Source organism: Dermochelys coriacea, chromosome 7, assembly GCF_009764565.3.
Source record: "Dermochelys coriacea isolate rDerCor1 chromosome 7, rDerCor1.pri.v4, whole genome shotgun sequence".
NCBI lineage: Eukaryota > Metazoa > Chordata > Testudines > Dermochelyidae > Dermochelys > Dermochelys coriacea.
This window is the reverse complement of record NC_050074.1, coordinates 95,617,222-95,822,522: the sequence shown is the minus strand read 5'-3', so window position 1 is coordinate 95,822,522 and position 205,301 is coordinate 95,617,222. Positions and strand designations below refer to the sequence as shown.

At 41.0% G+C, this 205,301-nt stretch overlaps 3 protein-coding genes and 2 long non-coding RNA genes across 9 annotated transcripts; 3 read left to right on the top strand and 2 right to left on the bottom strand.

Annotated features, from left to right (window-relative positions):
• Positions 1-28,164: 28,164 nt before the first annotated feature.
• Positions 28,165-40,341, bottom strand: LOC122460933. The gene is made up of 3 exons (XR_006282569.1): positions 40,246-40,341; positions 39,938-39,942; positions 28,165-28,226 (listed from the first exon to the last, which is right to left on the bottom strand). It is a non-coding gene; the product is annotated as an uncharacterized LOC122460933 (long non-coding RNA).
• A 5,676-nt stretch (positions 40,342-46,017) lies between these two features.
• Positions 46,018-56,232, top strand: CCNJ (cyclin J). 2 transcript variants are annotated; one of them, XM_043518283.1, is made up of 6 exons: positions 46,018-46,147; positions 46,767-46,895; positions 49,252-49,462; positions 51,052-51,351; positions 51,472-51,598; positions 53,164-56,232. In XM_043518283.1, the coding sequence occupies exons 2-6, from the start codon at positions 46,827-46,829 to the stop codon at positions 53,573-53,575; spliced, it is 1,119 nt and encodes a 372-aa protein (XP_043374218.1). In that variant the 5' UTR covers positions 46,018-46,147; positions 46,767-46,826; the 3' UTR covers positions 53,576-56,232. The 2 variants fall into 2 exon arrangements, with proteins under 2 accessions (XP_043374218.1, XP_038266040.1); XM_038410112.2 differs by having other exon boundaries at positions 51,439-51,598.
• Positions 56,233-64,151: 7,919 nt separating this feature from the next.
• CC2D2B (coiled-coil and C2 domain containing 2B) lies at positions 64,152-170,276 on the bottom strand. Its single transcript, XM_043518285.1, is given in 38 exon segments — positions 64,152-64,924; positions 75,281-75,458; positions 77,497-77,555; positions 78,345-78,467; positions 83,579-83,713; positions 84,630-84,743; positions 85,241-85,330; positions 85,604-85,807; positions 85,963-86,145; positions 88,089-88,187; positions 92,128-92,224; positions 94,236-94,345; positions 99,684-99,786; positions 104,897-105,067; positions 110,215-110,309; positions 111,688-111,780; positions 113,570-113,773; positions 116,209-116,347; positions 116,684-116,831; positions 129,035-129,185; positions 131,704-131,881; positions 132,420-132,541; positions 132,879-133,014; positions 134,515-134,655; positions 136,734-136,831; positions 140,171-140,380; positions 143,761-143,886; positions 144,017-144,153; positions 146,221-146,407; positions 150,089-150,181; positions 153,316-153,384; positions 153,490-153,515; positions 153,518-153,575; positions 153,651-153,732; positions 156,767-156,834; positions 163,310-163,375; positions 165,905-166,003; positions 168,124-170,276. Coding segments are annotated over 37 exon segments (4,542 nt in total). The 5' UTR covers positions 165,965-166,003; positions 168,124-170,276; the 3' UTR covers positions 64,152-64,735.
• Positions 78,832-123,123, top strand: LOC119858272. 4 transcript variants are annotated; one of them, XR_005293846.2, is made up of 5 exons: positions 78,832-79,084; positions 79,978-80,252; positions 94,899-95,060; positions 118,112-118,418; positions 123,067-123,123. It is a non-coding gene; the product is annotated as an uncharacterized LOC119858272 (long non-coding RNA). The 4 variants fall into 4 exon arrangements; XR_006282567.1 differs by having other exon boundaries at positions 78,834-79,084; positions 118,112-118,207; positions 123,067-123,115; XR_006282565.1 differs by lacking the exons at positions 118,112-118,418; positions 123,067-123,123 and adding an exon at positions 102,372-104,915 and having other exon boundaries at positions 78,837-79,084.
• Positions 170,277-170,486: 210 nt separating the features above from the next.
• Positions 170,487-202,418, top strand: LOC119858785. The gene is made up of 12 exons (XM_038410196.2): positions 170,487-170,697; positions 171,550-171,626; positions 187,667-187,742; positions 189,356-189,487; positions 190,408-190,531; positions 192,550-192,610; positions 192,715-192,761; positions 193,205-193,280; positions 196,544-196,645; positions 197,518-198,438; positions 199,267-199,380; positions 201,643-202,418. Exons 2-12 carry the CDS (start codon positions 171,598-171,600, stop codon positions 201,956-201,958), a joined length of 1,998 nt encoding a protein of 665 aa, XP_038266124.1. The 5' UTR covers positions 170,487-170,697; positions 171,550-171,597; the 3' UTR covers positions 201,959-202,418.
• The last annotated feature ends 2,883 nt before the right edge of the window (positions 202,419-205,301 follow it).

The following is a 205,301-nucleotide window of genomic DNA, read 5'->3' as shown; positions in this document are numbered from 1 at the left end:
ACTAGTCAATGTTTTCATTAATGACTTGGGCAATGGCATGGAGAGTATGCTTATAAAATTTGCAGATGACTCCAACATTGGAGGGGTTGCTAGCACTTTGGATGTCAGGATTAGATTTCGAAATGACCTCAAATTGGAGATTTGGTCTGAATCTAACAAGATGAATGAAGACAAGTGCAAAGTACTACACTTAGGAAGAACAAAAATCAAATACACAACTACAGAATGGAGAATAACTGGCTAAGTGGTAGTACTGTTGAAAAAGATCTGGGGATTACAGTATATCACAAATTGAATAAAAAATCAAATGTGATGCAGTTGTGTAAAAGGCTAATATAATTATTAACAGGATTGTCATATGTCAAACATGAGAGATAGTTGTCCCACTCTGCTCAGCCCAAATGAAGCTTCAGCAGGAGTATCATGCCCAGACATGGACAAATTGGAGACAGTCCAGAGGAGAGCAACAAAAATGATGAAAGGTTTAGAAAACTATTTATGAGGGAAGGTTAAAAAAGCTGGGCATGTTTATTCTTGAAATAAAAGACTGAGGAGGGATCTGATAGTCTTCAAATATGTTAAGTGCTGTTATAAAGAGGATGGTGATCAGTTGTTCTCCATGTCCGCTGAAGGCAGGACAAGAAATAATGGGCTTAACATGCAGCAAGGGAGATTTAAGTTAGATATTAGGAACTTTCTAACCATAAGGACAGTTAAGCTCTTGAATCGGTTTCCAAGGGATGTTGTGGCATCCCCATCACTGAAGGCTTTTAAGATCAGGTTAGACATACACCTGTCAGGGATGGCCTGGGTATACATGGTCCTGCCTCAGAGCAGTGGGGTGGACTAGATGACCTCTTGAGGTGCCCTCCAGCCCTACACTTCTATATTCTATGGGGAACTTGCAGGCAGCACTTGGAAAATAAACAGGCTCAAGAACACTGTGAACAATAGCAGTTGCAGGGCCAGCAGGAAGCATCAAAAAATGTGGTTTCCTCTGTGGAAAATATATTTGCTTTGACTATTTCAGCTTTGGCTAGGAGGAGGGATAAACAAGTCTGGAGGCTGGAGAGTTGCTCTCCCTTTCCCTTGCAGACAGGGGTGAAAGTAACTCTGAAGACTTACTGGTAGAGAGGCTGGGGCCAGCTCTGGCCCCCGGAAGGGGCGGGGCTTTGGGCAGAAGGGGCGGGGCTAGGGGTCAGCATCCCCCAGGCAGCCCTTCCACACAGCCTGGCCCACGCCAGTCGGGGCTCCAGTGGCGATTAAAAGGGCTCAGGGCTCCGGCTGCTGCTGCAGTAGTAGCGGCCAGAACCCCAGACCCTTTTAAATCATCAGCCCCAGGGTAGCTGCTCCCTTTGCCACCCACCCCCAGGCCTCCTGTCGGTGGCTGAGTGGGGCAAAAGGGGCAACGGTCCTTTGCCATGACAGTGCTTTAATGTCGCTGCCCCTTTTGCACCCCTTGTTGGTGGCCCTGCTGGTAGGGCCACCGATGGGGGGGGCGTAGCAACGTTAAAGCGCTGAGCGGCAAAGGACCCGGCTTAAAGCACTGCTATGGCTGCACTTTAACATCATTGCCCCTTTTGCCCCCACTGTCGGCAGCCCTGCCAGTACGGACCCTACCAATGGGGCCACCAACGGAAGAGGCAAAAGGGGCAGGGATGGGGGGGATCAAAAGTGGCTTCTTACCGGTATGCCATACCAGCCTGTACCGGCTCACTTTCACCCGCCTGCAGATATTGCTTCTGCATATTTAATCAACTAAAAATATAATTGGATTCAGAGATTGTGCTTTCAGCAATGGCAACAAGGTAGGGAAGGTTATATAGACTACAAGCTCTTTGGGGTAGAGACTGCCTTTTTGTTCTGCTTTTGCACAGCACCTATCACAATGAAGTCCTGGTGGAACTTGGAATCCTAGGTGCTACCACAATACAAATAAAACAAGATAGGGCCTCTCTGAAACCTAAACTGAAATGGAGGGTAACATTTTCAAAAGCCCCTATTCTCAGCTCCTTTTGGACTTGGATTTCTTCAGGAGTACAGCAGAATGTTGGTCATGTATGAAGTCCAGGTTGTTAATCCTCTTTCTTTCAACGCCCTTGGACACTGATTTCTTATTACACCTGGCTTGTGCACTCCTATCTCTCAGAGGGCTTTCAATGAACTATTAACAGAGCAACAGCATTTCTTCAAAAAGTGCTTATATGTTTCAGAAAAGAGTCAAAGTTTATGGCTCGAATTGTCAAGAGAGTCTAAGGAAGTTAGGCTTTCAACTCCAATAGAGCTTCAGTGGAAGTTGGATGCCTAACTTCCTTAAGCTCCTTTGAAAAACCAGGATGAAACCACAATCCAGGGGAAGTCCATGAGAGTTTTGCCATAGACTTCAGGAGGGACAGGATTTCTCTACAGTTTACACTGACAAGTTGAAGGGGAAGTGAATGTGAAAAGTACACAGACTGAAAATCTGAATCTAATGGAAATGTTTCAGTAAAACAAATACAAACAACAGGAGCTGGTCTTAAACAAGGCATTTATGACCTAGAGAAAAATGTTTTACAATTGTTCTCTCAAGGAGCAATGACTTTGAACATATGCTAAAAAATAAAATACATGTATAGAAATTATTATTTCTAAGGACAGGAGGAGTTCTTTTCTGGGTTAAAAATCTCATTTCCTGACTGGGATTTACCATACAATGGGAATTAAGAGAAAGAAAGAATAAAAAATGTAGGCAACAGTGGATTAGTTAAAACAGATTTAAGTGAAATTTGACATATTTTACTAAACTATTACTAATCCCAAGTGCTCATCTTAGTAAAAAAACATAAATATGATATAAAAATCAGGCCCTGGTGTGCACAGCAGGACAGTAGACATGCTGGACCAACTATATCTCTGATGCAAGTACTGAATACAAAATGGAGTAAAATGCTATTACTGGTGTAAATGAGTGGAGAATTTTGATTTGGTAACATTTTGCACCCAGCTTTTGATGACTGCACAAAGCAATATAAAGTCAGGCCCAGGAAAACAAATTCACTTCATTTAAGTCAATGGGGTTACAGCGATGAATTTGGTTCAGAGAATCTTAAAGATTACCCTCAAATTTAGTAAAGCCAGACATCTAAATATACTAGAAAGTATCCAGTACAGTATCCAGACAATTCTACCTATATTATAGGAAGAAGGCTATGGCCTTGTGGTTAAGGCTTTGGTTGAATCTAGCACTGCCACAGTTTTCCTTTGTGATCTTGGGCAAGGCACTTAGTCTCAATGTGCCTCAGGTCAGTAGTGTTGGGAGAATGTTTGGGGGGCACTCAGCTATGAAGATGATGGGGGCCATATAAGTACCTAGACAGAAATCATTAGGGAGTCTTGAGTTACATGTGAAGACAGTAGTCACAGATCATAGGCAGCCTATGGGATGATCTATAGATGATCTCTAAGGTGCCACAAGTACTCCTTTTCTTTTTGCGAATACAAACTAACACGGCTGCTACTCTGAAACTTGGTAGAAGATAGGTGTTCCTAACCACTGAACTAAGCTACAAAGTGCATAAAGGGCCAAACTGCCACTGTAATGCCCTGCCTGTATTGCTGGGCAGGGCACTAAGCAGATCCACAGTGGGAAAGTGAAGAGACAGAAATGCTCCACACAATCCACAGAGCAGATGTGGAGTTACTCCATCAAGGGTAGCTCAGCCCTACATATCCCACAGGAACCCCTGCTGTGGATGAGCAGAGTAACTATACACTGATTGATCCTTGAATTCACAATTCCCCTCTCCCCCAAACACACACCAACTCATCCTGCACTGCTCCACCCCATTTGCATGCCACCATGCAGGTAGCCCCAGAAAGTTAGGCTCCAGACCATGCAGGGAACAGGATAAGCCCAGCATGACATCTCCAGAGACTGCCCACCAGTTGCACAGTGAAACAAATAGCAAAATCATAAATATCCACTGCATTTTCCATCCCTAGATCTCACAGGATTTCACAAAGGAGAGTGAAGTACTATTACCATTCTCAAGTCTATTTAGATGCTTAAATATAGCTTCAGGTCCCAAACTTTAAATTGCCAAGTGTGAAAATTTTGTCCTACATGATGTACCCAAGGTATCCCAGTGACAAAGCCAGGAACAGAACTGAGCTTTCATTACTTCCAGCCCACTGGATTATGCTGTCTCTCTTTTAAAGAGGCCACAGCATCTTTTTACATCCCCATTTTTGGTTCTTTGCTCTCTAAGGGATGCCTCCGAATGGTGCCATCTTCTAGGGGAAAGAAAGTTTTATTGGAACAGGAGGCTATACCAGCATCTACCTTTGATAGCTTGGGGCCATAGTTTTGCTTTATCAGCAGGAAGCTTCTGCAGGAAGGAATGGCAAACTTAATATCTGGGGTCAACCACATTGTTAAGGAGAGCATTATCTGACTGGTGAATGTATATAGGGTTGTCAGCTCTTCCTGCTACTGCTGTCAGTCAGCTGAGGGGAGTGAGTTTTACAATTTAGTGATATGCCTGCACAGAAAAGTCAAGCTCAGTAAATGATGAGAGGAATCAGATGATTCATCTCAGACAGACATATCAATGTGGCAGCCAATAGTGAGGTGTGGGGAGCAGGGACCACTTACGAGGAGGGGGAAAGAAAGCAAGGGTCTGACAAATAAACCCTCTTGGATGACAACTGGCTCATCATTTTATCCAAAAGGTTATGACTGGCCTTATCAGAAGCAGCATGAGCTATAGACGCAGGTCTGACCTTGAGCAGCTATGTAACAATGGAGGCCTTCTTCGCTGCAGTAACAGGTCTTATCTTAGAAGAGGGAGGGATGTTTGCAGGACCAGCCTGTACACTAACTGCAGCAAATACTTTATCAAGCAGGGAAGTCAAGTCAAGCATGGAGGAAGGAGAAAAAGGCAGCAACCACTACTGAGAAGTCAGTCATAGATTAGGAATTCCCTACCTCCACTAGAGACTTTTGTGCACCCAAGCAGGTTTGTCAAAATTGCTGGAGGTGGAATGCCCAAGTAAACGACTTAGATCACAGGTTTGGAGTCCTGAGAATTAGAAAGGAAAAAAGTCAACCTCCTTGTGGTGGTTTGAACAGCTTTACCTTAAGAGGCACATTTAAATGGTCTTTTTCTGATTTTATGTCTTCTCACTATTCTTACATGAGTGTCCTTGATGTTTTTCATTCACATAAGGAGTCGGTGGGTGTTAGTCTGTCTCAGTATAGAGAATAACCCAGAGTAAGAGTTTGGGAGTTGCAGGCTGGAATAGAAATTCCTCAACACCAACATTTTATCTGCATTTCAGTTGTTGATACTGCCTCTTACCCTCCTGACATTGTGGAACCTCCCAGCATTCCTGAATCAGTTACAGGAATTGTGGAAAGTGAATAATATAAAGAGATGTCTGTTCCATGTTGTCTGAAGGATTACCAGAGTAGTGATCTTATAAAACTAGACATTCTAACTAATAAAATTCAAAACATCTGTAAAAGACTGGAATATTATTCTCTGGCAGTGGCAATAAAGCACATTTCTTTGTCTGTACATAATGTAGCCTTCTCAAGAGCTGTGAACCCTGAAAGTGACTAATACTATTCCTCACTCACAGAAGCAAAGGTTTGCATGCACTGCTGTTCTGCAGTGCAGGTAGCAAAACCCATGTATTGTAATTGAGATTTCAGTCCTTTTAGGGAACACAGCAGATCCTTTAAACACCAGTGATAGTTTATACATTTGAGACATACATGCTGTATTGTTATGCAGGGAGGTGGACAAGCACAGCACCATCACTGAAGCCCTTGGGTGTGATAGGCATCTTCCATTGAGGCTAAATAAGGGAAGAAGTAAATGCCTGTAGGTTGCTGGCCTGTTCCCCCAATTGAAGAAGCAATGTAACTCAGAGGACAGAGCACTGGACTGGGACTCAGAGACCTGGGATCTATTCCTGGCTCTACCATTGACCTGCTGGGTGACCTTGGGCAAGTCCTTCACCTTTCTGTGCCTTGATTACCTCATCTGTAAAATGGGAATAATAATACCTCCTTTGTGAAGCATTTTGAGAGTAGATAAAAGTGCTATATAAGAGTTAGGTGTTATTAATTAAATACCACACCCAAAGTCTGTTGAAGCCTTTTCTTCAGAGAAATAGTAGACACTGGTTCTAACAAAACTGGTGTTGGACCAGACAAGCTAAAAAAGTGGGAGAATATAGGGAATCCAAAATTGGTCTCAAATGGAAACCATGATTGGGAAATGTGCACCTGTTCAAAAATGGGAAAACTGGACCTCTGGAATTCAAGTAAGACGTTTGGGTAGCTGAGATAGTCAGCCAGCTAATAGTCAGTTTGGATTTCATTATGGCTAATAACTGTGTAATAAAATGGCAGAAAAGTTGTCCTACAAATTCAGTCTGTGGAAATTCCTGTTACACGATCTCAGGCAACAGGGCCAGGTTCTTTGACTGGCAATACCAGTATCTAATCACCCGGGGAGTAAGTTAACTAAAACCTTTCCACCGCCCACCAGGTAGGTAACAGAAGACTAGAGAGGGAAATTTTTCAAAAACAAACAGGAAATTTATTAAAAGGGTTACTAAAGATGTCATAGAGAAGGGTGTGGGGGGGGGGGAGAATAAAACAGATTAAAACAGCAATGTGGTTGCCCAAAGATGGGCCTGAAGCCCAGACCCCAATAGAACCCTTGCCAATTTACACTTCTAACAAAACAAACTAAACTAAGGTACCCCCAGAACTGTACTGTATCACGAGTGGGATTAGTTGTGGGTGTAAAGTGACAGTCTCTCCATTGCTTGAGTTCGTAGGGACCTGGACCTGCAACTGTGAACCCAGTGATTACTGGGGACAGGAGGAGCTCCGGATCTTCACTGCATTGGAACCAAAAACCAGGAGACCGCTGGTGTTGGCAATCACTGGAAGCAAGAACAAGGTAAGTGGATTCAGGTGGAAGATACACAGATCAGTGGAATAGATCAGGTAAGATGGTGAAGGAAGTTTGATGCCGGTACAAACATGACAGTTGCTGGCTGCCTCTCAGCTGGAGAGCCCTGCTGACAGGGTGTGCAGCCCTTTTATGCCTTCTCTGTTGCGAAAGTGTTAGTCCAGACCAGTTTGATCTAGTCTCCTCAAAGGTAGTTTCTGCGGCAAACCCTGTTTCCCACCAAACGTAAAGGTGTAAAAGTCCATTGTGAACAACCAAAACTGGACTCCATTTTAAAAGATGGATTTCATTGTCCAAAATGCCTTCTAACTAATTATTTTAATACAAATACAATGCATTCAAATGTGAACAGTGAAACAAGCATAAGTAAGCATGAACAAACATATATAGCAAACTCCGCCCTACATATCCCCTCTTTGACTATCCTTTGGAATGCTTTCGAGGTGATATATCATGTTTTTGGATGTATTAGCGTTTTTAAATGCATTCAGGTCTGCACCCAGATGAATAGGCCCCATATGTTGATAAAGTACATACTGTGTTTGAATGGTTTCTAACTTAATTTCATAAATAGTTAGATTGATATCACACCCTACAAGAGAAAACATTGCACACCTACACAAATTAACGGAGGGGTCATGCTTAACAGTGTGAAACTTATTAACCCGGAATTCGGTACTTGGGCTTCTTAAGCAAATAGAGCGCTTATCTAACATAACCACAGCAGAATGGTTGACATGAGGTAAACATTTGGTTTCAGGTGGCCGATTTGAGCCAAATTGCACTACCATGGTAGTGATTGGGGCAAATGGAGGGCCTCCCCTCCCCTCCTGGCTTTCCTCATGGTTAAGAGGGACCGATGGATAGGTGATGAATAGCCAGGTGGTGATCTTTCACTCTTGGAGTCCTCTCTCTCTGACTCCAACCCATCTGTGGTGAACCCTGCTAGAGGACTAGCCTTTATAGCACGGATCACTCCCTGTGATCTCTGAAGCTGCTCTTTCAGCTTCTGTAGCCTTTTCAGGAAGGCCTCATGGTTGGTGATGCCTTCCCCAGACGGCTTAGCTTCCTTAAGCAACTGTTTTACAGCGGCCTGTGATGCCTCCATCTTCTTGCTGAGGATGAAACCTTCCAGCTCAGATGACACCCATCTCTCATTCAATTCACGCAGCTGCTCTTCTAGCTGTGTCAGCTACAGAATCTGATTGGTAACCTGTGCAGCTGCTGGGCTGCATTTTACTGACAGCTTCTCTAGTTCTAGATCTTTACCCTGTAATTGGGCTTGGGCTTGGGTAGCTGACTCTTTAGGCAGCTTCACCTGCTTGTCTAGCCCTTTCCTAGCCATAGCGAGCCCATATAACAGAGCTCTTTTCTGAACCCTCTTTTTGGGCAGCAGTTTACAGATCATGTACCACTCCCATGCCCGTCCCAGTTTCTGAAGGGCATCCTCCCCGGAAAATTACCTGTTCTCCCAGGGGTTGTACCCTTTACCAAACAAAGAGACAATACTGTAAAGTTGTTTTATTGAGCTGCTGCATCCAGGCCGACAGTCTGAAGACCTTCTCCATTGCTGGTGGTTGACCCACCATCAACCAGTATAGTCCCAAATAGAAACCAAGGATACTTGTGGCACCTTAGAGACTAACAAATTTATTTGGGCATAAGCTTCCGTGGGCTAAAACTCACTTCATCAGATGCATGCAGTGGAAAATACAGTAGGAAGATATATATATATATATATACACACACACAGAGAACATGAAAAAAATGGGTGTTGTCATACCAACTGTAACAAGACCAATTAATTAAGGTGGGCTATTATCAGCAGGTGAAAAAAAACCTTTTGTGGTGATAATCAGGAGGGCCCGTTTCAACCAGTTGACAAGAAGGTATGAGTAACAGTGTGTGTGTGGGGTGGGGGGGGAAATAGCATGGGGAAATAGTTTTTACTTTGTGTAATGACCCATCCACTCCCAGTCTTTATTCAAGCCTAATTTAATGGTGTCCAGTTTGCAAATTAATTCCAATTCTGCAATTTCTCATTGGAGACTGTTTTTGAAGTTTTTTTTATTGGAGAATTGCAACTTTTAGGTCTGAAATTGAGTGACCAGGGAGGTTGAAGTGTTCTCCAACTGGTTTTTGAATGTTATAATTCTTGATGTCTGATTTGTGTCCATTTATTCTTTTGCATAGAGATTGTCCGGTTTGACCAATGTCCATGACAGAGGGGCATTGTTGGCACATGATGGCATATATCACATAGGTAGATGTGCAGGTAAACGAGCCTCTTATTGTGGCTGATGTGATTAGCTTCTGGTGGAGCCACTGAAGAAGAAAATGATAAGCCTGCAAAGAAGAGGCATCATTACACATACTGAAAAGAGCTAAGAATGGATCCGCAGCTTAGTAGCGGCGAGAAAACCTTCAAGTAAATTCAAGATATGCATTGACCCAAGACCATGTAACAGAGCATTGAAAAGAAGTCATTGCATATTACCAAGTATTGAGGATATACTACTCGATTTATCCAGGGCAAAAGCATTCATCATTTGTAATGTCAAGAATGGGTTCTGGCATATTGAGCTAGATGAGCCATCTAACCATCTGGCAACATTTGCCAAACCTTTTGGCAGGTACCATTGGGTCTGAATATCTGCGGACATCAACTCGGTCCCAGAATATTCCAATGTAGACTGAACCAGGCACTAGAGGGTCTTTCCAGGCATCAAGATTGTAGCTGATGACATTCTTATTGCAGATGAAGATGTCAAGGAGTGGCAATCCAAGACCATGACACCAAGCTGTGAGAACTTCTATACAGGAATATTAGGCTGACAGCAGACAAGCTGAGGCTGAGGAAAATGGAGGTCCCCTACATTGGGCATCTGTTGACTTTTGAGGGACTCTGCTTGGATTCTGAGAAACTCGGAGCCATAAAGGAAATGTCCAGACCAAAAAGAAAAGGAGTACTTGTGGCACCTTAGAGACTAATAAATTTATTTGAGCATAAGCTTTCGTGAGCTACAGCTCACTTCATTGGATGCTCACGAAAGCTTATGCTCAAATAAATTTGTTAGTCTCTAAGATGCCACAAGTACTCCTTTTCTTTTTGCGAATACAGACTAACACAGCTGCTACTCTGAGTCCAGACCAAAGGATGTGATGGGAATTCAGTGATTTATAGGGATGGCCAGCTGCACACAGATTATGCAGACACCAATCAGAAGTCTGCGAACTCTTGCGATAGTTAACATACCACATTGCAGAACGGGAATGTTCAGACAGACGCAAGAACAAGCATTTGATAGAAGAGAAAAGTGTAAGTGAGGCTCCAGTCCTATAGCACTACGCCTCTCTGGCACAGCTAGAGCTACAATGTGATGCCTCAGAAAGAGTCCTAGGAGCAGCACTGATGCAAAGCCAGCAGTCCATGGCATTTGCTTTTAGAGCCCTGACAAACTCAGAAAGGAGATATGCTCTGATAGAAAAGGGGCTACTGGTAGTGCTCCTCAGAATGGAACAATTCCATTGGTTCACCTTTGCACACAGGTGGAGGCAGTCAGTAAAATAGTTCATATTCCAGGGTTGGCCAGATTGGGAGGAGCATGTGCCTCAGGAGGTAACACCTACTGCTAGCTGAGGGATGACCTGTATGTATAAAGTGGGATTTGTTTAAAGGGGACCAAACAGTAAAAGCAGCAAATTTGAGCTGACAAAAAAAGATGGATATACACTTCGGAGATAGAGGCAGGCCTCAAACGAACCAGGAAGTATGCGTAGCATTTGGCATGAATGTCCACTTCAGAGTATATGTGTAACAGTGTGAGGTGTGCAAAGAGTATAGTGATTGACAACAGAAGGAGACCCCCCCCAGTGTCATGAAATCCCATCCTGACTCTGGAAAAAGGGCAGAACAGATTAGTTAATTTTTAAATGACAGGAACTACCTGGTCACAGTAGATTACTTCTCCAACTTCTGAGGTATGGACTCTTTGGAGGATACCCAGGAAAGCATTGATCAGGAACTGAAGATTCATTTCCCTTATATTCTATGTTCAGATAATGCCACAGCACACTGCAGCAGAATTCAAGTGTTTCGGTGCCAATGGAAATCTGAGCACAAGACATCTTCTCCTGTGTACCCACAAAGCAACAGACAGGAAGAAGTGTCAGCAGTAAAGACAGCCAAGAGACCTAATGGCAGAGACAAAAGAGACAGGCAGGGATCCCTACTGGCAATGTTGGACCATCACAATACCATCCCAGGGATGAGATAGTTGCCCAGCACAGAGCATGATGGGTCACAGACTCTGCTTCCCATGAGGTGTAGTCTGCTGCAGCCCAGCAGAGGAACAAGGGACAGTACATAGAAACATTTAAAAGAATGCCAGGCTAAGCGGGCAGCCTGCTAATACAAAGGAGTCTGAGACCTAGGGCCACTACGCACAGGTGGCAGGTCTGTTGTCAACCCCATCAAAAACCACATAAAGCAATGACAAAAGGCAACAGTCCAAGCTGCAGTGGGACATGGGTTATGTGAGGTAGTTACAGCTATGAGGTAGCTCAGGACAGCGGTAGAGACAATACCAAAGGCAGTTGCAGAGTAGCAACAGACAGACAACACATCCAGACAGAGAGGTCCAAGGCCAGGACTAGGCAGACTTAGAAAGGTACCTCAGCCATCAGCTGGCCTGATGTAGGAGAATCAGAAGAAACGAGGAATACGGAATGCCAACAGGACACCACCCAATAGAATGAAGGCAGAAATGCCCCCACCAACAGCAATAAAGCAATGAAGTGGGAAACTGGTTTGAAGACCAGTATGCTTGAAGGACTATGAGGCCTAACAAGACACAATGGGATGGTAGTAAAGACCATGTCCCTAGAGTGGGCTATATACTAGTAATCTCTGGCCCCAGGAAGTCAGCAAATGCACAAAATAAAAAAAGGTTAAAATGACAGATGTAGCAACCTGCATGGAACTTGGAGGAAGAAGCACAAGTTGCAGAAGGGAAGAGTCTTGAGGATCTCAGGCTGTACTGCATACACAAGCCTAGAATGCAAGCTGCAGTTGCAATGTATCTGTTCTCTTAATAAAGAGCCAGTTTAGTTTTACAAGCATGGAGTTCTTTCACATTAATACCAAGCATTCATACATTAACAGTGCATAGGTTTTGTGAGAAAGGAAAATATTTTCACTGCTCAGAGTGTAAGTTAGCATTTTAGAGTTGGAAAAGGCTCTTGTGACAGTTCCTTTCTTAGCCTATCCATGTTTCAAAACTCTTTCATATTGGATACAGATGATAGTGCTTACAGTTTGGGTGCAACATTGACACAGGAACACAAAAGGACGTGAGAGTAAAAGTCTAAGCTCTCTAGAGAGAAACTATTGTACTACCTGAAAAAAACTCCTGGCAATGGTTAAATTTATAGAATATTTTCACCACTATTTGTCTGGGAGGAAGTTCATGGTCAAGACAGACCATACTTCCCTTCAGTGTCTCTTTCAGCAGTTTTATGAGATTCTAGGGTCACCTAGAACTTGCCACTCAGTGGAATATGATAGGATGGTTTAATCAGACTCAGCTAGCTACCTTATCAAACAGTACCAAAGGGATTAGGACCAGCAGATCTCATTCTTTTTGATGGTTCACAGACCAGCAATCAATAAGAATGCAAAATGTGTCCAAACATGAGGAGTTCTGGGTATCAGGAAAGCATTCCAGTCAACCTCTTGTATGATGTTTCTGAAGAGGAACAAAGGGATTTGAACTAAGTAGAAACCCTACAATCCAAACTTATAAAAGCTCACACTTTTGCCAGGGAATATTTGATACCCTCTGGTAGAATGAAAAGACTTTACAATGTAAGGTCATATGCAAAAAAATTTAAAAGAAGGGATTTGGTACAGTGCCACAATCCTAGGAGCCATAAGTTGGATAAACCTTGGAAGGGACCTTATACAGTACAGACACAAATAAATGAAATGGCATATAGGATACACTTGGGTCCCAGAACTAAACCCAAAATTATGCATAAGGACCACCTGAGATGGTATCAGGGAGACAGAAGTGTGGCATGGCTGCCCCCAGAACCTGAGAATGTAGCAGTTGAAACTGAGACTAGAAAAGTTATAACAGTTATAGGCTATGTCTACACTACGAAAGTACTCAGATTTTACAGAAGTCGATTTTTGGGAACACATTGTATAAAGTCGAGTGCATGCGTCCACACTAAGCACATTAATTCGGCGGTGTGTGTCCACAATACCGTAGCAAGCGTCGACATTCCGAGCGGTGCACTGTGGGTAGCTATCCCACAGTTCCCGCAGTCCCTGCTACACATTGAAATTCTGGGCTGAGCTAGGGACAAAAATTTGTCGTGGGTGGTTATGGGTAAATGTCATCATTCAACCCTCCCTCCCTCTGTGAAAGCAACAGAAGACAATCATTTTGTGCCCTTTTCCCTGGATTGCCCGAGCAGACGCCATAGCACGGCAAGCCTGGAGCCCATTCAGCTCACCACAGCAGTTATGACCATTGTAAACACCTCGCGCATTATGGTGCAGTTTATGCGGAACCAGTACCTGAAAAACCAGGTGAGGAGGTGATGGCAGCGCAGTGATGAGGACATGAACACAGATTTCTCTAAAACCGCGGTCCCCAGCAATTTGGAGATCATGGTGTTACTAGGGCAGGCTCATGCTATGGAATGCCAATTCTGGGCCCGGGAAACAAGCACAGAGTGGTGGGACTGCATAGCGTTGCAGGTTTGGGATGATTTCCAGTGGCTCTGAAACTTTCGCATGCGTAAAGGCACTTTCATGGAACTTTGTGACTTGCTTTCCCTTGCCCTGAAGCGCAAGAATACCAAGATGAGAGCAGCCCTCACAGTTGAGAAGCGAGTGGCAATAGCCCTGTGGAAGCTTGCAACGCCAGACAGCTACCGGTCAGTCAGGAATCAATTTGGAGTGGGCAAATCTACTGTGGGGGTTGTTGTGATGCAAGTAGCCAACGCAATCATTGAGCTGCTGCTATCAAAGGTAGTGACTCTGGGAAATGTGCAGGTCATACTAGATGGCTTTGCTGCAATGGGATTCCCTAACTGTGATGGGGCTATAGATGGAACACATATCCCTATCTTGGGACCGGACCACCAGGGCAGCCAGTACATAAACTGCAAGGGGTACTTTTCAATGGTGCTGCAAGCACTGGTGGATCACAAGGGACATTTCACCAACACCAATGTGGGATGGCCAGGAAAGGTTCATGACGCTTGCATCTTCAGGAACTCTGGTCTGTTTAAACGGCTGCAGGAAGGGATTTACTTCCCAGACCAGAAAATAACTATAGTTATCCTTGGGGACCCAGCCTACCCCTTAATGCCCTGGCTCATAAAGCTGTACACAGGTACCCTGGACAGTAGTCAGGAGCTGTTCAACTATAGGCTGAGCAAGTGCAGAATGGCGGTAGAGTGTGCATTTGGACGTTTAAAGGGTCACTGGAGCAGTTTACTGACTCGCTCAGACCTCAGCAAAACCAATATTCCCATTGTTATTGCTGCTTGCTGTGTGCTCCACAATCTCTGTGAGAGTAAGGGGGAGACGTTTATGGTGGGGTGGGAGGTTGAGGCAAATTGCCTGGCTGCTCAATATGTGCAGCTAGATACCAGGGCCGTGAGAAGAGCACAGCAGGAAGCAGTGCGCATCAGAGAAGCTTTAAAAAAACAGTTTCATGACTGGCCAGGCTACGGTGTGACACTTCTGTTTGTTTCTCCTTGATGAAAACCCACCACCCTGGTTGCCTCTAAATTTGCTGTAAGCCACCCGCCCTCCCCACTTCAATCACAGCTTGCTTGCAAAGGAAATAAAGTCACTATCGTTTAAAAAACATGTATTCTTTATTAATTGATTATAAAAATAGGGAGATAACTCACAAGGTAGCCCCGATGGGGTGTGGGATGAAGGTAGGAGGGAAGGAAAAGGCCACTTTTATTGCTTGGGTTGTCTTTTATTGCAGTCTTTTATTGCTTGGGTTGTCCACTGGGTGGAGTGGTTGGGTGTCCACAGCCTCCCCCGCCGGCCCCTGTGTTCTTGGGCATGTGGGTGAGGAGACTATGGAACTTGAGGAGGAGGGAGGGAGGTTAAACAGGGGTTGCAGCGGCAGCCTGTGATCCTGCTACCATTCATGAACCTCCACCAGACGCCGGAGCAGGTCCATTTGATCCTGCAGTAGCCTCAGAGTTGCCTCATGCCTCCTCTGATCTTCCTCCCACCACCTCTCCTCACGTTCGTCGGCCATCGTCCTGTACTCTGCTATTGTGTCCCTCCACACATTCTGCTGAGCTCGGTCAGTGCCGGACGACTGCATGAGCTCAGAGAACATTTCATCGCGCGTGCGTTTTTTTCGCCGCCTTATCTGAGATAGCATTTGGGATGGAGGAGGGAGGCTTGAAACGTTTGCAGCTGCTGGAGGAAAAAAAAGGGAGTGAAGTATTTAAAAAGATGCATTTTACAGAACAATTGCTATACTCTTTCACGGTGAACACCACTATTCACATTACATAGCACATGTGATTTTGGTACAAGGTCACATTTTGCATCTTATATTGAGTGCCTGCGGCTTTGGTGTTAGAGATCACACACACACAGTGCCAGGCAACAGAACTCGGCTTGCAAGTGGCCATGGTAAGCCAGTCTTTCGGCTTCTGCAACCTTCATAACAGCAGCGCCCTCCTCTCCCATACCAAGCAAAGCATGTTGAGTTGGCCATTTAGTGCTTTGGTTTTCCTATTAACGTGCAGCAGCAGAAACCAAACTAAACTCCACCCTCCCATTCAATTCTCTGGGATGATCGCTTTACCCCTCCCCCCACCGTGTGGCTGGTATCAGGGAAGATCCCTGCTAGCCAAACACGAACAGTTCAGTGCCAATGCCTCCCACCCACCGTGTGGCTAACTGCAGGGAGGATTTCTTTTCAGCCACAGGCAAACAGCCCAGTAGGAATGGCCACCTCTCAACGTCCCTTTAATTAAATTCCCCTATTTCAACCAGGTTACCATGAACGATATCACTCTCCTGAGGATAACACAGAGAGATAAAGAATGGATGTTGCTTGAATGCCAGCAAATACCCGGTCCATACGCTGCCAGGCTTTGTCATGCAATGATACCAGATTACTTGCTACTAGCATGGTGTGGTAAAGTGTCTTACCATGGAGGATGGAATAAAAGACTGCTCTCCCCAGAAACCTTCTGCAAAGGATTTTAGAGTACCTCCAGGAGAGCTTCATGGAGATTGGCCACCCCCCCCCCCTCAGAATTGCATACAGCTCAGCGTAGAAGTGGCATGTCTGGGGCTCTGTCCCGGAGCATCCATTTGATTCTTTGGTTTTCCGGTACGCTTGTCTGACCTCCTTAAGTTTCCTGCAGCACTGTGTGGCATTCCTGCTATAGCTCTTTTCCTCATGGCCTCAGAGATTTTTTGAAATGTTTTGGCATTTCATCTTTTGGAACGTAGTTCTGATAGCACGGATTCCTCTCCCCATACAGCGATCAGATACAGTACCTCCCATTCAGTCCATGCTGGAGCTCTTTTTTGATTCTGGGACTGCATGGTCACCTGTGCTGATGAGCTCTGCATGGCCACCTGTGCTGATGAGCTCGCCTGGCCAAACAGGAAATGAGATTCAAAAATTCCCAGGGCTTTTCCTGTACACCTGGCCAGTGCATCCAAGTTCAGAGTTCTGTTCAGAGCGGTCACAATGGTGCACTGTGGGATAGCTCCCGGAGGCCAATACCTTCGAATTGCATCCACACTAACCCTAATTCAAAACGGTGATGTCAATTTCAGCGCTAATCCCCTCATTGGGGAGGAGTACAGAAATCGATTTTAAGAGCCCTTTATGTCAAAAAAAAAATGGCTTTGTTGTGTGGACGGGTGCAGGGTTAATTCGATTTAACGCTGCTAAATCTAACATAAACCCATAGTTTAGACCAGTCCATAGAAAAGTTATAACAGTAAAAGGTTCCCCATTAGAATAAATGAGGAGGGTCTGTCTCAAACAGCCATTTTCACAGAAAGTGGATATTCCTTAGGGGCTCTGTCATGGGGTCCACTCACCACTAGGGCATGTTCTCCTAGTTGCTCTGGGGATTATATCTTTCCAGCTCTGTCATTCCCTTCTGTTCTCTCACTCTGTGACGCAGCGCACGCCCTTTTGTGACTTGGCCCTCCAGCTAGATCACTATTCATGTTTCCCACTTATGGGATATCAAAGTCCCAAAGGACAGACTGTCCCAGGGAGTCTCCAATTCCACTTCCCTGCCTGTGCCACTTCCCCTGTGGCTGGTAGGTCAAGCCAGGCCTACCCTCTTCTCCAGGTTCCAGCCCAGGGGCCATATAACCAGAGGCTAAGGTCTGTACTATCGCACACCTTGCTGTTGTTTCACTGAACTGCTTCCTATGTTGCCTCTATCAGGCTCCTTCTCCATCCTCCTCCTGTCCTCCGGGTATACCCTTCCCTCTAAGCCAAGTTTCCTGCTCTCCCTCACCTCAGAGAAAATGATTGCAATCCTCCTCCCTGGAGCCCCTTTCTGCCCTCAGCTACCTGCCTATATACAAGCCACACCTATTCCTGTCCAGATGAGCTTCATTCTTTAATTAGTCCTCATTGCTCCCTGGGTCATGCTCCAGGTGCAGCCTAGACAGCTAATTAGACTACCAAGCCACCTTACCCCTTCATAGACTGTTGTGTGATGAACACCACATCATAGGGTCATAGGCCCTTCCCAGGTGGTTGAAAAGAAGTCAGGCAGGGGCAGAAGAACTCCAAAGAGATTCGGATTGTAGTAAAACTAATTTGAGCTGGTAATGTGGAAGCTGATTTGATTCAAGTATTACTATGAAGTGTAAAATGAAATTTCTGCAACAACTTGTCGTCTTAAATCCTGTCTGCAGCTAAGGAAACAAGACAGTGAGGCTTTCTGCCTTCGAATTAAAACGCTAGAGGCGATTGCTACATGTTAGCTATACTTCCAACACAAGTGACAATGAGGTAATAGCCTGAATTTACAGCATAACCAGAGTGATAGCTGATATCAAGACAATCAGATGCAGACAAAGAAAACTGGGTTTGCAGGACATCTAGATCACATGGGTGAAGGAAGATTGTCAAAGGAAGTTTTGCAGGGATTTGGTACCAAGTGCCAGGGGCAGGTGGTGCCCACTGTGAATGTCATTTGATAATGTGGCTGATTAGATGGAATGCAATATGGCACACTTCACAAGGCTGTGCGAAGACCACAAAATGTGGGGAAAAATTGCTGGCCACTGACTCCCATGTGTTGTTTCCTCTTCATTGTGATATGACTTTATGATGCTTTGAAATGATGAGAACAACAACTACATGGAAGTGTCTTGAGAGACACACACTACGTAATGAAGAAAATAGTTATGCTTGTATCATTTGTAATTTGTAAATTATTTATTTTATTTCTCTCTGGGATGGGTCAAACGAATGGGATTTGCCATTTTGGACTCCAACAAGACAATGGGTGAAGCTGACAAGGGAGTGTACTGCTGCTGGCCTGTCACCCCAGCCCAGGAAAGATTAACACTAAACGAAAATCATACATACAGAGATGCAAAATGGCTGTTCAGCCAGAGCATTTACCAAGTACAAGAATTAAATAGCAGGCTTGATTATCAGAGGTGCTGAGTAACTACAGTGCCCATGAATTTCAGGGGCAATTGTGGTCACTCAATAAATCTGAAAATCAGATTTAGCCATGTTAGAAAAAGAGCATTAGTTATCATTGTCTATACAGGACCAAACATGTTGGAGAACCTGGAATTAGAGCTGATTTATGGAGTTCAAAAAACCCCAACTTTATGATGGGCCTTGGACGATTTGAGGTTGCTGGGCTTCTGTTCTGACCCCCCAACTGCCAATCAGCAGGTGATGCCAGACCTCTAAAAGCCAGCAGCCTAGTCTGCTGCACTGAGTTGTTCCTGCACATATTTAGTTTGAGCATCATCTACCTTTACCCATCCACAGAATAGGAAAAGATTAAAAATATGCCAGACAGTCATCAGTTTGCACTAGACACTGCAGTGAAGGCACTCTAAGTGGGACGGATCCCACCAATGAGCCCCCAAAAAATCCTGGTCTAAATTGTGCTTGGCTCTGTACATATGCATAGTAAGAGACAGTGCCTCCCCCCAAATGATAAAGTCTAAACAGACAGAATAGAAAAGTAGTATTATTGTCTCCATTGTATAGATGGGGAACAGAGGCACAGAGAGAATAAATGATTTGTCCTGTGGCAGAGCCAGGATTTGCACCCAGATCACCTGAGTACCAGTCCAATACCTTAACCAGAAGGCCATCCCTCCTCTGCACTCTTTCATGAAAGCATGGAGCTGCAGTGGTAGGGAGTCTGTGCATCTAGTCCTGAAGAGGTCTCTCTCCACCACAAGGCATATTAATCCATAACAGAAACACTGTGGGAGAGGAAGACTAGGATGAGAACTTGCTGGTATACATTTTAGCACAAATTAAAGGAGAAAAGATATATCTAAACAGAGCATTTCACATGTAAATCTAATAGAAAGTAAAAGGAGCAGTTCAGCCATCTAAAGCTTTTGTGAAAACTACAAAAACAACAGTCATGATAGAAAGCCGTTAGCTGTTTAAAGAGTCAGATTAAAGAATACACAATTGGGGGAATTTGATGCCATACAAGGGGTTCATGTACAGGTTCTCAGCTAAGGAGCAGGGACTAAGTTAACCCCACGTGTGTTTTATTTAACTTGACCATCTAAATCAGGGGCGGGCAAACTACAGCCCAGGGGCCGCATCCGGCCCTCCAGACATATTAATCTGGCCCTCAAACTCCCGCCGTGGAGTGGGATCTGGGGTTTGCTCTGCTCTAGCTGTGGAGCAGGATTGGGGGCTTGCTCCACTCCGCACAGCTCCTGGAAGCAGTGGCATGTCCCTCTTTTGGTTCCTACATGTAAGGGTAGCCAGAGGGCTCCATACACTGCCCCTGCCCCAAGCGCTGCCCCCATAGCTCCCATTGGCCAGGAACCGTGGCCAATGGGAGCTGCAGGGGCGGCGCCTGAGGACAGGGCAGACTGCAGAGCTGCCTGGCCACGCCTCTGCATAGGAGCTGGAGGGGGGACATGCTGCTGCTGCTGCTTCTGGGAGCTGCTTGAGATAGGCACCACCTGGAGCCTGAACCCCTGACCCCCTCCCGAACCCCAACCCTGATCCCCCTCCTGCCCTCTGAACCCCTCCATCCCAGCCTGGAGCAACCTCCTGCACCCCCAACCCCTCATCCCCAGCCCCACCCCAGAGCTCACACCCCCAGCTGGAGCCCTCTCCCTGCACCCAACCCCTGACCCAGCCTGGAGCCCCCTCCCGCACCCTGAACTCCTCATTTCTGGCCCCACCCCAGAGTCCACACCCCCAGCCAGAGAGCTCACCCCTTCCCGCACCCCAACCCCCAATTTTGTGAGCATTCATAGCCTGCCATACAATTTCCATACCGAGATATAGCCCTCGGACCAAAAAGTTTGCCCACCCCGATCTAAATGAATACACAATATTGTATATGGCTGTTGTTATTCACATATCACCACTTTACACAGCTGAACCATTCTTCTAGCTTTGCATTTTTTCCATTGGAATATTTGAGATCAGAGAGGAAGCTGAAAATGTAGTCACATTTCACTCTGTTTGAGTTTGTTTTTTCTTGTTAATACTTACTTGAAAATTGTAACAAAGCACTAAATAACCCTCGCATAGATTTACAGAGTATTAAAAAAAAATAATAATCAGGAAGTTAAAGAAGATACATTTGGCTATAAATATGCAGACTTTACTTTGAGCGGAAGGAGTGTGGTGTCACCGAAGAACAAGTTCAGACTAGTTTGGAGATAAGAAATAAAGGAGACTTGCAGACTTTGATTTATGCTGAATATGAAGCAAGTCACTTATTTCTCCAGTGAAAGAGCTTGTCCAACTATGGCACTGGAAGATCCTAAAGGCAACAGAGCAACTGCAGTTCCACTGCTCAGTGCAGGAGCATAGATGTAGGGACCACAAAGCACGTGTAGATGTCCTGCACATTCCACAAGGGCTCCTTCTGCCTTGACTCAGGTTATGGGGGTGGAAGAATTTCAGGTGAAGGGAAGGCAGGCCAAGGAATGATGAGGGTATGACTGTATGAACTGCAACTATAGTATGAACTCCACCAGCCAACCCCCTTTCATAACAGGTTACAGGAGCGACAGCCCCCAAAGAGCATCCTGGGGAAGGATTTCTGACTCACACCTCTGCACAGCCCATTTACTCAAGCTGAGCAGAGGGAGCAGGGTTTGCCTGCAGTGTACTGTATACACAACTCTATTCAAAATGCTGCTGAGAGTTTTCTCCCTCACTTTAGTATTTTATCTCAATACCTAATTGATTTTAAGTGAAGTTAGTGATCTTGTTAGCCCGCAGACTGATGTCCCCTACCTACCTGCTCACAGAGCAGATAAAGAGGAAGCTGTAACAGTGCAAGTTTCCCCACCCCAGCCTCATCTCTGATCCTGGTGGTCCCTCTAGAGGTAAGAAAATATTTCAGTCTCCAAACCTATTCAGTCTTTGGCTTCTTTGCTAATTAAAAAGAGGCTGGATTATGTGATGTGGACACATGTCCTGCAGGAACTGCATAGAGACCACAAACTTATTTACCCATAGGCCACTGATCAAGCATCAAATAGTTATAGTCACTGGTCATTACTAATCCAGACCAGTCTAGCAGCTAGACTGCTAGCTCTGTCACTTAATCCTGACCCCCTGAGCATTTTAGTACAAGGATTTTTATATATATTCAAGAATATATAAATAAATAAATATAATATCAAAATAAATAAAAAGGTATCTTTCCTCCACAATATTTGTGTTTTCATTTTCAAGCACAGGGTCAAAAAAGTCAAGGCAGTTATGGTAGCTTTGTCATCTGGATAAACAACTTGATAATATCAACATTTATTGATTAGACTTTTTTTCAAAATCATGCTACTTAAACTTGCTATAACTTTCACTCACTGCCAAGTGCATTGCTTGATTCTGCTAGTAACCCCAGTAGTGATTTCCAATCAGTGCTGTGTCTTCCAGTCAAGTTTTTTACCTAAGTTTTTTTCCATACTGATCACTGTAGAATGAAGATAAATTGGATCGTATCCAACACTTTTTGCTTGATCTCTCTCTCATTTATTGGCAGCATTTACTGCCCACTGTAACAACAACAAAAAATACATTTGTTTTCTGTTCACCAGAAGGGCTATGGAACCTCGCAGTAACCTGCTCCTCTGTCTTTGCAGTTTGGAAGCAGGATAGACTACACACTTAGGACCCAATCCTGCTTTCACTGAAGTAAAAGGTGAGGTTGCACTCAGTTCAGTGGGAGCAGGATTGGGCCCTTAGATCTGGGATAGTGAGAAAGAGGTGTGCACAGGAATGGGAACCATGCGCTCCTAAATTCCAATCCTGGCTCTGATACCAACTCCGTCTGAGGCCTTAGGCAAGTCTCCTAACCTTTCTGCCTCAGTTTCCTTATCTGCAAATTGGGGTATTAATTAATTTGATCAACATTTTGAAGAAGACAGATTATTTAATGTTTTTAAAGTGCGATGAAGATGAAGAGTATTCTAAGTGTGCTGACAGTTCTTAGATATTATAACATCACTAAGGGATGTGCGGTCTTGTCTAGCTTTAATTTGCTCTGAAGAAAATCAATGATAAACTTGCCTTCAAAAACAAGCTTGATGAATTGTACAATGCAGTATGATGCTGCTAGCTACCAAGTACTAAGAGATACGTACAGCCTAAAATATAGTTTCACCACTGGCTGACAAGAGTGTCAAGAAGACAGATGATTAATGCATATGCTAAAGAAATTAATAGAAAACAAAATGACCTACAATACCCTGTAGCTCAGTCTGTTATTCAAAATGACACTGAAAACTCCCACAAACTTCAGTGGGAATTCTGCAGGCAGAACAATCAGGCATTTATTTAGTACCAAACAATGTCTTGCTTTTTAAAAAAAACTAGCTGATTTTGCTTCTGTCATTCTGTGTAGCTACTCAGTAGAGATTTATCTCTTGGTTTGCATGGTTCTGATAACTGAGAATCTCTCTGGAGACTTTTCTGTCGAGACCTTTTTTTAAATTTATTTATTGAAAATGTCATACACACAATGGAGAAATTAGTTTAAAGCTCTCTGATTTCTACTAAGAATATCTCAATATTATCTTTTAAATGTGTGGAAAATAGCAAAATGCTCAGACAGAAAATAGTCACACAGATTGGGTCAAATCCTGAAGTCTTTATTAAGAGACAGATCATGACCCTAGAATAGATTATGCACCAGGATGGCGGGAGAGGGGCTTTCTTGGTGAGGGTATGCCCCTGGCCACATGGTGGTGGCTTTATCCCCTACCTGTGGTGAAGCCATCTCTGTGCTGGGGAAACTGTTTTTAAAAAATGGATCCTGGGAGCACAACTGCCAGGGAGTTGGAGGAGGCTCTGGAGACGGTAATTCAGGGTCCATGCAGATGGCCCTTCTCTCCTAGTCAATTCCCCAATGGTGTGGGAAGAGATAGAGAACCCCTATTCATTCTGTGGGAGGGCAAATCCTGTTCCTGAACCCACCCTCTTCCCAGCAGAATAATTTGGGGAAAAAGCCCAAGAGAACTGCTGAGTCCCCCCCATTCTCCTCAAGCCATTCTCCTGGTTTTCCTTTAGTGAGGGTCTTACTAGTAAAAATTGATAACAGATTTCAATATGTGACCCATTAATTAGTTTCACTTAACAAAATGTTAGTTAGTGTCCCCCTTTTAGTTACAAAGTAGTACAATACCTTGCCTCCTGCATCTATACTTTATCTTCCTGCATCTATGCTGCAATACCTTAGGGGAAAATAAAAAAAAAAGAGAGAGAGCAGTTAATGTGTCCTTTCTTTGTTTTTTTATGATGGATAAAGATGGCCTAGAAGATTTTTTCAAAATAAACATTTTTCTTCTGCTTAGCCTGGAAAATTGTATGTTGATCAAAGAAGAGTGAAACAGTGACAGAGCCAAGATAGTGAAAGTAGAGGCAGGGCTGTTAAGAAGGTAAGGGATTTTTGTTTAAAATTCTTTGGATTTTTGTTTGATTTTTGGATGAAGGAAGCCTTAAGCATTCTCGTCCCTTCTATTAAGATGTTAGAGTTCACAATAGATATCCTTAAAAATTCCCTGAGGTCCTCCAGCAAAATTCATTTGGTTTATATGTATGTGTTGGATTATTTCAGTTTAGTTTAATCCATTTTTTTCTACAGGATTAAACTAAATTAAAATAAGAGTCTATACACAAATTTGCATCCCTTTAAGTAAATCGGTTCAAATACACAACGCTAGTTAAACTGGCATAAGGCTGTGTGTAGACAAGGCAGAGGGAAGAAAATAATTGACATTCCTAATATTTTAAAATAAAAAACAAGCAGAAAAACCACTGCAGGGAAAAAAATTAAAGTTTCTTTTTTGGTTCTTTATGATGGATAAAAGACAAGCCCAGTTTTTACAACTTCCTTTTCAGGCCATGTTTAAGTAATGCAAACATGGATAATAGTGCTTTTTGAGATATATATACATATATATACACAAGAATGTATAGGTGCCAGGTGAAAGGAGCCAGACTGAAGTCCTCGAAACTGAAGTCCTCTATTTACCTGAGAAATGGTTGCAGCATGTATAGCAGCAGTGCACATTTCCCATCAGCGCCCCACCAACTTCCCTCAGTCCTGATCAAAGGGATCACCTTTTGCAATTCAGTTTCATTACCACTCAGTTTTTGGCTTCTGATGAGATTGCCATCAAAAATACCAATTAGGGTCAAATAGTGATGAATTTTGTGATGTAGACTGTAGACATCTCTTCACTGGGACTTAGAAGCTCTATCTGCTGGGAACTGGACTGATAATAAACTGATGCTGTTTCTGATGTATTTGGCAGTAAGATTAATAAATTCTTCACTGAATGTTGTACAGATGCTGTTCTAGCAAAGGAACCGTAAACTTTCTCTTCCAATTGACACCACAACTCCCGTTGACTTCAATGGGAGCTGAACTTGGCCATTACAGTAATTAGGGTTTGGTTTTTAAAAGATGGGTTATTGATAGTAGTAAATTAAATCTCGATGATGGTATGCTTAGGACACTTTTAAAGCATAGCACCGATATGCTAATATAGCCTTTGAATTCTGTGTTAACTTCACCCAACAATATGGCAGTTTTCCAGCATGTTGGAAGCAGGCTGAAGTTAGGCAACTCTTTCAGGGTGGGTCTGTGACAGACAAGACTAATTCTCAAACACGCCTGCTTCTGACTAATCTTTCTAATCTACTTGACGGATAACCCATATTGTAAAGTGTTGCCCAAACTAATATTTTTTTTGTCTATCCAACTAATAGTGTGTTCACCAGCATAATTTAGATGCAATTCAGAATTATGATACTGTATTCCCTGATATCCCCCGCTTCAGAAAGGGGCTAAAGCCTTGTCTGCACTGGCAAGTTTCTATGCTGTAAAGCAGCTTTCTGCGCTGTAACTCCTGAGGTGTACGCATTGCCAAGCCACTTAGTGTACAGCTTTCTGCACTGGGGCTACAGTGCCATGGTGCCAGTGTAGATACTCGGGTCGATTACAGCACTGCGATTGACCTCCAGAAGATGTCCCACAATGCCTGTTCTCACCTCTCTGGTAATCGGTTTCAACTCTACTGCCCTGCCATCAGGTGACCACCCGTGAGCCCCATCCCTTAAATTCCGTGGGAATTTTGAAAGTCCCCTTCCTTGGTGACGTGTGCAGTGGTCTCGGGGCATCATTCCAGGTGACCCTGCCTCCTCCACGCACCAGGGGATCCCCCGCTTGGAGCAATGCTGGACCTCATCAGCATTTGGGGAGAGGAAGCTGTCCAGTCCCAGCTGCGCTCCAGCCATAGAAATTATGATATCTACAGACAGATTTCATAACGCATGACAGAAGGGGGCCATGACCAGGACACACTGCAGTGCAGGGTCAAAGTGAAGGAGCTGCGGAACGCCTACCACAAGGCGCGGGAGGCAAACCATAGCTCTGGTGCTGCGCCCATGAGCTGCTGGTTCTACAAAGAGCTGGACAAGCTATTCGGTGGCGACCCGACCTCCACTGCGAAGGCCGCCAGTTCGGTGGCTCATGTGCCAGTCGAGAGCGGACCAAGCCAGGAGGAAGAAATCTTGGATGAGGATGTGGAGGGGGACCCAGAGGCAGAGGATGACTTGGAAGTCAGAGGTGCATGCGGCCAGGAGCTCCTCTCTACCCCAGAGGAGGCTAGCCAGTCACAGCTGTTGGAGCTTAGTGAAGTACAAACAGGAGAAAAGGCCCCTGATAAAGTGGCTTTGATTTTGGGAATCGCTGAAGCAAGTTGTTGGGGGCAGGAGGGCTGCAGAAAGCAGGCTTGTGTCTGTATGATGTACGTATCACCACATGTCTAGTCTGAGCAGTGGAACAGGTTGACTTCCTCACTTCATGGGAATCTGCCTCAGAGATCTCCCAAAAACTCTCATAGAGATACTGAGCAATCTGCTGCCTCTTTGATAGAGCTGCTTTGTTTCTTGCCCCATTAAGGGTAACTTTCCCGTGCCACTCTGCCATTCCCTGGAGTGGGGGGACCATTTTTGCACACAGGCGAGCCGCATAAGGACTAGGGCAGAAGCCGCAGTCTTAGAAAAGACCCTCCCTCGATTCCCTGCTCACCCTCAGCAGCAAGATGTCTTCCATAATGAACCCAGCCTGTGCAAAATGTGCAGACAGTAATGATTACAAGCCCCCCCTACACACACACACAGTGCTGCCTCTCCCCAAGAGCCAGGTACCCAGTGTACAGTACGGTGCTGGAACACTGATTTCCCTGGCCCTGTGATTACTCACCATTTTGGGGATCTTGTGGCTCATGTGTGCTTGCCCAGGGTCAGCCAGTTAGTGACAGGTATATGAATAGTGGCTGTGTTTTAAATCACTGAATCAGTGGTCTCTGGGTTGCAAACAATACTGCTTCTGTAAAATGTTGCATTTTGGCTTCACAGATATGACCTTGGGAGCCCAGCCTCCCTCTTTGTTATTGTGGGCTTAACGGCTGTACAGAATTAGAAAGCGGCCAGGAAGAACTAAAGAGGACTTTCTGCGTGATGTCATGATGCGCTCCATGGCCAAAAAACAAGAACTGAAGGAGTGGCGGGACACCAAGAAGAGGGACTGAAAGGAGAATGTGGCGCTGCAGAACGAAGCCATGGAGTGGCTCTTAAACGTTATGGAGCGCCAAGCGGACATGCTCCAGTTGTGCTACTAGCACTGCAAACCAAGCAGCTCCGCGCCCGCCCACCTCTGCAGCCGCTGTAGCAAAACTCTTTCCCATGTGCCCCCCAGACACCACTAACACAGTCTTATCAACCTCCTGGCTCCAGTCTGTACCCGTTACATTCCACTCCTGCCTCGTCACAGTCCAGTACCCAATGCACTCAACACCCATCCCTCTGAAGTTTAGCCCTGCTGAAGTACAGTACCTGCTGCACTGTACTCCAAAGGACAAGGTTGCATATGATACCTGGACAGACACAAATTTTTAATTGTCCCCCAGGACCCCACCTCCTCCTGGGACCCTCCCTTTCCCTATCCCCCACAGTGCTGATGTATTTTTTTGTTTGTCTCTCTCCTCCGGTTGTTGTTTTTTAATAAAAGAATTGTTTTGGTTTGAAAGCACTCTTTATCCTATTAATTGTAAGCAAACAGAGCCCTGCAAAGCAACAGGCAATTTTCTTAAACCTTCACAGTGCATCGTCTGCACCATTCACAATCACCTCCTAGCATTACAATCACTGCACTCCTGAGCACAGCAACCAATATTAGTGGCTTTCAGCTTCAAATTGCTGCCTCAAGGCATCCCGATACTTATGGCCCCACACTGCACCCCTCTAATAGCCCTGGTCTCTGGCTGTTCAAATTCAGCCTCCAGGCACAGACACTCAGTGGTCCAGTCCTGAGTGAAGCTTTCACCCTTCCCTTCACAAATATTATGGAGCGTACAGCACGCAGCTATAAGTATAGGAATATTGTCAGCCTCCCATATAGGCAGCACCAGTGGGCCTTTAAACGGCCAGAAGCACACTCAACAGTCATTCTGCACTTGCTCGGCCTGTTGTTGAACCGCTCCTTGCTGCTGTCAAGTTGTCCTGTGTATGGCTTCATAAACCATGGCATTTTTCACTAGGAGGGTGGTGAAACACTGGAATTCATTACCTAGGGACGTGGTTAGAAACTTAGAAGTTTTTAAGGTCAGGTTTGACAAAGCCCTGGCTGGGATGATTTAGTTGGGGATTGGTCCTGCTTTGAGCAGGGGGTTGGACTAGATGACCTCCTGAGGTCCCTTCCAACCCTGATATTCTATGATTAAGGGGTAGGTGGGGTCTTCCAGGATCACAATGGGCATTTTGACTTCCCCTATGGTGATCTTCTGGTCCAGGAAGACAATCCCTGCTTGCAGCTTCCTGAACAGGCCAGTGTTCCAAAAGATGCATACGTCATGCACCTTTCCTGACCAGCCTGTGTTAATGTCCGTGAAACACCCACGGTGATCCACAAGCACCTGGAAAACCATTGAGAAATACCCCTTCCGATTAATGTACTCGGTGGCTAGGTGGTCTGGTGCCAAAATGAGAGAGTGTGCGCGCCATCTATCGCCCCTCTGCAGTTAGGGAAGCCCATTTGTGCAAAGCCATCAACAATGTCAAGCACGTTGCCCAGGGTCACGGTCTTTTGGAGCATGATGCGACTAATGGCCCTGCACGCTTCCATCAACACGAGTCCAATGGTGGACTTTCCCACTCTGAACTGGTTAGCAACCGATTGGTAGCAATCTGGAGTAGCCAGCTTCAACAGTGCAATCGCCACATGCTTCAACAACAGGGCAGCTCTCAATCTTGTGTCCTTGCACCGCAGGACTGGGGCGAGTTCATCACATAGTCCCATGAATGTGGCTTTCCTCATCCGAAAGTTCTGCAGCCACTGCTCATCATCCCAGACGGGCATGACAATGTGATCCCACCACGCAGTGCTTGTTTCCTGAGCCCAAAAGCAGAATTTCACTATGATCAGCACCTCCGTGCATGCAACAAGCAATCTCGTGTCGTAGCTACAACGCATGGCAAGATCAATGTTGCACTCCTCTTGCCTTTGTAGTTTAAGAAATAACTCCACTGCCACTCGTGATGTGTTAAAGAGAGTGAGCAGCATATTGATCAACAGTGCGGGATCCATTCCTGCAGATCGAAGAGGCAGAGCGCACAATACATAAACTGTTGAAAGTTGGTGCCAAATGCAGACAGAAGCACAGGGATTGCTGAGATGCGAAGTGATGCATCACGGGGCATTGGGACAGGACCCACAATGCCCCATGAGCCCTCCGCCTTTCCACAACTCTTAGTGGTAGAAAAGGAAGAGATGCTTTGTGGGATAGCTGCCCAGAGTGCACTGCTCCAAATACCACTGCAAGTGCCACAAGCGTGAACACGCTATTATGCAGGCAGCTGACCGCGTGAACACAAAACAGCGGTTTCCCTTCAGCGCTCTCTGAGCGGCGATGTAGCTCTGCCAGTGTAGACATGCCCTAAGGATAGTAGGGAGGGACAAACCCTGTAACCACTGGCAGTATTGTTCAGCTCATTTAACTGCTGATGCTATTTAGTATACCAGTGTTTTTTCTCTACTAATATAGAATTCAATTAATTGCTCTTCTATTTATCTAATTTTTAGATAAGTGAAGGCTGAAAATACTGGCTGGAGCCATGCACAGTGAACGTGTTTTGCTACACCAGATTGGGATCCATGGGCCACACGTGATCCATGGAGACTTGGCTAGTCTTCTGTTGCTGCCTCTCCTTCTTCCTCCTGCTAAAATTCATTAAAAGAAGCTAAACATACATTAAATTTTACATAGGCTGTAGTTGCCTCGGGGCTGATGTATGATCCCAAATGAAGGGTAAGAGGTCACTGAGACAAATATTTCTATTCAGACATGGCCCACTCTCGGAAAAAGTTTGAGAATCCCTTCCTGAACAGCTCTACAAAGCATCTCCAGCCTGCTCCGCAGCTGTCTGCAGTTCCACTATTCATCTTCTTCTAAGGGCAGAGCTGTAATTGCCCACAGTTGCCTATTTTGGCTTTGTAATGTCTATAAATGCCCATGAAAGTCTAGATAAAGGCCATCAAAATCATTTTCATTGTGACCTAATTTGAGCTCAGATCTCCAGAGGGTGAAATAGCGGTGGATTCATTCACTGATTTGCCCCTGCCTTTCCTCGCAATTCAATCAGTCCACTTTACGGTTCCAGAAGATTTAATTAAGAACAAGCTTGTTCATTTGTTTTAATGTAATAACTGCTTTCTGTATTTTCCCTTGACTGTGAACATTAAAGTTGTTATTGTCTGTTGTATGTAACAATGATAGTAAAAGTAGAGCCATCTTACTTACAGTGTGTGTGACCCAAATCCCGTAATGCCTACCTACAAAGTAGTCATTACTCACATGTTTTCCCAACTATTTCAGTGCACGTGCTTCGGATGAGCAAGGTGTGCAGAGTTGTTTGAATACAGTGGTCAAATTGAGCCTTTACTGTCGTTCAGAAATTTGGATCTAAGCTGGTTTCTTTACAGAACTAAAAGGTGGGGCTGGAAAATACTGGTGGTTAAAATGTAATAGGCTTCAAATTATTAGTTATGTTGATCTGGTTTATAGTAATAAATGTCTAACAATTTTATCTAAGTTGGTTCCTGCAATATTCATAATAGCAGAGCTGGTTCCCTTCCCTAATACATCTATAAACTCATCATTCTGATCCGTCTGGTAAAATAAATTGTTTAAATTATGTAATGTATACTTTTTCATTTCATCTTTCCCATGAATATATTTATCCGCTATATTCCTTAGTAAATATATCAGATTTTGCAGAAAAGTCTAATTATGTACCTTTTAAAAGGTTCTGGACTCTAATCTAATGGGTCTTTTCCATCTCTAATAACTATAATCCTATGATCCTAAATACAAGACTTCTGGGTCCAAAATCATTTGAATATCCAATGTCCATTTTCTCTGAATTTGCTTCTATTGCTACCTCCCTTCAGATCCCTCAATTTTTAAAGACATATGCATGAATGTTTATTTCCCCATGTTTATTCCCCCCATGTTCTTGTCAACTGCTGGAAATGGCCCACCTTGATTATCACTACAAAAGGTTCTCCCCTCCTCCCCGCTCTCCTGCTGGTCATAGCTCACCTTTCCTGATCACTCTTGCTACAGTGCGTCTGGAAACAACCATTGTTTCATGTTCTCTGTGTATATAAACTCTCCCCACTATATTTTCCACTACGTGCATCCAATAAAGTGAGCTGTAGCTCATGAAAGCTTATGCTCAAATAAATTTGTTAGTCTCTAAGGTGCCACACGTACTTCTTTTCTATATGCATGAATGACTACCTTAATTATCTATCACACCAGCAGATTTGAAATATCTGAAATCTCTAGTGCCACAGGTTAAAATCTTGTCAAACATAGTTAACCATGTTGCTTACTATATGTAGGTCTTCCACATGGGATCAGAAAAACCAAGACCGTATGTGGACAATAAATTATCCTGATACTTTTCATCAGAGCAGGACTTTGCTACTGTGTCCTTCCCCTGCCTCCTCCTCATTCACACAGTGTTGAGCACTGGTTGGCAGCATCCTCCACCCCAGAGGTAGCTACATTTTAATGGTGTTGTATGGTTGTAGTTTGGAATCCTTTAGGATGAAAGGCTTTAACACAACCATAAAATATTAGAGGCTGAATTATGTCCTCTGTCTGCATAGGTATAAGGAACAAAAACAATTGTGGCAGAAAGGGAGGCTTCTCCAGGGCCAGCGCTCTATCTGGAAGACAAAGGGGTTCTGTGGGGTGAGAGTTTCATAATGTGAGAGATGGTGGGGCTCTCTCTATGTCTATGGCACTGTTCCTCCACCAAATCTATGGGGATTCCTCATCTAAGTTAATGCTGTGTCCTCTCCCAGGACAATGGAGCTGAAGCAGAACTAATCCACAGAGCTACTCCAGCAGATTTGCTGGAATAGTCTCCCTAGTCATACAACATTCCCCAAGTAGGATGGTGGGACTAGAAGATTCACACAATCCTCTGGCCTCTACCCTCAGTCCATTCCTACCCTGCCACCAAATATCCTTTGAACACTTCACCCATTGAGCTGCTGTGGCTCTGGGTCACATCACTGCCTAGCCGACAAATCCTGGCCCCCTGCCCCTTTGGGTAGCAGAACTGCATTGTTTCTGCTATCAGGGGGCCCTGCAAACTCATAGAAGTGAGGGCAGGATTTTCTCCTCAGTGAACTAACGCAATAAAATAGGCAAAGAAAATGCATCCTGCTTTGTACTTTGTTAATATATTTTGACAATGACAGTTTCATATTAATTACTTCTAAGATTTCACAACATAGTAAATGTGTGGTAACAGATTGCATAAAAAGCACAGAGTTTCAGTAAACACAAATCTCACAATAGCATTCACACAGTGTTTGCTGAGAGCTGGGGAGAGACTATCAATATTATGTGTGGATTGAGCAGCATGTAGATTTGTGAAATGCAGATTAAGGAGGGTTAACCCTGTGGTCAGTAGTCCAATAGTGTCCCTTTAGTCAGCCTAAATTTTTGACTTACATTAAACTATTATAGTCTGCTTGGAAGTGAAAATATACTTCATATCCTAGTTCTAAGAAGCTTTGCTAAGGGCCCAATGCATACCCAATATTCTCCTTTAAGACCAGGATCAGGATTGGGCCCTGAAAGTTGTTCTCTTCATACCTACAGCCTCATTTTGAAATAACAAGCTTTGCCTATTTTGAAAAATAAGTCAATGTTGTAATAATTAATACTCATTAAAACAAAGCACTCTCTCTACTGTCTTTCACGCTAGGTCTTACCTGTAAAGATAGTAGGTTTCAACACACAGAATAATTTTGAAATAGAAGTGTGATTGTGAAGTTGATATTGTCCCTTTAAAGTGTATGAATAAAAAATATGGAACTTTCTAAAATACATTTTTGTGAATGTTCCTGTAATTGAAAAAAAAATAGCTAATGCACAATTAGAGCGGAGCGAATAGTGCGGTGCAGAGAGGAGGGAAAAGTGTATATTTTTCAAATACAATTTAATCACATATTTGAATTTGTGACTTTTGTATATGAGAATTTAATTTTCACTATAGTAGCACAACTATTTCAAAAAGAGCTTAATTTAACTCTCACTCAAGTCATGGGGATAATTTGAAGTCAGTGGGACTAGGTATATGCTTAAAGTTAATTCCATACATAAGTGCTTTACTGGATTGGGGCCCAAAAGTAAATTTTGAGTTACATATGTCATTATAAAATTCTCTATTTGAAATTTGTGCTGGTTATTTACAAAAGTCATTGAGTCAGGAAATCAAAACAATACCACATGACTTTTGTAAATCACTAAACACAGACTGAGATCTGTGACCAAGGATTATTAATTTTAACGAATAAAATCGAAAATGTAATCTTTTGGGGAACAAAAAATAGGTAATATTCATAGAATAATTTGCAAGAAATAAATTATTTGTTCTGTTCTAACCACAGCCACAGATTAAAAGTTATGACTCAACTACAAAAATTATATTTGCCATGTTTTGAAATTTTGGACCACTTAAAAAAAAAAAATGTAAACAAGCATTTTCCAGGTCTCTGAGGACTCAGATCAGGTGTGAGAGCGAGACAAAGTCTTGTTTCACTTTTCTTACCAAAGATAATCTTGAACAAGAATAAAATATTACTGTAATGCTTGAGTGTTTCATTCACATTGTTGGGTTTACTTTCTATATTGCCATCTCTTATTTCAGATTGATATTAAATAAGTAAGTTGCTTTCTATGTAGTATCATGCATAATGTTAAGTGAATTGGACCTAATTTTGTAAACACAAAAGATGCTTCTTATAGTTCATCCCCTGAGCACTTGTTAAAGGGTCAGAAAAACTAAAACTGGAGTTAACCCTTTATCTCCTAGGAACTAGGGTAGCGATCCTAAAACCTGTCATGATAAATAGGTAGCAACATAACAGCAGCATCTTCATTAGACCTCCTCTTTCTTTTCATTCAATTCCCTCCTAAAGACTTAAGTTCTTTGGCCAGACCAACATTAACCTTAATCAAATTCCTCTACCCCAACATGATGCAAGAGATGAAGTGACTGAATTTTTCTAAAAAGTAGGTCTATTTTCCTACCTTCTTCTGGATCTAATGAAGGGACACAGGTACCTGAAGCTGTCTGGATATTTGTATCTTTCACAGGGCTAAGCACATAACTGGCTCTTAACTAATAAAGAATAATCGTAGCCTGTCTACATGTCTATTTTGAATATTTAGCTCTTAAAAGGGTTTTATGCCGGCCTGGAGTTCTGTGATTAGTCCCAAGCTCTGGGCCAAACAGTGATCAGCCATCATGCCATGCAGAATTTTTATAACGCTGAAATAGGCTTTCTGGGGGTCACAGTGGAGCCATTGTACTATTCATACTTCAGGATTGCCACAGCCCCAGGTTGCCCCTTTGCTAAGACCATTGAGATCAACACCTTAAGATGTTTTTCACTCCCAGGCTGCAAAATTCCTAAGGCCTACGTCTGTGCCACACACAACTTTGGATGTCCAGCTTACAATCTGGCTTTGTACAACTCTGTCCAGTCACCAGTCTATCTCAAGTTGACCCAGTCACTGGGTCCCATATGCTTCCAAATCAACAGAGAGCATAGTCACTGTTTCTAGCTCTGGGTCTATAGGGTATACCCCCAAGCTTAGATCTCTCAACTGACACCCTTCCTTGGGACATGGTATACCACAGTCCAGCCATCCTACACTCTGAAACCAGTGCTTCAGACTCTACCCCCTGACTCTCCCAGTCACTTATATATGCTCCCCCAGAGTTCTCCTTAGGCTGTGGGCAACCTGGGCTTCTAATTTAACCCCTTCAGGGACAACATGGCAAGAAAGCAAGGCACACAGGCTTAGCCAGGGAATTGCTTAACCACAACCACTTCTACTCTTCAAAGTACTCAAGAGTTACAGCTCTTTGAAAACAATAAACAGTCCTGAGAATCACCCTGCCTTAGTCTGAGCTCACCCCTTCTGGGAGTGCATGGCTTGTCTGTGTTTCAGGCTGGGGGCAGAGACCCTCACCCTACTGCCCTCTCTCTCTTGCATGTCAGGTTTACATGTGGCAATGTTATGTGCACTCCTAAGGGCAGCACCCCTTCTTAAATACGTCTATCTCCCTTTTCCATGTGCCCAGGCTGACCAGCAGCAGATCCATCAGCCTAGTTGGCATCAAATGTAGAAAATCCATTTTTTCCACTGGGGCAGGCCAGCTGTTGAAAGAAAACCAAAGTTGATGGCTCCAGATTGCTCTGTGATGGCTTCTCAGTGATGATCCTTCAATGGGGTGTCAAACATCTTTCCTGGGACGGGCAACTATCTGAACTGCAATTCAGTAGCCCTGCCTTGGCAAAGTTAAAAAAATTGTCTTCAGTACACATTACCAAATGGAAAGCCCAATAAAATAAGAGGTTACAATATAAAATTGGCTAACAGTTTCATACACATATATTCCACACCGTCTCAGGGAATACATGGGACTATGTGCTCTCAAGCCAAGTGCCCCGTTTGGCTCATATTTCCCCCCTTGATTCTTGGTTTTGTTTCATATGGATCACTCACCCGTCATCATAGTGCTTTTAATGTCATCCAAAGGAACATTCATTTATACACTGTAATAATACAGCATACATAATGAGTCACTGAACTGAGACTGAGATTAAGTGAGAATACTGAGTACTGACTCATGTCTGTTAAAAACATGTCTCTATGGATGTGGTGCAACTAGGTAATTATCTACTTAGTAATACACCAGGATAATCCCCATGAGAAAGCTGGGATGGAAGATATATTTGCCCATATAGTTTGAGAAAAGTACATCCATGCACTAAGATGAGAGGGTCAGATTCCTTGCGAAGAATTTGTCCAAAATGTTGTTAGAATCTTGAATTCTTGAAATTCTGGTGTGGTTACTTTGTGCTCTGCTATGTAATGCTAAATCCATAGCCGCCAACTTTTCTGCAACTCCGTGGGCGATCTTTCTCACCAGAGCAAGACACTATTTATCATGCAGGGTGTCCATTCATGCCCTTGCAGAAGGGGCAAATGTGGAATGAAGCCTATCCACTGCATTACACAGAAACAGGTGGCATATGGGCCTGGGGAACTAGGGTGAGAGAGGGGCAAGGAGTTGGGAGAGCAAGCTGAACAGGGCTTGGCAGGGGTGAGAGATGTGAAGTGACACTAAGAGGAGGCAGTCGCCCCCCTCTGCCACAGCTTCCTCCTGTTAACTTCCTCAATCTCCAGCTCACTGAAATGTGGTGGATGTAACTGAAGTCAGAATGAAAAGGAGTACTTGTGGCACCTTAGAGACTAACAAATTTATTTGAGCATAAGCTTTCGTGAGCTACAGCTCACTTCATCAGATACATTCAGTGGAATTTCTGAATAGATCTGATGAAGTGAGCTGTAGCTCACGAAAGCTTATGCTCAAATAAATTTGTTAGTCTCTAAGGTGCCACAAGTACTCCTTTTCTTTTTGAGAATACAGACTAACCCGGCTGCTACTCTGAAACCTGAAGTTAGAATGTGTTCCACAGTATCAGTATACACTTAACTATTCTAACTCCCCATAATTACATTAACTGCATGGCAAATAACACACACTGTGACTGATTCACTCAACAAGACTTTTTAACTTTGCCAGTCTAGAGTGCTCCAGACTTTAAAGGTACATCAGCTGCCACACAGAATACAACTCCTATATAAATATATTGAGCTTTAAGAACTATCGCACTCTATTGTTAATGTACCTCTGTTATTTAAAACAAAAAACAAAAATCATCACTGCCTTTACATTAAAAATAGGAGAAAGTCACTGAAGTGGAAAAATGGTGGATCTCAAGAGACTATGAAATATTTCTGCTACATTCTGCAATATCCTGCAAAATTTTCACTTATATTTTTAAAAGTTACATTGCTTTCTTTTTCTACAGGACATAAAAAGCAAACACTGGGGAAAGCAGTAACTCAACCAAACAAACAGAAGTAGGAAGTAACCAAGATTCAAATCTAGAAACATAAAAATCAAATGTCCAAATAACTACAGGATTCAAGTCCTAAAGGGCTGGTCAGAACACTCAGCATGTTTGAAACTGTGTTAAGACTATAATCCTGTGAATTACAGGGCCATAAATCCTAGTGACTTCAGCATTATCCATTTGGATGATTCCACAAACAGATAGGAAGAATTTAAGGCCAGGTTTCACAAATTACAAACTCCAGTAGAGACAGCATTGAGTTGCACCATCCCAAGGGGAACTCCAAGAGGGACTGTGCTTCCCAGAGCTCCCCAGTGCACAATGAACAGTTTTCATAGCCCTGGAGAGGCACAATTATGCGTAAGTGATTCAAGCTGTGCACAAGATCAGACCATGGCTACACTTGAGAGTTAGAGCGCATTAAAGCAGCCCCGTGCGCCCTAACTCATGATGCGTCCACACTGGCAAGGAATGGAGAACGCCCTGACTCCGCAGCTGGAGCGCTCCTGCTACTCCACCTTCATGAGAAGCATAATACTTGGTGCACACTGGCCGGAGTGCCGCAGCGCCACTGTGGACGCCCTGGTCTGTTAGTGTGCTCTGATCAGCCTCCAGAAGTGTCCCACAATGCTTGTTCTAGCCACTCTTGTCATCACTTTGAACTCTACTGCCCTGCCCTCAGGTGACCAACCGTCAGACCTGCCCTTTAAATTCTCTGGGAATTTTGAAAATCCCCTTCCTGTTTGCTCAGCCAGGCATGGAGTGCTCTCAGCACATCTTTCCAGGTGACCATGCCTCCTCCACACACCAGGCGAGCCCCAGGATGGAGCAATAGCGAGGTGCTGGACCTCGTCGGTGTTTGGGGGGAGGAAGCTGCCTAGTCCCAGCTGCGCTCCAGCCGTAGGAATTACGATACCTTTGGGCAGATATTAAGGGACATGATGGAAAAGGGCCATGATCAGGACACACTGCAGTGCAGGATTAAAGTGAAGAAGCTGCAGAATGCCTACTGCAAAGCCCACGAGGCAAACAGCCGCTCCGGTGCTGCTTCCGCGACCTGTTGTTTCTACAAAGAGCTAGACGCAATACTGGGGGGGCGACCCCACCTGCACTCCAAGGACCACCATGGACACTTCAGAGCTCAGTTCAACAAGGCAGCAGGAGGAGCAAGCGGGAGCGAGAGTGCTGAGGAGGAAGACACCCCCAGCACCCCCTAGATGCATGCAGCCAGGAGCTGTTCTCAAGCCAGGAGGAAGGTAGCCAGTCGCAGCGGCCAGTGCTTGGGGAGGGACAAACACCAGAGGAGGTGCCTGGTAAACAGCTTTTATTTTGGGAAGGAAGTGATTCGGTGCGGGCTCGGGCCCTCCTGCCTCTTATCCAACCCCTCAGCCCTGGACCAGCACCCTTAACACACGATTCAGAGTAGCATGTCAGAGCGAGACACGTGGACATGCTGATCTGCCGTAGTGCGCAGCCCCGCCCCCCAGAGCGCTGCTTTATCACGTTATATCCGAATTCATGTTATATCGGGTCACGTTATATGGGAGTAGAGGTGCATCTTCCAGGACGAACTCCTGTGGAAAATGTGGGGACAGCGTTCAGTATAGGGGCCCCCTACAGCTGTTGGCTCTCCCCAAGGCACAGCACCCCAGAGGACAGTACAGCAGTGAAACAATCAGTCTCCCTCGACCCTGTGCTTACTCACCATTTTGGGGCTCCTGTGGGTTGTGTGTGCTCGCTTTGGGATGGGCAAATTATGCTATTGGGTAGACGGTGCTTGTCTTTAAGTATGGCAAAATCATTGCTCTGTTTGGTGTGAACAATGCTGTCTCTGTTAAGTGTTGCATTTTGCCTTTACAGATGCAACCTTGAGATCTCAGCCGTCCATGTTATCACCAGCTGAAAGACTCCAAAGAATTAGGAAGAGGCCACGTAGAAGCAAAGAAGACATGCTGCATGAAGTCATGCAGCAGTCCCTGCATGAAAATCAAAAAGCGCAGGAATGGAGGGAGAGTGAAAGGAGGATCCTCCAGCAGAATGAGAAGCGCCGGCACCAAAGCACAGAGTGGCTGATAAGCATTATGGAGTGCCAAGTGAACTCAATACAGGCACTCGCAGCCATGCAGATGGAGCACTACCGCGCCTGCCCCCTGCAACCTTTGTCCCAAAACTCCTTCCTTTGTGCCCCCATGCCACCTCCAACCCACTTTCCCCAACATCCAGGTTCTTATCGCCACAAGCTGCCTCCAACACCTGTAGCTTCACCACCCAGCCCTGCAACCTACGACCCTTACCCACTGCACTCAACTCCCATCACCATGCATTATAGCCATTCTGAAGTGCAGCACTCATTGCACAGAACTCTTGACAGGAAGGCTGAATATGAGAACAGAACATACTCAAATCTGTGATTGAACCGTTCCCCACCCCTACCCCTTTGCCCTTTCTATTTCCCAAGCAGTTGTGTTTCTTTTCAATAAATGAATTTTCTTTTAAATAAATGGGTTTTTTTGGCTTTTAAAACATTATTATTGCATTAAGTAAAAGATACCTTAGCCCAGGAAAGCAACAGGCACTGCAAGTCAGCGTAGTAAGCACAGATTCCTAACAACATTGGAACCACTGCACTTCACTCCCGTTCAGGGCACCAAACCTTACTGGTGGCTTTCAGCCTCAAATTGCTCCCTCAAGGCAGCCCTAATCCTTGCAGGCCCGCACTGGGCCCTTCTAATAGCCCTGCTCTCTGGCTGTTCAAATTCAGCCTCCAGGTGTTGAACCTCTGAGTTCCACGCCTGAGTGAATATTTCTCCCTTCCCTTCACAAATGTTATAGAGGGTACAGCACGCGGATATAACTGCAGGGATGTTGTCATTGGTCAGGTTCAGCTTCCCATACAGAGAGCACCAGCGGCTCTTTAAACAGCCAAAAGCAGATCCCACAGTCATTCTGCACTGACTCAGCCTGTTGTTGAACCGTTCCTTGCTGCTGTCAAGGCTCCCTGTGTAGGGTTTCATGAGCCATGGCATTAAAGGGTAAGCGAGATCTCCAAGGATCACAGTGGGCATTTCGACTTCCCCTACGGTGATCTTCTGGTCTGGGAAAAAAGTCCGGGCTTGCAGCTTCCTGAACAGCCCAGTGTTCCAAAAGATGCGTGCGTCATGCACTTTTCCGGGCCAGCCTGCATTAATGTCAATGAAATGCCCACTGTGATCCACAAGCGCCTGGAGAACCATAGAGAAATATCCTTCCGATTAACATACTCGGAGGCTACATGGGCTGGTGCCAGAATTGGAATGTGCACCCCATCTATCGCCCGTCTGCAGTTAAGGAAACCCATTTGTGCAAAGCCAGCCACAATGTCATGCACATTACCCAGAGTCACGACTCTTCTGAGCAGGATGCGATTAATGGCCTGGCAAACTTGTATCAACACGATTCCAAGGGTCGACTTTCCCACTCCGAACTGGTTAGCAACCGTTCGGTAGCTGTCTGGAGTTACCAGCTTCCAGATTGCAATAGCCACTCTCTTCTCCACTGGCAGGGCAGCTCTCAATCTCGTGTCCTTGCACCGCAGGGTGGGGGCAAGCTCATCACACAGTCCCATGAAAGTGGCTTTTCTCATCCAAAAGTTCTGCAGTCACTGCTCATCATCCCAGACATGCATGACGATGTCATCCCACCACTCAGTGCTTGTTTCCCAAGCCCAAAAGCGGCATTCCACGGTAGTGAGCATGTCCATGAATGCTACAAGAAATCTCGTGTCATATGCGTTATGCGAATTGATATCGTCCAACTCCTCACTGTCACTTTGTAGCTTAAGGAGTAACTTGACTGCCAAACGTGACGTGCTGGTGAGACCCACCAGCACATTCCTCCGCACTTCAGGATCCATCCCCACAAAACGAAAGGGAAGACAGAGCGCACAGTACAAGAAACGTTGAAAGATGGTGCCAAATGTGGACGGAAGCACAGTAATTGTTGGGATGCGAAGTGATGCATCATAGGGCTTTGGGACAGGACCCAGAATGCCCCACACTCCCAGCCCCCTTCCCACAAGCCACACTGTCAGAACAGGAAGTGGTACTCCGTGGGATTGCTGCCCAAAATGTACCACTCCCAAAGCCGCTGCAAGTGCCACAAATGTGACCATGCCAGTGCACTTGCAACTGACAGTGTGGACACACTGCAGCACTTTCCCTATTGCACTCTCTGAGGGCTGATTTAACTCACAGCGCTCTACAACTGCAAGTGTAGCCATGCCCTTAGAAAACTTTGCACCTGTTTAAACAATGGACATGGGTTTTATATAATGTGGTATTAAAAGGCATACAAGTAGTTATATTAAACTAACTACTACAGGCAAACCCCAAGGTAAGTCAAGTGGATCATTCAGAAGGTTCAGAAGTAGACATTACTCAAATGTGTAATTACAGGGGCATATCCTTCAGATAAGAAAGCTCCCTGTTTTCTCTCTGGTCTAAATTATTGATGATCTTATAGTTTTGATTAACCTGATAGAATATACATCTTAAAAAGTAATATTCTGCTATATTATATTACTACATAGGTAGGAGAGTAGTCGCCATTTCAGATTTGGATCTGCTTTTCTTGTTGTCTCTCTCTTCTCCATTCCTTTCCCACTTATTCATATTTTTTTCCTTTCATATCCATTATCTTCAGGACCCTGTAAATATCCATGATTAGTCCTGTACTTGATGACCAGTATTCCCTTGACTTTAGGTTTCAGAGTAGCAACCGTGTTAATCTGTATTCGCAAAAAGAAAAGGAGTACTTGTGGCACCTTAGAGACTAACAAATTTATTTGAGCATAAGCTTTCGTGAGCTACAGCTCACTTCCACCGAATGCATCCGATGAAGTGAGCTGTAGCTCACGAAAGCTTACGCTCAAATAAATTTGTTAGTCTCTAAGGTGCCACAAGTATTCCTTTTCTTTTTGCGAATACAGACTAACACGGCTGCTACTCTGAAACCTGTCATTAATTTCTTCTGCTTCAAGTATGCACATTTCTCGCAGGTTGTAAAAACATTGTCAAAGAAAACGTTCTTGTTAGGATCCCATTTACTGGACTTTTTAACAGTATGATTAGCCTTTGGAACTCCACGGCTATTCCTTGTGATTTAAATTATTTTTTTCTTTAGAGATAAATTATTTCACTACCTTAAAGTGAGGCTGGTGTAAATAGCTCAACCTTTAAAAAAAAAGTTTAAAAATATTTTTAGGAGATATTTGCCCATCCAGCAATGTGTAGAAGCTGGATAAAAAATTATTAGAAAATTGAAACACTGCTTTTTCAAAGTCCTATAATTCTAAAATGTTTAATTCAACTATTCTAAAAGTTCCCTGAAATATATTTATCTGTGCAGAGATTATGCACAGGCAGAACATTTCAGGCAGTAAAATGGTTTTGAGTTTTCCCCAGAAACTTAGAGGTAACATTTTAAAAAATCATGTTTATAGTAGAAAGTCTCTTAGGACCCCACTCTGCAAACACTTATGCAGATGGATTCATTTACTGAAGTCAATGGAACTTCTTACCTGCGTAAAGTCACTCACGTATAAGGGCTTGTCTACACTACCAAGTTTTGTTGACAAAACTTATATTCATACCCAGAAGATGACAAAACAAAAATCACCAAAGGGTGTCACACTTGCTCCCTCTGTCGACAGATCATGTCCACATTGGGGACCTCATTATCGACAGGGTGAGCAATGCATTGTAGGTATGTATCCCACAGTGCAGTGTTGTGGGAAGGAAGAGCTGATCGCTGAGCACCTTGGGATTCTCTCCAAGTTCTCCTACAGCCCCCTCAGCTGCCGAGAGCAACATCACGAGTAGCTCTGTGAGCTCTCCATGCTGAGGAATGGCAAAGCAGCATGGCCGTCTGTCCCCCTCCCCTTGCAGCAGCAGTCTGCCTGCTGCTGTGCTCCTAGTGTTGGGCAGAAGTGGAGCATTCCAGTTATTTGCTCTTCGTTTGTTCCCCAAATGGAGCAGCCCACAGATACTTCCTGGAGCTCTGAAAGGGGAGGGGCACATGCCTGCAGGGCAGCAGAGATCACAACACCGAGCAGAGCAATCAACGCAGGCATTGTGAGATACTGGCGGAAGCCAGTTCTGTGGACAAAACAATCAGCAGTGTCTACACTAGCTCTTTGTCGACAATAAAGGGAGGGGAAAAGACAAAAGTCTCTCATAGTGCAAGAAACCCCACAACAGACAATTATGCAACAACATACCCATGAGGGAAAGTTCCTTCCTAATCCCAAGTGGTTGTTTTATGCCCTGAATCCTGAGGGTCCTTTAGAATGGTTTACCCAATGTCTAAACTTTTGTAATCCTCGAAATATAATAACTTGTGGCAATGATTTCTACATGTGAACTATATATTCTGTGAAAGTGTCTTTCTATCCTTTTCAATATTGCCAAACTGAACCATTCAAGTACCTAACTACTATCAAATCACAAGATTGTCTTCAAAATTGAGATTTTAAAAAATAATATATTTTTGACTTTTTTGTTTGCTTTCTTCTTGTTGAGCCATTAGGTTTTCCAGATTTTCTCAATAGCCCTGAAGGCTAGAAACTTTTTTAAGTTAAAGGAGATTCTCACCTAAGCATAGGTCTGAAGGAGCTGGAGCCTTAAGTCAAACACCAAATATTGAGCTACTTGCAATAAAATCATGTGAGAAATGTATTGCCTTTTAATTTCATTGAGTTCTCCCTTGTTCTAGTGCTATCAGTGCTATCAACAGTAAGGGAAGTAAATAGACAGACGAAAAGAAAGTGCATTATAGCAGTCCAAGTTAGATACCAAAAAATCATGGAAGACCATGGTAATACAATGAAAAAACCCTCCAGTTATAGAAGAAAGCATTCTTGGAACTCCTCTGCTTAATGAGAATTCAGAATCAAATCAAAGTCTAAATAAGGTGACCATATTTCCCAAAGGGAAAAGGGACACCACACAGAAGTGGTTCAAGCCCCCCGCCACCCCAACGGGGCTGGCCCAAGCTGCTCGCCTACTCCTCCTTTTCCCCCCCCCATGTGAGGCTGGGGTCACTGGAAGCCCTGCAAGAGGCTGTTGCTGGAACCCCCTTGATCCTCCCGCATGAGCCCTTCCTCCCTCCGGCAAGGAGCTAGCATCTCCCCTCATGCCCCACCAACTTTTCTCTGCACCACACCCCATTTTTTAGACAAAAGTGGGCATTTGTTCCATTTGCTCTTGCCAACTGATCAAGTTGGCAAGAGCACATGGGACAACTGCCCACCTTTGCCAAAAAAATTGGGATGGCCGGGACAGGGCTTTAAAAAAAAAAAAAAGAAAAGAAAAAAAGAAAAAGAAAAGAAAAGAAAAAGAGGTCCTGTTTTGGCCAAGACAGTCTATGATCACCTAGGTCTATCAAGGAATCCCTTGATCATGAAATACTTTAGCAAAAGGGAGGTATACCACATCCAGCCTTGTCTGGATGAGTCTCAACCACCCACTCTCATGCAAGCCTCTTCTTTGATCAGACACCAGGAAGCCAAGGGGCTGCATCTCTGGGTCTGATGAAAAAGACAAGGAAAAGCGATTTCAGCATAGCCCCCTCCCCCAAAGCGTTTCCCAATGTGCCCCAGTGGCTCTTATGTGAGAGCCCTCCTCGAAAATGAGCAATTGCATACTTTCACCTTCTGTATCTTCTTTGGTTTTTCTGATACAAAGACTTATATTGCATAATGGGTAGCATCTATCCTCACTTGCATTGTCTGCATTACCATCTACCTTTTAAAAAAACAAACAAACAAACAAACAAAAAACACAACTCTTCCCTAAGTAAAGCAATTGTTATTTCTATACACACACCTATGCCCTCATCACAAGCTTAGGTCTCTCTTTATTCATGTTTTTGGCATACCTGTCATTTTGTAGGACATTTCAGTTGTAAGGCTTAATGAATGTGTCTATAATGCTTGGATCAAGCGGGGGAACCGTTAGGTTTTCAGGTGAAAATGGTAAAACAGACATAGGCGACCATTGCACAAAAACGTGTTTTATGGGCGTTGGAACGGCAGCGTTTCTGGAGCTGAACCCCGGCCCTTTCCAGCCAACTCAGAATTCCTCGCGTTTAAAGCGCAAGGTCCCCAGGGAGCTTCTCCCTGAAACCTGATGCGACCGTCCCCTTTGCGCCACACTGCAGGCAGGCCCGCACCGCGCCCTCTGCCAAGGAACTCTTACTCTCATGCCAAGAAAACACAACACCACATGCTCTTATAGTCCCCTCCCCCTCCCCCTCCCCCGCGTTGCCTTCCCCAGGCTTTGCAGCTTTTCCCGGTGCTTTGTACACTCTCGTGTGGGGACACACATTACTTATCTGTAGCACAAAGGCGGCGTGCGCGCGCACGCACGCGCAAACACACACACACACACACAGGCACGACCAGCCCCGCAGCGGCTGGCAACGCGAAGGCAAATCCGGCTGTTCGCCGCCGAGTGCCATGGCGCTCCTCTTCCCTCGCTTCCTCCCCCAAAAATCTTTCAGGCTGGGCAGCTACGGCAGCTCAAGGGGTCCAAAAGCTCCTCGCATGTGGCGGTGGAGCGGGGAGCTTGGGCGCCCGTGAATGCTGGGCCGTGATTGGAGCTCCGGGGCCAGACCGCGATGTAAAACGAAAGTAGATTGGCAGAGGCCCAGCGGCATGTGCCTGCTCCCTGGCTTTGTATACACACTTGCCTGCTCGGCCCTTTAACAATGGGCGAGGGGAGCTGCTCGGCCCCATGGCAGAGCTGAGCTCCGGGGACGCGCTGCGGTGAGATGCCCGGGATGATGCCTGCGGCTCTCCTGCCGCCGGGGCTGTGAGCGGGGTAAGGGGCGGCTGCGCTGGGAGTTGGAGGGAAGTTGCCGGCGGAGGTTGCATGCCAAGCCCTTTGTTGTGGCGGGAGCCAGGGAGGAGGCGGCGGCGGCGGCTGCTGGTGCCGCCGCCGGGAGCCCCGCTCCTCTGCGCGCCCCGCTGCGCCAGCGCCTCCTCTGCTGCCTTCCCCTCCGCCGGGTTTCCTCCGGGCGCTGTCGGGAGATGAGGCTGCCCCGGAGCGATGCACCCGCCTGGGGGAGTCTGTGCCCCTCCAGCCGGCGCTGATAGGAAAAAGGGCGAGCTCCAGTGCGAGGCTGGAGCGCAGCCCCGCCGGGATCCGGGGGGGGGGGGGCACCTGACGCTGCTCCTTAGCATGAAGTGCCCCTGGGATCTCTGCACTCCGCCCCCCCTCGCCCCGCAACGTGCACGACTATCAGCTGCGGCGGAGGAGCGGGGCTGCCGGTGCCTCCCCGGGGGGAAGGGCCAGAGAGCCGAGCGTGCGCCGGGGGGAGAGGAGTAACTGGCTGCTTTTAATTGGGTGCAAATGAAGAGGGGGCTAGGGGGGAGGGCGAGAATTAAACTGGGCTCTGCGGCGGGACTGAGCGGGCTCCGCTTCCTCCCCTTTCGCGCAGGCTTCGGCTGCTGCCTTTCGCCGTGTGCCGCTGTGACTCTCTGCCGTCCCGCCCTGTCCCATGGAGCTGGAGGGGCAGTGGTGGAAAGGACAGCTGGCGGCCGACATCCACCAAGCGCTTCGCTACAAGGTACCGTGACCAGGGCTCTTCGGTGACTTTGCCGTAGGGGGAGCCGGACCCCTTCGGGCTGCGCGGGCGGGAGGCTCAGCTCTTCCCTTCCAGAGTGGCCGGAGAAGGGACGGTCTCAGACAGTCCCTAGAAGCGAGTGGGGCGGGCAGGTCAAAGGGCAAGGCGACTTACTGTTCCTTTTGTCTCAGGCCTTTATCGCTAGGCACTGAGAGGATTTAGCCACGGGGATCCTGTGTCTGGGCATTTTAAGTCCACGTGCGCTGAAATCTTAAAACTAGCTTCTCCCTCTGCAAAATGGGCTAAGATCCTCCTAGGAGGGTTGGGAGGACGGGTTCGTTCACTGGGGTTTTGCAAGATGCGTTGGGCTCCTCAGCTGCAAGGGTTTGCATATGTTCCCACTGTCATTAAAGTTAGATAAAGTAAATTGACACTTGAACTGCAGCACTTGCTTGAACTGCGTTTCGCCCTCTCAGTACATAAAGACATTGATTAACATGCGACAGTGGAGCTGGTTGGCTCCTTGCAGGCAAGGGGGGAGGAGGAGCTAAAACGCTATTAGAGGGGAGGCCAGTGCTAGAGGTCTTGATAGAAAGTTCCCCACCTTGTTAAGAATGCGGACCCTAATTTTCTGGTACCGTCCCTGGAGGCAGACTGCAAAATAAAAAACATAGTAACCTCCAGCACAATTACTATACATCAGTGCTAAATTTTGTTGGAAATCTATTTATAACAGGTTTCAGAGTAGCAGCCCTGTTAGTCTGTATTCGCAAAAAGAAAAGGAGGACTTTTGACACCTTAGAGACTAACAAATTTATTTGATCATAAGCTTTCCTGATCCGATGAAGTGAACTGTAGCTCACGAAAGCTTATGCTCAAATAAATTTGTTAGTCTCTAAGGTGCCACAAGTACTCCTTTTCTTTTTGCTATTTTATAACAGTCATTCTTTCCAAATCTGCTCTGTAAAAGGAGAATAAACATGCTAGTTTAAAGTCAGGTTAATTGAAAACTGCATGGAAAAAGACTTGGCTCCAGCAGAACATATGGTAACAGTGGAACTGCTGAGATATGTAATGCCTCTAAATATATACTATCCTGATTATCTGTACTGAATCCTGAGTATTTACACAACTGACCAGGTATTCCCCTATCTCTGCCCTTTTGGTCATGGTGCATTTGGCCCTTTTTTGGGAAGTATTCATAGATCCAAGTTTAACTATGTTTAAAAAAAAAAAAAGTTGAGATACTATGTAGAAGAGTGCCCTATAAGTGGGTGCAATAACAATAAGAAATGTTAGGGCAATCCTGTTTTGAAACCCCTCTTAGCTGTGAGCTGACTCATGTCAGTGTTTGCGGATATTGCTCCTTGATAATAAGGCTCACCTTATCACCAAACAGTTGTAAATAGGTTAACAATGATTTAACCTAGTAAAAATGTGGCTAAGCAGTTTTGGTGATTGCATTAACTTTCTTGATGGCCTGATCACTTAAGCAATGCACATTACTGGGCCCATGTAGAAGAAACAACTGGTATAATAGATTCTAATTACAAATGAAAGTAAATAACTTCTGATAACTTTAGTACTCTTTCAGTTTGAAACTATTTAAAGGAGTGGTTATTTTAAAGATAATCATATGATTTTAAAACTCTAGAATTTACCTTTCACTTGTGATGTGCAGGAGGTTAGACTAAACGATCATGATGGTCCCTTCTTGCCTGAAAGTCTATGGATCTGTAAACTTTCCAGTTATCTCAGCTCTACCTGGTGTCACAGAATAGGCCCCCTGCTGGGAAATATTACAATAAGCATTATAATCCCAAACCATATCCAATCTGTGTTCCAGAGTGTAGCTCTTTCTGTCTCTTTATTTATGATAGTGGAGATCAGCTGTGTTGTTTTGGTTGCAGTTTTCTGGAATTCTGCTTCCCACAGTGAAGAACACCATGCTAGCAGTTAAGGCTCTTGTCCTTGAAACATTCTGCCCTTCAGAGTCTGAATTTTTTATAGTCTGACTATGCCACAAGGGTTTTTCTTTGTCAGTCCGTCATTATGTTCAGTCAAAACTTATTTGGCTTGTTTGTTTTTAAGTTTTTGGCCAAGTTCTATTTTAAATAATTGTTCTGTAGAATCTAGATACTCCTTATATAGGTGTCATAAGATAATAAATGGGCATCCCCAGCAAGAGAACAGTTCCACTGTGTGAAGATAAATAGCAGAATTGTGACCGTGCCTCCTAAAACTGCTTTGAAAATTCCCTTATGTATTAACCCAGTCAGTTTTCATATGTATTTTTGGCAAGTGTATTTGCATAAAATAATAGTGGTTGTACTACAGTTATATGCTGCTCTCTCTCTAGGAGCTGAAGCTTCCCTCCTACAAAGGCCAGTCTCCCCAGTTAAATCTGAGAAGATATTTTGCAGACCTGATTGCCATTGTGAGCAATCGTTTCAGACTCTGTCCTGCTGCACGACATCTTGCTGTCTATCTACTGGACCTCTTCATGGACCGCTATGATATATCCATTCAGCAGCTACATGTGGTTGCTCTTTCCTGTTTACTTTTAGCAAGTAAGTATTATGCACTAATTTAACTTAGGTTCTTGTACCAACTAAAGGATCATTCTGAGGTGATCAAGCAGATTTAGAAGGAAAATTATGTAAAAAAGATCAGCACAGCTGAATTTGGTCCAATATGCGGGCCTCTCTCAAGGGTTTCAACTTCTGTTGGTATTTGGTGAAGTGGGGGAAGGACACTAAAAGCTACAATCACAGATCAGTGTTTACATCACAAATAAATTGACTGAAGTTTTTAAAATAAAATTTAAGAAGGAATTACAAGAAAACAAGCCCTCTTTTTAAAGGCAGTCACCTGCCACCTCCAAATTGCCCAATTATACACAGAAAAAGGAGAAAAGTCTCATCTGTTGTAGATACTGAAAAGACATCTTGAATGTCCCTTTTGGATTTATATCATCTTGTGAGAACTAAAATATGAACAAAATGGTTACAGTAAACTGGTACCTTCCACAACTGGGAGAACCAAGGGAATTAATTCAGTGGACTGAGTCCCACTGCTACTGAAGAGTCCTTATTTGCTAAAAGAACATAACTTCACCTTCTGTAGAAAGAGTGTAGGAAAGGAGGGAAGTGTGGTGAAACTGAGGTAGCAAAACAGTGGCAAGTTCTATAGAAATGGGGCACTTGCATCCATTATTGCTGGGCTTTTACACATATAACTTCACTTTAGGCTAAAACATACAGGTATGACAAGACAAAGTCCAGGACAGGGTGGAGCTGCTGCTATTAATTATTATTAGTATTTATTAGTATTACTGCAGCGCCTAGATGCTCTAGTTTGGAGTAGGATCCCATTGTGCAAGGTGCTGTACAAACACAGAACAAAAAGATGGTCCCTGTCACCTGGGACTTACAATCTAAGTACTGATAAGCATACAGTTGTGGAAGTCTACATAAATGACAATATGCATTTCCAGATACACATTACTGAAACTCACTTGATTTAGACTGAAGGGCTCAATTTCTGCTTGTCAGTTATTGAATTTAAACATACCTGTAAACACTGAAATGTACATTAGAGCCTCTATACCAAGTTGATTCTTCCTAGTGCACTTTGAACAGGGAAAGACTTTTCTTTTTTTAAAAGCTCAAAACTAAAGGCGGACTCTTGCACTATTATTATTATTATTATTATTTAGTATTATTTTTAATGGTACTTCAGCAGTTACCGGGGTAGGTTTTAGGATAACTTAACGAACAACAAGAAGTCATTTATGAATTACAGTCAGGCTACACCATACCATCATCAGTATTCATTCTCTCTCTCTGCAAATGGCTCTTGTTTGTGTGAGAGAAACTATAAAGAGACAACAGGAAGTGTGACACTGCTGTAATATCCTATAGGTTGCATAGCAACTATCTGCTGAAGCTTAACCCTTAACAGTATGCCCCTCCTCTCCTCAGGAGAACCTTCCCATCAAACTTTGCATGCAGGAGCCTATTTGACATGGGAAAACAATTGTATAACAAGTGTTTACAATGAAAAATACCCGAATGTTAACGATAACAGCAAATGCGGTTTGGTGTATGTTGTACTGATGTTTCTAATTATATTTTTTCTTCCTCTCCCCTGCCCCAAGGTAAATTTGAAGAAAAGGAAGACAGTGTCCCTAAGCTCGAACAATTGAACAGCTTGGGTTGTATGACTAACATGAATCTGATATTAACAAAACAGAACTTGCTACACATGGAGCTGTTGTTGCTAGAAACATTTCAGTGGAACTTGTGCCTCCCAACTGCTGCTCACTTCATTGAATATTACCTTTCAATTGCTGTCCATGAGACAGATCTCCACGATGGCTGGCCAATGGTTTCCTTAGAGAAGACCAAGTTGTACATGGCAAAATATGCTGATTATTTTCTGGAAGTATCTCTGCAAGGTGTGTTGCATGGTTTAGTTAATGCAACCTTATTTCTTAAATAATATTTGTGTCTGATTCATCTAAACAATTTTTGTGTCTATCCAGATCATGCATTTTTAAATTATGCTCCTTCGTTAGTGGCTACTGCATGTGTGGCGGCTTCAAGGATTATCCTACGTCTCTCTCCAACGTGGCCAACTCGACTGCATCGTCTTACTGCATACTCCTGGGACTTCCTGGTTCCGTGTATTGAACGACTATTAATGTAAGCTTATGATGGCTTCTCATTTGTAAAGGCTTTGTCTCTGTAACAGCATGGTATATTTAAAGGACACTTACACTAAAAAACAATATTTACAAAAACAGAACAGCTTATTTACTAGTGAGTTTGTGCAGCATCTTTGTCAAAAGTACCCAGGTACTATACAATATTTATTAAACCAACCTAAAGTCAGTCCCTCTCTGCTTTTCAAAAAACCTCACCTTCATCCCTCCTCCTCTCAGCAAATAAAATATTCAGACAAAAGCACAACAGAAGAAAAATACATGCAGCATGATCTGAACATTACCAAACTTGGTCTGTGGCAGGCAGTCAGTTAACAAGTTCAAAAGATTGGAGTACGGGGAAGCTAGGGGAGGACTTTCACCTGAGTGCCTTTGGGGTGCTGTAGCAGATCTCAGCTGTTTCAAATGAACATGTGGAAGCAGATTCCTTAAATAACTGGCTCCAAATCTGCATAGAGCTTTAGAGAATTTAATTTAATAGGTATCCCGTGAATTGTACTGAGCACATGGGAGGTCTACTTAAGCCTCTGGAATTTAGAGCTTTCTGAGTAGAGGATGCTCCCAGTGGAGCATGTTTAAAGTGTGGATAGTTATGGAGGGTCCCACAACTAAGAGGGGAAACCTTGCCTTCTCATTATTTTATAAATGGAAAAACTGCAGGCCAGTGTCATCTACATAGCAGATGTGTCAAGGGATCCAATGGGACTACAAGACTGAACCATACTAGAAAAGGGTGACGGTACATCCCCAATTAATCAATTTCATTCTCCAAGATGAATCCCTAGGCCACCAGCCTCACTTCCCTCTTGTTGACATTTGCTCCCATCCACATCCAAACTTTGGTTAGCACATTAAAGAACAGAAAAATCTGAATCCAGACTTGAAGAGAAACTGTCCTCTCCATGCAGGTGGCACTCTAGCCCATAACTATCTCCCTTGATGGCCTTCATACTGTACCCAGTAATCACGAGGTGTTACAGTATCAAACCTTGTGGCAGAACAAGGATACCAAGAATACCATTGGCGTGGGAAAGAACATACTCAATGCCCCTCTGGAAGGCCTAAGAGGAAGGGGAAGAGCGACTGCAGGGTCGATCCAGCAGGGCACCACGAGCAAGTCAGTAATCCCTCATGATCAGTAGTATCAATGACTCGGAGAAGTTGAGATGGTCACAATGTAATCATTCATTGCTAGGAGCAGATTAGCCACCAAAAATGTCACTTTCTGATTCTCCTACACTGTAATGTTGTACTAGCAAATGTTACTGCTCTGACCTCTTTATATCCAATCATACTACTTTCATTAACTCTTAAATGCAAATGCTTCTATTAACATTGTAGCCTTTTAAAAAATTCTTGGCCTTAACTTTTAAAAATCATTTAAACTTCCTAGTGTACATCTTTTAAAGAATATGAATTGCTTCTTAAATGCTTCTTTTAAAAATAGTTTGATATTTAAAGGCTGTTACAGCTTTACAGTTAGGATACTCTTAAAACTATACATAAAATTGACTAAAATGGTCTTATTTTCTCTTTGTATTCTAGTGCACATGATAATGACGTAAAAGAAGCAAACAAGCAAAAAGGACAACATGTCCAGCCTGCACAACACAGTGCGTTTCCCACCCAGACTCCCACTCCACAGCAGGCTCATGTTCAACAACATGTATCACAGTATCTCCAGGCCCATCAAGCTCCATTACAGTATCACCATCAAACCTCACAACAGCAAAACTGTCAGCAGATGGTGTCAACTAGTCACACATCCTCTTACCCACTGCAGTCCTGCCCTGCTGGCTTACAATCCAGCGTTCAAGCTCGAGGTCAGATACAGACTGGTGCTAGTATGTCACTAGCAGTTCCAATAGAAGTGAAGCCATGTATAAGTGTCTCATACAACCGGAGTTACCAGATCAATGGACGGTATCCTTGTATTACTCCCTGCTTTGAGAGGTGATGAAAACAAATTTAGATACCCTAGTATTTTTTTTTTTTTTTCAAACCTCAAATAAGTTTGAGGGCAACAATCTAAGTAAAAGTAGCACTCTATCCGGAAGGAAAACAGCTGGATTGGCAACCAATTAGCTCAAGTACAGAATCTGCAAAGAATGAGCATGTAGTATGTTTTCTAAAAGGAATGTGTGCATGGCAGTCATGTGCTAATACTTTTGACACTCCAGTGCAGTGTGTGCTCTTAACAGCCACCTTTGAAATACAGGTCAAGAAAAAATGGCTGTGGACTGGCTAGAGACATATCTTTTAATGAAGGAGATATACAGTATTACTTTGAAGAGGCCATATTTATGCAATACTTCCATACAGTACTGAATAAGATTTACTTTTGGTAAATTGAAACTTAAGAATCCACTGTGCAATGGGCTTCCCCAGAAACACTGGGGCCACATAGAGAGAAACTAACTTTCATTGACTAAATCAGTAATGCAATTACTTGTCGTTTTTTTGGTTTTTTTTGGTCATACACTTTACATTATAAGAGCATGTCCAATTTAAGGCACTTGAGCTAACTGACTCGTTTTTAAATCTTGTGCCTCACAGGACATATGTTACATTTTTTTCCTTTTGATTCAGATGTTTAGAATAACACTTTCTCACTAACTCAGGGAATTATCTATTCAAAATGACTCTGTGCTGCTTGTGTGTACATTTAACTGGGTGTAATCCAGGGTGGTATTTCTTTCAGGGCATCTACAGTGCAGAGTACCAAAGGGATTTTTAAGTGTACAAGTGTAGTCCTAACTACTCTCTCCCACCCAATACTCTTGTGATCAAATGATTACAGAGTAGTAGTAGTTTCTTTTAAGGTTAAGCTGAACTAATACTGTACCAGAACTCACGTAATAGTGGTTGTGATTATTTTATTAACACAACCAATACAAAATATCCTCTAGTTTTTCAGTCTATAAATTCTCTAGGCAGAAAAGGCACAGTTTTAAATGCTTACAAAAATTCAGTATTTTGTGTATCAGGCTTGGTGCAGGGTGGGGGGGAAATAAGTTCTCAGGTAATGCTGTAGCAGCTCATTCTTCTGCTTTACAGAAGTCCCACGTTGAAGAGCAATATCGGCATTCTCACTGCTGGAACAAAAGTGTATTGCTAGATCACAGGCAGGATGCTTATTACATAGCTGTCTGAACTTCAATATCACCCGCAAGTCAGATGGCCCGAGAGTAGGAAGTTTCACTCCTCTAGCCCCAGAGAATGAAGGTGGTGTTGAGGATAGTATATTAATGGAAAAGTTCCTTGTTTACAAAATCAGGCAATTGACTCTCCCCCCCGATCTGGTATGGGAGGGGGAATGGATGGAGAGAGCCCTACGGGCTTAAATGTATGTTTGTATGTTTGTTTGTTTAATTTCTAATGGCAGCACTTAAAAGCATGACAGGAGGCAAGACCTTCTATTAACTATATGATCAGTGGAAGTTCATGCACTCTGTATGTTGCAAAGAATATTGGGAGTGGGGAAGAAGCGGTGTTTGACATCACTATTAATATGGAAGATTAACTTGGGAGAGTGGGCCATCCTAAAATATTCAGTAGTTGAGGAATGCTTGTTCTGATGGGTTTTCCTGGAGCTGAACCATAATATGTTTCAAGAATCCATCCTTTATTATGGAGGAGAAGAAATCCTCTGTGTCTATAATTATTTTAACACATCATGTTTCAAATAGTCCTTTTTTTTCATGGGGAGAGAGGTGGAGTGGAGGGTTGGGAGAATGTGTAAGGAGGAATTGAGCCTCTCTACTTCATGCTAGAGAATAAACTTCCAGGTGAGCAGAATATCACCTACTTTTACCTTCTCAAAGCCACCTTTCCTTTCCCCTCCTTCCCTCCCCCAAAATGATTTATTTTTTGGTGGGATGGGGCAAGCAAGTTTCCTACCTCTTAAAATGCCTGAATTGTTTTTCATTTAAATTTGGAGAGATGGGGAATAGATCCAAAAGGGAAACTTGTCTTTCATCTTCAGATTTCAGTTTATTGCAATGGTATGTCCAAGTTTTCAGTGCTCTAACTACCTCGTTTATGTGAATGTACAGTTTTCTGATGGATCATGACTTGAAATAACAGCAGATGCCTGTAGCAATTTGTCTGTAAAATGCATATCTTGGCTAAATGTCATCTTTAATTGTGATGGAGCAGTATAGATTCTTTTGAAATATTAGTAAATCTATCTCAAGTATTTTACATATAAAATTAGGTAATTAACACTGGAATTATAGGGGTGATTATTCAGTTAGTTAATACTGCAAAGTCTACATATAGTAGGGTATTTTGATTTTATTTTAAGGTATTAGGCTTAACTGTAAAAGTATCCGCTACATTTTTTTAATTTATTATTTAGTTTGTGTCTGACATTACAGTATCAATGAAAATAGAGAAAGGAGCGTGCACTGTGAACAATTTCAATGTGTTATTGAAAAAGGGCTTTACCAGTATTCATTAAATACACTACTTCAAGTTCTTACTGAGCAAACCAGAACGTGCATTTTATGGCATAATTAAAATGATCATAAATGCAAAACATTCACAACAATGGAATCTGGATGAGTGCTATGCACTTGGATTTTTTTAAAAATAAAACTAGTTTTGAGTAAATCTGTCTGGTTTGTTTTGTTTTATTTAAATACCTGAATGACAGATGTGTAACTTCATTCCTACCACAGTTCTTGAACTTGAAGGTTCTCTCCACTGCTCTCCTGTGGCAGGAGTCAGTGTATTCCTAAGTCTATTTATAACAACAAAACAGGAATGAAATTGTGCAGGGAGGGTTTAAAAAAAAAAATCCACAGCATAAGCCAGAATATTGTACACTTCAACAATATTGTATCCAGGGTACAGCTGCATCTCAGAAAAAATACAAAAAGTGGTTCTGAAATAGCTTACCAGCTCTAGTAAGATTTTTTTTTTTTTTTAAATGAGTGTTAGTGATAACTCATTCTGCCTATAGTAGAACTGTATGGGAAAAGTCAGAATTGAATAGGAAGAGGAACAGCATAGCTTTTGGTGAACAGAATCCTAAGAAATCCAGAATTTGGGATCCTTAGCTGTAGTTAGTCTTGTTGGCAGAACTTACCTGTGGGGCAGGCAGAACAAGAACAAGTGATGTATAGAGACTGAAACATTTTCCCATGTTTTGAAATTTTTTTAATTGCTGTTATAGAACGAATCCTTCTCACATCAAGAATGGGTATGTATATGGACCTATTTAAAATGAGACCCCATTAGTCACTGGGCTTCAAATATTAAGCCAGTCTAGCAGAATGTGAGTTTCTCGGTCATACAGTGCAGGCCATGCTTCACTCTATTTCAGTGTTCTTTCCTGTTGATACCTATATACAGCTGTAACTAACTTTACTCACATGAATATTCCGAGTCCAGCAGGACTACTCATCTGATTAAAGTTACGCTCAGGCATAAGTGCTTGCAAGAGAAGGCCTTTAAGTGTAGAAATACAATTGGCCTTTAGTATAATACAGGTGGAAACCAATTACTGACAAACTATCAAACTAGAATGATTCAGTGATCAAAAGCCATGTGAATATGCAATAATATAGGTTTGCTTTTAAAAGGGCAATGTCAGCTTAATGAAGTCAGTTACAAGGGAGTTGAAGGTAGATTCATGTAATATCCTTACTGGAGTTTCCCTGCCAGTTTTTTCATTTTTACAATCACATATTCCAGTTTTGTACATGTGAAAGTAAAGCTGAGTAAATGACTAAGCACAATGCTGTCAAATACATAAAAGTAATCTATATAGAGCATTCTTTTCTCTACATTTCCAGTAATAGTCACCTTGCTTGTAGTAAAGGTATATATATGTTAGCATACAACTAAGCTGACGTATCTTTTCAATGTCGTCTTAACAATAAAGATGATCTGAGGCAGGGACTTCAAAATTAAGGTCCCATGGTGTGGCAGGTTTCGTTATGGGAGGGATGGTTTTGCCTACACCCTTTAGAAAATGCACACTGGATAGGTGAAAATTGAGTGGTTGTCAATTGGAGGCTGACAGGTGCATCACTGCCATATGTACCCACAGAGAGCTGAGGGAAAGGCGGAGGTCTTCAAGAAGAGCAGATAATCTTCAGACTGTCTGATTCTTCTTGGGACATTTAGTGATGTTGAATCCAAATAGAAAATCTCCTGAATTTAGCTAGGTAACATTTTCTGGTAGATTTCTTTCTGCTGCTGTTAAGGATGGTTTGAATAGCTACTGAACATGTCTGCTCTAGGTTCAACTCCAAATACCAAGTTGTGAGGCAGAGGAAGTCCAGGTTGAAATGTCTGATCTTGCCTGTGTTCTGTGTCATGAGGCCTGGGAAGGTTGGATGCTGATGGGTGGAGTGGTTGACACCTGGAGAAGGCTGGGGAACCAAAACTATCTGGGCCAGCTGGGAGCAAGGAAGATGATCACTGCCCTGTCCTGCTGGATCCTCCTGAGAGCTCAGGGTAAGTCTTGCTGATGGGTGGAGCAGTGGGGAGGAAGGGAAAGCATATTGTAAGTGTTACATCCATAAGGATAAGAGAGCATCTCCCCTGGAGTAGTATATCTTGCATTTCCTGTTTTCTTGTGATGTAAACAGATCCCAGGAGGAAGACCCCTATTATCTGCATATGGTCTTCACCACAGAATCATGTAGTTCTCATTAGTGGTCAAGGAAGAAGTGCCTGCTGAGGCTGGTGCTAGTGTGTTGTGTATTGCTAGGAGGTGCACTGCTGATAAGATGATCTGGTGTCGCATACACTAGTACCACAGATTGACTGCCTTTATGGAAAAAAGAGGTAAAGCTCATTACCCCTTGCTTGTTGATATAGAACAACGTGGTCATGGCATCTGACATTACCTGGATGTGCTAGGAGTGTATGACCTGTAAGAATTGTTTGCAGGCTTCTCAGTTCCAGGAATTTTATGTGCATCCTGGACTCCCGGATAGTCCATGTTCCTTGTGCTGTATGCCCATTCAGATGGGTGCCCTGCCCTATTGGGGAGGCATCTGTGATCAATGTCTTCTGGGTGGAGACAGTGAGAAGGGGACACATGCACTGGAGAGCATCCTGCACCCTGGGGCGTGGGGAAGCATGACTAACTTGTCTGTAGTGTGTCCACTTGGCAGGTGTATTAGCCAAAGCCAAGCTTGTAGACAGTAGAGATGAAGTCTTACAGAAGCTGTCACAAGAACAGGACACCGTGTGGCCCAGGAGGATGAGACATGAATGAATCAACTTTTGTGAGCTCTTTCTGAACTGACTGACTGAATTGTTCATCAACTGGAATCTGCCATGAGGGAGGTACGCTCTGGCCTGAACAGAGTCCAGAGTAGCTCCAATGAATTCTATGATCTGTGCTGGGACAAAAGTGAACTTCTTTGTGTTCATGTAGATTCCTACTTGTGAGAGATATGTCAATTTCCTGCAATACTACTGAAAAACCTTACTGAATGAAGATTACGTATCTTTGGAGTCAATTGTGTTAAATGCGAAGGTTATGTATAATTGTAGGCCTGGATGATCAAAGGACTATAGAGTACTGCAGGGACAATACGTGTGAAATAGAATTCCTGGGAAACATATAGGGGGAAGTGAATGCAAATGCCATCCGTAGATTATTCAGAAAACCCAACCAATTGACCCTCACCCTAAGGAGAGAACCATTGTCTGCTGATCACCTGTTTCCAAAGGTTGAAGTTCAAAGGGTCAAGATGTATAAAGAAACAGGCTGATCTGTGCAGTAAGTGCGCTTGTTCTGTGCTGAGGCTATTATGAGCTTGTAACCACAGCAAAAACCCTTGCTGGAGTTTGAAGGATTGACTCCCAGCAGAGCCCCTGCTGGTGTTGGAGGGGTGATCTCTAGTAAGCTTATGAGCATCTGCATAGGTTTTTAATGTTTTCTTTCTAATGTTTGCACCTTGAGAATAAACGTGCTTGCTTAGAAAGAGCTGTCTGGTGACTTATAACTGTAGGCAATTTCATTATTCAGAGCCTTCAAAGAGTGAGTAAAGTGCAGATGCTGGCCTGATTAGACAGTCTAACTTGCTTTGAATAACAAAGTGTAGGGTGTTAATTGAGCATCCTGAAAAAAGTCAGGTCAGGAGGGAGAGAGATGAGAGAGGTAACTGCTGAGGAGGTCGAAGCCTATAAGCCGGTGTGCCCTTGCTGGATCATGGAGAGGGAATACAGGTACAGTTGCCCTGAATTATGACTCTAGAAGACTGAGCAGAATTGCTCTTCCATATTAGATCCCTTGAAGGGTCAGAGCTATAGCCAGTGATACAGGGTCTCTAGTGCTAGACAGTAGTGCCGTTACAGTTGGAGTTGTGCTGTAGAGTCTGGATTTGGGATGGACATTTTTTAAATATTAAAATAATTACGTATCAACTTTAGGGGTAGCTTTATCCCTTTGGTTTTCTGTTTTATTTATTTTATAAACAATCAGGGATATATCCTGACACTAGTGATTGTGGGAGAGGGAAGAGAGTAATCAATTTCTATAACATACGAGGACTAAAAGTGTTGAATGGTACAGAGAAATCCAGCCAGATGTCCCTATTTACATTTTTCTATTTGTTTGATGAAAATAAAAGCAAACAAATTTTAAAGAAAATACTTTTTCACATAATGTATTAACCTCTGGAACTCAGTGCCACTGGATACTTGTTAGTAGTAGTCAAATAAAAAAATGATTAGATGCCTACACGAATAAAAACACTATTTGCTGTTGTTTTAACTATAATTGAATTTCAAGGACTTGCAGGGATTTTACTTGATCCTGTAACGTATCCAGCTTTGACCCAGGATATCAAACTAGATGGATGATTGGTTTGCTCAGCAATTGCAGTTCTCCATAATTCCTACAAGGTGGAGGCATGGGGCAGCTTGAAGAGGTGGCTTTACTCTTCTGTTATGTGGCTAAACAGCACTAGTCTACAGTGCTGTCAAGCAGGCAACTTTCACAAGCATTACATCCCTTGTAATTTTTTTAAATTAAATTTTGTTTTCCCTCATATTTCACTGCTGTAAATTTACTAAAGTCAAATTTGAAGAATGTTTGATTAGTATATGATAAAGCAGGACAGTCTAAATCTTTGTACTAAAAGTCTGCTTAAAAAAACTGAATGGCTCTGCACATCATTTTAAATGAGTCACTTAACAACTGTGGTCTAGCTTGTAGTACAATAAATAGAATGATCTGACATTCTTCAGCTACTCCTACAGTACCACCTTCAAACTGAACAAAATGCCTTTAAAACGGTTGGTCTATTCTACTCAAGTCTCAAAGCAAGGGCTTGGCAAAATTTTTCAACAGACTTTTTTCAGTGGAAAAAATGTAGGTTCATCAACACCAAAACGTTTTGCAAATTTGTGTTGATTTTGCTGAACTGTTTGTTTAGAAAAAACCTAAAAGCTTCTGAAAAACATTTTGTTTTGACACTTTTTGAAATGAAATGTTTTTATTTTTTGTTTCAAAATGATTATTTCAAAATTTCCTTTAATTCTATTTTTTCTTTAAGTTCTTGAAATGGAAATGAAACATTTTATTTTGGCTTGAATGAAACAGTTCATTCAACCCAAAATGATTACCTCCCCCCCTCACCCACCCGCAACTTTGCTGAAAATTTTTCTTTTCAATGTGATCTGAGACTTTTTTTTCCCCCAAACTTTTCAAAATTGCCAGTGAACCAAAAATATTATTTGCCCACCTCTACTCAGAGTACTGCAACAAAACTGGTATTCTGAAATGCTAAGGTGTTTGCTATCTTTCTCCTCCTGGACGCTGGGAAACTGAAATAAAATAGTATTATTAAGGTTTCTTTGTACAGTTCTGACTTGGAAGAAGTAATTGCATGTAGACTGTAAATAATCTGTAATCAAAACTGTGCCGCCTTCTTACATTTGACTTTCCTGAATGCTCAGTCTCAACTTTTGCTTGGAATACTGTTGCCTTCTCTAATTTGCAGAGGAAAATTTTACATGATGTCCTTAACAGAATACAATTATATACCATAAGAGGGGTAGATACCATCTCTCAATAAACCAAAGAAAATTACCTCCCCAGCAGCGTTTATTTTGAATTTCGCAGCATCTATCATTTCAGCAAGGCTTCTCTATGCTTGCCATCCAGTCCTTTATATATTATTTTGGTATTCAATTGGTCTTTTAAAAACACACACACATATATTTTTGCCTTTATCCTAGACTCTGCTAAATGTGAGCAAAACTTTTTCTTTAAGAATGTGATTATACACAGAAAATTCAACTAGTTCATTAGGCACTAAAATTCCTTTGATATGGAATCCAATACGACTGACCCACAAAGCCCATTGATATACCTTCTATTCCAGGGGTTCTCAGGACAAATTTTTTGGTAGCCTCATACTTTTTCCTAAAATATTTAATTACCTTTAGGAAAAACAAATAAATATGCACATATACACATCCAAATCATTGTAATTTATTTATTGCTGGGTAGTAAATTGGCTGTTAAAAGTGGTATAACAAACATACAAGTATCACTTTTCATGGCATACTTACCTAGCCCCAGCAAACCTGGGGACAAATTAAGCAGGGGCTAGCGGCAATTGAAGTGGCGGTGCTGGGGGAGACATCGGGGGCCAGAGTGTGAAGCCCCATAGCTAGAGCCCACTTTCCCACCACCCCAGGGCTGAAGCCCAAAACCTGAGCCCCATCACTCCTGGGAAGGTAGGGAACTCACCAGGTGCCTGCTCTGGTGTTGTGCACCAGCTGTCTCCAGAGGGGGCAGGGCCCAACCCCTTTTTTGCAGCCCTAGCAGCTAACACCAAGGCGGTGCATCCAGGAGCAACAGGGAGGGTGAGAGGGTGCTGCTTCTTCCCCCTCCCCACCACAATCACAGCCCAGGAGGCTGTGGCCACAAGAAAAGCCTCTGGTGGCTGCATACGGCCATGGTGGCCACATTAATTCCATCTTCTTCATTAAACTAGCTCTCAGCTCTTTTCTAATTTCTTCAACTGTCTTAAAGAAATTCTTGCATATGCTGGTGTACCTGAGCTGACCATGAAAAGCATAGGCGAGTTCTGAAAACTGAAATATTGTATTACATGTGCATAGAAAAATAAAGAAGTGAATGAAATGTCGTTCTTGCATAATAATCAGAAAAGTGCCTTAAAATCAAAATAATTATTATTTGATTACTTACATTTATAAGGTACCTAGCATCACGGTATGATGTTAGTTTTGTGATAGGTCTAGCATATACAATACAATGTGGAATTAGATGTACATAAAAGACCACAAAGGATGGGGTCATTAAAATGTTGGACAAATAATGTACCTGAATCCCTTGACCTTCAAATACCATTACTAAATATGAATTACACCTATTGCTTAGAATTCCAAATTTTTCAGACATGCTTCTCAATTGATATTGGAATAATTAGGGACTGGGAACTGCATCTTGGTCTCAAGGGCAAAAGGTTTCATCAAGCCTTGTGATTATTTAGGATCACAGAGAGTCTGAGACAATTGGTGGCAAGGTAACACTGCAGTTTGAATTATTTCATCCAAAGTTTCAGCCTCTTCCTTTAAATTGCAGTTCAACTCTGGTATTTTAGTGCATGTACAAATGGCAAAGTGGAGTTTCCTGTTTATTATCTCCAATGATCTCCAAAAGTCCAAATCAATTCTGCTGTTTGCAAGCAAAATGATTAGATTTTCCTGGCTGTCGGTGCTGCAAATTCAGCCTGGAAGTTAAAGGTTAAACTGGTTTCTTGCTGGCTGACACGTCACTAACAATCTGCAGATGGAACCTAGCCAACAATTCTGTTGATTATGTACAAGCTAGAAAAGACTAGCTCTTCCAGTGATGTATTAGCTCTGCCAGCCATAGATATGACCCTGAATACACAGAGGATGCAAAGTAAGCATCCTATTCTGACAATAATCAAGCTTCAAAACCCAGTTATCAGTGTGCTGTTTTATTTCCACATTGTCCCAAGTGGCATCAGCAATGGCATTTTCTAATGTGTTGATAAATATGTTAATATACACAATGAATATTAATTTAATATTCCTTAGTTTATTTTATACTTTATATTTTAAAATTCTATATTTCAAATATTAATAAACCACTAGTTTTTTACTTATCAATATTAAGATTTTTAAAGTTTATAATAAAAACATTTATATATTTGACAGCTTTGCTTTATGCTTTTGAATGTTTCCCTATAATGAAGTATATTGTATACAATCCTATTGTTTACAGTTAAATGTTGTATGCTAAAGTTAAACTCGTACAGTTTTAAAAAATTAAACAACAAACATTCTGCTAAAGGCAAGTAAGGATTTTCATAACACCGCTTGAACAAAATATTTGTTGTTAATCATTCCACAAAACCTTGCAACTGAAAATTAAAAGAATATAAAACATAACACGTAAAGCAAACTTCACAAGTTAGTAATGACACTAAGGATCTGTTCCTGTCCCCAACAATTTCAAAGGAGCAGGACAATGCCCTAAGATTTAGGGAAGCCTCTGGATATTAAAGTTGCAAACTTGAATTTTATTCCACAACTTTCACATTCATCATTGTAAACCACTGTGTCTCTACCAGTTAAACATTAATATGCATTTCACAATATTCTACAGCACCTTATTTAAGTAATGGTATCAACTATGTGTTACTCTTGGAATGTTTGAAATTCACTGTGTTGAGGCAGCAAGACCCTAAATTCTAATACTTCTATAAAACAACCCATTAAGATCTTTCCTCAAAGGGTTTACTTTCTACTCCCCAAGAAATCATTTAAACAACTTCTCTGGACACTAAATATGATCATTCTAATGATTTACAGGAGTTTAATACTGGTCTCAGATTATTGGGAAATTAGCAAAAATGATAAGGTCAATTTATAATAGATCTAATGGATCTAATTAGAATTTTTAGAAGCTACAATCTCTCTACAGTAACAAGACTCTATTAATGTACAATAAATAGTACTGGCTTATCTCTTGTGGTATAAAATTAGCTTCTTGTGTCCCAGTTCTCATGCCTAAATAACCATCTTAAACCATGAGAGGTAACATGTAGTAACTTAGTTTAATCATAATTGAATTCAACACTGTTTATTGATGACGGACCAAAGAAACTAAGTAGATCCATACAGATAAGATGTTGTTTGGATATGGATGAATATATACAGCAAGAGCAAATTCTGTATTGGGGATTTCTGAAGAATGAATGCCAGTTTGATACACAGCCTCGCTTATTGATGGTAAATCTGTATATGGCATATGGATAGGGTATCCTGTCACCTAGAAAAATATAGGATTGAAACTATAAGTACAGTTTGAAAGGATTATTTTATGAAAAACTAAATGCTGCATTATTCATAATAGCTTTATGGTTAAAAAATGTCCACATATCAAAAACACTATATGGTATATGCATTTGTCTGAATTTGAAATGAAGCATTTGATAATTCTCTTAGCAGTTCTATCAAATTGTCAAATTATTAAGTAACCAACCTCCCATTTATTAGAAATGTATTTTAGCTCTGAGCTACTGATTCAATGTCAAGATTATATTGTATATTCTTGTATCATATTATAGAACACACCATAAAAGTTATTGCACTGCATTAAGAAACTTTCAGAAAAATAAAAATTGTTCTTTCTTTGTACTTATTAACTACGATAAGCTGAGAGAATGAAATTCTGGCTCCATTGAAGCCAATGGGAGTTTTGCCATTGACTTCAATGTGACCAGGATTTCATGCAGAATATCCAAATTTAAAAGTTTTGTCAGTATACATGAAAAGTAAGCAATTAATTAGGGCTGTTGACTAATTGCAGTCAACTCATGCAATTAACTCAAAAAATTAATTGTGATTAAAAAAATTAATCGTGATTAATCGCAGTTTTAATCACACTGTTAAACAGAATACCAAGTGAAATTTATTAAATATTTTTAAGATGTTTTCCTACATTTTCAAATATATTGATTTCAATTACAACACAGAATACGTGTACATTTTATATTATTTTTGATTACGAATATTTGAACTCTAAAAATGATAAACAAAAGAAATTGTATTTTTCAATTCACTTCATGCAAGTACTGTAGTGCAATCTCTTTATTGTGAAAGTGCAATTTACAAATGTAGATTTTTTTTTTGTTACATAACTGCACTCAAAAAGAAGATAATACAAAACTTTAGAGGCTACAAGTCCATTCAGTCCTACTTCTCATTCAGGCAATCGCTAAGACAAACAAGTTTGTTTACATATTTAGGACATAGTGCTGCCTGCTTATTATTCACAATGTCGCCTGAAAGTGAGAAGAGGCGCTCACCTGGCACTTTTGTAGCTGGCATTGCAAGGTATTTACATGTCAGATATGCTAAACATTCATACGTCCCTTCATGCTTCCAGTGGACATACTTCCATGCTGATGATGCTCATTAAAAAATAATGCATTAATTAAATTTGTGATTGAACTCCTTGGGGGAGAACTGTATGTCCCCTGCTCTGTTTTACCTGCATTCTGCCATATATTTCATGTTATAGAAGTCTCAGATGATGATCAGCACATGTTGTTTATTTTAAGGTTTTCCTTCCAACCGGTCAGCACTTGAAACAAACAAGTACGGAGGTGACCAAAACTCTTTACTTCTGTCCACATATAAACCTGATGCTCTTTGAACAGCCAAGATATGTAGTCTCTCTTCATCATTGTGAGAGTGGGGCATTGGAAAAAAAATTGGTAAATAAATAGTCCGATTCAAATGAAAATCGGAAACCACTTTGGTAAGAAATTTGGGGGCAAGGAGGAAAAGCCACTTTGTCCTTACAAAATATAGTGTACGGAGAGTCGGCCATCAGATCCCAGAGCTCTGAAACCCTCCTAGCTGAGGTAACAGCTATTAAAATCACAACTTTCACTGAGAAATGTGATAACAAGCAGATATCTCTAAGTTGGAAAGCAGGTCCCATTAATTCTGAGAGAACTAAGTTTTAAATCCCAGAAAGGAATTAGATTTTTAACAGGAGAGAATACTCTGTCCAAACCTTTTAGTAATCTGATAGTCATAGGATTGGAGAATATGGATCTGGCATCTATAGATGTGTGAAACCCTGAGATAGTAGACATATGAGCTAACTGACAAGCCTTTCTCTTTTAGGTGTAGCAAGTAGTCTAGGATAAACTGGATAGGAGCAGGGAAGGAGAAGTGCTTCCCTGCCAGGACCAAACAGAGAACTCTTCCATTTCATAAGGTATGTATACCTGGTAGACAATTTCCTACTATTCAAAAGAACATTTTTAACTGCAGCAGAATCCTGATAAGCCATCCAGGCGGTTAGATGCAGACAGAGCGTTGAGGTACAAAATCTGCTAACTATTAACTAGAAAACTTTTAAACTAATTATTTGCAAAATCAGCCTTTAGAAAGTTCTCTAAAGCACAAAAAAGGAAGGTCTGAAGAGTTAACGCTTGCTCTAACCACTGATCACTGATGGTGAGAAGGAACTGAGGGGGATGGGGAAGCTCTGCTCCTTTATGCTCTTGGCAAGCAGCACAAGCGTGAGGAGGATGCATACGCTGCCTTTATGGGTACCACTATGGGAAAAAGCTCTCAGGCACTGATGCACATACACCTAAAGTGGAATGGACATGTGCAGGCACTCAAAGAAGAACCGATTGTGCTAAAAGGAGAACTATCAGATTGGAGGGAGTTATTAGTGGAGTACTTAAGGACTGGTCTTGGAACTGATTTTATTTAATATTTTAATTGGCACAAAAAATAGGAGTGTGCTAATGAAATTTGCTGATGACACAAAGTTCAGAGGCATCATCATTACAGAGGAGGACTTGAATTTTATACAGGAGGAAATGGATGACATTGAGGACTATGGTAATAGAAATGGGATGAAATTTAATAGTACAAAATGCATGGTAGTGCAATTGAGAAGAAGGATTTCTGCTGTACGCTAGGGGGAAGAGGTCTTCAGCTGGAAACAACACAGGAGAAGAAAGACCTGAGCATATTATTCTATCACCTGATGACTATGAGCCTGTTGCCCCTTTTTGACCTGGCTAGTCAAAGTTTGGAGTGCAAGTCTAAGTCCAGTTCAGCATCTATAAATTGAGTCCATTGCCAGTCTATCCTGGAATGTGTTTGGTGGTATCCGATATGCCAGGAACACAAAATCTCTGCAGGTCCCCGGACAGTTCATGTCGGGTTTCCTTTTTCCCTCTGCTTCTAATTCATAGGTGTGCCCTGGCCAGCTCATATTGATGGCTAGCTCCAAACTGCATATCAAGGGCTTTTACCAGGTATAGATAACTCAGTCTCTTTTCTGGGGATAAGTTCTACAGCACCATCAGAACTGGCCCACTCATGTTGGCTGCTAGTAACTCCCCTTTCTATCCATCTTCCCACCCACTGATTTGAGCTATAATTTTGAATCGAGCCAAATAAGCCTCCCAGGGAGTTTTTCCCTCAAAGAAAGGGGGTTTTGGTATCACTGGAGCTGGGACAGTCTGACCTTCCCCCTTTGGGCCTCTGTGGGTTACAGACAGGATAGAAAAGAGGAAGTTACTGATGTGTAATTGGAGGTTTTTTGAGATGTATGGTCCCTATCTGTATTCCACTGTGGGCTTACACACACACACACAGTGTGCCCGGAGACAGAGAATTTGAAAGTAGTGTCCGCTGGTCTGCACATGCATCCTGGCTCACCTAGTGCCTCCAACCAAGGGGATAACTTTTGGTAGGGTGGACTGACCATCTCTCCAGTTCTTTCTGTACCATGAATCAGAGAAGAGCTGAAGCAGAAGGAAAGGAGAGCGGGTAGTGGAATACAGATAGAGTCCACACATCTTGAAGAACCTCCAGGTACAGGTCAGAGTAGCAGACGTGTTAGTCTGTATTTGCAAAAAGAAAAGGAGTACTTGTGGCACCTTAGAGACTAACAAATTTATTTGAGCATAAGCTTTTGTGAGCTACAGCTCACTTCATAAGATGCATTCGATGAAGTGAGCTGTAGCTCACAAAAGCTTATGCTCAAATAAATTTGTTAGTCTCTAAGGTGCCACAAGTGCTCCTTTTCTAGTTACAGGTCAGTAACTTTCTCTTCTCCAAATTATGGTCCCTATTGTATTCCACTGTGGGTGACTGACAAGCAGTACGTAAGTAGATGGGTGGTGCAAGGATGTAGATAGTAGAGCTGAGCGGAGGATTGCTATCCCAAAAGAGGCATCAGCAGAGAAGTCTTGCACCAGGGCATAATGTCTCGCAAATGTGTGCGCACATCCCTACGTGGCCACTTTACAGAAGTGATGCCATAGTTTTTACTTGTGCTCTTGTGGAATGAGTTCTTATCCTAGGGGAAGGGAAGGCTCAATAGCTGATAGAGTAGAATGCAGCCAGAGATCCATTTGGAGATTCTTTGAATGGAGATAGTGTGTCCCCTGAGCCTGCTATAGCAACAAATAGTCTTGGAGACTTCCTGCTCGGTTTAATCTTTGCAGGTAAAAGAACAAGGCCTGCCGAACATCAAGGGAGTGGAGTCTTCATTCCTCTGCAGGAGTATGCAGTTTTGGAAAGAACACAGGTAAGTGTTCTTAAATCGATTGGTTAAGATGAAATTCTGAAATGACTTTAGAGTGAATTTAGGGTGCAGATGCAAAGAAACCTTATCCTTATTGACTATAGTGTAAGGAGGATCTGCCATCATTGCTCCAAACTCAACAACCTTTCTAGTTGAGGTAATAGCTATGAAGAAAGCAACCTTCATGGAAAGGAGAGACATGGAGTAAGAAGCTAAGGGGGCAGAGGAGTGCTCATGAGTGCGGAGAGAACAAGGTTCAGGTCCCACTCGGAAGTACACTTCTGAATAGGCAGGCAGGTTCTGATTAGGTGTTTCTAAAATCTGGTGGTCAGTGCGAACGCGAAGACTGAGTAGCCCTGAGAAGATGGATGCTATGCACTGATTACTGCCAAGTGGACTTGCAAGAAGCTGATGCCTTCAGAGAGAGGATATAGTCCAAGATGAGCAGAATAACTGCAGTTTGTTGGAGAATGCTCCTTTTATGTGTACAAGAAGAAAAGTGCCTCCATTTAGCTAGGTACAGTAACATCTTCTAGTAGTGGCCTTCCTGCTATTAGAAAGGATGTCTCACATGGCTGCAGACCATGAATGTTTTAAGGATGATGCCCATACAAATACCAAGCCCTGAGGTGGAGAGAATGGAGATAGGGTTGCTTGATCTTGCCATTCCACTGCGTCAGGAGCTTCAGAAACAATGGGAGGATGATTGGTAGTGGGGATGACATGCATAGGAGGCTGGGAAACCAAAATTCTCTGGGCCAGTAGGGAGCGATCAGGATGACCTGTGCCCTGTCCTGCAGGATTTTGCTTAAAACTCATAGCAGGAGCAGTAGCGAAGGGAAGGCATAACTGAATGGTCCAACCAAGGGAGAAGTAGAGCATTGCCCTGGAAGTGGTGACCAAGGGCTCCTCTGGAGCAATATATGATGCATTTCTTGTTTATATCTTCTCATGAAGCCTCCAAGACTTGTTTTAAATTCTTTTCTGAAGCTTTCTGCTCCTGTTTTAGGTCTTGTTTTAAATCCCACTGACCATTTTTGATTTCTACAAGCTCCTCCATAATTTCTTCCATCTCAGTTCAACAGGAATACCAGCTCATAATTTTTCTCTTGGAAGTAGATGCTGCTCTTGATACCAGTATTGCTCCTTTTAAACCTGAGTGGCACAAAGTTTGGGCCCTGGGGGTGTTCCAGTTGAAAGTAGAAACTGATAGAGTCTAGTATTTTCTGTGATGCAATCTTGTTTATTTACAAGGAAAGTACAAAGTTCTCCTTGTCAAAATGCAGGAGGAACCAACAACAAAAGGAGCAGTTTTATTCATAGCTTATATCCCCCAAGCCTGTTTAGCTAATACAGACCCAGAAGCTCCCTCTCTAGCTTTTTCCAGAGTCTCATTGTACTGGACTTTCTTGCCCCCCCTCTCTCTGTGTTCTTGTGTCTGTTCTCAGTTTCTGTATGTTCTGTCATTCCCCACCCCCTACCCGAAACAACACACAGCCAAAAACTCCTGGGCAGGTTCTCACGCACTTTTTGCCTTAGGTGGGAGCATATGCTTACAGTTATGTTAAATGAAGGATGAGTTCGCACCTATCAATCTCAATGGTGTTTTAATGCAATCCATAACAAGGTTTCATCCAGGTCACAACAAGCCACCAATGTGACGTGGCCATGGAAAAGGCAAATGTGATCCTAGGATGTACCAGGTGAGGTATTTTCAGTAGAGATAAGGAAGAATTAATGTGATTGTATGAGGCACTGGTAGGACCTCATCTGGAACACTAAAATTCTGGTCACTTAGGTTCAAGAAAGATGAATTAAAACTGGAAGAGGTGCAGAGAAGGGCAACTAGGACGATCAGGAGAATAGAAAGCCTGTCTTGAAAGAGGAGACAAAATTAGTTTGATTTGTTTAGCCTAATAAAACAAAGACTGAGATGGGATATGACCACTCTCTGTAAATACATCAGGGAGTAAACACCAGGCAGGGAGAAGAGTTATTTAAACTAAAGGACAATGTTGGTACAAGAACAAATGGGTATAAACTGTCCATGACTAAATTTAGGCTAGAAATTTTCTAACCATCAGAAGAGTGAGGTTCTGGAACACCCTAACTTAGGAACATAAGAATGGCCATACTGGGTCAGAACAATGGTCCATCTAGCTCAGTATCCTTTCTCTGACAATGGCCAGTGCTGGATGCTTCAGAGGAAGTGAACAGAAATCTGATCCATCCCGTCATCCAGATTCTGGCAGTTGGAGGTTTAGGGGCATGAGAAGTATAGGGTTGCATCCCTGACCATCTTGGCTAACAGCCATTAATGGAACTATCCATGAACTCATCTAATTCTTTTTTGAACCCAGTTATACTTTTGGCCTTCACAACATTGCATGGCAATGAGTTCCACAGGTTGACTGTGTTGTGTGAAGAAGTACTTTCTTTTGTTTGTTTTAAACCTGCTGCTTATTAATTTCATTGGGTGACCCTTAGTTCTTGTGTTATCTGAAAGGGTAAATAACACTTCCCTTTCTCTTTCATTCATGATTTTATAGACTTATATATATTATATACACACACACATACACACACACACCCGTTAGTTGTCTCTTTTTAAGATTAACATCCCAGTTTTTTAAATCTGTCCTTATATGGAAGCTGTTCAATACCCCTAATTGTTTTTGTTTGTTTGTTTGTTTTTGCCCTTCTCTGCACCTTTTCCAATTCTAATATATATATTTTTTGAGATGGGATGACAAAAACTGCATGCAGTACTCAAGGTGTAGGTGTACCATGGATTTATATAGTGGCATTATGATATTTCTGTTTTATTATCTATCCCTTTCTTACTGGTTCCTAACATTGTTAGGTTTTTTTTGACTGCCACTGCACACTGAATGGATGTTTTCAGGGAACTAGCCACAATGACTCCAAGATCTCTTTCCTGAATGGTAACAGGTAATTTAGACCCCTTCATTTTGTATGTATAGTTGGGATTATTTTTTCCAATGTGCACTACTTTGCACTAATCAATACTGAATTTCAACCTTTTCAATAGGAACAGTGGTAGAAAACAACCTAACTAATTTTAAGCTGTAGCTTGATAAATTTATGAATGAGATTATATGACATGGTTGCCTGTGATAATAGAGGACTGGATTCGATGCCCAGTCCTATGTATAAATCTATCATTTATGCATTTTCAATAATATATAAGCTTTTACTCAGTAAAGATAAAGGGTGAGATCCTCAATCTACTCCTGGTTCCTTTATGTTGTGTAAAAAAAAACCCTAAAAGCTCAGATTCTGGCTGAGGAGGATTCCCCCAATGCAGATTTTGTGGAGACAGCCATAAGGTTCTCTTCCGAGGTCCATCTTACAAACCCTGGCACAGGGGTAGGAAGGGCATGTTAGGCCAGGTGAACAGCATGCAGCACTACATTCCACAATCCCAGGGAAGCTGTCTCTAAGTTATGTCAAAAGCTTCTACAGCCCCTGGAACAGCCCAGCATTGGAGAGGCACAGAGACATCTTAAAGCCACTTTAGCCCCCATTTCTACTTCTGCTGTGAATTTTATGCTTGTGCCTCTGCGAGTATGTCTACCTTGGAGCTGGGAGGTGTAATTTCCAGCTTGAGGAGACATACCCGCACTAGCTATGATCAAGCTAGAGTGCTAAAGAGTGTAGCCACAGCAGCGCAAGCTATGGGAGGGACTAACTGTCCCAATTACACTAAGACACTAAGCTCATACTCCAGGTACATCCAAGACACGAATAGGTACTCAGGGCAACTAGTCCCTGCTGCTGCTACAGCTACAATTTTATTTTTAGTGCACTATCTCAATCAGAGCTAGTGCAGGTATGTCTCCTCAAACTGGAATTTACACCTCCAGCTCAAAGTGTAGCTATACCTCTAGAGGCATAGCACAGAATCTCACCCCAAAAGGGTATCTTATAAATAGTCCTCATGGAGAATTTTTAAATAAATTTTAATGTACAGTAGCATTTATACTTGTGTTATGAGCAGATGCACAGTATAAAGGGAAAACAATAACACACAAGGGATTATTTATAACTGGAACACAGTTCTGCTTTTGTTTCATAATGTTGTTATAACTAGAGTTAGTGCTCTGTTGCTTCCCCAGCCAGCTCCATTTTTCTATTTAATGAATGGATCTTTCAGGAGAATCTATGGAATATGACCATGATAAATAAAATCATTGTAGAAATATTTTCCTTCAAGAAAATGGAATATCCCAAGTACTATGATTTAAAGTGAAGTTACAGAACAGAAACTTTGAGAAAATACATCACAGAAAAAAGGCTTTTAAGCTTTCAATCTAAATTCTGTTTTACTGTTTGTGGCAGAATGATATATGTATGATATGAATGATGTATGAATCTAGTGTACTAAAAATTTTCAGTGAATCTGTGCTTTTGTTTGTGTCTCACTTGGTTAAAATAGCAAAGAGGGATTCCACTGAGTCAGTGGAGCTACTCCACATATACACAGGAGTAACTGAAATAAAAATCTATCCTACTGTATCGCTATGAAATTACATCATCTTCATTCCCACACACTGTACAAAAGCTGATTTACAATTGTGGTATTTTATTGACTGCATTAAACATGTCCTAAAATAATGATAGTTGTTTAAAACAACAACAACAAAGGCTGCCTTCAAACAAATACATCTGGCCATTTCCTAGAATGGGAATCTTGTGGCCACATCGAGCTGTTTTGATCCTCTCATATTCAAGGAGGATGAAGTTCACCCAGAATCACATAAGTCCTATTTCAGCCATATTTTGAGGTCTTAAGTGGCATCTAAACCTCATTTTGCATGTGAGAATATGGGTGAATTTCTCATAGATTGAGTATGGGAAGAAGCCCGCTGATCTGTTTTGTTTGTTTTTATGTATGCCCTGGATAATCGGCAAACCGAACATTTTTAGGAAGTGGTGGTTTTTTTGGTTCTGACCCCCTGCAGCTCCCCAGCCACCACAGGTGGACAGGGGGACCCCCACAGCCCCTGGCACCCAGTGGTGGCAGGGGGACCCCTGCAGCTCCCCACTGCTACAGTGGCAGTGGGATTCCCGCAGCTCCCTGCCTGGGAGGGGGCAGGGGACCCTGCACCTTCCCTCTGCTGCTGGTGGCAAGGGGGACCCCAGACCTCGCAGGCATGCTCAGGTGACCAGTCCCTTACCATTTTGTCCCGACAGCCTTACCCTGGTCCAGCTTCCGTTTACACTAAAACTTATCTAACTATCACTAAGACAAAGTATGTACAAAGTAAGTCACTCTTTTAGCAAACTAAAAGTGCAAGGGAACAGGGGTTCCAACTCACGCCATGCAGCAGTAAGAGAGAACTAAAGAGGTGTCAACCTGCACTACCTCTTATACCCTTAACTGGGAGCTCAAGGAGACGCACTATGCTTGTGCAAGTCAATGGACACTGCTAAGAAACACTTCCGGACTCAAGTGCACCCATGTGTCGAATACACATAGGGACCATCACTTGAAGATAATAACTAGTACAATCCATCTAAATGATAACTAAGGAGTAGGACACTAAATAACCATCTTAACATATCTGAAAGATATAAACAGCAAAGATGAAAATAAACTGTCTTTCTTGTTCTAAAACATAAAACCAGAAGGGTGAAATTATGAAAAGATATATCAGGAAACAAAAATTTTCAAATGTGAGATCTATTATAAGATGCATTCTGGCAAAAACTTTTTTTTACATATTCTATGTCAACTTGTAGAAATGTAAGTCTACATTGGTTCTTATCTTAAGCATTTTAAAGTTATTATTGTTTCTCTTTTTATATAGCTAGTTATTGTTATTTCCTCCCTTATAATCTACTGTTAAAATAAAGCAGTATTAAAAGATGTTTGATCATGACTGAATTTCTGTATTCAGTGCTGCAGCTGTTTATACACATGACCTTCTTTATACTACACATAGTTTTTACCTTTATAGATGTAAATTAATCTCTTAATATTGTTTATAATTTAAATTATACAATTAAATTGTTTATAATATAAATACTAACCCAATAATGTTCCAGTAAACTTTCCAATTCATTTTCTTCTTTTTCTGTAACAAAGCTCCTATTTCTTAATTCTAGCTTGGGAAGAATTTGTCGTAGAAGAGCAGTACACTGTCGATGCCACCGAGTTGGTTGATGAAATCGCCATTCCATTATTTTACTTTTTAAGGTCTTTTCGATCCTGCGATAAAGGTTATGAAATGTTTATAAATAGGGCTGTCAAGCAATTAAAAACTAATTTTGGTTAATTGCGTGATTAAAAAATTAATCGCGATTAATCTTGGGATTAATCACACTGTTAAACAATAATAGAATACCATTTATTTATATATTTTTGGATGATTTCTACATTTTCAAATATTTTCATTACAACACAGAATACAAAATGTACAGTGATCACTTTATATTTTTTATTACAAATATTTGCAAGGTAAAGAACAAAAGAAATAGTATTTTTCAATTCCCCCATTACAAGTACTGTAGTGAAAATTCTTTATCATGGAAGTTGAATTTACAAATGTAGAATTCTGTACAAAAAAAATGCATTCAAAAATAAAACAATGTAAAACTTTAGAGCCTACAAGTCTACTCAGTCCTACTTTTTGTTTGTTTACATTTGCAGGAGATAATGCTGCCCACTTCTTGTTTACAATGTCATCTGAACGTGAGAACAGGCCTTCGCGTGGCACTGGCATCGCAAGATATTTACGTGCCAGATGCGCTAAAGATTCATATGTCCCTTCATGCTTCGGCCACCAGGAGTCCATGCCAATCATGGGTTCTGCTCTATAATGATCCAAAGCAGTGAGGACCGACGCATGTTCATTTTCATATCATGAGTGAGATGCTACCAGGAGAAGGTTGATTTTCTTTTTTGGTGGTTCGGGTTCTGTAGTTTCTGCATCAGAGTGTTGCTCTTTTAAGACATCTGATAGCATGCTCCACAACTCATCCCTCTCAGATTTTGAAAGGCACTTCAGATTCTTAAACCTTGGGTTGAGTGCTGTAGCTATCCTTAGAAATCTCTCATTGGTACCATCTTTGCATTTTGTCAAATCTGAGGTGAAAGTGTTCTTACAACAAACATGTGTTGGGTCATCATCCAAGACTGCTATAACATGAAGTATATGGCAGAATGCAAGTAAAACAGAGCAGGAGGCATATAATTCTTCCCCAAGGAATTCACAAATTTAATTAAGGTTTCAGAGTAGCAGCCATGTTAGTCTGTATTCGCAAAAAGAAAAGGAGTACTTGTGACACCTTAGAGACTAACAAATTTATTTGAGCATAAACTTTCGTGAGAAATTTCGTGAAATTTAATTAAGACTTTCTTTTTTTAATGAGTGTCATCAGCATGGAAGCATGGCCCCTGGAATGGTTGCCAAAGCATGAAGGGGCATACAAATGTTTAGCATATCTGGCACGTAAATACCTTGCAATGCTAACTTCAAAAGTGCCATGCAAACCTCTCTCCTCACTTTCAGGTGACACTGTAAATAAGTGGGCAGCATTATCTCCCGTAAATGTAAACAAACTTGTTTGTCTTAGTGATTGGCTGAATGAGAAGTAGGACTGAGTGGACTTGTGGGCTCTAAAGTTTTACACAGTTTTGGTTTGGGTGCAGTTATGTAACAAAAAAATCTACATTTGTAAGTTGCACTTTCATGATAAAGAGAGTGCACTACAGCACTTGTTTGAGGTGAATTGAAAAATACATTTTCTTTTTATCATTTTTATAGTGCGAATATTTGTAATAAAAATAATATAACACTGTACACTTTGTATTCTGTGTTGTAATTGAAGTCAATAATTTTGAAAATATAGAAAAACATCCATAAATATTTAATACATTTCAATTGGGATTCTATTGTTTAACAGTGTGATTAATTGCGATTTTTTTGAGTTAATTGTGAGAGTTAACTGCAATTAATCTACAGCCCTATATATAATCATGTTTCATTACTTAAATTTAACAAAATTCCCCGTGACCCTTTAAAGCATTTATTTTTTCTGATCTGTCCCTAAAACTGTTTCTTTTAGATAAACATGGCTAGTATACACAGAATTAATATTTACTTCAGGCAATTCTATTAGCAGGCCATTCTGAAAAGATAAATTTGTAGTAGAAAAGTAATGGACTGTTGACCTGATTTCCCAAGAAGCTGAGCACCCCAACTTCCATTACGGTCACATGTTTTTGTATTCAAAAAGATTCCTACCTGTTCTGTAGTTCTTCCACCATGCTTCCATTAGTAGAGGTGTAAAGTATTACTTTTGGCTGAAAGAGATAACATCCTATCAAGTATACATCTAAGATATAACAAAACATTTGGCCAGATCCTCAAATGAAGTGCAGCTACTTTGCATACACTGTCAGTGGAATATGTACATAGAGTAAGCACAGTTGGCCCTCTGAAGATCATCCCAGCTGCACACACAGAGTGTGTGGGTGGAGGGGAAGGCGCCATGGTAGGGAAACGTACACACTGCTCCAATCCCGAGCTGTGATTTTGGCCCCATTGGGGCTGTTAACAGCCACGTCATTTAGACCAATTCCCTGGTTGCTCTAGTTTATATGTGAAGATCGGTCTTGCACGTAACAGCCCCATAATCAGGGTAGTGCGAAGATGAGCTTTGTGTCACCTTGGCGCACATATATAGACCTTCCACAACCCCTGATTTGCACTGTGTGATCCTCAGCAGTAGTCAATGATCTGCCCACTAACTTTTACTATCTTAGTGAAAATAGAGTTGGCACCTTAAGCAGGCCCCTTTACCAACCCACTTTGTTTAGCTCTTATAACAATAAGGTGACATTGTTCAGTTCAAACCTTCTCTGCAGGCTTGGCTGCTCCTTCAAGACTGCTCAACACACACCTTTCCTCAGAGTCGCTCACAAATCCATTAACTAGTCACCTGCATCTAAATCAACATAGCCAACCCACTTAACCTTTTCCCAGCAGGATTTACAGCTGCTTATAATGGTGGGGTATTCAAGCAATTACTGTCAATGATAATTACTATAATTTATATCAGACAGATAAACTTTGAAAATTGGAGGAGTTACCTGTACAGTTTGTGTTTTTATGCATTGAAAATTGTGTGGTAGAAATTGTCTCCAAAAACCTTCCTTTGAAATTTCAAAACTTACGCACATTGGTGAACTGTTTTGCTGTGTATTGAACCAGACCTATCAAAACATTAGTGTAAAATGTGGCAATCAATCTACAAAAATTGTTTTAAATTAAAAGATGTGAAATGTACTTTTAAATGTTTTCCTTTAATACCAAAGCAAGTATATGATAAGTCAGAGAAATACCATTATATAGTGTGATGGAAGGAAGCAACTGCACACTTGTACTGACAACTGAAGAGGATCAGGCTTAAATACCTGTAGTTTTGGCTAACATTTCACTAATACAAACATAGGGCCTGAATCTGCAAGTCATCGATATGGGGAACTCCCAAAGAAGTCAAATGGAAAAGGAAGATTCCATATCTTACAGTAACTGGAGTTCTTTGAGACATGTGGTCCTTATTGATATTCTACTGTGTGGGGGGTGCGCATACACTCCATGAGCCTGAGACCAGAAGATTTTTTCACTAGCAGTGTCGGTTGGTCTGCAACTGCACCCTGTGCAACGAACTGAGGACACAAGGGGTTGGGCAGACCAACAGCATCTCCAGCTCCAGCTCCTTCTCTACTACAAATTATCTTAGGGAAGGATTCAAAGCAGAGGGAAAGGAAGGAAGGTCATGGAATACCCATAGAGATCTCACATCTCAAAAAACTCCAGTTACTGTAAGGTAAGTAACCTTCCTTTCTTCTTTGAGTAGTGGTCCCTATAGGTATTTCATTGGGGGTGACTCCCAAGCAGTATTCATCATGGTGGACGGTGAAAGGAATCATTCTGCACCACATATTGCAGGACCACCGTACCAAAGGATGTGTCTGAAGAAGAAGTTTGTATTAGGGTGTAATGTTTAGTAAAAATATGCACAGAGCCCCATGTTGCCATTCTACAGATCTCATAGGGAAACATCTCCGGGAGGCGGGGGGGGGGGGGGAGTTCTCACTTGCTCATAGCAATGCAAGATGCAACTTGAGATCCATTTAGAGAGTTTCTGTGAGGAAATAGTTTTGGTTAAAAAAAAAAAAAGGTAAGTGTATGATTTGACTAAAGAGGAATTTGGAGGGAACCTATGGGATGAATTTGGGGTATCTCAGAGAGACACTTTATCCTCATAGAAACTGTGTAAGAAGGATCCACCATAAGGCACCCAAACTCATCTACTTTTCTGGTGGAGGTAACTGCCTTCAGGAAAGCCACTTTTATAGATAAATGGAGAAGGAACAAGGAGGCCAAAGGTTCACATGAGTGATTTATGAGTGTTGGCAGTACCAGATTAAGGTCCCAAATAAGTGTTGGTTTCAATAATAGAGGAAAAGTTCTGGTGAGACCGTTCAGAAACCTCACGGTCACAGGGTGGGTAAAGACTGAGCAGTTCTCCACTGGAGGAAGGAAGGCGTTAATCACTGGCAAACGAACATGCACCAAGCTAAGGAATAGCCCTGATGACTTTCACGAACCAAAAGACAGTCAAAGGTGGTTGGATCCCCAAGTTCTCTGGAGATTTGTGATGATGCTGGCACCAGATGGAAAACTTCTTCCATTTATCTGTATAACATTTTCTCGTAGATATCTTCCTGCTGTTATGGAGAACAGTTTGAGCCTCTTCAGAGGATGACCCCTTTGTGTCCACTGTCCACCCAAATACCAGGCTGTGAGGTGGAGGGCTATTGGCTTGGGATGGTTGAGCTTGCCCTCATTCTGCAGGTTCAGAAATGGCTGGATGCGTATGTGTAGATGTGAAAGCATCTGGGAAATGCCGGTAAAACAAAATTGTCTTGGCCATCAGGGAGCCACTAAGATTATTGATACTCTATCCTGCTTGATTTTCCTCAGGACTCAAGGTATGAGGGGAATGTGTGGAAAAGGAGAGGCTCCTTATGCTATGCAATAACTGGAATTCTTCAAGATGTGTATCCTTGTGGGTGCTCCTCTTCAGCTGTGCCTATACCCCATGAGCCTTTGACTGGAGATTTTTGTTAGCAGTGCGCATTCAACCCACACACGTGCCCTACACGTCCTCGTGCCTCACACAGAGGATATGTAGGACTGTGTGGGAGAACCGCCTTCAGTTCCTTCTCCACTACCAAGTCCCACAGAGGAAACTCCAAAGCAGAAGGGAAAGAGAGTGGGTAGTGGAGCACCCATAGGGCACACATCTCAGAGAACTCCAGTTACTGCACAAACTGAGTAACCTTCCTTCTTCGAGTGATGTCCCTATACAACTTTGACTTCAGGTGACTTCCGAGCAGTATCCTCAACAGAAGAAGGGAGCTTCAGAGCTGAGTCTAACACTAAAGACAAAACTGTGTTCTTAAGAGGAGCATATGATCTAGAAGAATGAACCAACATATAGAGCTTGGAAAATATATGTACTGAAAACCAATTTGCAGCTTTGCAGATCTCAAAAATGGGAATATTTTTGAGTAATGCCACAGAAGTAGAAAGTAATCTCAGGGAGTGGGCCAATACCATAGAGGGAGGTTGTAAATCAGCAGATTCATAGCAAGAAATAATACATTCAAAAATCCACCTAGAGAGCCTCTGGGTGAAAATTGTGGACCCTTTGACCTGTCAGCAATTGACACAGTCTTGGAGATTTTCTGAATGATCTGGTTCTGTCCAGGCTAGCTCCCTCCTGACATCTAGGATATGGAAGGCAGCATCTTCTCTGGTCTGGTGTGGTTTTGTGAAGAAAACTGGGAAATGTATGACCTAACTGATATGAAATTCAGATAACAGGTAAAATTTTTGGGAGTGGACATTAGACTTTGTCCTTGGAAAACATTGTAAAGGGAAGGTCTGCCATTAAAACTCCCAGTTTCCTAGTTCTTGTAGCAGAAGTGATGGCCCCCAACAAGATTGTTTTCATGGATAGGTGAAGGAGGGAAATAAGAGGCCATCACTTTGAAAGAGGGTTTCATAAGACATTTGAGTAAAAAGTTTAAAGTTTAAATCCCATACAAGGATGGGTTCTCTAATTTGAATTAAAGACTTAATCCCTTAATGAATCTTGCAGGGGTGGGCTGAGCAAACACTGAGAATCCCTCAATCAGGGAATGAAAGGTTGTTATAGATAGCAGGTGGACTCTCAGGGAACTCATATATAATCCTGGACTTTTGGGATTCCAGTAGACAGTCAAGGACAGCAGAGAATGAAGAAAAAAAAGGTTAAAGACGTCGCTGAATACATCAGTATGGAAACCTTTTCCACTTTTGCAATTAAGTATTTCATGTAGACCTTTTCCTACTATTTATAAACACCTTCTGTACCTCTGCAGAACAGGAGGTCTGTACTCCTGTGAACCATTGAGTAACCAAGCCTTGAGGTGAAGAATTCCCAGGTTAGGACGGAGAGCCTGCCCAGCATCTAGAGAGAGAAGGCTGGGATCGATGGAAGGCTCATTGCCAGATAAACAACAAAGCAAAGGGTACCAGCCCTGTGTGGGAATATTGGATTTAACAATATTATCTTGACTTTGTCTTGCTTGATCTTATTTACCACCTTCAAAATCAGAGGCATTGGAGGAAGTACACAGAAAAGACCTCTTGTCCACAGAACAAAGAAAGCACCTCTCCCAGCCAGGGAGGACCTATAACTCAGCCCCCAAGTAAAATTGTTTGCAATTTCTGTTGGTAACGATGACAAAGAGATTCACTTCTGGAACTCCGAAAGTCAGAAAAATGTGCTTGAGAGTCTGAGGATCTCCCATTTGTAATTCTGGGAGAACTGCCTGCTGAGGTCATCACCCATAGTGTTTTGTATACCCAGGAAGTAAACTGCCAAGATTAGGATGCAGTTGGCTACGCATCAGCTCCATAACTTTATCCCTTTGGCACAAAAAGAAGGGGATCTCTCCCCACACACACACAACTTGCCAGTTGATATAAAACATGGAGGCTACATTGTCGGTCATGATTTTTATGGATTTATTCCTGATTAAAGGCAGGAAATGGATACTGGCATTCCTGATAGCCCTCAGCTCCAGAAGTTTGAGGAGTAACTGTGTCTCCTGGGTAGATCATTTGCGCTGAATGGTGTCAATCCCTAAATGTGGCTACCAGAGATGCATCTGTCATTACACTGATGGAAGGGGAAGGTTGGATGAATGGCACATTTGTGTAGACATCAATGGAGAGAGTCTTCTACTTGATGAGGGACTGACACCAGCTTTTTCAGGCAGTTTGTTTCAAATATGAACTGTTCTGAGGCAGGGAAGCGACAAAGACATAACATAGCATGTTGAGTCACAAAGGTACAAGCTGTCATGTGTCTGAGTAACTGAAGGCAATTTTTTGTTGATGTCTATGTACTGATTTAAATTTTTGATACAAGGTTTGTTAATGTCATGAACCTGCATCTGCATCTAGGGAGGCGTCTATGAACTCTATACTTTGCACCAATCTCAGAATGGATTTCTTGATGTTCAATTGTAGTCCTAACTTGTGGAACAAAGACATTGCTTTATTGTGCAGAGGAACTACTGAGGAACCCATTCCTGCAATGGGTATTTCTTGAGATGCTAAGTGCTCTTGCCTCTCGCTGAAGTCAAGACTTGAGGGCCTTAAGAACACTGCAGGATCAGACCCATACTTTAAGAATCTGCAGTACAAATCTGAAGTGTTTAGCACACTCCAAAATAAAATAAAAATAATGCTCTTAAAGAAACAATACACTTTCATGTAGTAGTCTGCAATCTGCTTTATAAACTCTTATGTACAGTATCTGAAGGTGTTCTTATCCCATGGTTTATCATAGTAGTAATATATCTTCCTCTCTATTTAATTATTGAAAATTTAAAGAGATAATACATAATTAAAATATCCAATTCTCCACCATTGTGGAAGGTGGTGCAGATGAAACATATGATGCAGAATCATAACAAAATTTTTGGGATCTCACAGATTCAGTCATACCAAAATACTAGACAGCATCTAAAGACTGGAGTAGAACATTATTAGTTTCTATACAGTAGTAACATACTGAATACTAGTTAGCTAGCAAAGCAGCAAAGTTTTGCTGTCTCTGAAATGACATAAATATCCTGAATCCTATTCTTTGTAAATTCTACATTACTTTATTTGATCCCTTAAAATATCACCTAATACTTTGTCTATAACTAACATAACACTATTTCTTGTATCTTTTGGTTTAATTTTACATACATACGTTTTCCCAATTGATTAAGCAGTCAACACTCTGTAAGGGACAAAATGTATCAAACTGTTTATAACACTGTCCATTCAAGGGATTCCAAAGGAAATATTCTTCATTTTCATGAGTTAATACATATGCCACTTTTCCCTACCAACAAAAAGTAGATATCATCAGTTTTATATATATACACAATTCCAATGAAGAAAGTAAAATTAGCTTCCAATATTTACTTTTCCTCAGTCTTTTACAAATAGTTTATATTTCTTTAGTGAAAGGTGCCAGACTGACATTCCAACCGATTGTAGTCTTCTGTTTATTGAAAGAACAGGTGCAGCAAGGGCAAGTTTACCCGATGCTGCCTCATGAATATTTTTCTATCTTGTGAAAATAGGGCCTAATCTTACAAGCCTCACATAGATATTCACTTTGATTTCAAATATGAATGCTGCCTGTGACCAGATTAGGAGAGATTGAAAAAAATGGGGCTGTTTAAAGAGAAGATGAGTAAGAGGACACACTAGAGATATGTAAAACAACAAATGTAATAGAGAAAGCAAACTGGGTGGTGTCATATTTAACTTTTCTCATCATAAGAATAAAGGGACATTCAGTGAAAATGAAAAGCAACAAATTTAAAACTGATTAAATAAATAATTTTACATAAATTAAGCTGTGGAACTCATTTTCACCGATGTCATTGAGGCCAAGAGCCTAGTAGGATTAAACATTTACTTAGATGATGAAATCATACAGGCTGCAAACCAATCTCTAACTAATGGGGAGCTAGGAAGAAATGTTTATTAAGGAAAACTATTCCATAGTTGTCCACAATTGGGTTTAATGGATCTTTCTCTTAGCAAGTAGTACTGGCCACTGTGGAAGACGGGATGTTGGACTAGCAGCATTGGTCTGATATGGCATGGCAATTCTGATGTTTCCAATATTTTTGTCTTGGTATATTATTGACTATATGTTTTATTCTCTTTAGCACATTACATTGTTTATGCTGTTGTGGGGGTGAAACCAATGAAGATTTAAACATTTTTTAAATTATGGCACTTACTTCTAACATTGATGTTCCCAACAGTACCCATGCTTTTTTCCCAAAATACAGAAGGTAGTTACACAGAAGCACTGCATGCTCTTCTTTATTTCCAACAGCCAAATTGATGCAATGCTAAATGCAAAATAGTAAAGAATAAGCTATTTACTAGAAATTCTATGCTGTCATCTCCCCATCTAGTCATGGAATGCGGAGTGGAAGTCAAGGAGATTGCCAATGACAGCACGCTCCTCAGAAAGCTGTCTAATGGTAGAAGAGGGACACCGAGACATAACATGAGTATATCTGGATTCTGAAGGTTTTGGAGACAGTCTTACCTTGCCTCCTATGTAAACCTCCCTACTCCCACCCTATTCACTGAGGGAGGATTTCTCACAAAATCCACATGATTTAGCTTGTGAAGTTTCCTGAGAGCTCATTCCCCCTTTTATGGATTTGACTGGGCTAAGAGATGACATGAGGCTTAATCTGTGGTTGGCAAGCAGTCAAGATTTAGCTTTTTGCTCTGTAAACCAAAATATTTTTCATGCAGAATTTTAATGCACGTAAAACAGATTATTTCAGCAATCTATTAACTCATCTACATCTATTATTTAATATGTGATTATTACCTCTGATGTCATCCAAACATCAACATCAGCATTTTCATTCAATGTATCTGATACACAAGGAATTAAAGACACAAACTGAGAAATAAGATCCTATAAATGAAATAGGAATATATGTAAATACCAGGGCGCACATGTCATGAATATCTACTGAATAGATCTTAATTTTGGATTATTAAAAATATAAAACTACAGTTAATCTAAATTCTTGTCATGCTATCAAGAATTACTAAGATAATAAATATGAGCCTCTATAGCAGCTACAGAGAAAAAAATATAAATTATTATAGTAAATCAGGAATGTCAGTCTAATTTCAGCAGTTCTGAATGTTCTTACTGTATGATAGAAAATAAATTCATACTTACAAAAGTTGCATTAGGATCGTCAGGATACATATCTAGTAGCAGCTGTGGCGGATTTAGTGCCCTAATATATTTTGTTACTAAGGTATTTCTTCCTTCATTGTCAAAAACAGAGGTTGTTATTCTTCTTTTTGGAAATTTTGCCTTGCAATTTTTTTTAAAAATGCATGCTCTTTGCAAAAGTGTTTCATCTTCACGATCTGCAAACTAGAATCATAATTATAGTTACAATGTTAATATTTCTGATTTCAAAGACTGATTTTAAAATACAAATACCCCAAAAGAAGTACCATTTGCTTTAAGTAAGTACCCTACTCTGCAAGTCTTCATTTAGATTATACATATTAAGTATAAATGCCAACCTTATCTGATTCTGAATCATTTTCAACAGAAAATAGCTGAGGTTCAATTGTAGCAAAGATGGTTAAAAAGATATATTCTTTTAAATTCTGTCCACAATGCTCTTCTTTAGGAGATACACAGGTCTTGCTCCAAGTGTATCCAAGCAAAACTGGTGGCGTATTTACTTGAAATGTACCACAGATCTGTGAACATATTTAGATGATTATATTAGGTAAAACAAACAAACTACAGTGCAAGAGATGTTATAACAAAATATAAAGGTAATAATGATCCAAATTATATCATGTGCAATAAAAGGAAATAAACCTAATTTTTATGCTTTTTTCACATGGATTCCACTCACTAGATTCTGGATAAGGGCAACAATCCTCAAATTTTAAACGTGAGAACCTTTTGGCGGGTTCCTCATGAAGTCATACCCTGTGCCAAGTTAAAGAACACATGGTGCCTCTACCTGTGGAAACAGTCTTACACCATGAATAAAGACTTCAGCCCCATGAAAATATACAGGGAAATTTAGAACAACACACTTAACCTAATACCAGCAAGGCTTAAAATCTAAGGAGCTAGGAGAACATAAAGCGTGGGTGAAAAAAATCATACAGAAGATGTGTAGTTCACTTTAAATAGTTTAAATAACAGAATATTGTAAAAATTGCTGGTTAAACAACTTTATTGCAAATACAATTATAATATAGCACCCTTTAGCCCAATATTCCCCCCCAAACCCTATGCAAAACTAACTCTCAATACATGATATATATTAGTTAGGAGTACTGACTATTTAATTACCAAAAAACTCAGTCTTAAGCCTACAGAACGTTGCGCTGCTCATAGGCAGTAGGACCTGTTTCAACAGGTAAGGCACACGAATGATGGGGTAGGAGGAAGGGTAAACAAAACAGCAAAAGGGTGAAGATCTCGTAGGAGACACTTGTAGGACTGACTTAGCTGACCTGAGTAGGCCCAAGTTAAGACATGACATACCTGAACAAGTAACTGCTGAACAAGCCCCAACAAGTAATTCTGAAACAACTAACTATTGTGAATAAAAAAGGGAGCCAAACTAACTAGACTAACTATTGTGGGTATGTTTGTAGTAAACAATGTAAATAGAAACAAACTGAACTGATAAGCTTGCCTTATGCTATCTGCAAAGCAATTGGTCTTTACATGCAAGAAGTACAGATGTTAGTAGCTAGGAAAGATGTCTATAAACTATGTGATGCATGACATGAATTGGAATTGTGGTATCACCCTGTATCTAAACCCCCTTCATCTGGGCTTGGCCAGCATCATTAGAGAGCTGTTACATGCCTATTAAAGTAACCTGTGTGACCAGCTGGTGTTTGAGTTTTTGGATCCCAGAGAACTGGATGAAATGTTCTCCCAGAATTGGATGAGATGTTCTGGATAAGCTGAGTAGAAAGGTCTCTGAGGGAATCCCAATATTACCGAGTCTCTGGATGAGAGCAAGGTTGTGTAGTGTACTCTAAACCATAGCAAGAGGTTTCCCAGATCTGTTCACAGTTTATATCTTTCCTGGTTGGTGGGTAGGAACTCAGGTGCTTCTAAAATAGGTAGGATTGGGCAGTCACTCTCTCTCTCTTCTCTAGGTCACTACTATGGCATTTTCCCATAGTCCTCCCAAGAAATAACAAGGTCTTATTTTCCTTGGGTCAGCAAAAGAGTCTACAGCTTGACTAAGATTAGCCAAGTGCTCTGGCTGAATCTTCCATTCTCCTTGGAACTTCCTATGGGGCTCTTGCAAACTTCAGTGCAGCTTCCCCTCAGCCTTTTACTTCCCCTCACCCAATGAACAATCTAAGATAGGCTTTCACTGCTGTGGCAAATGGAGTCAAAACCAGTGCTCGCATTAAAAGATTTTGGGAGAAGTTTGTGTCTTGGAATTGCTATTGCAAATTAGATTGTATTTTTGATCTCCCTTGACTATGCAGGGAAAGATTAGCTGTGTTCACAAACAAATGGTGAAGCCCACAGGAGTTACATAATGATAAAAAAATTATTCTTTCTAATGTATGAGGATCATGGCTATTGACAATGTAAACATTTTAAAATCTTGCTGACACAACATAAGTTTTTAAAATGTTTTTATTATAATTACCTTTGATTGTTCCAGAAGAGCAGAAAAAGGAAAAGTAACTGATCCAAACCAGTTCTTTCTTATATACGAGTGGCCACTGCAACCCTTAAGACAAGTATCCTATTGAAATACATAATCAGGGTTAGTGTAGTTAAGTGGGTGTGTAAATCTTAGCTGACACTGATTCCACAACCTTTGGAAGCTTACCAGTATATGTACACACATATCTAGCTCTAGCTCTATATATGTTTTCAGTTGTGGCTGTGGCAACAAAAGGCAATCAATACCAAGCTGAATACACTCAACAAGGTGTTCATAGAACCAGCGAGCTGCTCATAAACAAGTGAATCTGATCAACAAATACATCCATATTTTCTCAAAGTGAAATGCTTTCACAATAAAATCCAGAGGTTTTTTTTTTTTTAAAACTTTCCCATTATCAGTGAAGCTCAAAGACTCATGGGCTCAATCCACAACTATGCCCAGTTAACACTCAGCATATCTAAGGAAAGCTCCACTTCCCCAATGCTGCACCAAAATGGCCACTAACATAACTTAGAGCACCCTAAGGACTGCTCTAAATTATGCCGGCAGTAACAGTCCCATAGAGACTACTGTACCAGATGAGGATCATAAAGAGTGCTTTGTGGTCTGCCCAACTCCACCTCTTTCCACGCTGGAGTATTTCTTCCCCGACCCCTATCTAGAAAGTAGTGGAACAGGCAGTGTGCATCTGCCTATACTGGCACTACACCATGTAAGGATTCCCCTGTGTCAGTTGCCGTTTGAACAGATTAGGGAATAGTGATGCAGGTGTGGAGGAGGTGGTTGCTGTCATCTAGACTGAAAATGAGGGCTTTGGCAAGAGTTTCAGCTGAGCAGACAGAAAGAAAAGATCAGATCTTAGAAATGTTATGAAGAAAGAAGTGACAGGATTTTGACACAGCCTAGAAACAAGGTGAAGGGAACGGAGAGAGATGAAAATGATGCCCAGTTTGCGGGATGCTAATTCTCTGTTTCATTTCCAATGTCTTTATGCCTCTTCCTCCCAGCATTCAACACTCTCCCTCCAGCAGTTCATTCAGAAGATAAATATATTAAATAGATAAGTAGATGACTTAGCTATTTTCTTGTATGTGTCACAGAAGTGGGTATAATTTTCTTAAATTATTACAATTTTACAAATCTATTGCTCACTGAGACCCTAGCATGCAAGCAAATATTGCACTGCCTCTGTGCCACCAAAGTCAGTGATATACATGCTGATACAGGGGGCCACACTAGCACAACTACTTACAGGAATGGGGCCTGTAGATGAGCTAATAAGGAAGTAATCAGAAAGCTAGCAGTGTGACTACTTGTTCTTATATACAGTACATCTGACAGTTAAACTTTTCTTATTAGCAATTTCATTCCAGATGACAAAACTGTCTATGATGATAACATCTGGAGCATTGCACTGGGTCATGTTACAGGAAGTGGCTTAAAGAATTTCATTGTGATAAAAAATTATTGCTAACTGCTCAAAAACCAGATACATCTTATTATCAAGAATATATAAACCAATTGTTTATACCACAGGTCCTACTTTCTAAACTATGCTGCATTTCTCAAGAATCCACCCAAATGTTATTGCCTTCAAAGGCAACAATAAAAATAAAATTGTAGGAGCAGGAAGTTCTATAGAAAATCTCCATATGAAATGAGCCATAATGTGTAAGGTATATTCACTGTCCATTAGAGTAAAAGTTTAAGTAGTAGTCATTGCATCATAAATTTCAGCATGTGTCTTGTTTTAATAAAACAATACGTGATAACCATTAAGCTGTTGATGAAAAATGTGTGTGTTGCATAAAAATAATTTTGTAATATAAGAGAATTGGAGAAGGTTCAGAAAAGAGCCACAAGAATAATTCAAAGTCAGAAAAACATGCTTTCTAGCGAGAGACTTAAGAAGCTCAATTTATTTAGCTTATTACGGAGAAAGTTAAGACATGATTCAGTGGTGTAATGTAATAAAAGAAGTGGATAAACTAAGAAGCTAAACTCCGTATTACCCAAATGAGAAGTGGTAAACTCCATTTACCTGTCTTTACCCTTATCATGAGTTGATCACACCCTATAAGTACCTAAACAGAGAGAAGATACTAGTGGGCTCTTTAAGCTAGCAGACAGAAGTATAACAAGAGCCAATGGTTAGAAGATGAAGCCAGAGAAATTCCACCTGGAAATAAGGTGCAAAAATGTAACAGTGGAAGTAATTAACTATTGGAACAATTTACCAATGGATGAGGTAGATTCCCCTTCACTTGATGCCTAAAATGAAATTTTATGTCTTTCTAAAATATACGCTCTAGCTCAAACAGAAGTTATAGCTTTTGTTATGCAGGAAGTCAGCATAGAGTAAGGCTAGTCAAAAAAATTTCATCAAAAACTATAGTCAATTAAACTAAATTTTTCCACACAAGCATCCGCTTTCCATGAAAATTTTGACTTTTTGTTAAACAACACCCAGAAACAGAAAAATTTCTGCTGAAAGAGAAAAGGAGTACTTGTGGCACCTTAGAGACTAACAAATTTATTTGAGCATAAGCTTTCGTGAGCTACAGCTCACTTCATTGGATGCATTCAGTGGAAAATACAGTGGGGAGATTTATATATATAGAGAACATGAAATAATGGGTGTTACCATACACACTGTAACCAGAGTGATCACTTAGGTGAGCTATTACCAGTGGAAGAGCGGGGCGGGGGGAACCTTTTGTAGTGATAAATAAAGGTGGGCCATTTCCAGCAGTTGGCAAGAACGTCTGAGGAACGGTGGGAGGTGTGGGGTGGGGAATAAACATGGGGAAATAATTTTACTTTGTGTAATGATCCATCCACTCCCAGTCTCTATTCAAGCCTAAGTTAATTGTATCCAGTTTGCAAATTAATTCTGACTGCTGAATTGGAATTAATTTGCAAACTGGATAGGCTTGAATAGAGACTGGAAGTGGATGGATCATTACACAAAGTAAAACTATTTCCCCATGTTTATTCCCCACCCCACACCATTCCTCAGACGTTCTTGTCAACTGCTGGAAATGGCCCACCTTGATTATCGCTACAAAAGGTTCCCCCCTCCCACCCCCGCTCTCCCGCTGGTAATAGCTCACCTTAAGTGATCACTCTGGTTATAGTGTGTAGGGTAACACCCATTGTTTCATGTTCTCTATGTATATACATCTCCCCACTGTATTTTCCACTGAATGCATCCGATGATGTGAGCTGTAGCTCACGAAAGCTTATGCTCAAATAAATTTGTTCAGTCTCTAAGGTGCCACAAGTACTCCTTTTCTTTTTGCAAATACAGACTAACATGGCTGCTACTCTGAAACCTGCTGAAAGAGAAAATTTTTAATTTAGAAACATTGATAGAGTACTTCACAGAAATTGTAGTTCAACTGCCTCATGCCTCCGTTCTCCTCTATGGGTTGGGTTCTTCAGCTAGACTACATCTCCCATGAGGCATTACAGATGGAGATTCCCATGATGCACTTTGATAGTTCAACAAGGAGTCCCACAATGAGTTGTGGGAGATGTAGTCTGGCCAAGGAGGCTTTCCCATAAAGGAGATGGTGGACTGAGACACCCGAACTACAAACCCAATGAGACATCAGAGTGGCATTTCTGAATCAAAATGTTCAGTTTTCAACTCTTCATCAAAATGTTTCTTTCTTGCTTACTATCTTTCTTTCCAGAAAATAAAAACATTTTCCACACCTGCTATAGTTTAGATGATCGTTATGGACTCTTGTCCTTAAAATCTATTAACAAGAGATTCCACAGGCCTTTACAAATGCCCCACAGAATTTGGCCCAAATGACAACAGTGGTTGGTTGTGACATTTCTAGTATGCTTTTAATTAAATTAAAAACTGAATTTATACAAAATTGGAAAACAATAGTACATAGAGTTTCTTTCGTTAAGAAAACAAGAAGCTGAGATATGTACATGGTTATAGTTTTCAAACATAAAAAAAATGTAATAAAAATCAGTTGTTTTTTATACAATTTACCTCATGTTTTTCCACCCTAACTTCATCAAAAATGTTGACATATATATTGTCTTTTATTTTAGACAGTCCTGAAAAGCTATAGTCATGTCCTGGTGATCTGTAATTAAGAACAGAATCTTTTAGTTTTAATTAGATATTGTATATCAGAGAGCTTTATCATTTTTTTTAAAAAACAACACAATCACTTTTGGCAGTAATTTACTTCAAATATTACAGAACCATAAACATTTTTAAAGGAAAACTAAATTGGTATGTTCGCCACTAAAAATCAAAAGACAAATTTCACTCCAGTTTAACTCCACTGACTTTGAAGGAGTTACCCACCGGGACGAATTTGACCAAGCATATTTTGTTTCTCTAATTACTGGGTCAATAGGTATTTAGTCAGATAAACTGTGCCAGATCCTCATTTTGGTGTAAACGGCTGTATTTTCACTGACTTCTATCTCATATTTTCTAAACCATGTTTAGTAAATTTTCTACTCTTTCACATATTTCAGAGCACCAACTGAATGAAAGCTCACATAAACGAACAGAAGATACAGAGGCAGATTCTTCGTTCTTCCAAGTGGGAAACAGGTGGTTTTAAACTGCCTTTGCACACCTCCCTAATTCTAGTTCTCAGCTCCCAGGGTAGTTCTAAAATTGTGCCAGTTTATAACAGTCTTTATGGTTGTTACATTGGCACAAAACAGAGCAACTACAGCATTCCAGCCACATTCCTCATATTGGGTCCACTCCATTCCATACCCTCCCTATTCCCGATATATGCCCTAAATTGGGAGAAGGGGAGGTTTGAGAGCCATTATTCCGACTCAATTCAAACAGACAAGTGGCAACTTAGACCTTAGTCCATCCCGTGCTTTGCTGCACATTGGGCTACCCACATTTGCCATCCTTGCCTATCAACTGCCCTTCTCTCCAAATCTTCCCATTTCATGTTAAGGTGCTTGATGTTGTTCAGAACTGTTTGTTTCCATGTTATCTGCGGTCTTCCTCTCTTTCTTCTTGCTTTTTCTGGCCTCCATTCAAGCGTGGTATTTGGTAAGCGTTCTTTTTCCATTCTCAGCATGTCACAGCCAGTGATGTCTTCTTTTGTAGATTATTTGTGAGATGGTACCTTGTCCAGTAAGTTTTCTGACTTCTTCATTTGTCTTCCTATCTCTATATGTTATTCCCAATATTCATCTCAGACATTTGTGATGAAATGCATCCATCTTTCTTGGTAAGTTGCCATGTCTCACTGCTATATGTTACGATGGCGATAACAATTACAATTAGTATATATAACAATTACAATAACAATTTGTATATATTCAGTTTTGTCTTGAGGGAGATGTTTTTGAGTTGCCAGATGTTTTTGACTCTTCCAAATGCAGTGTTTGCCTTCCTGATTCTTCTTCTTATTTCCTTGGAACTAGTATCATCTTGGCTGATGGTACTTCCAAGATACGTAAAATTGTCCACCTTCTCCAGTTTTGATTTGTGTCCCTATAGTCCCCGTTAACATGATTTTACATTTCTTTTCATTGTATCTCAAACCTATCTTCTCCATTACTTCTTTTACTTGGTTTGTGCATTTTTGTAGTCTGTTGTACTCAGTGAAGATGCCAACGAACGAACGGACAAGTGGCCACTGGATGGTTATAACTTTTAGTCACTACTGACTTAGCTGGTTTAAAAACATGGCCTAGAGATGAAAAAACAATGTATCCCATTCCTAATGTCCTAAACCATCAGTTCGTAGCCTCAGGGTCATGAATACGTAGTTTTCAATCTGTGGACTGGGGACCCCTGGAGGTCTGCAGACAATTTCTAAGATTTCCAAAAGGGTCCGCACCTCCATTCTAAATTTTTTAAGGGTCTGCAAATGAAATAAAGTTGAAAAGCACTGTCCTAAATCATTCAATCCTCCTACTGCATCTCCAACTCTTATACACAGATACGGAAAGGCAGATGAGTTCAGCAGCCTAAATGAAAAACTTTAAAATACTTTTGAAACAAAATATAACCACCTAACCATGGGAAACTTTGACTCCTTCACTGGAGCATTCAAATACTTTTATTTTCTTGTACATTTTTCATGGAGAAGTATGTGACCAACTTACATAAAATCCACTTGAAGTTCTTCATTCCAGCATGGATGAGATCCATCTGCAGTGCTAGTTTGATAAACTGTGTGCTGGAAAGAAACTTCTACAAATGGACGCACACTCACCTAAAACACAAAAATCATACACTTTATTAGATTTGTACTGCTTTGTTTTATTTCTACGTCATCTTATAGAATAATAAAAATGTAGGGACCTCAAGAGGTCATCAAGTCCAGCCCCCTGTGCTGAAGCAGGACCAAGTAAACCCCTAGACTATCCCTGACAGATGTCTGTCTAACCTGTTCTTAAAAACCTCCAGTGACAAGATTCCACAACCTCCCTTGGCAACCTATTCCAGAACTTAACTACCCTTATAAAGTTTTCCCTAATATCTAACCTAAATCCTCCTTGCTGCAGATTAAGACAATTACTTCTTGCGCTACCTTCAGTGGACATGGAGAACAATTGTTCACCATCCTCTTTGTAACAGCTCTGAACATACTTGCAGACTGTTATCAGATCCCACATCAGTCTTTTCTCAAGAGTAAGCATGCCCAGTTTTTTTAAAGGTCAGGTTTTCTACATGGTTTATACTCCTCGGGGAATTCTGCACCATTGCGTAATTCAGAATTTTGCAGAAATTAATGTTGTGCACACAGAATTTTCTTTTTTCCCTAGAGAAATGGGCTGTAGAAATATTGGCTCCCACTAGGGACTGCTGGACCCAGCAGAGCCCAGCTCACGAGGCTGCAGGAAGGGGGAGCAAACTGGAGGGTTCCCAGAAGCTGCAATTCCTTGCACACACTGAAGGAAGGAGGCAGCAGCACACAGAAAACTCCGGTAAGCTCGTGACCCAGCATCAGACTGTTTCTCCATCTGGATCCCTGGGCTTTAGGAGGGTAGGGTTTGTGAGTGTCTGAGCCTGGGGCGGGTAGGAGCAGTCCACAGCTGGCCTCTGGAGGGAAGGGGTGTGAGTGTCTGGGCCTGGGGAGGGGCCTGCAGCTGGGCTGGGGGGGAGTGAGTGTCTAAGTGGGTGGGGGAGCCCATGGCTGGGTTTGCGAGGGGGATAGAGAAGCCGGAACTGGGTTGTCGTAGGGGTTTCTTTAACTCTCTGCTCCTGGGGGAATTTGTTGTGTTTGTATTGTTACAGACATACTTGCTGACAAGTATTTTGAAATACTTTACCAAAATAATTGAAACTGATGTGATTATATAGTGTTATTTTGACAAATAGAATTTTGTAGAATTTTTAATATTTTGATGCAGAATTCCCCTGGGAGTATTTTTATCATTTTTGTTGCTCTCTGGACTCTCTCCAATTCATGCAATCTTTCATAAAGTGTGGCATCCAGTTCTGGACACAGCACTTCAGCTGAGAGCTCACCAGGGCCAAGCAGAGCAGACAATTACCTTCCCTGTCTTATATACAACACTCCTGTTAATACACCCCAGAGCGATATTAGCCTTTTTCACAATTGCATCACATTGTTGGCTCATATTCAATTTGTGATCCACTATAACCCCCAGATTCTTCTCAGCAGTACTACCAGTTAGTCAGTTATTCCCCATTATATAGTTTACATTTGATTTTTTCCTTACTTAGCACTTGTCTTTGTTGAATTTAATCTTGTAGATTTAATATTTTATATTATATGTCTTGACATCAATGATACATATGACTTTAGAAAGATCAGATTTTTACTGATAAATGTGGGTAAAGGTCAATTTCACCATACACACAGAAACCAATGAAAAAATATTTCTATTGATAATTAAAATTTGCAGGTAGGCAAAGCAAGAAAAATGCTGTTTGAGAACTTATTAGCGTTTGATTTAAGGATACTTTTATATTTTGACATGTGATGTTAGTGTGTGCTTAACGATTTGAAAACTTTATTATTTTGAATCTCACTGTCTACTGTCATTAAATAATTATTGGCTGACCCACTATACTTTCTAACAATTGTTAAAATTTAAATAGCAAAAATTTTTAAAAATCACTTAAAACTCAATTTTGCAGGGGTCTGAAAATCTAAATTGATAAAAATAAAAAAATACTTAAAATAAATATCGACATTATCCATCAAAATTACCAATGAATACAAAATTGAATTCTGTCAAGCCTAGCGATATAGCAGAGTGTCTAGGATGACAGCAACAGGGAGACTGTGGTTACCTGCAAGCAAGTAGCAACTAAGAAAATTTTATTCATTAAAGTCCAGCTCCCTGGTGAATAACACATGGAAAATAATCAGCTTATTTACTCAGTACATTAGTGACTGATAAATGATACATCTGGTCAAGTGCTATTTATTTTTAGGTAACAGTTGCTCATTACATATAATGATACCCGCATGAAAGATGACCCTTATCTCTAGAATTTATATTAAGATATGATTCCAAATCTTATGATATATTAAGACTTACAGGTTATTGGGTTCTACAAGACTGAAAGTCTCCCAAACACAGTCTAATTTTCATCTTCTTCTAAGATTTCTGAAAATTAGTTTTTAATATTAATTTAAATTTAGAGTCATCATTATACATCAGTGGGGCCCAACCTGTGGCCTTGGAGGCTCTAAACTGTGGCCCTGAATGGTGGGTGTTAAGAAGAAAATATGTATTTCATTCTTAATAGGAAATGTGTTCTCTGAGTTGCATCCTAAAACTTTTAAACTGCAGTGTTTGAATTGACCTCATAAGACGGGGGGGCAGTAGGGGGCACTTGGAGCTCTATCCCTTCCCTGCTGCAGTTGCTTAGCAGTTCCCCTGGTGGCCACCTGCTGCATCATAGGAGGAAGCAAGAGTAGTCTGGCTATGCCATTTGCCTGCTTTCCTACTGGACTATGGGAGCCCCAGGGAGGGCAGGATAGGAATTCAGCTGGCATTGCCTGAGACTAGGGGAGCACTTAGTAAAGAATGGCTCTCCTTCTTCTCTCCTTCCCATAAACAGCCATCAAGTGCAGCCCAGAAGAAAAGAAAAGAAAGAGAATTTGAGAACTAACAGCTAGTTATCACACGCTAATTATTTGCTTTGTCTCAGCATTGATTAGAGCAGACAGCATCTGGTAGTTATGGTATCCACAGGCCCTCCCATGCAATAGCCAGACCACAATGCACTCTGATCATTCTTCCTCTCAACCCCAGCATACCCCTTCCTAACACTGAAATGCCCGTGACAAGGGCTGTGGGAAAGGAGACACAGAAGCCATTTATGATTTCTCTGATTATGCCCACTGGGACTAACCCCATGTTGGGGAAATCCCCAGCATGGGATCTACAGGTGGTTCTGCTCCCTTTAGACTGAGCAGAACAGAGAGCCCAAAAATGTTGATTGTGGCCCTTGACCTATTTGAAATAATATTCATTTCTCAGACTGAAAAGGTTGGAAGCTACTGCTGTCCAAAATCAGAAAATTTGCATTTTGAGAAATTACCATAAACATATATATTTAACTATAATAATGAAACTGAAAGCCCTCAAAATACCAGAGTTACTGAAGCAAAAACAAGCTGTAACAGAACAAAGGGTTGGAGAACTTTTTAAAGAATAAGAACAAATTCTTAAATATCAAGGGGAATTTTGTCCCAAATCAATATATTGTTGAGGGACAATTTAAATAAATATTGACACAGCAGATACGGTTACAATAAAGAAAGTAAAATTTGCCCTCTTATCCATTGTCAAAATACCGTTTGAGGCCTTTGTCATGCCTTTTAAATAGGGCTGTCAAGCGATTAAAAAATGAATTGCGATTAATCGCACGATTAAAAAAATTAATTGCAATTAATCGTGATGTTAAGCAATAATAGAATACCATTTCTTTAAATATTTTTGGATGTTTTCTACATTTTCAAATATATTGATTTCAATTACAACACAGAATACAAAGTGTACAGTGCTCACTTTATATTTATTTTTATTACAAATATTTGCACGGTAAAAACCAAAAAATAGTATTTTTCAATTCACCTAATAAAAGTACTGTAATACAATCTCTTTATCATGAAAGTTGAATTTACAAATTTAGAATTATGTACAAAAAAATAAAACAATGTAAAACTTTAGAGCCTACAAGTCCACTCAGTCCTACTTCAGCCAATCACTCAGACAAACAAGTTTGGTTACAATTTGCAGGAGATAACGCTGCCTGCTTCTTGTTTACAATGTCACCTGAAAGTGAGAACAAGTGTTCTCATGGCACTGTTGTAGCTGGCGGTGCAAGATATTTACATGCCATATACGCTAAAGACTCATATGTCCCTTCATGCTTTAACCATCATTGCAGAGGACATGCGTCCATGCTGATGACTGGGTCTGCTCGATAATGATCCAAAGCAGAGCGGACCAACTGACACATGTTCATTTTCATCCTCTGAGTCAGATGCCACCAGGAGAAGGTTTATTTTCTTTTTTTGGTGGTTTGGGTTCTGTAGTTTCCGCATCTGAGTGTTGCTCTTTTAAGACTTCTGAAAGCATGCTCCACACCTCATCCCTCTAAGATTTTGGATGGCACTTCAGATTCTTAAACCTTGGGTTGAATGCTGTAGCTATCCTTCGAAATCTCACATTGGTACCTTCTTTGCATTTTGTCAAATCTGCAGTGAAAGTGTTCTTCAAAAGAACATGTGCTGGGTCATCATCTGAGACTGCCATAACATGAAATATATGGCAGAACTCGGGTAAAACAGAACACGAGACATACAATTCTCCCCCAAAGAGTTCAGTCACAAATTTAATTAATGCATTATTTTTTTAATGAGCATCCCCAGCATGGAAGCATGTTATCTGGAATGGTGGCCAAAGCATGAAGGGGCATTCAAATGTTTAGCATATCTGGCTCGTAGATATCTTGCAATGCTGGCTACAAAAGTCCCATGCAAATGACTGTTCTGACTTTCAGGTGACACTGTATGTAAGAAGCAGACAGCAGTATCTCCTATAAATGTAAACAAATGTGTTTGTCTTAGTGATTGGCTGAACAAGAAGTAGGACTGAGTGGACTTGTAGGTTCTAAAGTTTTACATTGTTTTGCTTTTGAGTCCAGTGATGTAACAAAAAATCTACATTTGTTAGTTACGCTTTCACAATAAAGAGATTGCACTATAGTACTTGTATGAGGTTAACTGAAAAATACTATTTCTTTTATCATTTTTACAGTGCAAATATTTGTAATAAAAATAATAATATAAAGTGAGCACTGTACACTTTGTATTCTGTGTTGCAACACAAATTAATATATTTGAAAATGTAGAAAAACATCCAAAATATTTAATAAATTTCAATTGATATTCTATTGTTTAACAGTGCGATTAATCGCGATTAATTTTTTAAATTGCGATTCATTTTTGAGTTAATCGCACGAGTTTACTGTGATTAATCGACAGCCCTACTTTTAAATAATACAAAATGATTCACTCTTTGGGTTTTTTTGTTGTTGTTTAAGTAATTTAAGTTATTTACCTCACTTAGAGGATCAGATGTGTATGATGACTTGCCTGATAGTAGATGTCTACTCCGGGACAGCTGATTAATTGCATATGCTGGCGAATGAACACCTGCTGGTCTTTAGATATAAAACAGGAATGACATAGACATTTCAACCAGCTTTTCCTTTTAATCTACACGGCAATTGCTTGTATTAGTTCATCATTTACCGATGCTACAGATAATTAGTTTACTATTTACAGATGCTATACATACTTATAAAGAACAGCTAACAAATCCGTAACACAAATCAAAACATAAATCCCTAAAATGAAGAAATGTCTAAAACTATGGGCCTGATCATGCAGTCACTCCATTGTTCCAGTCCAAATCCCACTGAAATCATTTCAGTCTGAACACATTATGCCTCCAGGTGCTGCCACGGAACTGGGGTGCCTGGTCTGCAGGGGTTCCATTTCAGCTTTTGGGGGCAGGGGGCAACCTTAACAATGATTCCAGGGGCTGCTTAGGCACCTGAAAATTCTAGGTTTTATTTGCAGATAACAATTTAGAAATTAGCTGACAGGAGCACTGTATCTACTTTCTGTTTAAAGAAAGAAAAAAATATATACAACACCAATTAAAGCCATATTTTAAATTTATATGTAAATTTACAACGATCAGGAGATAATACAGCAAGATATTCACAATCCCAAGCCTTGCGGTATCAGTTTTGGAGCCTTAACACAGATACCAGAAACACAAGTTTGATACTTTGGTACACTGTCTTTCGTAGAGATAAGTAAAAATAAATAAAATCTGCTTAAAATCTGCTTACTTTCTCTAACAGACACACTCTGTTACTGCCATTATCTATTCCATTTTAGTCTATAGTTTTTCATTCTACTAAAACCACATTTACTTAATTTTAATAAATGCAATATTTTTCTCTTTTATTAAGAATGAGATTTTATTTTTCTAATTGTTTTGGCATTTATGTTTACCAATCACAATCATGGACATGACTCACTAACGTCTGACTCTATCATTACTATTAGAATCAGACTTGGAACCACGTTTGTTTTTGTACAAATTTTAAGCTATTTTACAGATATAATTAAAAATACAATTTGAAAATAAGTGACCATCTCCACAGTATCTATAGTTATGTGTTTAGCTAATTGATTTTAAATTGGCCCTGCTAAGATGAGTATAAACTAAATTTACATCCTAGAAGGATACTATTATTTGATTGTACCACTTTAAATAATGACTGACAAAGCACAATATGGTAATAAAGTAATAACGATACTCCAGCCAGGACAGATTAGGCATTTTAGAACTCACTACTCAAAGAATTAAATTTAAGCATAAGAGAGAAATAAAATTATGAAATGCACAGACCAGACAAAAACTAAAATAACAGTACTATAATCCTGAAAGAATAAAATTAGAGAATATATGTGCACTGCACATTTTGACAGGAAGTAACAAGAAGTAACAATAAGAATAATAATATTGTGTGTTAGAGAATGTGTGCGTGTGTGTGAGAGAGAGAGAAAGAGAGAGAGAGAGGGACAGACTGTGTGTGTGCCTGAGTGTGTCAGCGCCTGTCTCTAAGTGGAACTTGTTCAGTACAGCAGCAGCCGCAGCTCCCCCTCCTGAGCCAGAGGCACCAGCACAGACAGGCTACCTGTTCCCCAACCCCATCGGAGACCCACTAGGGCATAGCCACCTCTTGCATCAGGTGAGCTTCCCCCGTGCTGCACCAGCCATGGATCAGCATCCCAAAGAAAGGGAGACTTCTTTGGGAGTGTGTAAGAGAGCCTGTGTGTGTGAGAGAGAGTGTCTGTTGGGGGAGTGTGGGAAGGGTGATGGGAGCTGGGCAACCGGAGAGCAACTGCTGCGGGCTGGGCACCCAGCTCTGGGAGGAGTGGATACAGGGGAGCAAAGGCAATTTTGGGGTGGCTATAGTTTCCACAAACACCCCCAGCACCATGCCTGTTTGTAAAATTATAACGTAGTTAGAAACTCAGGGGGAAAAGAGGGCCCCTTCACCCTCCTTAAATGGCACCCCTGCTGGTCTGCTTCTCCAGCCAGCCCAGCTTCCACAGAAGCATAGTTATCCCTCAGACTATGATAATTCATTTCTATTAATTATAAAGTCCTTTGATAACATGTTAAACTTCATGCAGTTTTTAGGCAAAATAACTTCAGCCCAAAGACCCAATCTGAATGTCCCCCCCTCCCAACACTTGGCAGCTTTTGATCCTGCATTTAGGAGCAGCTGGTGAAGCTGTCTCTCTCAGGGACACAATTTCCACATTTTAGCTCCTACATGGACTCTCACGTCTCCTTGACTGAAATTTTCATAAATTATTTTTGGGCGCGTTAAGCTATTGCTCAGTCTCTTTCATGTTGTAGTTTTGTTTTATTTTCACACTAATCTCAGAACCACAGTGAATTTTTTCTTTACATTTGGAGTATTGTAATATACCATGGATGAAATAATGAATAAACCATCTCTAATTTAATTATTGTTGCTAAATATGATTTGCATTCTGTAAAGGAATCAGCCTATCCACTATTGCAAACAATGTCCGATTGCATGAAACTTATAGACTGTTGTTTTGTAATGCTAATTATTTGCATAGCAAGTTTGGAATGAGGCACCCATTCTTAGATGCATACTCTTTCAAGGAATTTACTTTTTCTTTGTTTCAGATAAACAAGAGCTCTAAACTGCACAAGAATTTGATTGGATTTGGCAACCATTATGCTAGACATCTGTACTCTCACAAACCGTTCCTACACGTTTATACACTGAATTAGTCTTTCATTATGCAGCTGAACTCCAAATAAACAAAAGGATTGCACAATTTGTTACTTTTGTAGGCCGAACACATTACACATACCAGGGCCTCCTTTCATTCCTCCATTTCCCCCGCACCTTCAACAAGCTCCCTGTGAGCCACCTTCCCATCCCTATTTCAGGGACTCCAAGCAACCTGCCTCCAACACTTTTCTCCCTCATGCCATGGTCTCTATGTATCCCCCCCCACTGCTACATGCTAGGGGCTCATTGTGCCCCTCCGATTCCCTCCTCCACCACATGCAGAGGGTCAATGTGCCCATTCCCCCACATGCCAAGGTCTCTGTGTTGCCCATGTTCCCATACAAGGGTCCCCTGTTCTTCCTTCTCTGCCAGAGGCCTTCTCCAAAATGGCAGGGTCTCTCTCTACTGCTTCATTTCTCCTTCCCCATATTTTCCCCTTCTTTACCATGGCAGGGGCGCTGTGTCAACCTCACTCTTCCCCACCTCATGCCAGCAACCTGTGTGGCTCCCATGGCCCCCATACCATTGTCCCCCATTTTCCTCCTCAGGCCCGGGGCTTTGTGTCCCCCCACATTCCATCCACCTTCTTAATGCCTTAGAGATACAAACAGAAATGCCATCACATGGAATGTTAGACCTTGCTTTGCTCAGCCATAAAGTATAATAAAGAGCAAATGTCTTCATGAAAAGAAAAGGAGTACTTGTGGCACCTTAGAGACTAACAAATTTATTTGAGCATAAGCTTTCGTAGCTCTGTAAATGCTTTCATTTCCTACTTTATGCCCTAGCAGTATGTTAGCTTTAATGAAAATAGGTTTCAGAGTAGCACCCGTGTTAGTCTGTATTCGCAAAAAAGAAAAGGAGTACTTGTGGCACCTTAGAGACTAACAAATTTATTTGAGCATAAGCTTTCACGAAAGCTTATGCTCAAATAAATCTGTTAGTCTCTAAGGTGCCACAAGTACTCCTTTTCTTTTTTTAAATGAAAATGTTTCTCGTGATGCAGTAGCTCTTAAACTAGGCTTGGTGTGTTAAAATATTTAGATTAATATTTGTGGTAGCTAGAAAGAAAATTGTGCTCATCCAATATAAATACACAAATAGCAACTGTTTTTGTTTGCTGTATTATAAAACTTAAGTGATGTTTTTAAATTTAGTTCCAACTTGCAAATAATACCCTTTTCAGAGCAAGCTTCACTTAATTTTCCAGTCTTACTAGAAGAATACTTCTAAAACTTAAATGAGTAATTTTACATAAAGCATTAAAGGAAATATTAAGTGGGTGAAGACAACAGTCTCTACTTGTAAAAAAATAGCTGATGCAGTCATTCAGTTGCAGTCATGAAAAAATACTAAATTCTATGAGACTTACAAACTGATCTTCATTTTAGAAGCAAAGTATTAAACAAAATATTACTACCAGAGAGTGCATATGGGTCAAAAGTTACATTATGAGCAACACAATGTGTTTCTTTTACTTGATAAGTAAAACTAGCTAACAAATTATAGTTTCTAATTAAGAACATTTTCTGTCAGATACCATACAATGTCCCAGCCTAGTTGACTTCCTTTTTTTTCCTTTCTGTACAATATCTGACAGCTCATACTTAGATGCAGACAGTTAGTTCAATCCCAGTTAAGCAGTATCCAGAAAAGAGCTGAACATATCAACCACCAATCAATCCATTACAAGAAGTCTCATCATACTTTCCATCCTGTGAGTAGAAGGTAGAGCACTCCACCAGATCACCATCTAGGAGTGCAAAATGAAAGAGTGCTGCTTTGTGGAATTCTTCCTTGCATAAACTCCTGCTGGATTGGACATTTATACATGGGCTGGGAGCAGGACTTGGGAGACTGCCATGCAAATGGCACAGTATTCTGACCCAATCCTGTAGAATGTTTCTGGGCAAGTTATTGCTGATACTAAGGTGGTTTTACATCATCTATCAAAGCATATGGTCTGACGTGCTATGTCAATTCCTATGTTCCTGATCACAGTGCAGAAAAGTGCATTTCTGGGGAGAAAAATCTGTACACTTATGCATCAATAACTATACAGTAGCCCTGCATTCTGGATAGCTGAAACAATTCCATGTCAATATAAACAGCATTAAACACATAATAGAACTATCAACAGCATACTGTTTCTTACAGATAATTTACAGATTTCATTGGAGTTGAATAACTAACAAATCCTATAATCTGCACTTTTGGTCAGTTACATTGTTTCTTCTTTTAAGTGAGATCTATAAAACTATGGGAATACTCTTGCAAGGGAAATGGTAGAAACTAAACTAGACAAAACTCTAGAAAAGATTCACTAGGGAACAATCCTGGACTACGTGGAGGATGTACCAAATTACCTAATAGGCTTTTACCATCCCTAACTTCTGTTCCTACAGTTTCCTACCTAGTAACTGATGGATTTCTTGAAGGAATGTTATAAGCTCTCAATACTCTGATAAGAAGCTTAAGATCTCCATCAGAAACAGTCTGCGCTGGAACTTTTTTTCTCTCTTTTCTTTGTGGCTTTAAATGTCTTCTACGTTCACCTAACTTAAAAACTGCATTCCTCAATTGGCTAGATAAAGTTGAAAATGTTTTAATCAGCTTTATATATAAACATCTTCCTTTATTATACATGATTTAAGAAAATGGAAAATTTGTTACCTTTCTATGATTGTCCTCTACATGAAGGCTCCACAAAGTCCACTTCAGACCTTACCATGCAAATCTAATTCACCTGGGAAGCATTTAGAAACTACAGTGAAATGTGCATTACAAGCCCCATATAGTCAGATATTAGGACAAAAGAAGAGTTTTCACTCTTTCCTAAAATCAGTAACATTTGGGGACCACTATTTGGAACAGCCTCCTGCCAAAGGAGATTTCTGCAACAGAATGAAGGTAAAGCTTGTAGTGCTTAAAAAAAGTGTTGATTGATGAGCAGGTGACAGCTTTACAGATTTCATTTAAAGTACCTGATGCCCTTTCTACACAGAATGTTACTGTGGAAAGTGTGGAGTAGGTTCTGATCTCTTTTGTAATCAAGGCTAAGTATGTGACTCCCAGACTTTGACTCCCTCAGGGAACAGATGGCCAGGATCCCCTGGGGGACTAACATGAAAGGGAAGGGAGTCCAGGAGAGCTGGCTGTATTTCAAGGAATCCCTGTTGAGGTTACAGGGACAAACCATCCCGATGAGTCGAAAGAATAGTAAATATGGCAGGCGACCAGCTTGGCTTAATGGTGAAATCCTAGCGGATCTTAAACATAAAAAAGAAGCTTACAAGAAGTGGAAGCTTGGACATATGACCAGGGAAGAGTATAAAATATTGCTCGGGCATGTAGGAAAGATATCAGGAGGGCCAAATCGCACCTGGAGCTGCAGCTAGCAAGAGATGTCAAGAGTAACAAGAAGGGTTTCTTCAGGTATGTTGGCAACAAGAAGAAAGCCAAGGAAAGTGTGGGCCCCTTACTGAATGAGGGAGGCAAGCTAGTGACAGAGGATGTGGAAAAAGCTAATGTACTCAATGCTTTTTTTGCCTCTGTTTTCACTAACAAGGTCAGCTCCCAGACTGCTGTGCTGGGCAACACAAAATGGGGAAGAGATGGCCAGCCCTCTGTAGAGATAGAGGTGGTTAGGGACTATTTAGAAAAGCTGGACGTGCACAAGTCCATGGGGCCGGACGAATTGCATCCGAGAGTGCTGAAGGAATTGGCGGCTGTGATTGCAGAGCCCTTGGCCATTATCTTTGAAAACTCGTGGCGAACGGGGGAAGTCCCGGATGACTGGAAAAAGGCTAATGTAGTGCCCATCTTTAAAAAAGGGAAGAAGGAGGATCCTGGGAACTACAGGCCGGTCAGCCTCACCTCAGTCCCTGGAAAAATCATGGAGCAGGTCCTCAAAGAATCAATCCTGAAGCACTTAGAGGAGAGGAAAGTGATCAGGAACAGTCAGCATGGATTCACCAAGGGAAGGTCATGCCTGACTAATCTAATCGCCTTTTATGATGAGATTACTGGTTCTGTGGATGAAGGGAAAGCAGTGGATGTATTGTTTCTTGACTTTAGCAAAGCTTTTGACACGGTCTCCCACAGCATTCTTGTCAGCAAGTTAAGGAAGTATGGGCTGGATGAATGCACTATAAGGTGGGTAGAAAGCTGGCTAGATTGTCGGGCTCAACGGGTAGTGATCAATGGCTCCATGTCTAGTTGGCAGCCGGTGTCAAGTGGAGTGCCCCAGGGGTCGGTCCTGGGGCCCGTTTTGTTCAATATCTTCATAAATGATCTGGAGGATGGTGTGGATTGCACTCTCAGCAAATTTGCGGATGATACTAAACTGGGAGGAGTGGTAGATACGCTGGAGGGGAGGGATAGGATACAGAAGGACCTAGACAAATTGGAGGATTGGGCCAAAAGAAATCTAATGAGGTTCAATAAGGATAAATGCAGGGTCCTGCACTTAGGATGGAAGAATCCAATGCACCGCTACAGACTAGGGACCGAATGGCTCGGCAGCAGTTCTGCGGAAAAGGACCTAGGGGTGACAGTGGACGAGAAGCTGGATATGAGTCAGCAGTGTGCCCTTGTTGCCAAGAAGGCCAATGGCATTTTGGGTTGTATAAGTAGGGGCATAGCGAGCAGATCGAGGGACGTGATCGTTCCCCTCTATTCGACACTGGTGAGGCCTCATCTGGAGTACTGTGTCCAGTTTTGGGCCCCACACTACAGGAAGGATGTGGATAAATTGGAAAGAGTACAACGAAGGGCAACGAAAATGATTAGGGGTCTAGAGCACATGACTTATGAGGAGAGGCTGAGGGAGCTGGGATTGTTTAGTCTGCAGAAGAGAAGAATGAGGGGGGATTTGATAGCTGCTTTCAACTACCTGAAAGGGGGTTTCAAAGAGGATGGCTCTAGACTGTTCTCAATGGTAGCAGATGACAGAACGAGGAGTAATGGTCTCAAGTTGCAATGGGGGAGGTTTAGATTGGATATTAGGAAAAACTTTTTCACTAAGAGGGTGGTGAAACACTGGAATGCGTTACCTAGGGAGGTGGTAGAATCTCCTTCCTTAGAGGTTTTTAAGGTCAGGCTTGACAAAGCCCTAGCTGGGATGATTTAACTGGGACTTGGTCCTGCTTTGAGCAGGGGGTTGGACTAGATGACCTTCTGGGGTCCCTTCCAACCCTGATATTCTATGATTCTATGATTCTATGTTTCAGTGATAAAATACTCAATCCACCTAAGTACAGAGATTTGCAAGCTTTCAAGTTCTGATGCATAGGGTGGAAGAAAATGAATTAAGATGATGTTTTCCAGAGTTAGAACCTATCAGTATGAATGAATGGTTTATGAAAGTTTCTAGTGCTATAAGCATATCCCAGATAAGGAAGATAATAGGTGTCAGTGTTGGTTTATGTAGAAATGCTATGTTAAAGAATCTTGATACCATTGGATGATCTACCAGAGATTCGGATACACTTATGTTTACGACACTGCTTAATACTGACAGACCTGTGATGTCACAGTGGATGTCAGGCCTAGCTGTATGTCATTCTGTAAGAAATCTAGAAGAGCTGTACCATTTGGTTTCCTAAGGCTCACATTTCTATATTGAAAGTAATATAAGAATTCTGTCCAAAACCTTGCATAAATCAAGGGGATAGAATAACTATGGGCGATTAACTTTGGAAAAATATCCCCATCTTATTTAAGACTTGTTACTCAACAGCCGAACTGTCATGCTCAGGTAGTCTGGATTGGGATGCAAGAGTAGGCTCTGTCACAGAGATTATGCCACCTGGGAAAATTGAATGGAGACTTCAGGAATATCTCCATTCAGTCAAAATACTCTGGTCTTTGGTTATAAGAATAACCAGTTTTCCCTCCTTATCTTCTGAATTATTCTCCTTCATGCCAGCAGAGAAAGGAAAGCATAGAGAAGAAGGTTCTGATATCTGTGAGCCAGTGATCTTTGATCCGCTTCCCATGTCTAGAAGAGCCTTGCCTTTGGTTTAATCTTAATGCAGATAGGTACACCTCTCTTGATATCCCTCAAACACTTCCTAGTTCAGGGAAGTATTGCAAATTCTATCCACTGACAGCTTAGCCAGTCCACTTATCTGTTCGTTGTCACTGTTGCACGGGTAACCCTGATACAGTTTCGGTGATCTTCCTCGCATAGAAAAGAATCTGCATTACTTCTGCATTTTAGACTTGAGTTTTGTGTTCCAGGATCCACTACAGAACTGAGAATAGGACCCTGGAACTTTCCCCCTCAGAGATGGACTGGACTTTGGAGCGTTCTAGTCTTTCACACCAAGGGCCCTTGATTGATGAGAATGATCCACTGATACAGTTTGCTGACCCTTTGGAGCTGAAAAGTACTGACCTTCCCTTTCCATTGCCCCTAGGTGTGGTGAGAAGCAAAGGCCCCAACTAATGATTTAAACTCTGAGCTTCTTCCCTTGGCAGAATGAGACCTGCTGGTTGTGAGCAATCATAGTAGAGTCCTGCTTCTATTGCTCCTGAAGGGTCTTATAAGAGATAGAGCATCTCTTGGCCTCTGGTTTTCCTTATCTGGCTCACACTGTCGTTATGCAAGGAGTGAGAAACTGAGAGGAGCTCAGCAGGTGGTCTCATTTGGAGAATAAAGCCTCAAAAATTTCAGCCTAAAGGAAATGGGGAAGGTCTCACTCACTGTTGCCCCAAACTCTACTTTAAATGCTAAGGATAATGTGGGAGCACTGAACAGCTGCTGTTTGTCCCGCCACAGGCAGAGAATCTAACATAGAAGTAGAAGGGGTAGGCCAAGTCAGAGGGCTTGAGGACAAGTTTGAACTGCCTCTGGTATTTTCAGGAAGAGAGCTGCAGCTAAAATGTCTTAGGCTGAGGGAAGAGATCAGAATCAAGATAATTTTCCATGCTGATAATTCTGACTCACTTCTAAAATGTTGCTTGATGGATTCATGAAGAAGGAACCGCAAAGAGAATTCATTTAATCTCATCAAGTTTTGTTTTGTTTCTTAAATTTGATTTCCACTTTTAATATTTTCAATTTATAGATTATTCTTTTTGACACTTTTCATGTAAATGTAATTTAGAACGTAAAGATTATAGGAACTATTCCTGAAAAATGTGAATCTTCTCATATGTTATGGATTCCTGGTTTTTCCAAAAGAAGCAAACTTTCTGAAGTTTAGGCTCCATTTGAGATACAATTCTGCATTCCTAACACAGTAACTCCGAGGATATATACCAAAAAGGATATAGAGACCAAAAATGAAACTTGATATTCCCCAAGCAAGTTAATATGATGAACTGGCTAGTCCTGCACAGAAGTGAGATTAGCAAGTTTAGGCAATACTAAAACTAGAACATTTTCAGAATAGAATCATACATTAAAAAAATTACCAATTAAAACATTCTTTGTATTTTTCTACCTATTCCCTTTCTGACCGATTAAAAAAATCCAAAAATTCATACTGCAAACTGTTAATCACTTTTAAAAGGACCAACTGAAATGTTCTTTTTAACTTTGAGCCAAGTCACATCCATGAAACTCAGTGAGAGTCATGTGGCTATATTCTCATACACCAATTTGAAAACATATAGTATTACAAATGTGCCAAGTAAAATATTACATTAATAAAGTAATGCACTTGCATAAATTCATAATCTTTTGATACATTCATTAATTCAAAGTTTAGTTTTTAATTATACCTCATAGATATAATTTCTTCATAATCGCTCACAATATCCATTAAATTAAATTTGTGCTTAACTTTGAGAAGTCGCTTTAAAATTAGTTTTCTCATCTGCAAAAAATAATTGAGTTTTTCATGAAAGATAACATCTCTAAAATGAAAATTAATATTTGTAAATATATAGGCAGGAATTCTCCACTATGGCACTTTCATGCTACAGTGCCCGGTTCAGGCCAGGGGAGGATTCCCCCAGTTCAGAATTCTTCTAAAGCAGTTTACACTGCCTGGCAAATCCACTACTGCAAGCCCCAGCAAATAGGTCGCAGATTCGATGGAAGGGAAGTGAGGTAGTGTAGACATCACAGATACCTCTGTTGCTGTTCTTCCTTATGTTGCAAACCATGTGGCAGCCTAAAGAAGCCACGATAACTTAGACAGCTTCCCCAGATTTCCTTAGTTATTCTGGGATCATTTTGGCCCCCGCAGCAGACTGGAATCTACAAAGGTGGCATTAAGCCACCTTCCTCCCACAACCTGTGTTGAGAGATTTGTGCTGTACCTCTTAGATCTGCAGCACAAAATTACACCCACAGAATTAACGTACATGATAATTCTAATGGACAGAAAACGTCTCCCCACACTCAGGGCGAGTAATTTGTCTGGACACTGAAAAAGTGCCCTTGGGACAACAGAGGAGAAATCCTTGCCCCTTATCTTCAAAAGAGTCAAAAGTGTCGTGAAACATACTCCCATTATAACCAGCTGAGAAGAAAAGATTCAAAGCCCCCTCCACCTTCTCTAGGGTATCCCTGCCTCCATTACTTACATTTGCTCACCACTCCTGGACTTTGTGTATGGCAGCAACAGAATAATTTACTAAAATATCAGTTTCTTAAATTCTACTTCTGAAAATGCTGAGGTGCTATTACTTCAATAAGAGTTAAAAGGACTCAACATGCCAGGAAGTACTGAGCATCTTACAGGCATGAGCCTTTGGTCTGGGCCCTAGTCATTGTCACTCTGCGGCTGGTGCATACAGTGCAGTGACAGACATTGGTAATGGAACATGGTGCCCCTCACCTCTAGGTCACCAGCTGAATTCCAGTGCTGGCTGGTAGGAACCAGAAGTCATCACCATCTGATAGCTATTCAGTATTCTATACAAAATTAATTGGTGGTATCAGTCCAATTGAGGACAAGTGTCCAGCTCACCAAAAACACCATCACAAATGACTCCCTTATTTAAAGTCTGGAAGCCAAGGATTGTATGGATATAGAGCCTCAGCTCCAGAAGTCATCTCTTCAGAAAAGGTTTTAGGCTCATTAGTGATGAAGTTTGGACTGCTGCTGCACATTCTACTGTTATTCATTTTCTAGTATATTTCAATCCAACACTGTAATAAGTATTATATTCACATTACAGATTCTGAAAAGAAAATGTTGGTCATTTTTCTCATAGCCAATACAGTCATGTCAATATTTGTCATACCTTCCTTATAAAGTTGGCAGATCTAATCCTTTGTGCAGTAATAGGATCCACATCTGTCATTGATATATCCTTCTCTAATTGGCTTTCATATTCCTGAATATAGAATTAGGTAATTTTCCTGGATCATATACTGATCTTTTCAAAAAATTGTAAAGAAAATGAAGAGAGGCATTTAAACTTTTTAAAAACTATGATGAAATTAAAAGAAGTTCCAGAATATGACATCTCTGCTGGATTCTCTCAAAGTTGTATCCCTAAACACTTCACAAAGTTGTAACTAACAACAACAACAGAGGGAAAGAGAAATTAAAATGTATAGGCAAGAGGAGAAATATGTGTTTCCCCATACATGACCTGAAAACAAAAGGAGAGTCAAAGAGGTGCAGAGATACAGCAAGCAGTTTTATGAAAACAGGAACTACAGGGGAAAATGTGTTGGAACTAAAAGTAGTGAGACCGTGTGATAACACTGAGAAAAAAAACTGATGCAAATTGAGCATAGGGCAAAGGAAGAGAAGTAGGGAAAGAAAAAAACATCATTGAACCACCCATTGTGAGATGGTGGGAAAAGACAAAGAAAAAGCTGGTGGTAGTTGGAAACAATCTATGGAGGGTTTTAAAAATAAGCAGAACGCTTCTGAAATGAATACTGCAATGAACTAGGGAGCCAGTGGAGAAATTTGAGAGGAAAACATGATTCTCTGTACGTTTAAGAAAATAAGCCAAGGTATTTTGCAGTTTGGAGAGCTGGAACTTGGGGAGGATCAAGATGAGAGAAGATGAAAGCATGGAGAAGGATTTCAGCCAAGGTGAAGCTGAAATAGTGAAAAGGAGGTAAATGGAATGTCTGAGTAAAGAAGGAAGACAGAGGAGATGGAGTGACGCTGCAGGATTTTCCTCTGGCTGTATTTCCCGAGATATTTAGCTGAAGAAAATGAAGATGAAGCCACAAGTTTACTTTGTGAGAGCATGCAGAGAGGCTCAACGTGGAGAAGTCATTAAAGATGTCAAAAGATATAAACAGCTGAATATCATCAGTAAATAATGCCAGCACTTCCTGATATTAACCATACTTGTGGGAGCACAGGAAATACTGTTCCAAAGTTCTCATTCTGTGGCCACTGTCTTTACTGCATGTTGCATTCTATCTATGTTATGCATACTTATACATGCATCCTAGAGAGAATACTGATGATCAAAGAAGGACCACAGGACAAAACAGGCAGTTCATAGAATCAGAAGATTAGGGTTGGAAGAGACCTCAGGAGGTCATCTAGTCCAAACCCCTGGTCAAAGTAGGACCAACCCCAACTAAATCATCCCAGCCAAGGCAGTTGTATTAAAGGAGAATTACCAATGCTGCCTAGAACTCATTTGGTATCAGAAAGAGCTAGAGGGGACAAAAGACATCCCTGGATATTTTTATTTAAAAAAATGTAATCAAGGAGCATTCAGAGATAGCTAATATAACAGGACCCCAAGAAGTGTCTGTGTTTGCCCTCATTTTTTCTTAGCAGCAGAATCTATACTTGGGTTAAGTTCACAAGAAGCAATTATTTCCTAGAGACTGAAGCAACTTTGTCCAATTTATTGTGTTAAAATTTCAGGATCACATTACTCTGACTAGCACTTTACAACATTGAACTCAACAAGGACTACTTGAGTAATGAAATGCTATTCAACATGAATAAGGACATTGGAATCTGGCTCTTAGGCATTAAATCATGATAATGTAAAAGATTGCACATGTCCTTGCTGCATATAGAAATCAAATAGGAAGAGAAAAGTTGAATTCAACTACCGTGAAAAATCAGAGATTAATATTAAACTCAGATTGTCATATATAACATGAAACAAGGATCATAGTGGAAACATTAAATACCTGAATGACTGCATCTGGTATCTCTCTATCATATAGTGGTATTTGCTGAAAATGGCAGAAATCGAACGGCTCTGAGTTCCTAAGCTGCAACAGCTGGAAACGTTTACACTTTTTAATCTCTTCTTCAGTAACAAAGTTAAATTCTTCTTGCAGATGTTCAAGACGAAAATATTTTGACATAGTTTGTTCCTTCGATCTTGCATACTGTTAGAGAAAGTAAAAGCAAGGTTCAAATATTTTTAAACTTTTTGGATGATGACTAACAAATTTTGCTCTTTGTTCTTATAAAGTGAAACTGTACTGGCTTGAGCCAAGCAATGAACCAACAGGTTCTAAGCAAACTTCCCATACTTCTAACAATACATCTCAGTATGACCTGCAATACCATCGCTATTATTAGGGGCTTCTCTTCAGCATAGATTTTATGATGTAAACAAATGCCCACATTTTTTCTGTTGGTATTAACTTTAAGGAGAAACTGACATTTGAGTTTGTATGGTATTTTTATTTGTTCTATTTAAAAATCCACCTATCATTTTTCTATATCACAGAAATTAAATGACTGACTAACCTGTACTATCTCTGTATACATCCATTGGCCTAGGAAATTCTAAAGCTGTTTCTTAAAATACTTCACCAAATTCTGCTCTCTCTCTTTCACCTGTGAAATCCTACTTATTCCAGTGAAGTTACATGGGTATAACAGAGTGAAGTTTAGCTTACTGCCTTTGTAAATGAATAAAATCAATTTAATAAGCTTTATCATTCTCTTTTGGTATAATGTGAGCAGGTTTAATGGGCAGATGCCATGGAATGTTGCACTGGTCACATGCCACTAGCCAAGGAAATTAGTAGGAAACAGATTCCATAAATCTTCTTGGAAGTATAAAATGTAAACTAAGTTTACCTGAGTAAAGGTTTGATTTGGAGTGGAATCGCAGCCCCAGACTGGTCTGGTGAGTGGATTGAAGGGATTGAGTAGTTAGTTGTAAGATTCAGCTGTTCCTCACAGCGAGATCAGGCTGTGGTTTTGATTACTGTAGCCACTAAGAGGTTATACATCTCCAATTTCTCATGACCAAATTTGAGGTAAAAGAAATCTTGTCTGAGATTATAGTTAAGGAAAAAGACCTAATACAAAACTCAGTGAAGTTGCTGGAAAGACTATCATTGACTTCAATGGTCTTTGGATTGGGCTCATTCATAGTTATTTATATCTCAAGATCATTTCAGACTTATTCTTGAATATGCTTAAGCATTGGTATGTTTAGCAGTTTTTTTTGTTATTCTTTCAACCCTAATTCAATTCTCATTTTCTCTTGGTATGTAGCCCATTATTAGTGTAAGATGATAAATATTTTTTTCTGTTTACCCTAGTTGCTTTGCTAGAAGTATGTTGTAAAATATTACATAGAGAAATAGAGTCTAAAATGATCACCTTTGAAGCAGTCCACTCAGTATCTACAAAGGGATCAAGGGAGACAACCCTTAGCCTTTCAAAAACTTTAAAATGAAAATTAAACTAGATTTTGTAGCAGTGAAGCCTCTTCTCGCCTTTGAAAAATTCCCCCAATTGCATAGTGAAGTCAGCTGTTCAGACAGTGATCAGAAGTCATTACATGGACTCTAGAAAAAGTCCACAGAGCCCCAGTAATTTTCAGCTATTATCATTGCACCACATTTGACCACCACCTGGTTAATCTCTGCAACTACTACTGAGCAGCTGCAGGATCACCGAACCCAGTGCTTCTCAAGCTATCTGATGTGGGGGACCGGCAATTTTTTTTTCCCCAATGTGTGCGCAGACCAGCAGCTGATGGCTCACAGACCGGCACCGGTCCATGGACCACCACTTTGAGTAGCACTGTCCTAACCAACAGCAGTGTCTCTCTAGTAGGATAGCTCCTGTTTCCATGCATAAAGTTAACTTCCTTCTGAATCCTTGAGATCCACAGAGTGAATGAAGTAGGGAAAACCCTATGAGGCTCCCCCCATCAGTGTGTTTTCCTCAGCCCTAATCTATCTCTAAATGATGTACTGAAATGACAAGACTTGAAAAAGAAACAAAGAATACAATTCATGACACAAAATGACTGCAAATTGTTTGATTAATTTGCTCTCCCGGGCTTCACCATCATTTGTTTTAATAGAATCAATAGATTTATGATCTAAGTCTGCTGCAGTTCATGTAAACAATGGGGTAAGATTCATAGTGTGGTATAACACCAGAAGGAAGAATGACCAGAAAGAGTTCAGAGCAAGTGACCAAAGTTAGGGAAAGGATATGAGAGGAAGAAAAGGAGAGGGGGTAACTATCTGATTCAAGTAGAATCTACAATAAAAATAGGCACACTTATAATTAGCGAGCAACATCTTGTTGCTCCAAGTAAATACATAAATTATTCAACTTTGCTCTCACTTCTTTTGGCATCTTCAGAAATCTGGAACAGAAGTAGTCTTACAGTTCAGTCCCATATTATTTATAACCTTGGAGCCAAAGATCTCCTGTGAAAAATGCTTTAGTAGTCAATATCTAGAAATTCCCTAACTCCTGTCATGTTAGACTCAATACATATTTTCTTCCAGAAGCAATTATAAATTATTACAAATTCCTAATACTGAACTCTGCTAAACATTACCATAATGAATTCCATCAAATCTGAATACTCAGGGTCATTAGGATCAATCTTGACTTCTTTAGCCCATTCAATAAGTTTCTGTCTGTCAGTGAACCACAGAAGTCCAGTAGCTATTTCTGCATTTATGTTTCTTGGCACACTAAAAAGAAATGCAAGACTTTCACTTATTTTGTCATACATTAGCTCCTATATACTATAATACACACAATGGTTTCGCAAACATTTCCAATTCTCACAGACATCATCAGGTTCAGTCTTATTCTAAGTCATGACTACAAGAAATATAGAGATGGAAACACCCAAGGAATCTGCAGAAAATAGGTTAGCTGTGGTCTACAGTAAATTAGCATTATACAGAACACCTTGCCATAAAGCAAATGATAATTTAGCATAACTTTTCCCATAGTATTAAACATGAGATGCTATTTAGTGAAAACTGTGGCAATCTTATAGAAATATAAGATTTATTATTTACCTGTAACAAGCAGAGATTATTTTCTGAGATACAGGGGCTAACAGAATTCCTCCCTCATCGACTGCCCAGGATAAGGAATACATTAGTTTTCCTGATGTCAAAAGACACACCTCTTCAGTTTCATTTTCATCCAGAAGAAAAGGTACATCTGTAAATTAGAAGTTGTTGGAAAAAAATTAATCAGTATAATTATATTTAAATTTCCATCTAGTTCAGCTTTTCCCAAGCTTTTGAAAGCTGAGATCTTCAGAAAAATGAACCCAAGTACACAGATCCTTCAACCCTGCCATTTGTTGTTAAAGGTCTACCCATCTTAATTTATACATCTTCCACACCCCAATGACTAGTCTTTCACACCCACATCCCAAGACTTCTTTAGGATATAAGCACGTACTTAAATGCTTTCCTGAATCAGGATGCTTTCTTGATCTGGGGCCTAAAGGAGGAGAGCCATTCATCCCCCAGATCTTCCGGAGTATGTACAGTTCCTTAGCAGATCTAGCAAAAATTTCTGACAGGCAGTTTGTGATCTGCTGGAGTGAGGAATTGACTGGGAGGGAATTCTGAAAAAACATGCCTAGTCCCAATCCTTTTGAGACCTTCTTTATTCGTTCTTGGACTTGGTGTCCAGATTCTGAGTCAGAGCGTAGCTCCTTCCTCAGAACGATGGCTCACTAGGCCAGTTACTAAAACTTGAAATGAAAATGGCAAAACCATTATGTTGTACTTTCTCAGTGTGCCCAAGACTGTGGGTTACCCTTGTTACCACCCCCTGCCTCAGCAAGAGAGAGATTTGCTGGTGCTAAACTGAGTCACAGATTACTGTCACCCCAGTCTGTTAGCCATCACAGTCAAACTTCTCAGGACCCCTTAGATCTAGCTGGGACGAAATGAACAGTGTAGGTATCTTTTGAAAATGTTTGGTTCTATCAAGGTAGAAAGCCAGTGTCTTTCTAACATCTAAGGTATGAAAACGGGTCTCCTGTAGGGCGTTATGCGGTTTCGGAAAAAACACTGGTAGATGAATGGACTGGTTAAGAGTAAACTCTGATAGAACCTTAGGTAAGAATTTAGGGTGTGGGCATAAAGAGACTTTGTCCATGAAGAACACCTCAAAGAAGGGGATCTGCCATCCAGGCCCCAATCGTCCCAACCCTATAGGCCAAAATGATAGCTACTAAAAAGGGCGTCTTCACAGATAAATGGAGCAGAGAGCAGGTATTGGTTCAAATGGAGGTGTCATGAGGTATTTAAGTACCAGGTTAGGGTCCCAATCAGAGTGGGGTCCCTAACCTGGGAGCAGATTCCCCATTCCATTAATGACACAGGGTGGGCAAATATGAAGAACCCATCTACTAGAGGATGAAAGGCTGACATCGCAGCCAAGTGGATACTAATCAAGTTAACTGATAACTCCAATTTCTTTAGATCCAACAGATTTTCCAGGATAACTGACAGTAATACAGATTCAGGCACAAGATGGCAATGGAAACACCAGTGGAGGAATCTCTTCCATTTCTGCAGGTAAGTAATTTGGATTGACTCCTTTCTACTGTTCAGTAGTATCTCTTGCACTTCTGCAGAACAGGAGGATTATAACTTCACAAACCATTGAGGAACCACACCCTGAGACAGAGAACTCTTAGGCCAGGGTGAAGCACATAACCACATCCTGGGAGAGGAAATGAGTAATGGTCGGAAGCTTGAATGGCAGTTGGATGCATAGCTGAAGAAGGTAAGGGTACCAAGCCTGTCTCAACCAGGTCAGTACTAGAAGGATAACCCTGGATTTATCCTGTCTGATCTTGTTTATCGCAAGTATTGGTGTTAGCGGTGCTGGAGGAAACTCATAGAACAGACCTTTTGTCCAAGACAGGAGAAAGATGTCTCCCAAAGAGTGGTGGCCCTGGCCTCCTCATGAGCAGAATAGAGGACACTTCTTGTTCCTGGAGATGATAAAGAGATCCACCTCTGGAAGTCCCTACCCTTGGAATATTCTGTGGAGAATCTGAGAGTCTAACTCCCATTTGCAGTTCTGGTTGTGGTGTTCTGTATACCTGGGAGGTAGATGGCTGAAATTTGGATCTGATGGGCTATACACCAGTTCTACAGTTTCATAACTTTGGGGCACAGGGAGGGAGATCTTCCTTCTCCCTGCTTGTTGATATGCAGGCCACATTTCTGTCATGACCCTAATTTAATTTATTTGCCCCAATGAGGCGTAGGAAATGAAAGCAGGCATTCCTGACTGCCCTAAATTCCAACACGTTGAGGTGGAGACTGGTTTCCAGAGGTGTCCATCTGCCCTGAGTCATGAGGGCATTGAGGTGAACTCCTCTTCACAAAAGTGATGCATCTGTAGTCAGTTAAAGTTAGAGTTGGGTGAATGAAAGGATTGACTGCACTGCCGTTGAGTTGATTTTTCCACCAGGCTAGGGAGTTCCTCACCTGGAGAGGAAACTTGATCTGCCTGTCCAGAGTATCTCTGGCTGGTGACTAGGTCATTCTAAGCCAGCCCTGGAAGCAGCAGAGGCATAGCCTTGCATGATCGGTACAAAAGGTACAAGCTGCCATGTGACCCAAGAGTTTCTTATTGTAGTTTGAGGACTTCCCTGCATAACCCTGACCAGACCTGACAAAGTTATGAATCTGTCCATGGGAAGGTAGGCCCTGGCTGCCAACAAATCAAAGAAAACCCCTATTAGCAGTATTTTTTGTATGAGGGTTAATATGGATTTTTTATATATTTATCTGGAGACCCCATTCCTTGAAAAAAGAGCTGTTTGAGTGGAAGACATCACTGCCTTGTAGGATTGATTTTGAATAGCTAGTGATTGAGGTACATGAAGACTAGATTTGCTTTTCATCAGATGTAAGCAGTCACTATTTCCAGGACCTTTGAGAATACCCTTGTGGCCAAAGAAAGGCTGGATGGAAGAATTCTCTATTGATTGAATTGATTCTGGCCTATAGTAAAACATAGGTATTTAATGTGTGATGGGTGTAACTATATGAAAATAGGCATCTTGTAGGTCAAGGGTCAAAAAGAAAATTTACTTCCTCTAGTGAAGGAAGTATAGCTGCCAGAGTCACCATCTTGAACTTTGGAGGCTTTACACATTTGCTTAGTAGTTTTAGATCCAATATTGGTCTCCATCCTCTTTTGGCACAAAGAAATACTTTGAGTAACACCCTTTCCATTTTTGAGGAGGTGGGACTAGCTCTATTGCTCCTAATTGAAGGAGAGAGTCCAGTTCTTGTTTCAATAAAAGCTTGTGAGAAAGGTCCCTGAAGAGGGACAGGGAAAGAGAGGGAGGGACATAAAGTGGTTATAGCTTGATGTTATAACCTATATGATGCTGTAATGGCATTGGCACCTGCCTCTTGCGAGCACCCCTTTCTGGCCGATATATGCCTGCAATCACTCTGTTTTGAATGGGGCGGCACCCACCTCTCACGGGAACCCCCTTCTGATCAGGTCTGAGCCTGCTTCTTCTGTTCTTACAACGGGGTGGCACCTGCCTCTCACGAGTGCCCTCACCTCCCCTCAGCTGATGGTTCTTTCGGCTGGTCTTCAGTGACTCAGCAGACATACTATTCCCCCTTCCATTGTATATAGTCTATAGTTCTTGCTCACAGCCCTGGTATGGGGTGATAGCACCAAGGCTTCCTTCCTGGAGGCACTGCATTCTTTAACAGCCCAACAGGAGCCCATCTTGATACCCTCAGTTGGTGTCCTCTTGACAGCCCTCGCCTGGCCTCAGTCTTCAACCAGACCAGCAGGGCCCATCACGGTATCCTCACCTGGTCTGGCTAGGTTCTGGACTCAATCCCCTGGGCTCAGCCTGCCTGCATTGACCTGTCCGCAGTCCAGTTGCTCTTCCAGCCAGCCAGGCACCCAGTCCTCCCTCTTCAAGCTCCAGGCAACAACTGACTGCCCTGCCTCTGCTGCTTCCTTTTACATGGCCCTTCTGGCCCCTTACTGGTTGCTCCAGAAACCCCTCTGGTTGGCTGCTTCCTATGCAGCCACTCTAGGCTGCCAAGAGAACTTCTCCTCTGTTCTTTTCTGGGGCGGGGTAAGGCAGGGCTATGAGGCCTCCAGCAGGGGGCCTTTGGACGTAGTCCACCCAATTATACACCTCCCCTTTCAGACAGGATTGGGGCAGTGGTTTTTCCCTCGGTCCTTTTCTGCCCCCCTTCAGTCAGGGCATACTCTTTTTCTTGCCCCTGTCAGTCAGGGCCTTTTCTTCCAGGTTTCTCTTACCTATAGAGCATTCAAGAGTCCTTTCAGTACACCTTCTGGCCTCTGCCTCTGGCTTTACACAATAAAACAGTTAAAATCTTGCCTGTTGTTTCCATGGCTGTCTCTGCCTCAGTTGCCTCAGTTACTGCCTCTCCATGGCCCTTGTGGATCAGAGTCGGTCTGAAGATCCTCACTCCTGGTACCATAGTATAATAGAGTTGGTACCCGACAGTCGCAAGCACCCCCCTCTCTGGCCAATATGTGCCTGGTATCACTCAGTTTTGTCCAATTCCAGCCTCCCTATGTAATAGTGCTGGTGGGCTAGTGAATCGCTACTGATAAGCAGCCCTGGGATGTGTAGAAGCACCATGTACAAAAATAGAAAAGACTTAACCAGAAGTCTTCTTCATCCTCCTCAGTATCCTCCAATTGTGGGACAACAGTGAAAAAGGGTGGAGAGTCCTATAGAACCAGAAGACAATGGCAATCTGGAGATCAGTGTCTCAAGTACCCAGAGGCACTCGGTACACATGAGCAATGGGAACTCTGGTTCATCCAACATAAACAAGCCCTTAATTCTTGTGGTACTAAGTAAGGATTTGGTACCAACTTGGTAGGCGAAGAAGGCTGTACCACTGACTGGGAATATACCGACACTGTGACTTGCCTGGTACCACGGATGCTGAGTGGGTAGGTACTGATGGTGGGGCTATGCGAGAAGATAACTGTTTGGAGTGCTTCTCCATACCCACCTTGTCCCTCGCAGACAGTACCAGAACCCTATCAGAGATGTGTTTTTCTTTAGAACTCCAGGACTTTCCAGCCCCGCTAGTACAGGAGGAGTCTTTTGCCTCTATGGTACTGAGCCAAGAGGTCAAGGCTTCCGAGTCTGTGGATCTAGCAGAGGCCTGGGGCCATTTAAGAACGAGCTCCTTATGATGAGAGTATCCAAGTGCCCACCCTTCAAAGCTTTCTCTGAAGTTTCCATAACCTTCCTTTTCTTGAGGGAAACCTGCACTGAGGCTGAGGGGCCATTTGATCTGTAGCTCACGAAAGCTTATGCTCAAATAAATTTGTTAGTCTCTAAGATGCCACAAGTACTCCTTTTCTTTTTACTAAATACAGTAACTCCTTGCTTAACGTTGTAGTTATGTTCCTGAAAAATACGACTCTAAGCTAAATGATGTTAAGCAAATCCAATTTCCCCATAAGAATTAATGGAAACAGGGGGAGGAGGGTTAGGTTCCAGGGACATTTTTTTCACCAGAAAAAAAATCTATCTATCTATCTACACACACACACACAGAGACACAGAGTATAAGTTTTAAACAAACAATTTAATACTGTTCACAGCAATGACGATTGTGAAGCTTGGTTGAGGTGGTAAAGTCAGAGGGTGGAAGAGGATGGGATATTTCCCAGGAAATGCCTTATTGCTAAATGATGAACTAGCATTCGGCTGAGCCCTCAAGGTTAACACTTTGTTGTTAATGTAGCCTCACACTCTACAAGGCAGCACGAATGGAGGGAGGGGAGACAGAATGGCAGACAGAGACACACATCCTGTGTGTGGGAGAGAGAGAGATGCGCATTGCCCCTTTAAGTACACTGAACCCTGGTCTACACTAGAAGTTGAGGTCAAATTTAGCAGCATTAAATCGATTTAACTCTGCACCCATCCACATGATGCCCTTTTTTTCGACTTAAAGGGCTCTTAAAATCGATTTCCTTACTCCACCCCTGACAAGGGGATTAGCGCTGAAATCGGCCTTGCCGGGTCGAATTTGGGGTACTGTGGACGCAATTAGATGGTACTGGCCTCCGGGAGCAATGCCAGAGTGCTCCATTGTGACTGCTCTGGACAGCACTCTCAACTCAGATGCACTGGGCCAGGTAGACAGGAAAAGGCTGGTGAACTTTTGAATTTCATTTCCTGTTTGGCCAGCGTGGCAAGCTGCAGGTGACCATACAGAGCTCATCAGCAGAGGTGACTATGATGGAGTCCCAGAATCGCAAAAGAGCTCCAGCATGGACTGAACGGGAGGTACGGGATCCGATCGCTGTATGGGGAGAGGAATCTGTGCTATCAGAACTCTGTTCCAGTTTTCAAAATGCCAAAACATTTGTCAAAATCTCCCAGGGCATGAAGGACAGAGGCCATAACAGGAACCCGAAGCAGTGCCGCGTGAAACTTAAGGAGCTGAGGCAAACCTACCAGAAAACCAGAGAGGCAAACGGTCACTCCGGGTCAGAGCCCAAAACATGCAGCTTCTATGATGAGCTGCATGCCATTTTAGAGGGTTCAGCCACCACTACCTCAACCGTGTTGTTTGACTTCTTCAATGGAGATGGAGGCAACACGGAAGCAGGTTTTGAGGACAAGGAAGATGATGATGATGAGGTTGTAGATAGCTCACAGCAAGCAAGCGGAGAAACCGGTTTTCCTGACAGCCAGGAACTGTTTCTCACCCTGGACTGGAGCCAGAACCCATCCAAGGCTGCTCCCAGATCTGCCAGGCGGAGAAGGGACCTCTGGTGAGTGTACCTTTTTAAATAGTATACATGGTTTAAAAGCAAGAATGTTTAATGATTAATTTGCCCTGGTATTTGCTGCTCTCCTGGATGTACTCCCAAAGCCTTTGCAAAAGGTTTCTGGGGAGGCAACCTTATTCCGTTCACCATGGTAGGGCACTTTACCATGCTAGGCCAGTAGCACGTAGTCGGGAATCATTGTAGAACAAAGCATTGCAGTGTATGTTTGCTGGCATTCAAACAACATCCGTTCTTTATCTCTCTGTGTTATCCTCAGGAGAGTGATATCATTCATGGTCACCTGGTTGAAATACAGTGCTTTTCTTAAGGGGACATTCAGAGGTGGCCGTTCTTGCTGGGCTGTTTGCCTGTGGCTGAACAGAAATGTTCCCTGCTGTTAGTCACGGGGAGGGATGAGGGGTTAGCCATGAGGTGCAGGGGAAGCAAAATGCGACCTTGTAACGAAAGCACATGTGCTATGTATGTAATGTTAACAGCAAGGTTTACCGTGAAAGAATGTACCCATTGTTCTATAAAATGTGTCTTTTTAAATACCACTGTCCCTTTTTTTCTCTCCACCAGCTGCATGTGTTTCAAGGATCACAGGATCTTCTCCTTCCCAGAGGCTAGTGAAGATTAGAAGGTGAAAAAATGCACTTGCGATGAAATGTTCTCTGAGTTCATGCTGTCCTCCCACACTGACAGAGCACAGACGAATGCATGGAGGCAATGTCAGGGTGCAGGAAAGCACAAAATGACCGGGAGGAGAGGTGGCGGGGCTGAAGCTGAAAGGCGGCAGCAGCAGCGTGATGAAAGGAGGCAGGATTCAATGCTGAGGCTGCTGGAGGATCAAACTAATATGCTCCAGCGTATGGCTGAGCTGCAGGAAAGGCAGCAGGAGCACAGACCGCCGCTACAGCACCTGTGTAACCAACTGCCCTCCTCCCCAAGTTCCATAGCCTCCTCACCCAGATGCCCAAGAACACAGTGGGCGGGGGGCCCTCCGGCCACCCACCACTCCACCCCAGAGGATTGCCCAAGCAACAGAAGGCTGGCATTCAATAAGTTTTAAAGTGCTGTGTGGCCTTGTCCTTCCCTCCTCCACCATCCCTCCTGCGCTACCTTGGCAGTTATCCCCCTATTTGTGTGATGAATTAATAAAGAATGCATGAATGTGAAGCAACAATGACTTTATTGCCTCTGCAGGTGGTGATCGAAGGGAGGAGGGGAGAGTGGTTAGCTTACAGGGAAGTAGAGTGAACCAAGTGGGGGAGGGTTTCATCAAGGAGAAACAAACAGAACTTTCACACCATAGCCTGGCCAGTCATGAAACTGGTTTTTAAAGCTTCTCTGATGCGCACCATGCCCTCCTGTGCTCTTCTAACCGCCCTGGTGTCAGGCTGCGTGTAACCAGCAGCCAGGTGATTTGCCTCAACCTCCCACCCCACCATAAATGTCTCCCCCTTACTCTCACAGATATGGTGGAGCGCACAGCAAGCAGTAACAACAGTGGGAATATTGGTTTCGCTGAGGTCTAACCAAGTCAATAAACTGTGCCAGCGCACTTTTAAATGTCCAAATGCCCATTCTACCAGCATTCTGCACTTGCTCAGCCTGTAGTTGAACAGCACCTGACTACTGTCCAGGCTGCCTGTGTATGGCTTCATGACCATGGCATTAAGGAGAAGGCTGGGTCCCCAAGGATAACTATAGGCATGTCAACATCCCCAACGGTTATTTTCTGGTCTGGGAAGAAAGTCCCTTCCTGCAGCTTTTGAAACAGACCAGAGTTCCTGAAGATGCGAGCATCATGAACCTTTCCCGGCCATCCCACGTTGAAGTTGGTGAAACGTCCCTTGCGATCCACCAGTGCTTGCAGCACTATTGAAAAGTACCCCTTGCGGTTTATGTACTCGCCGGCTTCGTGCGCCGGTGCCAAAATAGGGATATGGGTTCCGTCTATGGCCCCACCACAGTTAGGGAATCCCATTGCAGCAAAGCCATCCGCTATGACCTGCAAATTTCCCAGGGCCACTACCACTTGATATCAACAGATTGCGTTGGCTACTTGCATCACAGCAACCCCACAGTAGATTTGCCCACTCCAAATTGATTCCCGACTGACCGGTATCTGTCTGGCATAGAAATCTTCCACAGGGCTATTGCCACTCGCTTCTCAACTGTGAGGGCTGCTCTCATCTTGGTATTCTTGTGCCTCAGGGCAAGGGAAAGCAAGTCACAAAGTTCCATGAAAGTGCCCTTACACATGAGAAAGTTTCGCAGCCACTGGGAATCGTCCCAGACTTGCAATACTGTGCGGTCCCACCAGTCTGTGCTTGTTTGCCGGGCCGAGAATCTGCGTTCCTGCGCATGAACCTGCCCCATTAGCACCATGATGCCCACATTGCCAGGGCCCATGCTTTGAGAGAAGTCTGTGTCCATGTCCTCATCACTCTCGTCAGCGTGCTGATGTCACCTACTCGCCCGGTTTCGCTTTGCCAGGTTCTGGTGCTGCATATACTGCTGGATAATGCGTGTGGTGTTTAATGTGCTCCAATTGCCAAAGTGATCTGAGCAGGCTCCATCCTTGCCGTGGTATGGCGTCTGCACAGAAAAAAGGCGCGGAATGATTGTCTGCTGTTGCTCTGACGGAGGGAGGGGCAACTGATGACATGGCTTACAGGGTTGGCTTACAGGGAATTAAAATCAACAAAGGGGGTAGCTTTACATCAAGGAGAAAGAAAAACAACTGTCACACAGAATGGCCCCTCAAAGATTGAACTCAAAACCCTGGCTTTCACAGGCCAATGCTCAACCCACTGAGCTATCTCTCCCCCTGGTATTTCAGGCAGGACTGAATCTCCATTAAACTTTTCAAGGTGCCCCTGACAGACCTCATCGAAACGATTGTCGGCTGTTGATTTCACGGAGGGAGGGCGGGGGGAGCAAATGAATACAAAACAAATCTGGTGTATTTCTTGTTTTGATCCACTCCATCTATCTTTTACGTCCTTGGCTGGCAGCAGACGGTGCAGTAGGACTGCTAGCCATCCTCATCTCCTGGCTGCTCGGCAGAAGACTGTGCAATAGGACTGCTAGCCATCCTCATCTCCTGCCTGCTGGGTAGAAGATGGTACAATAGGACTGCCGGCACGACTAAAGAGAATGACCTGGTCGAGTCACTCCTAATTTAGTTCCTGTGCCCATGTCTGCCCAGGCGCTCCTGACCAACCTTACCGAGGCGGCCAGGAGCACCTCGGATACGATGACGATGGTTATCAGGCCTATTGCACCGTCTGCTGCCAAAAGGCAATAGGTTGCTGCTGTTGTGTAGCAATGCAGTACTGTGTCTGTCAGCACCCAGGAGACATAGGGTGACAGTGAGCTGAGCGGGCTCCATGCTTGCCATGGTATGGTGTCTGAACAGGTAACTCAGGAAAAAAGGCACGAAACAATTGTCTGCCGTTGCTTTCACGGAGGGAGGGAGGGCCTGACGACATATACCCAGAACCACCTGCGACAATGTTTTTTTGCCCCATCAGGCATTGGGATCTCAACCCAGAATTCCAATGGGCGGCGGAGACTGTGGGAACTGTGGGATAGCTACCCACAGTAAAACACTCCAGAAGTTGACGCTAGCTTCGGTACTGTGGAAGCACTCTGCAGAGTTAATGCACTTAGAGCATTTTGTGTGGTGACACACACAATCGACTATATAAAAATGATTTCTAAAAAAACGACTTCTATAAATATGACCTAATTTCGTAGTGTAGACATACCCTGACACCATTCTAAGTACATTGCCTTTAAAAAGATCAGGAAGTTGAGATAGCTTGCTGGCTGCAGCTGCTCTCTCCATCCTGTCCCCACCCTGCTCTGTATGGAGAAGGGGTAAGTGGGGGTGTGACATTATGAGTAGAATATAATATCTCATTGAAAGGTGACAGGGCCAGGAAGAGTTAATTAACTCACAGACTGACCTGACCCATGGCCAAACTTTAAAGATGGGTTAGGAAGATATGTAAACGATTAGAGCTTTGAAATGCAAGTCTGCATTGTTAGAGATAGAAGGGTAGATGTTTGTTCAGATCTTGTGATGTAAGCAAACAAATCTTATCTATTGCTATTGCTTTGATTCAAAGATCAAAAAAGGAGTATTAACATTTAGGAAGACACTTAAGTGAAATTGTATTATTGTCAATATGTCTCTTTGAAGGTTGTGGTAACCTGTAGCTGATCTGTTTAATGGATAAATTACCCTGTAATAATTGCTATGATGTTTACCAGAAGGAAAGTTTAAGCCTATTGTTTTCTCAGGCCAAAAGGCTGCTGGAAATGTAAAAAAACCTTGGGACGTGATCCTTCTTCATCTCAGATCTGCTTTGGGTTTCAAGAGGGGGAAACCTTAAGCCATAAGGATTGAGAACCCCCGTCACTGACTGGAGTCACCAGGAATATGGACATTGGACTATAACCTATGGACTATTTCTAAAAGGACTTTTGGCAACTCTGCTCATCTCTGCTATGTATCTGAACCTAGAGAGTTGAATTCAAGTCTCTATGTATATTGATCTTTTAACCAACACACTCTCTCTTTTCTTTTTTAATAAATTTTAGTTTAGTTAATAAGAATGGACTATAAGCGTGTATTTTGGGTAAGATCTAGGTTATCATTGGACCTGGGTCTGGGGCTTGATCCTTTGGGATCAGGAGAACCTTTTCTTTTATATGATTAAATAAGATTTTCAGAATTTATCATCATATGTTTGACATGTGTGTCTGGATGGATGCCTGAGGCTGGGTGCTTTAAGGGAACTGCATTATTTGGACTTCTGAGTAACCAGTGAGGTACTACAGAAGCTGTTTTGTGCTGGCTTGGTAAATCTAAGTATTGGAATATCCACCAGCATTTGGGGTTTGTTTACCCCATTCTGTTTGCAGTTCACCCTGATTGAGTGACTTCAGCTGGATCCCACGGGCAACAGCGTCACAGGGGGGCAGGAGTAGGGAGGAGGGGGACACCCTGACATTAGTCCCTCTCTTCTCCCTCCCTTGCACAGCAAGCAGGAGGCTCCCGGAGCAGCTCCAAGGCAGAGGGCAGGAGCAGCACATGGCAGTGGGGGGAGGGACAGCTGAACTGCTGGCAATTGATAGCCTGCTGGGCGGCTGCTGCACAGGGAATTTAAGGGAGCAAGGAGCTGATAAGGGAGCTGATAGGGGGGCTGTTGGTCCACCCTGGTTCCAAGCCCCCACCAGCTAGCTGCAACGGGCTGCTCTTCCTGCCAGCAGTGGACAAAGCAGGCGGCTGCCAGCTTTAGATGAGCATGTTCCCTAATTGATCAGCAACTTAACAACATAAATGTAAACCGGGATGACTTTAAGTGAGGAGTTACTGTATTACCACAGGTTTGGTGTAAGAGGTCAGGAGGAAAAACAGTACTCTGTGAGGAGACCATCAACTCTTCTTCAAGCATCATTCAAAGAATTTAGACTTAAGAACTCGGTCTAGCAGTGCACTACACTGCTAACAGACCACTAAGCCAGGCTCAAATCTTTTTCACATATAAGTAACTTACTGCTTCCCACTTCTCCATTTATGGGTTTAACTTGCTGGTCACAGCTAAATTCCGCCTGTTCCAATACACCTTTGCTTTTCAGTACAGTATTGTCAGGAATAGGTAAATATATTTTGGCCAACACGTTTGTCCGTTTAGCTGATTCACAAATCTAAAAATAAAACAATTTGTGCCAGTAGTGGATTTAGAGTTGGTGTGACCCTGTGCTCAGCTTCATTTCTGGGGCCCCTTCTTGGGACCCAGACAAAAAAAGAACATTCTCTCTGATCTCCCGCACACCCCCAATTTTCATTCTTTTTTTCCTTCATCCTCCTCCTATAAGTAATAGGAAGCAAATGAAAATAAAGTGAGATACCTCGATTGTTTTTGTAGTTTAACTTACTTTTCCACAGACCACTTGAAAATCGTTGAGGGTCTCGGCAGACCACATAATTATGTTTCCAAATATTGTTTGTACCATTAGCTAACTATTGTAAAGTGCTTTGGATAAAAGCACTTAATAAAAAAAAATGTAAAAAAGTGTTCGGGTGTGGGGTCTGGCCAGGAGTTAAGATACGGGAGGGGGCTCAGGGCTAGGGCCAGGGGGTTGGGGTGTGGAGTGCTTACCTGTGGCAGCTCCTGTTTAGTGCGAGGAGTGCAGGGGGGGATGGGGCGGGTGCAGGAGTCAGGGAGGGCAAGGTGTGTGTGAGAGGGGTGCAGGAATCTGGGCTGGGGGTACGTGAGGGGGGTGCAGGAGCTCCCATTTGGTGCTCAGGGTGGGGGTGCGGATTTGGGTGGGTGCAGGAGTCAGGGAGGGCAGGGGCTGGGTGTGTGTGAGGGGGTGCAGGAGTCAGGACAGGAGACTGGGGGAATGTGCTGAGTGTGTGGGGGTGCTCTCAGGCCCCTGCCCTGAGTGGCTCATGGCAGGGTGGGGAGGGTATGTGCAGAGGGAGTGCGGGGGCCTCGCCTTTGCTCTGCCTTGCCCCTATTCCACCCCCTTCCCCAAGGTCCTACCTCCGCCTCTTTTCCCTCCCTCCTGGAGCGACCTGGGCATCAGCAAACATCAGTTTGGCAGTGGGGGAAGCACTGGGAGTGACGGGGAGAAACGTGGCATGCTCAGGAGAGGAGACAGGAGATTGGTTGCTGGTGGGGGCAGAGCCTGCAGCAGGAGCCCCAGGAGCTGGCAGGACCAAGCTTCTGTCCCCGCAGCTGCCCGGCTCTGGGGCCCCCTGTCATTGGGGGGGCCCTGTGCCAGGGCACCCTGTCTTTCACTGTAAATCTGCCTCTGATTTGTGCTGTAGTTAAGATGATGTGTCAAAAAAGAATAAGTTCCAGCAAAAAGATTCTGAAAGAAGCACCTCACAATCTTTAAAAAAATTCTCTTTACACCCATATGGTACTATTATACCCATTTGTAAGAACTAAGGCACAGAGAGACTAAGTGTTTCGGGCCTAAGGTCACACAGTAAGTCTATGGCAATGGAGCGAACTGAACTTGAATCTCATAAGTCCCTAGCGTCCTAAGCACTGGGCCATGTTCCTGTCAAACAATAGCCTGTTCGTATAGGCATACATATATTCTGCAACTGCAACAAAATATATTCAGCTGTTTTTGAAAATTTGGTCCAGTATTTTGTATGCTAATTTTAAAGATAAACTATAACATGACAGAAAACACAAACATTAAGGGGCCAATCCAACTTCCATTAGTCAGATTTTTAATGCCAGAAAGGACCATTAGATCACATATAGTCTATATAACACGTCATATTTTTTCATATAGCTACCCCTGCATTGAGTCCAATAACTTGTGTTTGACTAAAGCATATCTTCCAGAAAGGCTTCCAGTCTTGATATGAAGACATCAAGACATGGAATATCTCCCAATTCCCTTGATAATTTGTTTCAATGGTTAGTCAATATCTGTTAAAAATGTGTGGCTTATATCTATTTTGAATTTCCATCGGGCTTCAGCTTCCAGTTATTGGTTCTTGTTATGCCTTTCTCTGCTTAGATTAGAGCTCTTCAATATGCAGTATTTTCTCCCCATGAAGGTACTTAGACATTGAGCTCTTCAAGAACCTCTCTGTCAGGCCTTTTTTCCAGCCCTGAAATCATTTTTGTGGCTCTTTTCTGAACAGTTTCCAATTTTTAAACATTCTTTCAAAAATGTAGACACCAGAACTGGATGCAATATTCCAGGATAAGGCTCACCAATGCAGTATACCACGGTAAAATCACCTAATTCTGCTCACAACTCCTCTGTTTATATCACCAAGAATCATATTAGCCCTTTCTGAAATCTGTCAGTTAGCCAGTTCCGAATCCATTTAACATGAGCCTTATTGATATTGCGGAATGTTCTCAGACTTTTGCAAGGCATTATGCATCTACACAGCTACTTTTAATCAACCAAAGTTGCAATCTCATCAAAAAATATTAGGTTTGTTTCACAGGACCTATTTCCCATAAAACTATTACTGACATTAATTATATTCCCATCCTTTAATTCTTTAGTGACTGAATCCTGCTATCAGCTTTGCCATTATTTTGCCCAGGACTGGTGTCATGCTAACTGACTTATAGCTACTCATCAATATGAGTCTTCCCGTGGATTTTAATGCAAATTGGGGATCAGACCTAAAACATGGCACAGAAATGAAGTACAAGAGTAAATTACGTTACTATACCTCCAATCGTAGAGATTCGGGCCAATTTAATAACTGAATACTAAAAATTTGCTGAAACATTACTCTAAAATCCATCTGTAGGGGAGCTACTGAAGTGCAAGAGACTTGTTTTTCATTGTAAAATATTTTAATAAAATACTGTTGCCTCTGAACTTTGGCTCTTCTCTTCTGTTCATATCTACAAATTACCAAATAGAATACAGATTTAATTAATTCTAAATAATCAAACTCAGAGTAACAAACTGGTGACTAATTGCAACAGTTACTGTAGCATCACAAAAACACAAAAGCTTAGCATACTGATTAATTTCAAGGGAATACAAATCCTGCACGTTTGCTATCAAAGATTAATACTGAGTACATAGTAAAGAGATATTTAGCCTACATTTCTGAAAAGACCCAATCATGTGTTCAACTTTACACACTGTGAGCAGTCCCATTGACTTCTCAGTGCATAAAATTAAGCATATGCATAAATCCTTGCAGGGTGATGGCATTAATTTGTTAAATTTTATTTTAATGTAAGATTTACTTTTTAAAAAAAAAACACCAAACATGTAATTTTTTAATTTAAATGAATTATTTTGAAGCTATTTACTTTCAAATTTTAATACACTATTTTCTAAAGATATGTGAAATTAAAACAATACATATCATTATTCTACCTTAGCAGAGAAATAAATATACAGTATTACAATTTAATAATTACAACTTACATGGGACACTTCGACATTGCTGTTATTTCTGCAGTCAAAGTGAGATGTGGTATGAAAAAAGGTTCCTTTATCTCTGCAAGTTGTGTTGAACTCGCCAATGGAGGAGCTGAATCCAAACATCCCTAGAAACCAGTATCCGTATTTTAACTGTTTATAACATCTTTTTTAGCACAAGCATTAATTTCCTACATTCAAATTGGTTATCATAAGATATCTATAAAATATGGCTAAGTTCCTTTGGCCCCTTTGAAAACCTCCGCCTAAATTTTCACTGGATCTGGGACATTTACAGCATCGCCTCCATTTCCACAATTCTAAAGCAATTGCTTGATTTGCTAGATAAAGGAGCACTACACTGCTGTCATAAAAGTGAGTGATAAAACTCTCATTAGCAACAATGTGAGAAGGATGAGGCACACAATATTTATTATTTTAAAACCTGTCTCATAATGTAAGTACCTTCCGTTTTCCCCAGGTCTCTGAAATATTGTCAGGGTTATCAATATTATCTTCTCCCTCCAGCCCTCTGTCTTTTTCAGCATCTTGTGCTAATCCTGCCTTATATTCATCCTCATCATTTTTCTTTGTCGGCCTTCTTCAAGCATGGATACAAAACACTTAAATATTATAATTAGAAAAATGTAGCAATAGTAGTTAGATCACACACTATAATCTTCCAATGTAGAACAAATACTTCAAACTGTTACCTCACAATACACCAGAGTTTGAAACTAATGGAAGTTATCAATAAGATTATGAATTTAAAACAGCCATTTTGTAATTATTTGCCTTAGTTAGAATGTTTTGGGGAGGAGGAGGTCTACATCAAGTGCAAAACCCATGCATTTTGTTTTGTTAATGTCTTTTCAAGATACTGATGCTCAATACTTGTATTTGAGCTTCTTAAAATCAATTTTCATTACAATAAAATAATTACAGAATTACAAAATTTACAATAGGAAATTTATAAGGACTGATAGAGAATAATCAATCAAAATTTCAAGCTGTACCTTAAGTAACCACAACCCTAATTTATAAGAGAGCTAGGAAAATATGGATCCAAGAACACTACTATAAGTACACTACATTCACCAAATAAATGTCCTTTTCCAAAACTGTATTTCATATAAACCTGGTTATGAAACACATGCAGTTTTGATTGACTGCAGCTTTCTAAATGTACTAATAGAAAGTCAATTTCAATTAATGAAATGTCAGAACACAGAAAATACGGTATTAGTTGCACTAGATAAGGGCATCTAGAGTGAAGGGCCATCAGACTGTGTGGGAATTCCCATCTAGGGAACCTAGGGTTGGAGTCCTCCCCTCAAATCCAAGAAATCTGGGTTCTAACTAAACAGGTCCCACTCTCTCCAATAGTCACCCAACCCTCTCTAAAACACAATCACTGGACAGTGTCAACTGACATCTGTCCTTCACAGGCATCCTACTCCTTAAGGTACCAGATTTGGCTTAGAACAGAATATCATGGAGGCACATAATGCATTTGGAGGCCTCTGTGCTGTCCAAATGACAGCATGAGAACTAGCCTAACCTCAAACCAACACAGGGAAGTCAATAGGCTCCAACACAGCTCTCTCCAACAGCCCCTAGCAACAGCTATTCCAGCATAAGAACTGGAATGGTGTATATGGCCCCTCTGATGGTATTTGAGATATTGCATCCAGCTACATTTTTATAAAGTATCTTTGAAAAATTGTATTGAGAATTTACAGTTCCTAATTTTACATCTTGGCTGGGAAGAGACTCTCCTCTTATGTCTGGAACAGATCAGACGAGCACCCAGAAAGCAGACAGAGTCTCAGTTGACTGAATAGCTTATTCCACTACGCAACTGCTCTTCTAGTTCAAAAATTTGGTATTTAGTATTTAAACTTTTCCTTTCTTTTCATTATCACCAATGTTAATACTTATAAGTATATATTTTAGAAAAAATATTTGTAGTTATTACAGTATACAAAATATACTCTCTGTAATATGTAGGCTATCTTTAATTGGCCATTTCAATATAATTCCTTTACACAGAGTTAAAGACATTTCAAAGACACTCTGAAAGAATATCGTATCAACTTACTTTTGAAACTGTAATTTTACAGGTGTACTTGTATAGTCTTGCTGTCTACGTACAGATTTTATTTGTTTCCAGACTTTTAACATATTATGTATTAAAGAAATATCTTTTTGCTGTTCTTGGTCATACAATTTCTTGGTATCTCTGCAATAAAAGCATACAACAAAAAGATAATTAATTCTCTGATAACAAAATCAGACAGTAATAATTTTATCTGGGTCTATAATCATACTGCCAAGCTTCAAGTTTTAAATGGAACACTTATATTTAAAATAGTTTATTAAAATCTGCATATTCATTTTCCATCAATTCTTTGCATGTACACTAACAGATTTTTTTCAGATACAGCACACAGCAATGTGAATTTGGTCCTTTGACTGCATTAAGTGGGAAAGGGAAGAAAAATATGCAAGAACAGTATGCAGGTTTTCTAAAATACAAAAAGAATTACTGTACGAATCTGAAAGAAGAGACTGGCATGGTGACTAATTAATATGGGAATAAAATGAGACACCACATCTTATTCTCTACATTTGTTCCTTAAAATTCTGTCAGTGACCCATAATTACTGAGGTGAGGACTAAACAAAGGTACCCTGAGATTCTGGTTTGTAGATATTCAGGCAGAAATTTGTTAAACTGTCAGACTTGCCTGCTTAGTATCTTGCGTATTATATAGGAGATTAAAAGAATAAGATTGCTTTGTCATGGTATTACTTTCTGCCTAATAGCCTCTGTATAAATATCAACTATTTTTGTTTAGTGATGGTCTCAAATCAAAACTCTAGAATCAAATGGCCCATAAATTCTGGGGAAGTTCTGATATGGATCCAAGTACTTTGCAGATTGAGCCCATAGCTCCTTTTGCTTCTCATGATTTGGTGGGCATGTAAGCCTCTTTTCACTACACAAACTGTAGAAAAAAATATCTAAAAAACCCCCTAAATTCCTGTATTATTAGATGCAAACAATAAAGACTCCTTTGGAGTCTTGTTACTTAGACTGGAATCCAGGCTCTAGGACCCCATATGGTGGGAGGGTCCCAGAGCTCAGGCTGCAGCCTGAGCCCAAACACCTATGAACCTGAATCAGCTGGCACAGGCCAGCTGCGGGTGTCTAATTGCAGTGTAGACATACCCAAGTTGGTATACAGCCCTGGGCCTGCTTTAAAAGTAGGAGAATTGTAGAATTCCACCAAGAGAAGTGAAGGCACCAGGCCTGGCACCTGTGTGGGTACGCTCAGAGAACCATCACAGGTACAGCGAAGCCTTGAACAGTGACACCTGTTGCCCTTACCCATGCAAGTAGTTCCACAGACTTCAATAGGATTACTTGCATAAGGAAAGAGAATACCTAATATATAAATAGAATTTCTGATGCATGATATAGCTAAATATATTGTTAAATACAACAAACAACTCTGTTATATCCAATTTCCACATTCGCATTAACAACAAAAACTTTATATTATAATCTGCATATCAGACAACTTTCTTGCTTCCAGTAAACGAACACTTTCCAGTTACTTGAAAGAGGCTGTTCTACAGCACAGCATCGTTCCAAAGACAAGCCATCTGGTGCTTTATGGCATGTGTTTGAAATGTACTGTTTGTCTAAAATATAAGCTTCTTGGAGTAAGGTCTGTGTATTTTTCTAGGTTTTGTACAGTGCTGAGCATGCTGTTATCATCTAATAATAAAATTTTTTAAATGTACTATCCTATGAGACTTTCACTATTATAACCACTACTGTGCATCAGCTACTGCAGAAAAGACACGTAATGTATTTTTTCTTCTGTCTCTCTGTGGGAAAAGAAGTTAAATTAGTCATGATAAACGCTGGGAATAGGAAAAATGGAAAATATTGGAAATGTGGACATGTCAAGTTAAGTTCAGGAACTGTATGAAAAATTTTATTTTTTTTAATTTAAAATTAAACCAAATATAAGTAACTCCAAAATCTATTTCAGCAGCCTTTTACCATCAATATTTAAAAACAAATCCAAAAGCTTATGTACAGTTCTTATAAAAAATGTAGTAGTTGTGTGTTTAGAAAATAGTGCAGTATTACAATAGTTATGCATTATAAAAATGGATGTTTATTAAGGAATTTTCAGGAGTAGATTGAATAGAGATGTAAGTTGTCAAAAGAAAAAAAACTCAGAACTGACAGTTGCATAGTGTAGTTGTAATATGCTTGGTTCTTTTCAATAAATTACATTACCTTATTTGCCATTTGTAGTCCTCTAAAGTTTTTCTGCTCAGTTGGCTTGCTTCCAAACCACTTTCTACTATTTTGGTAGCATTTATTAATGCTTTAAGCTGTAATAAAAATCCCATACACTGTTTTGAAAAAGTTAAAAACTTTTCAGTTGATTAGTGATAAGTTCCTACTGCATTCAGCAAAACTAATACAAAAATTAGTGTATTATGCTAATGAAATACAGAACATAATCATACCTAAAAGGTACAAAGAAATCCATTAAAGATGAAATGGCAGCTTTACATTTACTTTTTCTGATTTTTGTACTGTTAATTCAGACCCTTTTGATCAGTTTTTGTATTCGATTTTCAGTGCTATGGAAAACTATAAAATGTAGATTATTTATTGGCGAATCCAAAATGTCATTTTCAAGCCTCTCTCAAAGATGTGTATTTTAGCAACTTTGTTTTTAAAAAAATATTAACAGGGAGATCAAAAGGCTTGGGAGTAGTAAACACCATTCTTACCCTGGTATGATTAAGAAGCAACTACATGAGTGGAAATTTGAATTTCTAGCACTTTGAAGGTTTTCCACATGAGTGTAGTATGGGTATAGTCTGGTACTTTTGTTAGTAAAGGTAAAGGGCCAGATTGTGAGTCCCTTAGCCACAATGGTCAGTAGTATAGTTCTACGGAAGTCAACATTAAGGGGCTCACAATCTGGCTCTGGGTAAACAACATCAAATATGCATCTGAATCGAGGATATTTACTTAGAGAGACTTGACTTTCTAGTATATTCGGAGACTGAACCTCTGCAACCAAATTAAGACGTATTTTTTCATCATCTTGATCAGTGAACATTTACATACAAAGCTTCTATTAATAGTAATTAAATATTAACAGCATTAATAAATCCTTGTGAGTCAAACAGAGAATATACCTCTATTTTTCTTAAATGAGCTTTTAGGGTAAAGATCTATATTATCTTTTCTTATTTAATTATGAAATGTTCAGTGTCACATAAGTCAATAACCCAACACATCTGAATTAGCTTGAAAAAATGTTTTATAGTGCAAAGATTTAGTAACACCAGTTGGCAAAATGAGCTGCTAACTACAGGTATAGCCATGTTGGGGAGTGTCTCAATTATTCCCATGAACACAAAAATGTTGCCAGCCAATTATGTGCGTCTTCCCTAGACTGTACCTCTCCCCTCTCTTCTCTTATCCCTCCTAGCCTTTACCTGCCCTGTCACCACATTGCACCTCACCCTTCTGATTCTTCCCTTCTCTTTTGTACTTCTGGGGTGCCAGTGTAAGCAGGGGAATAGTCCCACTATTGTGGGAAACTTTCCTGGCTTCTGCACTACCCCAGTGAAGTGGGCTAGCAAAAGGATCTGAGTCCTCACTCCCACTTCCTTTACCCAGAGGCCTCCCTGCCCTTGAGGACTCCCCTTCCACTCTCCTGTCTGGCAAAGTCCTCATAACCCCAACAAGGCTCGGCCCAGGATTCCTGGGAGGCTCGACCCCCAACCCTGCTGTGGTCACCTAGGATGGGGGCTAGGGTGTCCCCACTCCAAGGTACTCTCTCTGCACTGGGCACTTCTCTGACCCACTGATCATTAGATACAAGGTAAAGCAAATGCAAGTTATTTAATCAACAATTAATTTTAAAAAGAATAAGGAAAAATGGGAAAGGTTAAAGGAAACACATCACCCCGCTCTGTGGCAGGGAACATCACAAACAGTGTCTCTGGAATGTCCGGGCAGTTCACAGTCTGTTCCTTGTAAGTCCTAAGCCTTCTTCTCAGGCCCTGGCTTTGCTGCAGGGATGCTGTGTGCTGGACACTCGCTCTAGTGGTGGCCACACACTCTCAGTCTCTAGGTGGCAGGACCCTTCTTCCCAGCGTTGCCCCTGCCCTGTCACGGTTACCAATCCCCCTCCAAGTCTGGCCTGCAGAGCCTCCTGACTGAGACATCTCCCTGTGCTGGGCCCACTACCCAGGGTCCCCCCTTGCTCTCCCCAGGTGCTCACGACATCCGGCTCCGGATTGCTCCAGCCCCAGCTCCACTCTGTCTCAGCACAGCTGCTACTCTGCTTCCAGCTCCCTGGGCTGCTTCTCTGGACCCTCTGGCTCTGGTTGCTACAGCTCTGCTCCCAGGACAGGTCTGCTCTGCAGGCTGCTTCTGTGACTCTGCTCCCAGCACTGACTTGCTTCATGGGCTGCTTTTCTGGCCCCTCTGGCTCTGGTTGCTGCAGCTCTGCTCCCAGGACAGGGTCTGCTCTCTCTGGGCTGCTTTTCTGGTCCCTCTGGATCTGGCTGCTGCAGCTCTGCTCCCAGGACAGGGTCTGCTCTCTCTGGGCTGCTTTTCTGGTCCCTCTGGATCTGGCTGCTGCAGCTCTGCTCCCAGGACAGGGTCTGCTCTCTCTGGGCTGCTTTTCTGGTCCCTTTGGATCTGGCACAGCTCTACTCCCCAGCTCAGCTTGGGCCTCTGCTTTCTCCTTTGCTCGGCCCCACTCTGTCTGACCCAGGCAATTCCAGCTCACACGGAGGACGGGACTCCCTGGCCTCCTGACTCCCTGATTAGACTGCCTGCCCTGTCATTCAGGCTGACTGGGAGCATTGGCCTCTCCCCTTTGTTCCTGGGGACTGTCAGTCTCAGGGTCCTGATTCCCCATCGACCCTTCCCCCTTTTAGTACTGGCAGCTAGCAACTAAAACATCCCCACTGAATGTTAGTAAGGGGGCAACAGTCCCCTTACACCAGCAAGGGGAGAACTGAGAGCACAGAAGAGACAATCCTCCAGCTCTCAAGCTGTACATCACTGTGGTCCCCAATGACTGGGAAAAGCAATAGCAGGTAGAATCCTGGGCAGCCCCCGTACCCCTGGGCTGGAGTACATTCCGTGCAGATATAATCTTCTGAGAATTTAGGTGCAAGCCTCCAACGAGACTCTACTAAGCATATATACACAGTGATCTACAGAGACTTATAGATTTGGCTAAATTTAGGTGGATTTTCACAGGGATAGCAAAGGCACCTTTCTGAATCCAGAGTGACCTCTACCCTGCACCAAAGTTTGGACATGCTAATTTCTCACTGAAACAGTTATAAGAACATTTTAACATTAGAAATAATATTTTTCACTAGATTTGTTCTCAGAAATGGTTGATCCATTTTCCTGAAATTCTACCCCTATCCCCACAAAAAAAATTGGCCTGAGGCAGAAACCCAGCAGAGAATATATTAGCTCAAAGAGTTTAAATTTGGCAAAGTTATAAGGAACTGAAAACAGGGTCTTATATGGAAAAGTTTAGACAAACTTAACTATAGCCTTTGCTGACAGCTCCACCTACAATTCATACATACATATACATACACACTTCCCTTCCCTCCCCAACTGTGCATCTTTAATTTTGAAACTGTCCACAGTAAAAAAATGAAGCATTTTCTTACCTTTTCAGATAGCAAGAGAGCTATATTATGCTGTTGTCTGTTCTGAAAGCATTCATAAAGTTGGAGCAACCTAGCAGTCAACACATGTTCTTGGCTGAAAAGAGGATGGTGGCTGAACAATAAACTTGATATATTGAGATCAAGTTGATAAAGTTCTCTTTGACCCCCTGATTTAGTTATGATGCAGCTTTCCAATTCAGATAGCATTGCCTGTTTTAAACATAAAATAAATAATAATAATTTCTTTATTTCATATATCTTTATAAATACCATTTTGAAAGGCAGTATTACCTACCAGTAACTGTATCTGTAAGAGTTTTCTTCTTTCCAAATCCAAAACTCTAGTCTCAAAATACAGAGTGATTTCAGTCTGTGGTACTCAACAAAACTATAGTAACCTTAAATTGCAGTACTTTCTGACTAAAGCCAGCCTCAGACAAATAATAGATTTCCCCTTACACAGACAATAAATGTGAAAGGAGACTATCATGTAGTGATGTAATAATAGAGTTTGCACCAATATGACACTATCACTCAAGTACCAAAGCACGTTATAAAAGTGGGTAAGCAATTCACTGATCCCATTTTTTTTTAAAAAAAGGTGGAACCACAGGGCAGTTAAGTGACTTGTTCAAGATCACATAGTAAGTCAGTGACAGAGCCAGGAATCACAGGTTTCAGAGTAGCAGCCGTGTTAGTCTGTATTCGCAAAAAGAAAAGGAGTACTTGTGGCACCTTAGAGACTAACAAATTTATTAGAGCATAAGCTTTCGTGAGCTACAGCTCACTTCATCGGATGCATTTGGTGGAAAAAACAGAGGCTCTGTTTTTTCCACCAAATGCATCCGATGAAGTGAGCTGTAGCTCACGAAAGCTTATGCTCTAATAAATTTGTTAGTCTCTAAGGTGCCACAAGAGCCAGGAATAAAACTTAGTTCTATGCTCTGTATCCATGATAATATGTAAAAAACAATTATCCTAAAATTAAGTGCCCTATAATCTGCCTACTGTGCCATCTGAGCCAGATGATTTACAAGCCCTGAATATAATTTATAGGCAGCGCCTCAGCCCAAGAAGCAGGAAGTTCTATAGTGCTATTCACTTCATCTACAAAAAGCCCAACTAATAGGGCTTCATGCAAGTGAAGTACACAGAGGTTATGGTGCAAACTTTAAATCTCTTTTGTACCAGCAGGTCAGGCTACATTGCAGCAACTCTACAGCTACCAGCGTAGTTTATGAGTTGGAATAACTCCTGCCCCTCTCCTTGCAGTAACTGAGCAGTATATTAGGACCACTGGATCTGCATAATTGTAGTCAGTAGCCCACAACCTGGGCCATGCCCAGCACCACCTTCTATGCCATCCTTTTTGGGCTGTTGATAGAGCCCACTCCCAATCCCCCACTCAAAGATATTCAAAGATTTCCCTGAATGACTGCTCTACCTAATAACCCCTCCACCCACCACTCAGAATATAACAGAGAGCAAGATCTACAGTCCCAAAGATGAAGACAGAACTTTTCTGTTAGCAAGTGTCAGAACCATGCTTAAAGCATCTAAGTAAATTCTGCTGACTCATTGTGGCAAGTTATGAAGTGGGCATGACCATGTGGTCAGAAAGAATGAGCAGCAGAGATAGGGCTGTCTTAAACTGTCAGGCTTGGGGAGAAAGCTTAAAATGAGGTTCATGTTCTGTTATTATTTGTGTTAACCAAAAAGCCAAATCCAAGAAAAAGGGTAAATCTGACCTAATACAAAGTATTTACACTTTATCTAATGCTGGATGGGAATGTCACAGGCTCAAAGAAGCCAAATGTGTGCCTTAACTAGAGTGGCAGGTTGGTTTTGTATGCTGGGATTAAATTAATTTTAAAAGAACTGGATTTATAAATATTCAAGAAAAAATGGAAGATATTAAAATACATTAATTTCAGACTAAACTATATATTGTTATGGGTTGCATTAAACCTCACTGAAATTGGTTAGTGCAACAACCACCATTCATTCAGGTGAAATATAAAAAGCAACTGAGCTCCTTTATGCAACCAGATAGCTGAAACAATAGGAGCATCACCCAAAATATGGATACGTAACAAGGCTCGAGTAACCATGTGGCCCAAGAGGCAACTGATAAAGCAAATGCAAGGGCTAGGGCATTCACTGGTATATGCCTGTGTGTGAGAGAGAAGCAGCAGCAACAACACCAGAGGAGCTGAGAGAGAAGGCAGCTGAAAGCTGAGGACATTGTCACAGAAGAACTGATAGCATGTGATCTTGAGGAAAAGCTGAGAGAGCACTTTTGGGCTATGTGCTAGCTGGAAAGGAGCTTGGAAGAGTGAGCAAAGAAACTGATCCTGCCTCCTGCTGTTTGGCCAGGAACACAGATGGAATCAGAGGAAAAATTATTTCATCTGTAAAGGGTTAAGAAACTAGGAAGCTCGCTGGCATCTGACCACAATGACCAATGAGAAGAGAAGATACTTTCAAAGCTGGAGGGAGGGAGAAACAAAAGATCTGTCTGTCTGTGTGATGCTTTTGCCAGGGACAGAACAGGAATGGAGTCATAGAATTTAGTAAGTAATCTAGCTAGATATGCGTTAGATTATGATTTCTTTAAATGGCTGAGAAAATTAAGCTGTGCTGAATAGAATGGCTATTCCTGTCTGTCGTCTTTTTGTAACTTAAGGTTTTGCCTAGAGGGGTTCTCTATGTTTTGAATCTAATTACTTTGTAAGGTATTTACCATCCTGATTTTACAGAGGTGAACCTTTTTTACCTTTTCTTATATTAAAATTCTTCTTGTAAGAAATTGAATGCTTTTTTCATTGTTCTTAAGATCCAAGGGTTTGGATCTGTGGTCACCTATGCAAATTGGTGAGGATTTTTATCAAGCCTTCCCCAGGCAGGGGGATGAAAGGTTTTGGTGAGGATTTTCGGGGGAAAGACGTTTCCAAACAACGCTTTCTCAGTAAACCCAGTCAAACGTTTGGTGGTGGCAGTGGAAGTCCAAGGGCAAAGGGTAAAATAGTTTGTACCTTGGGGAAGTTTTAACCTAAGCTGGTAAAAGTAAGCTTAGGAGGTTTTCATGCAGGTCCCCACATCTGAATCCTAGAGGTCAGAGTGGGGAAGGAACCTTGACACTGCTCCTGCCTCCTGCTGTTTGATTCCATCTGTGTTCAAGGAAACAGGTCTTTAGGTACATATTTGGTAAATAAATAGGATTGCATCAAAGAAATACCTCACTCTATCATCAACTTCTCCTCTTAATGGAAACAACCTGCTACAACCAGATTTTGGCTACCTCCTTGGGTCAAAAGATAACAATGCTGTAGAATCCTCAGTGCACAGACTTTTCTGATTTTTTTTAATTAAGTGATGAACAGTCTGTGCAATATCAAATGGTTCCATCTAAACAGGATTATCACCCCTTGCTGGCCCATTCTTGAAACTGACACTCCACGAGAGGTACTTTGAATACTGCCAAATGAAATATTTTGCCATGAAAAAAAATACAAGCTATTGATTTTTGTGGCATTGTCTAGTTAAAGTCCCCTGAATAATTATAGCTGTAAAAAGTAGTAATAGCTGACCTTCTTGTATATTGTCTTTAATCCTGGACCAGTCTTAAAAGGAAAACATTTTCTGGAGTTTCGTGATTGTTTGATTGGAGAAGGTAATGAAATTATTTCCCCACTTTCTTCAAACCAGTTTTTTCCCTTGTTAGAAATATTTCAGAAGTTCAATATATGTACATATGAAATGTTAAAAAGTTCTATACATTTCATTTACTGATTTTATTTTACATTTTACTTACAACATTTTTAGCTTTTAGAATAATATATTTACCCCTTTTTGTTTCAGAAGACGACTTTCCATTTTGTTGTAACTTCTCCTACAAATTTCTGGTTTTCTTGGACTATACAATCCTTCATCTTCTAAGATGCGTGGCACCATGCCTTTTGGTAGTTTAAAGCTGTGAACCACTTGAGAACAACAATTACTGCATGTAAATTTTCAACTAAAACTGATGCAAATAAAATGTAAAACTACAATTTAAAAAAAACCTGAGTATTTGTATTGGTCTAATTTTTTTACCTGCAAGCATAAAGCAAAAGAGTGATCAAAGGTATTGTTCTTGCTGCTACTATAAGTAATACCATCCCGTAACCATTTCTAACACAAGAACATAAGTCATATAAGTAATTCTGATAACATCAGACTGTTCCAATCCAGTCAGCTTTCTTACTGCTGGAAAAGAAGGCTACCAAGGAGTCAGCTGGCACAGAGACTGAACTACTCTCAACCTAAGGGGTGACTCCTCCAAGTAAGGATTAAGACAGGTTGGGCAGTGTGGTGTGAGGAAGTGTACTGCTGCTGTTGCCCGTGCTGAGCCACATCTATGAATTAATATTACTACTATACTTTTCATTTATATAGCACATTTCATCTGAGCATAAAAAGATACACAATGATGAGTATTATTATCCTTATTTTACAGATGGGGAAACTGAGGCACATACAAGTTTAGTGACTAGCCCAAGGCCACAAAAGTTCTGAACTGATGTCAGTGGAAGTTTTTCTACTGATGTTGGTAGACTTTGGATCATGAGTTGGTGGCAGTATTAGGAGTAGATGCTTGGATGCTTTTAGAGGAGGAGGTGGCCCATATACAGGATGATCTTTCCAGAATCAGGGTACCCCTCCAACCTAAATCTGACCTAAAATATGAGGATTTGGTTTTGAACACCTAATTTACTCCAGTTATCTCCTGACATCACGTCCCAGTCTTCTAAGTGGAACAACATAAAAATACAAGAATGTAGAACCAATGGCTCACAAGACTGGAAACTGGAATCAGAACAATTAGAAACCTGTTACAACTGTTCCAGGTGGGAACACTTAGAGCTTTCATTCGCTTACATTAAAATTCCCTTATTTTCTCTGTACTGTAGTTCCCTTGTTAGATGAGCTGCAAGATGCCCATAACCCTATTCTTGACAGAGCATACACCTCACAGTTCCTCACTATGTCCACGACCACTCTTCTCCTCTAACAAGTAAAGATTAATTGATTATCTAGGCCCTCATTGAGATCAGATGCTTTATTAAAAGAAACCTTTATCATCATCTGTATCTGCGTATTATTCTTAGATTCTATACAATCTTGGACATATCAGCAAATCTTCTCCCTCTGGAGTTAATGGAAGCTTTGTTATTGATTATGTACAGTGCTCACTCTATATCTATTTGTGATTACAAATATTTGCACTGTAAAAAAATAATATTTTTCAATTTACCTAATACAAATACTGTAGTGCAATATCTACCATGCAAGTTGAACTTACAAATTTAGAATTATGTACAAAAAAATAACTGCTTTCAAAAATAAAACAATGTAAAACTTTGGAGCCTACAAGTCTATTCAGTCCTATTTCTTGTTTAAAATACCTAGCATTTTGGTCCTGTGTAAATAATAATTACTTTTTTTTCTGGCAAGAACAATCAGACTTTGGTTTAGCAGATCACTACAATTTCCTAAAATTCTCCCCATGTTCTTCTAGTCCATTTTGTCAACTGCTATGGTGGCAATTTCCGTCCAGCCATGAGATATGTACCAAAGCTGCAGTTAAGTTAAGACAATAGATAAGCTGGTATGGGTTAATGTAGATAAAAAGGTATATGGTTAGTGGCAGATGGTTAAGATGATTAATTTGTATGAGCAGGGAGATAAGATGGTAGATGGTTGCAATTAAGGACCTGAATCACAAACCATCCTGTATTTGGACAATTTACGAAATAATTACACATTTTTGTCATGTAATTTTTGCTTTTTGTAAAGTTGAGCTTTTTGTAAAATTAGAGCTACTAGACTAGAGCAGAGATACAGATCTATCTGCAGACTGGATACAATATTGGCTCTGAAAATTTATATTATTCTTTATCTTCACTTAATTCACCCTGAGAACTGCACATGCCATACTGCTAACAACACTAACACCATTCATCATACACTTAATAATTTTCCTAAATTTTATATGAAAGGCACAATACCTGGCGAACTGCTTGGCACAAAAAGATGTTCCCATTGCTTGTTAATCTGCAGTTCATTGCATTCATATTCAGCAGCTTTCACTTCAAGCACATCCGGCAATAAAACTTCTTCCACAATATCAAGCAGAGGACCACTTTCATCATTCAAGACATCAAGGTTTTGATGACTGTCATGTATTAATTTATGCTGCTCATCAAGAAAATCAATTCCATATACACACAAATTAACAGAATGATGTGATATATACAGTATGATAAATATCAACATTAGCATAAAAGAATTGCTAGATAAATGAATCTAAATGGACACACAGTAATCCTCAGGAAAAGCAAATTTTCTGTTTTGTTTTTTTGCCTATCTATAGTATTTTTATAAGGCGCATCACTATAGTATCTAAGTGCTGAACAATGAAATAGCCTTCAAGCCTAGTTGTACCTTCCATGATAGAAGAGACAAAAAATCCCTGAACTTTGAGTGACATAACTCAGAGTATCCCATCATCCAGAATTTTTTTTTTCCTTCTCTCCAAGAGATCAAAACATTTTGCATGGAAAGTTTAAAAAAATAAATAAATAATAATAATAAAAAGCTGTCTCTCTGATTGGGAGAAAATGAGCCTCCTTCATATCCTAGAGAAACCAGGATAAAATATAGACCTGTAACACTTGAAAGCTTATATATTTTACTACTTTGTGTGATTATTTTTTTTTATATTTCAGAAAGGAAACAGATTTAAACTAATGTATGACCATTTTATTCTTAAAAACAAACAACAACATTTATTATTTAACTACGGTAGCACCTACTGTACATTAGGTCTTTCCAAATATTCATGAAATACATTCTGTGTTCTAAGAAGCTCACAATCTAAGGAATCTAAGTTCAATGGGACGATTCTCATGTCTAAATTTAACCATGAGTGACAGTTTGCGGAATCTATATACAGCTTATGAATTCTGTTTGAATTTGGTAACTTTCTATATGTATGTATAACAGACTGCAAACCACACTTTTTTGGAGCGGGTGGGGGGGCTCATCTGCTTTCTCTGCTGTCTTTCCTGGACTGAAATTCCAAGAAGTAGTGACATAGGGCACACGATGGAGTGTCATTAAACTTTTATGGTCCTTTAAACCCCTTGGACAAAGAGTTGGCTACCACCCTGGACAAACTAGTTTTTCAAGTTTGAATTTGGTTTGAGGGGTATGAGGGGAGAGAGAGATAACTAACTTTACCAAAGCTTTTCATACGGGCTCCCACAGTATACTTGCCAGCAAGTTAAAGTAGCATGGGCTGGATGAATGGACTAGAAGGTGGATAGAAACCTGACTAGATTGTTGGGCTCAACGGGAAGTGATCAATGGCTCCATGTCTAGTTGGCAGCCGGTATCAAGCAGAGTGCCCCAACGGTCGGTCCTGGGGTCGGTTTTGATCAACATCTTTATTAATGATCTGGATGATGGGATAAATTGCACCCTCAGCAAGTTCACAGATGACACTAACTGTGGGGAGAGGTAGATATGCTGGAGGGCAGGGATAGGGTCCAGAGTGACCTAGACAATTGGAGGATTGAGCCAAAGAAATCTGATGAGGTTCAACAAGGACAAGTGCAGAGTCCTGCACTTAGGACAGAAGAATCCCATGCACTGCTACAGGCTGGGGACTGACTAGTTAAGCAGCAGTTCTGCAGAAAGGTATCTGGGGATTACAGTGGATGAGAAGGTGGATATGAGTCAGCAGTGTGCCCTTGTTGCCAAGAAGGCCAATGGAATATTGGGCTGTATTAGTAGGAGCATTGCCAGCAGATCGAGAGAACTGATTATTCTCTTCTATTTGGCACTGGTGAGGCCACACCTGGAGTATTGCATCAAGTTTTGGTTCCCCCACTACAGAAGGGATGTGGACAAATTGGAGAGAATCCAGCGGAGGACAACGAAAATGATTAGGGGGCTGGGACACATGACTTACGACGAGAGGCTGAGGGAACTGGGTTATTTAGTCTACAGAAGAGAAGAGTGAGGAGAGATTTGATAACAGCCTTCAATTACCTGAAGGGGGATTCCAAAGAGGATGGAGCTAGGTTGTTCTCAGTGGTGGCAGATGACAGAACAAGAAGCAATGGTCTCAAGTTGCAGTGGGGGAGGTCTAGGTTGGATATTAGGAAACACTATTTCACTAGGAGGGTAATGAAGCACTGGAATGGGTTACCTAGGGAGGTGGTGGAATCTCCCACCATAGAGGTTTTTAAGGCCCGGCTTGACAAAGCCCTGGCAGGGATGATTTAGTGGATGTTGGTCCTGCTTTGAGCAAGGGATTGGTCTCTTCTAATACTTATATTCTATGATTCTAACTAAGCAATGGATCACTGGTGGGAGACTGAATACCTGATGAGACTAATCAGCATGCTACAAAGGAGGTTATAAAAGAAAAGGTCTCTCACCACCATTTTGGAGAGAGAGGGGGAAAAAGACCAGAAATAGGCTGCAGGAATGAGAAGGACTCCATGTTCTGAAAGAGAAGCCATGTGCAAGAGGAAAGAGGAGAGGAAGGATGGATGGATCCTGGACTCCTTAAAAAACTCTGACCTGACCCCAGAGAATGCTCAAATGCAGTGAGGAAACCGAAGCAGAGAAATATGGACAGGATTTTTATTTTTCTATCCAGATCCTTCAATTTCTTGTGCTATCTAAAGTAAAGAATAATTTTGTTAGAAACCTTTGCAAAGCCTGTGTGTTACGTGCTTCAACTATCACATATCGAAGGAGAGGTAAATGGTAAACCAAAGTACCCACAAGCCTGGAGCTCTGTTTAAGCAACTGGTGTCTTGGAGGAGTCAGCACTGGTCCTTGGGGCTTATAGAAGCTGAACCATGAGGTCCCACTTCCATGAAGGTGTAACAAAGTCTCTTCCCATAAGTGTGCCAAAGAGGCTAAAGAAAGATATAGTGATGGAGTCTACTCTAACCCATGGAAGCTTAAATCACATGGGTCGAGCATTTTGGGATTCAAATGCAGCAGGGTGAATGTCTAACATGGGAAACTTTACCAGGGCCGTGGCAACATAAAAAGTCTTTGCAGGATTGAGGCCTTAGTTTATTTTAAACTCTACATACTACACACACAAAAAATATTCATCTCTAGTTGTAGAAAAAAGTAGACTACTATGGATTTGTTTTAGGATTATTTTCTTCTGCCTTACCAATAGTTTACTATGATGTCACTTTAAATCTCCAACTTTTTTATAATCCTATGATGCATAGTTGTTTATCCTTTATACAATCAAAATGTTTCATATTATTTAATAATACCAGTGATGCGCATTATAATTTATGCAAAAAGTAAGACAAGGTCCCTAACTTGATAAGCTTATAACCAAGTGTTGAAGAGTAAAGACACGATCAACAATGGTTTAGGAGAATTAATGAAACAAAACAAGAGGGGACACAGTTCTTGGAAGGGCATTTTGATTGTGTTTTATTTTATGGGCATAAATTATGGGTAGCAAATATTTGAGTTGTAAAGTTAACTTTTTTCTTTTATATAAATAACACTTTTGTGCTCAGGAGCAAAACTGGCAAAAGGAGCACTTCAACAATGATCAATGATTGAAAGCCAGCTAACTGAAGCAAGTTTTGAGGTGGGATTCATAGGAGAAGAAGGTTTTTGGGGAGACACGAAAGGAGGCACAGAATTACCTAGGGAAAGAAAAAAATGTGGCTAGAAACTACAGTGATGGGTGCTTTACAATAGTTGATAGATGCTTGAAGGAGAGTGGCATTACTTAAATTAAGAATACACAAGGAGGATTAGATAAATATGAGATATTCTTTAAGGAATTCAGTTGACTTTCATGAAGAAAAAATACTATACCTGGTATGTATTTTTGTCCAAATCTTTTAATTCTGAGCCTTCTTCACCAGTCATGATAAAAAATGCTAAACTGTCATCGGATAAGATTTCTATCTAAGGATAAGCAAAAACACGAGTCTTCAGCAATCATTATCATTATGTAGCTATGTAAAAATCTTGCATGTAACCAGAAAAAAAAATCTTTTTCAGATTTAGAAGTCTAGAATTGTTTTGATTTTCAGTAACTTATCAGAGATGGCCACAAGAAGAAGTTATTCACCTTGTGCAGTAATGATGGTTCTTTGAGATGCATGTCCTTATGGGTACTCTCTCTAAGTATATCTGCGTTCATCCACTGCTGATTGGAGAACTTTTATAGCAGTGTCTGTTCAACCCATGTATGTGCTGCCCTCTACCCCATGCTCTGCCAAAGGCAAATCCTCTTCAGTTCCTTCTCTACTGCAGAGTTATTGCCAAGAACTCTGAAGCAGAGGGGAAGAGGGTGGGTCGTGGAGCATGCATCGGGACACACATTTCAAAGAACCATTGTTACTGCACAAGTTGAGTAACTTCTTCTTCTTCAAGTAGCGTCCCTATGGGTGCTCCACTGTAGGTGACTCCCAAGCATTACCTCCCACTGAAGGATGGGGCTTCGGAGTCAAGTCTGTCATGGATGATAAAACTGTGGTGCCGAATCAGGCATCTGCAGCAAAGTCCCCCAATATGGCATAAGCGTGTGCAGATGCTCAGGTAGCTGCCTTGCAGATTTCGGACACAGGAATACCCTGGGCAAAGGTGACAGACAAAAGACCAATCTCGTAGAGTGTACTGTGGATGGGGGTGCTAAATTGTAAATCTGGTAACAGAGTCTGATATAGTTCAAGACCCATTTGGAGAGTCTTTGAGCTGAAATCGCTGGGCCTTTCAAACTATCCACAATGGAGAGGAAAAGTCTTGGAGATTTTCTAAAAACTCTTCTCCTGATGAATAGGCTAAGGCTCTCCTAATGTCAAGCATATGGAGCATGACTTCCCTATTATCCTGATGAGGTTTGGGATGAAAGGTTGGAAGGTGAATCAGTTGGTTCACGTGCAATGCAGAGGTCACCTTGGAAGTGACCTTCGGATGTGGTCTGTGTGTGACTTTGTGAGGGAAAAACACTGTGAAGGAGGGATGCACCAGAGTCGCTATCTCCCCTATCCTTCTTGCCACTGTGATGGCGATCAGGAATGTTGAGAGACATTAATATCATTATACACACACAAGCTAACCAAAAATAATTCCATCAATAATAGTCAAAATTTACAGATAGACAAAGTATGAAAAATGCTGTTTGAGAACTTACTAGTTTGATTTAAGTGTATTTACTTTGTACATTGGGGAGGAATAGCTCAGTGGTTTGAGCACTGGCCTGCTAAACCCAGACTTGTGAGTTCAATCCCCGAGGGGTCATTTAGGGATCTGGAGCAAAAATAAGGGACGGTACTTGGTCCTGCTGTGAAGGCAGGGGACTGGACTTGATGACCTTTTATGAGATAGGTATATCTCAAAAAAAAAAATGTTTTGACATATGATGTTGACAATTCGTGTTTTAACAGTTTTAAAACTTTGACTTTTTGAATGTCAACACCTAATGTAATTAAATAATTATTGCTCACCCCCCTCTCCCGGTTTTCTGACCCCCATTAATTTTCTGCAATTGTGAAAATTTAAGTCAATAAAAATGGGGCAAATGCTTACAAATAAATACTATTACCTATCAAATTTATAAAAAAAATAAAATAAAATTCTGCTGAGGATGGCCATTATGCACAACATTCTGCACCTCTCTTGTGCAGGATCAAACCTTATGAATCACAAAAAAGTCAGAAAACACAAATGCAGCATTCAGGTTATACAATTAAACTCATTAAAAGTCAATAATTCAACAGTTAACATTTCAACAGTAACATTAATTTGACTGCAGTGCATATCTGGAATCACAGAATCATAGAATACTAGGGTTGGAAGAGACCTCAGGAGGTCTAGTCCAATCCCCTGTTCAAAGCAGGCCCAACACCAACTAAATCATCCCAGCTAGAGCTTTGTCAAGCCAGGCCTTAAAAACCTCTAAGGATGGAGATTCCACTACCTCCCTAGGTAACCCATTTCAGTGCTTCACCACCCTCCTAGTGAAATAGTGTTTCCTAATATCCAATCTAGACCTCCCCCACTGCAACTTGAGACCATTGCTTCTTGTTTTGTCATCTGCCACCACTGAGAACAACCTAGCTCCATCCTCTTTGGAATCCCCCTTCAGGTAGTTGAAGGCCGCTATGAAATCCCCTCTCACTCTTCTCTTCTCTAGACTAAATAACCCCAGTTCCCTCAGCCTCTTGTCGTAAGTCATGTGTCCCAGCCCCCTAATCATTTCCGTTGCCCTCTGCTGGACTCTCTCCAATTTGTCCACATCCCTTCTGTAGTGGGGGAACCAAAACTTGACGCAATACTCCAGGTGTGGCCTCACCAGTGCCGAATAGAAGAGAATAATCACCTCCCTCAATCTGCTGGCAATGCTCCTACTAATACAGCCCAATATTCCGTTGGCCTTCTTGGCAACAAGGGCACACTGCTGACTCATATCCACCTTCTCATCCACTGTAATCCCCAGATACCTTTCTGCAGAACTGCTGCTTAGCCAGTTGGTCCCCAGCCTGCAGCAGTGCATGGGATTCTTCTGTCCTAAGTGCAGGACTCTGCACTTGTCCTTGTTGAACCTCATCAGATTTCTTTGGCCCAATCCTCCAATTGTCTAGGTCACTCTGGACCCTATCCCTGCCCTCCAGCATATCTACCTCTCCCCACAGTTAGTGTCATCTGTGAACTTGCTGAGGGTGCTATTAATCCCATCATCCAGATCATTAATAAAGTTGTTGAAAAAAACCGGCCCCAGGACTGACCCCTGGGGCACTCAGCTTGATACCAGCCGTCAACTAGACATTGAGCCATTGATCACTACCCGTTGAGCCCAGAAATCTAGCCAGCTTTCTATCCTATTCTATTAATATATACATTAAATAAACAGCAATATATTAACCAACAAATTAGTAACAAAATGTGAGTAGATGCATGCCATATATCATAGTTAAAGATACTACTGGAAACTTAACTCATGCATTTTTTTGCATTGAACTGAATATAATGTATATAGCTTACTTATTTTGTTTACTATTTGCAATATTTGTAAAATTTATTACCTCAGTCCTCACGTCAAGGTTTTTCTGGTATATTTTAGTATCAGAGAGGCTTTTGTCTGTTGACTTTTCTTCTTGTACAACCTAAAATAAGAGGTATAGTATTATACTTATTTTCTACAGAAACAACCAATACAACTATTGTTCTGAAAAGTATGCAGAAAGTCAAAAACTTAATTCACTTAGAACTTTCACAGATCTTGTACTTGACTTTGGAGGTGCTCCGAACAGTGTGGCACAGCAGAAAAGTTTTCTAAATTGACTGAACTGTCAGCCTTTCGCACACACAAAAAATGTACCTTGTTGCATGTTTCACTTTATAAATTACAAGTCCAAGAAAAATAAGTTACCTTGTATGTCTTCAGTTTCTTTCTTACTCTACCTCGTAATGCTTCAGTTACACTCCTTTGTTTTGCTACATCAGCCACATCCAGTGTAAAGATAACATAGCACAAAATTTTTAACACACCTTCTTGTGGTACTAAATACTATTTTTTTAAAATATATTCTTCTGCAGTGCATAGCCCATTTACTATTAATTATTTATAGTGAATAGAATGGTCTTCTTATGAAAGGTATTTGATAGCAATACAATAGTGTTCATCAGGCAGTTTTATAAACAGATCTAAACAGAATCACCAAGATATAACTAGAATCTTGTAACATGTACAATTTGTATGATTTTTTTTTTTTAAATCCTGGGTGTCTGAAAAACACAGATGTCCAGGATCAAATTTTCAAACTGGCTTCTAAAGTTGTATACAAAAAATTTCAGAAAGCAGAACCCTGAAAACTAGCGACCATATTTATGCAGACACATGCCGATTTGAGGCATAACTACAGGAACAAAAGCAAAATATGTGGCCTCTTGAGCCCAATTTGAAAATTTGATGTCTGTTAACTTTACCATTTTATACTGAATATACAAACATTCATCCAAACCTCCCTTATCTTAAATAGCATCTTGTCCCCACGCATTCAAATAAGAAAGTTCAAATAATTTAAACTCAGCAGCTGCTTCCTGACTTAGTTGCCTCCCATGCTCAGTGCATGGATTTGCACTGACTGCTGTAAACAAGGCCACTCCTTCTCTCTCTTGGCTCCCTGAAAACCAGCCTGCTCAGCAGGACTTCAGTATATAATGCTTTATTATCATAATTCCAATCATCACATTCATAGAAACATGATCTAGCGGAGAAGATGACAACTGAAGTGCTGGGTAGTTGGTGGAAGGTAACAGATTAAGAGGCAAACGGAGGGGAAAAAGATCCTATCTTTATTAAAGTGAATACTTCCCTAATATGAAGTATTCTCTCAGAACTGGCCAAGTACTGATCTAAGATCAGTGTAAATCAGAAGTAACTCCATCTGTTTTCATGGTTAACTCATGCTTTACAGTGAACTAACCAAATTCAGAATCTGGCCCATAGCGTATACCTCTAGATTTAAAATCTGGAGTCACATATGCACAGAATACCATTTTCAAATAGGCAATATTTGATACATCAAAACTAACCTTTTTCAAATCTAACAAAGGCACCACTCCTCATAGAGGTGACAATTATTGACATCATTTTAAATTGTGAAATTCAGCTTTTTTGACACCTGGTCAAACAATATGTGGTTAATATTTTTATGGGACAAGCATATTTTTTCCTTGCCAACATCAAACAATCAGAGAATCTGGGATCAAACTTTCTAAATAAATTCAACTTTGGAAAGAAAAGTTTCATCTTAAATGTGCAGTATGTGAACATCTTAAGAAGTTTCATCTTAAATGTGTACGTGTATGTGAACACAAAAGGATAATTTTTAATAAAATAATTGTTTTAATAATTTGGCCTAGAGTCTGAGAGCCTACACTCTCAGATTTATTTTATTAATCAAAATAAATATGTAATAAAAGTAAATAATTGAAACCATTTTGTAGCATTACACTAATTTTAAAAATGTAGCTCCGCCTTAATTTTGAATTAAATTGAAGTCAGTGTTGGAGGAAAGGTTGTATCGCTTATTATGAAAATATTTGCAATGTATTTCACATTTTATTAAAAATCTCACTCATAAGAACATAAGAATGGCCATACCGGGTCAGACCAAAGGTCCTTCTAGCCCAGTATCCTGTCTTCTAACAGAGGCCAATACCACGTGCCTCAGAAGGAATGAACAGAACAGGTAATCAACAAGCGATCAATCATCAAACTCAACATTTTGCAATCACCTTCATTCATTGTTAGTTTGACAACCCTGAAAATATAGAAAAGTATGTATTCACAAAGGGCCCAATTGTTATACCCTTACTTATGGTGAATAACAACTTCCAGGGGTTCTCAAACTTCACTGCACTGCAACACCCTTCTAACAACAAAATTACTACCTGGGGGTGGAGCCCAAGCCCTGCTGCTCCGGGTGGGAGGAGAGGGGGCCGGAGCCCAAGCCCCACGGCCTGAGGTGAGAGTGGAGCTTCAGCTTCAACTCCGAGTCCTAGTCAGACTAATGCTGGCCCTGGTGACACCATTAAAATTGGGTCACGACCAGTGTACCCTTTAATTTTTCCCATGCATGTGCAGAATGAATTTTGTTACGTGCACCAATATGGAGGTGATACACATCACCTCCATATTGGTGCACATAACAAAATTCTTGTGGCGGGGATGGAGCTGAGGGGTTCAGAATATGGGTGAGGGCTCCAGCTGGGGGTGCAGGCTCTGGGGAGGGCCTGGGGATGAGAGGCTGAGGGTTGGACCAGAGGATTGGGGTGTGTGGGGGGCCTCCGGCGGGGAGTGCAGGCTCTGGGGTGGGGCTTGGGTGGGGCTCAGGGCTGGGACAGAGGGTTGGGGTGCCAAGAGGGCGTGAGGGCTCCGGCTAGGGTGCGGGTTCTGGGATGGGGCTGGGGATGAGGGATTTGGGGTGCAGGTTGCCCCGGGGCTACAGCAGGGAGACAGAGTTCCCCACCAGCTCTCTCTCCCCTCAGCAGCACCTGGGCTGGAGGAGAGAGGCCCCTCTCCCCACCGCAGCAGCTCTGGGGTTGGGGCCACAGGATAGGTGCCTCTCCCCCAGCTGCGGCAGGTCCGGGCCAGGGCTGGGTTGGGGCTGTGGGAGAGACGCTGCTGCCCACACTGCAGCAGGTCTAGGGATGGGCTGGGGCCAGCGCCAGGAAAGAGGCATCTCTCCCTGCTGCAGCCCTGAGCGCCTGCGAGGTACTTAATAGATTCCTGTGCGGCTATGTGGCCATGCACCTTAGAGGGAACATGGGTCACAAACCACTTTGGGGTCCCAACCCACAGTTTGAAAACCGCTGCCTTACACCATGAGAAGTTCTACTGAATATAGTATTATTCAATGTGAGTGTGGGTATCAATCTGGACCAATAAACATATAATATGGTTCCAGCTCAGGCAATAAGTGCATTTCCATCAAACAATATCAATCAAGAGCAAAGACAAGTATCTTTATTGAGCTACACTCCTGGAACTTCTGATCTACAAATTCTTCTGTTTGATGCCTAATAACATGTTCACTGTCTTCAGTCAACTATGAAAAACAAATGACCAGAGGAAAGATTTAAAGGAAAAGTTTTAAAATTAAACTGCAGATCCCACATTTAATATTTTCTAACCTTGCATATTGCACTGCTTGGGTAATAATTTATAGTACTTGCTATCAGTAAGTGTCTAATACAATGTATGACACACTGTACCTCAAACTAGCACTCTGGAACCCCCATATTCACCACTGTGATATGATTATATGTTTTGTACAATGCATGCCTTGTGAAGGTATTATTTAAGAAGTCTTGATTTTTTGACCATTAATATCCTGTTGAATTGTAAGGACTATCATTTTATGTGAAGTTATGAAGTAATGCTATATATTTGTTACAGTAATATATGGTAAAAGGGAAACGCTCACAGCTAGCCTTTCAGTGGCCACAAAAGAGTAACTAACACTGACAAGACAGATTTGCATCTAGATTGGCCAGACAGGTGTTGATGTCTCATCAAGAATCCATTCTCCCAGAGACTCCTCAGAGAGGGCACGTATATAATGGAGGCTACCTGACCCCCACCTCACAGCAAAGATCTTTCTAGCACATGGAAATAAACTATAAATGAGGGTTCATGCAGGGCTGTCCCTAGCTATTCTGGGGCCCTACGCAGCCCCTCCCGGGGGGGGGGAGGTGTGAGGCCCCAGGCCTCCACAGTAGGAGGGGGCTGGCCCTAGGTCTCTATGGGCTAGCTTGGGGAGCAGGGCGGAACCACCCCCCAGCACTCACTGGCGATGTGATTGGCACTGGGTCGCTGCACTTCCCGCCACTGGGGCAGGGCTGAGGCAGAGAAGGGGCAGGAAGAGGTGGGGCTGGGGCTTTGGGGGGGGGGGGGGTGGAGTGGGGGCAGGGCTGGGCGGAGCAGGGATTGGAGCAACATGCAGCTGTGCAGGGCACTAGGAAATTTTGTGCCCCAAATTTTCTGGTGCCCTACACAGCTGCGTACTTTGCATACGGGTAGTGTGACAAAGCTCTGTCCTTGCCTCCGTGGGTCCCGCGTTTCCTGGCGGATTTCACTAGCCTCAGAGGCTTACCGTGACCCTGCACGTAACCTTTCTCTCTCTAGAGACAAGGATCAAAGTCTACTGAGCCATTTTCATCATAAGCCAGCGAGGGAAGGTGAGGAGAAGTTATCCTTCCTTGCACAGTCTCTGTTGTCTCCTGGTCTCAGTGATTAATCAGGGGGCAAAGGGGGGAGCCAGACCCACCCTCGACTCCAGCCTCCAGCCCAGGGACCCTAATAGTATCAGCTATGGTAGCTGATCTTTTAGAAACAGGACATGTACAATTCCCTGGGCTACTTCCCCACAGCAGCCCTCACTTCCTCAAGCTCCACTTCACCCTTACCTTAGGGCCTCCTTCCTTGTGCCCGATATGGTGTGTACTACTCAGCCTCTCCAACAGCGCAACTTCCTCCCACAGCTCCTGACATGCACACTCACCTGACCTACTGGGAGGCTTTTAACTAGTTTCAGCTAGCCCCTGATTGGCTTCAGGTGTCCCAATCAACCTAGCCATCTCCCTGCCTTCTGGAAAGTTCTTAATTGGCCCCAGGTGTCTTAATTGACCTGGAGCAGCTGCCATTTCACTTATCCTGGTACCAGGGATTTGTTTAGCCTGGAGCTAATATATCTATCTATCTCCCACTAGTTTTCTATAGCCATCTGGCCTTGCCCCGTCACAGTACGGACGGCTCAGATGACATCATCACTGGGCCTTTCTCCTTCCCAATTTCAACACAGAGAAGATCGTTTGGAAGACAACGAACTGTGGAGACTTGCCCGAGGATGAGAAGGGACGTCAGCCTGTGTGTTAAGAACTGTAAAATGCATGGACCATCCAGTGTTAGTCTGTTAAAGTTAGAATTTAGACTGTGATTCTATTTTTATTTCTTATGTAACCAACTATGTACTCTCTGCCTAACACTTATAATCACTTAAAATCTCTTTCTGTAGCTACTAAACTTATTTTAATGTTTTGTCTTTACCAGTGAGTTTGTCTAAAGTGCTTGGGGAATCTGCTCAGATTACAAGGGTTGGTCATGTTCACTTTCCTTTATCAAAATGGTAAACTAATTAATGAGCTTGCACTGTTCAAGAGGTCTTGAGCAGTGTAAGACGGTATATTTCTGGGGTGCTAGGCTGAGGGCTAAGGTGATTGGCTGGAGTCTCCCTGTGTCTAATTCATGAGTGCCTTAGAAAGCATTCATGCACTTTAGCTGGGTGTGCCTCCACATGTTGATGTAGTGATCACAGCACCTGGATGGGTTGGCTGCTTGTCACTAGCATATCATTGTGAGAGACAACTCAGGAAGGAGAGTTTTAGGTGACTCAGAAGTCCCACAGTTCCAGGTTGTGGTCTGGGAGTATGCCACATAGTGGTTTTTAACCTGTGGTCCATGGACCTCTGGGAGTTAGCAGAGTATGTCTAAGAGGTCTGCAAAAGGTTGTTGTTACCATAGAACAGTGGTTTTCAACCTATGGTCTGTGGATCCCTGGCCGTCTGCAGACTATGTCTAAGATTTCCAAAAGGGTCCATCCCTCCATTTGAATTTTTTTAGGGGTCCGCAAATGAAAAAAGGTTGAAAACCACTGGTCTAATAGATTAAATATTTACTTTCACAAATACAATGCGTCTGTCCTGAAAGGATAAAGTAAATTAAAAAGATATTAGGCCAAATTCTGCTTTCTTACTTACACCGCTAAAAATCTATTATACTTCTACTAACAGAGTAAAATTTAGCACAAGAAATACTGGAGCTAAATCTGATTAGTTTTGTAATTAGTTTTTAATCAAACTATATTTAAAGTACTTTACTGTTAGTAGATTTCTTTTGATTTTTATGAAGTACTTAAACAATTAAAATAATTTTTTAAAAAAAATCAGTTGTTAGAGCAGTGTTAGAGCCTCCACAAATGTTGCCAGCCTGCATCTCTTCCTTTTGTACATTCATCAGATAGTGCATGCCATTGTAACCATGAAGTTGAGCATTGCAATTAACATTATATAGAGCAACTTCATCTAAAAAACTGACACACTGTCTAAAGCTGTTGCAGGAGGGCAGTCATTCTGGGTATGCAAGAGAATGTACTGTCTCCATTGGGTGCTTATGGGAATGCGCACTGAATTCAAGGTTTTGGTTCTAACATTTAAAGCTCTTAACAAGATGGGTACCAGCTATCTTTCCAACATTCTAACAAACATTATTCCATTTCCCTCCTCTAAAGTTTGATGACATAAGTCTACTTGTCTGGATGGCCTGGAGTGGGCTAACGCAAAATGCAGTAGTCCTCTGGCTTGGTTAGAATCAGTGTCCTCTCAGAGGTTAAGAGGAAAGGACCTCTCAATGTTTTTTTCCCCTATATATAAAATGATGAAAGAATTTACTAACCTTTGTAAAGTGCCTTAACGCAATAAGAAATGTTACCGAAGCACCAAATATTATTATTAGTGCAGTGGAACCTAATTAGCATACTGCATTTGTGCTCTGTGTACTTAACTACCTTTCTATCTGCTTCCGAATGTAATTTATAGGTGAGGGATTTAATCTATAAAGCCCTATATATTTTGCACCTGGCTACTTTGGGACTGACTCTCCCCATGCAACAGCAAGTTGGTTAATTTTAACTGGGTTGGTTTTGTTGACAGTCCATAGCTGGGCACTCTTGAGGACTAGAGGCAGAATAATTCTTGGTGCAGAGTTCCTGACTATAGAATATGCTCCCTCTGGTGGTTTGTCAAAGCCCCACTTAAACTGTTAGAGAATGGTGCAAAGTCCATCTTTTGAGTTAAGTCTTTCCAAATAGTTCTATCATTTTTGCTGCTGCTACTTTAAATTTGCATTTATAAACTGATGCTTGTGCTAATCTGTAACGGTTCCAGATTTCATAGTAATAGACATACTATAAATCAGTAAAATCATGAATACATTCATGTGTCAAAATTTAAACTTCTAAGTTTATAGAAATAACATTGAAATACAGGAAAGGAAAAAGGTTAATAACCAATAAGATGCTGTAAAAGAATACCATATTCTAATCAACCTTTTTTTCCCCCCAATGTTAAAAGCAGGCAGGAATGTATCACACTGTACCATAAATAAGAGATAACACAGCTTTTCCTCTGAAGGCTGCTTTCAACTTGTTCTTGTTCAAAATATTCTCCAGTTACCTGTTAAACTTCACTGGTTTAACAGCATGTCCCAACAATTAATATTTTAACCTGCTTTAATCTAACAATATATCTAGCAACCCATTAGTTAGCTATATACAAAGAACTCTTTAAAACCATCCACAAGATGAAACACCTCCTTTGTGGAAAATCCAAGTACAGGCTGAAAACTGTATTATCTTCCTTCAGACCATTGGATGCAAATTGTACTTCTTTTTACAGAAAATGACTTGGTTCTGTTTTCAGTTACACTGGTGTAAATCCACAATAGCTCATCTGAAGAAAGTTGAATTATTACAGATTTACACGATCATAACTGAGCAAAATCTGGTTTAGGAAGCGCATTTCACACTTTTAAACTACCATTTATACCCAAGGCTCTCCTCTGCTGAAAAACTGGAGCACCTATAGACCAGGGTCAGTAAAGAACAAATAGTACAAAAGATTTCAGGAATACAGTTTTAATTAAGAGAGTAATGTAAGACACTAATGATGTCTAAGAAAATATTCTAGATTAAAAAATGGAAAATGAAATTGACTGGTTATAGTAGAGTCTTAAGTCTATATTTAGAAAAAAATGTGGGTTGATCTGAATCACCATGTCCTTTTGAAAGATAATATATCTAATTAGGGAGAAAAGCCTCAGAAGATTAATTTAAACGGAGTGGTAAATAATGAGGACAGGGTAGCCATACAGAGCAATCTGGATTGCTTGGTAATGTGGCCCATTCAAACAAAACTCATTTTAATATCACCAAATGTAAAGTAATGCATCTAAGAACAAGGAATGAAGGCAATGTCTACAGAATGGGGGACTGTATCCTGGTAAACAGTGACTCTAAAGAATTTAGGCTCAGAGTAGACAAGCAACACAAGAGCTCCCAGTGCGATGCTGTGCCAAAAAGAGCTAAACAGGAGAGTAGAGAGAAGAGAGGTGACTTTACCTATGCATACAGCATTGGTGAGACTGTTATTAGAATACCGTATCCTGTTCTGGAGGACACATTTTTTAAAAGAATGTGGAAAAATTGGAGACAGTTCAGGAAAAGAGCCACAAATGATTCCAGGTCTGGAGAGAATGCCATACAGCAAGACTTAAAGAGCTCAATGTATTTAGTTTATCAAAAGATTCAAAGGGGACTTGATAATGATGAGAAAATACTAAAGGGTACTAAAGGGCTCCTTAATCTAGCAGAGAAAGGCGTAACAAGAACTAATGGCTGGAAGCTGAAGCCAGACAAAATCAACTAAGAAATATTGGACGCAAATTTTTAACAACAAGGATGATCAACCACTGGAACAAACTGCCTACGGATGTGGTAAAATGTTCATCTCAATGTCTTCAAGTCAAGACTGGATGCTTTTCTGGAAGATATGCTTTAGCAAAACAACTTATTGTGCCCAATCCAGGGGTAACGGGGTGAAATTTAATAGTCTGGAGGTCAGACTAAAAGATCTAATGATCCCTTCTGGCCTTAAACACTAAGGATCTATGAAACAGAAAAGCAGTTAATCACAAACAATTTAACTGTTTAGTATTTATTCCTCCTAGCCAAAGGGATAGCAGAGTTAAAGAGCCACTGTCCAAAAACGAAGGCCAAAATTAATATTTTGTTTATAAAGTTATATTTCTAAATATTTTCAAACTTGTGTTTTGTTTTGATTTAAACATTCCCCCTACAAACTTTGCAAACCAGGTACAACAGCATCACACAAATCCATGAGAACTGGAAAATTAAGCTGACCAGTCTAGAAGCAGCATAACTGGTGAAAAGAAATTTAGATTTTCACCATTTTCACTTTTAACAATCTAAGGTTGTATTAACACATGCAGGGATTTCTTTTAAAATATGACATAACCTAACTATCTCTTGAAAGGACAACTCTGCTATCAGTACAAAGTCTGGACTTTGGAATATCTGTGCACATACGCTTTGTTGGGAAGTAATAAACATTGCCATGTAGATAAATGAAGTCAAATGCTTGTGAGAAAATTACATTCACAGACAATTTTAAAGTGTTCATTTTAGTGCTAAAGAATGTATTTGGGCTAAATAAAACAAGATATTGTTAACGTAAGATACTCTTTATCGAAAGAGTAATGTATTACTGAAAAATATCTGTATTACTTTTCAACAGCTAGTGGTCAAAACTAAGTATATATGTACCATTCCATACAGAGCCCAAGGCACCAAAATACTTGGATTCTACAAGATAAAGTGTTTTCTAATATCTGTTCTAATAAAGAGCTAGTACAGTATAATGTTTAAAAAGTAGCATTAACAAATTCACCTTTTTTCTAGCACTTTCTCTTCTCTGAGAGATCTTCTTCAGAATTGCTTTCTGAGCATCCTTTTTCTGGAGAATTAGAAAACAATCTTAAAGCTTACATTATTATATCTATAGGACATATGTCAAGTAAAAGAATGAGGAGTAATTGTGGAACCTTAGAGACTAACATTTATTTGAGCATAAGCTTGCATGGACTAAAACTTTGATAGTAGGGAGCTTTTCTGTAATAGTGACAGATTTTTGTTTTGACTGCCAATATTGGTTTCTCTAATTTGACGTGGCAGAATCTGGATGCTGCATTTGGTATGCAACTCCTCCACCTGGTCCGACAATCTCACATTTTTTCCCTTGGTACCTAATCTATGTCTCAGCTGGTCTGGGTCTGTGATAGAAGGACAACGGAAAGTTACAATTTCCATAATTTAAGATCCTCTCAAGATCTGGTCCAAAGAGAGGCCTAGTATCAGTGCTTTATACTGCCATGTAGGAAATCCAAATTCTCCTCTTCCTCATAGTCAAGGTGCTAGGAGATCTGCAAAAAACTGATCATCCTTGGGAAATAAAAATATCTTACATGACTCTACAGCAATCTCTCTAACCAGTTGAAAGGTACAATGCCCATGGTCCCATCTAGTAGAAGTATTTAGGGTTAAATTTTAATTTTTTTTCCTGAAATCCCCTTCGATTTTTTCTCTCTATATCCTCTGTAACTGAAGGAGATAGCATATCACTTAAAAAAATATTACTGCAGCCAAGTTCTTTATTGCATGTATTGCTGTGAAGTGACAAGGGCCATAATATAGCCTGCAGACTCAGCATTACCATTCCTAATGATCAATTTTACAAACCTGTAAAGAATCCAAGCTCTAATATGGGTTCTACTATTCTGCAGCCTTAAAATAGTAATACACAGCACAAGGATACCACAAAGAGAGCCTTCTTATGTTACCTTAAGGGTTGGATACTCAAGTGGTAACAGTGGTCTTCTGCTGCCACCACTTCCTGTACCATATACTTCTGGCAAAGACAGCACAGCAGTGAAAATAAGAAGAGAAGGAAACTGAGCAAATCACAGCAGAGCAGAGAATAGCTAAGTATCAAATAGGAACTGCTGACATTTACCATTTTTGTTTATATCCTACAATTTTTAGACAGACACTTGAAAGCATCTGTAGCGCACATAGCCCACCTATGAAACCACACATTATCAGGTTTTTGTTACATCCATTTGTTACATCCACTTGTTGCATTTTGTTTTAAGTTCTTTGTGATAGGCTATGTCTCTCTGTTTGTGCTGCACCTACATAATGTGGTATGACCCTGATAATAAGGAGGAAAAGAGGAAGAATATGGGGAAGAAAGCAGGGATTAAATTGCTGAGGAAAGGAAGCCAATGGGAGGGATAGCTCAATGGTTTGAGCATTGGCCTGCTAAACCCAGGGCTGTGAGTTCAATTCTTGAGAAGGCCATTTAGGGATCTGGGTCAAAAATTAGGGATTGGCCCTGCTTTGAGCAGGGGTTGGACTAGATGACCTCCTGAGGTCCCTTCCAACCCTGACATTCTATGATTCTGTGAACAGATAACAGAAGCAACTAGGAGAGGGAAGAGAAAGCAGGGCAAGGAAGAAAAGCAATCAATATCAGAAAAGTAAGATAAGCAGGGAGAGGTAACCATCAAGGAGGCAAGAAGTGAGAGGCAACTGTTGGGGAGAAGACAGAAGCAACAAACAGTGTGCAATAAATATCAAACAGAATGGGAGAAAAGGGACAAAGAAAAAAACAATTAACTAGATGAGTAGCCAGTTACTGGCATGGCTGGCTCAAATACGATTTGCGTTCACACATCACATGGTTAAAAGTCTATTAACAATAATAGCAGCATTTCACCTTTGCCAGAGACTCATCCAACACCAAGTTCAGCACTGCATGTTTGCATACAGTATGGATATGACCCCCTAACTGTATTTGTTTGGTCAGTCTTCCTTTCCCCCATCTCCTTATTGCAAAGGGCATCCCATACCACATTGGACCATATGATGCTGATGTTTCCTTTTATGCACATCCCGTGATGAAATATTATGGAATAAATTGCCCAGATTTTCTCAGAATGTTCTGTACAAACATGGTTAGGTATCACACAGGAGCAGATTCGCAAATATGGCTGTGAAAGGAGAAAATCTGCTGTGTGAACACAGACTGAATTGCTTGTTACTGGTTAAACTGATCAAGCCTCTAACTAAATTATTTTTGATAGCCTCAGGACATTATTGGTTCTTTACATTGAAGACTTCCTTTATTAGCAGCTAAAAATCTCAACTCTAACTACAGAGCTTTACTATTAACGACTTCCCACTCCTGTTACTGGTTCTCAACACATCTTGTACATATTCCTCTCTTCCCCACAAAAAAATAATAGGACCCTGCGCAAAACAGAAAATCCACAGATCCTCTGGGTCTTCTATTCACAGATTTCTATTATCGATTATTATGATTAACATAAGTAGTTAGCTTAAACCAGCATGAATTAAGAATGCTGAATCCAGTTATATGTATTTTGTCTGAAAAGGAATATAAAACATTTACTTTTCTACTAACACAACTTCCCTTAGTTGTTTTCTCTGATGACATTTCTTCTTCTTTTTGATCAGGATCCATTTATTCTGAAGTGTTTGAACAACCAAGATAGTAAGTAAACTGAAAAACACAAACTGTCATATCAGTGTTTGATACTAATACTATCAACTATGAGACCATTACAAGTGACATTGCCCAAAATAAAAATATTTAACTTCTCTTCAATCCAGTGGGTCCACGAAAGCAATATTTATACAGCTTTTTAAAATATGTTTAATGATATAACATGAAGGAATAAGATGAAACCAAGAGAAAACATTTTAAATTCTTAAAAATGCAGAGACAGAAATACAGAGAGAAAAAAACCATGACTATACTTCCAATGATTAAAATTTTTTAAAGTATGTTCATCGACAGACATGATGCACCAAATTCTTACATATTTTAAAGTTAGCTATCCTCTACTTCAGAATCACAGTGCATTGTATTTCATGTTTTTCTAGTGCTAAACACCACAATAAATTCAGATTAAATTCTGGTTACATAATTTTGTAGCAAGCATTTTATTGAAATACTATATAAATACTTCTATTTTGATATTTAACATTTGTATTATATCATACTACAATATGTAAACAGAAAGGAGGGATAGCTCAGTGGTTTGAGCATTGGCCTGCTAAACCCAGGGTTGTGAGTTCAATCCTTGAGGGGGCCATTTAGGGATCTGGGGCAAAAATTAGAGATTGGTCCTGCTTTGAGCGGGGGGTTAAACTAGACGACCTCCTGAGGACCCTTCCAACCCTCATATTCTATGATTCTATGAACAACTAAAATCTATGTTTATAACCTGAGTTAAAATAGTTAACGGTAAACAATATGGAACAACAATCTGATTGTTGTGCAGATGGCCCATTTCCAGACAACTGGTTACATGGCCTGTGATATACAGGTCACTATATAGGAGGTCAGACTAGATGATCTGGTAGTCTCTTCTAGTGTTAAACTCTATGACATGGGTTTCTAAATAATCAGGTTACTAACCTGAAAATTACAACAAATTAATATGCCAGAATATGTGCTAAACCAAATAGATACAAAACTTTAGGATCTCTCCCTCCACACTTCCCAACAGTCACGTTTGGCAACTTGCCAAGAGCCTGAGAGCTGTATCTAAATTGCATAGCATTTACATAAAGTATAAAACATACATATATCAGTACATGTGCACTCATCTTCATTGAGAGATCAAAAGAAACCAAGATCTGAGAATATGGCTTAAGTCCTATTTATACCACAAAATGAAGCTGCGTAATAACTGGATCGTCTAGTATGGCTGTAATTGTAATTTAGTGTTTTAGACATGAGGCCCATATATGGTTTTATTATTTTATACAGTATCGAACAATTCCTCTCTTTCAACAGAATAAAAATGCATTTTATCATTTAAATAAAGTTTAGTTCACTTCTGAATGAATAAATATACAAATATAATCCTACATGTCTCATCCAGAGTCTATTGTTTGTTTGTGATAACCTTTTTATTTTTCCCATTCTTGTCGGTAATACTCCACTTCCTTGTTGTTTTCACTGCATCTATCCTATATAAATAATCTCTCTCTCCTCTCCAAGGACCCAATCAACCAAAATAAGCTTAGAACTTCATCTTTTAATTTATAATTAAATTTCATTTAGACTATAGTGAGACACACTAGGGGAGAACAGCAATTTCTATTATGTAGAATTTGCAATCAAAGTGTATACTATGAACAAATAGATTTTTCAGAAGCAAAATTATTATACTAGTCAAAGAATGGGAAACTATCTGAATGTATGTTTTGACATTTATTTTATCCTATCACAACTTTTTGTTTTTTTCTGCCAGAAACTGAGAGTGGTCGACAGGAAATGACCACTTGATGATTGCCTGTTCTGTTCATTCCCTCTGAAGCACCTAGCATTGGACACTGCTGGAAGACAGGACACTGGGCCTGACGGACCATTGGTCTGACCCAATATGGCCATTCTTATGTTCTTTCTTCTATGCCAAACATGGTGCTTTTAATATTCATCTTTCACACCAAATACTTGCACATATGCCATTTGAGACATATAACCATAATCTGGAAATTGGCTTGGTGTGCAAAAGCCAAGAAAACAGAACTCTGAGACCAGTAGAAGCAGAAATCTATGTATTTTTAGTTCACCAGACAACAGGAACAGGAATCAAGAGTTTCACGTACTAGTACTATTACTATATTGTTGATTCAATCCTCTCCCAGCTGGAGAGGTATAGCCCACAAGTATTACTTCAAGAAGAGTCAAATATCATTAGCTGAGTGCAGCTACGCACACCCCGGGCTTCAATACACATCCAGATCCTGCAGAATGGAAACAAAGAAAGAAGACAGCACTGATGCTTCTAGTCTTTATGGTTGCATTGATAAATAAAATCTGAAGCAATAGAATGCTGAGAGAGCAAGTGCAAAAGAGGTGTGAACTGCCCCCATTAAATGCTTATTTTTTATCCTAATGAAGGCTAATAATTTTCAAAAACAAATGTACAATTGTCTGCCTAATCTTCATATACAAGTATTGCAACTGTACACACAACCTGGCTAATTGCATAAACAAATAATCAAAAGGACATACTCATGATCCTAAAAGCATTCTGCATCATTTTTCTCAGCCAAATGATACCTACTGTAATAATAATTTTACTAACAAAGTTTAGTGGCCATATACTACTCACAATCTTTGTGCAAACCTTCTTTTGTTACCATTGAAGATCTCCTGTAGTATATGGCTCTTAATTTGTAGCCGTGGCAAAAGGAACATAATTAAAAGTGTAATGTGGCCTCGTGCACAAAAAGAGGAATAGGATTAAGTATGATACGTCTATATTTATGCAATGAAAAACCAATTCTCAAAGAGTTAAAAGAGGTGAATTCTCAAACAAAAAACATGTAAAATTAAAACAAGCTGATTAATGCAAAATTGTAACATGTCAAAACTGAACAAAAGTGGCACTTTACACTGACTTCAGCATTTGTGGCCAACACCCTTGATCATTCAGGCCATAGCTGTCAACAGTCCAGGGTTTTCAACCGTCATTCAGGGATACTGGTGTGCCAGCCACTAATCACAGCCAGGAATATGTGACAGAATTAGGCAGCCTTTTTTCTTTGAGCTACTTTTCTCCTATAGCTAAGCTTTCCTGTTCCTGCCGCCTCCCTCCTGCTTCTCCTCTCTCATCAGCAGGAAGACCCAATCCTCACCCACTTTCAGCTATCTACAACAAGGGAAGGAGCTGGAACCAAGTGCTCCTGAAAGACAAGATACGGCTGGCAGGGAGCAAAAGAGGAGCCTGAATGTGATAGGAGTTAAGATAAACGGGGAAGAAAGCAGGAGAAAAGAGGGAAGCCTTGAAGGGCAGAAATTCTACAGAAGTGTCAGTGGGAGGTGGGGAACAGAAGGAGCCACACCTTTTCAGATATGCAGAGAACGTAGGGGCTGCTAAAGGAGTTTTGTGCTTTATTCTAGATAATTTTTTCTCCCTTTTCTCTCTCTGCACATTAAGAAAGTCCCCTAGAATTTACACAGTTTTCTCATCACCGTCAGGTGCCAGTTTCTTCGGAAAACTATCCCAGACCACTTTCCTCTCATACTGGCAACTTTGATCACATAATGGTAGCTGCAATGTTTTTAAACAAACAGCACCAGCAAGGAGGGACCCTTGTCAGCAACTCAGCACCAGGCTGTGGGCAAATTGCAGGCAGAGTACAACCTCAGTTCTCAAACTGTGGGTCAAGATCCCAAAGTGGGTCACAACCCAGTTTTAATGGGGTCACTGGGGCTGGCTTAGAGTTGCCGGGGCTTGGGGCCAAAGCCCAAGCCCCACTGCCAAGGGATGAAGCTAAACCCCGAGCCCAACTACCAAGGGCCAAAGCCAAAACCAAAGGGCTTCAGCCCAGGGCAGCACAGCTCAGGTTACAGACCCCCCTCTCTGCGGCTGAAGCTCTTGGCAGCAAGCCTTGGGCGAGCTCAGTCCCCCGTCCTGGGGTCAGGTAGTAATTTTTGTTGTCAGAATGGGATCGCCGTGCAATGAAGATTGAGAAACCCGGGCGTAGAAGACTTCCAGGCGGCGTGTGAGGCTAAGGGCATCCTAGCACGGACAGAGCACACTGTGGACATGCACAATCCCCCCCACCACACGGCGCAGGAGTCGTAGCCCTCCATCCGCGCCTCAGCCCGGGGGGGCGGGGGGCACAAGTAAGAGCCACCGCGCCCTTCCTCGCCCGCGGCCAAAGAGGGAGAGGGCCCAGCCTAACAGACGCAGATGCCGCACTGCATGCCGGGAGCTGTGGTCCTCCGGAGGGAAAAATTAGCGGTGGGCCATGAGGAAGATACCGACCCTCTGAGGGAGCTGCGTCCCCACGCTGGAGGCTCCCGGCTCTCACCTATTGAAGTTAGTTAGGCCAGCGGATACTGAGCATGCGCATTGATACATTTCCCCCCACCCCCAATCCTGATTCTAAGCGTGCGCACTGACAGCGCACCGCTTCCCCAGTTATTTGCTGGGCATGCGCACTGATAACTCCGTGCCTCTCTAGCCCTTGAGTCATTGAGCCTACCTACAAACCTGCCCGCTTGTTGTTGAGCCTGCGCACTAAGATAGCCCGGCACTGATGAGCATGCGCAGTGTGAAACACTAGCTGGCCGGTCGCTGAGCCTGCGCAGTGCGGACCCTTTCGGGAAGGTTCTGTGTCGTCTGTGTCGCTACTACAGCTTTTCTCTTCAAGGAAAATCCGTTCAGGGTACGGGCGACCTGCAGCCCCAGCCCCCCACCCTGCTTCGCCGGGACTCGACCGCACCCCCTTCACGGTCCTAGCCCTGCCTCTCTCACTAAGGAGATCTGACCGCAGGCCCGGCCTGTCCCCGCGCCTCCCTCCGAGCCCCGGCCCCATCCCTCATCCTTCTGCCTCGCCGGCACCCGGCAGCCCCCGGAATCTGGGCGCAGCTCGCCTCGTCTTCTCCCTTCTCTGGGAACCGGCCGCGGTGCTGGGGCTGCCGGGGCTCCCGGGGCCAGAGAGGATGGTGGGCGCCGTCTTTGGCGTTGGGGCCTCGCGCCAGCTAAAAGCATCTTCTTTGGAGCGGCGGCCCCGGGCTGTCTTTGGGGCCGTTCTGGGGTCGCTAGGTCCGCGGGAGCCGAGGCGTGCTGAGCTCCTGGCAGGATCGGGCCCACCTAGGTTAGCGCTGGACAGGTGAATCTTCTTCCCTTGCCTCATTGGGAGCAGAAGTGAGGCCCAGAGAGTGCAAAGGGAGGGCAGATCTGCTACAGGAGGAGGAGAGATCTAGTAAGATCTTTCTGAGCCCTTCAGCCCTGCTGCTAGAGTCGAATTGAGGGAGAAATCTGTTGGCTCTTCTCTGGTTCAGGTGTCGGGGAAAATGGGGGGTGGGGAGTGACCTGCTGTCTTTCCCTCCTGTCCTACTGCAGCAGAGGAAAATGGGCCAGCCTGCAAGCTGCAGAACTTGATGGCATCAAATGTGGAGCCGAAGTGGCTGCTTGCTGTGCTTGCATTTAGGGTCAGCCCTGTGAGACGGACCATCTTAACGGAGAAAGAGATTGGCACCGTGTTAACTGCGCGGTTCTCTCTCCTTTGCTGCAGTGCCCACTTTCACCGTTGCCTCCTGCTCTGCCTGCTCCCGCTTTCAGCATGGTAAAGAAGAATACTATCCCCGATGGGTAAGTATCCCTCACACTGAGAGAGGCAGGAGCGGGCCCAGCCCCGCCTGCAGGGAGGGGGCTCTGACTGCCCCATGCACTCTCTCACTACAGCGTCTCCTCTCTGCCACCTACAGCCAGTTAAGGTAGGTATCTGCTCCAAGACAGGGAAGACACAGCCCACCATCCCCCAGGTGAGTATAATATCCCAGCCTGTCTGTGAACGCTTCTCCTTCATCAACCACACATAGCTCCTCTTCCTAGCCACCTTCCCACCTCCCCAGATTGCGTCCTCACTACTGGGGGAGAGGGGAGGGACAGTAGTCCATCCTTTCAACTTCTCAGATGTTTACAGTACCACCAAGAGCTGGGGAGGAGATGAGGCGGGGGGGCAGATGCTTGCATGCATGTGCACAAGGGACATTCTCATAGATGCAGGTGCAAAAGCCCTTTTTTTCCCTCTACTTGTACTCTTCAAGTGAACTATTAGAATGTTTACTGGTGATGTCTCAGACAATAAGTTGCAGCATTCTATCCACATCCTAGTGATCTGGCAGTATGGCATGCTGGGACTACTGGCTGTGCTTCATATTAAAAATGAAAGTGGCTGCGATCTCCATTTTTTTTTTATAACAGATGTAGCCTTTGTGCTACTGGAAGTTCACCAACAGATTTAGTTGGGTGCACATAAACTTAAGGGCTAGTAATATGGAATAGTCAGTGAGGCTTATGCCTTTCATCAGAAGATCTCAGAGTGTTTTAGAAAGGTGGGTATTATCCCCATTTTACATTGAGGGTAAAGTAGCTTTATCAAAGCCTTTGAATGAATGGCAAAGTCAAAAACAGTACATAGGAGTCCTGATTACCATTCCCTGCTAAACCTCTTATGTTGATATTATAAAACCAATCCAGGGCAAGTAACTTCAAAGAATTTTAGATGAGTTTGATCATAGCAGGCTGTGGTCAGGAATTAAAACTTGTTAAAAATATCAGTAGCTTTTTATTATTTATAAAGTATTTAATCGTTTTAACTTAATTTGTTCTTTCACTTCCCTTCATACTGGTATCCAAAGTTTTAAATGAAGTTCGATTAAAAGTTTTACTTATTTTTATTTAAAAGATCTTAGGTTTATCAAACAGAAAGGAAGGAAACTGGAAAGAATTAGCGTCTTGTTCATTTTCTTCATGGCTTAGGTTATTAATATTACAGAATTGAGAACGTGTTCAGTAACGAATTGTCCCTTCCTTCATCCCCTGAATTTGAAGGAAGTGAAGCAGCTCTGACCTAGAAACACAGGCTACAGGCATTCCTTTTTTAATTATGGATAGGGTGACCAGACAGCAAGTGTGAAAAATCGGTACAGGGGGTCGGAGGTAATAGAAACCTATATAAGAAAAAGACCCAAAAATCGGTACTGTCCCAATAAAATCAGGACATCTGGTCGCTCTAATTATGGAAGTTATCCTAGTTTCTACTTACAGACTGTATAATTAGACACTAACACCTGTGTACCAAATTGAGAAATAAGCTCTATCCTGTAGGAGTGTCATCAGCTAATAAAATTTAGGAGATTAAGTTTAAAAATTTAATCTAATTCCTCAGTTTTTGTACTTTCCCAAACTATGCAGCTGTGTTTTTAAAGATCGTTAGTCTTTCAGTTGCATGGTTTTTGTCAGATGAAGACATTACAAGTTCTTTAACAACCTTATTTTTAATCTTAATTTCTTATGTAAACATTTAAATATATTTCTAGTGAAACAGCCTTTAACAGTATATATGTATTTACTTAAAATTAGAAGTATTTTTGAAAGGTGACCCAAAAGGCTTTTGGCCTGCCAAGATCAAAATTGAGGTACTTATTTTCTTGGTATGGTTGATACAATTAGTAATATAAAGTAGTGTAAGGAATGCAGTTCCCTGATACATTTAAGTTTTAGTGGCATTGCTAACAGTTTCTCCTGCAGATAAGTGAAAAAGGAAATTATTTTTATCTAATTGTTTAAAAATGTCTCCGGTCTTATTAAGTCTACATAATATGTTAATGATTTCTATTTCTTTTTGGTGCACTTTTAACATTCTTAATATGAATTTTATGGTAAGAAATTGCTTGTGTGAATATGTTAACTAAATTGTTGAAAACTTTCTGGGCAAATTGCTCTGAACCATTCAGCATTCAGTTTCTTTACTCGGTTTATGACCAGAATATTTTAAACAGGACAAGTTCAAGCAGGTTAGGAACTATGCAACTCAAAGCAATACCATCAATTTAAAATCTAATTTAAAAACTACAATTAGCCCTGAATCACCTCCCAGATTTTATTTGTTCTCATCCCTTGTTGCTGTGAGAGAGTCCTGTGCAAACAAGAGAGACTACATGCAGAGGAAACAGTGAAACTTAAGGCTTGTCTACACCATACAAGTTGTACCACTTTATACTGGTATAATTAAAACAATACAAACCCCATAGTGTGGATCAAGTTATACCCATATAAAGGTGCTTATACTGGTCCAGCTTATTCCTGTACAGGAAGGGGAATAAACTATATGATAAAAGGCACCTTTATACTGGTAAAACTACATTCACAATACTTGTATAACTATTTTGGTTAAAAAAATTATACCCTTAGACTGAAATAATTATACAAGCACAAAAACTGGGTAGGCCAGGCCTTGCAGTACAAAACTGCTGTCAAAAACAACATTTTTTCTCCCACTTTTCCCCTCTAATTTTTCATTTTGAATATTCAGTTTTAATTGTAACAATAATAGCTTTAAAAAATTTTAGATGGAAGTTTGGTACATATTTTTAATTTTACATTGTTCCTCTAAGATCGGATTCTAGAATGTTCTGTCAACACATCTTTAAATAACTTCACTAATTGTATTTTATTTTTTATACAAAGTCACCTGAAGAACGTACTGTATTGAAGGGCAGCAGCGTCTTAGGCTTGGTCTACATTACTAATTTATGTTGGTATAACTATGTCACTCAGGGCTGTGGAAATTCCGCACCCCAAAGCAATCAACACCCCTGAGCGATGTAGTTATACCGACCTAACCCCCACTGTATACAGCTGAATGTTGACAGGAGGGCTTATCCCATCAACATAGCTACAGCCTCTCAGGGAGGTGTAGTACTTGGCATAGGTAGTGTCTTCATTAAGTGGTTTGGTGGCACAGCTGCAACAGTGTAAGTGTAAACAAGCCCTTATTTTTTTATTTTTCTGAAATTACATTTAACCTGAATGGATAATTACTTTAAGAGGTCTTTATATCATTATTAATCCATTGGTACCTGATTTCAACAAATAAAACAGTATTGTTTAATTAGACATTTAAAAAAATAAAAAGTTATTTATAAAGCTTTGTAATTCAGTGATATATTAGATGCCGTCACAAAATTAGAGGACCGTGTCTTTAGTCATATTATTTTACTAGGGAATAAAATTCTTGTCTTATTGGTGGCTGCTTAAAAGAATACTGCCAAGAATATCAATGTTTGATCAACCTTAATTATTTAAAACTTGGTGGTGAATGAGTTTTGAACTCTTTTTTTTAAAGACTATTGCAGATACATTTTTTAAAAAATCCCCTTATGTAAGGTGTATATGTGGTTTTTTGCTGAACCAACCAGTAGAGGGAGTTCAAGTTACTTAAACTATTTCCAGAGCTGCCAGGACACTAACAGTGAAAATTATACTTATTTATGTACCAGAATTCAAATTAAAGACAGTGAATGCCATTTCCATTACAGTTCTGTTCTGCTCTGAAGAGTGGACTGTAAAAATGGCACCATAGTTATGAGCTCTATCTTCTCCTCCTGTTCAGAGTTACATATGCTGTCTTAAATGATAAAAATGTATTTTTATTGCTTTTTGCTTCAATTAACACTTCAGAACTAATACAGTTAAGTGAGAGTAAGCTGAATTCTGCTTATTCTTGTGCACCATAAAAAGAATTGTTTGCTTAGTTCCAACCTTAATTAAAGGCAATGGAACTACACATGTCAGCCTTTGATTTTAAGACCATCAGTTTTGGACAGGTGTCATTGAGGGCCTAATTTGGCCTACTGAACACCTATTTGTGAGTCCGCAAGAGAAGAAAAGTTCAAAGTTTGGATTCAGAGTTGTTCACAGGGCTAGCAGTGTAAAATAAAACATTGTTTTAGAGAGACACTGAGCAAATTTGCTGTGGAAGTCAGTGAGACAATGTGTGACCCCAGAAAGCCTTTTGAAGTCTGACCTCAGAGCAGAATCAGACTTTAAAAACACGGGAAAATAAGGCAAACCAAGTTGCATGAGATCTCTGTTAGAAATCTGTGGTATCTGTATGAGAATTGTACATTTCTCTAAAGCACTTAGGCCCAGATCCTGAGTTGCAGCACACAGCTCAAGTATACTATTCTGGAGATGAATTTATGCAATTCGCAGTATTTCAGTCTCTCTCTTTCTATACAGTTTAGTTATTTGGCATATGTATAGTATCCAGTTTGGAATTCTGGTTTTTGATTTTTTTGCGGGGGGGGAGCATTAAGGTAAGTACTAAACTCTGAAAATCACTCTTTAATCATACATATTTGCAAAGGACTGCAAGTTTTGGAAACCTCTGAATAGTTAAGTTTAGCTTCAGATAGTCATCTTTCAAGTTACTTTTCTCCTCAGTGTAACTTTTTAAAGATGTATATCTGTCTTTACCAATTTTCCACTGTTAGTCAAAAACCTTTCCCAACAGACAAATGCTAATATTTTAATTTCTTTGCTGAATCTGGATTCCTGGTGTACTTCAACACTGGAGTTTTCTGAACTATTATATTCTGGAAAGTACCATGGTAGAGAAATGTGTTGCTTTTTTACTTTAAGAAATAACTCTAGTGTCCATTAAAGACACCAGAATGATAGTATTGGAAACAGGAATGTTCTATTTATGGATAGAACAGATAGAGCAGAGGCAGTGCAGGCATCCCATAGTTCACGCCTGCTGTTCCTCTAAATCTGTTGTACCTGCTGTATCACAATCAATCTTGGACATAGCCCATTGAGCTATCAATTATCCTATGCATTATTGCTTAATAATGCCAGTGAGGACTGCAAAGCCAAAGATCAAAGACTTCATGCTTTCAAATTGCTTTTGATACTGAGAAATCCAGTTGTACAATTCAACAGTTCTGTTATTTTACTCCTGCAAGTTAGTCACCTAACATTCTGCTTGCCCAGTTACCTATGGAAAAGGTGGGCAAGTAAATCTTGTGCTTGAAAATAAAAACCAAAGTATGTCTAAATCGAGTGTGAAATGTACAAAATAAGTACAATGAAGGTAACTCATTGCATATTTTATCTGCAACTTGTTCTAATATAATTTTACTTTCCTGTAGAGAAGATAAAACTAAGCTTTTTCCAAGATCTGATGCACAGTGGGATGTAGTGCAGCAGCCAAAAAACTGAATTCATTCACTGGATAACAGTGATTCCCAAAGTGCATTTTTTATGTTATCATTTAGATTGACTGTTCACATAGGTGAAAACAACTGCTAACTTTATTATTAAAATATGATAAACTGTTTTGGTGTTACCAATGTTGCATTGAACAGACATAACTGCAAATATTGCTAATATTTGCACCTCTGTTTGACCTCTATTTTATGACTGTTCAGGTGGATGATAGTGGTTCTACTTTAATGATATCTAGTCTCTTAATATAAAGATATCCAGTCTGTTAAAAATCAAAGCAGTAAGCCATTCTTATCAAATACAACTTGTATTTATAAGAGTGGTCTGCAAGTCTTCTGTCCAAAACAACATTTGTAACATGGTTTGTTGAAGTAATTTCCTTGCTGTCAGACATCTGTCTCGGAGCCTCACTGAAAATGTTCAGGGTCAGTAACATAATTTATTCATGGTCACCTTATTAACTTTGGGTAAGCTCATCTTTCTGTGTCCATCTCTTTCTAGAATTGCTCCCTCTTGTACCCACATCAGATTAGACTCTTACATTTAGAGCCTGTCACTGATCTTCAATCACTCAGATGTGATTGCTCAAACAAGAGCTCTTTCCCAAGTTTCCATTTTCTTCCTTTTCTCCATCCTGGTACAACAAGGGACCACTGCCATTGGTTCACTATTAAATACATAGCCAGTTGACCCCAGGTTGGCCTTGTTCCCTTATACTTGTTACCAGGATACATGTAACTGAATGTGATGGGACTTTCTTACTTTGTTTTTAAGAGGGTTTCCGTCTGTTGTGGCAGATCTATGAAACTCTTTAAATATACAAACATTAATTTTAAAAGGATGAAAGGGGGGTAAGTTTTCAAGTAAACCAGACTTAAGAATACTATTCACATACCTTTTCAAAGTAGCTAGCTAGAGTACTATTATAACAATAATATAGTTAAGAAGTTGTTTTTATTTGAAGCCCCTGTTTTCAGACCCAAATAACTTTCTGGAAAAAATTAGTCTGAGCTTGAAGTTTTAATGCTTGTTCTCATCTCAAAAGTGAGACACTTGCCTTTTGTTTAGAAAAACAGGTAAAATTCTATGTGCTTTGAGGTGGTAGTGAATTTGGGGGAGGGGATGGGCACAAAATGTTTCCATGCATAGAAAAAAGTTTAAGACTTTTATTTAAATATTTGCATAACTCAAATGGCTTTTTTTAAGACGTCAAATCTTTATGTATATAGTCATATGGAATGTTTGCAAGTCTGAAAAATTAGAGAAATAAAGATAATGACTAAAAAAGTACTGTGTATGCGCAATATGTCACTTATTGATTTAGGTGTGCACAAGTGTATAATCTTAAAGGCTTTCCTGTTAGAACAATAAATTTGTGGCCACTATAAAACCCAGGAAATTTGAATTTAGAGAGTGGGGCCATGAGAGGCTTTCAAAGATGTGTAGCCATTCTGATGCAAATTTAAAGGTGAGATTTGACTTGTATTCCTCACACACACCTTTTTAAAATGCTTACAGCAGATCAGCATATATGCTCTTCTTTCCAGAGGTTGGAAATTTACATGTGCAATGAGACTGTATTTTAATTAATTGTGTGTGGACTATCTCCTATTTGACAGTTAGCTGTTCCTTTCACACTTGTTCCTGCATTTTCTTAACACTTTTGGTTCTTCCTCTTACCTCCCAAGTACTACTTTGGGACTTCTCCAGTATTTCTTTGAGTCCCTATGATTCCATCCTTGATTCCTTTATCATCTGCCTCCATAGCTTCTTTCTGCATGTTCTCAATCAATCACATAGATTCAGCTGTCACTTCTATCCTGATGATTTCTAGATATACTTCTGTGTCCCTAACCTTTCATTATTTCTCTAGTCAAGCATTGCCGCATTTTTCTAATAACTCCTCTTGGATTGTCAGCTGCTTCCAGCTCAGTTTCTCCAAGAATTAGCTTTTTCACTCAAGCCTTTGTTTCCATTATTGTTGACAAAACCACCATTTTCCTGTCACCCTGTCTCTAGTCTTTATATCATCTTTGACTTCTAACACCTTCTGCCCTATATCTAGGCTCTGAGTCTTCTGCTGAGGCAATTTCCCCTCCACCCTAAAATATTAAAATATTTATTCATGTCTCCACTATTGTAACTACTATTTCTCTGGCCTCCCACAACTTGCTTCTTAACTCTCCGCATTCATCCAAAACTACTATTAAAACCTTCCTCTTTGATAGCTCTAACCACATCTTCTTTTCCTCGTTCTCCATCCCCTGTTCCTTCACTGGATTCTTTTTGTATTCCAGAATAAGTTCAGATTTCTTCCCTTCATAGCTCTGAACCATCCTATGCTTTATTTCATCCTAACCCTCTGTTGTTCCCTACAGATCTTTTATCTTTTCCTTCTCTAGTGTGCCCCATACACTACTCTTAAAGGTAACCTGTAAAGGGAGAATTGTACCCTTTGTTTCTTCTGATAAAGAGTATCTGAAAGTTTATCTTCCTTCTGCTTATTTTATACCTTTTAGAAATTTCAGAACATTGAGACATTGGTTTTGGTGAGTTTCCTTGGGAGGACTCAGAACTGAAATGGAGAGTTTTTCACATGCTTAATTGAAAGAAGGGGTGTAGAAAATTTGCCATGGTCCATCTAGCCCAGTGTCCTCTCTTCAAACAGTCACCAATGCCAGATGCTTCAGAGGAAATGAACAGAAAAGGGCAATTATCTAGTAATCCATCCTCTGCCGTCCAGTCCCAGCTTCTGGCAGTCAGAGATTTTAGTGATGTCTGGTTACATCTCTGACCATTTTGACTAATAGCCATTGATGGACTGATCCTCCGTGAACATAGCTAGTTCTTTTTTTAGCCTGTGGCATCCATGATATCCCATGGCAACAAATTCCACAGGTTGACCATGCGTTGTGTAAAGATTTTTTTACGTTTATTTTAAACCTGCTGCCTATTAATTTCATATAGTAGAACTTCAGAGTTACGGTCACTTCGGGAATGGAGGTTGATTGTAACTCTGAGTAAGACATTATGGGATGCTCCTTAGGGTAGACTGCTCAGAGCGGGGGCTCACATCTGAGCCTGCAAACTTCAGATTCTTTACTTCCTACCTATAAGGGGCTATCCTGTGAATGGGGGTGGAGACAGGCAGCTGGTTCTAGCCCCCTGGCTGCAAGGGTGATGAGCAAGGCACAGTGTAGAACTGAGGTGTCAGTAGGCGCAGAGTGCAGGCTATGGCTTTTTAAAACTGGGCTGCTCCTCCAGAGCACACCAGGCAGGCAGGAGCTTGAGCTTGGGCTCCAACAACAAACACTCCCAGGCAGGTTCCAGCAGGAGCTCAGGAAGTTTCTTTCCCAGTCTCAGACTGAGCATGCAAGCTTGTCACTCTTGACGGGGGAGAGGACTTCGTCCACGACTTACAGGAAAGCAGCGCAGACTCCAGGGTTGCTCCTGCCGGCTGTGCTCCTTTGGCAAGGTGGGGATGGGGGACAGGCAGCCCAGATGTGCCTACCTTTAAGATGCAATACAGGCACAGTACAGTATTTCCTGGTTCGTGTGTTTTTGGTCTCCACTGCTGCCTGATCGCTTACTTCTGTTTTCACATGGGGTCCAGTTAACCGGTCAGTCTGTAACTCTGGTGATTGTATCTTTGAGGTTCTACTGTAGTTTCTGTGTTATGTGAAGGGGAAAATAATACTTCCTTATTCGCTTTCTGCACACCAGTCATGATTTTACTGACCTTTATCATATCCGCCCCCCTTAGTTTTCTCTTTTCTAAGCTGATCAGTCCCAGTATTTTTAACCTCTCCTTGAATTTCTCTCTCTCAACTTTTTCCTATTAGGACTATCCTTGCTCTACTTCTGTGTACTCGTGATCCTGTTCTCCCAAATGATTATAAAATAACAAATAAAAGGTGAAAATCCTTGGCGCTAATGAGACCTATGTAACATGCCTGTTTTGAATTATCGTTCTTCCATCTTGTCCCCATCATCTGTTGTAATAACTCTTATGTTACCTCTAACTTAGAAGATGAGCTCCAGAGGCCAGCTAATGTGTTCTACTTCTTGTGAAGTGTCAGTCATACATTGTAAAATAAATGATAAAATGAGGGTGAAGTTAAGTGGTTTTCATTGAGAAATGCCCCTACTCACACTCCATTGCTTCATTCATGAGGGGTTGAATTAAGAAATCGTGGACAACATGTTTTTAAAAAAGGACACACTAACTCTGTTTCCATGTATTTATTTAAACCGTTCTGTGCAAAGCAGGAAGACTCCTGTGCTTGCAGTAAGTTTTTCCCTTCAAGGAGGAAGATTCATTTAAACCTTAACTCAGAAAATCATGGGCTTAAAGCATTTTAACAGTTGAGATACTGACCGAAAGCCTCACAGAATCCAAGTAGCTGTTGTGTCATCAAGCTACATCTTGTGTTGTCTGGGAGATACTCTGTCTGCAGGTGGCTTAAGAACTAGATGCCCTTGGTACCACCCTGGGGTCAGATTCAGTGCTGCTAATTGACTTGTTCACCCCTCCAAATAAACACTTTTCACATTTTTCAATTTTAAATCCCCAGAATTCTATGCAATTTGTTTTACCAACATAGCTTTTGCAGTTTTTAATGAGAAAATCTGGATTCAGAGTTAGACACTGAGCTTTTCTACAGAACCTCTATTAAATTGGCACACACCTTTTCTGTGCCTGTTTTGCAAAACTTTTCCATATTGTAACACATCTGCACAAGGCTAAAAAGTATTAATTTCTTGTTAATCTTGTTTTGAAGATTAACTCCCTATTGTTTTGAAGGTGCCAGAAGTAGGCTGAATAAAGAATGCTTTGAGTAAGAATTTAACAGCAAACTAAACCCGTTTGTCCAAAGCGAGTAATTTTTCATTTTTTTAAAACTTGGAAATAAAATACCAAACTTTTCATTTTCATCAGTCATCTTGCAATAGGGCAGCTGAATAGATTTTTCTACCTTGTTTGTTGAATTTTGTGACCATTTTGCAAGCGGGGTAAGAAGAATGGAAACAATGGCTGATTGGCAATGGTATTTTCTTTTCCTCCTACCCTTAAAAATGTGTGCCCTGTTACACAGAGATTGAAAAGTTAAAGCTTTTAAAATGCATTTTAATCCCTTATGAGAATATACGGAACTAGAAGGATAAACAGTGTATTACCTTCTGAAAGCTTGGACTGCAAGATAACTTGATTTTTAATCTAAACACATTTTTCACAAACACACAAAAATGGTTACCACTCTGCATCTGTTCTGGTATGGAATCATGTTGCATCTCATGCGCTACTTAAGCTCTTTGGAATGCTGTGGAAATAGTAAATGCAACTGGACTCTGTTCAAGGCATGGTTTAGGTGCTGTTATCTAGCAAAACTGGTTTTCAACGAATCAGTGCACGCACACACACACACACATCTAACATTGAAGGTGTAAGTCCTTATTTTTATCGGTGTCAGTAACTTCAAAAATACAAAATGTGGGCTTGGACCATTTCAGGTTGGCCCACTGCTTATGCTGCAACAATTTTTAATGATGAAAGGGATGGTTGTTAAGTTGATAGACCACAACTGACCTTTTGTGCCAGGGAACTTATAATTATATATTACATATGTAACTTGTTTAATGTAGTTTGGTTTTCCAAAATAATTGAAAGAAGGATTACTTGACAAATGTGGTCTTGGAGGAAGTTGAAGCTGTTTTGAACTTTATAATAAACTGCTGTATATGAACTATCTGTCAGTATTGGTGTCTCAGAAATTGCGTTGTCATTCTATTTATTAGTACTGTTTATATTACTGTAGTTCCTAGAAGCCCTAATCTTGGGTTTTCATAGTTTTTCCTTCCCATGTTCACCCCATTTCCAGAAGACAGAGGGATCTGGGGGTTTTATTGTTTTTTATTTATCCACTCTAATGCCAGCTCAACATGAATAGGTAGGGTAAAGTATGTCCCTCATTGTCCCCTTTTCACATAGGTGACCACAGAAGTGCCCATGTTCAGCCCTTCTTGGTTATTACTTTGTGTGCTTTAGAAATGTGTGCAGAGGTTAGCAATAAATAGGACACTATCATGTACAATGGAGTCTAGCAGCAAGTTTTTGATCAGTGACTAAAATCTCATGTTACTACCTTTTTAAATTTACTTATTGATATATTTGTGTGTAAATAACATGCTCCCTTGTAGTCAGACTGCAGTTTCTGTCTGATCCATTTAGTGATGCAACAGTCCAATATTTGCTCTTGATTAATTAAAAATATAGATTAAATCTACTGTTGTCAATAAACAGATCTTTGTAACTAACTGGTAAATTCAGTGCAGCAGGAAGCTGAGGGTTAAATTTTCAGTAAGTGCACAGGTGAGCATGCAGTAGAATGCTTCTGTGAAAATAATTGCTGTAGGTTAGGCAATTAGTCCAGTTAAAAATAAATATTGTTGCACGTCTAACAACTCCTGTGTGTCCAATTCCACAAACAAACGCTCCAGTTTTCAAACTATTTAAAAATATATTTTGGCCTTACAGAACACTAATCAGTATTCTCTTTTAATATACAATGGCCTTTATAAACAAAATGAAAATTCGTATCCGATGAAATCCAATTTTTCTAATGCTGAGATCAGTGTTGGTTACATTAAAATGTGAAAAGAAATTATACAAATCACATTTTAACTCCCTACAAATATTTTGTTGTTTACTAGTCTTTACCTCTGAAATGCTTACTGGACTCAAAAGTTTGAAAAAGAAAAAAAGCCCTAACTCTCTAACTGCCTGCAAAGGATTGTTTCCAAATTTATTGTTTCCAAATTTATGACGACAACCAGATTTTTGTGACTTCTATGATCACATACTTGGCATAATTTGACTTTGGGTGTCTCACAGTCTTTTTTTCTCCTCCTTTTCCAAAATAAATTGTACTAGCCAGATACTTATTAACTTTTTAGTGCATCGTATAAGGCACATTTATTAGAACTGTTAGGTAGAATCTAGGTTTTTTTTTTTTTTTGTGTGTGTGTGTGCCATTTTATTATAGTGAGAATGGTAGCAATGCCTATAGTTAAGGTTGAAATGCAACTTTATTTAAACCCCCTACTTAAGTTGCTTATAACTTACTCAAACCAATTAATTGGGGACTGGAAATTTTTCTGTATTTGATCTTTACCCAGAAGAGAGTGTTTCGGCAAGTTTCAGCAGAATTCATTCAGATATTTATTCGTTCATTATGTGTAAAATATGTACTTTCCCTATATGTTCTGAGCACAGGTTTTGTACAAACATAGAGACTGGATCAATTTCCTTCAAGATTGCTTGGTTTTATGGCTGTTAATGAGATCTAAGGAGAAAACTGAGTTGGAAGGAAACTGGTTCAGTAGTTTTGAAGTAGTGATCATTGAAAGCATTTTCACACATAAAAAGTAGGAATTTTTAAGTTTCTGTGCTCAGTCTGTTGTCTAGGACATTAGGGTATACATGAACAGTAGACTTTGGCCTTTTTTCTGCTCCATCTCTACTGGCTTTGAATATTGGGAGCACTGTGAAGCACTTTAGTGTAATTTGCTGGACTTTAAAAGTTTAAACCTTACAAGCACTTTCAGGAGTTTTCAGTGTGGTTATGACATCCTGGAGATCACATGAATTAAAGTAATGAATACAGTGTTGCAAGGCTGATCTCCTTTGTTCTATTCTCAGCTCTGCCACTACAAAACTTCAGAGGACACTTAAAAACTAAAATAAAAAGTAACCACTTATTTGGGGATTTGAGATAGTGCTATCAAATGCACATTGGGGATAGTTTGTTTCTTTCGTTTATGTGGATCTTCAGCACAGCAGCGGGGGAGAAAAATATTTTTAAAAATAGGAAAATAATAGTGAAACCACCAAAAATTAGCAGTGGATACCCAGGGACATGTTTTGTAACTGAAACTTAACTCATTTTGAAACTGATCATATTTTAGAAACTGACCACATTTTTAAGTAGCACAATGGAGCCCCAACCTCCTTGTCCTTTAAGTGCTACTGCAATGTAAATGTTAAATAATAAGAATAAAGTGACAGTATATCTTTAATACTTTACTCTTAGCACTTTACACACATTTAAGTGGACTTTGTAACAATTTTAGGAAGTAGGTAACTATCACTACACCCATTTTACAGATTGTAAAATTATTGCTCAGAAAGATTAAGGATTTGTCTAGATAAGGAAAGTTTACACCAGTATAATTAGCAAGTTTCCTTAATTGATAAAGCCCTCCATTGATCAAGGTCACATGGAAAATTAATATTAGAACCAGGTTTGTCATTTGTGTCTATCTGCTAGGCCCATATATATTGCATTAGATAAACCTTGCCTCCCAGCCAGGTCCTTGAACTTCCCTCTGCCCTAAACATGAAAAATGTCTAATAAAAATGCTTTGCAGTGATATAGTATATTTTCATCTGTAGCTCACAAAGCTCCTTGCAAAGAGGGTACCACATTACAGATTGTGTGAGAAAAATAACTCACTTGCCCGATTTCACACAACAGATCCAGGCTTACAGGCAATGGCCTAACCAATCCCACTGCAGTGCTATTCAGGCAAATCAGTCAGTTTTTCTTCATAGTGCATAATATCACCCTTGGGCATGGGGAAAGGCTTATAGATCTTCCCTTGAGTACATGGGAGACAGTAAACTTAGATGCTGCTGCCCAAACAGTTAGCCACAGAGGCCCTCTATCTCCTGTCCTCAAGCCCAGGGGGGCATAGTGCAGCATTCCTTAAAGGGAACAAGCTTTTTCTTTCCTCTGCTGGCCCAAAGTCTATCCCACAGCATTTTGTGCCTATTTTCCCTTCTGTAAAACAGACTATGCTTATATCTGACTTTTCCTCTGTAGATTTTAAAACAATTGACAAAGCTAGATAAACGTGAGTGGCCCTATTCTACAGATCAGTAAGCATCAGATACAGAGATGCATGGTTTAGCAGATTTGCTACCTTAAATAAATATATTCTGTTTCCTGCCCCAAACTTCCTGTGTAAATTTTAACAAGTCCCGTAACCTGTCATGAGCTTCCATATTAAAATAATGTAGAATTGCTCCTTGATGGGTTCAGGGGATACAGTTTTATTTATAACTCACTGAGATGCAGGTGCATCTGCAGTACACAGTTAGCATTTTGGCAACATGTGCAAAGGACTAATTTTTAAACTTGTAACTTCAGAACCATTTCATTTAATTACTTGAAATTTATGGACAAAATCCCATTCTATACTAACAGTGATCACAAAAACTATCACTAGAAAATATTTTTCTTGTGCTTTGTTAGAAGATCAGTGAAGATTGGTCTTATAATGGAAACCTGGTTGCAGACTTAGTTATGGAGGGCCAGCGGTCTCTCCATATAATTTGTGTAGCTGTGCTGAATAATGGAAGAATCTTTGTGCTCTGAGAAATGCTAATTCTATATTCTGATTCACCTAAATAATACTCTACTTATGTTCTTCCAGCATCTTAGTCACCTTTCCCCATTCTGAAGGATCATGGTGGATTCTTTGTCATTGGCAACTTGTACATCAATATTGGGTGTTTTTCTAAAAGATATAGTCTAGGAATTAAATTGGGGAAGTTATGTGGCCTGTGTTATACAGGAGATCAGACTAAATCAGGGGTTCTCAGACTTCATTGCACTGCGACCCTCCTTCTGACAAGAAAGTTACTACATGACATGGAGGGGCGGGGGGCAGAGCCCAAGCCCTGCCACCCTGTTGGGGCAGGTGGAGGGAAAGAGGGCCTCAGGCTAAGCCTTGCCGCCCCAGGTGGGGGGAGAGGGCTGGAGCTCAAACCCCATTGCCCCAGGTGGGGATGGACCTCAGGCTTCAGCTTCTGCCCTGGGTCCCAGTAAGTCTAATGCTGGCCCTGGTGACCCCATTAAAATTGAATCACGACCCACTTTGGGGTCATGACCCGCTGGACTAGATGACAGTGGTCCCTTCTGGCTGTGGAATAAATGAATTCTCGCCCCCCGCCCCCCAGTAATTTATTAACAGTATTCAAATGTGTAATATTGAAACAAAACAACAGAAATGTTTCAATAGTCATGCTAGCTAATAGTATTTATTTTGGATTTATTTAAATGAAAATATCTCTTCCTGCTGAAATAAGGCAGATTTTTCAAGAGTTCAGTTTCTATTTATGCACTTTAATAAAGTAGCCAGATAAGCACTTAGAAAACCCGACCACTTCACTTGGATGCCCAACGAGGACTGCTGCTTGCTTCTGAAGTTGTTTTGGAAATCTGGCCCTTGACATGTCAAGCAAGTAGCTGTATGATCCATCAGGGAGACTAGGATGCTATTTACATCTTTCTATTTGGGGTGATGTGGGAGCAGCAAAGTCTGATGTTTATAAGACATTTAATGTAGCTTGAAATTTATCCTGAGACTAAAAAGAGCAGGGTTTTTTTGTGCTTTTGTTGAGGAAAGCTTACTCCAAAGAAGAAACTTTATTACAGAAATAGCTGTTTTATATGAAACTTCAGGTGTCCTGTATCAAATTAGTATAGTTTGAAAAGTATTTTATCCTTTAACTATTCAGAAAAAAATACAAATTTTTTTTTTCATAAAAGATGGCGGACTTTGACACCAGTTGGACAGCCTATACCAGGAACAAGATTCATTGCTTTCAAAGTGCCTTTAAAAGGGGTATGTATAAAATGCTGATTGTCAGTCTGTATTAATTGCAGTGTGAAGAATTATGGAAAATAGCATTCATATTCATGCAAACTGCAGAACAGATTCAATGTGAAAAATTACAGAAATTATTTTTCTATTAAAATTAGTATTTAGCACATTCTGTCCTTTTCCAATGAGCTTTCCATAAACTAAAGATGTTATTGGCTTTTCTTGATGTAGACTGGTACTTGGTGTTACTGAGTACGTTTACTTATCTCTTATACATCATGACTTTCTCAACCAGTCTCGTTAGGCTTACCTCACGCGTGGTAAGACAACTCCCATCTTTTCATGTATTTATACCTGGTCCTGTATTTTCCCCTCCATGCATCTGAGGAAGTGGGTTCTAGCCCACAAAAGCTTATGCCCAAATAAATTTGTTAGTCTCTAAGGTGCCAAAAGGACTCCTGGTTGTTTTCACCAGCTAATCTGCACCATTCGTTTAATCATTTTAAATTACAGAATTTAGTGCTTCTGGAGTGCGTTGGTTCAGTTTTGAGCCCAGTCTTTTGCATCTTCTGAAACTGCTGTAACAAGCATCCTACTTGTGGTGGTGATTTTTGTGATATGGATAACTGTCCACTTGACATAAACCAGAAATTAATTTCACATACATGATGATCACGCATTAAAGGGTAGTGGTCACTGGACCACTTTTGAAATGGTGACTATAAATGTATGTCTCCGTATCCTGTTCCTGTAAATTGCACAGAAATGGACAATAGTAGTATATTTTAAAGAACTGTTTTAAATGCTCTCTAATGGTATGTAGACACCATCTTGTATGTAAATTCCATCTTAATCTGTTTCACATGGTTGGCTAGAGTCTTTGTTTTGCTGAGCTTATGCTGGTCAAAGCAGAGACTGGAAGCTGTCATGGAGCTGTTTAGGTTCCCTGATACTTTGCCTGGCCCTGATGCTCCTTAGAGAATTTTTTGCTGCTGTCTATATTGTTCTTACACTCACTTCAATCCTGATAAAGACCTTGGTTCAAATATATAGGAAAAGAATTATCTTAATGCTAAATGACAAATTTATGTTGCATCCAATAACACGAGTGACAGAGGAGAAAGCAAACAGGCAGGGAAAAATAAGTATCCCCAACATTTGTGGGAAGAGAGGGGAGCTAGTAAGCTGTTCTATCAGAGCTCCCTAGTTTTTATGTAGACTAGACCAGCTGTTTGGGATTTTTTGCAGAGCAAGGGGGTAAGATTTTTGTATTTTGTTTTGCTTATTGACATCAGTGTTAAATTTGTATGTGTTCAAGGAATTACTTTAAATTGTTATATTCATTCTTCATGGTGCAGGACTTTTTTCTTGATATGAAATTAGTGTTTATTGCACTGGAGCTGCTGCCACATGATAGCCTGCCTTATCCATGTTATCTGTTGTCATCATATCATACAATAAAATCATTAACTTATTTTGGGTCATCAATTCCATCTCAGTGTAGTTTTTGAATCCACACAATACATTGAATGCCTATGTTTCTTCTTGTTCTTGATTCATTTTACAAGAGGCAGATGTTTCTATTTTTATTGGAATTTGTAAAACACAATCTTCATTTTCCTTTTTCATCACAGGCAATTAACCAGAGACTTACTCCAACCCAGAAGTTTACACCCAAAGACCTGATTGCTGCAATGAAAGCCCTAAATGTGGAACTTGGATTAATTATTGACTTAACATACACCACACGGTATTATGAAGTTAAGGTAATAGTAAAGGAGTAATAGCAGAATTAAATGCACAATTACTGCTACCTTTTATCTTGTGTTATTTAATGTCAGTCTATAAATTATGTTGGAACAGACAAGTGAACCATCTAATCTGGTATTCTGTTTCCAGCAGAAGTTTATGCAGAATTGTATCATGAAGGAAATAACATCTTAACCTCAGCTAACGTTCACTTATGGCTTCATTCAGGAACTCTGCTAGCATTTGATCATTATATTTATTTATAGTACTGTAGTTCCCGATTCACTGATTAAGACTACCATGCTAGGCATTGCACACACACACAGAAAGACATGGCTCCTGCCCTGAAGACAGATGCTATATCTAAATCTTTTTAAAAATATAATACTTCTTTCACTATTATGCTATATGAATGGATTCCACAGGTTAACTCTACACTGATTAAAAAAAAAATTTACATTGTAATTGGCAGTATCCTCTTAATGTGCTCCGTGCCAGAGTAAATAGAAGCATGTGTTACTAAATGTAGACCCTTGAATATACACTATAATGGGATAAAATAAGTAAGTGAGAGGAGGTGAAGCTTGATACTCTTCATGAAGAGGACTTGAATGACAGTACAAGCTTCCTTCCTCAGTCCCACCAGCGTGCATCTACTGTGACCAGAAGGTATTGAAAGTTCAGTCTCCATTACAAACCTAGATCTCTTTGCTTGAGGTAGCCCTTTTGTTGGGAAGAGTCAATTTGCTATGGCAGTTTTTGTGAGTACAGCTTTTCTAATATAACTATGTAATGATCATTTTCAATCACTACTGATTGATTTAAACCAGTGACTTACATCTGGGGTTTTTTTAATATATTGTTTGTAAGTTTTATGGTGGTACAAGATTTTAATGACTAATGATTGTTGCTATTTTTTTCTCCTTGTTGTTGCTAGGATTTACCTAAAAGTGTGCAGTACAAGAAACTATATACTGTTGGACTTGAAGTCCCCGATAATGCTACTATTCTACAATTCAAAAAATGGGTCAGAAAGTTCCTTTGGGAAAATGCAGGAAATGGTAATTAACAGCATCTTTAATTCTATAAAAGACCAAAATGTTACTTAAATGTGTGATTTATCAATCACAATAGATATTCACTTCTACTGGTCAGGTTTCTCAAACTTTTCATAGTGTGATCCAATTTTGTAACTTCATAATCTCGTGGACCATCTCCTATCCCTTTTGCCACTCCAAAATGCTCATGGCAGCTACAGCATTTATTACACGGACAGCCTTCCTAATAGTGTCATATTTTTAGATGTATTTAATGTGATGTGCCCGCTGAGAACAAGGAGAGCTAGCACCATGTGACCAGCAGGCAATTCATGGATCACTGCTGGTTCACAGACCACAGCTTGAGAGCCACTGGCATAGTTCTGTGTATAAGAAGTAATACTTTTCATAACACTTGCTTTGTTTTTGTAATTGGACACAAGGATTTTCTGATCATACTTTTTCTTCTTTCATTGTGATCCGTAAGGTAGCCTTATTCTGTTGAAGGCATGTAATGTGATAGCCTCCTGTGTGATCTCCACCCTCTGCTTCATAGCAGAACCACTTAGTAGTGTGACCTTGAGTTCTCTGAATTAGGAGTCAAGGACATAGCTCAAGAACATGAAGATGTCATTTAGCTAATTGGTTCTAAAGTTTAGTAGCTACAGGGCATCCTGTTAAGATATTATGATGGCAGCTGGATACTCCTTTGCTCTCATGAAGCTAGTAATTCTTTAAGAGCATGATACAGTTATAGAGGTGATTGGGAGTTTACATAGTGTTTGTGCAGAGCTGTTGCACAGTTCTCCCCAGGCTGGTGTGACAGCTCTTTGCATGGAAGAACTCTTTGCACACATCCTGCTACAACCTACATGTGTATCTCTTTTTATCTTTCCCTTAGTATTGGAGGCTCTTGCACAACTCAGTTCAGCATCTTTTGGAACAAATCTTTACTGGCAGCTGGGAGTCATTCAGCTGTGTGCCTGACTCAGGAGACTGCTCTGTTGAGCCCCTCCTGGTTTCTTACTGTGATAGCTCTGTAATGGTTTGTGTCAGAAAATTTCTATTGCCAAAGTTGCACTGCTTTACCTCAGATAAGATGTATGCTTCTGTTGCGGATAGCCAGTTTGCAGGTGGATGTAAATCTCAGATACCAGAACCCAAATTTGAAGTGTTGGAAAAGAAAAACGGTATTCTGAGATGGTTCTTTCTTATCCCTGTAGTTAATGTTCTGGCTCCTTGGTTGCTGTTTTTGACTTATGAAGTGTAGGGAAGTTTACGTCGTGCATAATCTAATGATTTAGATGTGACAAAGGCATTCCTTCAGGGGCCCTTTGGGTCGGAATGTTTTGTTCTGAATGTTGGTCAGAACCCCAAACTTCCTAGTTTGCAATTGGATCAAGAGACACAGCTTTCTCCAAAGTTTGACTAGAGATGGCAATACAAAGCAAGAAGCTAAATGCACTGCCTCCGAAATACCTCAGGCATCTGCCATCCCAGGAGTAATGGACCAAATTTAGACCCCTGTACTTGGATCCCTCTAGTAGTGCATTTCCTTACCAGTAGGCTGCCAGGCTGACTTTAGTGTTTTTGCTTTTGGAAGGGTTCAGGAGAATCTGTAAGTGAACTCCTTGTGAAAGCAAGTTTGATGGCTGTTTAAACTTGCCCTCAAAGTCGGTCATGTTTTGTTCTAGTCACTTGATTCAGTTTCGTTATCACAGTGTGATTGATGGTTATCTAGTTCAGGCAGCTTTTCTTACCACCAGTTTTCTCTTTCTTTTTTCTGTGCCATGCCTGAATTAGTTTAGGTTCCAAGAGGTTGGGAAGTGGGAAGCATTGAGTTAACTGCTGCTACAAATCCAGCAGGAAGAACATAAATTCTGGATATATATCCTGGTGTGTACAGGCTTAATAGTAATAATTTTTCAAACAGCAAACATGCTCACTGAAACTGCTTTAGTGTAAACAATAAATGGCTTCTGTTTTGCACTCATTATTTTTTGGTATTTTCATTTGTTCACACTTTTTTTCCTTTGTAATAGATAAACTCATTGGAGTTCATTGTACTAATGGAATTAATAGAACTGGCTATCTTATATGTAGGCAAGTATTACATGAAAATTCCGATAATTTTTTTCATTAGAATAGTATGTTTATATCAGTCATAATATAAATCTTTATAATAATTCAGCTGTGTGTTTTGTCAGATACCTTATTGATGTTGAAGGTTGGGATCCAGAGACAGCAATTCAAGGTATTTCGTAGAACTTGAACATAACATGAAGATCTGGGTCTACAGTGGTTCTGTGACAGCTACCTCATACTTAACTCCTGCACAGGTTCCCACAGATAAATCCATCCTACTGCTGCTTTCATGCTTGGCAGTATTTGAGCACCATCAGATCTGAACCACATCAAGAGGGCAGTTCCCTCCCTTCAACCACATTATAGGTTTTGAAGGTTTCTGTGTATTGGTGCAATCATAAGTAGCAACTGCAGTAGTTACAGTTGGAAAAACAGTTTACTGCAAAAATGTCAGTCTGCTGCAATTAAAATTGAATCGCAGGAATCAATAGTGAACTTTCTTCAAGTTCACTATGCCACGGTTTACATGGAGCCCTGACTGATCACATTATATGCAGTTGTGTTCCAAGCACGTTTAACTGCACACGCTAATCTTTTTACAATTTTCTTCAGCTTTTGGTGATGCTAGAGGTCATCGTATGGACGGTCTTGTATACCTAACAGATCTCAGAACTCAGCCAATGAGAAGGTAGGCAAAGGCTTTTAATTACATAATTGAAGTGGTCAAGTACAGTTCCTTGCATTGTCAATGCTTGGGTCATATTTAAAATGTTGCCTCTTGTCCTGTTACACAATCAGTGCTTATCTTTGAAGACTTCTGTTATGAATGGTATGAAGTGTAATTTTCCCCCTTAGGTTTGTCTTATAAATGTACATCATGCAAAGGATTTTCTTTTAAAGTTGATTTTTCTTATTAAATTCTTCTGTTTTTGTGTTCTACTTCCTTAGGTGCATTCAGCAGAGTTATAAATGGGAAGGAGCAGCTGGCAAAAAATTATTAGTGAGGGGCCCCTTAACTCTGGAATTCACTCTCTCCTCTTAGCCTGCCAGAGTCTGGATCTGTTAATCTTTCCGGATATGCTGCATAGGGAATTGCCATTCCAGAGCAGACCTATGGTCTATCTAGCCTACTCTCTTGTTTCTATCAGTGGCCAGTACCAGGTATTTCAGTAGAAGATGCAACAGACCCTGTAGCAGACTGGGCCTGGAAGGGAAGATTCTTCCTCGCCCCTGTCTGTCAGTAGCAGACTTATGCTTTGAAGCAAGAGGATTTATATTCCTTATTTTTAACAAATCCAATCTAATGTAACTGTAGATGTCATTCTAATCCATCTATTCTCCAAAAACTCTTTTGCCTTTTTGATATCATTGTAGCATGAAGTTGTAAGCTCTCTTGTTTTTTTAATTACATTTTTTTGGCCTTTCAGTTTCACTGAATGTTCCTTGTTCCTGTATTATGAGAATGTAAATAGGGAAACTTTTCTGTACTAAAAAGAAAAGGAGTACTTGTGGCACCTTAGAAACTAACAAATTTATTTGAGCATAAGCTTTCGTGAGCTACAGCTCACTTCATCGGATGCATTCAGTGGAAAATACAGTGGGGAGATTTATATACACAGAGAACATGAAACAATGGGTGTTAACATACACACTGTAAGGAGTGTGATCAGGTAAGGTGAGCTATTACCAGCAGGAGAGCGGGGGGAAACACTTTTCTAATGATAATCAAGGTGGGCCATTTCCAGCAGTTGACAAGAACATCTGAGGAACAGTGAGGGGGCGGGGGGCAGGGGAATAAAACATGGGGAAATAGTTTTACTTTGTGTAATGACCCATCCACTCCCAGTCTTTATTCAAGCCTAAGTAATTGTATCCAGTTTGCAAATTAATTCCACTTCAGCAGTCTCTCATTGGAGTCTGTTTCTGAATTTTTTTGTTGAAGAAGAATTGCCACTTTTAGGTCTGTAATCGAGTGATCAAAGAGATTGAAGTGTTCTCTGACTGGTTTTTGAATGTTATAATTCTTGATGTCTGATTTGTGTCCATTTATTCTTTTACGTAGAGACTGTCCAGTTTGGCCAATGTACATGGCAGAGGGGCATTGCTGGCACATGATGGTATATATCACAATCGGTAGATGTGCAGGTGAACGAGCCTCTCATAGTGTGGCTGATGTGATTAGGCCCTATGATGGTGTCCCCTGAATCGATACGTGGACACAATTGGCAACGGGCTTTGTTGCAAGGATAGATTCCTGGGTTAGTGGTTCTGTTGTGTGGTTGCTGGTGGGTATTTGCTTCAGGTTGGGGGGCTGTCTGTAAGCAAGGACTGGCCTGTCTCGCAAGATCTGTGAGGGTGATGGGTCATCTTTCAGGATAGGTTGTAGATCCTTGATGTGTTAGAGAGGTTTTAGTTGGGGGCTGAAGATGATGGCTAGTGGCGTTCTGTTATTTTCTTTGTTGAGCCTGTCCTGTAGTAGGTAACTTCTGGGTACTCTTCTGGCTCTGTCAGTTTGTTTCTTCACTTCAGCAGGTGGGTACTGTAGTTGTAAGAATGCTTGATGGAGATCTTGTAGGTGTTTGTCTCTGTCTGAGGGGTTGGAGCAAATGCGGTTATATCGTAGAGCTTGGCTGTAGACAATGGATCGTGTGGTGTGGTCTGGGTGAAAACTGGAGGCATGTAGGTAGGCATAGCGGTCAGTAGGTTTCCGGTATAGGGTGGTGTTTATGTGACCATCGCTTATTAGCACCGTAGTGTCCAGGAAGTGGATCTCTTGTGTGGACTGGTCCAGGCTGAGGTTGATGGTGGGATGGAAATTGTTGAAATCATGGTGGAATTCCTCAAGGGCTTCTTTTCCATGGGTCCAGATGATGAAGATGTCATCAATGTAGCGCAAGTAGAGTAGGGGCATTAGGGGACAAGAGCTGAGGAAGTTCTAAGTCAGCTATAAAAATGTTGGCATACTGTGGGGCCATGCGGGTACCCATCGCAGTGCCGCTGATTTGAAGGTATACATTGTCACCAAATGTGAAATAGTTATGGGTCAGGACAAAGTCACAAAGTTCAGCCACCAGGTTTGCCGTGACATTATCGGGGATACCGTTCCTGACGGCTTGTAGTCCATCTTTGTGTGGAATGTTGGTGTAGAGGGCTTCTACATGCATAGTGGCTAGGATGGTGTTTTTGGGAAGATCACCAATGGATTGTAGTTTCCTCAGGAAGTCATTGATTCATAGATATTAAGGTCAGAAGGGACCATTCTGAACATCTAGTCATCTAGTCCGACCTCTGTGGTGTCTCAAAGATAGCTAGGAGTGCTGGTAGCATAGGGCCTGAGGAGGGAGTCTACATAGCCAGACAATCCTGCTGTCAGGGTGCCAATGCCTGAGATGATGGGGTGTCCAGGATTTCCAGGTTTATGGATCTTGGGTAGCAGATAGAATACCCCAGGTCGGGGTTCGAGGGGTGTGTCTGTGCGGATTTGTTCTTGAGCTTTTTCAGGGAGTTTCTTGAGCAAATGGTGTAGTTTCTTTTGGTAACCCTCAGTGGGATCAGAGGGTAATGGCTTGTATCATGTATACTTTCATATGGGAAGGGGTGATGTAGTTGAGGGACAATTTTGCAGATAACCATGGGGCTTTGTCCCAACTGTCAGTGAGTCATATTGTATGTCAGTGAAGTATAAAGTATTTCCTTTGCCTTTTTCTATCAGCCTCCTAAGAAAAAAAATAAACTGAAATGCTCCCAAATGTACACAGTCCTGTCTTGAGTACAGGGGACTGGACTAGATGACCTCTTGAGGTCCCTTCCAGTCCTACACTTCTATGATTCCCTAGTTTTCCAGCACTCCCATAATGCCAATTTATTTCCACAACTGGAAAATAATGTACATACTTTCAACAGTATTTTTAATAAAGGAAATTTTATATTAAATGCTTTTATTTTCCCTAGTAATCTTGGAATGGATGTATGGGATCCTGATGAAGATATTATACCTCCACCAAATGTGATGGAAGGACCTGTAGATAGGTTCCCAAATGAAGATTTTCCTGGGTAATTGGCAAAAATGACATTTTTAAAAAGTGTAGTATAAAGATAACTATTGGAATAGTTACATTGGTATTCTGTTCTATTTTCAGTACTAGTAATTCAGTATACCTATTTTAAATTAAGGTTGTGATAAAAAGATAAAGTAAGGGAATACTAGGACAGGATCGCTTCTGTAACAAGTACTTTGGAGTCACGGGGCAATTTTTATGCGGTAAAAGTTTTTATCCTTCGGTTTTGGAAGAGACATGTATTGTATCTCCTGTTCCTCAATAACATTCTAGTACAGTAGTTTGTGTATGAATTTTCTTGTTTCTATGGGGTTATTTTGGGTTTGCTTGCCTCTTAAAAAAGAGGTATGGAATTATAGTGTTTTCAACTTTTATATTGTGAACCCCTCTCACACAGCAAGCCTCTGAGTGTGACCCCCCCTTATAAATTAAAACCACTTTTTTGACACTATTATAAATGCTTGAGACGTAACAGGGTTTGGGGATGGAGGCTGGCAGCTCGTGACTTCCCATGTAATAACCTTGCAGCCCCCTGAGGGATCACGACCCCCAGTTTGAGAACCCCGGTCTTGACAATAGAATGTGTTTTATAATACATATAATTAGAAAGACAAAGTGGTTGAGGTGAAGTAATATCTTTTATTGGGTCAACTTCTGTTGGTAAAAGTGACAAGGTTATAGAATACATATAATATATACTATAATTAGATAGTTTAGACTTAATATTTTAGTACCTTTATATTTGAGTGATAATGTCCTTTCTCAGTCCTGAATAGTTTAAAAAATGCTACTTTGTTTGGATGGCTAACTTGAAATATTTATAACAAATGTAAATAAGTTGTTTAAAAATACTAATTTTCTTCATAGGCCAGGGAAAAGATTAAGAATTTATGATGATGACCACTCTCACAATGATTTACAAGGACAGATACAGTTGAGAGATTTTGATTTCATTAACAAGGGACCAGGACAAAGACGAAGACCATTTCATGACCACCAATCTCAGGATGATTTACAAGCGCCAATGCAAATGAGAGATTGGGACCTCAATAGGGGACCTGGACAAAGGCGAAGACCTTTTCCTGACCACCAGTTTTTTGATGACTATCAAGACGACATGCAGCTGAAGGATCTAGATTTCAGTAACAAGGGGCCTGGACAAAGACTGAGACCTTTTCATGGCCACCAATTTCATGATGACTTACAGGGAGACATGCAGTCAAGAGACTTTGAGTATGTTAATAGAGGCCGTGGGCAAAGGCAGAGACCCTTTCCTGATCACCCATCTCACAGTGACTTACAGGATGACATGCAGCTGAAAGATTTTGACTTTGTTAACAGAGGCCGTGGGCAGAGGCGAAGGCTTTTCCATGATCACCAGTCTCATGATGAATTTCAGGCACAGATGCAGTTGAAGGATTTAGATTTCATCAACAAGGGGCCTGGGCAAAGGCTGAGACCTTTTCACGACTACCAAACGCATGATGACTTACAACCACAGATGCAGTTGGGAGATTTTGAATTTGTTAACAAGGGCCGTGGGCATAGGCTGAGACCTTTTCATGACCATCAGCCTCACAATGATTTACAAACAGAGATGCAATTGAAAGATTTTGATAATAGGGGTCCTGGACAAAGGCGCAGACCTTTTCATGACAATCAAGCTTACGATGACTTGCAGGAACAGACACAGTTGAAAGATTTTGATTTTGTTAATAAGGGGCATGGACAAAGACTGCAATCTTTTCATGACCATGACGACTTGCCACGTGAATGGTGTTCAGACAGGTGATGTATTGTTATGCTGTTACAGTAGATTTAGGGGGTAGCAAGTGTTGTTCCTCAGCATGACATTTTTAGGATAATGAGCAATTAGTTAGGTTTTTTCCTCCTTTTACTCATGTAAGGGTTTGCAGAATCAGGCCCTGAGGTTGGGAAACTGATCTCCAGAGTATTTCTGTACTTTCTGAAATTAGGGAGCAGAATTAAATTAAAGCACATTTCCAGTAACTGCTCAGAATCAACTTGAGACAAAATGTTGCATCTCACTTCATTTTATAGTGAAGAGGTTTGCATCTGAAAATCAGTCCTCAGGATTGAAGGTAAGGTTAATCCCTGTAACCAAATGGAGGTAATCAGCAAAGCAGTGAGGAAGTGTTGGATTTCAGTTGCTTATTTCATAAGTACTGTCTGCTATCAAACCTCTCATTTAAGAACTGTAAATCCTTGAAAACTCTCTAAAATAAATATGCACCTTGTTAATACAGCTGTTGGGTTCAAAAGTAAAACCTTTGATATAAAATTTGCAGCACTATTCTTTACATGGTAAAATTTATTTAAGTATTTGGGAGTGCTATAATTTAAAAGACTTATTTCTGTCCTTTTGTTTTTACACAATTTAAACAATCAGGGATATTAGATAATTCTTCTGAGACTTTATAATTTTGATATTGCTAATATAATTACACTCACTTATATAACTAAGACATTCCTTTCATGCTAACTAATTTTGGTTACTTTTTTTAAAAAAAAATCTAAAAGAACTTCCACTAGAATTAGTGAATTATTTTTTACACACTTGTCTTTCTTAACATGTAATTCTTCTGTTTCTTTCAGAAATCGGTCATTTTCCTCCCAAGAAAATTTACCAGAACCTCACTTTTCTTCTTCTTCTCCTTCACGTCACAGAGATTACGGATCTGATAATGATGATTTCAGTAGAAGTTACAGGTAAATATCAGTGTTCATATATTGCATATCAGTCTACGTACCCCTCTACACATTACCATCCCACATTACCTACCATGACCCTAGAAATTTAAATTGGATGGGTAGTTGTCAAACTAGATATTTGTTCTCGCTAAACTGCAATATAAGCAATTTATAAAGGAAATGTATTATGAAATTCATACATGTGTATAATTATATCTGATAATGGAGGAGTTATTATAATATACAGTGCTTGTTACCGGAATTTTAGATACTGGAGACAATAAAGTTGCACATGCGTCTGAAAATCAGGATTTTGAAGTACATACTCTGGCTGTCACTGGGAAATCCTTATTCCCGGTAGCATGGTTTTCACAAATCATTCCATTGTAAAGGAACAAAAGCTTATATGTGGTCTTATGCCAGATGTCTGGTTTGTTTGTTTTTTATTACAGGCATCAAATTAATTGGCAAAAAACAAAATCCTGAGTTTAATGTGCAGCAAATTATGTTTTTCATAACACTGATGCTCAATAATGCAATCATATTTTAACTAGAAATTATTTAACACTCCCTACATGGTGAGCTCATTCTTAAAGCAAAATAAAAACTTGGGATATATTCTTCTTTGGAGTTCTTCCATCCTGCTGTCATGTAGCGCACAGCTCAAATCGGCGGCACTGAGGGCCCAATCCAAACACCAGAAAAATCAGTCGGAGTCTTTCCATTGACTTTCTGTGAGTTGGACCAGACCGTGAAAGTTATTTAGAATCTGATAGAAGACTCTTTTTCATTTGTGTACGCGATTTGAATGTGTGATATGGAGACCAAAGTCCCAAACTAGCTAGTTAGAAACAGAGAACACCTAGCTTTCCAAGGACCAGTTAGGACATGACTGACCTAAACAATCCAAATCTTGTGAATCTGGTTTCATAGTCCCTCATAATTTTCTCAGTTTTAATTCTCTAACTAACATTAACACCAGTTGATGGAATTACTCACTTGCATAAGTATTTTGCAGGATTAGAACCAAAATTCTCAAAATCTGCAGGTGATTCTGAACCTGAAAATGAGCAAAATTATGAGAGACACTGAAACCAGATACAAAAATATTTGGATTGATTAGATCAGTGGTTCCTAAATGTGGTTGTTGGAGTGCTGGCCATCCTCTTTGTTTCTAGTTGCTACATTGCATTAAATGCTGCAAAAGTTACACTGAATTCGTTTTCGCTATTACTTTTCCATGTGAACAATTGGGATGATGTAATCATGAATAGCACAGAGGTGGTGGCGTTCTATGTGAATATGAGGGAGGTGTTTCACAAGGCAGTTTCTCTATTTAAAAATGTAGTCCATGCTATGACACAGTTTGAGAACCTCTGATGTAGGTAATTGGATAAGAGATGGCAAATGCAGTACAAAGAAGGTAAATATGAAATACTATAAAACTTACTCTGGGAGCCAAGATATGATATATATGCAAAATTCATAGATTCTAAGGTCAAAAGGGAGCATTGTGATCATCTAGTCTGATGCCCTTGCAGGCAATAGAATGCCCCCAAAATAATTCCTAGACCATATCTTTTAGAAAAACACCCAATCTTGATTTAAAAGTTGTCAGTGATAGAAAATCCATCACAACCCTTGGTAAATTGTTCCAGTGGTTATTTATTCTCACCATTACAAATTTTTTGTGACCAGAGAGATGGAATACAAAGCAATGTGTGTGTGTGCGCACCCCTTACCATATATGCAATATGGTACTTATTAGATCCTAAGTCAATGTGTCATAGGAACAATATTATTGTAATAGAGAACATGCAGTAGAGTGCTAATGTTATGTATTCCAAAGGAAAGATAAAGTTGATGTTGATTTTTTTCCCCACATTATTTAGGGGCTTAAAATTAGAAACATGATCCAAAATTGAAGGAACTATTAATAAATAGGGAACTCCTGGTAGAACTACCTTACAGAAAGGGTAGTCAACTTAATTCAAAAGAAGGCAAATATTACAAATAAGTTAACATAGGTAAATTTGTCTCTGAGAACGAAGAAGGGTATTGAGGAGAGTAATGAAGTTGCAACATAGTATTAAGATGAAGCATTAAAAAGCAAGAATTTGGAGCTGGATGACCTTTTCCATTTCCAGTGTACTAAAGGGTAAATTACTTGTCTATAATTTCTCTTTGAAAGGTACACCATTTTAGAGTTTAATGCCAATTATCATTATTGAAATATTGTACATCTAAGAATTGTATAGTTAATATTTGGTTTTATTATAGTAATCGGCCTAGCTGTCCTGAAGATAATAGGAGAACACGTCCTTCAGATGAATTTAACAGAGGTGGAAAAAATAGATTTGCGCCATATTCTTCACGCACAATGCATCTGTCCTCATCCATACACCAGGAAGATGATTCAACTGATTATGAAAGGAAACCTTTTCAAGATGAATTTACAAGAGATATGGAGCAAGGCAAAAGATTACCCATTGTAACAGTTGATTACAATTATGGTTTGCCATTAGATTACAGACCTGAAGAGGAAGAGAGAACACATTATGATTTACCTCCAAGAGAGCGCTACAACTGGAACTGAATAAAAAGAAAGCATTTGCTCTGATTAAACCTGTATTTACCCATTTTACTTTGTATGTGGACCAATTTTTTTTTTTTTTATTTTATTTTTTTTTTACGAATTAGAAAATTCAAGTTTCAATGTTAAGAGAACTTGTCTCTATTGTAAGACTAGTTTCTACGGACGTGTGGTTCTTTACATTTATGAAATAGTGTGTGTTAAGTATAGTTGGAGACAAATCCTCAATACATGTGAAATTAAAATAGTCCTTATTTCTAGTGAAATGGGAACCCTATATCCTAAAGCAAACAGCTGACTGATAGTGGTTGTGTTTTTGTTTAACTTTCTTTAAATGCAAATAATTTCAGGATGCAAAACTTGTAATAAAACCTAAAAAACTGCACCATAAACTAGATTAGCATTTGAAGTTATAAAAAACCTACTACGAAAATTAATAAAGCAGAAAGTAATATCAACTTGATTTAATTGTTTGGTGATACCCTGGATTTCTTAATGCTAACAAAAAACAGAGTCTCAGTGTCATAATGAAACCTTTTGCCAATTTTTTTAATTATAATTTTAGAAACCTATTTTTTTAGTAGTGGCATGTATCTCCTATTAATTTTAGTAGGCATTTCTCATGCATAAGCATACATTGATTTGGGCATGACTTACGTATCTAATGGGCTCATTTGGCCACAGTTTGGGCTTTTTCCTCTCCTCTTTCTCCCACTGTTGAATTCAGTCTACTCTGCTGGACTGCTGCAGCACTGCATTCTAACTCCAGTGTTCTGTACCTCCATCCAAAAGAGCAGGCCTAGGATCACTGTTGTCCACAACACAAAGTTTTACGTATGAGAATTTTCTCTCACGAATTGCTGACAACTTCAGATTAATTGGACATTCAGTAATAACTTGTTGACCTTGCTTTTAGGCAGTCTAAGGATCCTGAACTGAATCTGCATTCCTTCCTGCTCCCACAGATGATGCATTTGTCAGTCCAGTGCCAGATGCGTATCATTATTATCTTCCACTAGCTTCTGCCAGCAATGTAGTAGAGTGATCTTGCCCGTATCACCAGAATCCCTGTTCCAGCTGACCAGGTCCCTTGGGGGGGAGGTGTGGGTGCACACTTTTACATGTCAGTCCAATCTACCTCCAATCTTCAATTCTACTACACTTTCCATTGGCTTTCCTCAGCAACACAGCAGAGCAGTAGCTAGAATCTACAGGTAAAGGTAACCCTAGGTTCATCCATGTGTGTGCCAGAGCAGCCTACTCTGGATCACTATCTCATTTGGTCTGCTGGCAGCTCTCCAGAGAGTAATACAGCAGAGAGTGACTGAGTAACCCCTGTCACCAGCTTTCCAGTTCTGGTAAATATTCAATGCCTATAATCCTGCAGTTAAAAGCTAGTATTAAGAGAGAAAAGTGGTTTAAAGGTGGAATAGTTGTAAACCCACTGCATCAACACTTATATACACATACCATGCAGTTTAGTGCAAAGGAAGGTTCTCAAACAGCAGTGCTCTTGCCCAGCACATCTAGGTCAATATTTTTTAAAAATAAGATCTTCCTAAATCCACAGTGAGGTACCTAAACAAGTGTTCAGATTTTCAAAAATGCTAAGCATCTAGCACAGGGGTGGGCAAACTTTTTGGCCAGAGGGCCACATCGGGGTTCTGAAACTATGGAGGGCCAGATAGGGAAGGCTGTGCCTCCCCGAACAGCCTGGCCCTCACCCCCTGACTGCCCCCCACAGAACTCCTGACCCATCCAACCCGCCCTGCTCCTTGTCCCCTGACCGCTCCCTCCCGGGACCCCGTGCCCCTAACCACCTATCCTACCCACCCTGCTCCCTGACCCCCAACTGCCCCAACCCTATCCATATCCCTGCCCCCGAGAGGCCCCCCAGCACTCCCACACCTATCAAACCACCCCTGCTCCCTATCCCCTGACTGCCCCCAGGACCCTCTGCCCCTTATCCAACCTCCCCACGCCCCGCCCCCTTACCATGCCACTCAGAGCGCCAGGACTGGCAGCCACGCCGCCCGGCCGGAGCCAGCCACACCACTGTGCTGCTTGGCAGGAGCTTGCAGCCCCACCTCCCAGAGTGTTGGCAGCATGGCGAGCTGAGGCTGCAGGGGAGGGGGACAACAGGGGAGTGGCCAGAGTCTAGCCTCCCCAGCCAGCAGCTCAAGGGCCAGGCAGGACGGTCCCGTGGGCTGGATGTTGCCCATGGGCCATAGTTTGCCCACCTCTGATCTAGCAGCTCCCACTGACCTGGAACTTTATTATGAAAATTTCAAGAATCTAAGGGCATGGCTACACTGGAAACTTCAAAGCGATGTCGCAGAAGCGCTTTGAAGTGTGAGTGTGTGGTTGCATGCAAGCGCTGGGAGAGAGCTCTCCCAGACCTCCTGGTAATCCACCTCAAAGAGGGGATTAGCTTTGAGCGCTTTGACTTGCTGCGCTCGGGGGGGTGATTTTTCACACCCGAGCCAGCAAGTTAGAGCGCTATAAAATTTAACTTGTATAAATTCAAAAGCATTACAGATTTCTAAAACATCTACTCAAACATCCTGCAACTTCTACTGTAGAAAAATGGGTTAGCATTTCAGATTATTCTGTTGCAGATGAACATTCTCTGGTTTTATGCTCCTGTGTTTCTGACGTAGTAGTGTAGCATAGCTTGACAATGACTTAACTAGAGCTGGGTGGGAAATGGTTTTCCCATACCTCAAATATTTTTGAGAGTTGAAAATTTGTCCCGTCCTGAATCGGGACAAAGTCAAAATCTCAAATAGAAAACCTAACAAAATTTCACTTTGGGTCAATCAAAACATTTTGTTTTGATTAATTTTGAAACATGTTGTTTCAATTTCAACATTTTTTTAACTTTTCAGTCTAATTAGCTTATATTTCTAAACAAAGTCATTTTAAACTGCAGAATTGAAATTTGTCATTGACAAAATGTCAGTGTTTTTGTTCGACAACTATTTTCAAGTCTGATTTGTCAAAACTTGAGCTGTAGCTCACGAAAGCTTATGCTCTAATAAATGTGTTAGTCTCTAAGGTGCCACAAGTACTCCTTTTCTTTTTGCGAATACAGACTAACACGGCTGCTACTCTGAAACCTATCAATTTTGACAGTCTTTTTTTTTGGTCAAAAACTGTTTCGTTAAAAAAAAAAATTCCCAACCAGCTCTACTTTTAACACTTGTAACAGACAACTAACTGGATTATCTGTCAAATCTGGGACATGTTCTTCACATGCCTGTCACATCAAATGGTGATCTTTTTTTCAGTCAGTCCAACTGATTTTAAATTGTGGTTTTGTTGGGATATTGTTCTCCAATGTTGA

What these genes read in the sequence shown, in the direction of transcription:
- CCNJ (XM_038410112.2), top strand. Translation starts at nt 46,827, where the DNA reads ATGGAGCTGGAGGGGCAGTGGTGGAAAGGACAGCTGGCGGCCGACATC. An exon ending in ACCAAGCGCTTCGCTACAAG is followed by an intron (nt 46,896 to 49,251) that starts GTACCGTGACCA and finishes CTCTCTCTCTAG; the next exon opens with GAGCTGAAGCTTCCCTCCTA. An exon ending in TGTATTGAACGACTATTAAT is followed by an intron (nt 51,599 to 53,163) that starts GTAAGCTTATGA and finishes TTTGTATTCTAG; the next exon opens with TGCACATGATAATGACGTAA.
- LOC119858785 (XM_038410196.2), top strand. Translation starts at nt 171,598, where the DNA reads ATGGTAAAGAAGAATACTATCCCCGATGG. An exon ending in TCAAAGTGCCTTTAAAAGGG is followed by an intron (nt 187,743 to 189,355) that starts GTATGTATAAAA and finishes TTTTCATCACAG; the next exon opens with GCAATTAACCAGAGACTTAC. An exon ending in TCCAGAGACAGCAATTCAAG is followed by an intron (nt 192,762 to 193,204) that starts GTATTTCGTAGA and finishes AATTTTCTTCAG; the next exon opens with CTTTTGGTGATGCTAGAGGT.